Raw genomic sequence first — 288,358 nt, forward strand, 5'->3', positions numbered from 1 at the left:
AGCTGGGAGGAATCAACTGGAAGGGGGCAATCCCTGCCTTCACACAGAAATTGGCAAAGTAACTCCTTAGGGGTAAGTGCGCCCCACACACTATGTGTGGCCAGCTCCAGGCACCAAAGCCCTCGTGACTCTGGCTAGCCGACTCGCCCAGCACCGACAGACGGTGCCACATCAGACCTGGGATGTTCTTCAGGCCTGCCTCGGAGGAATACAGCTCCAGCATGCCATAATTCCTGAAAAGGTTCGGCTTTTGGTCCATCTTCCAGATGGAACTATTGGAAGTCGGTGGGCTAGCCGCGACCACTTTCGCCTTTCCTTTCCCCTTTGCACCAGCGACAGGGGAACCCTTCTCCTGGGCAGAATCAGCCTCCCCCACAGCAAGGAGTTGGTCCTTTGAGATGTTCGTCACTGGACAAAAGAAAGAAAGAAGAAAACACTCTAAGCAGTCAGCACCCTTGTCATACCCTAGTGGTATCAAAGGCGTCGGGGAGACCCTCCCCGAAAACTGCTTGGAGGGGCTCCCACCGAGCTTACCGAGGGATTGGCACCATGCCACCCGAAGGGCAGCAAGGAACCAGACTCAGACTCCGAGCCTAAGCCCACCAAAAGAAGTGTTTTTCCAGAGAAAGACACCCTAAAGGCGTTCAGGCTTATGCCCTAAAACAGCAAAACAAGGAACGACTTTCCAAACGCAAATCGCCAAAGCATGCAAAAAAGGCTACTTATCGACTCACATCAATCACATGCCTACCAAAGCCCTATTCACGCATGCACATAAGCGATAATGGCAGAAACCTCTACTCTAACAACTACCAACAACCTAAGGTTTGGGAGGAAAGAGCAAAGTAGAAATACTTACTGATATTCGGGTAGTTGGAGGTTGAAGGAGTAACTGGATCACTGCACAGCACGATCGCGAGAAGTAAAAGCTGCAAAGACGAACGGCGATTCAAACCAGGAACTTCGGCGAATAAACCCACTGCCAAATCAAAAGAAAAGTTTCCAGAGCCTTACCAAAAGAAGTGGCAAGTTCGGAGGAACGGAAGCTGGGAAGCCTGAGAGTTCGAAGGTTTGGAAATCTGAAAATCCGAAAGATAGAGAATTTGAAAGCGTAAAGAGGAAGAAAGGTCCTTTCCCTCGTTTTTATAGCAGGGAAGAAGTCATTTCGAATTCCTCAAATGGACGGTCCCGATCTTCCCATTCCGTGTGCATCAGATCCAACGGCTGGAGATGAAGCGACGATCCTATTTATGACTCCTCGGATGGGAATAAAGTATTTATTTCCCATCATTACACCACCTCGGGCCCGAAGTACCATTAAAAACCGTCAAATCATTACTCAGATGACTGACGCACGCATACTCAACCAGTCGCCTCATGCACACGTCTTGGTCGCAGAACCATTCCCAGCATGACACGTGGTCCTTTCCGCACTTGAGTACTTGAGTTCAAACAGAAGAAATTCCCTTTCTTTGTCATACTAACACTCAGGCGGGAAAAAGGAACCCTTCCGGGAACACAGAAGGTGGCCCCTCGCCTAATCTAAGAGACCGAAATACCCGGAGGACTGTACAAGCTCCCGGATCCCTCAAAGCTCCATGACCTTGGGGGGTAAATGTTATCCAGATTTTCGGATGGCGTTTAGATTGATGTCCTCGGGGAAGCAGAATTATCGATGTCTTTCACGGTAGGTGACCAGAGCTCGCGGATGGACAGAAAGGCTTCGCCTCTCCCGTTTAGTGTCCGGATTACTCTTCCAAGCAAACACGACACGGAAAACTCGTCAACTCTCCCGGACTCCCGAAGGGGTATCCTTCGGGGAAGCCCCTTCCAGGAGAAGCTCTTCGAGTGGTCTCCGCGGAAACAGTTCCGTGCCTCGCACGGAACAAAACCAAGCGGTCGAGTCCTGGAGGAGGCGTATTTGGAATGATATCCACCTGACACAGGATCCCGCCTGACACGCCCGTCAGGTCAAAGCCGCACACATCCCAGCACGCCTAAGGGTACCTTTTCGCCTACTGTTCCGCTGACAACTTGGAAAAGACGGCTGACTTTGTGTGTTCCCCATACTTTCACGTAAATATACCCACATAGAGTCTTGTAGCCATGCTACTACAGTAATTGTATCCCCTATTTATGGCTGGTGTAATTAAGACTCATGTACGTAGAGAAAAACCCTAATCCAAAACCCTAGCTATAAAGACCCCTTCATTTTACAAGAAGAGGGACGGCCAACAGATCACATAGCAAAAACTCTACCAAAATCTCTCTAGCTTCATCTTCTTCAAGAGAACCCGAGAGAAACACTGTGAGTGTGTGAAGTTCTTGTACACCAGCCATCTTACTGTAACCTTTTTGCAAGTATAATAACATCGACTCGTGGACTAGGGCTTGTTAACGCCTGAACCACGTAAAAACACTGTTTGTTTAGTTACATTTCAGCACTTCTACAGTTCTTATCTTTTTATTATTCTGTTTATATTCGTTTCCGAAAAGCTCGGTAAACAATAAGTAACCTAATTGAGCCTATAAAAGGAATGCTAAGTGAGAGTTGAGAACAAATTTTTAGAAAGGCTATTTGACAGAAAATCAGATGATCTATTCTTGTTGCTCTAGGTTTTAGATTCTCTCTACAACATAAGTATTTTCTATGCCTCAATATTCTCTTCTCTTCTTCTTATTGTATCTATCTCATGTGTTGAGAATTTTCCACTCTAGTCTAGGTGATTCTAAGGATACTTTGGAAAGCTGTGAAGAAAATTGAAAATTACTTCAGTTTCTTGGTGATACCCTGCGACAGAAGGGTTACAAGGGTTAGTGAAACTGAAAGAATGACTCAATCATTCTACTGAACAATAATGTAAGTTTTCTTATTATTATCTCTGTTTAAATTCAATTGTAGAAACATGTTCTAGGTTGTCTTATGTTAATGTGTTTAATATATGATTTACATGAAAATAATTAAGATCATGTATAAGTTTTCCCAACAACTAGCTTCATAGCCTTTGGTAATCTTTATTTTCATGCATGAATATGGTAAAAATTGAATTATTTGATTTGTTGAATAATTGGATGGATTTCATGTTTTTTATGAAGCATATTGATTCTTATGCGAACATTAGCAAATTTGGGTAATTTTGTTATGTTTTTTATGCAATTAATTTTTATAAATGATTTATTTGATATAAGACATGGTAAAAATTATTTAGAAAACGTTTTCGGATTGAAAAATTACACAAAATTTTATTAAGATTTTTTTCCCGGGCTCTGGCCGGGGCCTGCGAAAGATTTTCCTTAAATTTTTCGGGTTCTGGCTGCGACCACTTTTTCACTGGCCGCGCCCTGCGATTAATTTTTTAAAAAAATTTTAGGCTCTGGCCACGACCTCCTTTTCACAGGCCCCTGCAATAATTTTTTTTTTTTAAATTTGATATTTGAATGTCTTTTTTAATGGGTTAATACAAAAATATCAGATTTTTCTATTATTTAAAAATATCTTTTTTGAAATAAGATATTTTTGTTGTTTGATCTTTTAAGAAATAGATATTTTCTACAAAGATTCAAATTCAAAATTTAAAATAAGTTAACTAATTAATTTGAAATATTTTTATATATTAAAATATTAGAATTAAGTTATCAAATATTAAAGATATTTTTTAATACTTGATATTTTTTTAATTATGATATTTGAAGATATTAATATCTGATTATTCTAAGATTTTAATATTTAAATTATTTGAAATTTGAAAATTTGTTGACTAGATATTTTTATGGATATTTGAATTTGTTTAACTGTTTAAGATATTTTTTAAAAAACAACAGATGATATTTGTTTTAAAAATTTGTAATTGGTTAAAATTTTAAAAATATCACATTTTTCAAACAAATTAATAAAATATTTTTTAATAAATGAGATTTAAATTAACTTTGGTTAATTGTTGATAAATCATATTTAAATTAAATTAATATTTTTCAAAATGACCTAAACTAAGTTGATTGTTGATAAATGAAATTTAAATTAACTTTTGTTAATTGTTGATAAATTTCATTTAAATTGACTTATTTATTTTTTGCAAAATTTAATTAATTCGAATTTTGGATAAATTCTAGAAAATTAATTGTGGTATTTATGCAAATGAAATAAATTGTAGTATTTTTGCATAAATTCATAGACTTGCTCATATAATAACATGATTAGGCCCATCCAATTATAACATGTCTATTTGCACTATATGTGATATTTTTGCAATTGGGCTTAGATGCATATAGTGGCCCATATGTTTGCTTAATATATGGATTTTTCCAAACAAAATATTCATAAAATGATAGGTTTTATTTGGGCCCATTAGAAAAAGTAAAGTTTAAATTCCTCTCTTGTGGGTGGTTTCACTTGTGAAGGCCCATTTGCTTTGCATAACTATAGTGGGCATAATCAATTAATAAAACGAAGGTTTAAATTTTTGTCTTTTGGACCTTGTATGGAAGTATGGGGGTCTTAGTAGTGGGAACGAAATATTGGATCCAACCTTCCTCCATGCATGCCTAATTATTAAGGCCCATATGCCTGAGTTAGACTTAATTGTATATGTTCATTATAATAGTTAAACATAAATATTGATTAGCCCACAAATTAATTCTAATTTAATTGAATTTGTTTCAATTGACACTTTAGAATTAATAGAAAATGATAGGACTTTGGTTTTAAAAGTTTAATTCTACAAATTTTAGAGAACCATAGTCATTAATTTTCGAAAATTAATAATAAAAAGACTATTTTTATAATGAGCTTATTTTAAGAATTATATTCAATCTCCATCGTTGGTTTAACAAGGTCAATAGCTTAATGGGGCCTCGAGAACTTTGATTTGTCCCCCTACGGAAGGTGTTCATTAGTTATCTTGACAATGTTAGATTTCGAAAGATAAATAATTATATGTCAAATTCTACTAGACTCACCCCTATGGTGACTACTAGGACTAAATCTATGATTATCGAAACCATGGGTCTAGCTCATAAAATAAGAAATTTTGTTTTCCTAATTTGATTGAATAATAGGTTGTTAATAATGGTGTCCAGCTTTATTTAACTAGTGATATTTTTTACTCTCGCCAACCGGGACAAGTATATCATAGATTAGTTAAAAACTTAAAGAAATAGATATATGATTATTTTTGTATTTTTTTTTTCATATCTTACATATTAATGGTATATGTTTTGCTATTTCTTGAAATTAGAGTGAATAGAAGTTTTATTGAACAAAAGTGATTAATTTATATTTTATTAATAATTTGTAGTTTTAAGTATGGTTGTGTCTACTCCCATCCTTTCTCAACTTTCAATGGAGAAACTCACTGGAGAAAACTTCCTTAAGTGGAAGCAAAATATCAACATAGTGTTGATTGATGACAACACCGAGTTCGTCATGATTGAAGAATCCCCATAATGAGCACCGTCTCCGCACATTAGTGATGGCACCGTCAATGCTTGGATGGCATCTTCTTAACATGTTCACGATCATCTGATCAAAATGACAAACGACTTTCAAGAAGTTGAACTGCATGGAGCAACAATAGATGAGGAAACTCAAGTGAGCTTAATCCTCAACAATCTCTCTCCAGCTTTCCTTCAAACTTTTGAGTCTATCATGGGTGGACCAAGTAAGGGAGGAGAAAAGAAAACAACTAATACTACTACTGCTGTTCCAGCTAAGGCTGAAGCTAACCAAGCTTTGTCTTTGAAAGTTGGAAATAAGAGGAAAGATGGACAAAACAACAACCCCAAGTGGAAGCAAAACATCAACATAGTGTTGATTGGTGAACCCTCCAAGTTCGTCATGATTGAGGAATCCCCAGAAGTTCTAGCTGAAGGAGCTACCAAGTCTATCAGAGACAGATATGAGTGTTGGCAGATGGCTAATAACAAGGCACGACACTACATGTTGACTAGTATGGTCGACACTCTCAAGAAAAAGATGGAGATTGTCGAGACGACCTACGAAATCATGGATCGGCTCCAAGACATGTTCATTGCAAAGTTTTGAGGCCACCAAGAAATATGCCAATGCTCAGATGGAACCATCTCCACACATTCGTGATCAACTCAACTATGGTCTGGCGCAACTCATGAACAAGCTTTAGACTTTCGAGTCTATCATTGGTGGACCAAGTAAGGGAGGAGAAAAGAAGACTGCTGCTGCTGCTGCTGCTGCTGATCCTGCTAAGGCTGAAGCTAACCAAGCTTTGTCTTCAAAAGCTGGAAACAGGAGGAAAGATGGACAAAAAAACAACCATAGGCCTACAAAGGCTGCAAAGACGAGTGCACAACCAAGTGCACAGACGTCTAAGGGGAAGAAAAAGAAAAACAAGAAAGGTAAAGGTAAGTGTTTTCACTGCGAAGAGAATGGGCATTGGAAACAGGATTGCCCCAAGTTTCTAGCAACGAAAAACAAAGGTAATGATTATAATTCATATATCTTAGAAACCATGTTTGTAACTCTTTACAACTTCTTGAATCTTGGGAGGAAGTGGATGAAGGCGGCTTAAAGCTTAGAGTTGGGAATGTAGCGTTCATTGCGGTCCAAGCTAGAGGAAGAGCTCGCCTGAAGTTCAAAAATAAATATTTAATTTTGAAAGATGTACTTTTTATTCCATATTTTAGTAGAAATTTAATTTTAGTTTCCATGTTGCAATTAGAACAATTTGTTATGACTGTCACAAGTTTTAATATATCTATTTCTTTCAATGAATCATAATTGTGTATTGCATGTTTGGAAAACGTGCTTTATATTCTACGACCTAACGAACCTCTCGCTCTTAACAATGATTTATTCAAAGTAGCTAAACCTAGGACCAATAAACGTCAAAAGACCGATAATGATAACATGACGTATTTATGGCATTTGAGACTAGGTCACATTGGCTATGATAGAGTTCAAAGACTTACAAAGAACATGCCTTTGAGGGAACTCACCTTAGGTGAATCACTTGTCTGTGAATCTTGTCTAGAAGGAAAATTGATCAAGCGTCCATTCTCTGCAAAAGGTGAAAGGGCCAAGGAACCACTTGGACTTGTTCATTCAGATGTTTGTGGACCTTTGAATGTACAAGCCAGGGGTGGTTTCGAGTATTTCGTCACTTTCATTGACGATTACTCTAGATACTCATGTCTTTACCTAATGCATAGGAAATCAGAAACATTTTCAAAGTTTAAGGAATTCCTAGTGTTGACTGGTTTATTTAGCCAACTAGCGCGGAGTCAAATAATTAATTAGAGAGCTTTCAATTAGATAATCAATACACCATAAATGAACCATGAACCTAATAATAATGAGCAATAAGTAATAAAGAACACTAGGATTTATAGAGGTTCGACCCCAAGGATTGGTAATGACCTACGTCCTCTTAGATTTGTATTAATCTTGAAGGTTTACAAAAGACCACAAGGGATTTCAAGTGGATTTCTCTATGTAAAAGACAATATAGTATGACAGAATCACTGCTAAGTACCAAGCCAAGTTGCTCGGTATGTTCTTGGTGCTGGTCGGTAGGCTATTTTTCTGAACCCCTTGCACTGTGGTGGAAAGTTTGTATTTATATTGTTCCTATCACCCAATGGTTGCACCTCAGCATATCTGATGTGGAAATATCCCTTTCTTTCCGCAGGTAGTTTCTGATCTATTCTTCAGGAGCTTTTCCCAAGCTTTTAGGGCTGTTAGGCACTCTTGGTGGGTAGTTGGATGATTTTTGCGGAATGCTAATGGAGAGTGTGACTGCTTTCATCCGTGCAGGTATGTGTGTTTGTCACACTGACCAACTTATAACCTAGCAAGTGTATCGAGTAGTGGTTGTTATTCATTTGTCAAGTGTATTCCAACCAACCTGCCTGTCACACCCACCAGCAATTTTTTTGGTGTTCCCTGCCCAGTCTGCTCCACGTGTCCAAGTTTAGTACCACGTCGGATACATCAATTTTTTGGGATAACATTTTACCCCAAGTTTGCAATGATGCTAGGCAACATGGAAACTTTCCTCTGAGGACCCCTCCGTCCAGCCTCGTCAGGGGTATATTCCCCTTTCTACGTGGCATAGCATTTGATATAGTTAATAGCCTAAATATTTCCAAGAAATGACTTTTCAGTTCTTCCTGCCATTCTTTGGAACCATAAAACACCATAATAATCTTTCATTTAGTGTACCGCATAGTTACTAATGAATGGCTGAGGCGAAGAGATTAGATGGGCTTGCTGACATGTCTGGGGAAATGTGCCCGTGGTGGCTGAGGGGACTGCTGAGTGGACAGACGCATTGAATTCCTGCAAGGAGGAACTCATTTTTTCTTGCCTATAAATGAGGGTGCTCTCTCCTACCCTCTTCTTTCACCTTCATTTTGCTTCAAATAGACCCAGGCTGTCCTGGAAAAACCCTAAATATCCTTCTCCCAGCTTGTCCAAGAAAGCTAACCTGTACTTTGGTCCCTTCGTTGCGCCACCTTCGCACCACGAACTCATCCTCGATGCCTTAATTACTGCAGCAAGTAAGTTTTCTAGGCTTTTCCTTTTGTTATTTTTGTACCCCATGCAAGATATTCTCTCTTCTCTTTGCTTTTGTTACATTGTGTCTATGAGTAATTTTCTTGATGAATCCATAGATTAGATGACTATTATGAGTGCCTCTTAGCCTGGATAACCCTTTTAAATTTTCCTTTTTGTAAAAACCGAGTTTTAACCTCCTTTTTCTATTGATTTACGTGTGGTGTTTTTTTTTAAAGAATCATGAAGAACACCACTCAAAAATTATTATTTGGGAAAATATTCTACTTACGTGAATCCCCTTGTTTTAAATCTGGTCTTCTCTCTGTTCATCATGTTGTCCTATGTTTGTTCTGGGCTGATATGTATAACTTATGAATCCCTTCTGAACAGCACTGTTCGGTGTTCACGCCTCATATTTCCCTTTTTCTTATGTGCACAGAGGGGAGGTAACCACTGAACTGTGTTGTAAAACTCTATTCACAACGATCGATGGCCCGCATGAAACACACTAACCTCGACAAAGAGGAAGAAGACCCCCATGTGGCACGTTGTGCCACCACTGGGGTCACGCAGGGGGTCTCATCCGCTGAGGAAGAGTCGAGCTCTTCAGGGCAAGAGGGGGAAGCTGGGATCGAATATGCCACAGAGATCCATACCAAGGTTGTTGTTAATCCTTCCTCTGAGACAGACGACGCCTCCCTATATGAAGCTCCTAAGAGCACGATTTCTGACAAGTAGCTGCAAAACATCAGAGAGCACTTCCATCTCGGAGATGTTTCCATCTTTAAACCTGTAGCTATACAAACTGCCGAGCACCCTGGGGCTCAATTCTGTGCGGGTGCCACCCTTCCTCTTCTGCCATACTTTTGCAGTGTGGCAGATTGTTTCGGGCTTTGCCCTACCCAAATTAGTCCTAAGGGCATCAGGTTCCTTTCAGCCCTTTATGTTTTGTACCATCTTTAGACTGGCCAATACCGACTGCACATGAGATTAACTATCTCTTTGACCTCAAATCTAGCCCTCGTCAAGGCAGGTTGGGGTATTTTTACTACAGCCATTGAGACTCCAACATTTACCGGTCAAACACCGAAGGCATTTCCAAGGTTGGGGAGTACGATAGCCAATATTTTTTCACGGACAACATTGCTACCAATCACCTGTCATTCCATCGTAATGGTCCTTTTAGTTGGCCGACCCCACCAGAGAAATGGAAATAAGGGCCAGAAAGCTAGCTGCTATGGATCCTTGAGACAAAGATCTGGTGGCCTTGACCACCACAAAAAGACTTGTATCTGCTGGGCTTTATCTTGATCCCCAGACTTGGGCCAAAGATGCCATCCCTACCAAGTAATCACCCAAGAAACCTCCATCCATTTCTAAATTGCATACTCCACTCCCTAGCAAAAAGCAAACTAGATCCTCAATCCCCCCGTCCAGACCTTGTGTGGCCCACCGGACTAGAAGTTCGGCCAAGGTTGTCATCAAGGAGCCTGCCGAGCATTGCACTCCCGAAATTGCCATCATTTCCTAGCCTAGCAAGGGGAAGGAGGATGCAGTAGAGCATATAGACTCAGACTCATCAAGTAGTGATGGAGGACTTCCGCTTGAGGCAGTCGACTACTCGGGGGGAGCTGAAGAGGGTGATTTGACTCTTTTTCCACAACTTACTTTTGCTTTTTGCTTAATTATAATGATTTTTTGTTTGTTTGCTTTGACCCCGCTTGGTACTTTTACCAATCTTTTGCTATCATTTTGTAGATATGTCGTCCATATTTTTCAAGAAATTTGCCCAGAAGCATACAAGTGGTCATAGCAGTGAAATTCCCCTGCCAAGCGCCAAAAAGCTGACCCTTCTGTTGGACTGGCCGGGCAGGCCGAGAAGACCCCTGACAAGGCCTCTTCTTGGAAAAAGGTGCCTACTCTCATAAATTAGTTAAAGGCAAGGGATTATCTACTGAAGACAGTACCCATAGGGCCAGTGCACCAGATTTGACCAACTTAAGCAAAGCTCCCGACGGTACTTTTGAGGATCCTACTGAAGAGGTCAATGGACCTCTGAAGAAAGCTTTGGCTATCCAGCAAGGACATATAAAAAGGGTGTCTACTTCCCAAACTGAATTCATGGATACTCTTAGTATCAAATCTCTGGACTTCATTACTAGCTCCGGTCTTCAAGATGTTACCAGGGTAAGTAATGATTTTGTTCGATCTCTGAGTGGTCTTTCGTCTCTTGTTACCTGTTCTGAATTTCTTTATTTCATATTGCAGGGTATGATGGCTCTTAGCTACGCTCATTATTGAGCCAAGGGGGTGAGCAAACATGTAGTTGGCCTAGTGAAAGAGTCTGAGGATAAAAATTCTTAGGTAGCCCAACTGACCGAGTAAGTCCAACAACTTCAATAGGCCACAGAGCAGATTAACAAAGAAAATGAGGGGCTAAAATCAGCTGCCGAGTAGAGGAATCTTGACGTTAACCGATTGGAAAGGAGGATTGAGGAGTTAAAGGAGAAGAACGCTGCTGATGGGAGGGTCGCTCAGGAGGAAAAAGATAAGCTGGCAGAGGCTCTTAAGCAAGAGAAAATTGACAGGCCATTGATGCTAAAGCCTTGGAAGACTTTGGTATGAGCACCTTCTATGATTTCTGGGCTCTCAATAGGACGGCGAACTTTAGCTATCTGGGAGAGGCCTATGATGAGTTGATGCACTACTGTGCTGAGCGGGAGAAGAACGAGGCCCCGACCATCCCTACCGAGCAGCCTCCAGCCTCCGAGTTAGAATTTGTCGTGCCACCCACTGAACCGATTATAACGACCCCTGAGGAAGATGCCTTGCCCTCCAGTCCAAGTGCTTTAATTGAGGCTCCGACCCTTGCCGACCAGTCTATCAGCTTCCTTGCCGAAACCCCTGCCGTCGAGTCTGACCAGCAAATCCAGGGCTCTTAAAAACTTTACCTGTTATTATTTTTATTTGTTGTTTTTTGCAAAGACAAAAATGGCTGATCTGAGCAGCCTTTAATCTCGAGTAATCTTTTACTTTGGTCAAAACAACATGGTTGAGTCGAGCAGCCTTTAATCTCGAGCAATATTTTACCTTTTTTATAAAATGTTTTTTGTTCTAGCTATATACCCACTCATGCTTTTATTTTTTATAGTTACTCGACATATGCTGTTTTTGGAGCTGTGCAGCTTTATGAATCAGAGCTGTTCAATTTTTTCGAATGAGTTGTAAACAAAAACTATTCAACCCTATCTACATGAATTGTTTTATTGCCCTTTTTTGTTGTCCGTTACATACCGAGCAATGCGCAAGCACTTTAACATTAATAAAAATTAATGTTTATAAGTCCTTTTAATTACGCACTTTTCTCTCTGCTTGTCCATGTATGACTATGGTGCCCCCCGAGTGACTGAGCAGGATTCATAACTATTGGGTTATCCTATTAGTCACTTGCTAACTGACCAGAGCTGCTCGTAATAACCTATTCAGGGGTACTTGGGTTTGCCAAAACCTACAGAGGTTTCATACACTGCCGACAATCCGTGAAATAAATCACTAATTAGCAAGATAATCATTGTAAAATTAAGGCTTGTAAAAATGGACAAAAATTGTGTCTTATTGATTAAAAGTTAACCATACAAGCTGCGTCGCTACAATGTAGCTTACATTCATAAATATTAATTATTACAATAAATGGGAAAATTGTGCCTGTGCATAATTAATATAAATAACTTGAGCTGGTCAGTGGTATGGGCCGTTCGTGCCTGTACCGGCCAGTCAGTGATCACTTAAAAATGATCGTTATTCCTAGTACTTCCTCAGGTGTTCCCCATTCTTGTAATGGGGGACATGTACTAACTAGAGATCTTGGTCATACTACGCTAGTTTGTACGTGCCAGGCGATACTATCTTTGTGACCTGGTAAGGACCTTCCCAGCTTGGCCCTAGCACTCCTACTGAGGCGTCTCGAGTTACCGGGAATAATTTTCGTAGGACAAGATCTCCTACGTCAAATTTTCATTCCTTAACTATAGAATTGAAGTACCAGGCAACTTTTTGTTGGTGGGCAACTAGGCGTATGTTGGACTTTTCATGTGTTTCTTCAATCTAGTCTACGGACTCGGCCAACAATTGGTGGTTAAGATCTTGGTCGTATGCCGTACGTCTATGAGAAGGTGGAGTCATCTCAACTGGCAGCATTGCATCATACCCATACGTGAGTGCAAAAGGGGTATCACTAGTAGCTGGTCGCTCGGTAGTCCTGTATGACCAGAGTACTTCAGGAAATTTCTCAGGACAATTTTGTTTGGTCGATTCTAGATGCTTCGTCAGAGTGTCTTTGAGAGTTTTGTTAACTACTTCGGCCTGTACGTTTTCTTGAGGGTGCGAGACTGCTGAGAAACTTTTTATGATGCCATGCTTGGCACAGAAATCAGTAAACAGTTGGCTGTCAAACTGGGTGCCATTGGTGGACACTATCTTCTAGGGTAAACCAAATCTGTAGACTATATTTTTCACCACAAAGTCCAGTACTTTCTTGGAAGTGATGGTTGCCAGTGGCTCGGCCTCCGCCCACTTGGTGAAGTAATCAACTGCCACAACTGCCTATTGAACTCCCCCTTCCCTTGGGTTATCGACCAATAAGGTCAATTCCCCAAACAACCAAGGGCAATGGACTCTGTATTTGGGAAAGCTCATTTGGAGTTGCTTGGGGTATCCTGGAAAATCTCTGACACTTGTCACATCTTCAAACATACGTAAAGGCATCTTCGTTCATAGTTGGCCAAAAGTGGCCTTGCCTTAAAATCTTCTTAGAGAGACTTTGCCCCGTGCATTGTTCCCATAGAAACCCTCACGTACTTCCTCCAACAGCTGTTTTGATTCTGTTTGGGTGACACACTTGAGTAATGGCACGGAGAATCCTCTCCTGTACATAACCCTGTCCTTGATTATATACCGAGCGACTTTCCTCATTAATTTTTTGGATTCATTGCGACTATTAGGCAGGATGCTGTGTTCTAGATAAGCTACAAATAGGGTGATCCAGGATGGAGTGTTGTCTATAAGAAAGACTGGTAGGTTGATACTTGGTTTGGCCAGATATTCTATAGGAACCAAGTTGGCTTTGTCTATAGCCGTACTGCTGGCTAGTCTGGCCAGCACATCTGCTGTGGCATTTTGATCTCTTGGTATCCGTTGGATATTGTACCTCTTGAGCTGAGGAAGTAGGTCTTTGATGTTATCAAGGTAGGCCATCATTTTTTCTCCCCGAGCAGTGTAGTCACCAAGATTTGATTGACGACCAACTGCGAATTACTGTATATGTCCAAGACTTCAGCCTTTACTTCCCTTGCTAACCTCAGCCCTGCGATTAATGATTCGTACTCCACTTCATTATTGGATGCTTTAAATCCAAAATGAAGTGCACAATGGATTCGTTTCCCTTCAGGGGTGATTAGTGTGAGACCGACCCCAGATAGCTGTTTGGTAGATGAGCCATCGACGTGTAGCCTCCAGACTTGGGGTTCTTCCTCGTAATGAATAGTGTTGTACGCTGGGTGTTCGGTATTCCGCTCAGCATCTGTATTGGGCAGTAGTCTAGAGTCCTGTGACTGCTCGGCCATTTCTTCGTCCGTATCTGGTATCCTAGTACATTTAGCTACAAAATCGGTGAGAGCCTGGCCTTTAATTGCTATTCGGGGCTGGTAAGTGATTTCATATTTTTTTTAGCTCTATGGACCATTTTAGTAATCGACCAGAGGTGTCTTGTTTTAGCAGGACTTGGTGCAATGGTTCATTGGTAAGAACCTTTATGGGATGAGCTTGGAAGTACGGGCAAAGTTTTCTGGACGACAGGAGCACGTAGTAAATCAATCTTTTGATCAGAGGGTACCTACTCTCGGCTTCGACCAACCTTTTATTAACATAGTAGACTCGATTCTGGATCTTGTTTTCTTCTCTAACCAAGACTGCACTGACTGTGTGTTGAGTTATTGGTAGGTATATGCACAATTCTTCACCCTCCAGAGGTTTTGAAAGGATTAGGGGTTGCGCTTGCTAATGCTTTAGGGATTGGAGGGCTTGTTCGCACTCTTCATTCCATTCAAATTTCTTTGTGCCTCTGAGGATATTAAAAAATGGAATACACTTATCAGTAGATTTAGACACGAATCTGCTGAGTGCTGATATGCGTCCTGTCAGACTCTGCACGTCCTTGATTCTGGCTGGTGAGGGCATGTCTAGCAGTGCTTTTAATCTTTCGGGGTTTGCTTCAATTCTCCAGGAGTTCACTATAAATCCCAAAATTTCCTCGACCCTACACCAAATGAGCACTTTAATGGGTTTAATTTCATTCTATACTACCTTAGGATGTTGAACCATTCCTCCAAGTCTTCAATGTGCCCCCAGGCTTTTTGGATTTTACCAACATATCATCCACGTAAACCTCCATGTTATTTCCTATTTGGTCTATCAACATACGGTGTGCTCCTGGTTGGGTGGATGCATACTTATCTGGTTGTACCCCGAATAGGCATCCATAAAAGTTAAGATCTCGTGGCCGACTCGGCGGGAAGGGGCATTGTTGAGGAAAATTGGGAGTAGAATGTGCGTACAAATCCATCACATGATGTAATTGATCCTGGTTGTAACTTGAAAAGCCATTCCTGGGTAATTTTTGATAGGGTAGCTGGGAAGATCCTGCACCTGGCATCATCTCGAACTCCTTGTAAATCAGTCTGTAGTTCAAAGTGGTGAACATAAGAAATCAGGTCCTCCAGCCCAGTGTACATTTTCCATGTTGTCATTTTGAATTTGACAGGTACGGGCAGCTGATTAATACGGTCTAAAAATGGGGAACCTCTTTGCCTTTCCATTTTGATATCGGTTAATTTGGGGGCTGTCAAGTCCCTTACCAGTCGGGTTAACAGATCTAGCTGGGCTTGGATGTTAGGGTCTACAGCTGCTTGGGGATGTGTTGCATTATAGACCTTATCCATTCTCGGGTCCCGAACAGGCTCAGGCAGAGCTATGTTGTTTGAATCCCAATTTTCCCTGCTGCAATTAAGAGCATCTCAAAGGTCTTCACCTCCCATGGGGCCCATTCGGTTGAAAACAGAGTTTGGTTGAGGTCTACCCCCGGCATTCTGGTTGTCTGCTCGACCTGACACTGGAGGTACTCCCTGGAACCCTCCACCTCGAGGTGGTTGGTTGTTTGAGACATCTTGCCCTTGTGGGACAAACAGTCCTTCGGGCTGGTTACCTCACTGACCTTGATTATTCTGTTGGCGAACTTGGCTTGCTGCCTCATCATTGTCATACCCATATGCATAATGGGGCTTGTATGCACTACTAACCTCAGCTCATCTCTTTGGGACCTTGGTCGGTATTCTTGATGTTGTTTGTACCGACCAAGTTGTTGCTGGTAGTTTTGGGGTTGACCATTCTTATTCGATGCTCTACATCACCAGGATTCCTATCACGGTCGCTGCCCTGATATCTTGGCCGAAAATTCCCTGCTTGGTCTTGTCCCATGCCACGCCTTGGCAAGACCTGCTCATCAGCTGGTAGGGGTTGCCTATCATTATTTTCTTGGGCACCTCACCCAGATTTGTGACTCCTAGTTGGCCCATGGTTCCTGTTTTGAGGTTGAGTCTCTGACCCCTGCATGACACCTTCACCGAGACCAAAAATGGGAGGGCATTGTTGGTTTTGGGCAGTAGTTCCAGCTGCCGTTCCCATATCTTGGGTTTGCTGCTGCTGCATATAATTGCGGATGGACTTAGCCACTTCTCAAGTTTGGCGTTCCATGTCCTCTTGACGGGCCTGCACCTCCCGGGCATGTCGATCCATCAATTCTTGAAAATCTCTCCTTTGTTTTTCGAAAGCTTCATTTAGGGCCTCCTGCATAGTGGCTCGCCCCTGGTTGATGGAGGCAAGCTGATCGTGCATCTGCCCAATGACTTCCCTTATCTGACCAATTTCAAGGTCAAGTCCTTTAATATCTATATGGGGCTCATACCGTCTAGGAACTCCAGTTATGGGTCCAACAGCTCCACCTGACATTCCTGCATGGGTGACTCCAGCAGAGGCAACAACTCCACGTCCTGGTGCAGTGGGTCCAGCTGTTTTCCCCCGACACTAGATGGAATCCTAGGCGACAAATCACTTTGCTGCCCATTGAAATTGCTCATTGATGGGACTTGGTGAGAGACTTCAGTCTCGAGCTCTGGAGGCTCTTCGCTTGACCTTCTGGTTGAGACTACCATCCTTGCAGCAATAGAATCCGAATGTGATTGTCTTAGGCTCTCAATGAAAGCACCAACATGTTGACTGGTTGTTTAGCCAACTCACGCGGAGTCAAATAATTAATTAGAGAGATTTCAATTAGACAATCAATACACAATAAATGAACCAAGAACCTAATAATAATGAGAAATAAGTAATAAAGAACACTAGGATTTATAGAGGTTCGACCCCAAGGATTGGTAATGACCTACGTCCTCTTAGATTCTGTTGACCCTCGAATTGGTCAACGACATGGAGTCAAGTAAAATGATAGAAAATGAAATGAAATCAAGACGAAAATATAAACGACACAAAAGATTTATAGTGGTTCGGGCCCAATAAAATGGTAATGACCTACGTCCACTTAGTGTTCTTATTGATGTATAATTCCATGAACTGTGATCAATGAACTAGAGTTCACGAGTTTCACAAGGTTTCAGATGGATACAATTATGGTAGATAAAAACACTCTTTTTCTCTCTGAGAATTCTGAAGTTCCCCAAAAGTAAAAGTCCAAAAGTCCCCTCTCTTGAGCCTTTTGATTCTTATTTATAGGCTCAAGGAGTTCTACATGGGCCAATGGGCCTTAATTATATTTAATACAGGTGTATCTAAATAATAATGGAAATTACAATTAATACGTAATTACAAGATTACATATATGAAGAATATTAATTAAAATATTCGATCAGAATGGTCGCCCATAATTATGTTGTCTGATGAGCCAATTCTCTTTTGGTCGATGGTCGAACAGATCATACTAACTTAAACCGCCACGTGTATCCCACGTGTAGGCCAATCCTACCACATCATCGGGTAGTCCGTTTTTGGGTAAACATTTGCCCCCAAGTTCATTTTACTGCAACCAGCATAAAGTAAACTTAACCGACCGACCCTTCTCATGACTTGTCACATCTGTCAGTGCCTTTTCGAAAAGGTAGCTAATTATGGCTGTTGCAGTTTCTCAAAAGCATTTTGACGGCTAACACGTTTCCCCACGTCTCAAAAATTCACTCCTATCATTACATCTTTTACAGTGCCACGATCAGTATAAATAGCTCATTCTTTTCACTTTTCACTTTTTACCATCATTCTTTTCCTCAAGAACTCTAAAGAAAAAAACAAGACAAACTTAGAAAAAACTTGGCGATCCGAGGTGTGTCTACGTAGCCGCTTGTATCAACATTCGCGACCCCACTTCAATCTTTCATTCAAGTAAGTTTCCTGATCTTCTTTGTTTTTGATATGCCATGCAACATTCATTTCTCTAGCTTTTTGATATTCTGTGCTTTGAGTTTTTGAATGTTCTTGAGAAAAAAATATTTTGGGGTAATCAGGCTTGTAGGTAGTAGATAGGATAGGAGTTTAACTTAGAAAAAACACTAAATGAGGCTTAGGAATTGGCTTGGGAAGTAGGAATACTGATTTGGGCGCAAAATCGAAGTAAAAATTTGATTTTTATGCACTATGAAAAATCTGGGGTTTTCTCGCCTATTTTCACAGTCGAAAAGTTTCCCTGAAAAAACTTTTCACTTCTGCTTTTTAATCCGTTTTTCCAAACTGTTCGAATGTTTTTAGTGTTTACGTTAGAATGCTACTGGTCGCATACATGCTTATCTTTTATACACGAGCAATGTTATCCCAACGTTTCCACTTCTTTAATCTATTGGCCGTAGATTCTCATCTTGCCTTTTCTGTTCTAAGATTTTCATGCACGATCCTTGGGGAGGTGAGAGGCCAATTGACGATGACTTGCTCGTGCTACTATTCGAGGATCAAGAACAGTCGTCATTGCCTTTTTCAAAAGTTCCTTTTTCTCAAAACAACTCAACAAATAGGCCTCCAACCAGTTCAACGAATATGGGTCGCGTGAAGTATACTGCTCGCAGAAAGAAGAGAACAGCCAATTCTCCTTTGAACCAGCCCACCCCTCCCACTGAGGAGCATTCTACAAACCCCCAACCTGTAAACACTGTACCACCCAAAATCCAAACTAAAGCCCGACCTCGCGACGGCCTTAGGCCAGAGGTCGAATGGTACGTTGTGCCCCCTTGCATCGTTTATGCTAGGATGGTAACTAACTATCTCAAGAAGTATGGTCTTCCTGGGATAACCCTCATCAAACCTTCACCCAACCAGCGGGCTAACGTGCCTGGGGGCGCCTTCAGCGCTTGGTCGAGGTATCATATCGAGGCAAGGGCAGTCTTTCCTCTGCACGAATTCTTCCAAGGGGTGGCCAATTATTTTGAGGTAGCCCCCTTTCAAATTACCCCCAATGGATATAGAGTACTATCTACACTCTATATCCTTTATAACCATAAGAAGTGGCCAGTACCAACACCACATGAGATCAACTACTCGTTCGATCTCAAATCCAACCCCAACCACAACAACACGGGGTTCTTCCACTTCTACCACTAGGAGTTTTCTTGCACCTTCTAGAGCGACATTACCTACAAGTCCAATGTAGGGAAGTATTTCCAGGAATATCTTCTTACAACATACCTGGTTGTTGATAACTTGGCCTTCACCCGATGAGGTAAATTTTTTACTCACTGGTCGTTTGATTTCTTCTAGCTTTTCTATACTGTCTTTAGAACTTTGGTGTTGTTTAGGTCCATGGTATCGACCATTCCCTACTCCAGAGATGGAGATAAGGGTAGCTTCCTTGGCCAGCATGACAGACATCGAAAAAAGCATCAAGGAGTGGTCACGGAGAGCAACTTAAGGTTGGTCAGCCTTCTGGTGCCTCACTAGGATGTGAGGGAGTCCACAGTAGGGAGTGCCACTGGAGGAGAGATCCCCGAGCAGCACCAGGATGTGTCACAGCCCTTGAGGAGGTGGGCTACAGGAGTGACCATCATGGAACCCTCCAATATGCCACGAGCTGCTGTTGTTTCGACCTAACAGGGGATGGGCAAGGATAAACTTCTAGAACACCCCGAGCCTATACTCGAGTTTTCCGATGAGAACGGTACTGACTTCTCACTCTTAGAAAGTTTGCACATTCCCTGTCATTTATTTGATGGGGATGGCAACTTTAAATTTAAGACTAGTTTAAATTCAGACTTCTTCAAGGCAGAGAGTGAGTGTAGCAGTAGTACCATAAACAATGTATCGACCAATAATAGTAGCTTAGGTATACAACTTAGAATTTTTCTTACTCTTATTTCCTTGCTTTAGTAACTATCCCATTTATATTTCTTGACCGTTTGTTTTTATCATGCAGTCATGTTTCCGATGAGGCATTTGACCTGTACAGCCAACCCAAAACTGATGCTCCTACGAGCAAAAAGAAAGGAGGCAGGCGACATCCTAGGGAAAGCAGTAGCAATCCGTCAAAGAAAAGGGCCAGGACTGAGGATCCTCCTACACCCATTCCTTCCAAAGAAACTACCCCTCCACCAGCTCCCATCAACCAGACTTGTGACAGTCAGAATCCCATGATCCGTAAGGGGAAAGACTGGGTAAGCTGTGCAATCCCACACTGCCTGGGGAAGGTCAAGTGTGATGATTCGAAGACTGTATAGGTATGGGACTACACAGTTGAAGAGGGCTTAAATAGATTGATGGGTACTACCTATATCAACAAGATGCATCTTCTTTTCGGTAGCCCATCACTTGAGAACTCCAAAGTTAAGCGTGCTTGACCTGGAGTAATCTTGAGATGGGTGACCTCCTGGGAAGTTTTCCCAGGAAGCGTGCGAGTGAGGACAAAGCACGCTGGAAAGACTCGTGTTGGTTTGTAGGTCCATTCGTCATTCCAGAAAGCAGCCATAGTGACCAGGGCATTACAAATGGTATCAGAGCCTTGACCCAGCCGGAAGTGTGGCCGACGGGGATGTCGGGCCCGTAAGGGGGGGTGATTGACAGTCAGAATCCCGTGATCCGTAAGGGGAAAGACCGGGTAAGCTGTGCAATCCCACACTGCCTGGGGAAGGTCAAGTGTGATGATTCTAAGATTGTGTAGATATGGGACTACACAGTTGAAGAGGACTAAAATAGATTGATGGGTACTACCTATATCAACAAGATGCATCTTCTTTTCGGTAGCCCATCACTTGAGAACTCCAAAGTTAAGCGTGCTTGACCTGGAGTAATCTTGAGATGAGTGACCTCCTGGGAAGTTTTCCCAGGAAGCGTGCGAGTGAGGACAAAGCACGCTGGAAAGACTCGTGTTGGTTTGTAGGGCCAGTCGTCATTCTAGGAAGCAGCCATAGTGACGTGTGGCGTCAAAAGACTCTTCCACCAGCTCTCATCGACCAGACTCCTCCATCAGCTCCCTTCAACCCAACACCTCTTGACCAGTTAGGAAAAACTCAGGCTGAGGCTGTTTTGAACACAACCTACAACTCGGCCAATGACAAACTGAAGAAGCTATCAAGACATTGGCGCAGTCAGGAAGCCTTTAGTAATGTCTCCTCCATGAAGGTTGAGTTAATTCTCAGTCGCTCGCTGAATGAAATACTCAGTGTAAGTTGCTATTTTTTTTTTGCTGTGTCTTTAGTTGTCTATCTTGCCCTTTTTATTTATACTAACAGCTTTGCTTTTTTCTCTAATCGCAGGGAGTTTTGACCCTGAGTACCGGCTAGCGTCGCTCGGAGGAGACGTCTTCCAAGCATGCTGAAGAAATTAAAGTTGTCGAGGGAAGACTTGCTGAGCAGCTCAAAGTGGCCGAGGATAGACACGCCCAACTGGTCGAGGAGCTAAGAGCAGCTGAGGAGCAAAATGCCAAACTGGGCGAGGAGGTGAAGCAACATAAGGAGCATTTGGTTAAAGTCACTGAGTCCAAAGAGAGGTACAAGGAGTCTTCAGTGTTGAACTTCAAAGAGGCCTCCAAACTCTAAGATGAACTGGCGATCAGCAGGAAGAAAACTGCTAAGCTGGAGGATTGAGTCAAATTGCTCGAAGAAACCAACGCTAGTGATCTGGAGCGGTTCAAGGGAGCAACCTTCAACTGCTTTTATATGTTCTGGAAAAACAACTGCGAGGCGAACTCTGATTATTTACAAGAGCGTATGAAGTAGGTTGAGCTGGCAAAATGCATTGCTCGCCTTGAAGAGGAGGAGAAAGTACAGGCATCTCCCGAGATCTCTTCGGCAACGGGTATCGACGGCATTGACGAGGATGCTGGGACCTCCATCAACAAGCAGCCCCAACAAGATCCTCTAGCTGCCCCATAATTTTATCTATTTTATTTTAATTTGTAACTAGGACACACGGACCACAGTTCGTGATGTCAAGACAATTTTTTGTTGCGTAGGTAGCTTTCAATTTAATTAGCAATTACATCCGAACAGTAACTGCTCACGGTGTAAAATATTTCTATTTTGATATTATAATATTTGCAATTTATTATAACATCTGTTCGCATGACCGAACTTAGCATAGCACTTTCCTTTGATTTAAAAAAATTTAAACAAAATTTTGAAAAATACTCTAAGTACCATAATATGCTTTCCCTTATTTTTCTCATGTGTTTACATATGCCTGTTGATATGCTTTTCTTGCTTAGTACCTTATATGCCCCCAAATGATTGAGGAGCTTAAGGTTCTCGGTCACTTGCTAAGACCAAGACCTGTTCGAACATTACTGCTCGTAGAAATACTTATAAAAAGTGATTATATAGCAAAACAACACACGTAGTGAGAAAATTATTGTAATAAATACAATAATTGGTGTTGACGGTGAGAACTCGTCAACTAAGTTAAGTCGGAAAAATCACAGAGCTAAGATTATGCAAAGAAAAACTCTCAGAACCTAAGTATCAACTCTAAGAACAATTGTAACAGAACAATGGTGAAATCAATTTTCATTCACTAAGATGCACTTGCTACAGTCAATTTTCCAACCCCTTTCCATGTGGAAGTGGGGTTCATTTTATAGTAGGCTCTAATGGCCTTGGATACATGGTGGTCCAGGGGAGCAGATGGTACACAAGTACTCTGTCAGGAGAGTGGTCTCAGGGGTAGTGGTGTTGGTTCCAGTACATGTCCATGTACCATGAGGATGTCTCCATTACTTGATCCGTACGTATGTCAGAGGAGTGGTGACAGACATAGTGGCGCAGGTGGTGGTGGTATCGACTCTGACACCTGGCCATAGACACACAGGCCCTAACCCTTCTCCCCGCACTCCCACTACCCTACTGGTACGGGTGTCTGTACTCGACATACAGGGTCTTAAAGGCCGTACCTAGTACTAGATTGTACAAGTACGTTCCATTTGAATCATACTTGGGCCTTTACCTCCAACTGCTGGGGCCTCGATAGGCCTTCGTAATAGAGACCACATCGAGGTATAGGGAGTGAGACACTTTATGTATTGAAGGGTCGTGGGGCGAGGTAAAGGCCCTTGGATCCTTAGCGCGAGATGCCCGGAGCTCCTCAAGGCCACCCCTGGACATAGGTGATAGGTGTGCAAGACGGTCCCGGGGGCTTGAGACGATGTGGCCTCGCTAGAGGCCTGGGTGTGCGAGGTGAGCTGCATCTTTTGCAAGGCCCCCTTTAGGATGTGGCTGTGGCGAGGGTGTCCTCCGCGAGGCATGGAGCGCTCGGGGCGCGGAACCGAAGGCGCGCGGGGCGTGAGGCCATGGGCGCGGGACAGTGGTGTGAAGGGGCGCAAGACCGAGGGCGCTCGGGTGCAAGGCCGTGGGTGCAGGGACGCGAGGCTGTGCCGCTCAGGGGCGCGAGGCCGTGGGGCGTGCGCATGCGAGGCCATGGCGTAGGGCACGTGAGGCCGTGCCGCGCAGGGGCGCGAGGCTGTGGGGCGCGCGCATGCTAGGCCATGGTGTGGGGCATGCGAGGCCGAGGGCCCACGGGCGCGAGGCCGTGGGCGCAGGGGCGTGAGGCCATGCCGCGCATGGCACGCGAGGTCGCGGTGCGAGGGCACGCGAGGCCATGGCGTGCAGTGGTGCGAGACGGGACCCTTAAACAGTTGGTGTGATATGCCCGTAGCATATCGGGCGTACCCACGAGGCGCTTATGGGAGCCTATCTAGTGCTTTTGGCCTTTTTATAACTATTGAATTTCGAGCATCCACAATTGGCAAGAATAACTAGCTGCGCACAGTTCCTTTTATTTCTTGTAGTATATGGACAATTATGTTTGTACGAGTGATCAAAAATTTAATCTTACACTTATAAGCGACTTGTCATATGATTGACTAACCCTTGTTCATAAACTTGTAAAAAGTGAAATTAATACAAGCCAATTCTTTAAAAAGAACTATTTTATTGATAATACTTGCGTATGTGTTCTCCATTCCAATAATGAGGAATGAGATCTCCATTTAAGCGAGCAAGTTTATAGGTTCCTGGTTGGAGGACTTCTTCAATTTGATACAGACCTGCCTAGTTAGGTCCAAGCACTCCAGCAGCTTGATCGCGGGTGTTTAGAAAAACTCTTCTAAGTACCAAATCTCCCATGTTAAATTTTCTTTCGCGTACTTTAGAGTTGAAATACCGAGTGACCTTTTGCTGGTAAGCTACTACTCGGAGTTGAGCTTGCTCGTGCCTTTCATCGACCAAATCCCAAGATTCCATTAATAACTGACTATTCACACTCTGATCGTACGCCAACCTTCTATGCGATAGTGGATCTAATTCAACAGGCAACATAGCTTCATATCCATAGGCCAAGGAAAATGGAGTATGGCCTGTTGTTGTTCGATGGGACGTTCTATATGACCAAAGGACTTCAGGTAATTGTTCTGGCCATGCCCCCTTTGCTTCTTCAAGCCTTTTCTTCAGGGTATCCTTCAGTGTCTTGTTGACAGCTTCAATCTGTTCGCTTGCTTGCAGATGAGCTACTAAATAAAAACTCTTGATAATCTCGTGCCTTTCGCAAAAATCTGTGAACAGATTGCTGTCAAAGTGTGTGCCATTATCTGAGACAATCTTTCTGGGCAACCCATAGCGACACACGATATTTTTTTATTACAAAATCTAGCACCTTCTTGGTCATTATTGATGCAAGTGGCTCAGCTTCAGCCCACTTTGTGAAGTAGTGAACAGTAACTACATCATACTTGGCGTTGCCTTTTCCCATGGGTAAAGACCCAATCAAATCTATCCCCCACACTACGAATGGCCACGAGCTTTGCATTTGTTTTAGCTCATTAGGGGCTGCTTGTGGTATCTTGGAGAACCTTTGGAACTTGTCACACTTTCGAACAAAAACCACCGAATCCTCATTCATCATTGGCCAGAAGTATCCGTGTCTTAGGATCTTTTTTGATAAACTCTGCCCCCAGCATGATCTCTGCAGAAGCGTTCATGGACTTCTCGCATTAATTCTTTGGCCTTTTCCTTTGAAACACACCTTAGGAGTTGCATTGAGTACCCTTTCCTGTACAAAATTCCATCGATCAGAATGAATCGAGCCGACTGTCTTTGGAGGGTTCTTGCTTTGTTATCATCCACCGACAACACTCCATGCTCTAAGTATTCAATGAAGGGCGTCATCCATGTGTATGTTGCTTGTATTACCAGGGAAAACTCTTCTGCGTGAATGCTTGGTGCGAACAAATGTTCAACAGGTACTATATTCAAGGTGTAAGTATCCTTCACGCTTGCTAACTTGGCCAACGCATCAACATTTGAGTTCTGGTCGCGAGGTACTTGTTGGAGAGTATAATTTTCGAACTTTGCCAGTAAGTCCTTTGCCTTGTTCAAATAAGCAACCATCTTAAGACCCCGTGCTTGATATTCTCAAATAATTTGATTAACCACTAACTGCGAGTCACTGTAGACTTCGAGTGACTTTATATCCATTTCCTTGGCTAATCTTAATCCTGCGAGCAAAGCTTCATATTCGGCTTTGTTATTGGACGTTGTGAAGTTGAATCTGATTGCATAATGGAATTGATGTCCTTCGGGCATGACTTAGATCAAACCTGCTCTAGCATTGTGCTCGTTGGAAGAGCCATCTATGAACAATTTCAGGAAGGAGCTTGGCTTTGGAGTTCAGGCTCTTCTATTGGTTTGGTATCCTGGAGCCTAGTAAATTCTGCGACAAAATTGGCTAGAGCCTGTCCCTTCACAGCTGCTCGTGGCGAGTAAGAAATATCAAATCGTCCAAGTTCAACTGCCCATTTTAGCAATCGACCGGTGGCTGTAGGACTTGTTGTAGTGGCTGGTCGGTGAGTACTATGATGGGGTGGGCTTGGAAGTATGGTCGCAACTTTTGGGAGGCTAAAATCAAGCAATAGGCTAATTTTTCAATGGGCGGATATCGTAGTTCTACTCCTATTAGCCTCTTGCTTATAAAATACACAACTTTTTGAACATGTTCCTCCTCTCTGATCAAGACAGCGCAAGCAGTATACTCGGTGACTGCCAAATAGATGAACAAAGTTTCTTTCTGAAGGAACACTTAAGGGGATTAAAAGATGGAACGCATTTGTTCGTTGATTTGGAAATGAATCTACTCAGAGCGGAAATCCTCCCGGTTAGACTCTGAACATCTTTAACTTTAGCTGGCGACTTCATCTCAATCAGGGCCTTGATCTTTTCGGGATTAGCTTCGATACCTTGCATGTTCAATATGAATCCCTAAAATTATCCTGATCCAACTCTGAAGGAACACTTAAGGAGATTTAGCTTCATCTAATATTTGTTCAAGACGTTGAAGCACTCTTGCAGGTCCCCAATGTGTTCTTCTGCCGTCTTCGACTTAACCAGCATTTCATCAACATATACTTCCATATTAACACCAATCATCTCTTTGAACATCTGATTGACTAGTCGCTGGTAAGTCGCACTAGTGTTTTTCAAACCAAAGGGCATTACTTTGTAACAGTAAAGCCCTGTATCAGTTCAAAAGCTAGTGCGATCCTCATCAGGTGGGTGCATACTGATCTAATTTTACCCAGAGTATGCATCCATGAATGATAAGATCTCATGCTCTGAGGTGGCATCGACCAGCTGGTCGATCCTTGGGAGTGGGAATCAATCTTTTGGGTAGGCTTACTTGAGGTCTGTGAAATCCATGCATGTCCTCCACTTGCCATTCGGCTTGGGAACCATCACGGGATTAGAGACCCAAGATGGATAAAATGCTACTCTAATGAATCCGTTCTCCTTTAGCTTCTCGACCTTTTCTTTTAACGCTTTTGATCTATCTTTGTCGAGCAGCCTCCTTTTTTGTTGTACTGGTGGAAACCTTTTATCTATGTTTAAGACATGGTTGATAACTGTTGGGTCAATCCCAACCATATCCTTATGCGACCAGGAAAACACCTCCTGGTTCTCCTTTAAAAATTCCACCAGTTTTTGCTTTGTTGTTGTCTCTAAGTTTTTACCGACTTTCATAACCCTGGTCGGATCTGCCTTATCAAGTTGGATCTCCTTGAGGTCCTCGACTGGTCCTATGTCTTCTTCAAAATCCCCAAAGCGAGGATCTAAATCTCTATCCTCACTTTGGGCAACACCCTATTTGGTGACCTGCTCACCTGATTGGGCTTGTACTTCATTGGCCAATATCAACCCTTTCTCGGCTCTTTCTCTCATTCCACCCATTTTCGCCTTGGTAATCGAGGAATCATAGCATTTCCGCGCTTCTCGTTGGTTTCCCAATACGCATCCTACCCCTGCGTCAGTTGGAAACTTCATGGCTAGGTGCCAGACTGAGGTCACGGCTCATAGGTCGACTAGAATAGGTCTTCCAATCACAACATTATATGCAAAAGGACAATCAACTACTATAAAAGTAGTGAGTAATGTCCTGTTTGCAGGTGCAGTTCCTACTGTGACTGGAAGCCTGATCGACCCCGTTGGCACGAGCCCCTCACCAAAAAAACCATAAATGGTTTGGTTGCATGGCTCCAAATCCTTCACTGACAACTTCATCCTCTCCAGGGAAGACTTTTACATGATGTTTACTGAGCTTCCTGTATCCACTAACACCCGCTTAACCATCATATTGGAGATCTGGACATCAACGACCAAAGGATCCGAATGGGGAAACCGGACATGCTGGGCGTCAAGCTCAGAGAAAGTTATCAGTTCCTCCTCTGTTCGAGCTTTTTTTGGGAGTTCTCTCCTCTACGTTCAACATTTCAATGTCCTGGTCGTGACGTAAGGTTCGGGCGTATCGCTCCCTTGCCTTCCCACTATCCCCTTCCAGGTGTGGGCCACCACAGATGGTCAGCAATGTACCCATCACTGGAGTTGGCTGTAAAGGGGGTGAGCGTTGGCATACAAGTGCCTGCTCGTTGCCTCCTTGAGCCTCTTGCTGAGAACCTTAGGGGGCTCGTACATATCTTCGTAGGTGTCCTTGTCTGATAAGGAACTCAATCTCATCTTTAAGCTGGTTGCATTCGTTGGTGTCATGACCATAGTTGTTGTTAAAATGACAAAACTTGGTTGTATCTCTTTTGGAGATATCTTTCCTGATCGGAGCCGGTCGCTTATAAGGGACAGTGGTGTTGGTAGCCTGGTACACTTCTGCTCTGCTTTCGGCTAGGGCTGTGTAATTAGTAAACCTCGGCTCGTATCTATTACTTTTAGGGCGCTTATTCTCATATGTTGACGACTCGTGGTTTGCCATTTTCCCTCCATTTTTCCCGTTGCCATTGGGTTTCCCAGACCCATTGGCGGCTTTGGTGGGATCTTCTTTTGGACCCTGGTCATCTGCAGGCATTTTCCCTTCATTGGCGATGACCTTTTCGAGTTTGATGCATTGATCCGCTCGGTCCAGAAACTATTGGGTGCTCTTTATGCCATTCTTCCTATGACTGTTCTAGAGGGACGAATGGCACCATACTCCAGCAGTAAGTGCCATCATCTTCCCCTCATCGTCAACTATCTTAGCCCCAGCAGCGGCTCGCATAAAATGCTATACATACTCCTTCAAAGATTTGCCCTCCTTCTGGCATATCTCGACCAGTTGGTTGGCTTCGTTCGGATGTATTCAACCAGCGTAAAATTTCCCGTAAAACTCTTTCACAAACATTTCCCAAGACACTATGCTAGCAGGAGGGAATTTAAAAAATCACTCCTGAGCAGTATCAAATAAGGTGGCCAGAAAGATTCTGCATCGAGCATCATCTGACACCTTCTGGATGTCCATTTGTATCTCAAATTTATTCACATGAGATACTGGGTCTCCAAATCCATTGAAGTTGGGTAAGACCGACATCTTAAATTTACTTGGGGTTTCAACCATTGCTATTCTTTGTATGAACGGAGTACCTCTTCTTCGATCATATTCAATGTGGGATGTTCGGCTCCTCATTAACTGTTGGACGACCTGGTTCAGCGCATCAAGCTGGGCATGTACAGCATCTGGCACTATTGGGGCGACCGGTACTGGAGGGGCATACTCGTCGTGCCTTTCCCACCTATAATTAAGTACATCCCTCAAATCATCATCTCTATGCCTTTGCTCGCTAAAGCCCAGTCGATCAAAGACGTTAGGCTACCTATGCTGCCCCCCAACATTCTGGCTCGTCAGTCGATTTTCTCTTGGTGGGGGATTACGTTCCCCACCCTTATCTTCTTGCCCTCAACCAGCATTTCCTTTGCCGAAATCTGCCTCATTATAGTCATGGCCATCCCTAAAATGTGACCGACTATGGTGCGACCTGCTGATCGCGCTATTTCCCCCTCCCCTCGCTGGCACATCTCATCTGTCAAGTGGAGGCCTGCATTGGTTGGTGGATCCCCGGGCATTATTATGTCGTGGGGGGCCCCTGACCGTAGAGCCTAACTCGACCTATCTCCTACCAGCAGAAGGACGTTTTCCCCTGCTCGGTGGATTTGGCTCCTCAACAGTTTGGCGTCTAGGGCTTCGAGGAGGCTGCCCGGCCCTATTCTGCCTTTGCTGTTGGGGATTATCTCGACCAGTGCGAGAAAGAGGTTGCTGCTCAGGATATTCAATTGGAATATCCTGTTGAGCAGCAGGAGGTTGCTCCAGCCTCTGAGGGCTTGCTGGCAGAGGCAGAGTGTGGTGATGTTGTGGACAATTTGAATATGGATCTTGTTGTGGCAGCACTGGGTGGCTAATCCGATTGAGAAGTTGGTGTGGGCTATCCTCGAGCCAACTGAATTGCTGCCTCCAGGGCGGTAGTGGCATCCCTCTATTTGTGATCAATGTCAGCCTACCTCTCATTCAACTTTTGGCGTTGCCTATCGATTTCTCTCTGCTGCAATGACATCGTTTCAGCCACATTTTCCTAATTAGCCCTCAGATTGGCTAACTCTTCCTGTAACACAATCAGTATTGTCCTTAAGGTCTCAAAATCTATTTCCTCCTCTTTGAAATCTATTTGTGGCTCATCCTCAGCAACATTTTGCGGAGGAGGCTGGGTTGGTGCAGTACCAGAGGTTTGTCCAGTCTTTCTAGCTGTTTTTGCCATTTGATCTTTTTGAAAGTCTTGAGTTCAACTCTCAATGAAAGCACCAAAATGTTGACCCTCGAATAGGTCAACGACATGGAGTCAAGTAAAACGATAGAAAATGAGATGAAATCAAGATGAAAAGATAAACGACACAAAAGATTTATAGCTGTTCAGCCCCAATAAAATGGTAATGACCTACATCCACTTAGTGTTCTTATTGATGTATAATTCCAAGAACTGTGATCAATGAACTAGGGTCCATGAGTTTCATAAGATTTCAGATGAATATAATTATGGTGGATAAAAACACTCTATTTCTGTCTGAGAATTTTAAAGTTCCCCAAAAGTAAAAGTCCAAAAGTCCCCTCTCTTGAGCCCTTTGATTCTTATTTATAGGCTCAAGCAGTTGTACATGGGCCAATGGGCCTTAATTATATTTAATATAGGCGGATCTAAATAATAATGGAAATTACAATTAATACGTAATTACAAGATTACATATCTGAAGAATATAAATGAAAATATGCGACCAGACTGGTCGCCCATAACTATGTTGTTTGATGAGCTAATTCTCTTCTGGTCGATGGTCGAACAGATCATACTAACTTAAACCGCCACATGTATCCCACGTGTAGGCCAATCCTGCCACGTCATCAGGTAGTCCATTTTTGGGTAAACAGATTTGTATTAATATTGAAGGTTTACACAAGACCACAAGGGATTACAAGTGGATTTATCTATGTAAAAGACAATACAATATGATAGAATCACTGCTAATTACCAAGCCAAGCTGCTTGGTATGTTCTTGGTGCTGGTTGGTAGGCTATTTTTTGAACCCCCTCCACTGTGGTGGAAAGTTTGTATTTATATTGTTCCTATCATCCAATGGTTGCACTTGAGCATATCTGTTGTGGAAATATCCCTTTCTTTCTGCAGGTAGTTGCTGACCTATTCTTCAGGAGCTTTTCCCAAGTTTTTAGGGCTGTTAGGCACTCTTGGCTGGTAGTTGGACGATTTTTGCAGAATAGTAAAGAGAGTGTGACTGCTTTCATCCGAGCAGGTATGTCTGTTCGTCACACCAACCAACTTCTAACCTGGCAAGAGTATCGAGCAGTGGCTACTATTCATTTGTCAAGTGTATTCCTACCAACCTACCTGTCACACTGACCATCAAGTTTTCTGGTGTTCCCTGCCCAGTCTGCTCCACGTGTCCAAGTTTAATACCACGTCAGATACACCAATTTTTTTGGGATAACACCTTGCTAGGGCTCAGAACCTATTAGGTAAAATGTTAAAGATCTTGCGATCTGATAGGGGTGGAGAATATTTGGTTATGTAGTTCCAAGATCATTTAACTGAACTTGGGATTTTATCACAACTTACTGCTCCGGGTACTCTGCAACAAAATGGTGTAGCGGAACGCTGGAACCGAACTTAATTGGATATGGTTAGATGCATGCTTAGTTACTCAACTATACCAACTTCATTCTGGGAACATGCAATTGAAACCACGAACAACATTCTCAATGTCGTGCCGTCCAAATCAATCCCCAAAACACCTTTAGAACGCTGGAATGGCCTTGAACCTAGTTTATGCCATTTTCGAATCCAGGGGTGTCTCGCCCACATCCAGAAGAAAAAGGAAGGAAAGCTAGAACTGCAAACTGAAGTTTGCATGTTTGTTGGCTATCCTAAATGCACTCACGGTGCATTTTTCTATAGTCATTTAGAAAAGAAAGTGTTTACTTCTACGAATGCTACTTTTATGGAAAATGACTATGTCCAAAACTTCAAACCGCATGACAAAGTAGTTTTAGAGGAGATGGTTAAAGAATTGACTCTAACCACTGTTCCATCATCATCAACACAAGTTAATAATGAAATTACCATTCTTCATGTCCAACCGACGCAAGTCGATTTAAATGAAGAAAGTACCACTGCTCCTGAGCAAACAGTCACGGAGCCTCGTCGTAGTGGGAGGGTTTCTAGGAACCCAGTTCGCTATGGTTTGGTGGTGAAACCAATATAGTTGCTGGTGACACTAGTGACGATGATCCATTATCTTTCAAACATGCAATGGCTAGCCCTGAAAAGGAACTATGGCTTGAAGCCATGAAACAGGAAATGGAGTCCATGTACTTAAATTCTGTTTGGGATTTTGTGGAAGCACCTAGTGACTTTAGGGCCATTGGGTGGAAGTGGATCTATAAGAAGAAATGAGGTGTCGATGGAAATATCGAAACTTATAAAGCTCGATTAGTGGCATAGGGTTATACCCAAAGAGAAGGCGTGGACTATGAGTAAACTTTTAGTATGGTAGCCATGCTCAAGTCCATTCGCATCCTCATATCCATAGCAGTCGCTCTCGGCTATGAGATCTGGCAAATGGACATCAAGGCAACTTTTCTTAACGGGAAACTTGATGAAGTCATTTATATGGATCAACAAGAAGGATTTAAAGTAGTTGGACAAGAAGGAAAAGTTTGCAAGTTGAATAGGTCCATTTATGGACTTAAGCAAGCTTCTCATTCCTGAAACCTTAGGTTTGATGAAATAATCAAAACCTATGGATTTGAACAAAATATTGATGAGCCTTGTGTTTACCAACTGAACGAAAATAAAATAGTGGTATTCCTGGTTCTTTATGTAGATGATATTTTACTCATTGGAAACAATGTTAAGAAATGATCAGATGTGAAGAATTGGCTGAGCACTCAATTCCAGATGAAGGATTCGGATGAAGCTAGATATGTTCATTAGGGATAGAAAGAAAAAACTCTTAGCTCCATCTCAAGCAGCTTACATAGATAAAGTGCTTGAACGTTTCTCAATGACAAATTCAAAGAAAGGACGTCTACTGTCCCGCCATGGAATTCATCTTTCAAAGAAGCAGTCTCCCCAGACTCCTGAAGAGGAAGATGTAATGAGAAAAGTTCCTTACACATATGCAGTTGGAAGTCTAATGTATGCTGTGTTGTGTATTAGACCAGATATCTGCTATGTAGTGGGAGTAGTGAGCATGCATTAGCCAAACCCAGGACCGAAACATTGGATAGCAGTTAAGAATATCCTGAAGTATTTAAGGCAAACTAGGGATTATATGTTAGTCTACAAGGGTGGTGTTCTGAACCCTATAGACTACGCTGATTTAGATTTTCAGACTAATGTCGATGACAGGAAGTCTACTTCTGGAATGGTGTTTACTCTGAGGGTGGAGCTGTGATATGGAGAAGCGTAAAGTAGTCAGCAATCTTAGATTCCTCCATGGAGGCTGAATAATACCTGCATCAGAAGCAGCTAAGGAAATAGTCTAGCTAAAAAAGTTCTATTCAGATTTTGGTGTTATTCCAAAAATGGATAAACTACTTGTGTTGTTTTATGACAACACAGGAGCGATAGCCAATCGAAAGAACCTCAAAGTCACAAGAGGAGTAAGCATATAGAAAGGAAGTATCGCATAATTCGAGAATATGTGGCCAGGGGAGATGTGAAGGTTATGAAGATTGCATCTGAAGACAACCTTGTGGATTTGTTTACAAAGACACTACTAGAAGTTACATTTGATAAGCATATCAAGGAAATGTGATTAGTAGAAATAAGGCATTAGTTTCAATTAGTGCAAGTGGGAGTTTGTTGGGGGGTTTTATGCCCTAATTAAAACCCAATTTCTTTGTAATCTCATTTTATGGTCAATAAAATAATAGAAATCATTTCTTGACTTGGTCAATCACTTTGCTCACATGTTTTATTTTTATGATTATTTGTTTAATGTAAACTTCTATTAAATCCCGAGCATATAGCTAATCGTATCTATAGTGACGTAATCTAAATGGAATATAAATATGATTATATGTTCAAACATAAGTTAGTCCTAAGATTAGTCAGTGCACAAGATTTACACAGACCTGCCAATCTACAATATGATCTACTTACACATTGCAGTGTTATGTTCTTTCCAGAACATTAGCAAAGTAGATAAGATCAGATGTATTTGTTACATCGGACTGGACCAATATTGACAGTAGATAGGATAAGTAAACGTACCGTTATTATCTATTCTAGTCATATCATATAGTTGACCATAGTTCAATTCAATCTCAATTCTAAGTGGTTAGTATTCTAACTGATTGTGTTATTTGAGTTCTTTGACTTGTTCTTTACTAGCTTACCCTACGGACTAGCCGATACTTACATCTGGGGAACTCGGTAGTATAATTGAGTGGGAGTGTTAATCATAGATATGAACATCTATAGCTTCTGATGAAGAAGTAAAATGATGGTTTCCTTTTATTTTGGTTCAAGGTGCTAAATGATAGAGATCTCATTTCAGTAATTAATATTAGTTTACTGAAATATCATTTACAAGGAACTAAGTATTTTATGGATAAAATACAATGAGGGGTAAAACAGTATTTTAGTCCCATCTCCTTGTACACCGCCTATAGTGGATTGCGTGACAATTATGGTTGTAACAATGGATAATTAATAATATATCTATATTTTTTATAGAGCGTTCTATGAATTCAAGAGTGCAATTCTGAGTCTTTAGTGGAGTCACAAGGAATTAATAGTTAGTATATTTATTTGTTAAATTTATGATAACTTATTGGAGCTTGATTTCATAGGCCCATGGTCCCCAATGTACCTTGGATAAAATCATCTAGATAGTCTCAATTAATTGATTTAATTATCAATTAGAATTATCAAAGTTGACCAGGTCAATTTTGGATAGTTTCACAGAGTTATACAATTTAGAGAAGAAAAGAGATTTTAGGGAAGATTTATTAATTAAGATAAATTGGTGTCTAAATTTATAAATAATTTAAAATCAAGGTTCAAATTATAGATAATTAATTTGATAAAAGGATTTAAATAATTATTTCACGGGTCTTGATTTTAAGTCCAACGGGCTTATAATTAAAAGGGAAATTTCACGGGCCTATGGCCCATGGGAATTTCGACCTAGGGCTGATAATTGGATATTATTTTATTGATTTTTAATTAAATAAGTAACCTAATTGAGCCTATAAAAGGAATGCTAAGTGAGAGTTGAAAACAAATTTTTAGAAAGACTATCTGATAGAAAATCAGAAGATCTATTCTTGATGCTCTAGGTTTTAGATTCTCTCTACAGCATAAGTCTTTTCTAAGCCTCAATATTCTATTCTCTTGTTCTTATTGTATCTATCTCATGTGTTGAGAATTGCCCACTCTAGTCTAGGTGATTCTAAGGATACTTTGGAAGACCGTGAAGAAAATTGAAGATCAGCTCAGTTTCTTGGTGATATCCTGTGACAGACTAGATACAAGGGTCAGAGAAACTGAAGGAAGGACTCAATCATTTTACTGCACAATAATGTAAGTGTTCTTATCATTATCTCTGTTTGAATTCAATTGTAGAAACATGTTCTAGGTTGTCTTATGTTAATGTGTTTAATATATGATTTACATGAAAATAATTAAGATCCTGTATAAGTTTTCCAAACAAAAGATCCTTCGGGATTGTCAGAATAAAGTTTTGGCTCTGTATCAAACTACTTATATAGATAAGGTATTGGAGAGATTCCGTATGAAAAATTCTAAGAAGGGTGATATGCCAACCCGTCATGGAATTATCATTTTTAAAGAGTAGTGTCCTAAAACACCTTAATAAGAAGAGGATATGAGACAATATCCCTACGCCTCTGCAGTAGGTAGTCTAATGTACGTCATGCTGTGTACAAGGCCTGACATTTGTTATGCAGTAGGGATAGTCAGTTGTTATTAATCAAATCTCGGATTGAGTCATTGGATTGCAGTAAAGAATATTCTCAAGTATCTTCACAAAACTAGAGAATATATGCTTGTATATTCAGGTGGTGACTTGAACCCTACTGGATACACCGATTCTGATTTTCAATTAGACAGAGATAGTTAGAGACTAACTTATGGATTAGTGTTCTCACTTGGTGGAGGAGTTATGGTCTGGGGTAGCATTAAACAAACTAGTATCGCAGATTCTACCATGGAAGTTGAGTACATAGCGGCTTGTGAAGCAGCTAAGGAGGCTGTGTGGCTAAAGAAGTTCTATTCCTATCTGGAAATTGTTCCAGATATGAATACCTACTTGTCCTATACTATGACAATAGTGGGGCAGTAGCTAACTCGAAGGAACCAAGAAGTCACAAGAGGGGAAAGCATATTGAAAGGAAATATCACTTGATTAGGGATATTGTTCACAGAGGAGATGTAGCAGTTAAGAAGATAGCTTCGAAACATATCCTTGCCAATCATTTTACTAAGAATTTGTCTACCAAGTCTTTTAAATATCATGTTAGCAATATGGGTTTAAGGGAGATGCCTCATTTGCTTTAGGGCAAGTGGGAGATTGTTGGGACTACTGCCCTTTAAAGCATATGTTTTGAATAATGTTTTATGAAATAAATAACTGAAATGAATTTGTTCATATTTTGTTTGTTTATTATTATTATTAGAATATTATTACATGAATATCAGAAAATTCCCAAATTCGTTATTATGACTACAATCTTGTATTGGTACGAGAGGAAAAATATTGAAGGGAACGAATTTAAATAGTTTGCAATAAAACAAAGTTATGTGGAATCTTTGGATTAAATACTGTAAGTACGGTTCACTAGTATTATGAATATGTAACACCCTGGATAGCCAGGACCGCTACACTGTGTATTTATAAAGGTGCAGGACTTGCTAATCAAGTCATTTAGTTAAAAACGTGTCACTGAAATCATTAATGAGCTAGGGTTAAAAGGTTTTGGTCTCAAAAGATACATTTCATATAATTAAAATTTTTACACAAGGGATCCCAAAAGAAACAGCGTTTAAAATTCAGCTTACAAAATTTCCAGAGTACAAATAACCACTAGCCACTCTAAGGGCAAAACAGACATTTATGGTTCTCCTGTTCCTGTCTCCCCCTCAACCGTGGCGGCTGAGCAGATGATCATGTATATTCTGCTCTCAGAGCTCTCTGAATCAGGGCTGATCAAGCTTGCCCTTGCCTTTACCTGCACAACGTAGCACCCGTGAGCCAAGGCCCAGCAAGAAAACATAATGTACAAACCATGATATCAACTGAATAATCTTTAAAGCATGTTCATACACTTAGCATACCACACTAATTACATAATCCACATACATAAGCAAAGAATCAACAAACCAACACTTATTCATTTAGCATGAAAAATCCACCAATCAATAATAATAATCAAGTCACATGATAATCAGGGTCGACACCCTTAGGTCGCACCCTCTAAATACCCCACTGACTCCGGTCCGCTTAAACCGCGCTCAGTGCGTAGCAAGCCGTCCTCAGCTACTAGTGGCTGAGCCGCGCCCTCTGCGCTAATGTAAACTCTGGCACTCTTAGGCCATTTGTTTATTATTCACATGGCATAATACCATCCTTCAATAAGCATACCGAATAGGGAGCCCTTAGTCCCATTATCAAATCACAACCGGGTGCAGTTTTCTTACCTTTAATTTTCAACTATACTGATTACGAGAGATGCCCCTTGAGCACGATCCGCTTCTCGAGCCCAAGCTTAGTACTTAGTCACAACCAAGATAAGAGATACCATTAATAGTTGTAAGAGGCTTCCGGACAAGGTTCTAGTCTCCGGAACATCGAATTCCACCAAACACGGTAGTAGAATCGTTCTCGAGCACCCTAGGTTAAATTCCCATGTTTAAAATCCAAAAAACACAAATTTCCTTAAGGGCTGCGGTTCAAGCTCCCTATGCCACGACATGGCCCCAACCAGAGGCTCATCCTCGCTTAGAACCAGACACGGGCTGCGGTCCTACATGCCCCATGTCGCAGCCACCCTCCATCTTCAACACTCATCAGATTCAGAGGGCCACGACTCACCAAGAACTATGTCGCGGTCTGCCCCCTTCGAACCCAGAAAAACCACCATTTTTTACTCTCAAACCTCACTCAAAACCATCCAAAACCATCCCAATTTCACAATTCAATTATCACAAAACTTCTAACATGATTCAAGCAACACAATCCAGCAAAAACTTAGCCTAGAAACTCTCCAAAATCCCACTTCAATCTCTGAAACCCAAAAGCTTAAAATCGTCAAAACCAGTCAAGAAAATACTAAGATTCAGCACATTAAATCATAAATTCGAGCTTACCTTCACTGATGAACCAACTCTCTAAGAAATTTCTGAGCTAACTCCCAAGTTCCAAGCTTCAATTCAGTCCTTCAATGTCAAAACCCATAAACACCTCAAAACTCAGCCATAACCATAGAATTTAACCACCATGCATAAAGCTTATGGCTTATCTTAATTCTTGATTGAATCCTTAGCTAACCCTTGAGCTAATCTCCTAAATCATAGCTCCAATTTCTATGAATTCCAGCCAAGTTCTTCTTGGTTTCTTGTGGTTTCCTTTGACAGAGAAAGAGAAGAGGAGGGGAGGTCAGTTTGGCTATTTGTTCTACTGTTTTCTAAAGTTTTGTCTTTCTATTCTTAAGCGATTATGTCAATCCCGAGGCTCGGGGTACCAGAAACGTCCCCGAGGGCAAAATGGTAAAATTCCCCAGTATTCCCACCTTAGCTTCCTAACCTCAAATATATCTCCAATTATTTATTTCCATAACCCGATAACTCAAATAACCATCCAATAACCGAAATACCTCTTGACTTGCCCCAAGTCAAGTATTAGGTCTCGTTGTGACTTTCCCGCTAACTAGCTCCCTAGGATCGCCTCAAATCGCATGCTGCAATTTACCCATATAATAATGTGGTCCTCACAATTATAACATATAATCACATTTACATTCATATAACCATACAAGCATGCTTATCACAGAATCATGCATCAAACTAATAAATTCACACATAAACCAATTATGCCCTCCCGACACACTAATCAAAGCCCTTAAGCCATATTAGTGATTTTGGGTCGTTACAGAATACATGTTATCTAGATCTTGATTACTGATGTAGTAGGACATCTTAGTGGAGGTACTTTGTATAAAGTGGTTATACAAGAATGGACTCTGTACGCCCTGATTTTCCAACGGGCTATTAGCGAGCTGAGATATGGCCTAATTATATCAGCCACGTGGATACCCCATGACCAGAGCTGCTGTCGTCAGGTCCTACCTCTTTAGCTCGAGGTAGCCAAAGGTTCGCCAAGATTACTTAAGGGCCGAGTCAGGACTATGAAGGCCGCAGGTCGAGACGGCATCCAGCTCGGGATACGAGTTGGAGTTGGAAGCTATGACCTTTTATAAAGTCAACCACACAATGTAAACGTGGATATATCAGACATCACGTGTCTGATATATCCCTGAATTCTCGGACATGCAGCATGAACGTGCGTATTCAGGCACCCACGACTGGGTTGGGCCGTGCGGCCCATTATCCCCCTTACCTGTTGATTAGACCACACTTCATTTGTTAGGTTTTAGGAATTAATCATGAATGTCACAGAAGTGACATGATGGGTAAGAAGGTCACAGGATGACCCCCCTTACCAACTCCCAGGTGCCCTCTCCTATAAATATGGAAACCCTGGGAGTTGCAAGGGGTTGGATTTTATTATGTAACAAAGTATCCTGTAAAGAATACCAGAAATATAGCAATAATATTGGCTGGTAGAGTAGAAGGATTTTAACCTTTGAACCACCTAAAAACGTAATTGTGTCATCAGTCCATTCAAAGATCATTCATCTATTTCGGTTCATTATTAAGCACTAATCTCTTTCTCTTATTTTGTTAATTACATGTTGGCGAAGAACCGCGTTAATAGTTTGGTGCTTTCGTTGAGAGCTTGTTAGATTAGTGCTATCACGAATATCCAACTATGGTGACCACTCGATCAAGACACGGTAACGAGGCGGAACAACATGATGGGTAGAAGGCTCATCATGCCGCCATCTCCGGTGAGCAAAATCTTGAAGTCCAGCAGCGGCCGGGCAAGTAGCCGATAGGCCAGGATGACATTGGAAGTTCGGCACCTCGACCACCTAATCATAACCCGGATTTTTACACGGCGGTAGAGATGGAGAACGCTCAGCTAAGGAGTCAACTGGCGAAAGCTAGTCAGCAGATTAAGGAGGTGTTGGCCCGGCTACCCCCTCTTATAACTGACGCTAATGTCGGAAAGAGGCAAGGCGAGACTCGTAAGTCCCGCCGGGGTAATCGATCCAGGCCTAGCCGCTCAATCAAACCTCCGACGTCCAACTCTACTCCCTCATAGCACCGCCGAGAAGCAAAATTCGAAGAAATACCTAGAGTCGAACAACAGTATAGCCGCTCCGTCCGAACTTCAACTCCCAGCTCCCTACCAGCCTCGAGCGTGCCCAGGAGGGCTCGAGGGAGTTCTAGAAGGAGATCCGTGGAGGGCTCACAGCACCAGCCCGTCCCCGCCAGATGTCCTGTGCCTCGTCCAGATCGCCAGGCACAGGGCCCGCAGGTTGGCAGGGCCGAAAGGCCCCCACCTAACTTGATCCGCCCGGACGGAACCAGGATCGCATCCCCGGTCAGACATCCTCCGTCACTAATAAGATATCTGTCTCCTCCTCGACCTATCCGAGATATTCCAACTTATGGAAGCAGTAGGAGAAACCCGCCATCCGCAGGACCTTCCCGTCGTAGCAGGGCGCCCAGAGGGAGCCCGGATCCTCACCCCCAGAGGCGGACTCCGAGCTTCTCTAACGGGAGCTACTGGACCGGCAGTCGCCGGAGTGACCTTTCTGGCGGAGACGTACGTCAACGCTTAAGCTTGGGGAAAAGTCCTCAAGCCACCCTGAGGGGCAACCTACGAGATCACCTTAACTTTCATAGGGGGGACCCGGTAGGAGGTGGCAGTCATGCTCGCTCAGGGGGAGACCTGTCCGAGGTACGTAACGGCGGGAATGTCCCAAATAACCTATCTCAAGATAGGAGGGGCAATAACCCACAAAACGTATACAATGGATCCGGAGCTGTTGAGCAGCCCCGAAGTAACCAAGGAAATCAGGACAAAACCCTTGAGCGCCTGGCTCAGATGGAGGAGCTAATGAGGAAGCTCTTGTCAGAGAAAGAGAAAGACGAATATGATTCGGGGGACGAGCTTGAGATCTTCGCCCCCAGCATAGCAGCAACGGCATACCCACCCGATTTCTGTATGCCGCACTTGTCCAAATTCAACGGAGATGGAGATTCGTCGGATCATCTGGGGATGTTCAATACCTTGATGATGGCCCACAACATTGGCCCTGAGCTGAGGTGTTTGATATTTCCCTCCACACTGACTGGGCCAGCCAGATAGTGGTTCAAACAAAGCAAGAAACAATCAATCAACTCCTGGAAAACTTTCTCTGCTGACTTCAAAAGGGCATTCTGAGCCTCCCAGGCTGCTCGCGTCAAGGCCGACTCCCTGGCTAACGTGAGGCAACAACCCGATGAGCCTTTGAAGGCTTACTTGAGCAGGATCGCGAATGTCGCTGCTCGGGCCAGAGACGCAGATGACAGCTCCAAGCTCATGGCTTTGAGAACTGGAATCCTCGTCGGAGGGGGACTCTGCAATGAAATACAAATGAAGGGAGTCAGCTCAGTAAATGAATTCCTAAATAGGGCCCAAGGGTGGATCAACTTGGAGGAGGCCCAAGCCTCAGCTGCAGGAACCAGCCAGGTCCCTGAGCAGCCCGCTGGAGTGGGAACGGAGGTCGTGGTAGCGACCCAAAACGTTAGGCAGAATAACCAGTTCGGTGGAGGCAAAAGGAAGGGGAACGGCGAGGGCAACCAACACGGCCCAAAGAAAAATAAGTCCGCAGAAAAAATTTAAGCCAATCTACGTGACTTATACAGAGCTCACCCACTCTAGGGAGAACATCTTCCTAGCAAACTCTGCTCGCCTCCCCTGGAAGAAGCCGGAGCTGTTAAAGCACCAGAAGGGGAAGAGAGACACCTCCAAGTTTTGTCATTTCCACAACGACGTTGGCCACAATACTGATGATTGTAGACATTTGAAATATGAGATCGAAACAGTCATCAGAGCCGGCCCCTTGGCTCAGTATGCGCGGAACAAGGTTCCAACAAGCTGACCTACTCCGGAAGTCCCGGTCAGTTAGCCCGGGTCTCGGGTCGATCAAGACGTCCCTCCTCCAGTGATAGGAGGAGAGATATCCACAATCTCGGGAGGTCCGAATTTGGCTGGCACGAGCAGGGGTGCCCAAAAGAGGTACGTAAGCGAGCTCAAGGCGCATAATGGAGTGGAGTTCGTCCCGGAGCAGCATCTGCCAAAGCAACAGCGATTGGAGAGGCAACCAATCATTTTTACGGAAGAAAATGCTGGCCATGTTCAGTTCCCTCATAACGACCCTCTGGTTGTAGCAGTGCAGCTCGCTAATCAGAGGGTTAGGAGAGTGCTGATCGGTAATGGGAGCTCGGTAAACCTTCTATTCCAGTCCACGCTGGAGAAGATGGGTTTGACTGTCGCCGAGCTGAAGGCGACCTCCATGATGCTGTATGGTTTTTCGGGAGAAGGATCAGTGGCAATAGGGACGATCGAGCTGGTGATCACCTTAGGAGAGGGACCTCAGACAGTCTCAAAACTCCTCGAGTTCATGGTCATCGACTGCCCCGCCGCATACAATGTTATTTTCGGCCGACCCACACTTATAGCTTTTGAGGCCATCACCTCCGTTCGCCACCTCACGCTGAAATTCCCTTCTTCCACGGGAATATGCACGGTTTGTGGCGATCAGATCGCTACCAGGGAATGCTACAGCATTTCCATGAAGGGAAAATCAAAACCCGGGCAGCTAACGATGGCCATCCAAGGTGGAGGAGAGGAATCTCAGGAACCTTTGACTAAACCTAAGATTGAAAAACCTCAGAGCGCCGAGGGGGAAAGTATCATCCTAAGTGAGGATATTGACCCTCGAATAGGCGAGGACAAGTCCGAGCTCCAAGCTATTGAAGAGCTCGAGGAAGTAAACATCGATCCACAAAATCCTTCACGGATGGTCAAGCTCGGGAAAAACCTCTGTGGCAAGAGGAAAGCGGAGCTGATCATGTTTCTGCAGGATAACCTTCATTTGTGTTTGCATGGTCACACGAGGACATGGTGGGAATCAGTCCAAATGTCATCATGCACACCCTTCATTTGGATAAGAGCGTTCCTGCAAAGTCCCAGAAGCAGAGGCGCCTGGGAACAACTCGGGCTGAGGCCTTCGAAGAAGAAGTAGCCCGACTCAAGAAATGCAGCTTTATCCATGAAGCCAAGTTTTCGGTTTGGGTCGCAAACCCCGTGCTGGTCCCGAAGCCCAACGAGAAATGGCGGACCTGCATTGACTTCTCTAACCTGAATAAAGCTTGCCCCAAAGATTGTTTTCCCTTGCCAAGGATTGATCAATTGGTGGATGCCACGGTGGGGCACGAGCTCATGTCCTTTATGGACGCATACTCAGGCTATAATCAGATTGCCATGAATCCAGCGGACCAGGAGCACACCAGCTTCATGACCCCGACTAACGTCTATTGTTACAAGGTCATGCCATTCGGACTGAAGAACGTCGGTGCTACATACCATAGATTAGTGAATAGAATGTTCGCTAACCAGATCGGGAAGAACATGGAAGTGTACGTTGATGACATGCTGGTCAAGTCAAAGACTGCCGATAACCATGTTTCCGACCTGGAAGAATGCTTCAAGATACTAAGAGAATACGGCATGAGGCTTAACCCTCAGAAGTGCACTTTCGGGGTCGCGTCTGGAAAATTCTTGGGTTTCATTGTCAACACTAGAGGAATCGAGGCGAACCCTGATAAGATCAGGTCATTGCTTGAGCTTCCCTCTCCCAGGTCGCGTAAGGACGTTCAAGGCCTGATAGGAAGGGTGGCAGCCCTTAATCGGTTTATATCAAAATCCATCGACAAGTGCCTGCTGTTCTACAACCTGCTCCGAGGAAATAAGAAATTCGAATGGACAGAGGAGTGCGAGAGTGCTTTCCTCGACCTGAAGGCACATCTGGCCGAGCCGCCCGTATTGTCCAAACCAAAGGTAGGAGAGCCCCTTTTCCTCTACCTAGCTGTCACAGAGGATGCAGCTAATGCCGTATTGGTCCGAGAAGAAGACCGAGTTCAGAAACCGATCTACTACATCAGCAAGAGACTACTCGGGGCTGAATCCTGATACCCGTTGATGGAAAAATTGGCGTTCTATCTTATCACGGCCTCCCGAAAGCTCAGGCCGTATTTCCAATCCCACTCAATACACGTCATGACCGATCAGCCTTTAAGGCAGGTTTTGCAAAGTCCTGAAGCATCGGGACGCCTGTTAAAGTGGGCTATCAAACTCAGTCAGTTCGAAATTTTGTACATCCCTCGAACTGCTATAAAAAGTCAAGCCCTGGCCGATTTTGTGGCAGAGTGCACAGGATTCAGAGAGGATCCTATGGAAGACCCACCCCAGGTCTCCTCGGCCCAGACGTCTTGGAAGATCTTCGTGGATGGCTCATCCAATGAGAACGGCTCCGGGGTTGGAATCATTTTGATATCCCCTGAAGGGCACAGATTCCACTCGGCTTTGAGATTCGGATTCAAGGCCTCCAACAACGAGGCCGAATATGAAGCTTTGCTGGCCGGACTGAGGGTAGCCCAGGAGCTGAAGGCCAGTTCCGTTCAATGCTTCAGCGATTCCCAGCTCGTGGTAAACCAGGTGCTAGGTGAGTATCAAGCACGAGGAGCTAGGATGGCTGCTTACCTGGCCAAGGTAAAAGCCGAGCTATCCGCATTTGAACGAGGCACAATCGAGCAGATTCCTCGAGAGCATAATGCTAATGCAGACGCCCTCGCCAAGCTCGCTACGTCCGGGGAGACAGAGACGCTGGGGTTAGTACCGATGGAATTCCTGGGAAAACCAAGTATAGAAGAGGTCGGGGCGGAGGTTGAGATGATTGATTGGATGACTCCCATCCTCGAGTACCTCACCGAAGGAAAGTTACCCGAAGGACGTAATGATGCACGGCGGGTATTGTACTAGGCCCCAAGGTATACAGTGATAGATGGGATGTTGTACCGACGTGGGCATTCCCTACCTCTCCTACGATGTGTTCTACCAGACGAAGCAAAGGCCATCATGCAGGAAGTGCACGAAGGTTTTTGTGGGGATCACACTGGGGGGCAAAGCCTGTCCCTAAAAGTCTTAAGGCAAGGGTATTACTGGCCCACTCTATCAAAGGACTCGATCTCATACGTCAAGAGATGTGACAAGTGCCAGCGATTCGCCTCAGTTGCCCGAGCTCCACCAATCGAGCTGAAGATGATATCGTCCCCATGGACATTTGCGGTCTGGGGAATCGACTTGGTTGGCGCCCTCCCTACTAGAAAGGGCGGGGTCCGCTACGCTGTGGTGGCCATCGACTACTTCACGAAGTGGGCTGAGGTAGAACCTTTGGCAACAATCACTTCCAAGAAAGTCCTTGACTTCGTGGTCAAGAGCATTATCTGCCGGTTCGGACTGCCGAAGAAAATCGTATCCGACAATGGGACTCAGTTCGACAGCGACCTCTTCACCGAATTTTATGAAAGGTACGGAATTGTGAAAAGCTTCTCGTCTGTAGCCTATCCCTAGGAAAATGGCCAGGTCGAGGCTGTCAATAAGACGCTAAAGGCGAGCCTTAAGAAAAGACTAGACGAAGCCAAGGGGGTCTGGCTAGAACAGCTCCCCCAGGTTCTGTGGGCATCCGGACCTCGCATTGGACTCCTACGGGTCATACTCCTTTCTCTCTGGATTTTGGGAGTGAGGCAGTCCTCCCTGTCGAGGTTAAGGTATCTTCGCATCGAGTCCAGGCATATGACCAGGACCACAACCACGAACTACTTCGTGCCTCCCTCGACCTGATTAATGAAAGACGAGAAGATTCGTAGCTTCAGCTCACACATTATCAGCAAAAAATCACTCATTATTTCAACTCAAAGGTAAAAAAACGCACCTTTAGCATTGGCGACCTGGTCCTCAGAAGAGTCTTCTTGGCCAGTAAGCATCCCAAAGATGGAGTATTGGGACCGAATTGGGAAGGGCCATATCAAATCACCGAGGTCGTTAAGGAAGGAACTTACAAATTAGCTCGGCTCAATGGAGAAGCAGTCCCACGAACTTGGAACGCCATCCATTTGAAGAAATATTATCAGTAGCACCCTTGTAAGGCTTAAAGGCCACTTTTTTTTTTTTTTAAGCAATGAGAATTAAATCTTTGTTTATTATTGTGTATATTTGTGGGTGTAATCTTAAGTAACCACGAAAGACCCTTTCCTAGTTACTTGGGGGGCATATGGTGCCTGGATATAACCAGGTCGCCTTAAAGGCTTAGAAGTTGATTCAAATTGATTGATCGTTGTTTTTCTTAAAAAACACGAGATATTGATAAAGGATTAACGCGAACTAAGTCCTATCCTGGATATAACCAGGTCGGCTCAAAACTTAGAAGTTGATTCAAATTGATTAATTGGTGTTTTTCTTAAAAAGCACAAGATATTAGTCAAGAATTAACACGAACTAAGTTTTCAAACTAACGTCCTGGACATAACCAGGTCATAAAACTTAGAAGTTAATTCAAATTGATTGATCGTTGTTTTTCTTAAAAAGCACGAGATATTGATAAAAATTAACGCGAACTAAGTTTTCAAACTAACGTCCTGGACATAACCAGGTCATAAAACTTAGAAGTTAATTCAAATTGATTGATCGTTGTTTTTCTTAAAAAGCACGAGATGTTGATAAAAATTAACGCGAACTAAGTTTTCAAACTAACGTCCTGGACATAACCAGGTCATAAAACTTAGAAGTTAATTCAAATTGATTGATCGTTGTTTTTCTTAAAAAGCACGAGATATTGATAAAAATTAATGTGAACTAAGTTTTCAAACTAACGTCCTGGACATAACCAGGTCATAAAACTTAGAAGTTAATTCAAATTGATTGATCGTTGTTTTTCTTAAAAAGCACGAGATATTGATAAAAATTAATGTGAACTAAGTTTTCAAACTAACGTCCTGGACATAACCAGGTCATAAAATTTAGAAGTTAATTCAAATTGATTGATCGTTGTTTTTCATAAAAAGCACTAGATACCAATAAGAGGTTAACGCGAACTAAGTTTTTAATGCAATGTCCGGAGTGCAACCGAGACTTATCTCTAAGAAAAGCATAAAAGCATCAACATAGCACCAACAAAAAGAAAAGTGTATAGAAGCAAAAATCGATAAAGCCAATTGTCTCGAGGTGGAAAAACCTCATAAAAAAGTTACAAAAAATAATAATAATAAAAGTGTTCGACAAAGAAATGCCCTAAGCCCCACTGGGCTGCTCCGTTGAGGTCGCTTTCTCGCCCTCCTGCTCGGCCGCTGTGGAGGTCTCCCCGGTTTTAGAGGGCGCCTCTTGTTGAAGACGAGTTTTAAACCCCTCCAGGAAGGGCTTCCAGACTTCCGCTCCTAGGAAGGAAAAGTCGCCATTCGGGTTGAAGACCCAGCAGTAGTATAGCATGTCCTCCATGGCGGAGCTGGAAGCCGCCTTCTCCTTTTCCAAGGCGGCCTTAGCCTCCTCGGCCTTGGTTTTTGCAGAGTCCAGCACAGCCCGGGCAGTCCTGGCCTCCTCAAGTTCGGCCGTTACAGCGGCTAGGACAGCCTTGTTAGCCTCGGCCTCTTCCAGCTTGGGGCGGGACACGTCCAGCTTAGCCCGCGCGGTCGCCAAGGCATCCTTGGCCTCCTGTTCCTGCTTTTGGGCAGTCTTCAGGGCGGCCAAAGTAGTTTGTTGGGTGGCCAAAATAGCCTGATGCTCGCCCCTCATGTCCTTGAGGCGAGCCTTGGACCTGGATATGCTCCGGTGAAGAGCCAAGGCACCCTGCAGAGCAAAGAGGCAACTGCCTTAGAAAAGAAAAAAGAAAGAACGTACGATGCATGGTAACCGAAGGGTACAAAATGTTATATTATTTCATATAATATAATATTAGATTAAATAATGTGACAAAATATGATTTGTCACACAAATGTGATTTGTCACACCTTGTAACATATTATTGAGAGTCACAAAATTGGACACATGTGTGTGTCCAAATGTGACATATTTTGGAGTTACAAAATCAGTTACAAATTTGTAACTCCCAAAATATCACCCATTATTGTGTAGATTTGTTGTTACACAATATTGAGATTGGATTTCATAAAGCCATATGAGAAATGGCTGATAGAGATGTGATTTTAAATCCCATATTGTGTATGGAAGTTACAAAATCAAGTGGGAATAAATTGGAACGTTTTGGAAAAAACTTAAAAAATTAGTTGCTGAAACTGACCAAGGGCCGCGGCGCTTGAAACAAGCGCCGCGGCGCTAGTGGCTAACAGATTCATACTAATTTGGTTTTTATCCAATTTTGAACGTTTCCAACAGCCAAGTAACTCCCAAATATCTATTTTAATTCCATAAAACACTCAATTAATCATTGGTAACAGCCATGGGGGTTGGTGGAATTTGAAATTCAAAGGGTGTCTCTAAACTCTATAAATAGGAGCCTAATGCTCACTTGTAAGACACACCATTTTTCATCCACAAAGCACTTGGCTGAAAAATACACCAAAAGGCTTGATAATTCCAGAGAGCTATTTCCTAGAGAGATCCCTTAGTGCTTAGAGAATAGGGGGAAATAAGCTTTTGGACAAAGGTCTTGAACCTTGTTCAAGTTGGTGATCCCCACTACTCTACACTTTGGTTGTGTGAGAGTTTGTTTGTGTTTTTCATTCTTTTGTTCCTTTTGTTCTTCTTATTTACTTGTATTGTTATAGTATTGAGTTTGTAATCTTCTTCTTCTACATCTTTATATTTACTTGTATTTTGAGCAATTGAGTTGTAATACTTATTTAATCAATATTATCTTGTCTATTGTATTTTTGCATAGAGTTGTATTTTTGGTTTTTCCACTTTTCCATTGAGCAATAAAATTATATTCTCTAACAAAAAATGTAAAGCCAGCTTACCGTTAGAGCCATTCCCAATGAAGACTCCATCACGCTCTCCGGGCTCCTTGTTTCGATCGCCCGTAGGTCCCTTTCGGTGGCGCCATAGTAGTGGTCGACAGTGTAGGTCTCCGTCTCATACCCCGTCCCCCGAAAGATGTCGGGAATTTTCTCCAGGGCCTGGGGGTCCACCGGAATGCGCACCTCGGGGGCTGCGGTTGCCAAAATCCCGGGCTCCGCCCCCGTATCCCGAACAAAGGCCGGAGCTCGTGGAGGGGGCGGGGGCATCTTCTCCACTGCGGCAGGAGGTGGAGGTACCTTGGCCTGGGTAGTCGGGGTCTGGTCTTTCCCCTTTGCAGGGGACTTGGTTGGGGTCCCAGCGGCTTTCTTTGCCACCCGGAGCTTCTTCATTTTGGGCCCAGAGGCTCCAGCAGAAGAGTTCCCTCCGGTGAACATAGCTCGCAGGTCTTTGTTCCCGGGCTGAGACATTTCCTCTGGCAAAACAAAGACAACATTAGTATACAAGTAAGCATTTATGCAAGAACAAAAATAAAAGGGGAAAAAGCGGAACTCAAGTATATATATTGAAAGGGATCCTACCCCCGAGCTAGAAGAGGAATCTATGGTCACGACCATTGGCCCCGGAGCTCCTGCGGGGGAATCTAAGACAATGACTTCGTGAGCTCGAACAGGTTCTGGGTCTGAATCTGGTTCGGGACTAGACTCTTCTACATACTGCCTAAGACCCGGAGCTACAGTACCCTCTCGAAGAGAGGGCCATGACCGGAGATTAGTCCCATACTCCTCAAAGAGGGCTGACCTAAAGGCTAAGGTGTTGTCTATGACTACAGTACCCCTAGGGCGGCTACTCTCGTAATCCAGCACGAGCCGATCGACACACTGTAGTAGGGTTACGTCGAGGTCGGGGTTGTTTCGATGGCGTTGGACGGGCTAGTTGGGATTAAACCTAGCTAACCGAGGGTCGGCGGTGGCCCTATCTAAGCCCCTGAACATGTAAGGATTACCTTGCCCAGAGGGACATGCGGCTGCTCTGGATCGGATCCTCTCCTCGTCCATTCGTTGGGCGACCTCCAGCGCCCGTTTCCTCCTCGTCCTTATAAGGGGAACCTCGTCCTCCTTGCCCTCATCCTCTCCTTCCCCCACGGCCTCCTCATCGGGGATGGGCCTCATCTCGCGAGCTGAGGGAAACCCCTGGGGTATCCTCAGGGCCAAAGTCTGGCCCAGAGAGATCAGTTTGCACGCCAACATCGTCTCGTCTGTCACGAGCTGGACTTGTCTGTCCTCGCGAAAATGGCTGCAGAATTATTCTAATTCAGAAATGGATGAAGGGGGGAGCTAACCAATACTTAACTTACGATCTAAGAGTAAAAGATACTTACGAGGATGGTTGAAGTAGTGCAGTTCGCAATTGCGAAACCCCTTGGACATAAAGAACTGGTCTTTCAAGTTGTTGGGGTGGCTGGGCAGCTCGATGATCGCAGCCGTATTTGGAAATTGGGTCAAGTAATAGAACCCGTCGCCTCGCCCCCACTACTCCGGGCTGGCCTTGAGGTAGAAAAAATACAAGATATCCGTCGGAGTGGGGACCTCCCATTCCTGTTTCAGGAACATGTATCTCAACCCCGCCAACAAACGGTAGAAGTTGGGGGGGAGCTAGAAAGGAGCCAACTTCACGTAATTGAGCAAGTCGGCAAAGTATTGGTCCAGCGAGAGGAAGGCCCCAGCCTTGAAGAGCTCGTCACTCCAGGCCGCTTACTCCTCGTCGAGCGGCGCGCAGCTCTACTCATCTTCTGCGGGAGGTCGGCCGATCAGGGCGCCCCTCCCCAGCTCGATGTTGTGGGAAAGGAATATTTTATTCACTTTCCCCTGGTCAGTGATCTTCGAGATGATCCTCTTGGCCTCGAAGAAAGCATCGGGCGCCACCTCGAGCTCCTGCTCCACGGCCGGCCCGAAGACGGGGATTGGGGAGTCTGTCATCACCTCATTTCCTTTGGATTTTTGGGAGGACGAGTTGCCTGCGATCCTCTTACGAGCGTTCTTCTTGGGTCCCATCTGGTCGCCTAGTGAACAAAAGAAGTAATTTTAAAAAGGGCGACCTAAACATAAGGAGAATCTAAAGAGAAGTGTTTCCTTTGCACGAGCTGAGGTAATCTGAGCCCGTGGAGAGTGAGACCACGCGGTTCTATGAACACGCGCCTGTGCTCCCAACAGATCTCCGATTACTCGGAATTCATGTGTCAGGAGGGTCAGGGTAAAAGTTTGCCTTGGAAGGAAAGTTTCAGTAGGCAAGAGGTGCAAAACCGCCTGTGAAGCGTGTCCCCTAAGCTACCTGGTTTTTCACCCAAAGTGTTGGATATTTTGAACAAGCATACCCAAAAATCTACCCAGAAGATTTCCCCAGAAAACGCACCCTACTGAACCATGCTCCTAAATGGTTTTCTTCTACAATCGATGCCCTAAAATAAAAACCTACACCCTTCATACCCACAAAAAACCAACAGAATATTGCATGCAGCTACAGGAACTATTTACCTAAGCTACAGTGAAAAGAAAATTTAAAGCGTGCACAGTCAGAGAACTTACGAAGTGTTTTGCTGTGGGGGAGATGAATGGGTCATCTGAGTTGGGGCCTCACCGGAATGACTGGTTCCAAGACCTCAAAGGAGTCCTTGCACCTGATCTTCTGGAGTGCTGGGAAATGTGACCGGAAGAAAAAGAGGGTTTTTTTTAGGGTGAGAAGAGAGAAGAAGATGGGAAATTTAGAAAATTTTCGAATAAACGGGTGGCCCATGCGTAAGGTGGCCACCCCTTTTATATACGTGAAAGGCCACGTGAGGAGGGCCGTTGGATTTCCCTGATGTGGGATCCGAGGCTGCCCACTCGAAAGGCGAAACGACGGCTGAGTATAGGCTAGGCCATTTAATGCGGTTCTCGGAAGACGTACCGTCACCAACCACGATGTTCCACGTATTCGGCGACTGCGTAAAAGGTGGAATATGGAGAGTCCATGGAGAAGCCTAAAAGCCCCTACTGTGGCCCTACACGACGTCGTGTACCACGAGTAGGGGCTTGGGGGGCAAATGTACGCCCTGATTTTCCAACTGGCTATTAGCGAGCTAAGATATGGCCTAATTATATCAGCCACGTGGATACCCCATGACCGAAGCTGCTGTCGTCAGGTCCTACCTCTTTAGCTCGAGGTAGCCAAAGGTTCGCCAAGATTACTTAAGGGCCGAGTCAGGACTATGAAGGTCGCAGGTCGAGAAGGCATCCAGCTCGGGATACGAGCTGAAGTTGGAAGCTATGACCTTTTATAAAGTCAACCACGCAATGTAAACATGGATATATCAGACATCACGTGTCTGATATATCCCTGAATTCTCAGACACGCAGCATGAACGTGCGTATTCAGGCACCCACGACTGGGTTAGGCCGTGCGGCCCATTATCCCCCTTACCTGTTGATTAGACCACACTTCATTTGTCAAGTTTTAGGAATTAATCATAAATGTCACAGAAGTGACATGATGGGTAAAAAGGTCACGGGATGACCTCCCTTACCAACTCCTAGGTGCCCTCTCCTATAAATATGGAATCCCTGGGAGTTGCAAGGGGTTGGATTCTATTATGTAACAAAGTATCCTGTAAAGAATACCAGAAATATAGCAATAATATTGGCTGGTGGAGTAGAAGGATTTTAACCTTTGAACCACCTAAAAACATAATTGTGTCATCAGTCTATTTAAAGATCATTCATCTATTTCGGTTCATTATTAAGCACTAATCTTTTTCTCTTATTTTCTTAATTACCTATTGGCGAAGAACCGCGTCAACAGACTCGATATGTTAGTAATACTTATTAATATCTTTTACTTTATAAGTATTAATTAAACATATTAATAAGATGATTATATACAAATTGATCTTAATCCTAAAGTTATTATGAACTCCTGTTTATGTCATATGAGTTCTTTGATTCACTCATTATGGTTTGTCAGAATGATTAGGCTGAAAACTTTTGTTTTAGGAACTCATTGATGTAAATAGATGGGGACATAATATAAAAATATGGAATCTATACTTTCAAATATGAATTGAATAATGGTTCCCTTATGGGTTGACTTTTGGAACTGAAAGATTATTGAGCTCAAATTCATAAAAATCAGTTTATGAATTAACCTTCACTAATAAAGTTAATAGTACTTAAGGAAACAAGATATAATTAAAGAGGTTAAACGGTGATTAATTCCTACTTTACTTATGAACCATTAATAGGGGATTGAATTGTATGTAGTGATTAAATCGATAGACACTATTATGTTTTAAAAGTACTCAATAAATATATGTATATGATTACAAGAGTGTAGTCTCATATTTTCAGTGGAATAATATTGATATTAATAAATTAAGGTTATTATATTAAAGAATTTTAATTAATAATCTAAATTTATTAGAGCTTGAAATTATAGGTCCATAGGTCCCGAGATGACTCTATCAACACTATTCAAGGTAAGAGTGAAAGTTGAAAAAAATCAGAAAAATGACATATTTGGAAGAAATTTGTTCTTCACGGTCAAATATGTGATTGAGAAAAATTAATATTAATTAATTTTTGAAATTAATACATTAATTAATTATATTTTCAAAAATTATTTTTTAATTAAAATGGCATTTTTGAAAATAACATTTAAATAATTAAGATAATTAAATTTGAATTAAGTATTATTTATTTAAATAACGTGAAAAGATATTTTTGGTAATTCAAATTGGATTTGAATTTGAAATGATATTTACTCTTTAATTGATGTGATTAGATAAGTTATTAGGTTTATATATTTTTGAATAAATAATAATTAAAAGAAAATAGTTGGAACATATCCCTGAAAACAGGGATGTGTTACACGCCATGCACTGCAGTTGGCTTGTAACAAGGTCCAAGAATGGTTCTTGGATATTTGTTTTATTTATTCAATTATTTAATAATTGATTGATAATTTAAATTTTGAATTTTGAATTTCAAAAATTTAATTAGTTCTTTTATACATCTATCAGATGGAAATAGTTTTTAAGAACATAAGACTTTTGACCAAAAGAAAATAGATCGTATTATTTTTTCTATCCCTGAAAACTATCTCACACCTAATATTCCAAGATATCATATGTTGAGAATATCTTGCGAATCAGAAAATTTTCCCTACCATTAATCTACGTGCCCACACACGTCTTGAGGTGTAGAGATACATCTTGGAAGATCTTGGTTTGAGTATTTTGAAGAACTGCTTTGGATTGGATGTTCGTTGGAGATACAAAAATATAGCAAGGATTCTTGATAGTTCTTCAACTGGTAAATCCTCATCTTTTTTATTTCTCTATGATTAATGTTTTGCTTGTTAATGGATCCGATTATTTAATTTTTTTTTTAAATCTCTGGGCCCAACACCCCGTGCTTTATGCTGCACACATGGTAAACCAGTTACCAACACACTCGACATGCCTCAAGAGCCTGTCACGTAACATTTGGCGATGTGAGGCCCATGCACTTGCGGTGGCGAGCTTGGTGATTTACTTTCCTTGATATTTTCCATATTTTCCTTTTTTGGGAGCCGCCTTAGGCATTGGATTTTGCTTTTTCCGAAAAATATTGGAGGGTCCCATCTTTTGGGCATTAGCACCAGTGGTGGTAGGGAATCATCTAGGCATGTCCCCTTAATAAAGTGGCGAGGAGTTGGCCCTTTGGCCTCATTCATACCACAACTTTGTAGCGCACCAATTTTTTTATTATTATTAATTTTGTGCTTTGTTTTATTTAATAGTTATGAGTTATTTTATTTAAATTGTTTGTTAGGAAATGTGTTTATTTGATTGTTAATTTCTTTTTTTTTTGAATAAATGAGCTTTGATTGGATGTACCAAGATGCATGGTAAGTAGAAATGCACCTTAGTAATTGAGTGTGGGCATGTGCATGATTGCATGGTGCACATGCAGTAGAATCTTCTACACACATTTTGTTTCCTTTTATTTGAATTATTATTATATAAAAGAAAATAAGAGAAAGGGAAAGGAGAAGTGTGTGCGTGTGAGGCAAGTGGGGAAGGATTTGTTTCCTATTTTATGTGGCAATTTGATGATGTAAAAATAGATGATGGCAAGATAATTGGAATTATTATTCTTTTAGTTAAATTGAAAATCCCTTTATGTAACGCCCTACTTCCTTAGAGCCGTTACTAAGTGAGTTTAAAATGTGCATTCAACTCGCGAATCGAGATTTTAGGTCAAAAAGTGTAATTAAATCATAAGCAGGGTTATAAACTTTGAAAATAATTCCATTTATTGAAGATATCATAAAGTATTTGACAAATGGGATCCCAAGATACTGTTTGGAAATATTTACATCATATATTTACAAACCACATCGACTAAATGACAAAATCTAGGTTTCAGTACAACCATCTCCCAAAAAATCACTGGCTGTGGCAGCCAGGCAGGCCAAACATAAACGCGCCGCTTCACGCTCTCCGTACTCACGGTTGGTCGACTTTTCCCTTACCCTTACCTGCACCACAGAGCACCCGTGAGCCGACGCCCAGCAAGAAAACCCTCTCAAGCAGAAAACATATGCATAACAAACACTTAGCATACAAATAGACCATCAATAGGAAAAAACACAGACGGCCATGCCGTCCCAGGCGCTTTACCAGGCCCTGGCTTCGTGGCCCACACCGTGAGGATATCCCAGGTATCCTTTAGGGACTCGCCCTGGCAACTCGCACTCCACGTGCTCAACGCTACTTCTGGCCCCTTGCCGTACTCGACCTTGCACTCAACGTGCCCAACGCCGTTCCCGGCCCTTTGTCGTTCCCTGCCCCTGCCAACCTCGGCCTGTGCCGTTCCCGACTCTTGCCGAACATTTACACAATAACATTCATAGAATAGTAAGCATATACTCAACACTAACAATTTCAATCAAAGGGCTACACCCTGCAATCCAAGCATATTGGGGCTCAGCCCTGCATACAAGCTCTATGGGAACAGTGGTTTTCTTACCTGCGTCCCGATCTTTCCGAGCACCGATATCCTGAGCACGGTCCTCTAACTTGAGCCTCGCCGAAACCCTAGTCATAACAAATTAACAATATTCATACATCAAGTTCTAATCCATTAAATAACTTTGAGCCATATCTCTAACCTCCGGGACCTTGAATTCTATCAATCCGGGTGATAAAAGCCATCCCGAGCCTTAACCTTTGAGTTCCCAAGCCTAAACACACTTAAAAACACAAAATGGCACTAAGAGTCGCGGCCCTATAAGACCATGCCGCGGCTAGCCTCGAAACAGAGGCTAACACCTCCCTGAAACACGCACGGGCCGCGGCGCACTTGGCCAAGCGCCGCGATGCGCCTCGAGCACCATGGCCTCCCAAGCACACGGGTCGTGGCATGCCCCTCCTAGGGCAGCGACCCTCGCCTCAAAACCCAGAAATCTCCATCTTTTCCTGCATTTTCTTCAAACCATCTCATCCAAAATCAAACTAACAGTTCTAGATAATCATCACAACGGTTCTTGCCCAGTTTCAACATCAAAACCTATCAAAAACCTGCTCCATAAACTCAGCTAAACACCCTTGAACAGATCAAACCCTACTCACATCCATTTCCTAAGAAAACAGTAGAAATCAACCATAATTCTCAAAGTTAAAGCTTACCCTTGCTGCGTTATGATTCAAAGTTGATCACCTAAATTCCCAACTTCAATTCCTTAAGCTCCAAACCTTGGTTTTCTGGTTAAAGTCTCCCAAGCTATGCCCCAATTCTTAGTTCTTGGCTTTTTTATTTTCCTTGCTTGTTTCCTTGAATTGTCTTAGAGAGTAAAGATGAGAGAGAATAGAAACTATCTCCAGCTAAGAAGGGAAGGTATATGTCAGTTTCTAAGTTTCTAAACACTTCCTAAGCTTTGTTTTATTTAACTTAAGCTTTAAGGTTACCTCAAGGCTCGGGGTGCCAAAAACGTCCCCGAGGGCAAAATGGTAAATTTCCCCAATATTCCCTCCTAGACATTCTAACCTCAAATATATCTCCGAATATTTATTTACATAACCCGATAACCCCATAATACACCTAATACCCCTTGACTCGCCCCGAGTTGGATTCTCAACCCCGTTGTGACTTTCTGGCTAACCGCTCCCCAGGACTGTCTCGGATCGTGCTACATAGAAATATATCACATGCATATCATATTTATCACATTTACGCCCGCAACGGGTTAAAATCACAAACATACCCCAAATACCCAAATGGGGCCCACATGCACATTTAACTCAACTAAACATGCATCTCTATCACATACTCACATAAATTCACATATTAACATATTAAATCATTTATTGCCCTCCAGGCACGCTAATCAAGGCCCTAAGCCCTATTAGAAAATTTGGGTCATTACGACTATCCCCTCCTTACAGAAATTTCGTCCTCAAAATTACCTGAACAACTCGGGATATCGCTCCCTCATCTCTGACTCAAGTTCCCACGTCGCCTCCTCAACCTTGATGTTCCTCCACAACACTTTCACCAAGGCGATGGTCTTGCTCCACAAGATTTTATCTTTCCGGTCAAGAACCTGAACCGGTTTCTCCTCATAGGACAAATCCTGATCGAGCTCCAGATTCTCATAATTCAGAACATGCGTCGAATCTGACACATACTTTCGGAGCATGGACACATGAAAAACATCTTGAACCCCTGATAAAGCTTGAGGCATCACCAGTCTGTAAGCTACCTCTCCAACCCGTTCCAGAATCTCGAAGGGGCCAACAAACCTAGGGCTCAGCTTGCCCCGAACACCAAACCGTTTCACACCCCTCAAAGGTGAAACCCTAAGAAACACATGATCACCAACCTGAAATTCCACTCCTCTGCGTTTCAGGTCTGAGTAACTCTTCTGACGACTCTGGGAGGCGAGCATTCGCGCTCTAATCTTCTTAATCGCCTCATTTGTTCTCTGAACCATCTCTGGACCCAGATATCTCCTCTCACCTGTCTTATCCCAATGAATAGGTGATCTACATTTCCTTCCATAAAGCATCTCATATGGAGCCACTCCGATGGTCGCCTGATAACTGTTGTTATACGAGAACTCGATCAAAGGGAGATACTTACTCCATGATCCCCCAAAACCTAGCACACAGGCTCGCAACATGTCTTCCAATATCTGAATCGTTCTCTCAGACTGTCCATCTGTCTGAGGATGATAAGCGGTACTAAACCGTAACTGCGTGCCCATAGCCTTCTGCAGACTCTCCCAAAACTTGGATACAATCGACCTCGGAGCCCCATGAAGTTGAACAATCTCCTTCACATATAACTCAGCATACTGCTCCACGGTATAAGTTGTCCTAACAGGCAAAAAGTGGGCGGACTTGGTATACCTATCCACAGTCACCCACACCGAGTCTTGCTGCCCCACGGTCCTCGGCAAACAAACCACGAAGTCCATGGTGATGTTTTCCCACTTCCATTCTAGAATCCCCAGAGGCTGCAGCAACCCCGCTGGCCTCTGATGCTCAGCCTTGACCTACTGACAAGTTAAGCACTTGGCCACATAATCCACCACATCCCTCTTCATACCTGACCACGAATACAAAACTCTCAAATCCTGGTACATCTTCGTTGTACCCGGATGCAAAGAATAAGGAGTGGTATGCGATTCATCTAAGATCTCCCGCCGGATATCAGAATCCATCGGAACGCAGATCCGACTCTTGTACTTCAGTAATCCCATCTCTGAAATAGAAAAGTCCTTAGTCGCTCCGCCTAAGACATTCTCTCTGCAACCTCTCAACTGAGAATCTCTCCCCTGCGCCTCCTTGATCCTCTCAAGGAGTGTATATTGAAGAGTGATGTTGACTAACTGTCCAACCACCAACTCTATACCTGCTCTGGTCATCTCCTCAGCTAGCTTATCAGATATCTGTCTCAAACTAAACAATTGTCCTGGGCCTTTCCGACTCAATGCATCAGCCACCACATTAGCCTTCCTAGGATGGTATAGGATATCACAATCGTAATCCTTAACCAATTCTAGCCACCGCCTCTGGCGCATATTCAGGTCCTTTGAGTAAAGAAATACTTCAGGCTCTTATGGTCGGTGTATATCTCGCATTTCTCACCATAAAGATAATGTCTCCAAATCTTTAGTGCGAACACCACTGCAACCAACTCCAAATCATGCCTGGGATATCTCTGCTCATACTCCTTTAACTGTCTCGATGCATAGGCTATCACCTTACCAGCTTGCATCAGCACACACCCCAAACCCTGTCTGGACGCATCACAATAACCCATAAATTTTTCATTGTCTGTCGGCAAACTTAGCACTGGCGCGATGATCAATTGCCGCTTCAACTCCTTGAAACTACTCTCACATCTATCTGTCCAAACATACCTTGTCTTCTTCTTTGTCAGTTTTTTCAAAGGCGTAGCTATTCTGGAGAACCCTTCTACGAACCGCTGATAATAACCCGCTAAACCCAAAAAGCTTCTCACTTCAGGAACATTGCTCGAACTAAGCCAATCTCTGACCGCTTCAATATTACTTGGGTCAACCAGAATCCCCTCCTTACTGACGATATGGCCCAGAAATGTAAAATGTGGTAACCAAAATTCACACTTACTAAACTTAACATATAACTTATGCTCCCTCAACCGTTGTAGAACCAACCGCAGATGCTGCTCGTGCTCTGCCTCTGACTGAGAATACACCAAGATGTCATCAATGAACACAATCACAAACTTATCCAGATAATCCTTGAAAACCCTATTCATCATGTCCATAAAGGCTGCTGGGGCATTGGTTAATCCAAAGGACATAACCAGGAATTCATAGTGTCCATACCTCGTTCGGAAAGCGGTCTTTGGTATGTCCTCCTCTTTAATCCTTAACTGATGGTAACCTAATCGGAGGTCTATCTTGGAAAACATTGTTCTTCCCTGTAACTGATCAAATAAATCATCAATCCTAGGCCGTGGATACTTGTTCTTAATGGTTAACTTGTTCAGATCCCTGTAATCAATGCACGTCCTAAGAGATCCATCCTTCTTCTTGACAAACAACAATGGAGCACCCCATGGCGAGAAACTTGGTCTAATGAACCCCAAATCAAGTAACTCCTGCAGTTGAATCTTCAACTCCTTCAATTCCGCTGGAGCCATTCTGTAAGGTGTCTTAGATACTAGCTCCGCTCCTGGTACCAACTCTATAACAAAGTCAATCTCCCGCTGCGGTGGCAACCCTGGAAAATCTGCCGGAAACAGATCCAGAAACTCACACACCAATCTAGTCTCACTCGGTCCAACCAACACCACTCTAGAGGTATCCACAACGCTCGCTAGGAATCCCATGCAACTTTCCTGCATCAGGTCTCTAGCCCTCAATGCTGAAATCATTGGTACTCACGATCCACTAACCGTCCCCACAAACACAAAGGGTACCTCCCCTTCCAGTTCAAAAGTCACCATTCTGCGCTTGCAGTCAATCGTTGCCCCATACTTCGATAACCAATCCATCCCTAGAATCATATCAAATTTGTTCATCTCTAACTCAATCAAATCAACAGACAATTCCCTACCATCTCTCTCTACTGGAAATGCTCTAATCCATTTCCTAGAGACTACCAGTTCTCCTGTTGGCAACAAAGTCTGAAATCCCCTAGCATACACACCACTAGGTCTACAAAGCTGATTTATCACTCTAGCAGATACAAATGAATGGCTAGCCCCTGAATCAAACAATGCAGTATACAAAGAACTAGCACTAGAGATCTCACCTGTCACAACTGAGGGACTAGCCTCCGCTTCAGTCTGAGTCAAAGTAAATACCCTGGCAAGAGCAAGACTGTCACCCTGCTTCTGCTCCTCCTTCTTGACTTGAGGGCAGTCCCTCTTCAGATGACTAGCACTTCCATAGACAAAGTTGGCCCTGATCCTGCACTCACCCTGGTGTCGCCGTCTGCATCATGGACACACTGGAAAGCTCCTCCAGTTGTCACTTCCACTTTGACGGCCAATAGAAGCACCCCGTGCCCTCCTATCTGAACTGGGAGGAACAAAAGAATCAGGGGCCTTCCTCTTCTGCTCACTAGAGCCACCACCACGACTGGATCCAACAAAAGGAGGCACTGTCCTCCTGGCATCGTGCCTAACAACGCTTTCCTTCCAGATCTGATCCTCGGCCCTCTTAGCTGTAAGGGCCTTGTCCACTACCTGAGCATAAGTAGTAGTCTTTGGATCCAAGGTAATATTCACATCGCGAGCGATCATAACATTCAACCCTCGCACAAACCTGTCTCTCCTTGTCGCATTAGCCGGCACTAAATCCGGCGCAAACTTCGCCAATCTGTCAAACTTCAAAGCATACTCTGTCACTGTCAATCGGTTCTGAGTCAGGTTGATGAACTCGTCAACCTTCACAGCTCGAACTGCCACACTGTAATACTTCTCATTAAATAAGTTCCCAAACTCTTCCCAAGTCATAACTATTACGTTCCTTCTTTGAACTACCACGTCCCACCAGATGCGGGCATCCTCTCTGAACATGTAGCTAGCACAGGCTACCCTCTCATTTCCCTGAACCCTCATAAAATCCAGAATTGAGGAAACCATATTCATCCACTGCTCTGCCCGCAGTAGGTCTGGTCCACCCTCGAAGGTGGGAGGATGCTATTTCCTGAACCTCTCATACAAAGGTTACCACTTATTCTCCATAGCAGATTGAACCGGCACTAGCGCCACAACCTGCTGAACTGGCAGCCCAGTGACCTGAGGTGAGGCTTGCTGCCTCAACTGTCGAAGCTCTTCCTCTGTTCGCTGTAGCCTTGCTTCCATCTCGGGAAACATCTCTTGCCAATTCTGTGGGGCCAGTGGAGGGTCCTGGCCCTGGTTGCCATCCTCGGCCCTACTGTTGCGGAGTCTAGATGATTGTCGAGGCATCTCAACAAATATGCCTGCAACCAACGACGCCGCTCATCAAGCATGATAACAACATCCAAAACCACCTCCCAAACACATTAACCAACCACAAACAGTAACTCACGTAACATACAGATATCATATAACACACAATGGGTCATGCCCTGGCATCATGCATATGTTAACTCATTCATTATGCTCTATATGAAATAAGCAGGCAAACATGGCATTCAAGCACATATTCCGGCATATTAATCAATCATACCAACCAACCCTGAGTCGAGCTTGTCACTGGCAGAGAACGTACATGTTCGGTCAATCTCCAGAACCATAAACCTTGGCTCGCTTTGATACCAAGTTGTAACGCCATACTTCATTAGAGCCGTTACTAAGTGAGTTTAAAATGTGCATTCAACTCGCTAATCGAGTTTTTAGGTCAAAATTTGTAATTAAATCATAAACAGGGTTATAAACTTTGAAAATAATTCCATTTACTGAAGATATCATAAAGTATTTGACAAATGGGATCCCAAGATACTGTTTGGAAATATTTACATCATATATTTACAAACCACGTCGAATAAACGACAAAATCTAGGTTACAGTACAACAATCTCCCAAAAAATCACTGGTTGTGGCAGCCAGGCAGGCCAAACATAAACGCGCCGATTCACGCTCTCCGTACTCATGGTTGGTCGACTTTTCCCTTGCCCTTACCTGCACCACAGAGCACCCATGAGCCGAAGCCCAGCAAGAAAACTCTCTCAAGTAGAAAACATATGCATAACAAACACTTAGCATACAAATAGACCATCAATAGGAAAAAACACATACGGTCATGCCGTCCCAGGCGCTTTACCAGGCCCTAGGTTCGCGGTCCACACCGTGAGGATATCCCAGGTATCCTTTAGGGACTCGCCCTGGCAACTCGCACTCCACGTGCTCAATGTTGCTTCCGGCCCCTTGTCGTACTCGGCCTTGCACTCAACGTGCCCAACGTCATTCCCGGCCCCTGCCGACCTCGGCCTGTGCTGTTCTTGGCTTTTGCCGAACATTTACACAATAGCATTCATAACATAGTAAACATATTGGGGCTCAGCCCTGCATACAAGCTCTATGGGAACAGTGGTTTTCTTACCTGCGTCCCAAGCTTTCCGAGCACCGATATCCCGAGCATAGTCCTCTAACTTGAGCCTCGCTGAAACCCTAGTCACAACACATTAACAATATTCATCCATCAAGATCTAATCCATTAAATAACTTTGAGCCATATCTCTAACCTCTGGGACCTTGAATTCTATCAATGCAAGTGATAAAATCCATCCCGAGCCTTAACCTTTGAGTTCCCAAGCCTAAACACACTTAAAAACACAAAATGGCACTAAGAGCTGCGACCCTATAAGACCATGCCGCGGCTAGCCTCGAAACAGAGGCTAACACCTCCCTGAAACACGCACGGGCCGCGGCGCACTTGGCCAAGCGCCGCGGTGCACCTCGAGCACCATGGCCTCCCAAGGCCTCACATGTACATGAGCCGCGGCATGCCCCTCCTAGGGTCGCGACCCTCGCCTCCAAACTCAGAAATCTCCATATTTTCCTGCATTTTCTTCAAACCATCTCATCCAAAATCAAACTAACAGTTCCAGATAATCATCACAAAGGTTTAGCCCAGTTTCAACATCAAAACCTATCAAAAACCTGCTCCATAAACTCAGCTAAACACCCTTGAACAGATCAAACCCTACTCACATGCATTTCCTAAGAAAACAGTAGAAATCAACCATAATTCTCAAAGTTAAAGCTTACCCTTGCTGAGTTATGATTCAGAGTTGATCCCCTAAATTCCCAACTTCAATTCCTCAAGCTCCAAGCCCTGGTTTTCTGGTTAAAGTCTCCCAAGCTATGGCCCAATTCTTAGTTCTTGGCTGTTTTCTTTTCCTTGCTTGTTTCCTTGAATTGTTTTAGAGAGTAAAGATGAGAGAGAATAGAAACTATCTTCAGCTAAGAAGGGAAGGTATATGTTAGTTTCTAAGTTTCTAAACACTTCCTAAGCTTTGTTTTATTTAACTTAAGCTTTAAGGTTACCTCAAGGCTCGGGGTGCCAAAAACGTCCCCGAGGGCAAAATGGTAAATTTCCCCAATATTCCCTCCTAGACATTCTAACATCAAATATATCTCCGAATATTTATTTCCATAACCCGATTACCCCATAATACACCTAATACCCAAAATACCCCTCGACTCGACCCGAGTCGGATTCTCAACCCCGTTGTGACTTTCTGGCTAACCGCTCCCCAGGATTGTCTCGGATCGTGCTACATAGAAATATATCACATGCATATCATATTTATCACATTTACGCCCTCAATGGGCTAAAATCACAAACATACCCCAAATACCCAAACGGGGCCCACATGCACATTTGACTCAACTAAACATGCACCTCTATCACATACTCACATAAATTCACATATTAACATATTAAATCATTTATTTCCCTCCGGGCACGCTAATCAAGGCCCTAAGCCCTATTAGCAAATTTGGGTCATTACACTTTATTTAAGAAATTAGAATAAACAAATTAATGGAAAATTAGGAAGAGGAAACTTACCCATTCCCATTAGACTATTTTTCTCTAGGTTGGATAAAAGGGAAGAGAGAAAAGAAGAGAGCCATTTGCTTGGTGGCTGCCGAACTCAAGAGAGGAGAAAGAGAGAGAAGGGGCACAAGAACTAGAGAGATAGAGAGAGAGAGAGAGAGAGAGAGAGAGAGAGAGAGAGAGAGAAGAGAAAGAAGGAGAAGAGAAGAGGAGAACCTTGAAGTCATAGTTGAGTGTCTTGATGTTTAGTGAATTAAATCCTCTCCTCTATATCCTCATCTTTTTATTGTAATCTCTAGTACTCATGTTGATCATATTATTTCTTTTTTTTTTTTGTGGGTTTTGAATCCCTAGAGGTTGGTTGAGGTGGTGAATATTTTGTGTTCTTGATTCTACAATCAAGAGATGTAATGAACCTATAGCCCTATTGTTTTAACGTTTTCTTGGGTTATATGAATGATGACATATTGATTTTGCTTCTCTTTTGATTTTGGGTTGAAAGGTTGTGTTGTTTGATGCACGGAAGATTTGGCCTAGGTGTGTGGGCTATGATTTTATGGGATATTGTATTTTGATAGGGTTCATATGTTCATGCTTATGAGCTTGGGGTAAATTGTTTATTGAGGGTTTCGGCCTATAGGGTTTGATGTATGTTGTATTGTTTTATTTTGTGTCACATATACATGTTAAAAACATGCTAGGAATTTCTTGGGTTTGGAAAACAATAAGGGATGGAAGCATGATGTGGGTTTCAGCTCTAGGGTTTCTTGTAGCATGTTTATGCATGTTTGATCTTGAGATGTGCCTATGATTTAAATATCTATGTGATGTTAGGGATCCTTTCTTTGGGTGATAATATGTTAATAGGTGCATGCTAGGGTTTGTGTTGGGATTTATGTTGATTAAGCATGTAGGTAATTGTATGAGTTTTGTGAAGCATGATGTAAAGATGAATTTCATGATTAAATATGCTTGCTGATTTTTGTGTATAATTGGTGAGAACTTTGGTGAAATAATATGCTTGCTGATTTTGTGTATAATTGGTGCGAAATTTGGTGAAATAATGATTTGCATGCATAAGTAATGTTCCAAATGCTATGATGATTTTATGAAATTAAAAGGGTGTTTTAATTCACATTAAAATGATATTTTTACTCAAATTAATACCTACAGTTTTTTTATATATATTTTATGAAGAAAATATAAGTTTTGATTCCAAGTTTATGATTTTGATGGTTTAATTTGTTGCTTGAAGTTTTTGGTAAAAATGATAAATGTCTTTTAAATGAAAGGAATTTTGTGTGTTTGTTGAAATGAATTAATACCCTCAACTATGTATATATTAAAATGATATTTTTAATTGTAACCATGAATTTTCACATTTTTAAGTATGGTTTTCTTTATTTTAATTAAGAAAATGTTGGGTCAAATTCACTTGTGACTTTTACACAAAATAAATAGTTCCTGAAAGTTTAGATTAATAAATTAAAAATAATTATTTTGTTTAACCTATATGGGTTTACACTACATAAATTAAGTCTTAATTAATACAAGCAAAAATATATTTTCCCACACTTAAAATTATATTTTTTTCTCACACCAAATCTTGTAATTTTGTTAACTTATAATAAAATATTATTTTCTAAAAGAAACATGATATTTACAAGTGCCTTTAGATAATTTCAAGTTTTGTTATTTCTCTATCCAATTTAAAATAATAAATAGAATTATTATTAATATTTTAAAGATAATGACTAAATAAATTATTTTTATGAAATAAAAATATTGCCTTAAGAGGTTTAATCAACTTAGGGTTTTGAAAGAAATAAATAATGGTGAGGAAATTATGTTGCTAAATCCTTATTTGAAAAAGTTAGAAATAAGCGTGTAGAAATTATCGTTTTTAACGTCACTTTTTAACAACGCTCCCACGTATGCATGTCGCATGCAAATGCACTTTTACGTTCAAATATATTCCTATTATTCAACCATATAATTTTTACTTGAAAACCATGCATGAATATTAGGTAGAATTGACATTATTCTTTTGTGATTCTATGTGAGAAATGTGCATGTTTGGAAATTATGTGTAATTTGCACCATGTGTGCATGGCCCATGCACACATGGGGTATATGTGTTGGGCACAAGAAATCTCATGTGATGCTATAGAATACTATTTGATTATGATTATAGGCTCGTTGTGAAGTTTGTTCCGGTTTTGCTTTGCTCGGACCTAAGGTAAGGAAGTTAGATAGAATCTTTTATTTATGCTATGAAACGACAAGATTGGTTTGTATGAGGATATATTCTATGTATGATGAACTACTATGTGATATGAAGTATGAAATGCTATTCTAAGATGATGTGATAAATTCGATGAATCATGTATTTCCTTGTACTGGTATGACTGGATTGCATGTGTTTTGTATGTTGTATGCAAAGCATATGGTTGTTAGCATGTTGAACGCGACACAACAAAGGGGTTACTAAGGATATAAGATGTAACTCGAGTTACTAAGGTACGACGTAACTCATAGGGCGGACGTGTTGAGGTTATTCAAGGACCAGAGCCTCCTGTTTACCTCAAGATGTGACATGGACAAGAGAGGGGGCCATGTTCACAAGGATGTGATGATGATGTTTGTGATGTTAATACTTGAATATGCTAATGATGTATTATGTATGATGATGATGTATGATGTATGATGATAATGTTTATGCATGATGTATGATGATGACATTTAAGTATGATGAATGATGATGTATGGATATGATGTTATATGAGTCTTACAATATGATTATGTTTTGTTGTGTTTTCTTTGTATGTTGCTTGTACTTCCTTATTGGGCTTTTAGCTCACCCCCTTACTTTCCCCTTTCAGGTAATAAATAGGGTTTCTCTTTGGCAAGCGTTGTGATGTGAGGAGTTTCGACATCAGAGTGTGTATAGCATGGGGGTATCCTATGGGCGAATAATCGATCAGCTTAAATGCCAATTTTTAAAGAACGATGTTATGGTTTTTGGATCTCAAAACTTATCTGTGGGACTTGAACTATATTTATTTTTAAACGTTGCATGAGAGTTTTTATTTTTATTTTAAACTATTGGGCCCAACTTGCATGTTTTAGCAAAGCCCCACTAAGTGGTTTTCACTAACTAAGTTTATGAGTTTGATGACCTATTACAAAGTAGTATTTTAGGGCATTTTACAGACTTGGCACTGAATAAAGGCATCTCAACTTCTCCTCCCTTCTCTCCTCGCGCGGTCTTCGCCAACTGAAGAAGGAGTATTTGAAACTTTAAAGGCGTATTCGAGAAGACCATTAGGCCATCTATTTCACGCGACGTCTTGAGGAGCAACGAAGCTCTCGCTTTCCTTCTCTTTTCTTGGTGTCGTCGTTGAGCCCAACCCATTGGCCTTAAGCAACTCGCGAGTCAATCCTCCTATGTCTCTTCTTTGAATTGGTAAGATCTCAACCTCCTTTCTTTTGAGCATCATTTTTACACTTTGTATGATTTTTTCTTGAATCCCATTGAATACATGAGCCCTAGATTTTTCTTCTTGGGCGATCTTCCCATTTCTTGATAAACCCACAAAATTGAGATTGGGATGAGTTGGGTTAGGTTGATTGGGGTTTGTTTTTGGAAAAATAGTGTTTTTGGGCTATCTAGGTTCTTCGTGGGGTGATTTGGGTGTTTTGGGTTCATTGGATCGACCATGGGTATCGATCAGGCAGCAGGCCTCCTTGGCAATCGACGGTGACAGAGCTTCGCTGCCTCGGGTGGCTGGCAGGTGGGTGGCTAAGCTCGGTGGATTCCTTCCTTGCTACTTGGGTGAATGACGATGATGACAGACCCTCGCCATTTGGGATTGGGAAGGGTACTCACTGATGAGGCCTCATGTGGCTGGAGATAGGCGCCTAGCAAGGAGCGTGACTAGCAGCAAGGGCATGACTGGCGAGGGGCGCCCGATCTTCGGCTTGCTTGCACTTGGCAAAGGGCGCAACTGGTGAAGTGCACCCGATCTTTGGACTGCCTTCACCTTGTCACTTGGACAATTTTGTGGTTAGGCCATTTCAACATATGGTGACTTGGGGCTCTCCACCATTGGCAAAGGGTCATCTCGCCAAGTTATTGGGACTTATCTATTCTATCTATCGCCACCAGAGTCCCATGCATCCTCAACAATTTTGGGGATGATAGGCGAGGTACATTACACTTTCTTTGCTAATTTTTGTTCGCGGGCTGTCACGCTTTCACGATCGGAGAGCGGGCTCGCCATGCTTGATTATCTTTGAACTTTGGATACTAAACCTTTGTATGTTACTTTTTTTAGGTATCCCCACAAAGTAGTGATTTCCAGGGGGAGTCACTTACTACATCGATATGGCCCCTCGACAACCTCCATGGGCCCATGCTCGATTGAGGCGGGAAGCGGTCTGCCCCGCCATAGTGGAGTTGGGATCTTCTTCTAGTGATGATTCGACCGAGGTCGTCTGGCGAATTCGCAATACAACCCATTTCCTCAATCAAAGGTAATTTAAATATCCTTCCTTTCGACATGACTGAGGCACAACTGAGTTAGATGATTAGTCGCCATAGCTTGTCTGATATGCTCGAGCAAGGCTTCTCGGGCTTGATGGGCGGGTTGACCATCCTCCTAAGGGTTGGTAGGCTTGGAGCCCTAAACATTGCGACCCTAGGGCCTTACTCCCACTGTATGACTACCTGCTCAGTGTTGCCAACTACTTTCAAGTGGAGCCATTTCAGTTGGCTCCCAATGCCTACCGGGTCATCATCAGTCCTAATGTACTGTTTAGGAGCATAAGTTGGGAACCTCCCACGCCACATGAGATCCATTATCTCTATCACCTCCAATTCAACCCAGACAAGAGGAACACGGGCTTCTACAATCTTCGTGCTCATAATGGTGTGTCCAATCTAGTAGTTACTGGGAAATCCAATGTCGAGGAGTTTGCCTACAAATATTTCTTCACCAAGGGCATCAAATCTGTCCACAAGGTCTTTGAGAAAGTTGGTAAGTTGTTATACTCCCGATTATTGTTGGACTTGTCTCTTGTAGTTTTAGTGTGTTATCCTCACCAACGGGCATGGATGCTTTTCGTCAATTGTGACGGGCGAGAGCCCCATGCGACCAACAAGGATTGTCCCACTCGTCTCCCCTGGTTTACACTAACATACTTGTTGTTTCTGTCAGGTACCCTTGCTCGTCTGACGGCATGGCCTAGCTACATGGAGGAATCTCTCTAGTCCCTCTCTGCCCGTTCAACACATCATCCCGAAGGGGTTTCCCCATTATTCACACTTGGGTTGTTAATGCGAGGGAGCCTGAAGCCCCGACCAAACGCGGCGTGGGTTGTGGAGTGGTTGGTGACGACGAGCCCAACCTCATTGGCGAATGAAGGAGGGTGATCCCTGAGGTGGGAGGTCCTACGAATCCATGTCATTCCCAGTCATGCACTCGTGACTTTGTTAGTATTGGGCCATCAGAACCTGTCTTGGGGCAGGGAGAGTCTTCACTGTCTTCCTTGTGTGGTCATTTCCAATCTCAATAGGCCAATTTTCCTCCTGCCACTTTGGAGGAGCTCATGGCAATGGGCCCTTACTTTAATGTAGGTTCCAGCAGTCGCGAGCTTTGGATGGATGATTAGGCTTCCATTGGGTCTCCCTTTAGGATTCGCTTGGTATTTAATACCCACTCCTTAGGACCATTTGTCTTCAAGGCCATTTATTTGGATGTAATTATATTTTGTTATGATTTTATTTTAACTTGTTATACTAACTTGTTAATCTTAGATTTGCAAGGGTCATAGATCCATCAACGTACTTCACTCGATGGCTGACTATTCAGGAGAGGCCTGAGAAGAAAAAGAAATGGCCCACGCCCCGTGACTTGTGACGTCCCGTGTTTTGAACGAACGTTAGTAGCTGGTTCGAGCCGGTGAAGTATTATTTGGAATATTATTTTGATAAATGATATTATATGAATTTGTGATAATTTGTGATTTTTTATAGCCGTTGTGATGACCCGGTAAGGGATCTAGTTATATGCAAGGAAAGATTGGTCTCGGACTAAGGAGTAAACCCTAATGGGAGAAAAATCTCATATTAAATAAAATAGGAAATACTATGGCATAAAAATATTAATTTTTTTGCAACTAGGAATTTATTTTTAAGCCAATAAATTTTAAGAGAATTGATTGAGGTTTGAATTCCAATCAAGGGGGCTTAAGAATGAAAATTTCCTTCTTGTGCCTTTAAGGGCATTTCGGTCAATATGTGACAAATTAACAAAATTATTGGATATTGTGATAAATATTATTTTTTGGTCACAAATTAATTTATTTATATGCTTGGAGATTTAAAAACTATAGGTTAAAATTTAAGAGAAATTTAGAGCACAAAATTTTCCAAAGGGCCATTGAGTTCTTTATGTGTGGGGTAAAATAAGCAAGGGCATAAAAGTAATTTCCAAGGGAAGAGAGAGAGAGAGAGAGAGAGAGAGAGGTGGGTGGCAAGGCTAGGGGTAGACCCTAGGGCTCTCATGAGCTAGGACACATACCCCAAAGAGCCAAGAATAGGAAGAGTCTTACCCCATTCACAAGTTAAGAGTTTAATCATTGTTTTTCTCTCAAAACAATTTTCTCTCTACCATTCCCTATCCCAAACTGAAACCCTCTCTATCCCTAACCTTTATTGCTGCAACAAACTCCTTTATTAGCAAGCTACACTCCTCTTCTCCATTGGAGAAGGATGAAGTTCAAGGAGAAACCCTTGTTTAGTGTAAGTATAAAATCTTTTGTGCTTTTTTCTTCTATTTTCCCTTCAAACCCGAAACCCTAGGGGTTTCCTTGTGCATTCATGTAATATAACGGCCATGCATGGCCTTGTTCTTGTGTTCTAGGGTTCAAGAGAAGCCTTTACTAGTTGGATCTCAAAGTTGAACACCATTGTGATTAAATAAACCAAGGTAAGAGGTTGTTATAAGCTTGCATGTTCTTGTCCCTCATTTAATTTTCTTCCTACCCTAATCTCTTCCTAAAAATCTTCATGTGGGGCTTGGGGCTTAGTTTTGAGAGTTTAGAGCACCAATGAAAGCTTTTGAAGAGCTAAGGAATACATCTCCAAGCTAGGGCTTCAAAAGGTAGAATCTATGGTTGTTTTCCTTAAGTTTTATGATTCTTGTAGATCTGATCATATAGGGTATTTCAATGGTTTTTGAGCTTATTTTTATGCTTATAATTGAGGTTGTGTGATATGATGAATTGCATGCATGCATGTGGCTAGGGTTTATGCTAGAAATGCTTATTGTGGTTAAATGTGAGTAAAAATGCATGCTGCCAAAATTCATGGTCTGGCCTCCAACGGGTCAGATCGCATTTGTGTAGTTGTGTAGTTCTTGGTGAGTACTTAATGATAGGCTTTGGAAAATCACAAAAAAATATTTTTATGCCCAAGTTATGCACTTTTTGGCATAGTGATGCAAATTTGGAAAATTTCTGGGCATCATGCACTACCCAGATTTCTTTATCTTTTGAAAGCATTTTACTAATCTAAAATTGTAGAGATAAATATGTTATGTTTTAAGCTAAATAAATTTTCAAAGTTTGCCCTAAAATTTGGAAAAACTTCTAGACAATAAGCTCTGCCTAGATTACTTTAATTATTTGAACGGGTTTTACTATCCAATTTTTTTTTGAAATTTTGAAGGAAGATAGCTAAGATATGTACCAGGACCCCTATAAAATTTCAGAGAAAACTGTATCACAGTTTAAGAGAAACAAATTTTCTAAGTTTGCCCTAAAATCTGAAAAGTAGTAATTTCGGACCATAACGAAAATTGATTTTTGGGAGGTTAGTTCTCCTAGCCTAAAATGAGTTTTGACGCGAGATTTTCGCCTAGTTCCCATCCATATGACAAAGAATAAGTGGAAAAAAGTTTAAGGGCTTTGGACAAAAACTCAACATATGACAAATGTTTAAAAATAGGCTTTTATCACTTTGAATAATGAAGTAAAAGTAAAACGATTCTTTTTATAAAAGTAACTAAGGATTTTGATGTTAAACCAATCTAAAATCAGTTTGAGATAAATAAAATATGAATTTTTACCATTTTAATAAATTAAGGGTCCAATTACCTTTCTTTTCAAAAATACCACAAATAGGTTTTAGATTATAATTAAACTTGGTAAAAATAGAAGTTTAGGTTAAAAAAGATCTTTATAAACAAAGGGTGACTTTTCAAAAATAATAATAATTAAAGAGTCTAAAAGGATTATTTTGGTATTATGAAAGGAAATGGTGAACTTTAGAAAAGGACGAAAATTATGGTATTTTTCTAAAGATGTTATTTTGTTAGCTCCTTTTTCTAAAACCAGAGTACCAAATGATCAAATAAGATAATTCATTCTTGAAGAAATATTAAACCATACGGTATGGATAGCATGTTACTGTGAGACTGATTTTCCTATGATAACTTAAAGACTGAAAAGAAAACCCAGTCTTATACACTATGAAGTGTATAAGAGGCTACAATATAGAGTCTTTGAGAGTTTATTGCATGCAGCTATTGTAAAATATTACTTATAATTATATGCCATAGTTTAATGCGAGTACACTATACTAATTACAGTAACCGCAAAAGGGAAAAATGAATAACGGTATTAAGGATCCAGCTGGGAACTAAGGACTCCAAGTAAGTTAGACTTTCCCCTTTCTTGGCTTTAACATGAATATACTAGTGTGTGCTTGTAGTAGTAGATTACACTAGTTTTATTTGGGTCGTTATGGCCAGGGTATGCTTAATACCTACTCCTGCAATGCTTTTGCATTCTGCGACTAAATGGTAAGTATGTTCGGGTTGAAGCCAGAACCTTAGCATTATATAGTTCGGGTTGGAGCCAGGACATGGTAAGCTAAAGTCCGAGTTGGAGCCAGGACATGGTAAAAATATAGTTCGGGTTGGAGCCAAGACATGATAAAAATATATGGCCGGATCGAAACCAGAACATGGTAAAAATATAGTCTAGGTAGGAGCCAGGACATGGTAAAAATATAAGTCCGGGTTGGAGCCAGGACATAGTAAAAATATATAGTCCAGGTTGGAGCCAGGAGAATGGTAATATATTCCGAGGAGGAGCCAAGACATTAATGCTGGAACCAGGTTGAGGCCTAGATCCCTTGCTGTTAATCTATTGATTAGTTATGATATGTGTTATATATCTTGAATGTTCTGGGAATTTTCTAAGTGCAAGTTATTGTGATATGTTTGAGCTTGGTTGTTAGAAACAACCAAAGTATTTATTTCGGATATGGTTATATATCCTGAATGTCTAGGATTTTCCAAGTGCAAGTTGTTATGATATGTATGAAAAAATTTTATTGGGTGAAACCAAAGTGCTTGATTTTCTGTAGTGGCTATTATTGAGAATTGTATGATAGGGTTGGAACTTATCCAATACCCTAATGACCGGTAGCGATATCTACCTTAGGTCGACCCGTTACTGGGTTTTAGTAGACTTGTGTGTAAGGTTATTCTTACTAAGCATTTTCGCTTACGTAGTTGTTTCATGTTGTAGGTAAGTGCAAGGGTAGAGCAGAGCAAAGAGCGTCATAGTCTGCTTGTGGATATGTACATGTGGCTTGACCTGGGGAGGATTTTGATGGATCACCATTTCAAAAAGAAAAAAGATGGAAGTTTGTTATTTCTTTGGGATAATTGTTTTGTTATAACTCTGCGAAAGAGTAGTTGTATTTTCGTTTGATAAACTAAAAGTGTGCGGACACGATCTTTTTAAAAGTTTTTTTATATGGATTTTCGGTACAATGAGTTAAAAGTAAAAAGTTCAAATTTTCGCATGATTTTGGTCTTGTACGTATTGGGTTGTTACATGACCAACCATAGAGAAAGTTAAGAGGGTTCGGATCTGATCTTAGGCTAATACGCCCATTGATCTCGTGCCCTCAGGATCTTCCTTAGAGAGTGTACTGCCCCTTGTGGCATTGGCGAGAGCCACACCTCCCGCTATGTCAGTGACTTTGAAGCTACCCCCTCCTGCACCCCTATAGGGCGTTGGCATGGTGAAGGTGATGGTATAGACTGTGGCATTGAGTCCTCATATACTTCGCACTTGGGCTTTGGCTACCACAGGCTCTTCTCTCGACTTGTCTCGCCAACAGATCAAGAACATTGTCATGGTAACTATTTTCTTATACTTTTCATTTTCATTCTACCCCTTATTGTTAATCTTATGGATGATTTTCCTTTTAGGCGGCACTGATCGTAGTGAATTTTCATTGCCAGCTTGAGTGGGAGACCAAGAACTTGGCCTCGGAAAACTGACAACGATAGGCTGCCGAGGAGCAGCTCTGAAAGGCACACTTGAACCTTGACACCGCCGAGAGGGAGCTAGAGAGAATTCACTTTGCCTTTACTACCATGGAGCAGGTTCTCGCCAAAGCTCGCTCCACTTGCGAGGATGCCAACAAAGCCACGAAGTGGGCTCGACAAGAAGTTGCTGCTTGGAAAGCTCAGCACGATGCCCTTGCAGTTATTCGCATGGATGAGGGCAATAGGCTCCGATGCGAGATTGAGGCGGCCAACAGGTTTGGCAGCGAGAAGACAAACAACATGTTGTTCGCTCTTTGGAGGTTCAACTGCAACCTCAACCTAAACTTCTTGGGTGATCCAGCCACTACAGAGATCAGGAATTATTACAAATGCTGTCTTGTTGAAGAGACCAGTGAGGTGAAGGATGATGGAGGCGAGGGAATGGAGAACACCGCCGTTGAGACCATTGATGAGAGTGCCACCTACGAGGATGATGCGAGTTTGGGTGGTGTAGATGGAGTCGTCTTTGATGAGGGCCATACTAGCTTGGTCGACCCTGGCAGAGGTGCAATTGGTGAGGTCGCCCCTAGTGAGGGCCTTATTGGCGACGTGGCCCTCGGCGAGGGGACTACCGGTGACGGTGACTGCTTCGCCTCCACGGCATAGGCTTTGAGCGTCTTCCTTACCTCATTTTTGTTGACTTTCTACATTACATTGAACTGTCCTTATTTTGTAAGAACATTGGACTTATCTAGGCCTCATTTTTATGTATATTGACGATGACCTTGCTTACTTTACATAGCCATGTCTGATGTTGTTTTGCAAAAGTTTCTGAATTTTCCTCTTTCGTTGTTGTTTGCTTGCATGTTTTGTTCCATATGCTCTTTACATATACTTTGCATTTTTGTTGCTTTTTTCCATACACACTTTTCATGAACTTTGCATTTTTTTTGCTTTGTTCCATGCACATGATATCTCTTATGCCCCCCAAGTGACTAGGGGAGCGAGGGCGCCTGGTCACTTTTAATGCGACCAACCCTCATATTGACTAGGGCCTTTCTAGCGCCTACAGTGGCTCTCGTGAATTGATGGAAAATTGTTGTGTTCCCCCAATTGCCTGCAATGGCTCTCGTATTTCTGCGACTAGACCTGTGATCACATCGCAGCCCCTTGGGTCCTTTGTAATAAGTGTCACTACCTCATGATCGGTTGGCCTGACCTAACGGGTTTCACCGTTCAATATTAGACTTTATAAGGAATTGAAGAAATCATGACTGTCCTAAGGATGTCTTTTTTTATTCTCATTAATTATGGTCAACAACCCATTACACAGAAGTCATTTAGGAGTGAAGCATTAATCAAAATAATCACATTAAGAGCGATCACTTAAGAGTTGGTCTTTGGTTACAAAATATGGGCATCAACCCCGTTACTAGTAATACTTCCTCAAGTCCTCTCCATTACTGGTAATACTTTTTCAGGTGCTCTCCATTCCATTACTGGTAATCCTACTCTCCTTGGGTCTCGCCAACTTGTATGTTCCGAGATACATGATTCCTTCTACTAGGTAAAGCCCCTCCCAGTTCGATCCTAGGACCCCAGCAGACGGGCCTCGCATATTGAAGAACACACAACAAAGAACAAGGTCACTAATGGTAAACTTTCGGTCCTTGACCCGGGCATGAAGTAGCGAGCTACCTTCTGCTAGTAGGTTGCGACCCATAGGTTAGCTTGTTCTTGATTCTCTTCAAAAAAATCTAGGGACTCAGCAAGCAGTGCCTCATTCTGATCCTGAACATAATTCAACCTTCTGTGCTACGGGACATCTATTTCGACAGGTAGCATAACATCATAACCATAGTCGAGCTCGAAGGGTGTGTGTCTAATGAAAGTCCTAGCCATGGTTCTGTAGCACCATAGTACCTCTGAGATTTCATCTGCCCATGTCCTTTTGCTTCCTCTAGGCATTTTTTCAAAGTGTCCTTGTGGGTCTTGTTGACTGCCTTTACTTGTCCATTTGCTTGCGGGTGTGCCACTGCCAAAAAGCTTTTCACAATTCCATGGAGAACACAAAAATTTGTGAATATCGAATTGGGTTCCATTATCAGACACCTTTTTGGAAGTGATGGTTGCTAATGCCTCACCCTCACAACATTTGGTGAAGTAGTCAACGACGACCACTACATACTTCACTCCTCCACGAACTATAGGGAATTGGTCTATCAGGTCTACTCCCCAAACTGAAAAAGGCCACAGACTTTGCATCTATTTCAATTCTTTCGGAGGGACTCTTGGGATCTTGGCAACCTTTGGCATTTCTCACGTACTCCATGGAATCCTCATTCATGGTGGGCCATAAATAACCGTGTTGGAGTATTTTCTTGGAAGCATAATGACCACAAAATCCTTCGTGGACTTCCTGCAACAAGGTCCAGGCCTCCTCCTTGGTAACACACTTGAGTAATGGCATAGAATGACCCTTTTGCTATAGGTGACCATCCTGCATGACACAACGGGGTGCCTGGTAAAGCATCTTTTGCTAGGATGTGATTCGGTAGGAGGATACCTTCGCTTAGGTATTTGATGATGGGAGTCATCCATGTATCTTCTTTGTTAATCGACATTGATGTGTCAGAATGATTACCCTTGTGGTCACCAATGTTGGGGTTGCCATTTGGGTGGTCCCCAGTTGCGGAATGATTGGTGCTTGGTGCAACCAAAAATTCAATCGGAACCACGTTGAGGGTCTCTGCATCCTTTGCTCTCGCAAGCTTTGCTAATGCATCAACGTTGGAATTTTTGTCTATAGGAACTTGCTCAATTTGTAGCGATCAAACTCAGCAAGCATGTCTTTGGCTTTGGCTAGTAGGCAGTCATGCGTATTCATGGGCTTGTTACTTTCCAAGTATCTTGTTGACAGCAAGTTGTGAGTCGCTTCTGATCATTAAGCACTTAGCTTTTAATTCCTTAGTCAGGCATAGCCCTACTAATAATGCCTCATATTCGACTTCATTGTTCGTTGCGGTGAATTTTTACCTTAATGTGCAATGGATACAGTGACCCTCTGGAGTTATTCGTATTAGGCTTGCTCCAACGTTGTGGTTGTTTAAGGCACCATCCACGTGCACTTTCCAATAGTCCTCCCTTGGTCACTGGCCTTCGTCTTGTACCTCTGGTCGACGATTGCACTCTACAATGAAGCTAGCTAGCGCCTGTCCCTTTATCGCCGTCCTTGGCTGATGGGCAATCTCGAACTATCCGAGCTCAATGGCCCATTTTAGTAGGCAACTTGAGGTGTTGGGTCGCTGTAGAACTTGTCTCAGGGGTTGATCTGTCAACACCTTGATCAGATGAGATTGAAAGTACGACCATAGTTTTTGAGATGCCAATACCAAACAATAAGCCAACTTTTCCATCTGGGCATATTGTGTCTCAGCATCTATTAGTCGCATACTAACGTAATAGCTGGGGTGTTGTACCTTTTCCTCTTCTCGAACTAGAGTTGCGCTCAATGCATGGTCTGAGATCGACAATTACATAGGTACAAGTCTTTGCCATTGATGGGTTTGGATAGAATGGGCAATTGCACCAAGTGTCATTTTATCGCCTGAAAAGCTTGCTCACATTTGTCCGTCCACTCAAATTTCTTACTTCCTCTGAGGAGGTTGAAGAATAGGATGCACTTATCGGTTGACTTCGAAATGAAACAGCTAAGGACGGCGACTCTTCTGGTCAGGCTTTGTATGTCATTCATCCGTTTGGGGGACTCCATGTCAATGAGAGACTTGATCTTGTCTGGGTTTGTTTCAATCCCTCTAGAATGACGATGTATCCTAGGACCTTTCTAGAAGCGACTCCGAATGAGCACTTTTGTGGGTTCAACTTCATATTGTATCGGTGTAGTATGGTAAAAGCTTTCCCTAGATTGGTGATATGCCCCCAAACTTTTTGGACTTCACTAGCATGTCATCAAAGTAGACCTCCATATTCATTTTGATCTGAGCCTTGAACATCTTATTGACAAATCCTTGATAGGTGGCTCCCACATTCTTCAGGCCAAAAGGCATGACCTTGTAGCAATATAGTCTCATATTTGACATAAACGATGCGTGCTCTTGATCTGGGGGATGCATCGCTATTTGGTTATACCCGGAGTCGCGTCCATGAATGATAATAACTCATGACTGAAGTTGCATCGACGAGCTAGTCAATCCGAGGGAGCAAAAAGAAATCCTTCGGACATGCTTTATTGAGGTTGCTGAAGTCAATGCATACTCGCCAAGTCCCGTTTAGCGTGCGCACGAGCACCAGGTTGACTGGTTTTTTCGTCAACTTACATGGAGTAAAAATTGAAGAGTTGTTTTTGTGTGTAAAATACAAAGGGGAATCTCTGTTGTCAATAGTGAACCAACGAAAGAGAAATTAATTTGGTAACCAATGAAAGAGACACATGTTTGTAGTGGTTCGGCCTAAAAATGATGACCTACGTCCACTTTAGTCAGTAATATTTATGATGAACTTTAAACCTTCAAGAACAGTTACACTGAGTTTGATTATGTTCTTGAGGCATTTACAACAATGGAGATAAGAGCTCTCTCAAAGATGAACAGTTATTGAATTTTTCTCTTCCCTTCTTGCATTTTGATTTGTAGTACTTATAGCCGTGGAGATTAGAAGAGATAACAGTGGCAAGTTGTTTCCTGATCATGCTAATTTCAGGGATACTCAGATGGAGGCAGGTTTCTGTCTCACCAAAAATGGTAATCCGACATGTCCTGTTCATGAGGAGGTTGAGAGCACATTTTGGTGCTGAAGAAGGCTTGGGTGTGAGGGTCACCAGTGAGCAATAAGGGCCACCAGCGACTGGCGAGGGTCACCAGCGACCGACTAGTGCTGTTGGCGATGGGGGAGTGGCGAGTACCCCGTCATCTTTGTGATTGGCGATGACCTCTTGACTTCACACAATGGGAGAAGTAGACCTTTGTTGATGAAGTCCGTGTTTGCCTAAGTGTTGGGGGAATGATTGTTGGGATTAATGCCCTTTAAAGCATATGTATTGAACAATGTTTCATGAAATAAATAATTGAAATTAATTTTTTTTGCATATATTGATTGTTTATTATTATTGATAGAATAATATTATATGAATATCAGAAAATTCTCAAGTACTTTATTGTGACTACAATCTTGTATTGGTACGAGAGGATTAAGATTGTAGGGAATGAATTTAAATAGTTCACAGTAAACAAAGTTATATGGAATCTTTGGATTAAATATTGTAAGTACGATTCACTAGTATTATGAATACATGTAATCTAGATCCGAATTACTAATGTAGTAGGACATCTTAGTGGATGTACTTTGTATAAAGTGGTCATACATGAATGGGGCTCGATATGTTATTAATACTTAATAATATCATTTACTTTATAAGTATTAATTAAACATATCAATAAGGTGATCATATAAAAATTGATCTTAATACTGAAGTTATTATGAACTCATGTTTATGTCATATGAGTTCTTTGATTCACTCGTTATGGTTTGTCAAAGTGATCAGGCTGAAAACTTTTGTTTTGGGTACTCATTGATGTGAATGGCTGGGGACGTAATATACAGATATGAAATCTATACCTTTTCAAGAGGAATTGAATAATGGCTCTCTTAAGGGTTAGTTTTTGGAACTGAAATGTTATTGAGCTCAAATTCATAAATCAGTGTATGAATTAACCTTCACTAGTAAACTTAATGGTACTTAAGGAAACAACATATAATTAAAGAGGTTACAAGGTAATTAATTCCTACTTTAATTATGAACCATCAATATAGGATTGAATTATACGTAATGATTAAATCGATGGACGATTTTTATACTTAAAAGTGCTCAATAAATTAATGTTTATAATTACAAGAGTGCAGTCTCATATTTTTAGTGGAATAATATTAAGATTAATAAATTAAAGTCATTATATTAAAAATTGTAATTAATAATATAAATTTATTAAAGCTTGAAATTATAGGTCCATAGGTCCCCGAGATGACTCTATCAACACTATTCAAGGTAAGAGTTAAAATTGTGAAAAATTAGGGAAATGATATATTTAGAAGAAATTTGTTCTTCAGGTCAAATATGTAAATGAGACAAATTAATTAATAAATATATTAATTTTTTAAATTAATAAATTTATTAGTATAATTTTTAAAAATATTTTTTTTAAATAAAATAGGCATTTTCAAAAATAACATTTAAATAATTAAGATAATTAATTTTGAATTAATTAGTTTTATTTATTTAAATAATGTGAAAAGATATTTCTGATAATTCAAATTGGATTGGATTTTAAAATGATATTTATTCTTTAAGTAATATGATAAGATACATTATCATGTTTAGATATTTTTGAATAAATAATAATAAAATAAAAGTGGTTGGAACACATCCTTGAAATCAGGTGTAGTTGGCGTGTAACAAAGATCCATGATTGGGTCTTGATATTTTATTTATTTATTTAATGATTGGTTTATAATTTGAATTTTAAAATTTAAAATTTAATTAAGTCTCTTATAATTTATCAAATAGAAATTGTTTCAAGAGACGCTTAAGTGAGAGAATATTCTAGAGAGAATAATCTAAGCTTTTCATAGAGAGAGAAAAATATAACGAAATATTTTCCTTTCCCTGTAAACTGTCTCAGACCTAATATTCCAAGATCTCATGAGTTGAGAACATCTTGTGAATTAGAAAATTTCCCACAATTACTCTACGTGGCCACACAGGTCTTGAGGTGTGAGATACATTTTGGAAGATCTTGGTCGGAGCATTCACAAGTCTGCTTTGGATTTGATGTTCGTTGGAGTTACTAAAAGATAGCGAGAATTCTTAATTGTTCTACAACTTGTGAATCTCATCTTCTTCTTCTTCTTTGATCAATTTTTTGCATATTAATGGATCCGATTTTATTTAAAGATTGTTTAAATAATTTTTTTGAAATCTCTTGGCCCACCACCCCATGCTTTTCGCTATGCACATGGTAAACCAGTTACCATTAATGATGAGGGTCACTCTCCTTGGTGAGTAACGATGATTGTTGTAACATCCCAAATTACATAATAAGACCTAGGGCCTTGATTAAGGGGCCAGGATGGAAAATTATGTGATTTAATTATGAAATATGTGTTTATGTGATATATATGTGTATCATTATATGATTACGTGAGTTATATTATAATATGTCTAGTTATGCATGTTTAGGTGTATTAAATATGCATTTGGGCCTGTTTCTTATTAGAATGGAAATTTTCGTAATTTGGCTCGTCGCGTGTATATTTGGAAAGTATGTGTATATATGTGGATATATTTGGATTACTCGGCACGAGGTGATCCTAGGGAGCAAGTTAGCAGGAAAGTCACAGCGGGACCTAATACCCGACTTAGGGTGAGTCAAGGGGTATTTTGGGTATATAGTGTATTAATGTGATATCGGGTAACGGGAATAAATATTCGAGGATATATTTGGAGTTAGTGAGATTAAGAGGGAATTTCGGGGATTTTGACCATTTTACCCTTGGGGACGTTTTTGGGTACCTTGAGCCTCGGGATTTACTTAGAGTTACTTGAACTCTAAGTAACCCCACATAAACTGAGAAACACAAAAGCACTCAGCACACATTCTCTCTCTCTCTCTCTCTCTCTCTCTCTCTCTTGTGACTACTTTCCCTCTTTCTTAATTCTTTGAGTTCCTTGCGATCCAAGGGGAATTGAAGCAAGTTTAGGCTCGGGATTTCTTGGGGCGGGCCGTGACTCTTTTACCTTGGGTCGCGGCGCTTGAAGGGCTTTTGAGGCCCGAGAAGGTTTTGAGTGCAGGAACTCAAACCTAAGGGCTTGGGATCGATTCTACTACCCGGTTTAGTAGAATTCGACGTCCTGGAGGCTAGGACTTGGTCCAGAAGCCTTTATTCAGTTGTTATTGATGAGATTCTCTATTATTGTTATGACTAGGTTATTGCTAGGGGCTCGGAACTGGGATCGTGCTTGAGGGTCGTTCTTAATATACATTGCACTCGGACATGAGGTAAGAAAACTGCACTCAGTACGTGTTAAATGTGATTATCTGCGTTGTTAGGGCTCGACCCTGTTAAGCGACATGGTCATTACTGTGTTTGTATTTAAGTGGCTGAGAAGTATGATTAATATGTATGCATACTTGTATTATCTAAAGTATGCTTATCAGTAACTGGTTATCTGTTTATCTAATTGTTCAATGTGATTATGAATAGGGCTTGGGCCCCTGAGAATGAACATGATTATGATTACGTCTATGATTAATTGATTAACCATGCGTGAACGCTCTGTTGTTAGGATAACTGTTAAAAGATGTGTGCTGGTTTACATTATCTTATTGAAAAGCCTTGGATCATAAGTCAAGGGTGGTAATAGCACGTTGAGCACTGGTCGATATGGTTTGGCCAAATCAGGAGCGCATTATACGCTTGTCCGACCCAATGGTCAGGGAAAATAAAAGCGCCAGGTATGTTGGGCAGCTCTAAGGCTTGTACAAAACGCCTTAATCTAATGCTTTGTAAAACTATTACATGCTCATAAACTTATAGAAGAAAGCCACTTATTGTATGAAAAATCCCAGTGTGGCCTTGCTAAAACATGCAAGTTGGGCCCAATAGTTTCAAAATAAAAATAATAGTTTTCATGCAATGCTTTTAAAAAAATAAATAAAGTTCAAGTCCCACTGATAAGTTCTGAAAAGTAAAAAAAAACATAACATTGTTCTTTAGAAATTGGCGTTAAGCTGATCGTTTGTTCGCCCATAGGATACCCCCACGCCATACACACCTTGATATCAGAACTCCCCACATCACCACGTGTGCCAAAGAGAAATCCTATTTGTTACCTAGACAGAAAGTAAGAGAGTGAGCTAAAAGCCCAGTAAGGAAGTACAAACAACACTTAAGTAAACACAACAAACATATTCACGTTCACATATCGTTATACATCATACTTAACTTTATCGTCATACATCATCATCATAAACATCATTTTCATAAACATCATCATCATAAGCATCATCATCATATCATATCTTTGTGAACATGGCCCGCTAACTTGTCCATGTCACATCTTGAGGTAAACAGGATCTCTGGTCCTTGAATAACCTCGGCGCGTCTGCTCTATGCGTTACGTCTTTATATCCTTAGTAACTCGGGTTACATCTTCATATCCTTAGCAACCCCTTTGTTGTGTCGCGTTCAACACGCTAACAACCATTACATATCATACAACATACAGAAATACATGCAATCCAGTCATATCACAGTCAAGGAAAACTACATGAATTTCTTAAAATCATCATATCGTATCAAAATAGCATTTCATACATGGTACATCATCATATATATCATTTATATTCATATACAAGCCAATTTTACCGTTCATAGCATAAACAAATATAATATTATCTAACTTCCTTACCTCAGGTCCAAGCAAAGCAAAAACTGACAAACTTCACAACGAGCCTATAACCATAATCAAATATCATTCTTTAGCATCACATAAGACTTTCTTGTGCCCAACTCATATACCCCGTATGTGCATGGGTCATGCACACATGGTGAAAACTACTCATATTTTCCAAACATGCATATTTACACATAAAAATAACCAAAAGAATAATGCAACTTATACCTATTTTACATGCATGGTTTTTAAGTAAAAATCATAGGGTTGAATATTAGACATATTTATTAACGTAAAAGTGCATTTGCATGTGACATGCATACGTGAGAACGTTGTTAAAAAGTGACGTTAAAAATGATAATTCCTACGCTCTTATTTCTATCATTTTCAAAATAAGGATTTAGAAACATACTTTTCTTACCATTATTTATCTCTTTAAAATCACTAAGTTGATTAAACCTCTAAAACATTATTTTTATTTCTTAAAAATAATTTATTTAGCCATTTAAAAAATATATAATAAATCTATTTATTATTTTAAATTACATAGAAATAATAAAGACTTGAAATTATTTAAAATACTTATAATTATCATGTTTCCTTTAGAAAATAACCATTTTATTTAAATTAACAAAATTACAAAAATTGTTGTGAGAAAAATGTATTTTACTTATATTGTTTTAAGATTTAATCTTATGTAGTAAAAATTCATAATTGATAATCAAATAATTATTTTTAAATTATTAAACTAAACTTTCAGTCACTATTTAATTTATTTAAAAATCACAAATGAATTAATCTCAACATTAAAATAAAGAAAATCACATCTATTAAAAAGAACACTCATGGTTACATTTAAAATACCATTTTTAATATTTACATAGTTTAGTGATAACTCCAAAATAGAGTTATTTTATCACATTTTTTATGCTAATTGTTGCTTAGTCTTTGAGTTTTTAATTAATTTATTAAGTTTTTAAGTAATCTCGAATTTATTAGTCTTAACATGATTTTATATATTTTTGTGTGTTTTTATAGTTATTTTGTTGTAAAATGTTGTTGTTAATTATTTGAATTATTGTTGTTTAATTTGAGGTAGAAAAATATTGTATTATTGAACTTAAATGTTAAATATAAATTAAGTTATAATTAATATTTTTAAATAATTAACTTGATTTATTTTATTATTGAAAAGATTTAGTTTTGATTTAATTTATGTTTATTTTGTAGAGAATTTGTTGCATTTTTACTCTTGAAAAGAAAAAAAAAAGAAGAAAAAGTGTGACATTTTCAGGAAAGAAAGGAAAAATTTGCAATGTTGAAAACAAAGCCCACACCCCTACCAGCCTGCCCTCCTCCTAGCTCCAGCCGAACTCACCCAATCGAAGCCACTTGGCCCGCGTCTCCAAGCTCCTTCTCCCAGGCCCACGCAGATGCCCCAACCACCTAGGCCCGCGTCAAGCCTAACTCGAGCACCTGCCTCCATCCGGTCCAAGCCCAGCCGAAGGCCATCCAGCCCAGCTAGCCTTCACGCCTGGCCCCTTGCCTCAGCTGCCTCTCACCCAGCAGCCAGCCACCTGCCACAGCCCACAAACCATTTCTCTTTATTTCTTCTTGAACCCATCAAAGGCACCATTTGTCCCCTTGTCCCCAATGTCTTAAAATACCAATTTTTACCCAACTTTTCTACATATTTTCACCACAAAATCATCATCACCCCTAAAAATTATCCCTATTTGCCATATTATTATTAATTTAATAAATTTAAATTAATTATTTTAATACTCTCATTTTGGCTATAAATAGGGAGTTTTTGTAACGCCCAAATTTCCCGAGACGTTACTTAGGGAGTCCATTTAAAAATAAACAATAAATACTTTAAGACACTAAGAGAAAATATTTATTTAAAATTTAAATAGATAATGAGATCTCATTATTTGAAAATAAAAATGTTGGACGCTAGGTTTAATAACAACAATATAAAGAAAATAACCATTCAAGTCTGAAAATTTAAAAACAGAACATTTATTTCTAAAAACATAAAATAGCTGGAGCCCAGCCTCTAACATGTTCCGTCCATGCCTCGAGCCCGCACCACTCACTGCTTTGTTTTGCCTTTACCTGCACACAGAGTACCCGTGAGCTAACGCCCAGTAAGAAGAGCTATGTCAGACATAACTCCCCAAACTAGAAAACAACAAAAGAATAAACATCATAAACATAATAATCACCGTGCCATACATAAGCACCATATCACACTAACATAATGTGTGTTACACTCACACACATAAATACTAACAAGTCATGTTGATCGGACATGAAATGTAATCTGCCTTGCCTGCACTGTACTCACACTCGGCATTCCCACGGTGGCACCTAGTCTAGCCCGTGCTGTACTCACACTCGGCCGTTCCCTCGAGACATCGTTGCCCTACCTGCGCTGTACTCACACTCAGCAGTTTCGTGGTGGCATCCTACTATCCTGAGTTATACACACCCAAGATAATTCCTGCAAGCGCTATACTCACACAAGCAGCTAGAATCTAGTAGCACACCTACTCTATCATCTAAGCATGTCTACTAACTAAAATCCCAAGCACTATCCTCATGCTAGCCAACCTAATGCAACAATTTGGGTCACAAACATAATTACATAACTTAACAAATAAGAAAACAAGGTTGTACACATAACGTACACCCTGTGTGCAAATGTCCACTCTTCTTACCTTAAACAGTGCCTTTTCCGCTGACGTGTCCCAAACCACTTGCTGCGTCACATCGATGACCGCTAGCTCCTAGACGTCCAATTACACAGAAAAATAAAAATAGGCGTTAGGGTTTTATTTCAAAACCCTAGTTGTCGAAATAATTTAACCATGAAATTTTAACGTGCATGGCAAGTAAATTAAAATCATTTTTCACAAAGGTTCGAACCATCATGTCACATGCACAAACACTGATGTTTATAATGTATTGCATGAATTCATATATATACTTTTTATGTGAAAATTACCAAAATGCCCTTTAATATCACAATTACATAATAGATTCAATAATTTCTAATATTATCACATGACAACAAAATTTTACAACTAACTCTCCAAAACCCTAAATAATAAGCAAAGACTCATATAAGACCAGAAAAATCATTTTTAACATTTATAAATTATTTTTCCTCAATTTCTCAAATAAAATCCAAATAATAAAAATAAATACACAACCAGCCCAAAAATCAAACTAACATACAGAACTGTTTAAAAATCCAAAATAACCTTGTAAAAATTATTTTAGAATTTTCTGGGCAAAATAACTATTTTTCTTAATTAATTTAATATAAAAACTAATTAATTAAAAAAAATTCATAACTGATTAAAACTAGAATCTAACTATACATATCGGTTTCTACACCCTACAGTAATACACAAAAATTACCTAGGGTTCAAAACAGTAGCATTAATATTTTTCATATTTAAAATATAAAATAAGCCAAATAAATCATGAAAATTACATAAATGATACAAATTTGAAATAAAATTACAGAGAGCCTTAGAATCTCATTTTAAACATATAAAAAAATTCCCAAAATTTTAGAATACTTTAAATAATTTTTCCACATTTATTTTCTTAAATCACATATTTAAAAGAAAAAAATTAAAAGAAATTGTCAAATACGATCAAAACTTAAATCTAAACATACAAATCAATTCTAAATCATACAGACATCATTAAAACATAAACTCATATTTTTCTAAACAATAAAAATGTTTCATAATTAATCTTTATTTAATCTTCAATAAATCATAATGATTCACAAAATCATAATAATATCAAACCAATTGGAAAATGCTCTAAAATTAATGTACTAATTTTTAAGATTTAAAAACAAAAAAAATACCTCAGTAAACACCCAGATCGGGTTCGCCGGAGCTCTCGCCGGAGTTGTCGTCTTCTTCGTCGTCGGTGAGGTTGTTTCTTTCGTTTCCGGCTACCCCAACGTTCCAAACCACTTGGAAACTTCCCACACGTGTTCCAGCAGTCCAAAATGACCCTAAGACACAAAGAATCACGCCACATCCGCCTTGGTCGAAGTCTTCTTCTCCAACGCCGGTGTACAGCCAACAATGGAGCTCGAAATTGATTTTTCTTGCTCTAGACCATTTCAGCCTATTTTTCACATCAAAACTGATTCTTGGAACCCCTAAGCTTGTTTGTCACCAACCACACACACCATACACTCTTGAACACACTTAAATCCAAAATTATCCAAGAATATGCATTTTTTTAGATAAAAATGGTGAATTACAATCCGAGGCTTTATAAATGTATTTCCCACACTCAAAATGTTTATTTCCTCCCCTAGAATGATTCTACAATGTTCATTATTGCACAGATTTTTCTCAAGTGCAAGATCTAAAAAATTTCTTCTCTTTTTAAAAATACGATAACTACCCTCTCTCTCTTGGATCCTTTGCTTCCCTCACTATTTCCATAATTTCTCCTTCAGATTATCATGGTAAGCACATTTTAAAATAGGTTTAGAAAAGAAGTTAGCGTTTGAAGTGGTAAGATCCTCTTTTCAAGGAATTCTTTATATTTTCCTTTTAAATAATAAAATAAAATAACTAAGGTTCCACAACTGATATCATCAGTTAAATTTAAAAAATTTAACCCATCTTCAAAATATTTAATCATGTTAAATCAAAAGAAATAAGGTCTCTAAAATGCGCTTTGCACCAATCCCAAACTTGAGGGTATTATGGTCTTTTCGCAAATTCAATATTTAATATTATGGCAAACCAAAAATTACACATAATATGATAAAATAATTTCAAGCATATTATTATTACTATTATACTCATAATAATAATAATAATAATAATAATAATTTTTTAATTAAATAAATAACTTAACCCGAGCCATTATTTATTCACTTGACATTATTCTCATGTTGTGATTCCAAAAAAACTCAAACATGAGAAACCATGAATTTTATTTTCATTGGAAGTCATACATATCCAATATTCCATCAAAGGAAAAGAAAAAAAAAAGACAAGGATGCACACAGTGGGAAAATTACGAAATTGCCCTTTCGGGAAAACGAATTTTACAGTTTTTAAGACCATTTGAGAGTGCTTATTTTATGAGGTTTTATACTTCAATTTCTACACTTTCAAATTTAGATGATGAAACAATATGTAACTAGATAGTATTTATGTTGTGTGTTGATTTCCCATTTTGTGCAATAAAGTTTATGGATTTTCTTCTTCAAATATTTTCTTTCATCTTAAATATCTTGTATTTTTTATTGTTAGAACATATTTACACTTTGTTCTTCATTAATGCAACATCATAATATTCTTTGATTAAGGTGTGCCATTAAATTGTGCACATCAAATGCTTAGAACAAAAATATTATGTTTTGCCTTATAAATAATATGCATTGATTTATTTGTTATTTCATTAGATTGATTTACGTTAAATACTTTGAAATTATAATTTTAAAAGTGAAGATAAATCCTACAATTTGATAATAATTTGTGCTTAAATAGAATATCTAATTTGAATAAGTGATAGTGATTAGTTTCTACTATTAATGAAACTTGGGAATCAATGTACTTATAAATATTATTGAACTTATATTTTGTGGATTCTAATACCTTAATAATCTTCTTTTACCATCTTGATTTATACTATTAATTTATGTTTATATATTGTCTTTAATTTCTTTATTATTGTCTCTTATTTGATTTTCTTGTCACAATTCTCATCAATCTTTGGAGCTAAGTTATAATTTATTAATTTTGGCTTAAAATAGTTTTCTTTTTGATTTTAGACAACTCTTTTAGGTTCGATCTCATGCTTACATGAACACTATATTTCATATATGATTCGTGCGCTTGCGAGTTATAAATTTTTAAAACATACCCGTTTTGGGTCCATTAAGTTTTTGGCGCCATTGCTGGGGAGTTGCAAGAAAAGAAACTAAATTTATCTCAAAGTTAGTGAATTCTTCTATTAGTTATTTAATTTTTGTGCCTTAAAAAAATATATATATATACAAAAATACAATATATATATATTTATATAAAACTAAAAAAAAGATATAAAAAGAAAATTTGGGACGGTTCTACCACCCATAAAAAAAACTTACTTATTTAGTTATATTTATTGTTGTTATCCAAAAAACAAGCATGGATGACATGGCAAACATTTAGTACACGTGGCTAACATCTGGCAGAATTCGTGCTCGACTATCGACCAGGAATACATCTAGTGTCACGATGTTCAATCTCTTCATACGACCAACCTGGTCGTATAAACGATATACGCAGAAAAGATCTTATGCAGTTATGATAGTATCCGAAGTTATCTCCCATGATTTCCTCAGTATCCGATTATTTAGGAAATAATATCTGTAACAAATTAATGTAAATCCTCCTTGAGCCTATAAATAGAGAAGGAGGGCTCAAGGGAAAGGGATCTTCTTCTTCTTTCTTGCTTTCGGATCATTAGAGATTAGAGTTATCCTATTTGATATATTGTATTTATCTTCAGAGGTTGTTGAAACTCATTGAACCCTAGTTCTTTGATCACTCCTTTGAATCCTATATCAATAACAATTCAAGTGGACGTAGGTTATTACCAGATTCTGGGGCCGAACCACTATAAACCCTTGTGTTCTTTATCATTTCGCCATCACATTCTTTCCAACGTGTTTGTCCACATCAAGCAAGTTTGACTTCGTGTCAGTTGGCCAAAATCAGGGTCAACATTCTGGTGCTTTCATTGAGAGCTTGATACATTATCATTGAAAGATCAATGGCGAAAACTACCAGGAAAACTGGACAGGCGGCCGGTGCTGCACCATCTAACCCGCCTCCTCCTCCTCCAAACGTGGCTGAAGATGAGCCACATTTGGAATTTGATGAGGAAGAAATGGACGACGCGACGCTGAAGAATACCCTAGGGGCGTTGCACGAGGAACTGGCCAATTTGAGGGCCAGCCAGGAAAGTGCTGCCGAAATCATGGCGCGGCAGTAACAAGAAATCGAGTGGCAGCGCCTAGAGCTGAGTGAAAGGCAGGCGGAGATGGACCGTCGCCAGAGGGAGGCCATGGCAGCCCTCGAGGCAGCCTTACAATTGGCTAGGAATCAGGCTGCACCTGCCTCGTAGCCTGATCAACCCGCGGATAGGCCACCCCAGAGGGGTCCCAATCCTAGCCCGCCTATCCAATCCTCGAGCCCACAAAGGCCCGAGCAGCCACCGGCACCTCAGGAAGATGTCCCACTAGGAGACCCTGAAGTACAGCCTCCATCCCAAACTGGTCGCGGCAATCCCCCACAGCAGAGGCAGAATAGGGCCAGGCAGCAGCCTCGCAGTCCTAGACGCCATAGGGGTGACGAGCCTAATCTTCTGAGCAGAGGACAACATCCTCCTGATAATGCACGGGGGGAACTCAGAGTTATGCTCTGTGGTCCGAGGCCCCCCACGGCATGATAATGCACGGGGACCTAACGACTAACGCAGACCACCCTCTAATGCTCGGGAGGTTCCAGCCTGGGAAGGCAATCGAGGGAACAGTCGATCCCACCATAGCCAATCAAGATTCAGAGATGGCCATGGTTATAATGAGGTTGACTCAGGCAGAGGGAATGCCGGTCGGAGGAATGAAGAAAGAGGTGGAGGCAGAAGCCAGCCACCTCAGGATGACCAACCCGACAGACGGGACGCTGGGGGGCAGCCCAGACAAAATAACGTCTTCAACTGGCTCAGAGCTAGAGAGCATCGGAGGAGAGACGAGGACTTAAGAGATGTACTCAATGATCACCACGAGTACATCCCCCCAGCACCAGAGGCCACGGCGATTCCTGGCGCTGTGCAGGCCCAGATAGATGCCCTCAACTAGGCAGTGCAGCAGCTAGTTGGGGGAAGAACATCTTACATCGACCACGATAGGAGGAAAGGCACTCCTTTCGTCCAGAGGACAGCTATGGCAGAAACTCCTAGCAAGTTTAAAATGCCTACGCTTCCAAACTTTGATGGGTATGGTGACCCGGTATCTCACGTCAACAAATTTGAGATACAAATGGACATTCAGAAAGTGTCTGAAGACGCTCGGTACAGAATCTTCCCTGCAACACTTTATGATGCCGCACAGGAGTGGTTTTTTAAATTTCCTCCTGCAAGTATAGTTTCCTGGGAAATGTTCGTAAAGGAGTTTTATGGACAGTTCTACGCAGGTCGTGTGCACCCGACTGAGGCAAACCAGCTGGTTGAAATACGCCAACAAGATGGAGAACCACTGAAGGACTACGTCCAGCGCTTTATGTGAGTAGCTGCTGGAGCAAAAATAGTGGGAGACGAAGGAAAAATGATGGCCATAACCGCAGGGGTTAAGCGTCGCCCGCCTCTTTGGGAAAGGCTCCGATAACATGGGGTTAGAACTACCCAGGAATTCTTGGATCGAGCTGATCGCTACATCAAGCTAGAAGATGCCATAGCCAATGAAGGAAAGCCCCCAGGCAAGGACAAGGGGACCGCCGAGCCCGCCAAAGCCGCCAATGGGTCCAAGCCCAACGGCAACGGGCAACGACAATGGCAAGAATGGGGGGAAACGACCACACAATGAGCCTTCCACCTCTGACAATAAATGAGCCAAGGGTAACCATTATGAACCTCGGTTCACTAACTATACTGCTCTAGTTGAGTCTCGGGGAAAGGTTTATCTGGTCACGAGTTCCAGTGTGCCTTATAAGAAACCTCCTCCCATTCGAAAGGATATTTCGAGAAGAGACACTACCAAGTTCTGTCGTTATCATAACGACTACGGACATGATACCAACGAATGCAATCAGCTGAAGGATGAGATCGAGTTCCTTATTAGACAAGGACACTTGAGAAGATATATACGGGCCTCAGGAAATTCCCAATGAGAAGCTCCAGGTGGCAACGAGCAAGCGCCCAAACGCCAACGCTCGCCACCTTTGTAGCCTGACCCCGTGACTGGCACATTGTTAACCATCTGTGGAGGCCCGCACTTCGCGAGAAATAGCAGAAAGGCTAGAGAATGATATGCTCGAACTCTGCGCCACGACCAGGACATTGAGATGATGACTGTGGATGACCGCGCACCGAAAAAGGCTCGATCAGAAGATGGCGAAATAACCTTCTCTGATAGCAATGCCCAACATGTCCGGTTCCCACATTCTGATCCACTGGTCGTGGATATCCAAATGGCCAACATGATGGTGAAGAGAGTGCTGGTTGATACAGGAAGTTTGGTGAACATCCTGTATAAGTCTTCATTGGAACGCATGAAGTTGTCCGTTAAGGACCTGGAGCCCTGCAACCAAACAATATACGGCTTCTCTGGTGAGGGACTCGGCCCCGCAGGGTCAATCAGACTACCAGTGACAGCAGGTACAGCACCTGCTACTAGGACATTACTCGCTACTTTCATAGTAGTCGATTGTCCTTCGGCGTACAATGCCGTCATTGGGAGGCCTATACTGGTTGATCTACGGGCCGTCACCTCTATGTGGCACTTAGCCATGAAATTCCCGACAGACGCAGGGGTAGGACGCGTGTTGGGAAACCAGAGGGAGGCTAGGGAGTGCTACAACGCCTCAGTCACGAAGGTGAAGAAGGGAACGTCAAAGAGCACTCCCCTAGGTAGGTTGCAGATGGCAATTGATACACAAGCCCAATCCGGTGATGAAGTCACCAAATAGGGTGTTGCCCAAAGTGAGGATAGGGATTTAGATCCTCACTTTGGGGATTTTGAAGAAAACGTTGGACCCGTCGAGGACCTGGAAGAGGTCCAACTTGACGAGAAAGACCCGACCAAAGTCGTAAAGGTCGGGAAAAACTTAGAACTAACCACGAAGCATGCACTGGTGGAGTTTTTGCGGAAAAACCAGGAAGTCTTTGCCTGGTCGCACAAAGACATGGCTGGGATAGATCCTGTAGTTATCAGCCATGTCCTGAACATATACAAGAGTTTTCCACTCGTGCAACAGAAAAGAAGGCTACTCGATAAGGATCGGTCGAGAGCCTTAAAAGAAGAAGTTGAAAGATTAAAGGAGAATGGGTTCATCAGGGTGGTGTTTTATCCATCGTGGGTCTCTAATCCAATACTGGTTCCCAAGCCTAACGGAAAATGGCGGACCTGTGTGGATTTTACAGACCTCAATAAAGCCTGCCCGAAGGATTGCTTACCACTCCCGAGGATCGACCAGTTAGTCGATGCTACTGCAGGGCATGAGATCCTCTCTTTCATGGATGCATACTCAGGCTGCAATCAGATCAACATGCATCCCCCTGACGAGGATCACACCAGCTTTCGGACCGATACAGGATTATACTGTTATAAAGTAATGCCCTTCGGACTGAAAAATGCAGGTGTGACTTACCAGCGGTTGGTTAACCACATGTTTAAAGAATTGATCGGAGTAAACATGGAGGTATACGTGGACGACATGCTGGTAAAGTCGAAAAAGGCGAAAGGACATGTGAAGGATTTGTAAGAGTGTTTCGATGTATTGAACAAGTACCAGATGAAACTAAATCCTCTCAAATGTTCCTTCGGAGTTGGATCAGGGAAGTTTCTGGGGTTCATTGTTAATTCAAGAGGAATCGAGGCCAACCCCGACAAGATAAAAGCCCTGATCGACATGAAATCGCCAGAGAAGATCAAAGATGTACGAAGTTTAACTGGGAGGATTGCGGCCCTAAGTAGATTTATTTCAAAGTCAACGGATAAGTGCGTCCCTTTCTTCAATCTACTTAGGGGCAACAAGAAATTTGAATGGAAAGGAGACTGCGAGCAAGCTTTTCACGCCTTGAAAGCCCATATGGCACAACCTCCTATTTTATCAAAGCCTATCGAAGGAGAAACTTTGTTCATTTACCTGGCGATCACTGAAGTTGCTGCTAGTGCGGTATTAGTACGAGAGGAAGAAGGCGTACAAAAAGCAGTTTACTATGTAAGCAAGAGGCTAATCGGAGCAGAACTGAGGTATCCTCCCATCGAGAGGTTAGCATACTGTTTAATCTTGGCCTCAAGGAAGCTACGTCCTTACTTCCAAGCCCATCCCATCACAGTCTTAACTGACCAGCCCCTTCGGCAAGTCCTCCAAAAACCAGAGGCGGCTGGGCGTTTATTAAAATGGGTAGTCGAACTGGGGCAGTTCGATATTACATATTCACTGCGAGCAGCAGTAAAGGGACAAGTCTTGGCTGATCTTATTGCCGAGTTCACCGAACTCCCAGACATCGAGCAGTGCAGAAAGCCTAGTGCGCCTGAGCCTCAAGATGAAGCTCCCTCGTGGAAGTTATTCACAGATGGGTCATCAAACGAATCTCATGCAGGAGCAGGAGTGATCTTGATAACGCCAGAAGGGCATCGATTTCACTGCGCCATTAGGTTTGACTTCACAGCGTCGAATAATGAAGCCGAATATGAAGCACTCCTCGCTGGATTAAGAATGGCAAAAGACATGAGCATAAAGGTGCTGGATATTTATAGTGATTCACAGCTAGTAGTGAATCAAGTCCTAGGGGAATATCAAGCACGAGGCCTGAAAATGGTGGCCTACTTGAACAAAACTAAAAACCTATTAGCCCAATTCATGAAGTATACCCTCCAACAAATCCCCTGGGATCAGAATTCAAATGCAGATGCCTTAGCCAAACTCGCGAGCGCGAAAGATGCTCACACTTTGAATATTGTGCCAGTAGAAAGATTGAGCGAGCCAAGCATACGAGCAAATGAAACCAGTATGGAAATCTGAATGGAAGATACATGGATGGCGCCTTACTTGGAGTATCTGACAAATGGTGTACTACCAGCAGATAGAAACAAAGCCAGAACTCTTCAAAGGCAGGCTGCTAGGTATATACTGGTCGACGGTGTTCTAAACCGAAGGGGATATTCCATGCCGTTGCTCAGATGTATTACACCAGAGAAAGCTAAAGAGCTAATGAAGGAAGTACATGAAGGCTTCTGCGGGGATCACGCTGGGGGGCAAAGTTTGGCAAAAAAGATTCTAAGGCAAGGCTATTTCTGGCCGACTATGAACGAAGATTCAATGGAGTTTTTACGAAAGTGCGATAAGTGTAAAAGATTTTCAAAAATCCCACGCGCACACTACAAGAAAAAACAGTATTCATAACACTTAAAAACTGCTAACTGGGAGTATTGATAACGCTTCTGAAAATGCTAACATAGCCCCTGTTATTAAAAGTCCTGTCTTTTCTATAACAGTATTCGAATGTTATGTTCGATGTTATCTTAAACTATTCAATAACACATTTTTAGTTGCTATAATATTCAAATAATAACATTTAGTTAGAGTATTTGATTATAAATTTGGAGTTTAATCTTACATTTTATGCATAACACTTTTCCACTGTTACAGTTGATTATTTTGATAGCATTTTTAGTTTGTTATATTATATAAATCATAACAATTTGTTATGCTTATAATATATTTCTAAATCTTAACATATTAAAAGTCTAGTAATAAAATTTTGTTACTTTAGTGTGGATAATATATTTTAAATTTTATTTTGATAAGTATACTTATAAGGTTTTTTTTTAATTAAAATATTTTCATTATTGTATTTTGATAAAAAAAAATATCAAAATTAATCATAAAATGTAATTCTCAATAGATTGATAAACCACCAGTATTACATTAAACAATAACTAATTCAAACCATGAATATGCCTACTTCATGAGATCTTAGTTCTAACTTAAATTTGTAAACATAACATAATAAAGTTTTATAATCTTGAACATTTTTTACTTTAAAAATGAAAAACAGAATCATTACAAGATACACAAAAGTAAATCATGCATGAAACTTGCTCCATCCTTCAATTCATCATCCAACCAAGTACTTGCTGCTGAAGTTGTTTGTTGCCATCTGAAGCTCTCTAAATTGAAATCTCCTCAGGTTTCCAAGGCAAACCTCCTCATGATATTGCTCTGAAATTTTTTAAAGCCTACAACTGTTAATCTCTTCTTATTGTCAAACAATTTAACTCTGCAATGAAACATATATGAAAAGCAAAAAGCAATGAAACCCAACACTACTTAAGTAATGTTAGATTAAACAAAAATATGTACAGTATAAACCATAACAAAGCAGCTTTGCAAGATATGAAACATATATGAAATAGTCATGTTCATTAGTGTAAATCATATTATAGAATATGCATAAATAAAATATGTAAAAGCCTCAGCACAGTTTAACTTCCAACATAAAACAATGAACAATTAGTTTAACTTCAACATTAAATAAGGAGAAAAAGGCTCAAAAATTCCCTGACCACATAATAGAGTTTCTAAACATGTGCAAACAATGTCCACTAGGGCAGCGAGGGTGGATGTTTCCAAGAAAAAAAAGAACAAACCTGATGAAATGCATCCAATACGGTCACCAGGTCTAGATGAACAGAATGGGCTTAACTTCCACAAGTGCTCTGTATGACAAAAGACGCTGAGGGCATATGAATATAAATTTAACCAAATTTCAGGAGACACATTTAGTGAAAATGTAGAAAAGTTAGATAAACTACATATATACCTTTTTGGCAGATCAGGGGCTAGGATATACAGAATAATGGAATCAACAGCTTCAGATATGCTCGATTTGTTGAAATGGGAAGGCCTTATTTGCTTAAGGAATACATCTAGCTTATCTTGAATCTGATGTCTCTCAGATGAGGGAATACGTGCTGAACAGTAAATGACAAATACAATAGTTGAAGTAGATATTGAACCATTAAAACATTTTGTCACAGCTTCACTGTTTTCTAATGCCTTTTCCAACTCAGCAGTGACGCCCCCCTCACATAAGATCATTGTGGGAGGATCAAGCCCTAATTGCCCGGCCATATGAAGTATATTCTTGTGCAGTGTTGCCTATCAACAAACAAAAACATGAAATCAGAGCAGGAAAAGAAATTCTCTAGAATTAAATAATTGACCAAACAAGAATAATGCACATTGCTTATCCCAATTATCAATTCAGTAACAAGGATCATGCAGCTTTGCACCTGGCTATATGGTCCAATACAACTGGGAGCCCAAGAGGAAATACTTTGTACATGTAGAACTCTTTTGGTATGGTCATTTTCCACTAAAACTTCCACGTATGCATTACCCAACCCCACTTCCAGTAAAGGCAGTTCAATTGTACTGCGCGATGGGACACCAAAACGACATTTCTCCTGTTTGATAAATCTCACATATGTTTCATTTGCTGTTGCAAATTCCTTCATATCAGCAATATAGAGATGAATATAGAGGACATTTTCCCATCCAAAACCATATTCCGCAAGTTTCAATTCCATTTTCCTTAGCACAGCTGTCAACTCTTCTTGTAAGCCTACCAAAATATTCAGAAAACATAAAATGATTATGTTGCAGACTAGAAGCACTGACCATAAGGAATGAACAAGAGGGAAACATAGAAGCTTGCAGATATGTGTACTACAAACTAATTATCCTTTGATTACCTGCTGAAGATTTGCTTGAATGTTCCAACCAGCAACAAATGGAAAACGTATCACGTTTCTGTGTTCTCGAAATGTGAAGCTTATTTTCTACAATAGTGATCGAGTCAAGGACTTCAATAGCAGACTGGACTGCAGCATCACATACTTGTGAGCTGTCTCCCTCCACTTCAAAGACAGAACCCTTATTCTCCAGACAGATCTCGTGGGTTTCACCATTGCCAGGCAAAGAACAATGCAATTTCTTATGTTCCAAATGAAAAGCTAAGGTATGAAGGACCGCAGCTGGAGCAATAGAATCTGAAGAGTGCAGAATAACTTGAGAGTCATCAAGCATAATCCGAGCATTCTGTAACCACAAAATTAAATAAATAAAATAGAGCCAAAAATGGAAATACAATCACTCTAAACCTTGTAACGGTGACACCATAACAAGTGTATATTTTATCAAAATATAAATAATCTGAAAACATTTCCTCTAGTAGCAGAGATCATTACCTAAACCAGATAATTACACAAACAAAAAATTTATAAATATATGATGCTAAGTTACTAACTGCACACTCATGGTCATCATGAAGACAACAAGCCTCTTAAGAAAGCAGGAAATTATAAAATATCCACAGGCAAAAGGAAAGGAAGAAACTCACAACAAAGAGAGGGCAATCAAGTGTTTATGTTTCATATTCCCCTCCTTCACCACAAACATTAATTCCATACAACCTGCAAAGGATGATAGTTAACCATCAATTTACAATGATAAACTTAAAATAATATAAGGGAAAAAAATAGCATACCCCTTCAACTTATGCAGATAGGGACTCAGGGAAGCTAAATCTTTGCCCAAGTGCTTTGCAGGGTCCAACCCCATTGCAGTGACCTATAACAGGAGAAAAAATACTGTTCAATAGAAGGTAGAACTCTTTCCAAAATATAACAAGAAAAGGCATGACTAAATAACAAGTGAAATTAAAAATTATACCTTTACGGTAATAGCCAATATCCCACTTGTTATCTGATTATAGTAGAAAAAAAACCATTGTATGAGATGTACGAATCTTCAATGTTAAATGAACAAATTCACATACCAAAATAAATATTACCATTTCCTGAAGGAGCAATGACTGATCTTGTTTCCACAAATATGCCAGAGAAACAAGCCCTAACCTTGAACACACACTTTCCACCCGCAGCCTCTGATAATCTGATGCAATGGCACCAGAAGATACAGCACCAATAGAAGGAATCTGCTTTTTCACTTCATTTAACAAAATGATCATATCTTCAACTTCATCACCTGGAGTTGTTGTGTAGCTAAGCTTCTCATGCCTGAAATATCCACAAAATTCATTGGAAACTGAAAAGTAAGCTTTACATGCACCCTTCTATCACAGGACACAAAAAATTCTTTAAGAAGACCAAACCGCCTAATAAAAAAGACACTACTGTAAGCTCTTGTGATGTAGTAAAGATCCTTTTTTTAAGTACAAAGATCTCATCAAGATAACTTCATTCAAAAAGCTGCAGCTTTCAAAAAAAAATAAAAGATTTCTCCTAACCCTTCTACTTCTGAAATCTGATCACGAAGCTAGTCATACTGTTACTGTTCCCCATATCACTTTATGAAAATATGAAGAAAACGTTGTAACTCTCCAAAATATCAGATACAGGTTTTACCAAAAGTTTCTGCATAAAGGCTTGCCTTGTGGATCCTTGTATTCTCCTTCTGAATAGGGGCAGTCCCATGCATTCAGCATAGCTAACGATTATCTAGTGCCCAACCTGATCAAAGCAATCAATAGTCCAATCCAAACAGCTAATTAAGATACATTTTCAGGGACTTGAAGCTCATATTTCATCATTAAATAAAGTTCTGGGGCATTCATTTAAAAAAATAAAAAGCTTACAGTTTGGTACATGTAGCTATCGAGCTCGTCAACTGAATCATCAACTGGCATCAAGTTCGCCAATGCCACAATCTACCCAATGGCAACATGATTAAGTGGAAAATTGGTACTCTTTCAGTTTAACCCAACCCAACATTAGTGGGTATAACACAAACCCAATTCATCAAATTCCATAACAATAACTAGCATTAGATTATTCAGTTGGGCAGTTGAGTTCATGAAGATGATAAAAATGAATTTAACCAAAACAAAAAAAGAAACTCAAAAAACTAATAACGGATTTTCGAGAGAGCCAAATAGAGAAAAGTGAAAGGACCTGGTGACCGTATTGGATGCATTTCATCATGGCGTAGAAAAATGAAAAATCCAAACTTTCACTGAATTTACATCCCTAAATTTCCTCCTTCAACCCTCTTTATATTGAAAATCCCATAAATCTTGCTTTTCCCTTTCGTCCTTAAAATCACGTTTCGAACAGATCATAAGGAATAACAAAAGTAGAAATTGATTTTGCTAAGTCCATAATTCCATTCAAGCAACACAAAAAAAAACAAAATTCTTGAAATAGATACTTACAAAAATACTGCTGAATATAGATAATAGATAACGAAGAAAAAAGATACCCTGGAAGAAATCGGAGCAGGCTTCTCGGACTCAAGCTTTGTCTGCGGTGTCTCTTCGGCCTCTTCCGGGGGTTCCATTGTCGCCGTTGTCAAAGTGGTGGAGGCTACGGAGTCAGTATATATATAAATATGATATAGATACATAGCAACGTAAGGGAGAAATCGCCAAAAATCTGAAACTAAAAGTGTAGAAACTTACCCATCCAAAGAAGATGTCGAAAGTTGGGCAAATTTTAGGGAATATAACATCTTTAGTTTCGGTTGTGAGGTTTTGAAGAGGAAAGAGGGAAATAAAAAACCCTAATTTCTGAGAGGAGCACACATTCGGAATTGAAGAGAGAAAGAGGGAAAGGGGAAAGAGGTTAAGATGGAATGGAGGGGTTCTTTCCATATGCAGGAGACTCTTGGGTTCTTACTTCCAACAAGAGAGATGCCGTGATGGAGAATCGCGTGAGGGAGAAGAGATTCGATGGAGTGAGTGTGAAAGAGAGGGTAGAGGAGGCAAATGGGATAGATAGATTTTCATTAGGCGGCAAATGAAATAGTTGGTGCCTAAATTGTCTCTGAAAAAAAAAGCATGTGTTCCCATTAATAACGCTTTGTAATATATGTCATTTTTACCGTAATATATAGTCAAAATTGTTGTAGTGGCAGCTCTAAATGAATTAAAACAGATGCAGAGTCCTTGGCCTTTTGTAGTATGGGGTATAGACTTAATTGGATCCCTGCCAACGGGAAAAGGCAGAGTGAAGTACGCGGTTGTAGCAGTCGACTACTTCACCAAATGGGCCGAAGCTGAACCATTCGCTACCATAACGACCAAGAAAGTTCTTGACTTTGTCATCAAGAACATTGTTTGCCGATATGGTTTGCCTCAAAAAACTCGTCTCAGACAACGGCACCCAATTTGACAGTGACTTATTCATTGACTTATGCGAAAGGCACGGGATTATCAAAAGCTTTTCTTTAGTCGCGCATCCACAAGCAAATGGGCAGGTCGAAGCAGTGAATAAAATGCTTAAGGACACCCTGAAGAAAAGGCTTGAAGACGCTAAAGGAGCATGGCCAGAACAGCTGCCTGAAGTCCTCTGGTCGTATAGAACTTCTCACCGAACAGCGACAGGTCATACCCCGTTTTCCTTAGCATACGGATATGAAGCTATGTTACCTGTCGAATTAGATCCCCCCTCACATCGACGCATTACATATGACCAGAGCCAGAATAGCCAACTAATGATGGAGTCCCTAGACTCAATTGAAGAAATACGAGAAAAATCCCAACTCTGAGTTGCTGGGTACCAGCAAAAGGTCGTCCGGTACTTTAACTCAAAGGTGAAAGAAAGGAAATTCAACGTCGGTGACCTGGTGCTACGATGAGTTTTCTTAAATACCCGCGAACCCACTGCTGGAGTACTCAGACCAAATTGGGAAGGACTTTACCAGATTGAAGAAGTCCTTCATCCGGACACCTACAAACTTGCATGCTTAAATGGAGATCTCGTTCCACACTATTGGAATGGAGAACACCTGCGCAAGTATTATCAGTAAACAGTCCTTCTTAAAGGACTGGCTTGTATTAATTTTTACTTTTTACAAGTTTCGAAAAAGGGTTAGCCACGTTGTATGGCTAATCGCTTATAAGTGTAAGATCTTTTTAAGATCACTCGTAAAGACATGATCAGTCCATTTGTAATACGAGATTATAAGGGACTGTGCGCAGCCAGTCATTCTTGCCAACCTTTGTAAATTTATATTTACAAGTATTTGTTCATTACGTGTGTTGTTTTGCTGTATTATGTGTTATGTTTACTATCAAGCAGAAATGTTCGCACAGGTCGTGGTCAAGGCAAGTGACCAAGGACCTAAAGCTCCTCGATCACTTGGGGGGCACATAAGGTACATCGATAGCAAAGCATACCAAAGGGTATGTAAACACATGAACAAGATGAGTGAAAGCATGCTACGGTACTTAGAGTATTTTTCAAAATTTATGTTTTGTTAAATCAAACCAAAGTACTATGCTAAGTTCGGTCATGCGAACAAATATTATAATAAAAGAAATTATAATATCAATAAAGCAATCTTTTACATCGCGAGCAGTATTGCTCGGATGTAATTGTTCAATTAAAAGTAAAAAGCTTTTGCACCGCGAGTAGTATTGCTCGGATACAATTGTTCAGTTATAAGTAAAAAAGTTGCCCTTGCAGTAATAAAAATAAATTGTCTTTACAAACAACCCGTGGGCCATAAAAGGAAAATAATAAAAAAAAAATTACTGGGCAGGAGGGTCTTGAGGATTGGGGGGAGTGCCCTGGTCGGCAGGAGGACCAGCTTCAGCATTAGCAGAAGGAGCCTTAGCCTTAGCCTTTTCCTCTGCCTCCAACCGGGTGGCGCACTGCGCCATCAAACTTCTCTTCAACCGCTCGGAAAGATAATTGAAGTTGGCCTCCCGGTTGTGCTTCCATAAGTCATAAAAGCAGAGGAGGGTGGCTCCTTATACTTCTTCAAATTCATGACCCCCTCCTCCTCAACCTCCTGCACTCGCCCCTCGAGTTCCCGCACTCGCTCCTCGAGCTTTTTCGCCTCATCCCTACTGGCGGTCAGATCGAGTTTAAGCTGCTTACACTCTTGGGTCACAAGTACAGAACTTTCCCTCCATTTCTGCTGCTCCTTGTTGGCTTTCTTCAGGGCCCCTTGGCTGTCCTGAAGTTCCTTGGTGAGAGTGGCTTGGTCCTCACACAACTGCTCATTCAGCTTGGATAGCTCCTTATTCTCCTCGAGCAGCTTGTTGTTCTCATCCTCAAGAGCTTGCTTGGCCTGGGCAAGCCTGGAGTCGAAGTTCTGTCCCCGAGAAACCAACGCCCCAGCATGGCGCCAGCTAGTAGTTAAAGACAGCAGCCCCTGAAGACAAAAAATGAAAAAGTAAGGAAAAGAAGTCAGACATAAATGACGAAGTAGCAGAAGATGACTTACGCTGACTATCTCATTCAACCCTCTGTTGATGATTTGGTCGACCTCCATTGAGGCAGTTTCGTTGATGGAGGCCTGGCTGCGTCTGTGCTTCGAGAGCTTGTATATCCTCTCCCTGGCCGACCCGACCACGAGGCTGGACAAGGAGCCTTCAAACAGGTTGTCCAAAGTCTCTTTGCTAGCAGCCCTAAAGGAGGGTTGTGGATTCACAGGCATGGGCATCGATTGTTCGGTGGGGGGCGGAGGTGTCATGTTTTCCTTAGAAGGGACGACGGTTGGAGTATCTTCTGTTCGAGCCTTCTTCGAGGGGGTCTTGCTACTTTCCCCTCGAGCCCTCTTGTTATCCTTCTTCGGGACAGAAGAGGCAGCAGCAGCCTCGTAATGAGCAAAGACGTCTCCAGAGTCCATACCTGCACAAAGGGAAACAACTCGAGCAGTGAGATTAAGTGGTTATAGGGGGAACAGAGATAAAAGTAAAAGGATTACAAGCAAAGTACCCGAGCTACAACTACTGGTCGTAGCAATATTTACTGAACTACCTAGTTCCTGGAAGAAATCTGAGTTTAAAGAGGGAGCATTCCTAAAGTTTTCGTCCCCATCAAATAGATGAGAGGGAATTGGAAAATTATTTAAAAGCGAGATTATTGTACCGTTTACATCCGACGAATCGTCAGAAAGTTCGGTAGGCTCGACAGCCTTTTCTTTTCCCTTGCCCTTGGGGACTGAAGGTTCCTCTGCTCGGGGGGGGGGGGGGGGGACAGCAGGTTCCCTGATCGTAACCCCAATTGGCCGCCTCCGAGGAGGTGCCTGAGGTTGCTGCTCGAGTTCCTGTTCGGTTTTCATGTCAGCTTGAACATCGCCCACCGAGGGTTCGTTCGTCGCAGATTGAGATCCCCAAAGGCCGACCAGTCTAAGATTGGCCTCGTTGACTAAGTTTTTTACACTCTTATCAGCATTTGGCATGCTGGCTAAGAGTGCTGCCCTTGACTCCATACCTGGAGTAGGGGTTGGACGTAGCCACGGGCCTGGAACATGATAGATGTCAAGATATTATGATAGAAAGACACTAAGTAAAGAAGCTGCTCGCGTAAGAATTTTTACCTCCTTGGGTGAAAGCCAGGTTGTCCGCAGCAAGGTCAGGTGTGAGGAAGTATTTGTGGTGATACTTCCCCACATTAGAAATATGGGTGGTGTCGGACAAAAAAGTGCATCCGGACTCTTGATGGCAGAAGTGAAAAAACCCCGTACCATCTTGGTTGGGGTTGGATTTAAGGTCAAAGAGAAAATTGACCTCATGGGGGGAAGGTACTGGCCATTTTTTGAGCTTATAAAGGATATAGAGTGCGGCCAGCATTCTATATTCGTTCGGAGTGATTTGAAAGGGGGCTACACTGAAATAATTAGCCACCCCCTGAAAAAACGAGTGAAAAGGAAGGGTGGCACCTGCCTCAATGTGGAACCTCGACCAGGCACTGTAAGCCCCGCCTGGCAGGTTGGCGCGCTAGTCGATAGATGGTTTGACTAAGGTCACACCCGTCAGATTGTATCTGTTTAGATAGTTGGCAATCATCTACAGTGTCACCGTACTTTGAGGAACGATGTGCCACGCCACGTCTGGCTAGTCGACATGGCGGGGGCGGGCACGCCTTTATACATCGGTCTCTGGAGCAAATTCACCTCGACCACTGGTCGAGGGGGCATCAGCAGAGTTAGGGTTATTCCTTTTTCGATCTTTTGTTTTGGTTCGGGCCATTCTTTAGTTGGGGACTGGAGGACGGTTTGAACTAGGGCGAGAAAAAAGGATTTCCTATATCAAGGTAGATGGGTTCTCTTTGCCTTCGAGTAGTTGGGCCAAGAGAACGTCTTCAATAGGTCTTTCTCCTCCCCAAGGGTCTTGCATAAGAACTGCAACACAGACAATGGAGGAGATAAGACACAATTTGCGAAGTGGTGTGGAAGATTGGGATAACGTTGCTCGCGTCTAAAAAACCAGCAGCAACCTACTCCTACACTAAGATTCGGCACTAATAGTTTGAAAAACGGATCAAAGAGGAAATAAACCATTTTCTGAAAGAGAACTGCTTCGACTCCTAAAGGGCGGGAAAAAACTCAGTTTTTTCACCTAGCTTAAAGATTGAATTTTTACGTCGATCTTACGCCCTAAACCTATGATCCTAACTATCAAACTAGGTCCCAACCTGTACAAGGCGTAAAGACACCCTATTACTTAGCAATAGGAGGTTTATGCAAAAGAAAAAATCCTCATGAAACCCTATTTGAGAATGCAAAAATCACATAGCATAGAAACGGCGTGCATGGCATAATGAAAAAATTTAGAAAGACAGTGATTACCTGAGCAAAGATGGAGGTTCGGAAGAGGATGAAAAAGTTCAAGTCACGAAGATCCTCAGCTAGGTGACTGTCTGGTTTTGAAGCTCTAAAGGCAAAGTTCTTCAAGTTCTTGGCAAAGACGGTAAGAAAAAACCTTTTTGAGAAGAAAAATGAGGTATTTATGGAGACCGAGGTATGGCTAAAAAGTAACAATCATTATTTTTTAATTCTCGAAACGTGGGGAAGTGTATAAGCCGTCAATTTGTTTCTTGAAAATTGAAAATGCTTGATTAGACATAATTATGTCACGATTTTAAAAAACGCACGGGGATGCTGACAGACATCGTGGGGATATGAACGATTGCTTCCTTAAAGTTTCTTTATTGCTGGTCGCACTAAACAAACTTGGGGGGCAAATGTTATCCAAAAAACAAGCATGGATGACATGGCAAACATTTAGTACATGTGGCTAACATCTGGCAGAATTCGTGCTCGACTATCGACTAGGAATACATCTAGTGTCACGATGTTCAATCTCTTCATACGACCAGCCTGGTCGTACGAACGATATACGCGGAAAAGATCTTATGCAGTTATGATAGTATCCGAAGTTATCTCCCATGATTTCCTGAGTATCCAATTATTTAGGAAATAATATCTGTAACAAATTAATGTAAATCCTCCTTGAGCCTATAAATAGAGAATGAGGGCTCAAGGGAAAGGGATCTTCTTCTTCTTTCTTGCTTTCGGATCATTAGAGATTAGAGTTATCCTATTTGATATATTGATTTATCTTCAGAGGTTATTGAAACTCATTGAACCCTAGTTCTTTGATCACGCCTTTGAATCCTATATCAATAACAATTCAAGTGGACGTAGGTTATTACCAGATTCTGGGGCCGAACCACTATAAACCCTTGTGTTCTTCATCATTTTCGCCATCACATTCTTTCCAACGTGTTTGTCCACATCAAGCAAGTTTGACTCCGCGTCAGTTGGCCAAAATCAGGGTCAACAATTGTTTTTTAGTTGACGGCACTTGTGCCTCCTATCCATCTTTTTAATTTTTATAGTTGATGATACTTGTGCCTCCTAATTTTGTTATAATTTTGTTGTAATTTTTATTCCTTGTATTTCTTTGTTAGTTGACGGCACTTGTGCCTCCTATCTATCTTTTTAATTTTTATAGTTGATGTCACATGTGCCTCCTAGATTTTGTGTTATTATTATTGTTATTTTGTGATAGTTGATGGCATTTGTGTCTCCCAACTTTTTATTTTATTATATTGTTATTACTTGATGACACTTGTGCATCCTAAATTTTGTTTAATATCTTAACATTATTTTTGTTCTCTTAATTTTATTTTTATGTTCTTTTTACCTTAATTGTCATTTAAAAAAAATTAGTTTGTCATTTAGTTTTTACCATTTATGAATTATTTTAATTATAGTTGGAATTCTAAGTACAACTATTATGTGCAATCAAATTTAAATTATGGAGAAACTAATGATATGCATGATTACAGTGAATCCTTTGATATCTCATTTGCCCCCACCTATAATCCAAAATATTCATAGAGCCATACCCAATCTCCAATGAATCAAGAACATGAATTCAACATACATAATCAAAGTCATGCCCAATACGACCTATCATATCCCATTCAACAAGAAATGAGCCCATCTTTAGAGGATACCCTACAACAATTCATGCAATCAACCTACAAAATCTTACTAGCCCAGTCTCAATCAATCTTAAAAATTGAGACAATAGTAGGACAACTTGCAACTGTTATAGAGTCGGAAAAACACGTTTATCCCAACCAACCCATTCCCAATCCAAATAGAAAAATTGAAAATAAAAAGGATAATGAAGTTGTTGAAGAACTTGTAATATGCATCCAACCCCTTAATGAAACAAAATAGTGGGATGAAATAATTTTCGAGTTTCATGAGGAAAATGAAAAAGATATAATTATATCTTAAGAGCCCATAATTGAACAAATTTGTATATTTACTCAAATGAAAAAGAGTAGAAAAAAATATGTAATTTTCTTATTTTATTATTATTCCCTTAAAATTGCACATTTCTAACTTTCTTGTAGGTGTAATGTTATCAATTATTATTAATGGCATTTGCATCAAAGTCATAACTCACCCTACTAATGAAATCTTACACCATCGATTGGGTGTAGGTTGAAAGAAGAAAAAAAAGAATTATAGTCGAGCTAAAGATTATAAACTAAAGTGCTTTGTGGGAGGCAACCCATACTTTTCATGTTTCATTTTATATTTCACTTTTGTTGTGTGTTATGTTTCATGTTTTTCAAATTCCAAAAAGCTTGAAGGAAACTTCTTGCCCAAAAAGAAAAGAAGAGAAGAAAACAAATGAGCCAAATCAAGGAAACATATATCCAAAGGAGTAGTTCTTAACTTTTTCCATTTTATTACTCATTGAGGACAATGTTTCATTTAAGTTTGGGGGTAGTGTGTATGTATTTTTCTTTGTGTTTATGCATGTTTTACATTTGCTGTAAAATTAAAAAAAAATTATATATTTTCTTTGTTTTGTTTGAAAAAAATAATATATATATATATATATTGGTGATTTTCATTTTCCGATGATAAGAATTATGATTAAAATTGTTCTTAGTTCTTAGAAAAGTATAAATAAATCTTAAGCTTTGTTTTTAATTTTTGAGTTAGTTTTGTTTAATTATAGATTTTTTTTCATTATATGACACTTTTCAATTCAATTTGAATTATTGTGATAATTTAGACAAAATTTATTTAAATATTAAATTCTTTAAATCTCTAAAAAAAATTGAAAAATCCTAGAATTTGCTTGATTATCTCTTGAGATTTAATTTATTTTTGTTTGCATAAGCTTGTCTAATGTTCACGTGATTATTTGATGTTTTTGTATTTTCATGTTGAATATTTATTTTGAAAACAATTTTAACTTTTTAATTAATTGCATAAGCTTTACTTTTATTTGTGATTTTCTTTGAACTATTTCCATTATGTAATTTTTGACGAAAATATTTGACATCACCAATTAAAAAAAATGTGTGTGGAAAATAATATAGCAAAAAAACTTACAAAAGAAAAAATAAATATAACTTTAAAATATAATTAACTGAAAATAATTAATGTAGATATATCAGGATATTAAAATTATATGATTTAAAAAAATTAAAAGAGTAAACTAGACATTCAATAATATAATAATTGAAAAAATGACAATTTTTCTCAAACTTAAAAATAAGGACATTTATACTTACTAACCTAAAAAAAGGCCATTTGTTATAATTTCTATATAAACTAATCATTATATATTATTAGATAAATAAAGATAATATATGTAAGGATATATGAGGTATTTTTTAGCTTTGTCCACACAGTATACAAATTTTGACCCATGTATCCAGAAGTTACTTTTTTTTTTATATACTCACCTTTTATTTATACATGTTAGCTAGCTCACTCATGCTAATAAAGAAATGAGAAAAAATATATATTAAGGAAATAACAATAACAATGACATAAATGGTATTTTAAATTTGTTTTGGAGATAAGTAGGTGACCCATGCTTTTATGTATTATAAATAACTGTAATTGTTGTGTCATATATTAGATGGACACCTTAAGGATAGATACACATTTTCTTTTTTATGTTTGCTTATGCCAACGTTGTGTTGCTTAATGCTTACTTAGAACATGTGAGTAATATTAGTGTCGTTTCAAGAATCGAGCTTATGTCATGTCTAAGGGCAATGACTATGATGTATAATTCCTATGGTGTACATTGACTAAGTTTTTTGGATTCTGTGTTCGGGATTTTGCGAAGTTGAATTGTAGAAAGTTAACACTGAAATCTGTTCAAGCATGTTTGGATATTTCAGATTTGGATTTCGAGTTTTCAAACTAATTTAGGTGGATTTAGGCCTCAAAATGAAATTTTTCCAAAAAGAATTAATTGATTAAAAATTATAGCAAAACTCTTTAAGCTGTTATTTTTTAGCACTTTAAAATACTTATGTAAAAAAATTGATAGCAATATTACCTTATACAACTAATTATGATGTAGTCGTTGGTCCCTAATGTTAAAACTAAACAAGAACATGTGTGGAAGTCACGTAGTTGCATCTCATTAGCCCAAATCATTTTCAATTTATTATATATTGTAAAAATCTTTAAAAAAAAGTATTTTAAAACTCTGCATAATTTAAATTTTTTAATAATCATTAAAAAAACTTAAATATATTTTCTAATATTAAAAAAAATCTATAAAAATAATTTTAATTAGAGAAACAAATCAGAATCAAACAAAATCAAAACCCAAGTCTAACAAATGTTCTTCATCCTCTTCCTCCAAAACCCAGAACTTTCAATCTCAAACTAACATTAATTCAATCTTATAATAACAACAAGAATATTCAATATGGCAATCTCGATTACAACACAAGTACTTACCCTTTCCCGAACATATACAGCAAACATTCAAATTTACCAAATAACTAAAACCAGATCTCTATCTCAATTGTCATCGACCAACATGCATGCTTTGCCGAACATTTGTTCATGCCCAAACCTAGATCTAACCTCTCCCTCACCCCTACCCAGATATGACCTCTATCTTTTAGCCTGTTAACCTTTTGTCTTTTTCCATCACAAACCAAAAGCATCGTTGCACCCTCTGCCTTTTGCGCTCACAATCATCGAAGTCTAGTTGCGAGATGGTATCCAATCACCTCGCCTTCTGTCCTTGAATTTTGGCTCTCCTTCTCATATCTCCATGCACACACAAACCAAGCCCATTTTCCTCACCTTTCTCAACTCACCTCCTCTCCTCTCCTCGACCTCTAGCTCTTCGTCTTGCCTCTCCCCTACACACACAAATGTCATTAGGAAATCTAGGTTTAGGTTTCTTCTGTTATAGTTTTCGAATGTTTAGGTCAAAAAAATCTATGTTTAGAAGGTGAACTATTAGATCTTAGTTAAGGGATGAATTGGTTTGGTGTTTGCAAAAGATTTTGGCCATGTTTGGCATTGCTTTGGAAGAGCTTTTAAGATATTAAAGTCACTTTTATGTGTGTTTAGATGAAACATGAAGAAAACAAATAATTTAGAAGAGCTTTATAAGAAACAATGACTCACCAGCTTTTCTAAATGACTTACAGGATTCTATTTTGTTGTTTTAATAAAACTTTCATATTTCCTATTTTATCCATTTCTTATGAAAAATAAATAAATTCCATCTTTATCCTTAATCATATATTACACACATAATTTCATTCATCTCATAATGAAACCCCATCCACCATTAATAAAAAAACACACAAGGCATTATTATATTAAGGATAAATTCAAAGCTAGTAATTGGAAAAATATGTTTTTTCTCCCCCTAAACTATGACCCCTGTAGAGTCATACCCCTTGAACTTTTTTCGTGGAGAAAATCTCCCCCAAACTATAGTAACCATTGAAAACGTGTCATTTCTATTGCATTTCATTCATTTTTAAATGATTTGCTGATGTGACCGCAAGTCACATGCATAATTGTAGTACGAAGGTCTATTAAACTATTTAGTTAAATGAACAAAATGCAACAAAAGAAGCATGTTTTCAATAGTTTCTATAGTTCACGGGGGACTTTTATTGTGCAAATATGTTAGAGAGGCAACACTCTATAAATGTCATAGTTTGGTAGGGGAGGGGCACGTGGGGGAGGGGGTGATCCTATTTGCCCTTAGTAATTTCTTTGCAATGCTTTCTTTTATTATAATCTATTACAAAACTATTTTTATTCAAAATTAAATATTAGAATACATTTGTTATTAGTACTTTTCGAGTGGCCTAAGCACGTGCGGTCACCATGAAGGCACATAGCCTGCTCAACATGTTTTGAGTCTCACGACCCCGCGAGTAGCTAAATGAACAACCAATTCCAACCTCACGAATGTCACCCTTAATGGTTAGACAAAAGATCAAAGTCTCGTATTCGAAGAGGAACTTAAAAGGCGTCCTTCGAGTAGGATGTGTATCCCTTAGCAGGAAAACACATCCTCTGTTAGGAGTTTCCCACGTGGCAGTACCAGAACGATGGGAACCACCAGCACACATGCCCACATACCTCTGACACAAGTAGTGGGTGTGCGAAACGTGTTTTCCCATCTGTATAGCCAACAAAGTGGATTTTTAGAAAAAGGTGAGATCGTCCTAGGAAAGGAGGAATGGGCCATCTAACACCTCTTTGCAAATTTCCCATGTAATGCCAGCTCATCGCGTACCTTGACCCCTTCGAGTAGCCACTCGAAAGGCATGGAAGCAACTATCTCACACCACACACACTTGATGTAGCCCATAATTTGACTTCATGCATTTGTTGGGATTTGTTAAATACATAGTGAAAATTGGTCGTGCACAAAGAGGTGCTAAAACCATTACAATTTCACTAAAGTCAACATGAGCGGGTTGAGTTTTGTTATAGGAATTTTCAAATGATCTTTTTTAGGTCCAAAGTGTTTCTTTGGATTATATCAGAGTACTCAAAAAGTTTGGAGGCATTTCCCGATGTTTTGGGTTGATGTACGAGGTAACAAGTTAGAGGTGGTGGCATTGCATTGCCTGTTGAGAGGCGATACATCACTCGCCTAATATGTAACGCCCTGGATAGCCAAGACTGCTACACTGTGTACTTATAAAGGTGCAGGACATGCCAATCAAATCATTAATTTAAGAATGTGTCACTAAACATGCATGAGCTAGGGTTAAAAAGGCTTTGGTCTCAAAAAATTACACTTTATATAACTAAACAGTTTTATACATGGGATCCCAAAAAAAATACAGAGTTTAAAAGTTGATTTACAGAACCTCCAAAATACAGGCAACCATCAGCCATACTAAGGCAAAATAGACATTTCTGGTTCTCACGTCCCTGCCTAAACCTCAACCGTGGTGGCTGAGCAGCCGGTCATGTACATTTAGCTTGTAGAGCTCTCCAAGTCAGGGCTGATGAAGCTTGCCCTTGCCTTTACCTGCACCACGTAGCACCCGTGAGCCAAGGCCCAGCAAGAAAACATAATATGCAACACAACTAACAATAATAGATAATCAACTCTTTAAGCATGAACAAACACTTAATACTCCACATTAACCACTCAGCACATATACATAACCAATGATGCAACTAATCACAATTAACAATTAGGTCACATAATAATCAGGGCCGACAACTTAGGCCGCACCCCCTGTTTACCCCACTGACTCCGGCCCGCTTAAACCGAGCTCAGTGCATAATAAGCTGTCCTCAGCTACTAGTGGCCAAGCCACGCCCTCTGCGCTAGTGTAACCCTTGGCACTCTTAGGCCGTTGGTTCACTGTCTACATGGCATAATACCATCCTTTCAAGCATACATATTAGGGAACCCTTAGTCCCACTACAAGTACACAACCGGGTGCAGTTTTCTTACCTTTAGTTTTTATGTTCACTGATTACGAGTGACACTCCTCGAGCACGATCCGTTCCCGAGCCCTAGAATTAGCACCTAGTCACAACCAAGGTATTGGATTCCATTGATATTCAAGTAAAGGTTTCTGGGTACAATACTAGCTTTTGGGACATCGAATTCCACCAAGCACGGTGGTGAAATTGATCCGGAGCACCCTAGGCTAGACTCCCGCGCCTAAAATCCCCAAATGTTCAAGAATGCACCTAACGGCTGCGGCCCTTCAACCCTAGCCACGACCCATCCCTAAAACAGAGCCCAAGGACCTTAGCAAGCAGACACGCGTCGCAGCCCTGCCCAAGGGCGCCGCGGTGCTCTCCCCTGGCCGAGCCTCCCTGGCTTTCTTGCTTCGTAGGGCTGCAGCGCTCTAGAACAGAGCTGCGACCCTCCCCTTCGTGCCAAGAAAATCCACCATTTCTAGCATCCTAACCCCATCCAAAACCATTCCAAAGCACCCTAACTCAAAATCCATTAATCACAAAACTTTTATCATGACTCTAACAACATATTCCAACAGAAATTCAGCCTAAAAACCAACCAAAACTCCATTTTGATTCTCTGAAACCCAGCAACTCAAAACACCAAAACCAGTCATGCAAAACTCAAATTTAAACCTCTAAATTACGAGTTAAAGCTTACCTCTTTTGCTGAACCACTTCCTTGGCCAACTCCTGAGCTAAAATCTAAGCTTCTCAGCTTAATTCAACCTTAAAACATCAAAACCATAAACACCCTTAATACCCAGCCAAAACTCAAAATTCAAATGCTCAGAGGTATGATTCAGCCCTTACCTTAATCTTGGTTGAGTTCCCTTAGCTGAGCACTAGATTCAACCTACAAGTTTCCAGCCCAAATCACTAAATTCCCAGCTGGTTTTCCTTGAGTTTTCTGTGTTTCCTTGAAAGAGAAGAGAGAAGGAAGAGAACAGCTGAATAGTTCGATTTATATTTTTGTTCTACTACTTTCCATCAACTTAGTCTAATGTTAGCCAATTAAATCAATCCTGAGGCTCGGGGTACCAGAAACTTCCCCGAGGGCAAAACGGTAATTTTCCCCAATATTCCCGCCTAAGTTTTCTATCCTCAAATATATCTCCATATATTTATTTCCATAACCCGATAGTCTAAATAACTATCCGATACTTAAAAATACCCCTGACTTATCCAAAGTCAAATATTATGCCCCGTTGTGACTTTTCCCGCTATCTAGATCTCTAGGATCGCCTCAAGTCGCTCACTGCAAATCTTCCCACGTAATAATGTGGTTCTCACAGATATAACATATAACCACATTTACATTCATATAATCATGCATTAAATCAATAAATTCACTCATAAGTCAATTGTGCCTTCCCGACACACTAATCAGGGCCCTTAAGCCATATTAGTGATTTTGGGTCGTTACATAATAAATGTCCCGACAAGCGATGTATCACCTACATAAGAGCGATGTATCGCCTGCCAGGCGACACATTGCTTGCATGCAGGCGATGCATCAGGTGGGTCATCCATATGTGACAGTACATTTATGTGTTCTAGCTCCATAACTCATTTCTATATGCTCTAATCTCATTGGTTAACACTAATGACGGTTCATGTTATGAATGGTTAAATACATGGTGAAATCGGTTGGGCACAAAGAGGTACGAAAACCATAACAATTTCAATAAAGTTAACATAAGTGGGTTGACTTTTGGTATAGGCATTTATAAATCATCTTTTTGGATCCAAAGTGTTTCTTTGGAGTATATAAGAGTGCCCAAAAAGTTTGGGAGCATTTTAGGATGTTTTGAGACAAGTTTTGGAGTGCCAAGTTAGAGAGGCGATGTGTCACTCAACAAAGAAACAATAGACCTGGCGACGTGTCGCCTTGTCTGATTGTACAATTCCGTACAGTGACGTGTTTTGGCTCCAAAATTCAAATTAAAATGCTTTAATCTCATTGGTTGAGCCTAATGAGGTTCCTATACTATTTAAAGGGATCATTTAAGTTAAATAGTGAATTGATCACTCACCTCTCTCTCTATAAAAACCCCGTCTCTCTCTTTCTCTATCTCTTAAGGTTACTAGTTTTCTCCAAGATCTTCATCAAGAAAGCTTGACTTGCATGAAGATTCAAGGCTTGTAAATCTCAATCTCATTCCATTGTAGTTGCTTCAAGCAATCTTAGAGGGGAGCCTAGGAATAGATATTTTTGGACAACAAATATCAATTTGTGTCAAGCCTTGTAACATCCACTGATTCACATAAAATTATAAACTTGTAATTTTATGTAACTAAGGTTCTTCAACTCAAAGGTCCATTCTATCACTTGATCTTAGTTGTGTTGTTTTCATTCTAAATTCATGTTATATTTATTTAATCTTTGAGTTTCAAGATTTGCATTCATATTTTGAATATGTTTCTTGAAGTTTCAAGACTTGCATTCATACTGTTAATTCCATTTTTGGCATATTTAATTTGACAAATATATTTTGTATTTTCTTATTATATTCGGCTGTATCTAAATATATATTATTGATATATGTTTTATTTGTTTTAAATAATAAAGGTATAATTGATGACAAACTTTTCTATATTAGGAAAGTTTGCCAAAAATAGTGTGGCTTTATTATTATAAAAACAAATCTTTTTGAGTTGTCTTTTTCCAACCAATTACCTCATTATATATGACCATATAATTGAGTTTTATTGCATGATCAGGTTATAAAAGGAAAGTCTTGATTCCTACATCAAAGGATGGGTTGTTACCAAATATAGCTCACGATTCTGTAGCAACAGAATCAGGAAATCTTGTCAAATTGGAGAATTCTTTTAGGAAAGTTTCCTTGTGGGCTTAGGTTAGTTTTGACCGTGTATTAGTTTCCTAATATGAGTATAATGACTATAAATATTCATACTGGCTGCTAGGTTTTAGTTACCTCTTTTTGTATTTCATTCTTATTTGTAATAGAGAGTCTTTCTTTTGTAGAGGTGAGTGAGTTCGACTCTACCTCTATTTTTCAGTGTCATTTTAATTGTTTTTAGTCTTCAAATAGTTCTACAAAGGAGGAGAACAAAGTGCAAACCTTCAGGAGAAGGTGGTTCAAGTCTTGCTTCAGGAGGAAGCAAGCACACTTCAAGTAGATTGAAGAGAGTTCGTATTCTTGAAGGTTCAGCAAGGTTCATTTGTCAAGGTGCAATACATCAAGCTTGCAGCATATAATAAGAGGGAGTCTATTTATGCATAAGTAAAAGACTCTGTATTTTTGAGATATTACTAATGAATCTTATCTCTGGGCGTGACCCCGTGGACTAGTAGCAATCTGTAAGGATTGCTGATACCACGTAAGAAAACCTTGTGTGTTTTTATTTTCTGCAGTTTAGTTCTCTTCTGGTTTTCTGGTATATAGTTACATCACCCTGATCTGTTGCTTCAGAATATCTGTTTTAGTACCAACTTAATTATTCCGCATTTAGTTAATTTATTAATTAAGTAATAAGTTGGTAATTATAAAATACGGAATTTCAATTGGTATCAAAGCAAGTCACTAAACTCTTAGTGAGATCTTGAGGTTATATTATTCCATTTAATTTGTTGTGTGTGAGATGTCGTTCTTTGCAGAAGGAAACTCCATCATTCGGCCACCTCTATTAAATGACACTAATTATCCATACTGGAAGGTCAGGATGAGGGCATTCATCAATTCACAAGATGAGAAGGCTTGGAGATCTATACTCTTGGGTTGGACTCCACCAATTGAAAAAGATGATGAAGGGAATTCAAAGGTAAAATCTGAACTTGAGTGGTCCATTGAAGATGAAAAATTATCTGGTTATAATAATAAAGCTTTCCATGCAATTTTTAATGGTGTTGGTGAAGGCTTTATAAAATTGATATCATCTTGTGAATCTGCAAAGGAGAATTCTTTCTAGAAACTATGTTTTTAGATTCCTTTATTTGATGAATGAACAAGTTTAGTATTTCTATAGAATAATAAATTTAGTTGTTATTTTTGAAATATACCCGTTCCACCTATTTTATCAATGAGTATAAATGATAATTATGAATTATTTATTATTGTGCAAATCATAGATTTAATAAGACATCTTATTCCACCACAAATTAAGTGAAACATATATGTGAATAATTTTTGGAGATTGACTTGTAATTAATTAGACACATAAAACAAATAAAAGATAGTCTTTTATTGCAACCATTCAATGGTTATCTCCCTGTTTATATAGTCTGTTAATTAAAGTTAACCAAAAGACCTTTCTCTAATAAAGGCTCAAAAATCACATAATCATTTAGCTAATACATAGAGATGTATGTTGAACATTTTAATGTTCAAAGCTAAAAGAAATAATAAATAGTAAGTCAATATCAATTGACATTTATTTTAGATATGTTTAACTTTAATTTAATGCAAAGAAAATTTCTAAAAATTTTCATTCAACATTCAAAGTAAAGTCTCTTAAAGACTTGTTTGATTTGATCAAAAGGAAGTCTAAAACTTGAATTTGGAATTCAAGTAATTTGAATGTGAACTTGGAATTCAAACCCAACTCACATACAACTAGAATGCTAAGCAAAATTAGTATTCTAGAAATGAAATATAATCATACTAAATAAGATTAAATAGATAATGAGTGATCATTATCATCTTTATTATTTCTATAATTTTAGCACTTGTTATACTCTATACATGTTTGATTGTACAACATCAAAGCCTTAAAAGTTGGGATTCACAAGTGGTTATATGAATAAATTGAAAATTTTCCATGGAGTCATTTAGTGAAACAGTTTAATAATCATAAAAGATTACAAAAGAGTTTGTATCTCTTAAATGCTACTATAATGAAGCATGATTATTATAATCACTACATTTTCTAGTTAAATTGTACTAGAAATAATGACGGAAAGTCAAGTAAGCAAGTAACTGATAATTAAAAATGATAAAACCAAAGAATATCACAAATTATGTAAAACATTATTGTAGTGAGAGCGTTAGTTAGTAACTACTCCATTTAAAATGTAAAGATAGTTAAATTGTGTTTAACAAAATCTAACTATACTTCATTCACATACTAGTATATGAAATGAAAAAGTTTTTACAGAAAACAATGGTTGAAACACCATGAATCTAGAAATGGAATTTGGAATTCTATGTCATCTGGATTCTTGAACATCCAACTAAAGTTCATTGAACTTCAGTTTGAAACATGATATTCAAGATGAAGAAGAGAATAGAGGAAAGTACATACTTTTCGAAGTTAGGTTAATAGCCTAAGGCTATGAACAAAAAGAAGAATTTATTAGTTGAATAAATATCTTCTAATGTAACCAAACTTAAATCTATTTACATACTCTTATCCACTGCCTTATGTATGGATTATGAGATTAATTTTAATGGATGTCTACGTAATATTTACTAAATGGCTGACATGACAAAATCATTTAAAGATCTCAACCAGAAAGATTATGTTGTGATTCTTATTCTTAATATTGACAACGTTCTAATCGTTAGGAATGATGTAGAGGACTTGTCAATAGAAAATAAATGGTTACCTGAACATTTCTAAATATTGGATTTAGAAAAGCCAAGAATGTTCTATACATTCAATTCTATAGAGATTGAAAGAACAATCCTTTAGCAGTGTCTCAAGCGACTTATATAAATAAGTGGCATAAATACTTTAGTTTACGAAATCAAAGAAAGGCTTTTTGCCTTCCCAGTCAGAATGATGTATTATCTAAATAATAAATGTCCATTTATTCTTTTACTAGAAAAGAGGACATGAGACAATTATTCCTACAACTCAGTGATAGATTGTTTAATGTATCAAACGTTATGCTTTCGAATTGACATTTGTTAAACAGTGTGAATAGTCAGTAGTTGTTAATTCAAATGATGGATTGAATTATTGAAAAATTAGAAGGACGTAATTTTGAGTTTCTTAAATATAGTAAAGATTATTTTTATGTGCATGTAGTCAGAGACCTAAAATCCCAAATGATGAACTGATTTTAAACGAGATAGAAATCTTCAAAGATTGATATCAGAATCAGCTTCCATAACTGTGCAGGAGACACATTAATTTGGAAATGTACTAGACATTTCAGATTTCTATGTTTCACCACAAAAGCCGATATATAACAGTGATCGTGAAAATATATATACGCAATTGCACGCAATCGATTTAAGTAATATAGATGATAATTAGAGTATCGTTCCCACGAAGACTATTTTCCAATTACCAACAATTGCTCTTTTAATTTCTATTTGGCAAACAAAGTTTGGATGAATGAATTTTAATTTTAAAATTATAGATAACTATGAACAAAGTCAACTAAAGATGGAAATCAATATTAAAAAGACATAGGGTATTAATTTCATCAACTTTTCATTCTACTAATTTTATTAATCAGTTCTAAATTTCTTTATTTTTATTCTAATAGCAGGTTAACATAAATCGATTCCTATTCTTTTTCAAGATATAAGATCTCATCCTATATGCAAGTTTTCTACATCTCTGTGATAAACTTAAACATATAGCAGATATTAAGCATGGAAACCTAATTACTACACAAGCCATACATGTACTTTCATCCAATATACAACCTATGTCTATATAATGATAGCATATTCAATTCTCATCTTTCGAATTTTGAATCAAAATCATAAATCAAGCAAATATTGATCAGTTATTTACTAGCATTAAGCAAACATTATAAAGATTAGAATAAAAAAGAAGAATCAATAGAATATCATAATAACATTAAATAGAAATCCAAGTGACTATATTAAACCCTAGATAAGAAAATTAGTTCATGGAAAATAATAGAAAAAGAAGAGAAGAAAGAGAGGAAATAGAGAGAGGTCAAGAAGAAAGAGAGATAGATCCAGATCTAAAATAGTCTAAAGCATTCCTTTTATAGTGATAAGGTTGTGAAAAGAGTTTTCTAGATGTTCTTATTTGTTACTTAATAATGCTCCAAAAAATCTTTATTTGAATTTCAAATCCCGTAATTCTAGCTTGCGTAATCTTGTAGGTCAAATATCACTACGTAAACGTTAGAATTTAACTTTTCTTATGAAACAAACTTTCGTAGGTCTTTGAATAAGATTTCTAACGCCACCAAGAACACATGAATCGGATAAGTGAGTCGGGAGATATGATCAAAATACCGAAACGGTTTCAGATTCAAAATATCTCAGATTTTTCCAACAATTTAAGTTTGAATTCTCCTTTACTTCTCCAATCAATTTAAATAAATATTTTTTTATTGTTTTTCTCTTGATTGAAGATAATATTTCAAATAAATTTTGAAATATTTCTCAAATATCCATTTAACAAATGACAACCTGAAAAATACAACAACCACACATAAAAATAACTAAAAATATAAAATAATAATAATAAAACTAAGACTAAAAAGTATTAAAAATCTATCCTATAAAATTCCCCCAAACTAAACATTTACTCGCCTTCGAGTAAAGAACACAAAAGACAAACAAAAAATCTAAAACAACCAACACAAATGAATCAAGCCAACAACAACAATTTAAGCCTCAAAATATTATGAATAACATGCTTATATAATCTTCAAGAAAATCAACTTATAATCCAGAATTTAAGTCAAAACATTCTTCCAATTCACTTAACTTCAAACAAAAATAAAAGCTCTCAAAAATCATGATTAATAAATAAAATATATTTGAATCATTTCATGCTCACCAAATTTTTTCATTACAATCAATTAATATAATTATCTCATAAGCTTGCTATACTTACTAATCTCTACTAAGGTAGAAAACACATGCTCAAAAATCAATAGGACTTTCATGGCTTATAATTGAACGGCTTAGGTAAAGGTAGATGAAAAAGTCATTTAGGCTAAAATATACCATAAGCATACAAACCAATCTTATGACAAACTCACGAACCCAAAAACAATCCCAAATTTATCATTATTTCTTGTTTTGAGAGAGAATTCACACACATGTTTTTTATTCTTTTTTTCATTTTTTTTTCTAATGATACTACACCCCCAAACTTATTTCTTTATATTTTCAATTGTAGTGTAGTTTATTTTAAATATTTTTTTTCTTTATCTCTCAATTTTTCTTCATCTATTGACACAATTTTCCAAATATAAACCCCATTACAAATTATCCCCCAATCACTTTTCATATGCTCATGGTATATATCAAAGGGAAGAAAAAATAATAACAAAGTTTCAAATAGGCTCGAAATAAGTGTCAAACAAAAAGAATCAAATTAGGCTCAAAATGGGGTAACTAGTGATTTAATAAATCAAGGTTGGCTTGAAAGGCTCAAACGTTCCAAAGAATTGCCTAAATCATCTTCCTAAACATGCATCATCTAGGATGTCGACTCAAAAAGTAAGCAAACAAGTTCTAGAATAACAACATTTCAATCTTATTTTTTATTTTAAAAATTCAGCAAGCATAAATAAAATTCAATCACACAAAATTTATCAAAAATCATGATTAAGTTCTCCATTATTTAAGTAGACAAAGTAAAAATTGAAACAACTATTCAACCAAGAACACAACTTTTTATAGCTTTATTCCCATTCAATCATATTATCATTGGCTAATCATTGCCAACTTGATTCAACGAACACTCTAAACAAAAACTAAACAAAACATAAAAATAAATATAAACCTAAGAAAACTTAAACAAACTAAGATATCTACAATGCACAAAGCAATAAAAATCAAACCCCTTCCCCTAAACTTAATCTAAACATTGTCCCCAACGTATAAATAAAAGAAAAGGAAAAGAAAACTTCCCTGTAATCCAATGCATTGCTCGATTGTAGTGACTCTCATTGTTATCCTCCTTAGGTTGCCAATATAAAGTTATTCGTTGACGCGTCAATAAGTGGTTGACGCCCATAATATGCGTCATACAAGATAACTTGAAGGTTGTCATTCTGAATGCCCTCAAGCTTGATAAGATATGAATCTAATTTGTACGTCAATCCAACAACACAAGACTCTGAGTGATGAGCTTGGGGAGAAAACTTTGGTAGCCCATAAAGGATGCAGAATAGTGATGGTGTCATCAATTTAAAATATGGATCCCTTGGAGGAATATATGATTGTACCATTGATGAACTCAAATCAATGATTGCAGGTGCTTCCTCATCCTCCAAAGTCATATTTTCCTCATCTTCATCTGTGAATGCCTCATATAATCCTTCTGACTGTTTTTCACTCTCCACTCGGCTATCCATAAACATGCTTGTGATTTTCTCTTCAACAACTTCATGATCATGGATGGAATTTACTTCATTCACCACACCATAATCATTATCTACCAAGCAAGTATCCAACTTAGTAAAATGTTGAGTGAATATAACTTCAAGGGTCTCTTGTTCATCAACATTACACTCAATCTCTTCTAATGGCTCAACCATTGGTACTTCTATAGTATTTGAATAACTCTCACAACCTTGATTGTTTGAGTAATTGTCCTTAAACCACTCCATATTCTGCACTATTAAATTTAAATTGTTCTTCAATTGAGCTAGTACTTCTTCAATTTCTAGTTTATGCTCTTTATGCTTGAATGGTTGGGGTATAATATTAGGATCTTGGAATAATGGAGGATATTGGTGAATCCAACCTTGCAGTGAAGGATCCCAATGCCAATGGTAATCAAAATCTTCCATATCATTCAACAACTCCATTATATCATCATTACATCTTCTTAATAAAGGTTCACAAGTTACCTCTGCTCCATAGTTTACCCAACATCTTGTTGCATCATCTAATCAATTGTAAAAGAAAAGTGTAAGACACCCCCTTGAGAAATTGTGATAACATCTCTCCACCAATTCATTAAATCTCCCCCAAGGAAAGTAAAATGGCTCATTGTGTTGTTGGGAAAAACCCACGATGTAATCTTGATGGAGCATTTTTTTTTATTTGCCTTGGAAGTCAAACACAGAAAAGAAACATAAATTAAATTATAAATAAATAAAAAAACCAAGTTAAAATATAAAAACCAAATTAGAACAAAAAAAATAATTAATTTTGATATTGAAAAATTTAGTCCCTAGCAACGGCGCCAAAAACTTGATCATGAAAATATATATACGCAAGTGCACGCAATCGATTCAAGTAATATAGATGATAAATAGAGTATCGTTCCCACAAAGACTATTTTCCAATTACCAACAATTGCTCTTTTAATTTCTATTTGGCAAACAAAGTTTGGATGAATGAATTTTAATTTTAAAATTATAGATAACTATGAACAAAGTCAATTAAAGATGGAAATCAATATTAAAAAGACCTAGGGTATTAATTTCATCAACTTTTCATTCTACTAATTTTATTAATCAGTTCTAAATTTCTTTCTTCTTATTCTAATAGCAGGTTAACATAAATCAATTCCTATTCTTTTTCAAGATATAAGATCTCATCCTATATGCAGGTTTTCTACATCTCTGTGATAAACTTAAACATATAGCAGACATTAATAATGGAAACCTAATTACTACACAAGCCATACATGTACTTTCGTCCAATATACAATCTATGTCTATATAATGATAGCATATTCAATTCTCATCTTTCGAATTTTGAATCAAAATCATAAATCAAACAAATATTGATTAGTTATTTACTAGCATTAAGCAAATATGATATAGATTAGAATAAAGAAGAAGAATCAATAGAACATCATAATAACATTAAATAGAAATCCAAGTGACTACATTAAACCCTAGATAAGAAAATTAGTTCATGGAAAATAATAGAAAATGAAGTAAGAGAAAAAAGAGAGGAAATAGAAAGAGGTCAATAAGAAAGAGAGATAGATCCAGATCTAAAATAGTCTAGGGCATTCTTTATATAGTGATAAGGTTGTGAAAAGAGTTTTCTAGATGTTTCCATTTCTTACTTAATAATGCTCCAAAATATCTTTATTTGAATTTCAAATCCCATAACTCTAGCTTGCGTAATCTTGTAGGTCAAATATCACCACGTAAACGTCCGAGTTTGACTTTTCTTTTGAAACAAGATTTCGTAGGTCTTTGAATAGGATTTCCAACGCCACCAAGAACACGTAAATCGGATAAGTGAGTTGGGAGATATGGTCAAAATACCGAAACTATCTCAGATTCAAAATATCTCTGATTGTTCCAACAATTTAAATTTGAATTCTCCTTTACATCTCCAATCAATTCAAATAAATATCTTTTTATTGTTTTTCTCTTGATTGAAGATAATATTTCAAATAAATTTTGAAATATGTCTCAAATATCCATTTAACAAATGCAACCTGAAAAATACAACAACCACACATAAAAAGAACTAAAAATATAAAATAATAATAATAAAACTAAGACTTAAAAGTATTAAAAATCTATCCTATCAAACAACTACAAGCAATTAAATAGGCTATTTGACTAACTTAAGTTCTTTGTCTTTCTAGAAAGGGTTTCAAACTAGTATCAATTACTATCTCATTGCAAAAGCAATGGAGATACAACTATTCTGGAAGAACTAGAAATCATAAAAGGGTAAAGCACATGAAATAAAGTATCATTTAATACAAGTTTCTTAATAAACTGTTACAAAGACTTTGTTAGACATATTCGATTAGGAGAATGTGATTGGCATATTGAAAGAGATGCCTAAATTTGCTTTAGGGCAAGTGGGAGAATGTTGGGAATAGTGCCCTTAAAGCAATTTGTAGTTGACAAATGTTTTAAATAAAATAAATAATATAATTGAATTATTATATATATAGACTATGTCCGATATTATATTGATAATATTAAGTAAATATCATAAAATTGTAAAGTTTATCTATGTGGTCTTAATCTCATATTGGTATGAGAGGATCGAGATTAAGATAAAAGCTTAAAACAGTTCACAGTAAAATAAAGTTATGAAATCTTTAGATTAATTACTCCTAGTACGGTTCACTAGTATTATGAATACAAGTGACCTAGATCCGAGTCACTAGTGTAGTATGACACTTTAGTGAAGGTTCTTTATATATAGTGATATATAGAACTGGACCAGATGTGATTTGTTAATACTTGTTTAAACATCGTTTCAGACTATTAATCAAACACATTAAACGATGATCATATACACGATGATCTTAATCCCGAGGTTGCTACGAACTCCTATATATGTCATCTGATCCTTTTATTCATCCGTTAAGGTTTGTCAAAATGATCAGGCTAAGAACAATTGTTTTGGGGACTCAATGATGTATATGGCTGGGGATGTAGTTTAACTGACATGGGATATATACATTCTTATAGATTGAATAATGGTTCTCTATTGGGTTGACTTTTGGAACTGAAAAGGTTATGAGCGCTCACGTCACAAACTTGTTGTGACACAACCTTCAATAGTAAAGTCAATGGTACTCTAGGAATAAGATATAACTAAAAGGGTAAAACAATAATTTTATTCCCTTTTAATTATGAACCATTAATAGAAGATTAAGGTTGTATGTAATGATTATATCAATGGATATTTTATTCTTAAATAAAGTACTTAGTAAATATATGTTTATAATTATCAAGAGTTAAATCTCATATTTATAGTCGAGTAATCATGAGATTAATAAATATGGTTATTTAATCAAAGAGCTTTGATTAATAATATAATACTTATTGGAGCTTGATTTTATAGCTCCATAGGTCCCTAGGGTGCTTTATCAACACCATATCAAGGTAAGAGTTGATACAATGGTAAAATTATAATTTGGGAATTTGAGAAGAAATTTATTCTTCGGGTCAGGTATACAATTATATGATAATTGAGGTTGAATAATTAATTTGGAATTAATTATTAATTTTTGAAATTCATATATATAAATAAATTAATTATTTTTTTGAAATTAATTATTTTATTTGAGTGGGGGATAATAAAATTGGTAATTCAAAAATAGTTTTTGAACTACTGAATTTTAAAAGATGATGATAATGATGATCATCAATTTGAATTTTGAATTTAAATTTTAAATTTTGAAATACGGTTGTCATCTTTTCCTTAAAAAGATAAATATCTTATTTTGTGGGAGATTGATTTTAGTTAAATAAATAAATAAAAGAAAAATGCAATATCACTGAAAAGGGATATAACAGTACACGCATGACATAGTCGAAGGACTGTGCCATGCATGTACCAACTGCATTGATATTGTATAAGTCTTGTTTTTATTTTATTTATTTAATTAATTAATAATTTGAAAATAGTTTTTTCAAATTTGGTAAGTTAGATATTGACCTAAATCCAATCCTATTACCATTATGATATAATTATTATATTACTATTATTATTAGGAATAATATGGTGATAAAATAATCTCTATATATATGATATATAATAATAAGAAGATACACACCACAGCACAATACACAATTCAGAATAGTTCTCGAAATTTTTGTAAGACAAAAACTCTTTCTTCTTCTTTATTCTTGTCATTCTCAGACCACAATCTAAGTTCTCACGTGTTGAGAAATACTTGTGATTCCTAATATTGCAAACTCATATTCTCTTTGTGCCCACAAACATCTTGAGGTGTATATAACACTTTCGAAGATCATGGTTTGAGTACTCAAAGCATTGGATAGGAAGATCGATAAATATACGAAAAGATTCAAGGACACTTGACAGTCTTCAAGAGGTAGTTGCTCATGTTCTTGAATATTCATATGTTTATTTGTTTATATGTTATATATATATAAATATATTGTATATTTATATATATATATTGTTTACTTATATATATATTGCATGATTAATAGTATTGTATGTTAATGTTTTTGTCTGGACTTTTTTTTTGTTCATCTAAACTGTTTATATGAATAATGATTTTTTATTTTTTTTTTGTACCCAATGGGCCAATCACGTCCATTTTGCCGCGTGCTCTGAATATTTTTCCAACACTTGGAAGGGGATGCATTGATACGTTCTTCACTAATGGAAAGAAAGTGACCCTAACTAATGTTTTCTATGTTCTCAACATGACTAGAAACATTGCGAGTGGAAGTTTATTGAGTAAATCGGTATCAAGATGGAGTTTAAATCGGGTAAACTCATTTTGACTAAATTGGACACTTTTGTGGGAAAGGGTTATTCATGTGATGAGATGATCAAACTTTGTACTCTTGATAATGACTATAATTATATGACATCTAAATCTTGTAATGTGATTAATTTTAGTTATATTATTTTATGACATAATAGACTTGTTCATATAAGTTATAACACAATTAAAAGAGCTGTTAAATGTGAATTGATTAATTGTGATGTGAATGAGCATGATAAATGTGAATTATATGTTAAATCTTAAATGGTAAAGAAACATTTTCCAAGTGTTGATAGATGTTCAAACTTTCTAGATTTAATACATAGTGACTTATGTGAATTATATGACATGTTGACTAGAGGAGGAAATATATACTTGATGAATTATATAAGTGATTCCTTGTAAAAATGCCCTAATCTAATACTTTGTAAAACATTTGCGTACTCATAAGCTTATAGTTTCGTGCAATGTTTTCGAAATAAATAAAGTTCAAGTCCCACTAATAAGTCCTGAAAAGTTAAAAATAACATAACATTATTCTTTAGAAATTGGCATTAAGCTGATTTTTTTCTCGCCCATAGGGTACCCCCACGCCATACACACCCTGACGTTGAAACTCCCCACATCACTGCACGTGCCAAGGAGAAATCTTATTTGCTACCAAGAAGGAAAGTAAGGGGGTGAGCTAAAAGCCTAGTAAGGAAGTTCAAACAATACACAAGTAAACACAGCAAAACATATTCATATACATACATTGTTATACATCATAAACATCATTATCATAACCATAATCATCATAACATAATCCTCATAAACATTATCATCAAAAACATAATCATCATAAACATAATCGTCATAACATAATCATCATAACTTTGTGAACATGGCCCCTATCTTGTCCATGTCATATCTTGAGGTAAACAGAAACTTTGGTCCTTGAATAACCTCGACACGTCCACCCTATGAGTTACGTCTTTATATCCTTAGTAACTCGGGTTACGTCTTCATATCCTTAGTAACCCCTTTGTTGTGTCACGTTCAACACACTAACAACCATTACATATCATACAACATATAGAAATACATGCAATCCAGTCATCTCAAAGCCAAGGAAAACTACATGAATTTCTGCATTCATCATATCATATCGGAATAACATTTCATACATGGTACATCATCATATATAACATTTACATTTATACAAACCAATCTTACCGTTCATAGCATAAACAAATAAAATTCTATCTAACTTCCTTACCTTAGGTCAAAGCAAAGCAAAAATTGATAAACTTCACAACGATCCTATAACCATAATCAAATATCATTATTTAGCATCACATAAGACTTTCTTGTGCCCAACTCATATACCCCATGTGTGCATGGGTCATGCACACATGGGGAAAACTACACATATCTTCCAAACATGCATATTTACACATAAAATCACCAAAAGAATAATGCAAATTATACTTATTTTACATGCATGGTTTTTAAGTAAAAATCATATGGTTGAATACTAGACATATTTTTTAACACAAAAGTACATTTGCATGCGACATGCATACGTGGGAACATTGTTAAAAAGTGACGTTAAAAACGATAATTTCTACGTGCTTATTTCTATCGTTTTCAAACAAGAATTTAGTAACATACTTTCCTTACCATTATTTATCTCTTTAAAATCACTAAGTTTATTAAACCTCTAAAACATTATTTTATTTCATAAAAATAATTTATTTAGCCATTAAAAAAATAATAAATCCATTTATTATTTTAAATTACATAGAAATAATTAAGGCTTGACATTATTTAAAATACTTATAATTATCATGTTTCCTTAGAAAATCACAATTTTATCTAAACTAATAAAATTACAAAAATTGATGTGAGAAAATATAATTTTTAGGTGTGAGAAAAATATATTTTGTTTGTATTATTTTAAGACTAAATTTTATGTAGTATAAATTCATATGTGATAATCAAATAATTAATTTTAATTTATTAAACTAAACTTTCAGCCACCATTTAATTTATTTAAAAATCACAAGTGAATTTACCTCAAGATTTTTCTTAATTAAAATGAAGAAAATCATATCTATTAAAATGAACACTCATGGTTACATTAAAAATACTATTTTTAATATTTACATAGTTTAGGTATTATATTATTTCACAAACACACAAATTTTCTTTCAATTAAAAGACTTTCTAATATTTTTACCAAAAATTTCAGCAACAAAATAAACTCTTAAAAAAATGTAGAGTCCAAGAACTTTACTTAGCTAATTGTTTAGTAGTATTATAGTATGTTTAGTGTTATCATTGTTACTTTGGATTTTTGGTTCAGACCGGGAGTTATTTGGACACTCATAGTAGTACTTATAGATTTTCCAAGTTTAACCTATAGTTTAAGAATATTAAGTATAACCTAAGGTTTGATTAATGTGTCTGATATTAAGGATTATATTATTATATTATAAGGTTTAGACATCAACCAATAGGATTTTAAGCACATGTTTTGAATGGTAATTAAGGATTAAGTATTTTTGAGGATTAAATTAAATAAGGGTAAAAGTTTGAATGTATAGGGTCAGTCAGCAGCTTTGAGCACGTTGAGGGCTTAGTCAAGGCTGTTTAATCCATTCAAACTTAGCTAAAAATGTGTAAATTCGTGTTTAAATATTCTGCGTATGCCGATATATCGCAGCTATAGGGGGCGATATGTCGCAGCACGTAGATACGGAAAACACGAATCGATGCACGGTCGCCTCGGGAACAAAGGTCCAGGCGATATATCGCCTATAGGGGGCGATATATCGCCTCCACCAGCATGAATTCAAATACATTTGAATTCTTTTCCCTTCAGCCATTCAAACTCCTTCAACAGTCCAGCATCTTCTGAACGAGTCTTCAGCCTCTGCTGAACGATTATTCAAATGATTTTCACCTAAAAAGCCATTATTTTTATTCAAGTAAAATCAAGATATTTTCATTCCCAAACTCTATAAATAGGACCTAGTACCCAGCCATTATTCACCATTTGCTCTAAGTTCAGAGGCTGCTAGTGTTAAGTGAGTGTGAGAGTGTAAACACTTGGTTTGGGGAAAAACTATAAGCTTAAACATCATAAGCTTATCAAACACTTTGGGAAGTGAGTGCTATAGTATTTCGGTGGATGTTAGATTGGTCTTGCAATCTTTGAGGTAAACCCAAAACTATAGTTCTTTTCTGTATTTTTATGTTATTTCCTTTCTCAAAACCTTCTACTCAGTCCCCTAACCTTATTCTTATTTTGGTTAGGGATCCAAGCTTTTAAGCATATAAGTTGGTAAGTATGTTTTCTATGGTTTAGTCTTTCCATCTCTTTCATTTCATCTCCTTTCTTTAGACTTACTCTTTTTTTATGGTTTTAGGAGTGTTCCAACAATCCCAACTCAGTCCATAATCTCGGTAACTTTGGTAAGGAAAATAGGCTAGAGTCTACATGTTTATGATTATGCTATTTTATGTGTTATGTTTTCATATGTTATATGTTATTGATGTGTACGTTGTAGGCTTGGGCATATGCCTATTTGACTAACAAGACCCCAAAAGGATTGTGGGCATAAGCCTATTTAGCTGGTAGGACCCCACTAATCTCATGGGCATAAGCTTGTTTAGTCTATGGGACCCCAAGTAATAATGGCCATTATAATAAGTGAATTATGTGTTATGATATGTCTTTATGTTTTCTTATGAAATTATGTATATGACTATGTGTTAGGTTTTCCTTGCTGGGCATTAGGCTCACTCCTTTCTGTTTATGTGCAGGAAAATAAGTTTAGAGGCGGAAAGATTCGTGACGCTTGGAGAATGTGTATCGATGATGAATGAAGTCAAGGGGCCGAGCGTTATTCGATTCGAGGATATAGTCTTCTTTTATGTTTTTATGGTTTTTATGTGTATTTTCCGCATTATTATGTAATGTCTTTTATTTTAAATCTTGTTTTGTTTTAAAGACAATGGGATCCCAAAATCCTTCTTAGTATTCTGTTTATTTGTAAATAACTCTTATTTTCAAGTTACTCAATAAATTATGGTATTTTCGTAAAAATGTAAGTTTTATGTATAGTTTCGATAATGGTCCAGTTAGTCTAGATTAGTGGGTCATTACAGTTGGTATCAGAGCAAACGGTTCCTTCGCATGAAGTTCTCCTCGATACACATGCTCAAAGCTCCGAATCGGACCGCCAAGTAAGTGTTTAAGTTACAAGTTACAAGTTACTTTGTCTATGTGTATAGCTAACAACTTTAGTGTTTATGTTTCAGTTAAAAATGAATGGAGCTTTAACCTACCAAGATATCCGAGCCATTAAGGCCTTAAAAAGAATAAGGGAGCCAAGAAACACCGTAGGAGCCTTAGAAAGGATTACACGAAGGTTGCTTTTGTTTCACCAAGCAATAGGTGGCCTTCAAGAGGCTAAACAAATAATGCTAAGATCAACGGAACAATATGTATTAGTGATTAGGTTGTTTAAAGATTTCCATCCTGTAATAGCAGCCTTAGAAGAAATATGGGAAGAAATGAATGATGAGGATGAATCACCATTAGCAATGAGATACTATTTCCTCTTAGTTAGGTTCACCGCAAAATTTGAATTTCAATTCACCAAGGAGCAAAAGAATAGGATTCTCACAAACCTTCCTAGAGGGCATTTTGATGCTCATGATAATGATGACTATGAGGCTATAGATGATGATATGTTAGATGACGGATCGGATGTAGAAGATCCCGATTTTTAGATTAGTAGTTTTTATTTGTTTTATTTACTTTTATGTTATGATTGTAATAAGTGAAATTGTTTTCCAAATGAATAAACATGCTATTTGAATATCATGTGTGAGTTTGAATTTTTTTTCAATCATAATAAATACTAAATAAAATGAATAATGACTGAGTTCGGTGAGGGTGGATACGAATCAATGAACCTGGTTTCCTTGTTGAGAGTTAGGGGGCCTTAGTAGTGGGAACGATTTTACTGATCCCAGCCCTCCCTCAATATGGTTAACTTTGGAACAAAGATAAGTTTCGAGCCTGAGAATTAAGTCATATAGGATTATTAGAAACACACTTAGAAAATAAAGATGACTTGTTTTTCTAAGTATAGAAACCCACTCTAATAATAAATAAAGACCTATATAATTTTTTCATAAAAAGTCATAATAAATAGGTCCGAGATATGTTTGTTTTAGAATAAGTTTTTGCCTTAGAGCCTATTAGGAAAAAGTTCTAACATGTTTCTTTTAACTGTTAGAACTCTGCTACGATGTCTCTCCGAAGATCTGCTCGCACCAACGGGAACGCTTACAACGATGTTCCAGCGACCAATGCGGTCCCTACCATTCGCCGAAGGGGAGTGCGTGCTACTGCTCGCCGCAACGCGCCGGCACAGCCAGCTGACAACACTGCAGAGATTGCCAGACTGCGACAACAAGTCGAGGAACTTCTGCAGCAACAACGCCAGCAGGCTCAATCTCAGCCTCCGCCACAGCCGCAGCCGCAGCCACAGCCAATGGCCCCAGCACCCCAACAAGTTGGTCCGTATGGGGGATGGCCTATGACGAATTACGCTCCATATCCTGTGCAACACATGGAGCCAGTGTACGAGAGGTTCCGCAAATAGCACGCTCCGAACTTCGAAGGGACTACGGACCCCTTTGAAGCAGAAGAATGGCTAAGAAATGTGGAGCCGATCCTAGCCCACATGAACCTTAGTAATGCAGACCGCATATCCTGCGTCTCATCTTTGCTCAAGAAAGATGCCAGGATATGGTGGGACTTGGTCCAGCAATCCCACGATGCTGCCACCATGACGTGGACCCGATTTGTGGAGCTCTTCCACAAGAAGTACTACAATTCAGCAGTGCTTGCTACGAGAGTTGAGGAGTTCACCAATCTGAAGCAAGGGAACTTAACAGTGGCGGAATATGCTCGTCAGTTCGATCGCTTAGCGAAGTTCGCAGCAGAGTTGGTTCCAACCGACTATCTAAGGGTGAACAAGTTTGTTAGAGGACTTCGCCCGAAGATCGAGATGGGGGTTAAACTAGCAAACCCGGGAAACACTTCATATGCCGACGTTCTTGAGACGGCAATTGAAGTAGAAAGGTTGCAAGCCAACGTGAGCAAAGAAGAAGCCAGCAAGCCGGAACCTAGGCAGCAGAGCCAACCTCAGGCCAGTCGGAGCAACAATCAGTCCAGCAACAGTCAGTCCAACAACAACGGTAACGGACAGAAGAGAAGGCATCCTGACAACAAGCAAGCCGACAACAATAAAAGGGCACGACCAAATAATGGGGGAAATAGGTCGGGCTATGTGGAATACCCGTCCTGTGCCAAATGTCAGAAGAAGCACCCCGGAGAATGCCGTGCCAACACCAAGGAGTGTTTCAATTGTGGTCAAGAGGGGCATCGCAAGAAAGATTGTCCTCAGCAAAGGCCGGAAGGAAAGAAGGACGAAAAGATGGTTCCTGCTCGGGTTTTTGCTTTAACCCAAGGAGAGGCGGATGCTAGCAACAAGGTGGTCACAGGTCAGGTTTCCATCCTCAATAAATTATGTCATGTATTATTTGATTCGGGAGCCACCCATTCGTATATTTCGTTAGGAATGATAGATAAACTAGACAAACCTAGTGAAAGATTTAGAACTAGGTTTGCAACCGAGTTGCCTTCGGGCAAAGTAGTTCTATCATCACGAATTATACGAGGCGTACCAATCAAGATTGAGGACAAGGAACTAGAAGGAGACCTGATAGAGCTGGTGATCAAGGACTTCGACGTCATACTAGGCATGGATTGGCTAGCACGGCATGGCGCAACGATCGACTGCAGACGCAAGAAGGTGATGTTCGAGACTCCTGACGGCCAGAAACTGTGCTTCATGGGACAAGCTTCAGGACTACGCACACCGTTAGTATCATCTCTCAAAGCTCAGAGAATGATGGAGAAAGGATGTCAAGCATTCTTAGCCAACATCACGAATGTGGAGAAGGAGACATCACTCAAAGTTGGAGATGTTCGAGTCATACAAGAATTTCCAGAAGTATTTCCCGATGACTTGCCAGGATTGCCACCAACTAGAGAAATAGACTTCACGATAGAATTAGTACCCGGCACCGAGCCTATCTCTAAGGCACCATACCGGATGGCACCTACGGAACTCAAGGAGTTAAAGACACAGCTACAAGAACTCCTAGACTTGGGTTTCATTAGGCCAAGCCATTCACCATGGGGAGCTCCGGTACTATTCGTGAAGAAGAAGGACGGAAGTATGCGCATGTGCATAGACTACCGTGAGCTGAATAAAGTAACGATTAAGAACAAATACCCGCTACCTCGGATTGATGATTTGTTTGATCAACTCCGAGGCACGACTGTATTCTCTAAGATCGATTTACGGTCCGGGTATCATCAGCTCAAGGTAAAGGGGGAAGATATTCCTAAGACAGCCTTTAGGACTCGTTATGGACATTACGAGTTCTTGGTTATGTCTTTTGGTCTTACTAACGCGCCAGCCGCGTTTATGGACTTAATGAATAGGGTCTTCAAGGACTACTTGGATAAATTCGTCGTTGTGTTCATCGACGACATTTTAATTTACTCCAAGGATGAAGTGGAGCACGAGGAACACTTGAGGATGATTTTGACGCGATTGAAGGAGCACCAACTCTACGCGAAGTTCAAGAAATGCGAGTTTTGGCTCTCACAAGTGGCGTTCCTCGGGCACATCATATCGAGAGACGGAGTTGCAGTAGATCCATCGAAGGTAGAGGCCGTGAAGGATTGGCCTAGACCAAAGAACGCGTCGGAAGTAAGAAGCTTCTTAGGGCTAGCAGGTTACTATAGAAAGTTTGTAGAGGGCTTTTCTAAGATAGCCACTCCACTCACCAACCTGACCCGGAAGCAACAAAAGTTTAACTGGAGTGATAAGTGTGAGGAAAGCTTCCAGTTGCTTAAGGATAAGCTTTGCTCAACACCAGTACTTAGTGTCCCAACACCCAATGACAAGTTCGTTGTTTACTGTGATGCATCAAAGTTAGGATTGGGATGCGTACTGATGCAAAATGACAAGGTGATAGCCTACGCGTCACGTCAGTTAAAGGAGTATGAACAACGCTATCCAACTCACGATATGGAGTTGGCAGCGGTGGTCTTTGCGTTAAAAATCTGGCGCCATTATCTTTACGGAGAACGGTGCGAGATTTATACGGACCACAAAAGTTTAAAATACTTCTTTACTCAGAAGGAGCTTAACATGAGGCAGCGCCGGTGGTTGGAATTAGTAAAGGATTACGACTGCGAAATCCTATACCACCCGGGGAAGGCAAACGTAGTTGCCGATGCACTTAGCCGAAAAAGTTATGGGAACTTAGCAGCCTTATCCGGAATAGAAAAACCACTGCAACAGGAGCTTATCAGTGCCGGAATAGAAGTGGTTGTAGGCAAGTTGGCTAACTTGTCTATCCAATCGAATCTGCTAGAAGACATATGGAATGGTCAGAGACATGATGATTCACTAGCAACACAGATGGGCAGTCAGAGCGTACGATTCAGATTTTAGAGGATATGCTACGCGCATGTGTACTTGACTTCGGAGGATCGTGGAACAAGTACTTACCGCTGATCGAGTTCTCGTACAACAATAGCTACCAGTCGACGATCGAGATGGCACCTTATGAGTTGCTATATGGAAGAAGGTGCCGATCACCGTTGCACTGGGACGAGGTAGGAGAAAGGCAGCTTCTAGGGCCCGAAGCTGTTAGGCAAGCTCAAGAAGCAGTAACGCATATTAGACAACGTATGCTTGCTGCTCAAAGCCGTCAGAAAAGCTATGCCGATACCAAGCGACGCGATGTGGAGTTCCAAGTTGGAGATCAAGTCTTCCTGAAAATATCTCCTATGAAGGGTATCAAGCGGTTCGGGAAGAAAGGCAAGCTCAGTCCCCGATTCTTAGGTCCTTTTGAGATATTGGACAAAGTGGGACCAGTTGCGTATAGACTAGCCCTACCGCCAGCACTAGCCGATAGTCACAACGTCTTCCACATCTCGATGTTACGCAAGTATGTGTCAGACCCATCTCACGTCCTCAAGTACGACACCATAGCACTCCAGAAGGACTTAAGTTACGAGGAACGACCGGTTAGCATCCTAGATAGGGGGATGAAGCAGTTACGGTCCAAGAGCTTTCCTATAGTTAAAGTCCTATGGAGCAATAGTTCCGAACGCGAGGCAACGTGGGAGTTGGAAGAGGACATGCAGAGCCGGTATCCGGAATTTTTTGGTAAGTAAATTTCGAGGACGAAATTCTTTTTAGTAGGGGAGAATTGTAGAGTCCAAGAACTTTACTTAGCTAATTGTTTAGTAGTATTATAGTATGTTTAGTGTTATCATTGTTACTTTGGATTTTTGGTTCAGACCGGGAGTTATTTGGACACTCATAGTAGTACTTATAGATTTTCCAAGTTTAACCTATAGTTTAAGAATATTAAGTATAACCTAAGGTTTGATTAATGTGTCTGATATTAAGGATTATATTATTATATTATAAGGTTTAGACATCAACCAATAGGATTTTAAGCACATGTGTTTGAATGGTAATTAAGGATTAAGTATTTTTGAGGATTAAATTAAATAAGGGTAAAAGTTTGAATGTATAGGGTCAGTCAGCAGCTTTGAGCACGTTGAGGGCTTAGTCAAGGCTGTTTAATCCATTCAAACTTAGCTAAAAATGTGTAAATTCGTGTTTAAATATTCTGCGTATGCCGATATATCGCAGCTATAGGGGGCGATATGTCGCAGCACGTAGATACGGAAAACACGAATCGATGCACGATCGCCTCGGGAACAAAGGTCCAGGCGATATATCGCCTATAGGGGGCGATATATCGCCTCCACCAGCATGAATTCAAATACATTTGAATTCTTTTCCCTTCAGCCATTCAAACTCCTTCAACAGTCCAGCATCTTCTGAACGAGTCTTCAGCCTCTGCTGAACGATTATTCAAATGATTTTCACCTAAAAAGCCATTATTTTTATTCAAGTAAAATCAAGATATTTTCATTCCCAAACTCTATAAATAGGACCTAGTACCCAGCCATTATTCACCATTTGCTCTAAGTTCAGAGGCTGCTAGTGTTAAGTGAGTGTGAGAGTGTAAACACTTGGTTTGGGGAAAAACTATAAGCTTAAACATCATAAGCTTATCAAACACTTTGGGAAGTGAGTGCTATAGTATTTCGGTGGATGTTAGATTGGTCTTGCAATCTTTGAGGTAAACCCAAAACTATAGTTCTTTTCTGTATTTTTATGTTATTTCCTTTCTCAAAACCTTCTACTCAGTCCCCTAACCTTATTCTTATTTTGGTTAGGGATCCAAGCTTTTAAGCATATAAGTTGGTAAGTATGTTTTCTATGGTTTAGTCTTTCCATCTCTTTCATTTCATCTCCTTTCTTTAGACTTACTCTTTTTTTATGGTTTTAGGAGTGTTCCAACAATCCCAACTCAGTCCATAATCTCGGTAACTTTGGTAAGGAAAATAGGCTAGAGTCTACATGTTTATGATTATGCTATTTTATGTGTTATGTTTTCATATGTTATATGTTATTGATGTGTACGTTGTAGGCTTGGGCATATGCCTATTTGACTAACAAGACCCCAAAAGGATTGTGGGCATAAGCCTATTTAGCTGGTAGGACCCCACTAATCTCATGGGCATAAGCTTGTTTAGTCTATGGGACCCCAAGTAATAATGGCCATTATAATAAGTGAATTATGTGTTATGATATGTCTTTATGTTTTCTTATGAAATTATGTATATGACTATGTGTTAGGTTTTCCTTGCTGGGCATTAGGCTCACTCCTTTCTGTTTATGTGCAGGAAAATAAGTTTAGAGGCGGAAAGATTCGTGACGCTTGGAGAATGTGTATCGATGATGAATGAAGTCAAGGGGCCGAGCGTTATTCGATTCGAGGATATAGTCTTCTTTTATGTTTTTATGGTTTTTATGTGTATTTTCCGCATTATTATGTAATGTCTTTTATTTTAAATCTTGTTTTGTTTTAAAGACAATGGGATCCCAAAATCCTTCTTAGTATTCTGTTTATTTGTAAATAACTCTTATTTTCAAGTTACTCAATAAATTATGGTATTTTCGTAAAAATGTAAGTTTTATGTATAGTTTCGATAATGGTCCAGTTAGTCTAGATTAGTGGGTCATTACAAAAAATCACCATATTGAAATTAAAATCTCATAATTTCTCTAAAATATAAAAAAATCTGTAGGTATTTATTTGAGTAAAAACACCATTTTCAATGCATGTTAAAATTCCCTTTAATTTCTTAAAAACATCATAGCACTTGCAAAATCATTTAAGCATGCAAAATCATTATTTTCATCATATTCTAAATCTTTTAAACATCAAAATCAGCAAGTTTAACAAATCAAGAATCCATCTTTTTCATTCTATTAGCAAAATCTTTTAACCCTTGTCTTTCTCTCTCTCATTGGCTGTCCATGATCAATAAGGGAATTTGTGCTATTCTCGTGTGACTTGGGACTCGATTTTGACCCCTTTATGTTGCGTTTTTGGAAAAATACTATTTTGAAAAAAATGTAGATAATTTCATTAGCTTTCCAATGGTACCATTTGTGTCTAAATCAGATATTCACAACTCAAGTTATGTCCATTTTACCGAGGCTCGGTCTAGGGTTACGGGAAGTCAAGAATGACAACTCTATCCCTTCTCAACATTTGTTTCCCATTTTTTTTCTTGTGTGAACACAAGCCTTCTAAAGCCTTTTCTCTTTACTTCCCTTTATTTTTATTTATATATATTTTTTAAATAAATAAAATAAATCTAATAAAAGGAAAATAATAAAATATGTAGAAAATCTATTGCATGCACACTATGAAATCATGCGCATGCACACACACAATCACTAAGGTGCATCTCTACTTACCATGCACCTTGGTACATTCAATCAAAACTCATTTTATTCACAAATTAAATTAATAAATAAATAAAACAATTAATAATTAAATTCACACAATTTCTACCAAACAATTCTAACAATAAAAAAAAATAATTCATAACACTTAACAATTAAATAAAAAAAAAGCACAAAATTAATATAAAAAATATTTGGTGCGCTACATTCCTTTAGGTATACTTATTTTTATTTGCTTAAGACTAAATGTGAGGCATTTAAATCATTTAAAATCTATAAAGCTAAAAGAAAGAATATGATATATCTTGAGATGATTAACTTTATGTTTTTCATGCTTAATTGTGTTGTAATTTGTTGGGTGAAGCTTTTCTTGCTGCGTATCATATGTTGAATAGAATTCCTATGAAAAAGGACAATGTATCTCCATATGAGTTATGGAGAGGAAAGAAGCCTAACTTAGGTTATCTTAAAGTGTAGGGGTGCCTTGCTTATGGTAAGAGCACGTAGCCTAAAAGGACTAAGTTGGGTCCAAAGGCCGTAAAGTGTGCATTTGTTGGATATGCCTCAAATAGAAAGGCCTATAGGCTATTAGACTTGGAGTTTAATGTGATAATTGAATCAAGAGAAGTGGAGTTTTTTTAGAATATATTATATTCTGATAGCAACCCTCAAGAACCCACACGTGTTAGAGAATCTCGTAAAGAGAAAGATCCAACTGAGCAACCAATATTGTCTCGGAGAAGCCAAAGACTTAAAGATTTGGGATCAATTGAGAAATGTTCTCAAGTAGAGATGCTCTACGGTAAACTTGAAGAAGTCACATGGAAATTTCCTATGATTTTTAAAGTTGAGGATGATCCCAAAACATACCAAGAAGCAATGTCTTTGAGAGACTCCACCTTTTGGAAAGAAGCAATAAATAGATTCATTTATGTAAAACCACACATGGGAATTGGCAGATCTTCCACATGGTTCAAAACCAATTGGGTGCAAGTGGGTATTTCAGAGGAAATATAACACCGATGGCACATACAAACCTTCAAAGCTAGATGAGTAGCTAAAATGTTTAAACAAAAGGAATGATTCGATTATTTTGACACGTATGCACCATTTGCTAGGACAACAACAATAAGATTTTTATTTGCTTTATCATAAATATATAACCTATATGTTCATCAAATGGATGCCAAAATGACATTCCTAAATGGAGATCTCGATGAGGAGATCTATATAGAAAAACTAGAAGGTTCTGTTTTAAGGAGAAATGAACATAAAGTGTACATGCTTGTTAAATCATTATTTGGTTTACAACAAGCACTGAATAAATGGCATGAGAAGTTTGATAAAACTATTGTTTCAGATGGGTTTAGACACAATAATGTGGACAAGTGCTTATATCTAAGACTTGTGATGGCTATGTCATCTTGGTGTGTATATATATTGATGATTGTTGATTTTAAGTAATGAGATGAGAGGTATGATAGAAATGAAGAGGCTTCTATCTTCCACTTTCTAGAAGAAGGACCTTTGAGAGATCGATACCTTTTTTGGTATAAAAGTGAGAAGAAATAGTGGGGGTTATACCTTAAGTCAAGTCACTTTGTTAAGAAAGTGCTTGACAAGTGTAGTAATCTCAAAATCAAAGAGGCGAATACACCATCCAATTAAAGCATAAAGCTTGAAAAGAAAAATGGTGGAGCTTTTAGTAAACTAAGTAGGTTTACTAGCAATCCAAGTATCGAATAATGGAAGGCAATTGAGAGAGTTCTAGGGTATCTAGAGAGGACCAAGAAGCTAGACCTCCAATGTGTTGGAATAGTGCCCTTAAAGCAATTGTAGTTGACAAATGTTTTAAAAGAAATAAATAATTGAATTGAATTATTATATATATAGACTATGTATGATATTATGTTGATAATATTTAGTAAATATCAGAATATTCCAAAGTTTATTTATGTGGTCTTAATCTCATAATTGTATGAGAGGATCGAGATTAAGATAATAAAATTGAAACAGTTCACAGTAAAATAAAGTTATGGAATCTTTAGATTAATTACTGCTAGTGCGGTTCTCTAGTATTATGAATACAAGTAACCTAGATCTGGGTCACTAGTGTAGTAGGATACTTTAGTGAATGTACTTTATATATAGTGATATATAGAGCTGGATGAGATGTGATTTGTTAATACTTGTTTAAACATCATTTCATAGTATTAATCAAACACATCAAACGATGATCATATACACGATGATCTTAATCCTAAGGTTACTATGAACTCGTATATATGTCATCTGATCCTTTGATTCATGCGTTAAGGTTTGTCAGAATGATCATGCTAAGAATGATTGTTTTGGGGACTCAATGATATATATGGCTGGGAACATAGTTTAACAAATATGAAATCTATACCTTCTTATAGATTGAATAATGGTTCCCTATTGGGTTGACTTTTGGAACTAAAAAGGTTATGAGCGCTCACGTCACAAACTTGTTGTGACACAACATTCACTAGTAAAGTCAATAGTACACTAGGAACAAGATATAGTTAAAAGGGTAAAACAATAATTTTATTCCCTTTTAATTATGAACCATTAATAGAGGATTAACATTATATGTAATGATTATATCAATGGACACTTTATTCTTTAATAAAGTACTCTGCAAATATATGTCTATAATGAGTTCAATCTCATATTTATATTGGAGTAATCATGAGATTAATAAATATGATTATTTAATCAAAGAGTTTTGATTAATATTCTAAAATTTATTGGAGCTTGATATTATAGGTCCATAGGTCCCCAGGGTGGTTCTATCAATACCATATCAAGGTAAGAGTTGATACAACGGTAAAATTATAATTTAGAAATTTGAGAAGAATTTTATTCTCATGGTCAAATATACAATTATATGATAATTGAGGTTGAATAATTAATTATTAAATTTATGAAAATATATTTATTTATTTAAATATAGAATTTGGATATATATATATATAAATAAATTAATTATTTTTTGAATTTTATTATTTTAAATGAGTGGGAGAAAATAAAATTGGTAAGCCCAAATAGTTTTTGATTTATTAAAATTTAAAAAGATGTTGATAATGATGATCATCAATTTGAATTTTGAATTTAAAATTTAAATATTGAAATATGGTTGTAGTATTTTCCTTAAAATGATGATACCATGTGTTTGTGGTAGGATTGATTTTAATTAATTAAATAAATAAAAGAAAAATGTAATATTCCCTGAGAGGGAATACTGCTACACGCATGACATAGTCTAGGGACTGTGTTATTCGTGTATGACAATACTGATAAAGTATCAGTATTGTTTTTATTTTATTTTTAATTAATTAATAATTTGAAAATAGATTTTTTTAAATTTGGTAAGTTAGATTTTTACCTGAATCAATTCCTATCATCATTATGAAATTATTGATATATTACTATTATTATTAGGAATAATAAGGTAATATATAATCTCTCTCTTTATATATATATATTATGAAATAACAAGAAGAAAACAAGAGAGTGAAAATTTCAGAAAATGTTTTTGAATTTGTCACACAAGAAGTTGTCATCATCTTCTTCTTTTATTCTAACCCTTCTCAAGCCATAATCCAAGTTCTCATGTGTTGAGATATATTGTATTTTCTAAATTACAAACCCATGTTTTCTATGTGCCAACACACATCTTGAGGTGTAGAGAACACTTTGGAAGATCGTGGTTTGAGTACTCAAAATATTGGATAGGAAGAACAATATATATATGTATATATATGAAAAGACTCAAGGACACTTGATAGGCTTCAAGAAGTAAATATTTATGTCCTTGAATATTCGTATACGTGTGCATATGATATATATAAGTATGTGTATATTTATATATATGTGGCATGATTAATAATATTGTATATTAATGTTTCTGTCTTGATGTTTTCTTGAACAAATAAATTGTTTATATGAGAGATGGATTTATTTTTTTTGTTTATAAACTGGGCCCACCACACCATTTTCATTGTGCACTATGATTGTTTTTCCAACAATTGGTACCAGAGTAGGTCATTAATCTCTGCATATTATTAATTGTTGTATGGGACTATGTGCATTTTTATATTATATGTGATTTATGTTTGAATGGATGGATGTTTATATTCGTGATGATAGATTCTTAATGGTTGTTTATAATGGTGCTTTTGAGTTTAGGAATTGTTCTTAAAATTTTCCGATGAAAAATGTAAGCCATTTTTGGGGCATAGGAATATTGTAATTTTTCTTTAAAATTTTGGATGAAATTCTGAGATGGCCCGAGCCCCGAGTCGTGCCCCTACACCTATGCACGCTAGCGCCCAGCCGCACCACATGCCGTGCCTACCTAGTTGCATACCCTGCCAGCCCGTGCCTGCCCAACGCACGCCCTTCCCAACCCATGCGCCCAGTCGTGCGCCCCTGCCAGCGTCACCCCGAGCCGTGCAGCCTCCACCGCCGGACGTCCCTGCTGTCACCCCACATTGGTACACGCCAAGGGTTTGTATCATACAAACCCTAATGTGTTGTTACCATAATTTTTTTAATTATTCATTTAATTAAAAATCTAAAATTGAATTAAAATAGTTTTAATTTGGAAATTTCTTTAATTGAAATAATATTGATTATTTTCCTTAATTAAAAATGTTTTCATTATTCTCTTCCATAATTAAAACTGTTTTAATTAAAATATCTAAAATTAAAATTATTATGAATTTTAATTTATTAAATTTAAATTGTTTAATTTTATTTTTGAATGAAATTACCCAAATTCAAATTGGGACATAGAAACTATTTTGGTGTTAAAACCCACAGTTTAATTATTTTAAAAGTTTGTTTAAAATAATTAAAAAGTTGTATAATTCAAAATGGATATGGAAAAAGGGTGGCATTGGCTCAACAAAACTACATCTCATGGTTCGAGATCAAGATGCTCTTCATCAGGCCTTAGATAGTCTAGGTTACATTTTTATGTATTTTTTTTTGCAAGTGTTGTAATTTTTCTAGAAATACCCAAAAATTACCAATCTGCTTTTATTTACTTATTATAAATGTTTGAATGCGATTAAAGTGTTTAATATTTTTTTCATGCATTATAACATGCCATTCATATACCCACATAGTATGCAATTAGCATGCATTATATTCGTGTAGAAACATGCTATTAGGAACGCCATATATTTTATTATATGTTTATATATGATATTTCATATAAGGAAGACTTCTAAATGGTTACTACCCATATATGAGTATTAACAATTATGATGATGTGGCAACATAGTGACGTGGTATAAAAAGTCACCAACCCGTAAATATTTTTTTTTCTACATTAATTTCGAATTTAATTATTTTTTTGTCATAATTAATGTTGTTTCAAACCAATGAGGCACTAGCTATATTTAGAAATTGACATGCATTTGAAAAATGAAAAGTTTACAATATTATATTTTCATAATAAATACACATTTTTCATCAAGTAATCCTTCCAAAAATTTGAAAAAATCAAAATTTATTTTTAGAAATATTAATTAACAACTATAAATATGAACCATTGATCTTATTCCAATGGTCAATATTAAAGTAGCCATCCATGTGTAGTAACCATTAAGAGTGCACCCATTCATATAATAATAAACTTAGTCTTAATTAGTTAAGATGGTAAATCAAAATTAAAGTTGTTTTTGTTATTTTAATGAAAAATATTTTTTTAAATTAAAAATGATATTCTCTCAATTAAAGCAAAATTAAAATTAAAATTAAGGGCACATTTTTTTTTTTGCTTAATTGGATTAGTAATTATTATAATATAATTTGGTAAAATGAATTAAATTTATTTTTACGACTAAATTTAAAAACATTGATTTTGTCAAAAACACACTTTTCCAAAATAGTGAGTGAGAGAGGGACTTATGACAATAAGTCTCATGATCTGCATTATTGGTTAAACACCGAAAGGTATAGGAAGGGCCTCGTGTCACCTCCATTTGCAGCCTCCCTAAGGAAAGGCTTCCGAATATGTTTATTTGATCTCAAGGCTGGCTTCTCTTATGAGAATATAATTAGTGATGTATTTTAAGTTTGGCTGACCCTAAGACACACTCTTGAGTTAAGTCATTAATTGAAAATAAAAGGTTACACTCTGAAGGTGTATCTAGGCTTTAGAGCACGAGTAGTGCATCTTGACCAAACTAGTGGTAGTTCATAAGTCAAATGAGAAAAAACCGTTTTTAAGTTTTCACTTATGAAATTGAGATTTGTCTCAAAATTAATTTGGAGTTAGTCTGACCTACCCCAAGGCTGGTCCATTAATTTTCAAATTAATTTATCGTGGATTAGTATATAATTTTTTATGTGTTTTTATATGTTGCATTCATCCATCATATTTTACTTTTCCAAATAATTCCTGGTATTTATTATATATCTCAATTCATTATATTTTATTTATTTATTTTCCAGCAACAATGATTAATTCTCTTAATCCTGATCAAGTACTTGAAAACTTGAGAATTCACACACACCTCATTGATAAACTCTTGGAAGGAATCCATTTAATCTTAACCGCATAAGAAGAGGTATGAAGGGATTCACATTATCTTTGGAGCACAAAACTTGTACGGAGAGATCTCTGATCTACCTCTAGAGGTTCCAAGCCATTCATCCAGCTTTGATGAACATTAAAAATATGGTGATTGGATGAGATTGATTCACCTGGAAAGTCAATGCATGTTATCGACCATGCATGGCGACATTAAATAAAGATATATGGTTACTGAAACTGCATACGAGATGTGGGCCTTGATAAAGAATGATGTTATAGCACATGCTCAATTTTTGAAATACAGGGTAAATTTGATTTACTAAAACACCATTCTTTAAAATTTAGAATGGTTGATTCAAAATTATGCCACTAATATTATTTTTCATTTGTTCATGTCTCCAGGGATGTAGGAATCTTTTGAGAAAAAAAGGATAATTGCATTGTAACCAAAGCGAAGAAGAAATGATGAAGACGATTGAATAAAGAAAATATTAGTATAGAAATTTATAGTGTTTATTTTAAAAGAAATTTAAATTTTTGCCATTTTGCAATAGTTGATTTTCATTATGAAAGAAACTAATAAGTTCTTTCTTTAAATTAGTTCTATAATTCTTTCTAGAAACTACATTTAAGATTCCTTTATTTGATAAGTAAATAAATTTGATATTTCTTTTGAATAATAAATTCAGTTGTTATTTTTTAAATATATTTGTTCCACCTATTTCATCAATGAGTATAAATGATGATTATGAATTATTCATTATTGTGCAAATCATAAATTTAATAAATAAGACATATTATTCCAACCACAATTAAGTGAAACATATATGTGAATTATTTTTGAGATTGACTTATAATCAATTGACACAAAAAACAAATAAAAGATAGTCTTTTATTGGAACCATTCATTGGTTCTCTCCCTGTTTAAATAATCTATTAGTTAAATTTAACCAAAAGACCTTTCTCTAATAAAGACTCAAAAATCACATAATCGTTTAGCTAATACATAGAGATGTAGGTTGAAGCTTTTATTGTTCAAAGCTAAAAGAGATAATAAATAATAAGTCAATATTGATTAATATTTATTTAACATATGTTTTTTTTTAATGCAAAGAAAATATCTAGAAATTTTCCATGCAACATTCAAAGTAAAGTCAATTAAAGACTGGTTTGATCTGATCAATAGGAAGTCTAAAATTGAATTTCGAATTCAAGTAATTTGCATGTGAACTTGGAATTCAAACCCAACTCACATACAACTAGAATGCTAAGAAAAATTAATATTTTAGTAATCGAATATAATCATATTAGATAAGATTAAATAGATAATGAGTGATCATTATTGTCTTTATTATTTCTATAATTTTAACATTTATTATACTCTGTACATGTTTGACTGTACAACAACAAAGACTTAAAAGTTGGGATTCACAAGTGGTTGTGTGAATAAATTGAAAATTTTCCATGAAGTCATTTAGTGAAACAATTTATAATTATAAAAGATTATAAAAGTGTTTGTATCTCTTAAATGCTACTATAATGAAGCCTGATTATTAAAATCACTATATTTTTCTAGTTAAATTGTACTATAAATAATGACTATAAGTCATGTAAGCAAGTTACAGATAGTTAACAATGATAAAACAAAAGAATATCACAAATTCTTTAAAGCATTATTGTAGTGGGAGCGTTAGTTAGTAACTACTACGTTACAAATATAAAGTTTAGTTGGTTGTGTGTAACACAATCCAACTATATCTCATTTACATACTAGTATGTAATGAAATATTTGAACATAAAACAATGGTTGAAACTCCATGAATCTCATAATGGAATTTGAAATTCTATGACATCTAGATTCTTGAACATCCAACTAAAGTTCATTAAACTTTAGTTTGAAACAGGATATTAATCTAGTAAGGTTAATAGCCTAAGGCTATAAACAGAAAGAAGAATTTATTACTCGAATAAATACCTTCTATTGGAACCAAGCTTAAATATGTTTACATACTCTTATCCATTTCTTTATGCATGGATTATGAGATTAATTTAAATGGATGTCTAAGTAGTCTTTACTGAATGGTTGACATGACAAAACCATTTGAAGATCTCAACCAGAAAGATTTTGTTGTGATTCTTATTCTTATTATTGATAATGTCTTGATCATTGAGAATGATGTAGAGAAATTATCAATAGAAAAGAAATGGTTAAGCAAAACATTTCTAAATATTAGACATAGAAAAATACATTCAAATCTATAGAGATTGAAAGAACAATCTTTTGGCACTGTCTCAAGCGACTTATATAGATAAGAAGCTTAAATACTTTAGTTTACAAAAATCCAAGAAATGCTTTTTGCCTTCCCGGTTAGGAAGATGTATTATCTAAATAATATTTCCCATTTATTCTTTTACTAGAAAAGAAGGACATGAGACAGTATTCCTACAACTCAGTGATGGGCTATTTAATGTATCGAATGTTATGTCTTTGAATTAACATTTGTTAAACGGTGGAAATAGTCAGCAGTTGTCGATCCAATGATGGATTGAGTCATTGAATAATTATAAGGACGTAATTTTTTGAGTATCTTGAATATAATGTAGATTATATGTTTGTATTTAGGCAGTGACCTAAAATCCCAAAGGATAAAACTTATTTTAAACCAGGTAAAAATCTTCAAAGATTGATATCATAATCAGTTTCCATAACTGTGGAGGAGACACATTAATCTAGAAATGTATTGGACATTTCAGATTTGTATGTTTCACCATTGAAGTCAAAATATAACAACTACGAGAAGTTAAATAGGCTATTTTATTTAGTTGAGTTCTTTGCCATTCTGGAAAGGGTTTCAAACTTGAATAAACTACTAGTATCTCATTGCGAAAGCAATTGAGATATAACTATTCTAGAAGAACTAGAAATCATGAGAGGGTAAAGCACATGAAATGAAGTATCATTTAATTCAAGAAAATTTTACATAATTGATGTAATGATATTGAATATTGCTTCAAAACAATTTCTTACAAAACTGTTTACAAAGACTTTGTTAGACAAATTCGTTTATGATAATGTGCTTGACACATTGAGAGAGATGCCTCAATTTGCATTAGGGCAAGTAGGAGATTGCTGGGAATAGTGCCCTTAAAGCAATTGTAGTTGACAAATGCTTTAAATGAAATAAATAATTGAATTGAATTATTATATATAGACTATGTTCGATATTATGTTGATAGTATTAAGTAAATATCATAAAATTCCAAAGTTTATCTATGTGGTCTTAATCTCATATTGGTATGAGAGGATCGAGTTAAGATAATAAACTTGAAATAGTTCGCAGTAAAATAAAGTTATGGAATCTTTAGATTAATTACTGGTAGTACAGTTCGTTAGTATTATGAATACAGGTAACCTAGATTCGGGTCACTAGTGTAGTATGTCACTTTAGGGAAGGTGTAACGACCCAAAATTGCTAATAAGGCTTTAGGGCCTTGATTAGCGTGTCGGGAGGGCATAATTGATATTTATGTATGATTATGTGTGAATAAATGATTAAGTGCACGTTTTTGAGTATTAATTATGCATGTGGGCCCTGATTAGTTCGGAAGGGCATATTTTTAATTTGAACTCGTTGAGGGTATGATTTTGAGTTAGTGTATGGTGTTTTCGGCATGAGGTGATCCTATTCCACGATACTAGTTGAGAGTCACGATGGTGGTAAGTGATATTTAGTTGAGGTTGGTAACCATCAGTAACCTTAGTGTTAGTGGTATTGGTGAAATAAGAAAGGAAAAGTGGTATTTCTGTTAGAGTGGTGAAATGACCTAGCTACCCTTGAGGTTTAGTGATTGGCTTAGTTTGAGGAGGGGTAGGATGGTCTTTTGGTATTAAAATTAGAAACCCACAACTAAGGGAAAAGACTCTCACGTGTTATACTTTTCCAGACTTTTTCCTTGGGTCATTTGGTTCAATTCTGAAGAAAAGAGAAACAGAGCACAAGTCATGAGAGCTGGGTTTTGAAGGAGTTAAATGGTGAAATCAATTTTAAGAAGGGATTAGCAGCATCCACAGTTAGAAATTTCGAATTTGGAAAGAAGGTAAGAATTTCATTTTTCTGGTTTTAGGTTCTCACTTGTTCTTGTAAGTTATAAGTTTAATTTTGGAAAAATGGGTTGTTGGGATGAATTTTGAGGAACACTAGCTTGGGAGTTGAGGGTTGGAGCTTGGAGTAGCATTAGAGGTAGCCTAGGGTCGAATTATTTTCTATGGTAATGACTTTTGACCCTTGATTATCTTGAGTTTTATGGTTTTCAGTTAGGGTTCTTGAGCTTCAAAGCTCAATTTTGTTTTCTGTGTTTGATGAGGTTGTTAGCTAAGTTGTAGTGTTATTATGTTGTATTGGGTGACCTATAGTGGTTTATGGGCTGAATTTTAAGTTTGGTGGATAATTGGGAAGGAATTTTGGGGTTTTGGCTCGGGGAAGTTCAAGGAGAGAAACCCAGAAATTTGTATTTCTGGTGTTGTAGCGCTAGGTTGGGAGCGCTACAATGCTAGGCTGCATTTTTGGGGGGCTAAGGTCTCCGACTTTAGCGCTATAGCGCTCATCTGGTAGCGCTACTAAGTTTTCAGAACCTGATTTTTGAATACTTTTTAGGGTGTTCGCTTGGGGCTCAGGGGAAGGTTTCACCACTTCGTTTGGTGGAATTAGAGGTCCTGAGAGCGCGAGTTTGGTCCTGGGATTGTCCTTTGGATTGTAAACTCATCGATGTACCATTTATGGATTATGATTAGGTGTACGCTAGGGCTCGAAACAGGATCGTGCTCGAGGGTCATTCGTAGTAACTAAAGCAGTCTTAATTAAAGGTAAGAAAACTGCACCCTTATGTGACTGTGTGGGACTGAGATTCCTTATATTTGAATGCATATGTTGTGTGGTTGTGATATGCCATGTGAGCATGAAATAAGTGGGCTAAGAGTGCCAGGATTGATATTTCCGCACAGGATGCGACTCGATCATTGGTAGCTGAGGACAGCTAAATAATCATTGAGCTCGACTTAAACGGGCTGGAGTCAGTGTGTTAAACACTGGGCTTGGCCTAAGTGAGCCAAAGACAGTGGTTTAAATAGAGGGTGTGGCCTAAGGGCGTCGACCCTGAGTATTGTATGATGAATATTGATTTGTTATCATTGTTGTCTGTTGTTTATAGCTTGTTTAATACTGAGATGAATGGCTTATGAATAATTGATTGACCTCTTTGATTAGATGACTATTATGGCATGCTAAATACCTGGTTAACAACTTTATGGATTATTTGATTGTCTGTATTGTTTGTGCTCTGCATTTTGGTTTTCTTGTTGGGCCTTGGCTCACGGGTGCTACGTGGTGCAGGTAAAGGCAAGGGCAAGGTGGACTAATCTTGAGTTGGAGAGCTCTGGGGCAGAATGTACATAGTCAGCTGCTCATCCGCCATGGCCGAGGGATAATGTAGGGACAGGAAAACCTGAAATGCGTATTTTTCCATTAGAGTGACTTGTGGTTGTATATAACTTTGAAATTTTGTAAACTATTTTTTAAAACCTATTTTTGGGATCCCATGTACTAAACGTTTATTTAAATGAGAAATTTCCCGTTTATAACCAAAATCTTTTAACCCTAACCTGATTATGACTTTAGAATCACGTTTTCAACTATATGACTTGATTAGCAAGTCTTGCACATTTATAATGACACTCTGTAACGACCTTGGTTATCCAGGGTGTTACAGAAGGTACTTTATATATAATGATATATAGAACTAGACGAGATGTGATTTGTTAATACTTGTTTAAACACCGTTTCATAGTATTAATCAAACACATCAAACAATGATCATATACATGGTGATCATAATCTTGAGGTTACTATGAACTCCTATATATGTCATTTGATCCTTTGATTTATGTGTTAAGGTTTGTCAGAATGATCAGACTAAAAATAATTGTTTTGGGGACTCAATGATATATATATGGCTGGGGACATAGTTTAACAGATTTGGATCTATACCTTCTTATAAATTGAATAATGATTCCCTATTGGGTTTACTTTTGGAACTAGAAAGGTTGAGCGCTCACATCGCAAACTTGTTGTGACACAACATTCACTAGTAAAGTCAATGGTACACTAGGAACAAGATATAGTTAAAAGGGTAAAATGGTAATTTTATTCCCTTTTAATTATGAACCATTAATAGAGGATTAACATTGTATGTAATGCTTATATCAATGGACACTTTATTCTTTAATAAAGTACTCTGCAAATATATGTCTATAATGAGTTCAATCTCATATTTATAGTGGAGTAATCATGAGATTAATAAATATGATTATTTAATCAAAGAGCTTTGATTAATAATCTAATATTTATTGGAGCTTGATATTATAGGTCCATAGGTCCCTAGCGTGGCTCTATCAACACCATATCAAGGTAAGAATTGATACAAGGGTAAAATTGTAATTTAGAAATTTGAGATGAATTTTATTCTTTGGGTCAAATATACAATTATATGACAATTAAGGTTGAATAATTAATTTGGAATTGGAGTGTGCCAAGGTTTAGGGTTCCTGTAGACTGGCTGGGCATGTACACTCGCCATTGATGACAAGCTCGACTCATGGTTTGGTAACTATTTATGTGGTTATGTGTTTAACGACTTAAATAGAATGTAAATGATTTACCTAACTACATGAAATACATTAATAAGGCTGGGCCTTGACTCCTGCATGATAAGCAAGAACATGCTTATTAGTACTGACATTGCTAAAACATGTTTATTTGCATGGTTAATTGTCAATTATTAATTGCTAAATGTAAAATGTTGTGATCATGAATTAATATGTTTATCTGTATGATTGTGAAACATGGATGAATATCTGCTTGATCTTGGACCGTGAGGCGGCAAGAGGTTTAGTTATCTCTACCTAACTGGCCATATTAATTATTGCAGCAAGGTTTAAGTTGTAAGTATGATTCAAAGGCAGACAGATTCATCAGCTAGCAAGGAAGATCAGGGCCAGAATGACAGACAAGGTCAAGAGAATGACTAGAGTCAAATTCCACAACCAGCTCCTGAAAATTGGCATTAGTAGCTTGTTGATTTATAGGCTAGAGTTATGATGTAGGAAGAAGAAATCCGCTTCCTGAGACAACAACAGGTTCCTGCAGGGAACATTTTTCCAGAGGCACCACCTGTAATGGTGCCAACAGTTGAGCAGTTTCCAGAGGCTAGAAGTAAATGGGAACCTCTTTATGAAAGGTTCAGGAAACATCAACCTCTATTTTTTTAGGGTAGTGCAGATCAACCGAAGGCAGAGCAGTGGATGAGCATGATTACCATCATCCTTGACTTTATGAGGGTGTCTGGTAATGAGAGGGTGTCTTGTGCCACATGCATGTTTCGAGAGGATGGCCGAATTTGGTGGGAAGTGATATCCCAGACCAGAAATGTAAATGCCCTGAGTTGAAAAGAGTTTCAGACTCTGTTCAATGAAAATTACTACAATGATGCCATTAGGGCTGCAAAAGATGAAGAGTTCAGCAGATTACTTCAGGGGAGTCTGTCAATGACTGAGTATGCCTTAAAGTTTGATAGACTAGCCAAGTTTGCAATGGAATTGGTGCCCACTGATGGAACCAGAAGGAAGAGGTTTCTCCAAGGTCTACAGCCTAGAATAGCTCGTGATGTTTGTATTACCACTGTGGTTGGAGTTACTACTTATGCACAGGTGGTTGAGAAGGCGCTCATAGCTGAGAGTGCAGAGAACAAGATCTGGTGGGACAATGCAGCCAGAAGAGAGTTTAGGAGGGTGGAACCTCCATTTATAGGTTTAGGTAGGGGCGGAGGCTCCAGTGATCAGAAGAGGAAGGTTCTTGATGCCTTCCAAGCTCCAGGTCCTGACAAGCGACCACGTAGTATTTCAATGGGCTGCCAGGGTGGCTGTGAGACCTGGAGGACTTATCCAGAGTGCCCTAGGTGCAAGAGGCGTCATATAGGAGAGTGTAGGGCAAAAGCCTGCTTCTTATGTGGAGTAGTGGGACATTTCATGAAAGATTGCCCAAAAGCAAGGAAGAACCAAGGAAGGCGGACAGCTCGGCCCCAACTCGAGTGTTTGCATTGACTCAGGTAGAAGCTTAGGCATCACCCTTAGTAGTTACAAGTCAACTTTTTAGTGCTGGAACCCCTTATACTGTTTTGATTGATTCTGGTGCTACACATTCTTTTGTTGCTAGTAGAATTATTGATAGATTGTGTAGACCATGAGATTATTATGATGTGGGGTTCGGGACCTTGTTACCCACTGGTAAGTTAGTAGTATCCAGGAGATGGGTCAGATCACTGCCAGTGACAGTAGAGGGCAGAGAGTTGTCAGTTGATTTGATAGAGTTGGTTATGACTGACTTTGACATGATTCTGGGTATGGATCGGTTAGTGAAGTATGAGGCCACCATAAATTGCAGAAGGAAGATGGTAACCTTCGAGCCTGAAGGTGAGGATCCTTTTGTATTTTTTGGCACTGTGCATGGACCCCGTATACCTATGATATCTATTATGAGGGATAGAGATCTATTGCAAGGAGGTTGCATAGGATTCTTAACCAGTATGGTTGATACCACTCGGGTCAAGCCAGTGGGATAGAGGAGACCAGACTAGTCTGTGAGTTCCTAGATGTGTTTTCAGAGAATTTACCAAGGTTGCCACCACACAGAGAGATGGAATTTGTGATTGAACTGGAACCAGGGACGGAGCAAGTGTCTAGAGCTGTAATGCCCTAGATAGCCAAGACCGCTGCACTGTGTATTTGTAAAGGTGCAGGACTTGCTAATCAAGTCAAACAGTTAAAAATGTGAATTCTAAAGTCATTAAAGTGCTAGGGTTAAAAGGTTTTGGTCTCAAAAGATACTTACCATATAATTAAATATTTACATATGGGAACCCAAAAGAAATAGCGTTTAAAAGTCTATTTACAAAATTTCCAGTGTACAGACAACCACCAGCCTTTCTAAAGGCAAAACAGAAGTTTATGGTATTCCTGTCCCTGTCTCCCCTCAACCATGGCGGCTGAGCAGCTGATCATGTACATTCTGGTCTCAGAGCTCTCCAAATCAGGGTTGATCCAGCTTGCCCTTGCCTTTACCTGCACCACGTAGCACCTGTGAGCCAAGGCCCAGCAAGAAGACATATCATATTACATAACAAGCAATAATAATATTTGGATAACCCTTTAAGCATGTTCATACACTTAACATACCACAATGTTCACAAAGCATGGGGATTCAACCAAAGAGTAAGCTAATCATCACCCAACTATTCAGCATAACAATCCACCAAACAATAATAACAAACAAATCATATAATAGTCAGGGTCGACACTTTAGGTCGCACCCTCTGTTTACCCCACTGACTCTGGCCCACTTCAACCGAGCTCAGTGCATAACAAGCTGTCCTCAGCTACCTGTGGCCGAGCCGCGCCCTATGCCCTAGTGTAAACTTCGGCACTCTTAGGCCGTTGGTTTACTGTTTACATGGCATAATACCATCCCTTACAAAGCATACAAAATAGGGAACCCTTAGTCCCATTATAATTCCATAACCGGGTGCAGTTTTCTTACCTTTAATTTCCAAGCTCACTGATTATGAGTGACGCCTCTCGAGCACGATTCGCTTCCCGAGCCCTAGCTTAACATCTAGTCACAACCAAGATAGGGAGTACCATTAATAATCGCGTTAATATTTTCGGATGGAGTTATAGCTTCTGGGACATCGAATTGCACCAAACACAGTGGTGGAATCGATCTCGAGCACCCTAGGTTAGGTTTCCGCTCTTAAAACCTCCAAAAGATCAAAATTACCCTTAAGGGCTGCGGCCCCTGAAACCTAGCCACAGCCCGCCCCTAAAATAGAGGCCAAGCCTCTCTGAAGATAGACACGCGCCGCGGCCCTGCCCTGTGGCGCTGCGGCGCTTCCCCAGTGCAGAGCCTCCTTGGCTTTTCCTTGCTTCGTAGGGCAGTGACACTCTAGAACAGAGCCGCGACCCAACCCTTCGTGCCTAGAAAAACAACCATTTCTAGCTTCCTAACCTTATTAAAAACCATCCCAAAGCACCCTAACTCCAAAACCCATTGATCACAAGACTCCCAACATGGTTCCAGCAACTCAAACCAACATAAACCTATCTTAAAAGCTCATTAAAAACCCATTTTGATTTCTGAAACCCAGTAGCTCAAGAACTCTAAAACCAGTCATGCAAAATCAGATTTTAGACTCTAAATTACGAATTGAAGCTTACCTTCTTTGATGAACCACCTCCTTAACAAATTTCTAAGCTAAAACCCAAGCTTCTCAGCTTCAATTCAGTCCTTAAACATCAAAACCATAAACAGTTTTAATACTCAGCCAAAACTCATAATTCTTGTGCTCAAGAATGAAACTCAGTTCTTACTTTGGTCTTGGTTGAGTGTCCCTTAGTTAGAGCTAAGCTAATCCCTCACAAACTCAGCTCAAAACACAGAATTACAACTGATTCTTTTTAGGTTTCTATAGCTTTCTTGAGAGAGGAGACGAGAATGTTAAAGGGTCGGTTTGGGTTTTTTGTTCTATTGGTTTCTATTTTACTTAGTCTAACCTTGATTAATTAAGTTAATCCCTGGGCTCGGGGTATCGAAAACGTCCCCGAGGGCAAAATGGTAAAATTCCTCAATATTCCCGCCTAGGCTACCTCACCTAAAATATATCTCCATATATTTATTTCCATAACCCGATAACCCAAATAATCATATAATACCTAAATTACCCCTTGACTTGCCCCAAGTCAAACATTAAGCCCCGTTGTGACTTCCCGCTAACTAGCTCCCTAGGATCGCCTCGAGTCGCACGCTGCAGACCTACCCACATAATAATGTGGTTCTCACAAATATAACATATAACCATATTTACATTCATATAGCCATACAAACATGTTTATCATATAATCTCACATTAACTTAATAAATACACACATAAGCCAATTATGCCCCCCCGGCACACTAATCAAGGCCCTTAAGCCATATTAGTGATTTTGGGTCGTTACAAGAGCACCTTACAGAATAGCCTTACCAGAGTTAATAGAACTGAAGGTACATCTACAAGAGCTGTTGGACTTAGGTTTTATCAGACCTAGTTTCTCGCCATGGGGTGCACCAATTCCGTTTGTGAAGAAAAATGATGGTTCTCTGAGGATGTGTATTGATTACAGAGAACTGAATAAGTTAACAATCAATAACAAGTATCCTCTACCAAGGATAGAGGATTTGTTTGACCAGTTGCAAGGTAAGAGGTTATTCTCAAAGATAGGCCTTCGATCTAGTCATCATCAGCTGAGGGTCAAAGAAGGAGATATACCAAAGATTTCTTTTTGTATTGGATATGGGCATTATGAGTTCTTAGTCATGTCTTTTGGATTGACTAATGCCCTAGCTGCTTTTATGGATTTGATGAACAGAGTGTTCAAGGATTATTTGGACCAGTTTGTGACTGTCTTCATCGATGATATTCTGGTTTATTCTCAATCAGAGTCAGAACATGAGCAGCATCTGAGGTTGGTTCTACAGAGACTGAGGGAACACAGGTTGTTTGCAAAATTCAAGAAGTGTGAGTTCTAGTTATCTCAGTTAACTTTCCTTTGGCACATTGTTAGTAAGGAGAGGATTAAGGTGGACCCAGCCAAGATTGAGGCAGTCAGAGATTGGCGAAGGCCAAAGAATGCTTCAAAGGTTAGAAGTTTCCTTGGATTGGTAGGTTATTATAGATGTTTTGTGGAATGGTTCTCAAAGATTGACACTTCATTGACTGAACTGGCATGCAAGAATCAGAAGTTTGTGTGGTCAGACAAATGTGATAACTTCCAGGAACTGAAGCAGAGGTTGATTACAGCTCTAGTTCTGAGTCTTCAAATAGATTAGGGGAAATTTGTGATATACTGTGATGCCTTATATTAGGGTTTGGGTTGTGTTCTGATGTAGTCAGGGAAGGTGATTGCTTATGCCTCACGTCAACTGAAGGAGTATGAACGGAGATACCCTACTCATGATTTAGAGTTGGCAGCAGTGGTCTTTGCATTAAAGGTATGGAGACATTACCTTTATGGGGAGAAGTGTGAGATCTATACTGACGACAAAAGCCTAAAGTACTTCTTCACACAGAAATACCTGAACATGAGACAAAGGCATTGGCTGGAGTTAGTAAAAGATTATGAGACATGGTAGCAGATGCTTTAAGCCAGAAGGGTCCAGGATAGATTTTCAGTACAAGGTTAATATCCAGAGAATTAGCAGAGGAAATGAACAGAGCTGGCGTAGAGTTGCTGGTAGGCCAGTTGGCAAATATTATGCTACAGTCTATGCTGTTGGAGAGAATTGGGGAGGGTCAGTTGGGTGATCCACAGCTGGTCAAGATCAGAGAGGATGTTCTAGTTGGAATATCCATAGATTATACAGTGTCAGATATTGGATTGTTGAGATACAAAGGTCAGATATGTGTTTCGTTAGACACTACTATGAGGCAAGAGATTTTGGATGAATCTCATACCACTCCTTATTTTTTGCATCCAGTTACCACGAAGATGTATCAGGATGTGAGATCACTGTATTGGTGCCCTGGGATGAAGAGGGATGTGGTGGAATATGTGGCTAAGGGCTTGACATGTCAATAGGTCAAGGCTGAGCATCAGAGGCCAGCAGGGCTATTACAGCCTCTGGATATCCCAGAATGGAAATGGGAGGACATCACGATTGATTTTGTGGTGGGATTACCCAGGACTGTGGGTCAATATGATTCAGTATGGGTTATGGTGGATCGATACACCAAGTCAGCTCACTTCTTACCAGTGAGGACTACTTTTACAGTTGACCAATACACAGATCTCTATGTGAGAGAGATTGTGCGCCTCCATGGAGCACCGAGGTTGATCGTGTCAGATCGAGACTGCACTTTCACTTCCAAGATCTAGGGAAGTTTAAAGAGGGCCATGGGTACACATCTGAAGTTCAGTACTGCTTATCGTCCTCAGACATATGGAAAATCTGACAGGAAGATTTAGATATTAGAAGATATGCTGCGAGCATGTGTGCTGGACTTTGGTGGATCCTGGAGTAAGTATCTACCTTTGATAGAGTTTTCCTACAACAACAGCTATCAGTCGACCATTGGGGTGGCTCCTTATGAGATGTTGTATGGTAGGAAATTCATATCTCCCATTCATTGTGATGAGATAGGAGAAAGGAGATACTTGGGTCCTGAGGCAGTTCAGAGGACCAATGAGGCCATTGAGAAGATTAGAGCTCGGATGCTTGCTTCTCAAAGCAGACAGAAAAGTTATGCAGATCCCAAACACAGGAACGTGGAGTTTCAGGTAGGGGACTATGTTTTCCTTAGAGTCTCGCCATGGAAAGGGGTGAAAAGATTTGGGAAGAAAGGCAAGCTGAGCCCTAGATTTCTGGGTCCATTTGAAATCTCGGAGAGGATTGGTCAGGTGGCCTATAGGTTGGCCTTACCACCGACATTGTCGACCGTGCATAATATATTTCATGTTTCAGCTCTTCGGAGGTATGTATCAGATGTGACTCATGTTTTGAGTTACGAGGATCAGGAGCTAGAGGCAGATCTCTCTTATGAGGAACATACAGTCCGGGTATTAGACAGAAAGGACAAGGTCTTGAGGAATAAAACTATACCTTTGGATAAGGTATTGTGGAGGTACAGAAAGGTCGAGGAAGCAACCTGGGAGATGGAGTTAGATATGCAGAGTCAGTATCCCGAGTTGTTCAATTAAATTTTGAGGATGAAATTTCTGTAAGGAGGGGATAGTTGTAACGACCCAAATTCCCTAATGTGGCTTAATGCCTGGATTAGGGGGCCAGGAGGGCCATAATTGATTTAATATGCAATTATGTGATTTTATGCATGATTTTGTGAATTATATTATTATATGATGATAATTACATGCATATGGGCCCATTTCTTATTAGAAGGGCATTTTCGTAATTTCAGCCTATTAAGGGAATATCTGTATATTTATGTGCATGTTTGTGATATATGGGTCAGACTAGATTATTATGTGGATATGTTTGAGCTATTCGGCATGAGACGATCTTATGATGCAAGTTAGCGATTTTGTCATAACGGGGTTAATTTTCGAGATATTGGGTAATGAGAATGATTATTTGATGATATATTGGGAGTTAGTAAGATCAGGAGGAAATTATGGGAATTTTGACTATTTTACCCCTGGGGGAATTTTTGGGACCTCGAGAATTAGGATTTACTTGAGGTTACTTAAGCTTGAAGTAACATGTCAGAAGGAAAATACGTTTTTTCTCTTTCTCCCGTTATCCCATTTTACTATTCGTTGCATTTTCGAAGGAAACTTGAGTTTTAGGACTCGAATTCAAGCAATGATCGAGTTATAGCGATTCTAGGGAAGATTAGAAGCTTTTTAGCTGGAGGATTTAGTGAGAAATGACTCAATCAGAGGTAATCGAAGCTTTAAGTTTTGAGTTTTCGAGTTTCTAAGCTTTGAATTGGATTTTATGTGTTGATGAGTTTTTGAGTTGTTTGAGCCACAAGTTTTGATGGTTTTGGATCATTGGGATGTTTGAGAATTTTGATTTTGGGATTTGGATATGTTTGGATAGCGTTATGGAGTGATTTAAAAGGGGGAAATGAAGGTTTTTGGCTGAGTTCCAGGTGGGGCTGCGACCCAAGCTTAGTGAAGATGAGAGAAGAGGCTGAAGGGCGTTGGGGCTGCGACACCTGGGAGGCGGGCCGCGATGGGAGGTTCAAGCTGATTGTAGCTGGCGCCTCTGTTTGGAGGCAGGCCATGGCTCAGAGGTGTGGGGCCGCGGTGCTTAAGGGCAGGTTGGGCTGGAATTGTGTTTTAATCATGGGAACTCAAATCTAAGGCCTCAAGATCGTTCCTACTACTTAGTTTAGTAGATTTGACATCTCGGAGGCTAAGTCTAGTCCGGGAACCTTTTGTTACTTATTTTATTGATGGGATTTTATATTTAGTTATGATTAGGTGACCGCTAAGAGACTTAAGGACCAATCATTCTCAAGGGTCGTTCTTTTATTACTTCACACTCGAACCAGAGGTAAGAAAACTGCACCCCATATGTGACAGCATGGTTACTGACAAGGCTTGTTGAGTGCTCTATATATGGACATTGATTGCATAGTAAATGCATAACAATTTTGCTTATATGTGAATGGCACTGACTTATTAGTCAGTAATCAGCATTGGTGTTAGTATTGGTCGTGAAGCTATGACTTATCAGTCAAGATCAGTGGTAGTACTGAGCACTGGTCGTATGGTATTAGCTTATGAGTCAAGAGCGGTGTTAGCTTGTTTAACGCAGGCCAAAATAATTAGATCTAATCAACATGAGCATTGAATGCTTGACCGACCCTAAGGTCAAAGAAAACTAAAGCGCTGGTCTAGTCTAAAGGCTAATTACTTAGTGTAATGCCCCGAAATCCCTAATGTGGTTTAATGGCTGGATTAGTAGGCCGGGAGGGCCATAATTGTTTAATTATGCCATTAATTGATAATATGCATGTTTATATGAATTATATTATAAGATGATGTTATATGCATGCATGTGGGTCCACATTTGATTATTAGGGTGTTTTGGTAATTTGGCCCGTTGAGGGCATATTTGTATATTTGGGGTGCATATTGTGATTTGTGAATGAGATCCCATTATTGTGGAGATATATTCGAGCTATTCGGCATGAGACGGTCTTATATTATAAATTAGCGGTTTTATCATAACGGGGTCTTTTATTGGGATATTGAGTTATGAGGATGTTATTTGATGATAAATTGGGAGTTATTGAGATCAGGAGGAAATTCTGGGAGTTTTGACTATAATGTCCCCAGGGGTGTTTTTGGGACCCCGAGCACTAGGTTTTATTTGAGGTTACTTAAGCTTGAAGTAGCTTGTCAGATAGAACCGTACGTTAGAAAACCTCTCTTTCTCCTCCCGATAGTTCATTTTACTATTTGAAGCATTTTCAAAGAAATCTCAAGTTCTAGGAGTCAGATTTATGTAAGGATCGAGGCATATCGATCCTAGGGAAGATTAGAAGCTTATTAGCCGAAGGATTTAGTTGGAAACAACTCAATTGGAGGTAATTCAAGTTTTAAGTTTTAAGTTTTAAAAGTTTTTAAGCTTAGAATTGGACTTTGTGAATCGTTGAGTTTTTGGTTCGTTTGAGCCTCGGGATTTGATGGTTTTGGATCATTGGGAAGCTTAGGAACTTTGATTTGTGGATTTGGAAGTGTTTAGGTATGTTTTTGGAGGGTTTGGGATGATGGAAACAGAGTTGTGGATGGTTCTGGGTTGGGGGCTGTGGCCCTATTCTTGTGCGTCGCGACCCTAGCTCGAAGAAGCAGCTGGGGAGGTTTTGGCCTTGCTGGGCACCGTGGCCCTGGGTGTAGGGCGCTGTGGCCCTTGCTCCTGGAGTGGCTGGGGGCCGCGGCTCAAGGTGCTAGGGCTGCAGCCCTTGGTTGGTTTTGAGCCCGTTTGAGTGTTTTGACCTCAGGAACTCGGTTTTAGACATCGGGATTGTTCCTATTACCCGGATTAGTGGGGATTGATGTCCCGGAGGACAGATCTTGGTTTGGGAACCTTTGTTATTCATTTTATTGATGGTGTCCCATATTTGGTTATGACTAGGTGACTGCTAAAGGGCTAAAAGTCAGATCGTTCTCAAGGGTCGTTCTTTTATTCATTCTTGCTCGATTCAGAGGTAAGAAAACTGCACCCTGTGTATATATGACATGCATGGTTGTTCTTGATGCATGTTGGATGGTTAAATGTGACATGCATGGTTATTGTTGAGGCATGTCAAGTGATTAAATGTGATGCATGAGAAACATGTCATTAGGGCATGCTATGAATATTGATTATGAGATTGATCAGAGCTAGAGTCTCTGTAATTGTTCATGATTATAATTATGCTTTTGATTACTGAGTGAGCATGCCAAATGTCTTATATCTGAATATTTGACATATAATATATGTCTATTTGTATTACCTAAATGAGGAAGCACTGACTTATTAGTTAGGGATTGGCAATGGTGTCAATATCAACTGAGAATCTGTTACTCATTAGTCAAGTTCGGCAGTGGTATTGAGCACTGGTCACATGGGATTGACTTATAAGTCAAGGACGGCCTTAGCGTGTTTAACGCAAGCTGATAAAACATTAGATCTAATCGACATCTGCATTGAATGACTCAAATGAGCATTAATGCCAGACCAACCTCAAGTTCGATTAAAATTAAAAGCTCTTGTCTAGTCTATGGGCAAGTTAATTAGAGCTAGAGCCAGAATGGCTAAGGTGACTTACATGTCACATGGCTAGGAGGGTATGGGACCTCCAGAGCGTGACTCATTAGTCACCTATACTGGATATGACTCATTATTCATTCACACCGAGATTGACTTATTAGTCATCTATACCGAGTGTGACTCATTAGTCACTAACACAGAGTGTGACTCCTTAGTCACCTAGACAGAGATGGACTTATTAGTCATTTGCACAGGGTATGACTCATTAGTCATCTATACAAAGTGTGACTAATTAGTCACCTATACAGGGTGTGATTCATTAGTCACCCACTCCGAGATCGACTTATTAGTCATCTATCCAAGAAGCAGGTCCTTAGAGAATGACTCATTAGTCTTCTATTCAGATGCAAGACCCCATAATCATTTATTTGAACTTATTTTCATGCATGACGGAAGCTATTATTGCTAGGCATGCACATTATAATTCGATGACATGTTATTACTGTTCATGAGCATGTTGAGTTTTCTTGCTGGGCTTAGGCTCACGGGTGCTATGTGGTGCAAGTAAAGGCAAAAGAAAGCTAGACCATCCTTGAGTTGGAGAGCTTAGGTGATGACGTGTACATATGCGGCTGCTCGACCGCCACGGTCGAGGGTTGAAAGAGGAACTAGGGTTAAACCCTATTTTGCCGCTTAGATCGGCCTGTTGTAAATATTTTCTTGTAATAGACCTTAAAATTATATTTTTGGGATCCCAATGTATATAGTAAACATTCTAATGAAACGTTACATCTTAAAAAAATTTTTTAATCCCTAAACCGCTAATCATACTTAGTTACACAATTTTGGCCAAATGACTCGATTAGTGAGTTTAGCACTGTTTACAAGGCACACCGTAACGGTCCCTGGAGTTTAGGGCTTTACACTTAGAGCCAGGGCCAAAAGGCTCAGGTGATTGAAATGTCACATGGCTTAGGGTGCGGAGCCCCAGAGTGTGACTCATTAGTCACCTATCAAGAGTGTGACTCATTAGTCACCTATCAAGAGTGTGACTCATTAGTTACCTATCCAGAGAGTGACTCATTAGTCACCTACCCAGGGAGTGACTCATCAGTCTCCTATCTGATTAGGGCTGCAAGCCTCATAATGATTACATGAACATTTATTGATATTGTATACATGCAGTAATAAGTTTTCTTGCTGAGCCTAGGCTCACGAGTGCTATGTGGTGCATGTAAAGGGAAAGAAAAACTCACCTAGCCTTGAGTGGAGAGCTTAGGTGGCGATGTGCACATATGCGGCCGCTTGACCACCACGGCCAAGGTGTTTCTCAGAGGAACTAGGGTTTAACCCTATTTCGTAGGTCGGCGGGTTGTAACTTTTAGACTGTAATGAACATTTTGGATTGTAAATAACTTTGTAAACACTTTTATGGGCCCATGTTCAGTTTAACATTTTAAATAAAAATATATCCAGTCCTTTTGACTGAGATTTTCACGGTGGCCTGTTAATAACACCTAGATGCACGTTTATAACCTAATGACTCATTTAGCGAGTTAAGCACTATTTAAAGTCCACAGTAATAGTCTTGGAGTAGCCAGGGCGTTACAACAAGAGTATGTAAACAAATTCAAGTTTGGTTACAGTAGAAGACATTTATTCAAGTAATATATTCTTCTTTCTATTCATAGCCTTTGGCTATTAGGCTATCTTTGAAAAGTCTATACTTTCCTATGTTCTCCTCTTCATCTTGAATATCCTGTTTCAAACTAAAGTTCAATAAACTTTAGTTGGATGTTCAAAAATCCAGATGTCATAGAATTCCAAATATCATTTCTTGATTCATGGTGTTTCAACCATAGTTTTCTTTAAAAACATTTTCATTTCATATACTAGTATGTGAATGAAGTATAGTTAGATTGTGCTACACACAATTTAACTACCTTTACATTTGTAATGGAGTAGTTACTAACTAACGCTCCAACTAGAACAATGCTTTATAGAATTTGTGATATTCTTTAGTTTTATCATTGTTAATTATCAATAACTCGCTTACTTGACTTGTAGTCATTATTTCTAATATAACTTAACTAGAAAATATAGTGATTATAATAATCATGCTTCATTAAAGTAGCATTTAAAGAGATACAAACTCTTTTCTAATCTTTTATGATTATTAAACTGCTTCACTAAATGACTTCATGGAAATTTTTTAATTTATTCACATAACCACTTGTGAATCCCAACTTTTAAGTCTTCGATGTTGTACAATCAACCATCTACAGAGTATAACAAGTGTGAAAATTATAGAAATAATAAAGACGATAATGACAACTCATTATCTATTTAATCTTATCTAATATGATTATATTCTATTTCCAAAATACTAATTTTACTTGGCATTCTAGTTGTATGTGAGTTGGGTTTGAACTCCAAGTTCACATGCAAATTACTTGAATTCCAAATTCGAGTTCAGACTTCCTTTTGATCAGATCAAACAAGTGTCTAAGTGACTTTACTTTGAATGTTGCATAAAAGTTTCTAGAAATTTTATTTGCATTCAATCAAAGTGTAAACATATCTAAAATATATGTCAATAAATATTGGCTTACTATTTATTATTTCTTTTAGCTTTGAACATTAATAGGTTCAACATACATCTCTATGTATTAGCTAAACGATTATGTAATTTTTGAGCCTTTATTAGAGAAAGGTATTTGGGTTAACTTTAATTAATAGAATATATAAGAAAAAGAGAACTTGCAATAAAAGACTGTCTTTTATTTGTTTTATGTGTTTAATTAATTACAAACCAATTTAAAAAATAATTCACATATATGTTTCGCTTAATTGGGATTGGAATAAAAATGTCTTATTAAATCTATGATTTGTACAATAATGAAAAATTCATAATTATCATTTATACTCATTGATTAAATATTTGGAACAAGTATATTTAAAAAATAACAACTGAATTTATTATTCAAAAGAAATACTAAACTTGTTCAATCATCAAATAAGGAATCTAAAAAACATAGTTCTAGAAAAAGTTCTAGAACAACTTTAAAGAAAAAAGAACTTAATACAAAGTTGAAAATGAAAAATTAATTTCCATGTCAGTTATCTCTTGGTCTAACAATCTACAATCATTTTCTTGTTTTTTTTTCGCATTCTTTCATTTTCTTGAATAATGTGTTCCTGAAAACAAGACAAAACTATGGTGGCATAAAAATTTGAACAAACTATTCAAATATATTAAAAAGAGATGAGCAAATCATATTTACCCTTTCTTCTTGCGAACTTCTTAAGTGATCAAAGGATTCTCTTTTGATCATCTCCCATATCTCGTATGTAGAACTGAGGTTCACATATCTCAATTTAAGATCGCTTGTCATAGTTTTTAGTATGCAATGACGAGCCAAATAATCAGATCTTATCCAATTCACATATTTTTTATGACTTTCATAATCAGATAAAGTTGATGGCTCATCTGGAGGCACATCAATGATTGCCTCACACAATTTTAGTTAATCTAGAATTATGTGTATGTTTCTGTACCAAACATCTAGATTGTTGAAGTCTAAATGAAAAACACTTAGGATGCCATCACGAGGATTAATTGGTTGTTTCTCGTTTTGAAGTTCTTGATCAGGATTAAGAGGATTAACCATTGTTGGTGGAAATAAATATATATAATATAATGAATTAAAACATATAATAAATATCATATTTTATTTGGAAAAGTAAATATGATGCATGAATGCAACATATAAAAAACACATAAAAATATATACTAATCCACAATAAATTAATTTGAAAAGTTAATGGACCGCCTTAGGGTAGGTCAAACTAACCCCAAATTAATTTTGAGACAAATCTCAATTTCATAAGTGAAAACTTAAAAATGCATTTTTCTCTTTTGACTTATGAACTATCTCTAGTTTGGTCAAGATGCCCTAGTCGTGCTCGAAAGCCTAGATACGCCTTTGGAGTGTAACCCGTTATTTTCAATCAATGACTTAACTCAAGAGTGTGCCTTAGGGTCAGTCAAACTTGAAATACATCAGCAATTATATTCTCAGAAAAGAAGTCAACCTTGAGATAAAATAAACAAATTCAGATGCCTTTCCTTAGGGAGGTTGCAAACGGAAGCGACATGAGGTCTTTCCTATGCCTCTCGGTGTTCAACCAATAATAGAGACCCTGAGACTTATTGTCATAAAAATATATTTAATTATTTTTACCAAATGATATTCTATTAATTAATAATCTAATTAAGCAAAACCAAAAACAAAAATTGTGCCCTTAATTCTAATTCTAATTTTTCTTTAACTAAGAGAATATCATTTTTATTTTAATAAAATAATTTCATCAAAACAAAAAATTAAACAACTATAATTTTGATTTACCATCTTAACTAATTAAGCCTAAATTTATTATTATATGAATTATCATATATAAACATATAACAAAAATACAGGACATCCTAATAGCTTGTTTTTACATGAATGTAATGCATAGCTTCATACTGTATGGGTATATGAATGACTTGGTATAATGCATGACAAAATATTAAACATTTTAATCACATTCAAACATTTATAATAAATAAATAAAATAAAAGTGGATATGGTAACTTTTGGGTATTTCTAGAAAAATTACAACACTTGCAAAAATATACATGAAAAATGTATCCTAGACTAATTAAGGCTTGATGAAGAGCACTTTGATCTTCAACCTTGAGATGTAATATTTTTGAGGCAATGCCACCCCTTTTTCCATATCAATTTTGAATTATACAATTTTTTATTTATTTTAAACAAACTTTTAAAATAATTAAACATTGGGTTTTAACACCCAAAAGTTTCTAAGGCCCAATTTGAATTTGGGTAATTTAATTCAAAAATAAAATGAATCAATTTAATTTTAATAAATTAAAATTCAAGATAATTTTAATTTTGGATATTTTAATTAAAACAAATTTAATTAGGGAAGATAACAATTAAAACATTTTAAATTAAGGTAAATAATCACCATTATTTCAATTATAGAAATTACCAAATTAAATCCATTTTAATTCAATTTATGATTTTTAATTAAATGAATAACTAAAACTTTATTTATGGTAACAACACCCTAGGTGTGTACCAAGGGGAGGCGGCAGCAGGTGGTCCAGTGGTGGCAGTGCGCAGGGGCGCGACTGCTTGGGTGCGTAGGGGCGTGGTGGCTGATAGCACCTCAGGCTCGGTCTCGGGGTCGGGATCACAACATAATTTTATACCGAGAATTTTTAAACAAAAAATTACAAAATTCCTATGCTCTAAATTGGCTTACACATTTCATCTAGAATTTTTAAGAAAATTCCTAAACCCAAAACCATCATAATAAACAACCCTTAAGAAACTATCATCTGGAAAATAAAACATCCATCTATTTAAATATATATCACATATAATATAAAAATGTATATAACCCCACACAACAATTAATAATATGTATAGATTAATAACCTGCTCTGGTGCCAATTGTTGGAAAACCATTCAAAGCGCGAAGTGAAAACTTTGCATGGTGGGCCCATTTTTTGTTTATTGAACAATAAAACAACAATCAAATTTTTTCATTAATCATATAAACAATTTATATGACCAAGAAAACAGTCTAGAAGCATTATCATACAATACTATTAATCATGCAACAAATATGTATTTAAATATACAATATATTTATATAGAATATATAAACACTAAAAACAAGAACATAAATTTTTACTTCTTGAAGCCTATCAAGTGTCCTTGAGTCTTTTTGTATTTTTAACGATCTTCCTATCCAAGCTTTGAGCACTCAAACCACGATCTTCCGGAGTGTTCTCTTCACCTCAAGATATGTGTGGACACATAGAGAACATAAGTTTGTATTTTATGAATCACAAGTGTTTCTCAACACATGAGAACTTGGATTATGATATGAGATTGGTTAGAATAAATAAGAAGAAGGAAAAAAAATTTTGTCTAACAAAAAGCTCTGAATGATTTTTGTGTTCTATGTATACTTCTTGTGTATGTATTTGTGTGTGTGTGTATTGTGTGTATTTTTCTCTTCTTTTTCTTCTTCTATAACATATATATAGAGACTTATATTAGCTTATTATTCCTAATAATAATAGTAATATAATAATGATGATAGGATTTGATTCAGGTAAATATATAACTTACCAAATTTGAAAAAACTATTTTCAAATTATTAAATAAATAAAATAAGAACTATACTGATACAATATCAATACAAGTGATACACGCATGGCACAGTCCTTGGACTGTGTCAGGCGTGTACTGCTACTCCCCTTTCAGGGGTTTTTACATTTTTCTTTTATTTAATTAAAATCAATCTCTCACAAAATAAGGTGTTAATCTTATTAAGGAAAAGATGCCAACCATATTTCAAAATTTAAATTCTAAAATCTAAATTCAAATTGATGATCATCATTATCGTCATATTTTAAAATTAAATAAATCAAAAACTGGTTTTCACTTACAAATTTTATTCTCCCACTAAAATTAAATAATTAATTTCAAAAATTAGTTAATTAATTTATATATATGAAATTCAAAAAATTATATATTTATATTAATAAATATAATTTTGAAATTATTAATTAATTCTAAATTAAATATTTAACCTCAATTATCATATAATTACATATTTGACTCGAAGAATAAAATTCTTCTCAAATTTCTAAATTACAATTTTACCCTTGTATCAACTCTTACCTTGATATGGTGTTGATAGAACCACCCTGAGGACCTATGGAACTATAATATCAAGCTCCAATAAATATTACATTATTAATCAAAGTTTTTTAATTAAATAATCATATTTATTAATCTTATGATTACTTCACTCAAAATATGAGATTGAACTCTTGATAATTATAGACATATATTTACTGACTACTTTATAATGAATAAAGTGTCCATTAATATAATCATTACATACTGTTAGGAGTGTGTCCTAAAAGCATGTAAAGACATTTGTTTTTTCTGTGAATAAATAAATACAATGGTTTATTATTATTGTCATATTTAGATTGTTAAATTATTGTTTGAATAATTTTGTAAATATCAGAAAAATTCCATATTCATTATTGTGGATGTGATCTTGTATTAATACGAGAGAATTAAGATCACATGAATGAATAAAAATAGTCAACAACAACAAATTAAAGTTATGGAATTCTTTAATTGGAGTTGTAAGTACGGTTTACTGAGTATCATAATGATACAAATAATCTAGATTCGGATTATTGATGTGAAAGACATCTCGGTAAAGGTGCTTTATATAATATGATTATATATGACATGGACTGATATGAATTAAATTCTTTATCCAAAAAACATTTAATAATAAAGACTTGTAATTCATATCATAACTGATGATCATTTTTAGATCAACCTAAATCCTGAGTGTTCATGAACTCCTGTTCATGTTTATTAAATCTTTTGATTCATTCGTTAAGGTCTCTTCAAAGAATGAGGCTAATGACTTTTGTTTTGGAGATTTAATATCATGGATGGCTGAGAACATGTATCAACAATACAGAATCTAATCTTTCCTAACAGATCGTATATTAGTTCCCTTAAAGGTTAATTCTGGAACTGAATGATTTTGAGCTCAAATCTATAATTAGATTATAGATTAATTATTCACTAGTGAATTAATGGTACTTAAGGAATAAGAAGTAAATTAGAAAGGTTAAATGGTAATTCTTCCATTCTAATTTATGAAATAATTAATTAGAGGGTTGAACTATTGTAAGATGGTTATATCAATGGACGGCTTAAGAAAAAGATTTCTGTAAAAGTATATCTATAACATAAAGAGTGCAATTCTGAATTTATAGTGGAGTAATATCAGAATTAATAAATTAACTATTATAATTATTTAGTTTCAATTTATTGGAGCTTAATGTTATAGGTCCATGGTCCCCAAAATGGCTCAATCAAACACTGACAAAGGTAAATACAAAAATGGGCAAAAAGGACTTATGTGATAAGTAATATATTTTTCTATGTGTCAAACATAATTATTGCTTAATTATGTGTAATTAATTAATTATTTGATTTAACAAAAATATAATTAATTTTGAATTAATTTATTTTTGGGATTTTTGGTATTTAAATAATAATAAAAATTGGGAAAAATCACATGCCATCACAGGCATGTGGTACACGTGTGGCACAGTGCACAGGCACTGTGCTACACGCATAAGAGAGTGTGCTCAATCTCTTGATTCCACAATATTAGTTATTTAAATATTAAATAAATAATGAGATATTTTTAATATGATTAAAATATTATTATTTAAACAAAAATCTGATAACTGATCAGTTATTTTGAATTTGTTTAAAATGACAAATATTTTAATATATAGGATATATTAAATATAGGATATCATTTTTTTTTTAAAACGTAACTTTTCAGGGATAGAAAAATATCTAGGAATCTCTCTCAGAGAAAGAGAACAGTGACATAAATAAAAGTCATTGTTCTTCGCAAAACCTAGGTCCAAAACTTTATTAGATCTCATGTGTTGAGAACATCTGATAAATAGTTTATTGCCTATTATTTGTATAACGAGCCCACACTCGTTCTTTGTGTGCCTAAGAACATTTTGGAAGATCTTGGTTTGAGATCTCGATGATTTAGCCATACGAAAAGATAGCAGCAAGGAAGGACCTGAGGTAATTTTTCTATTCATGTCCTTGATTCAATATATATATATGCATGTGAAGAAGTAGATCTAGAAATCTTATGGGATTAATCTAACAATTTGATTGTTGTTCCGCTGCGTATAATATCTGATTTGATCAATAAAAACCAACAAATGGTACCAGAGCCATCTTCACATATAGATGTATTGAATCTGTGTGGGTTTAATTTTATGCATTTATTTATTTTGTTGAATGGATGGATGGCTTAATGTGATTGAATGCGTGGGAATGTTGAATCGTTAATTGTATGGTGTTTTTGGGTTAGAATTTGCTTATGATTAGATCATTGTGTAAGCCATTAAAGGGCATAGGATTTATGTAATTTTATTTGGTTTTTGACACCATAAAATTGTAATTCCGATCACACAAAAGTCAGAACAGAGCCCGGGATTCAGAATTCAGCCACTGATCCTCCGAGGCCGACCTCCGAGCCGATGCTGGGACGTCGTACTGACGACAGTACAGACCGTACGGATCCGTACAGTCCAGCCCCGACACCCCGTTTTGACGCCACATGTCCCCGTCTGACTGGTCCATAATTTTTTTTTATTTTTTCTGAAATTAATCTGTTATTTTTTTTAAAAATTTAAAATGTTCAAATATCCTATTTTTGAAATTTGATATTTAAATAAGAAGATATTTTTTGTTATCTTAACAAATTTTTTTTAATATCTTATTTAAAATTTATTTTTTTCAAAATAACAGATTTTAATTTTAATCAGATAGATGTGTGTGAGACATTATTTGTTTTTACCACTAGGATTTATGGGTTCAATCATTTAAGAATACCTTAGCATTTCGATAGATGTTTTGTAGTGTTTTAACTAAGGTAATGTTCAAACCCAAAAAGTACTTTACTCTATGCACTAATATCATTTGGATAGAGGATTGAAGATGTATTTGACCAAGTAGGGGAATGTTATTATTGGTTAAATACATGGTGAAATTATTTGGGCACGAAGAGGTGCAAAAACCATAACGATTTCACTAAAGCCAACATGAGTGGGTTAAATTTTGGTATAGGCATTTATAAATAAACTTTTTGGATCCAAAGTATTTCTTTGGAGTTTATAAGAGAACCTAAAAAGTTTGGGAGCATTTAGGGATGTTTTGAGACAAGTTTTGGAGTGCCAAGTTAGAGGCATCGACAATGCGTGCCTTTGGGGGGTGACATGTCGCTCAACCAAGAAACAATAGACCAGGCGACGTGTCTTCTGGTGCCAGGCGATGCATCACCTAGTGAACGTACAATGATATGTTTGGCTACACAATTAAAATTAAAATGCTCTAATCTCATTGGTTGAGTCTAATGAGGTTCCTATACTATTTAAAGGGGTCATTTATGTTAATTGGTGAATTGATCACTCACCTCTCTCTCTCTAGCTCTCAAGGTTATTAGTTTTCTCAAAGATCTTCATCAAGAAAGCTTGACTTGTATGAATATTCAAGGATTGTAAATCCCAATCTCATTCCATTATAGTAGCTTTAAGTAATTTCAAAGGAGAGGCTAGCAATAGAGATTTTTAAACAACAAATCACTCACCCACTACCTAGAATTGATCAACCACTAGATGCAACGGTCGAACATGAGCCCATGTCCTTGATGGACGTGTATTTTGGATATAACCAGAATGCGATGAACCCTGCAGACCAAGACCACACCATCTTCATGACGGAGCATAACATATAATGTTGAAAAGTTATGCCATTCGGGCTGAAGAATGTTGGTGCAACTTACCAAAGGCTGGTCAACAAAATATTCATTAACCAGATTTGGAAAAACATGGAAGTGTACGTCGATGATATGCTTGTTGAATCAAAGACTGCTAGCAACCATGCATATGACCTAGAGGAATGTTTTGGCATGCTAAGGAAATATGATATGTAGCTAAATCCCCAGAAGTGCACCTTTGGGGTTTCTTTGGGAATTTTTTTAGGCTTCATAGTCAACGCAAGGGGAATAGAGGCGAACCCAGAGAAGATCAAGTCGTTTATAGAAATGCATTCACCTAGGTAGTGTAAAGAAGTACAAAGCTTAACTTGAAAGGTGGCGGCCCTAAACCGCTTCGTTTCAAAATCCACTGACAAGTGTCTCCCATTCTACAACTTTCTCAAGGGAAATAAAAAGTTTGAGTGGACCGAAGAATGTGAGCAGTCGTTTTAGCATCTGAAAACTCACCTAGCTGAACCCCCCAAATTATCAAAATCAGTAGCTGGGGAATGTTTATACTTATACCTAGCTGTGTCAGAAAATGTGGTCAGTGTCGTATTAGTTTGGGAAGAAAATTGAGCACAAAAACTAGTGTACTATGTGAGTAAAAGGCTTCTGGGAGTTTAATCAAGATACACGTTAATAGAAAATCTCGTGTTCTGCTTGATCTTGGCCTCGAGAAAACTCAAGACATATTTCCAGTCCCACACTGTCCACGTTTTAACCGATCAACCTTTAAGGCAGGTCTTGCAAAAACCTGAAGCATCGGGACATTTGCTTATGTGGGCCATCGAAATTAGTCATTTCGAGATATTATATAAGCCAAAACAACAATTAAGGGTCAAGCGCTCACTGATTTTGTGGAAGAATGCATAGGTTCTGTAATGACCCAAAATTTCCTAATAAGGTTTGTAACATCCTGGTTACCCCAGAACAGTTACGGTGAACAGTGAACCGGAAATTTGACCCGCTACCCGAGTCCTTTGGTTAAAAACGTGCTTCTAAGTGTTATTAACAGGCTAAGGTGGAAAACCAACAAAAAGGAAAGGATAAATTTTATTAAATACATAAACTCTTCATGGGCCCACAAGAACATTTACAAGTTATTTACAACTCAAAATGGTCATTACTGTTTCAAAATTACAAACCCGCCGACCTAAGCGACAAAAATAGGGTAAACCCTAGTTCCTCTGAGAACTCTTTGACCGTGGTGGTCAAGCGGCCACATATGTACACATCACCACCTAAGCTCTCCACTCAAGGCTAGGTGAGCTTTTCTTTCCCTTTACCTGCACCACATAGCACCCATGAGCCAAAGCCCAGGAAGAAAACACAGTATTGTATATAAACATTATCAAATGATTATCATTATAATCACACAGAACTTATAGCTCCTAAACAGATGAGTGAATATCACTTGAGGTTCTAGTAAACCATACTGAGTGACTGACAAGCAAGTCACTAATTTAAACAGAAGAGTGACTACTGGGTAAGCCACTAGCCTTAAACAGATGAGCGACTGATGGGTAAGTCTCTAACTTAACAGATGAGTGACTGATGGGTAAGTCACACAAGCGCTTATAGTATTCATCGAACTTGAGGTCGGTCTGGCATTAACACTCTTCTTCGTCATTTAATGCAGATGTCGATTAGATCTAATCTTTATTGGCTTGCGTTGAACACGCTAAGGCCGTCCTGACTTATGAGTCAGCATTGTGTGACCAGTGCCGAGTACCACTGCCGAACCTGACTAATGAGTCACAGCTTCATAGTTGATACTGGCACCTTTGCCAAATATGACTAATTAGTCAGTACCATGCACATGTGAGCAAGATTTGCTAAGCATTCAATAATCAATTCATGTCCACATTTACACAATCAACATGCCTCAAGAATAACCATGCATGTCACATGTGGGGTGCAGTTTTCTTACCTCTGATTCGAGCTAGAATGAATAAAAGAATGACCCTTGAGAACGATCTGGCTTTTAGTCCTTTATCAGTCACCTAGTCATAACCAAATATGGGACACCATAAATAAAATGATAATCAAGGGTTCCCAAACCAAGATCTAGCCTCCGAGACATCAATCCCCACTAATCTAGGTAGTAGGAACGATCCCGAGGCCTAAAACCATGTTCCCGGGGCCAAAACACTCAAACGGGCTAAACCCTGCTCAAGGGCTGCGGCCATAGCACCTTGGGCCGTGGCCCCCGAGCAAGGGCCGCGGCGCCCAAGAACAGGGCTGCGACCCCCAACCTAGAACACGCCCAAACTCGTTTTCCAATATCCCAAGGCCTCCAAAATCATGCCTAAACATTACCAAATCATCAAATCAAAGTTATCAAGCTTCCCAATGATCCAAAACCATCAAATCCCAAGGTTCAATCGAACCAAAATCTCAACGATTCACAAAAACCAATTCTAAGCTTAGAAACTCTAAAAACTCAAAACTTAAAATTTAGATTACCTTTGATTGGGTTGTTTCTCGTCAAATCCTTCGGTCAAGAAGCTTCTAATCTTTCCTAGGGTCGCTATGCCTCGATCCTCGCTTGATTCCAACTCCTAGAACTTGAGATTTCTTCAAAAACGCTCCGAATGGTAAAAATGAACTAACGAGAAAGAACGAGAGGTTTTCTAACGTACGTTCTATCTGACAAGCTACTTCAAGCTTAAGTAACCTCAAATAAAACCTAGTGCTCAGGGTCCCGAAAACACTCCCGGGGGTATTATAGTCAAAACTTCCAGAATTTACTCATGATCTCAATAACTCCCAATTTATCATCAAATAAACATTCTTATTACCTAATAATTGACCCCGTTATGACAAAATCGCTAAACCATAATATAAGACTGTCTCATTCCGAATAGCTCGAACATATCTCCATAATAATGGGATCTCATTCATAAATCACATTATGCACCCAAACACACAAATTTGCCCTCAATTGGCCAAATTATCAAAACATCACAATATTCAAATGTGGACCCACATGCATGCATATAACATAATCTTATAATATAATTCACATAAACATGCATACTATCATTTAATGGCATATTTAAACAGTTATGGCCCTCCCGGCCTACTAATCCAGCCATTAAACTGCATTAGGGAATTCGGGGCATTACAAGGTTTATGACCTTGATTAGGAGGCTGGGAGGGCCATAACTGATTTATTATGTTATTAAATGAGGCCGGGAGGGCCTACGCTAAAAAAAGAATGGGCCTCATACGTCAAAAAGTGTGGTACATGCCAACACTTTGCCACAATTTTTGAGCAACACACATGGAGCTAACCACGATCTCATCACCCTAGCCATTCACAGTATGGGGGATCGACCTGATTGGTTCAGTACCAGCTGGAAAAGGAGGAGTTCACTATGATGTTGTCACCATCGAATACTTTACAAAGTGGGTTGAGGCTAAGCATCTGACGACCATGACCTCAAAGAGAGTTTTGGATTTCTCGTAAAGAACATCATATTTTGTTTTTGGCTCCCAAAGAAGATCGTGTCTGACAATGGAACTCAGTTTGATAGTGATCTTTTCACAAACTTTTGTGAGAAGTACAACATAACCAAGAGTTTCTCTTCAGTGGCGTATCCACAAGCTAATGGGTAGGTCGAGGCTGTTAATAAAACCCTAAAGGCGAGATTAAAGAAATGACTAGACGAACTAAGGGATTATGGCCTGAGCAACTCCCACAAGTACTTTGGGCCTACAGGACCTCACATCGCACCTTAACAGGGCACACTCCCTTCTCTTTAACTTTTGGAAGTGAGGCTATGCTCCCAATTGAGGCACTAGTGACTTCATATAGGTAGAAAACCCTCGATCAGGATCGAAGCCACGACTTGCTCAGCACATCTCTGGACCTAATCGAGGAAAAAGGGGAGGAGTCACAATTACATCTTGCCCATTATCTGTAGAGGATTACTCGTTAATTTAACTCCAAGGTCAAAGAGTGAAAACTCGAACTAGGAGACTTGGCGCTCCAAAGGGTGTTTCTAGCTAGCAAAAATCCTAAAGAGGGTGTATTTTGCGTGAAGGAACCTTCAAACTAGCTCGATTAAGTGGATAATTGGTCCCATGGACTTGGAATGCTTTACACCTCAAAAAATACTAGCAATTATAGGACGAATTTGTTAGATTTTTATGTTTTTAGCGGTACTTCTTTCTTGTAAGGCATATTTATAAAAGCTATTGTTATTTTTCAGAATTTGAATAATATAAGGTTACAACGTAATCTAAATGAGGAACCAAAGATGTAATTTTTTGTAATGCATCTCGAGCTTATTTTGTAAAAGCGACCTAGAATACTTATAAATTATGATCTCTTGGGGGGCATATAACCCTCCATAGTCGTTGGAATATTCAAAAAATTTTGATAATTTTTCTTAGAATCTGAAAAATTGATTTCTCTTCGGATTTTTAAAGCTCGAGTTCTCAAAGAAATTCCTAATATAAACTAAGTAAAGAAAAATTAAAAGTAAAACAAATCCTATATTTTAACTAGGTACAAGAATCCTGGATGTAACCAGGTTGAGGCTTGATCCCTAATAGATACTACGCTATTGGGCGACCAAACTCCTGGATATAACCAGGTCCAGAGGCCTTTTCAACAGGTATACCGCTATTAGGCGACCTAAACTCCTGGATTTAACTAGGTAATCGACTAGAATTAACTAATTGAGCCATCAGGTATTTATCTTGACCTACAAATTATAGCCCCTATAACTATGCAAATGCACGAGGTCTTTGTAAAAAAAAAAGGAATGTGTATAAAAAAAGCAATAGATAAAAGGGAACAATATTAGGTAAGAGAATTATGCCCAAGGGCAATTATCTTGGCTCTAAAAGGCAGGTTAAATATTTAAAATCTAAAATTTAAAGAAGATAAAATGAAGATGGGTCCTAAAACATCATTGAGCATCGATAACTTGCTTAAGAGATGTAATGTAACACCTTGGATAGCCAAGACCATTACACCCTGTGTTTTAAATAGTGCTGGACTTGCAAATCAAGTCATTTGGATATAAACATGTAACTAAGAGTAATTAACAAATTAGGGTTTAAAAATTTTGATCATAGGAACAATTATTTTCATTTAAAAGTTTAAGTTTGTACATGGGATCCCAAAATAATTATTCACAAGTCATTTACAACTTCAAAGGTAGTTGCAACACAAGCTGGCTTAAGCGACAAAACTTAGGTTTGACTCTAGTTCCTCTTGAATCATCGGCCGTGGTGGTCGAGCAGTTGCATAATCACTTGAAAGGCCTCAGGAAGCTCAATCATGAGAACTATCAACTTGTTCACAATCACTTGTAACTCATGAATTTGAGGTAAAAGAGTTTTCCCATCAAAGAAAGAAATTCAAAATATTGAGAAATTAAGAACTTTCCTGTACCTTCTTCATCGACCTTGTAGATGTCATATAGCCTATTAGATAGGGCATTAAGGATATGACCCCTACAAAGAAGGTTGTCCTCTTCTCTCTTCCTTCTTTTCTCCACCTCCATGGGAGTGTCTTTTTCGGATGGCTCGGCTAGCCAAGGATGACTCAAGGATGTAGGCTTTCTTGAGTGTTGTCAAAAGGCATTTCACCTTGTCTTGCCACCTAGCAAAATTGGACCCATCAAACTTATCCAACCTCACTAGGTCTTGGTTCATGATCTTGATGGTCTCACCTTCCATTGAAACAAAAAGGGATAAGCTTTTGATTGTTAGAAAAATGTAATTTGCCTCAATGAAAATTGGTAAGAAAAATACAACTCTATGCAAAAATACAACGGACAAGATGATAGATAAATAGGTTCACAACTCAATGACCAAAAATACAAGTAAATGTAGAAATGAGAGAAAGAAGAGAATTATAAGAACTAAAACTCTAAAACAAATGATACAAATAAATATGTAAATAGAAATAGAAGAAGAGGATTACAAACTCAATACAATAATAATACAAGAAGAACAACATAATGAAAAAACAAACTCTCACACAACCAAAGTGTAGAGTAGTGGAGATCACCAACTTGAACAAGGCTCAAAACCTTTGTCCAAAAGCTTATTTCCCCCTTTTCTCTAAGTACTAAGGGATCTCTCTAGGAAATAGCTCTTTGGAATTATCAAGTCTCTATGGTGTATTTTCCAGCCAAGTGCTTTGTGGATGGAAAATGGTGTGTCATACAAGTGAGCATTAGGCTCTTATTTATAGAGTTTGAGATACCCCTTTGAATTTCGAATTCCACCAACCCCCATGGTTGTTACCAATGTTTAATTGGATGTTTATGGAATTAAAATGGAGATTTGGGAGTTACTTGGGATGTTAGAATCGCTCAAATTGGAAAAAAATAAAAAAAACAAGTTGGTTGTCAGCCTCACTGGACACAGCCAGGACTATTAGTGGCCGCGACCACTGCCTCTGTCTTCGAGGCCGCGACCAGGGAATGTCAGTGGCTGCGGCCACAGGCTATTTTCAGCACAAAAAAGTCAAAATTCCAAAATGTTCCAAAACATCCCAAATCATTTCCCACGTGATTTTGTAACCTCCAAACACATAATGAGAGTTAAAAACATGTCTCCAATAGCCATGTTTCATCATGGCCTTGTGAAAATCCAATCTCAAATGTGTAACATACAATTTACATATTATTGGGTAATATTTGGAAGTTACAAATTTGTGACTGAATTTGTAACACCAAATATGTACATATTTGGATATTCACATATATCTAAATATTGTAACTCTCTATTATACGTTACAATATGTGACACTCTTTGTCACATTTATTTATTCTAAAACATTATTTTATAAAATAATATAATATTACATTATATTATAAAATAATATAACACAGTTTACCTAACACACAATCAGATATAGTGTATACAAGCATGCCTATTCAAGTAATCACAGGTATAATTATAGTAGTATTCATTAACAGGGGCCTGAGCCCTAATTATTTCCAAAGTGTAGTTTTCTTACCTCGAGTCCTGAGCAGATAGCGTATGGCAAACCCGAGCCCGATCCATACTCTCGAGCCTAATGGTACAACCTAGTCACATCATAATAATGGATAATAATCAAGAACTAGACTATTTAAAGCTTTGAGATTAATTCCTAGCCTCTGGGACCTCAAATTCTACAAAACCAAATAGTTGAATCATTCGCGAGCCTTTAGGTTTGAGTTCTCATGCTTAAAAACCCTATTTGGCCAAAATCCCCAATTTGAGTCGCGGTGCCCCTCACAATCGCCATGACTCTCTTTAAGTTAGAGAGCCAATTCCCTTATTTCCATAGACACGTGCCGTGGCGCAAACCACCCTAGCCCTTGAGTTCATGTGGGCCCCTGCGCTCCAAGAACAACGCTGCAATGCACCCCTGCGAACCCATATTTTTCCAACATTTTCTTCGAGCAAAATCTCTTAAATCTCACCCTAATTAACCACCAAAGTCCTAACTGAGCCTAGAACTCTTAGTAACACAACATAAGCAAAATTTATACCCCAAAACCCAATCCAAAGCCTTACAAAATCTTGAAACCCAAGCTAACGCTTAAAACTCAGCCATTACTTGAACCCATACAAAATTTCACTAGAAAACAGAGTACGAATTCTTACCTCAGCTGAAAATTTCGACCCTAAGCTACCTTTAAACCAATCCTAGCTCCAAGCTCCTTAGATTTTCAAGCCAATTCTCCTAAAAAATTCAAGAGCTCCCCAACACTTCAAGAGAGACAGAAACGAGAGAGATAGTGAGAGAGAAAGAGAGAGAGAGAGAGAGAGAGAGAGAGAGAGAGAAAGAGAGTGGACTAAGTTGAGAGTGTTATGTTCTGATTTATGAAGGCTTCTACAGCCTAAGTCTACCTAAGGTCAGGGAAAAGACCAAAATGTCCCTAGCCTTAACCTTAGTTCTTTAATTCCTCTAAGGGCAAAATTGTCCTTCTCCATCATTTCCCACTAAACCTCAAATATCACTATAAATTGCCAATTAACCTCGACATACCCAAATAATCACTAAATAACTTCCCTTTACCCGAGAAACCCCGACAACGTACTAGATTACTAAAATACCCGTAGACTCACCCCAAGCTGGGTATATGACCCCATTGTCACTTTTCCATCAACTCGCTCATTAGGATCGCATCGTGCCGAATATCGCAAATATATCAACATAATAATGTGGTCTCAATCACATAACACATAATTACAATTATAACATCAACAAGTCAAAATTACAAAAATGCCTTTATTGATATAAACAGGTCCACATGCATATTTAATACACACAAACATGCATAAGTATTCATATCACAACATAACTCATAAATGCCACACAATCACACATATATTCAGTTAAATTCACATATTAACCCATTTATGCCCTACCAGCACACTAATTGAGGCACTAAGCCTTATTAGCGAATTTGGAGTTACAACTTTCCCCTCCTGTTGAAAATTTCATCCTCGAAATTTACCTGAACGATTCGGGATAATGATCCCGCATATCCGACTCTAGCTCCCAGGTCGCTTCCTCGACCCTGCTGTTCCTCCACAGAACATTAACTAGAGGAATCATCTTGTTCCTCAGAACCTTGTCTTTTCTATCTAGGATCTAAACTGGTCACTCCTCATTAGACAACTCTGTCTGTATATCCAAATCCTCATAACCCAACACATGGGTTGTGTTCGACAGATACTTCTGAAGCATTGAGACATGAAACACATCATGAAATCCTGATAATAATATTATATTATTTTATAATATAATGTAATATTATATTATATTATAATATAATGTTTTAGATTAAATAAATGTGACAAAGAGAGTCACATATTGTAACATATTTGGTGTTACAAATTTGTAACTTCCAAATATTACCCTTTATTGTGTAAATTTGGTGTTACACAATATTGAGATGAATTTCATAAAGCCATATGTGAAATGGTTGTTAGAGATATGATTTTAACCCCAATAATGTGTTTTGGGAGTTACAAAATCATTTGGGAGGGTTTGGAACCGTTTGGAAAAGCAGCACATTTTTAAGTGCTGAAAATGGTCAGTAGCCGCGGCCAGTGGGACAGAGAATAATGGCCGCGGCCACAGGCCAAAACTAACCATTTTTTTCTTCAGTTTTTTCAATCTTTGTTGAACGGGTCAAAAAACCCAAATAACTCCCAAATCTCATTTTTAATTCCATATTAATCCAATTAAACATTGGTAACAGCCATGGGGGTTGGTGGAATTTGAAATTCAAAGGGTGTCTCTAAACTCTATAAATAGGAGCCTATAGCTCACTTGAAAGACGCAACATTTCTATCCATTAGAGCACTTGGCTAGAAACACCTTGAGGCTTGATAATTCCATAAAGCATTTCCAATATCTGAGAGAGATCCCTTAGTGCTTGAGTTAGGGGGAAATAAGCTTTTGGACGAAGGTTTTAAACCTTGTTCAAGTTGGTGATCCCCAACCCTCTACACTTAGGTTGTGTAAGTGAGAGTTTACTTGTGTTTCTGTTCTTCATTTTATTTTATTGTTTTCCTTCTTATTCTCTTGTTCTATTTACTTGTATATTTTGTTTAAGAGTTATAATCTTTTTTTTGGTTAAAACACTTTATTTACTTGTAATCTTTTGCTTAGAGTTGTATTCTCACTATTCTCTTCTTGTTCATCATCTTCTTCCTTTTCTTTGTTTATTTGTAATTTTCAGTTATAGAGTTGTAACCTTATTTAATCAATCTATATTTATTTGTAATATTATTGCATAGATTTGTAATATTCTTACCTATTTCCATTGAGGCAATCTATTTTTTCCTAACATTCAAAAGCTTAACCCTTTGTTTGTTTCAATGGAAAGTGAGACCATCAAAATCATGAATCAAGACCTAGTGAGGTTGGATAGGTTATATGGGTCCAATTTTACTAGATGGCAAGACAAGGTGAGGATTCTTTTAACCACTCTCAAAATCGCCTACATTCTAGAATCCACTCTAGAACCTCTCTCAACGCCATCTGACAAGGACACTCCCGTGGAGGTGGAGAAAAGAAGGAAGAGGGAGGAGGAAAATATCTTTTGTAGGGGTCATATCCTCAATGCCCTATCTGATAGGCTCTATGACTCTACATCGAGACCAAATCAGCCAAGGAGATATGGGATGTACTTGAGAAAAAGTTCAAGGCGGAAGAGGAAGGTACCAAAAAGTTTTTGATATCTCAATACTTTGATATCAATTTTTTTGGTGATAAACCTATTCTTCCTCAAATTCATGAATTGCAAATTATTGTTAACAAACTGAATGTTTTAAAGATTGAGCTTCCTGAGGCCTTTCAAGTTGGTGCTATAGTGGCTAAATTACCACTAACTTGGAAGAGCTATAGGAAAAGAATCCTTCATAAAAATGAGGATTATTCTTTGGAGGAAATCCAAAAGCATATTCGAATCGAAGAGGAATCGATATGTAGAGATAAACTTGTGGAGGGGTCTAATGGAGAGACTTCCAAAGCAAATGCGGTGTCACAACCAAAACATCCCAGAAACAAAGGGAAAAAGGGTAACGAGAAACCTTTGGGTCAAAAAACCAACCCAAACAAGTGTAAGGGCGAGAAAGGTCCTTGCTTTGTGTGTGGGATAAAGGGTCACTATGCTAGAGAGTGTAGGCATAGAAAAGACCAACAAGGACCTAAGGTGAACGCAACTCAAGAGGAAAACATACTTGCTACCCTTAGTGAGGTGAATGCGGTCCAAGGCAAGGTGAAAGGGTGGTGGTATGATACACGTGCCACCGTCCATGTCACCTATGACAAATCATTGTTCAAGAACTTTGAAGAGTCAAAGGGTGACCATGAGATTCAAATGGGCAATGAGGGCAAATCCAAGGTACTTGGCAAAGGTACCATTGAAGTCTTTTTCACCTCCGACAAGAAAGTTACATTAGTGAATGTACTTTATGTTCCCAAAATGAGTAGAAACTTGGTAAGTGGTGATTTGCTTGGCAAGCCCGGCATTAAAGCCATTTTTGAGTCTGGTAAACTTATACTTACCAAATCAAATGTATTTTTGGGAAAGGGGTACTCTTGTGAGAGTATGGTTAAATTGTGCACCAATGATGTAACTTTCAATGTTATCAATAAAAATGCTAATTCCGCCTATATTGTTGAGTATGATTCTTTATTTTTGTAGCATCTTAGACTATCGCATATAGGTTTTTCAACCATGAAAAGAGTAGTAAAATGTGGTATGATTGCATGCAACATTAAAAACTATGGTAAATGTGAAACATATGTTAAGGAAAAAATGATTAAGAAACCATTTCCTAGTGTAGAAAGATCATCTAATTTACTAGATTTAATCCATGATGATCTTTGTGAATTAAATAGTGTTTTAACTAGAGGTGGTAAAATGTATTTTCTTACTTTTATAGATGATTTTAGTAGACATACCTATGTGTTTCTTTTAAAGCATAAAGATGAAACTTTTGATTCTTTTAAATTGTATAAATTAGAAGTTGAAAATCAACTAAATAAAAAGATTAAGGTGCTAAGAAATGATAGAGGAGGAGAGTACTTCTCTAATGAATTCAATACACTTTGTGAAGAAAATGGTATAATTCATGAGTGCACTGCACCTTATACACCACAACACAATGGTGTTTCCTAAAGGAAAAATAGGACTTACCTAGAGATGATAAATTCTATGTTGGTGTTTTCTAAGTTGAACTTCAACTTATGGGGTGAAGCGCTTTTAACCGCTTGTCACATTCTTAATCGAATACCGATGAAGAAAAATGAGATATCTCCATAGCAGTTATGGAAAGGAAGAAAACCCAACATAGGGTACTTCAAAGTGTGGGGGTGTCTTGCATATTGCAAGAAAAACGAACCTAATAGAACAAAGTTAGGTTCAAGAGCCATAAAGTGTGCTTTTGTTGGTTATGCCAATAATAGTAAAGTGTATAGGCTATTAGACTTAGAGTCTAATATTGTGATTGAATCTAGAGAAGTTGAATTTTTTGAGAATATGTTATGTGACAACAATTTTCCAGCTTCAACATCTCTAAAGGAGAATTTGTTATATGAGAACAATTTTCAAGCTTCTACATCCAAAGTTGATTCTCAAGAGGAGAATTCTCAAAAGGATGTAAAGCAATGTAGAGTCCAAGAACTTTACTTAGCTAGTTAGATAGTAGTAGTAATAGTAATAGCTAGTAGTAGTTGTAGTATGTTTATGACTGTGGATTTTGGTTCAAGCCGGGACTTAGTTGGAAACTCCTAACAATAGTTATGGATTTTATAAGTTTAACCTATAGTTTAAGAATATTAATTATAACATAAGGTTTGATTAATATTGCTGGTTATTAATATGATAATTATTATAACCTAAAGTTTAGATAGAGCCAATAGGATTATGACACTTGTCATATGCATGGTTAATAAGGAATTATTATTTCAATGATAAAATAAGGGAAATATAAGACTTAGTCTTCACCAGAATATGTTAGGAGCCTGACATTTGTCATAGTTTTATTTATTTGTGGATTAGGTTAGATAATTAAACAGATTTTTCGTAACTTTAGGGTACTGTAACTTCCGACTTATTTTTGACCTAGTTATGTTATGAATTTCGAAAAATAGTATTTGTATAAAGTTGTAGATAATTGAATTAGATTTCTAACGGTATAAAGAGAGTCTAAATCAGAGTCCTACAGCTCTAGATATGTTGCTTTTACTGCAGGTGAGTTTAGAGTTACGAGATTTAGGGAGTTAGAAGTTAGGATTCTATTTGTGTTTTATTATTTTTGTTTTATAAATCAAGCTTTAACTCCTTAAACCTCTATCTGAACAATTTGACCAAGTCCTAAGCCTTTGGCTGAAGAATATTCAAATATTTTCAATTAAATTCATTATTTTTATTCAAAGCCAAAAAGAAGATTTTTATTCCTAGAGCTTTATAAATAGGACCTAGCACCAAGCCTTTTCATTCATTCTTCAAGCATTGATCAGAGCCTTCCAGGTGCAAGTGAGACTATAGAGTGATAAACACTTGGGTTGGGGTTATAAGCTTAATCATTATAAGCTTAGTAAACACTCGGGAAGTAAGGTTTATAGTATATTTCGGTTTCGAGGAGTAGTTCGGTCATAGAAGCATTAAAGGTAGTCCAAATTCTAGTTCATTTTTGTATTGTTTCATTAAGTTCTTATAGTTTTTCTACTCAAATCCTAACTCGTATTCTCTATTCTTGTTTAGGCATCTAAGTTCTTCGAACTTAAGGTTTTCGTTGGTAAGTATCGTTTCGATGGTGTGTAGTTTATTCTTTCCATCTCTTTTCTTTAGTATACTCACCTCTCTATTATGGTTTTTAGGAGTGTTCCAAAGTCCCGATCTTGTTCTCATATTCCGGTATTTTGGTAAGGAAAATAGGATAGGATATTATGTGTTATGTCATATGTTATCTTATGATTTATGTGTTATGTTAACTTATGATTTGTGTGATATGTATGTTTGTAGACTTGGGAATATGACTTGTACAACTAACAAGCCCCAATAAATTTATGGGCATATGACTTGCTTAGCCAGCAAGCCCCACGAATCTGATGGGCATATGAATTGTTTAGTTTATGGGACCCCAAGTAATAATGGCCATTATAGTATATGTGACATATGTTATGATATGTTTTAGTATATGTTGATATGAATTTTATGTATATGATTTATGTGTTAGATTTTCCTTGCTGGGCATTAGGCTCATTCCTTTATGTTTATATGTGCAGGAAAATAGTTATGGCAGTAGAAAGATTCTTGGCAGCTTGGGGATGTGTATTGAGGCAGGATGGAATCGGTGGATTGCGCGTTTGATTTGAGGATGAAGTTTTTAAGTCTTTTAGTTATGATTTCTATGTATTTTTTTCCCACACTTAATTTTGTAACCAATTTATTTAAGTTATATTTTGTTTTCAAAACAATGGGATCCCATATCCTAAATGAATTTTTATGTATTTAACATCTACTTTATAGATTTTAAATAAAGTTATGCTTATTTCATATGTACGTTTTCTTAAGATTAGTATAGTAGTCATTAATGGTCCAAATTCTAGAATAGTTGGGTCATTACAAGAAACCCTTTGAACCTAGAAGAAGTCAAAGGCTTAAAAATCATAAAAGTCTAGTAGTGGATGAGATAGATTCTCAACAAATTTCATTTTACATGATAGAAGGAAATAGAGAGGAAGTTATTAGGAAAATTCCTATTGTACTTCTCGTTGAGGATGATCCTAAGACTTATAGAGAAGTTATGCAATCTAGAGATAGTGCATTTTGGAAAGAAGCCATCAATGATGAGATGGATTCCATTCTTTCCAATAACACTTGGGAATCGGTAGACCTCCCACTGGGGTCTAAGCCAATTGGGTGTAAGTGGGTATTTAGGAGAAAATACCACACTGACGGCACTATCAAAACCTTTAAAGCTAGATTAGTAGCTAAAGGGTTTAGGCAAAAAGAGGGTACCGATTATTTCGATACCTATGTGCCTATTGCAAGAACAACTTCTATAAGAATTTTGTTCGCTTTAGCTTCTATACACAACTTATATGTTAATCAAATGGATGTCAAAATGGCATTCCTTAATGGTGACCTCAATGAGGAGGACTATATGGAACAACCCGAAGGGTTTGTCCTACCAAAATATGAACATAAAGTATGTAGACTTGTAAAATCCTTATATGGATTGAAACAAGCTCCTAAGCAATGGCATGAGAAATTTGATCAAGCCATCATGTCTAATGGGTTTAGAAATAACAATGAAGACAAGTGTTTGTATTCCAAAACTTGTAAGGGATATGTGATCATTGTTTGCTTATATGTGGATGACATACTTATTCTAAGTAATAGCATGAAAGGGATAGAAGAAACGAAGAGGTTTCTATCATCAATCTTCAAGGTGAAATATCTTGGAGAAGTTGACACCATACTTGGTATCAAAGTAAAGAAACATAGTGGGGGTTTTGTGTTAGGGCAAGCCCACTATGTTGAGAAAGTATTGAACAAATTTAACCATCTCAAGGTTAAAGATGTCAATACTCCATTCGATCATAGTGTAAAACTAGAGAAGAATGAAGGAAGAGCGGTGGCTCAATTGGAGTACGCTAGTGCTATAGGGAGTCTAATGTACGCTGGCCAATGTACTAGACCTGATATAGCATTTGCAGTAAGTAAACATAGTAGGTTTACAAGTAATCCAAGTGTGGATCACTAGAAGGAAATTGGAAGAGTCCTAGGTTATCTCAAGAAAACCAAAGGACTAAGCCTTCACTACTCCAAATTTCCTTCGATATTAGAAGGATATACAGATGCAAGTTGGATATCCAATCTTGGGGACAACTTGTCCACAACTGGTTGGGTATTTACACTTGGTGGAGGTGCAATTTCTTGGGGTTCCAAGAAACAAACCTGTATATCTCATTCCACTATGGAAGCAGAGTTCATAGCTCTAGCTGCTACCGTCAAAGAGGCCGAATGGTTAAGGGATCTGTTGATAGAGATTCCCCTAATCAAAGAAAATGTATCTACTATATCGATACATTGTGATAGCCAAGCGACATTGGCTAGAGCATACAGCGGAGTGTATAATGGGAAGTCTAGACACATTAGTCTAAGACATGGATATGTCAGAGAATTGCTTCAAAGAGGGGTCATCTCAATATCCTATGTGAGAACAAGTGAAAATCTAGCGGATCCTTTCACTAAGCCACTAACGAGGGATTTAGTGGCTGCATCATCTCGAGGGATGGGACTTAAACTCCCTAAAGAGATTCACGATTGATGGTAGCCTATCTTAACACTAGTTATTCAACTAGTGTTAGGTTCAATAGGTAACAACAAGTCAATCAAGTGAATATTAGTTGTACTCAAAACAAGTCCCATCTGAGATATTGAGTACTTGTGTGTTACCAAGTTGAGGGTTAAGACTGAAAGGTTTTTTAATAGAATTCAGTCTTGTGAAGACAAGTATTTTTGGTAACAAAATATTGTAAGAATTCTACCTATATGGACCTAGGGGTGGTGCCGCCTCTCATGAGAATTGGGAGTATTCTCAAGAATGTCCATGAATGGAAAGTGCACAAGGCCATTAACGGTGCAAAGCGAGACATAGAGGTCTCAAGTGAACATCGCAAAGGTGTGTGTGTTATCACCGATTTGTTATCATGAAAAGACGGTTCAATGCCTAGTGCAACCAAATTTTCGACAATTTTTGTGATAATTACACTATAGTAAAGTTCAAGTTGAAAAACACTTTGATTTATGCACTAATGAAATGACTCCTATAAGAGAGAGTTCTTATTTAATCAAGTGGGGGATATGTTATATTTTAAAATATAATGATTGATTAAATAAGTGTTAGAATAGATAATTATTTAATCTAGTGGGGGAATGTTATATTATTTTATAATATAATGTAACATTATATTATATTATAATATAATGTTTTAGATTAAATAAATGTGACAAAGAGTGTCACATATTGTAACATATAGTAGAGAGTTACAATATTTAGATATATGAGATATATCAAAAACATATTTGGTGTTACAAATTTGTAACTTCCAAATATTACCCTTTATTGTGTAAATTTGGTGTTCCACAATATTGAGATGAATTTCATAAAGCCATATGTGAAATGGCTGTTAGAGATATGATTTTAACCCCAATAATGTGTTTTGGGAATTACAAAATCATTTGGGAGGGTTTGGAACCGTTTGGAAAAGCAGCACATTTTTAAGTGCTAAAAATGGTCAGTGGCCGCGGCCAGTGGGACAGAGAGTAGTGGCCGCGACCACAAGCCAAAACTAACCATTTTTTTTCTTCAGTTTTTTCAATCTTTGTTGAACAGCCCAAAAAACCCAAATAACTCCAAAATCTCATTTTTAATTCCATATTAATCCAATTAAACATTGGTAACAGCCATGGGGGTTGGTAGAGTTTGAAATTCAAAGGGTGTCTCTAAACTCTATAAATAGGAGCCTATAGCTCACTTGAAAGACATAACATTTATATCCATTATAGCACTTGGCTAGAAACACCTTGAGGCTTGATAATTCTAGAAAGAATTTCCAATATCTGAGAGAGATCCCTTAGTGCTTGAGTTAGGGGGAAATAAGCTTTTGGACAAAGGTGTTAAACCTTGTTCAAGTTGGTGATCCCTAACCTTTTTCACTTAGGTTGTGTAAGTGAGAGTTTACTTGTGTTTCTGTTCTTCATTTTATTCTATTGTTTTTCTTCTTATTCTCTTGTTCTATTTACTTGTATATTTTGTTTAAGAGTTGTAATCTTTTCTTTCGGTTCAAGCACTTTATTTGCTTGTAATCTTTTGCTTAGAGTTGTATTCTCACTATTCTCTTCTTGTTCATCATCTTCTTCCTTTTCTTTGTTTATTTGTAATTTTCAGTTATAGAGTTGTAACCTTATTTAGTCAATCAATTTTTATTTGTAATATTATTGCATAGATTTGTAATATTCTTACCTATTTCCATTGAGGCAATCTATATTTTCCCAACAAATAATGGGGGAAAAGTCAATCTATAGGCTACCTGCTCGATCCTTTCTAGGATCTCAAGAGGTCCTACAAAACTAGGGCTCAGCTTGCCCTTCTTCCCAAACCTTTTTACTCCCCGTTGTGGTGATACTCGTAGAAATATGTGGTCCCCTACCTGGAACTCAACGTTCCTATGCTTAGGGTCAGCATAGCTTTTCTGTCTACTCTGTGAGGCAAGCATCCGAGCTCTTATCTTCTCAATGGCCTCATTAGTCATCTGAACCATCTCAGGACCCAAATACTCCCCCTCTCCCATTTCATCCCAATGAATGGGTGACCTACACTTCCTTCCATACAATATCTCATATGGAGCTACTCCAATTGTTGATTGATAGCTGTTATTGTTTGAAAACTCAATCAACGAAAGATACTTACTCCAGGACCCCTCGATATCTAGTACACATGCTCCAAGCATGTCCTCTAATGTCTAAATCATCCTCTCAGACTGTCCGTTTTTCTGAGGATGATAAGCCAACCTAAACTTCAGCTAAGTCCCCATAGCCTTCTGCAGGCTTCCCCAAAACTTGGAGGTAAAAATGGGATTCTGATCCAACACTATAGATTTTGGAACCCCATGGAGACGTACAATCTCTATCACGTACAGTTCCGCATACTGGTCCATGGTAAAGTTTGTTCTCACTGGCAGAAAATGAGGTGACTTGGTATATCTATCTACAGTCACCCATACCGAGTTATGTTGCCCCACTGTCCTAGGCAAGCCTCCAACCAAATCCATAGTAACGTCTTCCCACTTCCACTCGGCAATACCTAGAGGGTGTAACAACACCTCTGGCCGCTGGTGTTCAACTTTCACATGCTGACAGGTTAGACACTTCGCCACATAGTCAACCACATCTTTCTTCATCCTAAACCACCAATACAATGACTTTAGATCCTGATACATCTTCGTGGTGCCTGGATGTAATGAATACGGTCTGGTATGAAATTCATCAAGGATCTCTCGTTTGATACCCACATCCATCAGAACAATAATCTGATCCTTGTATCTCACCAAACCCATCTCTGTAATGGAATAATCCTTAGCTACTCCAGCTAGGACGTCCTCTCTAAGTCAATTGAGAATCACTCATCTGGCCCTCCTCTATCCTACTCTACTCATGTCTTCTGTCAATTCCTTCGATATCTGCTTTGAACTAAATAACTTTCTTGGGCCTCTTCGACTCAAAGCATCTGCCACTACATTGGCTTTCTCTGGATGGTAAGGAATCTCACAATCATAATCTTTTACCAACTCTAGCCAACGTCTCTGTCTCATGTTTAAGTCCATCTAGGTGAAGAAATACTTAAAAATCTTATGATTGGTGTATTTCTCGCACTTTTCTCCATACAAATAGTGTCGCCACACTTTCAGTGCAAATACTACTACTACTAACTCCAAATCGTGAGTAGGGTATCCTTCAGCTGTCGTGATGCGTAGGCAATCACCTTCCTAGTCTAGATCAGCACATATCCTAACTCTGATCTCGAGGCATCATAGTACACGACAAACTTACCTTCATTTGAAGAAAGGCTCAACACCTGAGGAGTAATCAATCGTCGCTTCAACTCCTAGAAGCTATTCTCACATCTATCTAACCATACAAATTTCAAGTTCTTCCGTGTTGTGGATGCTCAAAATTTCATGCATGTAAAAGACCCAAAATACATGCTTAGGCCAATGAACGTATAAATGCATGATTGAGCCATGATGACCCTCGGGCCATCATCGTCTCGCGATTGCATACTCCCAGCGCACCCAACAAGGCCACACCTCACACGCCTGCCCAAATGGCTCAGCATCTCGCGTGCCCCGCACCTGACCAGGGCCTCGCGAGGGGGCGCCTCGTGCCATCCATGCCGCGCCCCCAGGGCCCCCCGAGGGAGCACCTCGCGCTATCCATTCCGTGCCACCCGGGCCTCGCGAGGGAGCGCCTCGCGCTAGCCGTGACGCACCACCAAGGCCTTGCGAGGGGGGGCGCCTCACGCCAGCCGTGCCCCGCCACAAGAGCCTCGCGAGGGGGCGCCTTGTGCCACCCGTGCCGTGCCACTAGAGCCTCGTGAGGGAGGCATCTCACACCACCCGGGCCTCGCGTGGGAGCGCCTCACGCCAGCCGTGCTGCGCCAGCAGAGCCTCGCAAGGGAGCGCCTCATGCCAGCTGTGCCGCGCCACCAATGACCTCACAAGGGATTACCTTGCTTCGCATGCCCAGGCATTTTATAAGCCTGCGTTGCCACAGATATCCACGACCGTCTCGCACGCAAACAGGTATCTCGCCAAGGGTGGCGTCTCAAGCACCCATCACCCACGCCTCATGGGTAGTCTTGAGGTGCTTCGGGTGTCTTGTGCCAAGGACCCAAGAGCCTCATTTTGCGCCACAACCCCTACATGCACCAGGTGTCTTGCATCTCGCACCTCACATGGGTGCTTCCTATGAGGACCTAAGGAGACCCCAATATTTAGTGGTTAGGGCCCAAGTATAATTCAAAAGGATCGTACCAGTACGATCTTGTATGGGGTACGACCTTTTAGACCCCGAACGTCTAATCCGAATACTCACGCTAGACAAGTAGTGGGAGTACTAGGAGAGAGGGACACGATGTGTATGATTCTAACCAGATGTCTGAGTCGACACCACCACCAAGACCACTACGCCTGGTGCCACTCCTCTGACACTCGTACTAAATAAGTAGTGGAGATATCCCCACAGAATCTGACCATGTACTGGAACCAACACCACTACCCCTGAGACCACTCTCCTGACAGTGTACTTGTGTACCATCTGGTCCCCTGGACCACAATGTATCAGGGGTAATTAGAGCCCACTATAAAAGGAATCCCACTTCCACATGGAAGGGGGTTGGAAAAAACACTCTAGAATCATACCATAAGAAATACAAGTTCTTTTCACCATTTTATTTATGCAACTACTCTCTAAGTTTCTGTTTTTATTTTTGAAGTTGTTCATCGATAAGCTCTATACTTTAATTTTTCCAACTTAATTTCATAGACGAGTTCTCACCGTCAACAGTTTGGCGCCGTCCGTGGGAAGAATAGGTATCAATCCACTGTTCTTCCGTTGATCTCGATAAGAAAAAGATGCCACGACGTTCGAAATGATTGAGAGAGCCGTGAGAGGTGGAGGTCCATTAAGGATACTCGTCCGCCTGCAAATGTGGAGGCCCCAAAGGAGTCTGAGGTTCACAGAGATGAAATGGAGGCCTCATCCTCAGTGGTTCCACCTGAGGAGGATCATCCAAGGCCAGGGACTATCGTAGCAAGGTCGCCGCATGTGCCAAACTCTGGTCGGCAGGATCCAGGCCCATTGACGCGCAGGCCTGACAAGCACCCTCGGGTCCACTCCATGAGCTCAAGTTCTAAGTCTCGATTCTACAAAGACGAGATACGAGAACTTCACCGCAAGAATCAGAGGCTAGAAACCACCCTGGAAAACATGCAAGAGGTTCTATATGGCCTGTTGTAAGGGAGATCAAACGTAACACTCCTTAAGCGAAAAGAGAGAGGCCAGGAGGGGGTAGAAACCACTCTCCCAGTAGACGACGGGAGGACCCAACTCTCCACTAGTAACAGCCCCCGGACGAAGCAACACGAACGTCCCGGACCACCGAAGCAGCCCCGGGGGCCAGAGCCGAAGACCAACGCTGCCCCTCGTAATGATGTCGAGGTCACCTTAAGGAGAACACCCTCAGATTTACGAGAAGAACTCAACAAAAAGAGGGCGGGTAAATGGACCACGCCTCCTATGGTGCCCCATGAAGGCAAAGGAAAAGGGGATCCTAACCCATCCACGCTGAGAGACTCCTTGAATAAGAGGAGACAAGACCTGGACACAGAAATGAGGAACCTACGAAGCAAAATCATCACCACCTCTGGAGGACAAGCCTTTGAGGATGAGATCGACCATGAGTCGCTCTTCATCAAGGAGATCCAAGCCATCCGGCTTCCGGCAAACTTCAAGGAGCCCCATATGACCCCATATGAAGGAGACACAGATCCTAAATATCATCTGGATGCATTTAACGACCTGATGAAGCTAACGAGGATTAGTAGCGAGGCCAGATGTCATTGCTTTGCTATCACATTGAAAGGTCCCGCATACAAATGGTTCAAAAGACTTAGACCAGGGTCCATCAGATCTTGGCAATAGTTTTCTGATGAATTTCTCCAGCAACACCATGCCTTGCGGGACTACACGATGCCGGGCACCAGCCTTGCCAACGTGAAGCAAGGATAAAATGAGAGTCTAAAGAGCTACATTCATAGGTTTAATATGGAGGCGGCCAAAGTAGGGAGCTTGACCCGTAGAGAGATGAAAATTGTCATCACAGCTGGAGTACGCCCGAGAAGCAAGTTATGGGATAACATGCTCAAGAGGGAGGTCCTCAACTTTCGAGAACAACTATCACGGCATATGCTAAATTCTCTATTTCTAGGTACCGAGCTTCTGCGTCTATCAACCATTTTCTCACATAGTACACGGGATGCTAGTGCTTTTTTTCCCTCTTGACCAAGGCGACACTTATGGTATGCTCTGATACAGCTAGATACAAATACAACTTTTCCCCTTTTTCTAGCTTGGGCAAAAGGGGTGGTTTTCCAAGGTGTTCCTTTAGCTTGGTGAAGGCATCCTGGCATTCATTATCTGAAGCGAACTTTTTGTTCCCTTTTAGGATATTGAAGAAAGGGAGGCATTTGTTAGTAGACCTAGAGATGAACCTATTGAGGGCTGCTACTCTCCCCGTTAAGCACTGCACCTCCTTTTTGCTTCGTGGTGGGCTCATTTCCAGCAAGGCCTTGAGTTTTTTAGGATTAGCCTCGATACCTCGGGAGTTCACCAGAAAACCCAGGAACTTTCCTGACGAAACTCCGAAGGTGCATTTGAGTGGATTCAGCTTCATTCTAAACTTTTGAAGGGTGTCGAACATTTCCATGAGATCGTTGGTGAGCTCCCCCGCCTTCTTTGTCTTTACCAACATATCGTCCATGTATACTTCCATGTTCCTTCCTATTTGATTTGCAAACATTTTGTTCACCAGCCTTTGATAAGTGGCACCTGTGTTTTTTAAACCAAAGGGCATCATTGTATAGCAATACAACCCCTTGTCTGTTATGAACGAAGTGTGATCTTCATCATCCGGGTTCAAGGGTATTTGGTTGTACCTGGAATATGCATCCATGAAGCTAAGTAGTTCGTGTCCCGTTGTGGCGTCTACTAACTGGTCTATCCTAGGAAGCGGGAAGCTGTCCTTAGGGCAGGCCTTATTGAGGTTTGTAAAGTCCACACAAGTCCTCCATTTTTCGTTGGGCTTCGGGACTAACACTGGGTTTGATACCCATAGTGGGTAAAATGCCTCCCGGATGAACCCATTTGCTTTCAACTTGTCAACTTCCTCTTTTAAGGCCGCATATCTTTCTGGGTCCAGCGCTCTCCTTTTCTGCCTCACTGGCCTTGCTTTTGGGTCGATGTTTAGATGGTGGCACATGACCGCTGGGTCTATCCCTACCATATCCTCATGACTCCAGGCAAATACGTCAAGGTTGGCTTTCAAGAACTCTACTAGCTTCTCCTTCACGTCACCCACAAGGTTTCTTCCTACCTTCAACTTTCTCAACGGCTCATTCATGACCGTTACTTCCTCTAACTCCTCTACCAGTTCAGCTCTGGGCTCTTCTGTGACTCGTGGGTCTAATTCGTTCAGGTTCGCGCCTTCATGCATAATCAATGCCATAGGCGTTGATGGCTTTGTGGCCGTGCGAAGGGATGTGTTATAACATTCTCTCGCTTCCTTCTGCTCTCCTTTCATGCATGTTATTCCCCCGGGAGTTGGGAGTTTCATAGTTAAGTGGTATACAGAAGTTATTGCCTTCAATTCTCTTAAGGAAGGTCTCCCTAATACTGCATTGAAGGCTGAGGCACAATCTACCACAACAAAGTTTGCCATTATGGTGGTTTTTCTGGGCTATTCTCCCATAGTGAAGGCTAACTCGATTGCCCCTAGGGGTTGTATTGAATCTCCTGTAAATCCATACAAAGAGGTATTGCAAGACTTTAGGTGTTGGATGTTTAGTCCCATCTTCTCCAGAGCTGGGCGATATAAGATGTCCATAGAGCTTCCATTATCTACCAAGACCCGATGCACCCTCATGTTAGCAAGCTAGATAGTCAACACTAGGTGGTCATTATGGGTGAAATGTACACCTCGGGTGTCTTCCTCAGTGAAGCTTATTGAGTCATTTTCACCCTTAAAACTCTTCGGGGGGCGTTGCTCCATACTTAAGACGCACAGTGGTGGACTTCGTCTGGTCTCCCTGACATATCTATCTCGTCTCTTCCTTGATTCGCCCTCAAATCCTGGTCCTCCAAAGATGGTCCTGACCTCTCCTTGTACTTCTGGGGCCACCTCTCGCGCCCGCGGCGAGGATGCTCCTTCTTCTGGCCTTTGGTGCTCCTTGCAGACATATCTGCCCCAAATGTCCCCTGCGGATGAGCTCCTTGATTTCCACCTTTAAATGGTTGCATTCCGCAGTGGTGTGGCCGATATCTTTGTGATACTGGCAATATTTGCTGGGGTCTCTTTTGGACCGGTCTTTTTTCATTGGCGGGGGCCTTCTGAAAGGGGCCTGGTTTTCATTCATAACGAAAATATGCTCTCTCGCATGGGTGATGTCAGTATAAAAGGTGTAGGGGCCTTGTATGCGCTCATCAGAGCGCTAATGATTCCGGGTTCTATCATCTCTCGTTCCCTCATAGACCCTCTTCTTCTTAGTACCACTTTGGCTTTCTTGAATTGAAGGTTTTGGTGGTGACTGGCCTTTTCCGGCCTTGAGGCTTTCGTGACCATCTTCCACGTGAATATATTTCTGCGCCCGCTCATAGAAGTCATCCAATTCTGTGGCCCCATTTTCATGCTCATGCTATTGAGGTGCTCACAAACCCCCCCCCCCCCTCGCATCAAGTCTTGCACAATCCAGAGACTTCGGGAAGGTTGTTAAAATGGTCGATTAAATTGAGTCAGTTCGACATCACTTACACCCCAAGGACGTCAATCAACGGGCAGGTACTTGCAGATTTTATAGTCGAGTTTGCATACCAACTCCAAAAGGAGGGGGAAATAGAAGAGAATGAACCGGCGCATGAAGAGGAAAAGCACCCTGTTGAATGGAGCCTCCATGTAGATGGGGCGTCTAACGAAGAGGGAGCTGGCGCTGGCATAGTGATGAAGGGCACAAGATGTATTGTGCCTTGAGGTATGGATTCGAAGCTTCCAATAATGAGGTAGAATAAGAGGCGTTGTTGGTCGGCCTGTGGCTAGCTAAGAAGTTAAAGGTAACCCACTTGCATGTGTTTAGTGACTCACAGCTGGTAGTGTTTCAGGTGAAGGGTGAATACCAAGCTAGGGGTCCAAAAATGGCTGCATGTCTCGCCAAGGTGAAGGGGTATTTGGATCAGTTTGAAAAATACACCATAGAACAGATCTTAAGGGAGCAGAACACAAATGCCAATGCACTCGCGAAATTCGCCTCCACACGAGACGAAGACACGCTTGAGTCCATACCGGTCAAATACCTCCCCAAGCCAAGCATAGCAGAAGAAAGAATCAATATGGTCAATAGCACTGAGGAGCCATGGTATGCACCCATTGTGAAGTACTTAAATGATGGGACCTTGCCTTTGGACAAAAAAAATGCCCGTAAACTGACTTACAAGGCTGCTCAATACACCCTAGTAGATGGAGCCTTATATAAGAGTGGCTTCTCTACCTCGCTCCTGCAGTGCGTAGAAAACTGAGAGGCTTTAATATTTTTGCAAGATATACATGAAGGGGAATGTGGAAATCATGCTAGGGGGCAGTCCACGGAGAAAAAGGCCATCCGCCAGGGGTATTATTGGCCAACCATGGACAAGGACGCAAGCGACTTCGCGAGAAGGTGTGACAAGTGCCAGAGACATGCGAGTTACCCCCGACAGTCACCAAATGAGCTGGTGAACATGACTAGTTCGTTGCCCTTCGCTCTGTGGGGGATTGACTTGATTGGAGCACTGCCAACAGGAAGAGGATGAGCTAAATACGTTGTGGTAGCAGTCGACTATTTCACTAAGTGGGTGGAAGCAGAGCAGATCACCACCTTTGTCAACAAGTATATTGTCTGCAGATTTGGTTTACCTTACAAGATTATCTCTGACAATGGAACGCAATTTGAAGGAGGAATGTTTGAGGAATACTGCAAGGCAAAAGGAATCAAGAGGAGTTTCTCCGCAGTAGTACATCCACAAGCCAATGGATAAGTAGAGGCCATCAACAAGATCCTGAAAAGGAACTTGAAAACTAAGTTGGAAAAGTTGAAAGGGGCCTGGGTCGAGGAACTCCTAAATGTACTCTGGGCCTACAAGACCACCCCTCGTTCCACCACTGGGGAGACACCTTTCGCCTTGGCCTACGGCTGCGAGGCTGTCCTTCCGATAGAAATGAAGATTAACTCCATCCACACACAAGCATATGATTACCAGGCTAACCTCACAGCATTGGTCGGGAACTTGGACCTGCTGGAAGCCAAGAGAGAAAGGGCACAACTGAGGTTAGCCACATATCAGCAACGAGCAGTGAGGTACTACAATTCAAGGGGGCGAGAGAGAATGTTCATGGTAGGAGACTTGGTACTGAGGAAGGTACTCCCCAACATGCGAGACTTAGATGTAACCCCTTCATGTATGTCATTGTAACCCGCACACTATAAATGAAACTGTTCGCAACTTCACATGTTATTCTTCTTCTCTATAGCATCCGCCAAAGTGTCTGCTGAAATAAATTTCACCAAGCACTTGGGGGGGGGGGGGGGGTAGGACAGGAGGAAAAATAGACAACAAAGAAGAGGATCCTAAAAAGGACCTCCTATCAGGGGGATCCTAAAAGGACCCCCTCATCAGAGGGAACCTAAAAAGGAATCCCTATCAAGAGGATCCTAAAAGGACCCCTGATATCAAAAAGATCCTAAACGGACCCCTTATATCAAAGGGAACCTAAAAAGGACCCCTTATCAGGGGAATCCTAAAATGACCCCTTATATCAGAGGGAACCTAAAAAGGACCACCTATCAGGAGGATCCTAAAAGGACCCCCTTATCAAGAGGATCCTATAAGGACCCCTTATATCAGGACCCTAAACGATCTGAGAGAATGATTTAGATTTTAAAGGATATGCTATGGGCATGTGTATTGGATTTCAGAGGATCCTGGAGTAGGTATCTTCCATTGATTGAGTTTTCCTACAATAACAGTTATCAGTCGACTATCGGAGTGGCTCCATATGAGATGTTGTATGGTAGGAAGTGCAGATCACCCATTCATTGGGATGAAATGGGTGAGAGAAAATATCTGGGTCCTGGGGTAGGTCAGAAGACTAGTGAGGCCATTAAGAAGATTAGAGTTGGAATACTCGCTTCACAAAGTAGATGAAAAAGATACTCGGATCCAAAACGCAGGAACAGTTCCAGGTGGGAGACTATGTCTCACCGCTGAAATGGGTGAAAATGTTGGGGAAGAAAGGAAAACTAAGCCCTAGGTTTGTTGGACCTTTTAATATCCTGGAAAGGATTGGGCAGGTAGCTTATAGATTGGCTATGCCTCTAGCGCTATCGGAAGTTCATGACGTGTTTCATGTATCGATGCTTCAGAGGTATGTGTCAGATACAACACACGTGCTGAGATACGAAAATCTGAAGTTAGATCAAACATATTCTATGAGGAGAGGGCAGTGCAGATTCTGGATAGGAATGACAAAATCTTATGGAACAAGACTATTGCCTTGGTGAACGTGTTATGAAAGAAAGGTAAAGTAGAGGAAGCGACTTAGGAGCTAGAGTCGGATATAAGATCGATATCTTGAGTTGTTCAGGTAAATTTCAAGGACGGAATTTGTAACGTCCTCCTAATCTAGGACCGTTACTCTTTGTACTTTAAATAGTGTCAGACTTGCTAATTAGGTCATTTGGATAAAAATGTGTAATTAAGGTTAACATCAAGGGTTAGGGTGAATTTTTTTGGTTAAAGGAACCGTTGACTTTTCATTTAAAAAGTTTCACACATACATGGGATCCCAAAATATTCCAAATAACTATTTAACGGGGTGTATACATCAAAAGTTACAACCGGTTGACCTAAGCGACAAAATAAGGGATACAACCCTAGTTCCCTTGAGATACCCGCGGTCATGGTGGACGAGCAGCCGCATATGTACACGCCACCACTGAAGCTCTCCAACTCATGGATGGCCAAGCTTTCCTTTCCCCTTACCTGCACCACATAATACCCATGTGCCAAGGATCAGCAAGAAAACTTAAGCATGTCCATGAACAGTAAGTACATATCCTAAATACATGTCTACCGTGCCCGATAGTGATAATCTACACATGCATGCATACAATTACAAGTAAATTATCATTGGATTATTTTTGGGTCACTACCCTGAATAGTTGACTATAGAGTCAACCCCGAGGCCCTATACCCTACCTATGTGACCATAGATTCACCTAGGGTCCTCGCCCTTAGCTCTGAGTAACTAGCCATAGAGCTAGCCAAATGCTTTGTTTTCCAACGACCATAGTGCAACGACCCAGATTTTCAAGGCTCGATAATGCGGAAATATAAATGTTTCATTTAACAAATGTCTCAAAAACCGTATAAAAAAACCTTTTTAAAAGTCGTATGGCCATACTTAACATTTACTTACAAACATATTTTATAAAGAGTAGAGTGAGCCTAGTTTATGAAAATTACACAACATTTCCAAAAATAAAACGGCTTCCCAAAAGGTCGGTCAACATGTACATTTGCAAGGTAGACTCCAGTGCTCACTGCTCTGCCTTGCCCTTGTTCTTACCTACAACAGGAAACAACTAGGTAAGCGAAAACGCTTAGTAAGTTCAACCTTAAAACAAAAGCATGCAGAGAATTAGGGTTCCAGATCCATCCAGACCCTACACAATCATTTTCAAGAACGCAAAAGTGTCCTGGCAAACTTATTTTCATGCCTAATAACCAATGATAAATTATTTCCTATAACCAGATAAATTCCTGCACGTAGAAAATCTCAGAGCAAGCAGTTATATAATATCATAACTGTTTCATAACAACAATTAAATCCCTGCACTCAGAAAATTCCAGAGCAAGCACATATAATATATCACTATATAATTCGAGACCAACACTCGACAATTTCCAACAATTCGGGCATAACACACCCTCCAGCATAAATGCTAATCTGTAAGAGAGAACCGAGTCTCAACACTAAGATCTAGCCAATAAATATCCCCACCAAGGGTAACTATCGTGTTACTAGGGCATCACTACTTATCAAAGAGTGTAATCGATTTTACACAAGTTTACAGAGACTTCTATGTTATTCAGTGGTGCCGGTGAACAGTTTCCCCTAGGGTGTTCAACCTCACTCAAGCTTGGAAACCGCTAGTTTCTCTAGGCAGTCTCACTAAATGGCCAATATTCACAGCTACTATCCGGGAATAACTTATCAGAGCACTTGATCGGGTTCTAACTGTTCACTTATTAAGTAAGCATGAGGGCCCCTATGTCCCATTCACTTTGACGCCCCTAGGTTTAACCAGCAATCCTCACCTCTTGGCCACTTCTCTCGGTAATGAACCAGACATAATAATGTCAAGCAGTGTGACGGGGATTAGCCGTCTAGGATATGACAGATATCTACTGTTCATATTTTCTAAATCAGAACTCACTAGACTAACGTCTCTAAGAAACTTTATACGACAGTGTATATATGTGCATGTGTCCCTATACTAACATACAATACAATAGTCATTTATGTTGCAGCCACACAATATAAGTTGACTTACTTTGAGTCCTTAGCACTGTGCAGGTTTTCACCCTCCAACAATCAGTCCAGTTACACTTAGCCAATATTGTAGTTATCCATACAGTATACTTGGATTAATTATGGCACTCATAAATCATTAATATTATTTTGTGCAATTTTCTCATATTCAAAATCATTAGTAAGGATTAAAGATCTTAATTTGGGGTTTAAACTCATTAAGGAAATTCATACAAAAATATTTGTGTAACGAACCAAAGTTAATAATAAGGTTTAAGGGCATTGATTAGTGTGCCGGGAGGGTATAACTAGATTATGTGTGATTTAAATGATTAAATGCATGATTATGTGATAAGCATGCTTATATGATTATCTAGATATATGAGATGCATGATTATGAGTATTAGAATGCATGTAGGCCCTGATTAGGTTACAAGGGCATATTCGTAATTTTGGCCCGTTGAGGGCATAAATGTAATATATGTGATAAATTGTTGAGACCACATTATTATGTGGATATATTTGTAGCTTGTGACTCAAGGCGATCCTGGTGAGCGGTTTAGCGGAAAAGTCACAGTGGGGATTTATATCCGTCTCGGGGGAGCCCGGGGGCATTTCTAGGAATCTGGGAAATATATTGGAGACTATTTGACATTAAGGAAAATAATTGGTGATTAGTTAGGTGTTGGGGTTTAAGCGGCAATTATTAGAAACACTCGAGAAATTAGCGGGAATTGGGAACAATGACCAAAATGCCCTTAGGATGATTTAAGACTTAGGTTTTAATGGGAGGGAAAAATGGTCTTTTGGATGGTTTAAAAAGATAAGTGTTATTCTGTTTTGGCCTTAGTGGAAATTGTAGAAGATAGTGGAATCAGAAGGAAGGAAAGAAAGAAGGAAAACATGGGCTCGTTCTCTAGCTCGGTTTAGGCCATTCTTCACCTTTTCTTGAGGAGTTTTGGAGCTGTAGTTTAGAGGAGGCTTAGGCTAAGGTTTAGAACTTTGGTCCTTGGTGAAGCTAGGAAGTTCAGCTGGATCAAAGCTCAATTGAGGTAAGGTTTAAAGATTTTTGATGAGTTTTTCTGAACATTGTTGAGATGGATTTCTAAACTTGAGCTTTGGATGGAAATTTAGGGAATTGAGCTTTGGGAATTGGGGAGGTAAAGGCTGGAAGGGCACTAAGGGTAACCTGGGGTCGAATTCTACACTAAAGGTAACACTTCTGGACTTGGTCACTTGAGTTTTTGAGCTTCAAGCTCAAACATGGTTTTTTCTGTGATTGATGGTGCATGTGGCCAAATTTGGTGTTGTTGGGTCATGTGGGATGAGGTGTAGAGGATGGTAGATCTATTTTGAAGTGTGGTTGAAGTTTGGAGGAGTTTTAGGGAGGTTTGGCTCGGGGAAATTCGATGGAGAAAACTCAGTGTGCTGAGTTTGCTGTAAGTAGCGCTAGCCTTAGGGCTCTACAATGCTAGGCTTGGGTTTCCTGGGGGATTTTGGCTTTGCTTGTAGCACTACCCTGGCTTCAGAAGTGGATTTTTGGGTAATTTCTTAGGGTTTTTGCCTGGGGGCTTGGGGTTTGATTCAACCACCTCGTTTGGTGGAATTAGGGCATTCCGAGGGCTCAAGATTGGTCCCGAGGTTAGGTTATGGAATTGAAGTTTAGTGAGGGTTCTAATTTATGGAATTAACTAGGTGTACGCTAGGGCTCGAACGGAGTCGCGCTTGAAGGTGGAGTTCACTAATCAAAGCTATCGGAATCAAAGGTAAGAAACTACAACTGGTTATGTGGTTATGTTGGGACAAAGAGTTCCCTTTACTTATATATGATATCATAGATGGTATTATGCCATGGGGACATGTGATAAACGGCCTAAGAGTACCAAAATCAATATTTGCACACAGGACAAGGCTCGGCCACTGGTAGCTGAGGTTAATCAAATAATCACTGAGCTTGGCCTAAGCGAGCCAGAGTTAGTGGGTTGAACACTGGGCTCAGCCTAAGTGAGCCGAAGACAGTGACTTATTTAGAGGGTGCGGCCTAAGGGCGTCGACCCTAGATATTATGTGAAATGTTTATTGATGTTAAATTGATCGTTGGCTTGTAAATTGATATCACAGTTTACATGAGCAATATGATTTGTTTGTATTTGATTGATGATTCATGAAATATCTGACTGTTGTTTATCGTTTATATTCTGTATTATAGTTTTATTGTTGGGCCTTGGCTCACGGGTGCTACGTGGTGCAGGTAAAGGCAAGGGCAAGGTGGACTAGTCCTGAGTTGGAGAGCCTTGAGGCTAAATCTACATAGTCAGCTGATCGGTTGCCACGGCCGAGGAGTGTATAGGACGAGAGAAGCCTAAATGTCAATTTTGCCTTTAGAGTGGCTAGTACATGTTTATAACCTGGAATTTTTGTAAACTATCTTTTAAACTCTATTTCTTTTGGGATCCCATGTAGGAAATGTTTAGTTAAATGAAATGTATCTTTTATGACCAAAATCTTTTAACCCTAGTTCAATTATAGTTTTAGTAACACATTTCTAATTAAATGTCTTGATTAGCACGTCTTGCACCTTTATAAACACACAGTGTAACGGTCCTTGCTATCCAGGGCGTTACAATTTGAGACTAAACCCTAAGTCTCAGGGAGACCTACCCTATGGTCTCGATGCCTAGGCTTAGGTATCACAATAGTATTTTCTCACAATACGCTAAAAATCTTTTTCTTTAAAAGTTCCTCTATTAATACGTACTTTCAACAATCGGTAAAATATATAAAAGATTTTAGCCGGTATTATATCTCGAAAATACTAATTAAATTCTTTAATTATTTTTAAAGAAAGTAAACTCTTAATTTTCCTTTTATTTTTCTTAAGGTTTTGATCTCTAAAACCATTTTAAGAAAATTGCCTAATTTTTCTTATTTAGGAAAACTGTTAAAAATTTCTCATCTTAACTAGTTAATTTTTCGAACTTAATTAATCAAGTTTACTTACTAGAAAAATAATTCACTTTATTATTTTATCAAAATGTAGGGTTTTAAACCCTCTTTTAATTTATTAACTTATTCATAAATGAATTCTTTTATTTTTAGAAAGAATACAAATTCTTTAATAAAAATAATTCCCACTAAACTCAAAATGGTATTTTAGGTCAAAATATGTATTTTCAAGTTTTTATCTTGCAATAAGCAAAATTTTACTTTTTACCTTAAGTTCCGAAATCTCATTTTTGCACTAGGTGTGAAAACCCTATTTTTTACATTTTTAACTGCATACTTTGTTAGTTCATAACTTGAAATTTACTTACCCAATTGTTACCAAAATTCCCCAATCCCATTTTTGGTATACCTTTGAGGTCTTTATAAAATCTTAGGTCAAAATGAGCATTTTTTATTGGTGAAATTATTTTCCAACAATGAGGTAAAAATGACTTTATTTTCAAGTCCTTATTTTTTCCAAACTTTGACACTTAATAACTTTCAATCCGTTCAGTATTTTCTTACTAAATTTTATAGTGGAATACTAGGTTATGCCAATAATATGTCCACCAAATTTTAGAAAAAATTGGGTTCCTTTGACCTATACAGTAGCTGTCCAAACTTGGTCCCAAAATTAAGAATATGAAAAAACAGTTTTTTACCTAAACTTTGAAATAGCATAACTCACTCATTTTTAAATATTTTTTAGTGTTTCAAAAGCTCAATTTTATGTACTCAATCTCAACATCACATTACAATTAAATTTTACGAAATCAATATACAGTTGATGCTTGACCCCTTGGAAGTCACAACTCAAAACATGTATTTTGTTTTAAGGTTTCTAACAAAACCCTTGGGGGTTTTGGACCCTATTTTCGAAAATCAACACACATGCATCATAAAAATTATAAAACAACTACCATAACCTTATTACATCACCAATAAGAAACTTTAAGCATTAACTATACAAAATAAACCTTTATTACTAAAAACCATACAATAACAACCATAAAAGTAAACTTTTTACCTTTTATTGTTCTTGCTTAAGGTTTGGATCTCCCTATTAGCTTTGGATCCTTCAAAACCCTTTCAAAACCTTAACCAACTCCCTCCAACAACATAGATAATTAATTAATGAAAAATCTATGGTTAAAACTTTACAAAAGTCTAGTTTATGGAAAATTTACCTTAGGGAAAACCCTTCCTTAGTGTTCTTGAGGTTGAAGATGGAGAGAAAACTTGAGAGAGTTTTCAAAAAGATGACAGTGAAAGAGAGACAGAGTGGTCGGTTTTAGGGGTGGGGGGGTTAGAAGAGTTTATACAACTCTAAAATTATCCTAAAACACTCAAGTGTGTTACTACTCACTTGCCTTAACCCTTATCTTTAAATTGGGATCAAACTAAAAAAAAAAAATTGATCCACCCTAATAAACCATATCACATGGTCGGCCACCCATTTGTTTTATTTGTAATCATATATTTTTTATATATATATAAAGGCTAATAAATAATTCGTAAGAAGAAAAATCCAATTTGACTTCCTATAACATTTTTCACTCTTATTAAGTCTTAAACACAAAACTTAACACATAGTAATTAAATTTAATGTCTCTCACATTTAATTTAATTAATCACACAATAAAATTTAACATAAGGTCCATTCATGGAATAAAATTTCCCATTTTGGTAAAATTAAGCATTTAACACAAAATGTCCTAAAATTTCCATTTTCCCTTAGGTTTATTATTTTTTACCAAACTTTAATTTTTATGAGTGTATTTTATGCCCAAAATATATTTTCCATAGTTTTTCATTTTATTTTCCGAGATTTTTACCCGATCATGTTTTTTGTGTTGGTCCAAGACCGAAAGTCTTATCTTGACTTTTAAATCACAAAATTCATATTTTGGCTAGCAATAACTCATAGAATAATTTCCAAACAAATATAATATTATTTAAAATAATATTTTTAACTCGGGGAAAACATCCTGACTCGAGTCATTTAAAGGTACTTGAAAACACAGGACATTACAATACCTACAATTTATAGAGGTTTCGTCCTCGAAAGTTAAAACAAATGAGGATACAGCTCCCTCATCTTGTATTCTGTTTTTCAGGTTGCCTCTTCAATTCCATGGTTACACAACTGCACCTTTACCAACGACACCGACTTGTTCCTCAACACTTTTTCCTTTCTGTCTAGAATCATCACCAGTTTTTCCTCATAGACGAGTTGAGGATCAATACTCAGTTGCTCATAGCTGAGTACATGCGAGGGATCACGCATGTATTTTCTCAAGAAGGATACATGAAACACATCATGCACCTCAGACAAGGTAGGTGGAAGAGCTAAGCGATAAGCTACTTCCTCGATCCTCTCTATGATTTCAAAAGGTCCAACGAACCTTGGGCTAAGCTTTCCTTTCTTCCTGAACTGCATAGCCCCTCGTAGCGGAGCTACCTTTAGTAGCACATTATTGCCAACCTCAAACACCAGGGGTCTTCTGCGTCGGTCGACATATTTGCATTTTCGATCAACCGGCGTTTGCAAGCGTTGCCTTATCTGTTGGATGTCCTCGGCAATCTGATCAACCTCATCTGATCCAAGAAACTTTCTTTCACCGGTCTCGTGCCAATGAATCGATGATCGGAATTTCCTTTCGTACGAAGCCTCATACGGAGCCATCTTCATGGAATCATGATAGCTATTATTGTAAGCGAACTCTATCAGTGGAAGCTTCTCATTTCATGACCCTTGAAAGTCGAGCACACAGGCTCTTAGCATATCTTCCAGGATCTGAATTGTTCGTTCACTTTGACCGTTTGTTTGTGGGTGGAAAGAAGTGCTGAACTTCAGTTTAGTACCCAACCTTGTTTGGATTCTATTCCAGAATGTCGAGGTAAAACGTTCGTTGCGATCTGATATGATGGAGTTGGGTACACCATTCAGCCTCATTGTTTTTGCAATGTAAATATCTGCTAACTTATGTGCCCCATAAGTTACCTTGATTGGCAAGAAATGAGCATACTTAGTCAGCCTATCTACGATAACCCAAATGGCATCATGCCCCTTGGGAGTGGTTGGTAGATCTGTGACAAAGTCCATAGTGACCATCTCCCACTTCCACTCCGGAATTTCTAAGGGTTGTAACGATTCGGCTGGCCGTTGATGCTCGGCCTTTGTCTGCTGATATGTCAAGCAGTGTGCCACATATTCTGCCATCTCCTTTTTCATCCCAGGCCACCAAAAGTACTTCTTCAAGTCTTGGTACATTTTCGTGGTACCCGGATACATGGCATAAGGAGTATTATGTCCCTCGAAAAAGATCTGCTTCTTGATCTTTTCATCGTTTGGAACACATATTCTGCCCTTAAACCCCAATACTCCATCTTTGGAGATATAGAATTCTGGTCGCCCCTCGTTTCTCACTTCGTACATCAATCCTTGAACCCAAGGATCGACTAATTGCACGCCTTTTATAGCTTCCATAATGGTAGGCTCAATAAAGAGGTTACTCAACTGACCAACTACTATCTCTAAATCCAAGGTAGCAAGGTCAACTTGTAACTGCGGTGAAATCTCTTTCACTGTCATCACGTAAGCACTTGGTTGTCGACTGAATGCATCTGCCACCTTGTTTGCTTTTCTCGGGTGGTACAGAATGTCGTAGTCATAGTCGTTAAACAGTTCCAACCATCCACGCTATCTCATATTCAATTCCTTCTGAGTGAAGAAATACTTCAGCCTTTTGTGATCAGTGTAGATGTCGCAATGTATCCTGTACAGGTAGTGCCTCCATATTTTTAGTGCAAAAACCACTGTTGCAAGTTCTAGGTCATGAGTGGGATAGTTCTTCTCGTAATTCTTTAGCTATCAGGAAGCATAAGAAATTACTTTTCCGTGCTGCATCAGCACTGCTCCTAATCCTCGACATCAGGCATCGCTATAAATAGTATACCCCTCTGTGCCATTAGGGATTGTCAGCACTAGGCCAGTCGTCAATCTTGTTTTTAGTTCTTGAAAATTATTCTCACACTTGCCAGTCCATTCATATTTGATATTTTTACGGGTGAGGGCAGTCATTGGTGAGGCTATTTTGGAAAATCCTTCCACAAATCGCCGGTCATATCACGCTAACCAAAGAAACCTTCTAACCTCCTGAGCATTTTTCGGAGGTTTCCACTGCTTAATAGCTTATATTTTGGCGGGATCTACTGAAATTCCATCTTTCGACACTATGTGCCCCATAAAACTTACTTTCTCTAGCCAGAATTCGCACTTCAAAAACTTAGAGTAAAGCTTTTCGTCTCGCAGATGCTAGAGGAGACGTTCTTCCTGGCTTTTTGAGTATATTAGAATATCGTCAATGAACACGATGAAAAATTATCCAAATACTCACGAAATACGCGATTCATGAGATCCATGAATGATGCAAGTGCATTGGTTAGTCCAAAGGACATCACTAAGAACTCGTAGTGACCATAGCGAGTTTTGAAGGCCGTTTTTGGTATATTCGTCTCCTTAACCTTAAGCTGATGATAGCCTGATCGAAGGTCTATTTTGGAAAATACTGACACTCCTTGTAGTTGATCGAAAAGATCGTCAATCCTCAGCAATGGATATCAGTTCTTGATCGTCACTTTGTTTAACTCCCGATAGTCAATGCACATTCTCATCGAGTCATCTTTCTTCTTCACGAATAAGATCGGGGCTCCCCACAGAGAATGGCTTAGCCTTTTGAACTTCTTGTCCAGTAACTCTTGCAGTTGCGACTGCAACTCCTTGAGTTCAGCTGGTGTCATTCTGTAAGGAGTCTTGAGATCGACGCAGTTCCCGGAATTAACTCTATCTCAAACATGATCTCTCGATCTGGTGGAATCCCTGGCAGATCTTCAGGAAATACTTCGGGAAACTTGCACACAACTAGTACATCAGATGGTTGTTAACTCGTCTCTTTATCCGTATCCACTATGTTTGCCAGAAAACTGATGCATCTGTCACTCAACATTTTTCTTGCCTTTATCGCAGAAATCATGGGACACTTCTTTTCTCTTGACGTACCCTTGAACTCAAATGGTTCTTCTCCTACTAGGGTGAAGACCACTTTTCTGCGCTTACAATTTATAACAACTCCATATCTGGTTAACCAATCCATCACAAATATGACGCCGTATTCATGTAGGTCCAAGACTAATTGATCCACCATCAACTCACGACCTTCAACCCAAGCTGGTATGGCTTTAACCCATGTCCGCACTAGCATATTCTCTCCCGAAAGGAAGGATACCCCAAAAATAACAGGCATAGGCTTAGGACTTCTATTTAATTTTTCCACAAAGGATGCAGATACAAAAGAATGCAATGCACCAATATCCATTAATGCATATGTCGAGGTTTGGGCGATAGAAATCTGACCTGATACCATATCAGATGGTCCAGCTCCTTTGTCATTTTGCGTAAGCGCATAAACTTGAGGTGGGGCTCCAATTTGTTTCTGTTGGCCATTTCCATTGCCTTTGGCTGGCATTCAGAAATCTTTAGCAAAGTGCCCTAGCTTTCCACAGTTAAACCATACCCTACACTCCCCCTGATGGCGTCAGTTACACTTGTTGCATAGTGGCCATTGTTCAAACTCACGTCTTGGCTGTTTGGTGGGACTAGCCATTGCCTGATTGGGAGGTCCCCCTTTTCTTTTGCTATTTCTCCCAAAAATCGGTCTTGTGCCTCTTAGATTGTTTGTTCTCCCCGAGTTATGGCCGAACCTTGGGTTGAACTTTCCCCTTGGGCCATTTTGATTGGTCTGAAACTGTTTGGGGTTGTTGGGAGTGTACCTCCTGTCCTTGTTCTTCTGTGGTTCTGTAATGACCCAACTATTTCTAAGACCTTGGACCATTAAAAACTACTAGACATAGCTACTATTTTGGAAAGATACATAAGTAACAATATATCTTTATTAAAACTTAAAATATTGTATCACATACATAACAATAGAAAATATGGAATGAGTACCCATTGTTTAAAACATAAAACATAATTTAAAACTAAAGAAAATTGTTTACAAAACTAAATGCGGAAAAACATGATTTAAAATAAATAACTTCATCCTCGATTGACACGCATTCCACACATTCCATCCATCCTCAACACACAAGCCAAGCTAGCTAGAATCCTTCCGTCTTCCTCCTTCCAAATTCATATTCCTACATCACACTAAAAAAAAAAGGAATGAGCCTAATGCCCAGCAAGGAAAAACTACTATCACCATAAACATACACATAAAATCATATCATAACATATGAAAAAAAAACATATCATAAACATATACTGTAAGCATATCATAAACATATGTCATATACTACTACAATGGCCATTATACTACTTGGGGCTTGTAAACTAAACAAGTCATATGCCCAATAGATTGGTGGGGCTTTCCAGTCAAGCAAGTCATATGTCCATAAATTATTGGGGCTTGCTAGCTAGACAAGTCATATGCCCAAGGTCTAATATCATACTATACATAATGTTGACATATCATAACACAACATAAGATAACATAACATATAACATAAGCATAACATATCATATAAGCATACAAAATTCTATCATATTTTCCTTACCAACACCGGGATAATTGAGAACAAATGCGGGACTTGGAACACTCCTAAAAACAACAATAGAATGGTGAGTATTTCTAAAGAATAAAGAATGAAAAGACTAGAACTAAACCACCAAGAGAAAACTTACCGAAAAGACACCTTAAATTCAAATAACTTAAAAACCTAACCACAAAACCATAACAAAAGTTAGAACCTGAATGAAAACTAAAGAAACTAAGGAATCAAACAGGATTGAACTTAAGAATAAGGGTACCTTTGTTGACCTTATAGATTGGCCTAACTCCAATACCGAAATACTCTAATCCTTACTTCCCAAGTGTTTGGTAAAGCTTAAGAATGATAAGCTTTTTTTTCCTTTCCCACCCAAGTGTATCACTCTTAAGTTCTCACTAGCACCTTGGAGTATGATCATAGCTAAAGAGTAAGTGAAAGGGCTGGGTACTAGGTCCTATTTATAGAGTTTGAGGTGTGAAATTATCCTATAAAAAAATACTTAAATCCTTAAATAAACATGATTATGACAAGTGTCATGCTCTTAGTGATTTTGGAAGGTTCTAGAGTTTCTAGATCTTTCTTCTATTAAAAAAATACTTAATTTCATTCTAACTATAATCCAAATTTAAATTTAAATAAAATAGAATCCTAAATTCTAACTTCCTAAATCTTGTAACTTTAAACTCACTTGTAGTAAAATTAACATAACTAGAGTTGTAGGACTCCGATTTAGACCATATTTATACTGTTAGAAAGATAATTCAATTATCTACAACTTTCTAGAAATACTATTTTTCGAAATTCATAACATAACTAGGTCAAAGTAGTAGGCCGAATGTTACAGTACCTTAAAGTTACAGAAAATCTATTTAATTATCGAAATAACAATCTAATCCACAAATAAACAAGATTGTGACAAATGTCATGCTCCTAATGGACTTGGAAGATTCTAGAGCTTTCTTTAACTTTCTTTTATTTAAAATAGAATTAAATCCATAAATAAACATGCAGACGACAAGCGTCATGATCTTATTAATTCTATCTAAACCTTAGGTTATAATAATATCATATTAATTACCAGCAATATTAATCAAACCTTATGTTATAATTAATATTCTTAAACTATAGGTTAAACTTATAAAATCCATAACTATTGCTAGGAGTTTCCAACTAAGTCCCGGTTTGAACCAAAATCCACGAAATCTAACATACTGCAAACTAATACTAGATATTGCTACTACTACTACTATCTAACTAGCTAAGTAAAATTATGGGACTCTACAGGTTCTGGCTTGCTTGACACAGCCCAAGACTCTTGGTGAATAGCCCATTCCATAGCTTCAACATACGTCTCCAGGCCAGTTCTACCAGTGTCTACACATATGGCAATGTCTCTGCGTAGGCCCTTCATAAATCTCCAGGTATTATTCTCTTCAGTGTTCACCTGGTTCTTCGCGAACCTAAACTGTTGATCGAATTTTTGAACGTAATCCTACACACTCGACGTTCCCTACTTCAGATTAGTGAACTCATTCACTTTGTACTCAATCACTGCCTTATTAAAGTACTTTCCATTGAACAAGGTCAAAACACTAGCCATTCCATCTCGGCAATATTATGCCCTTTCTTGGCTGCGTCCCACCAGATGCGGGCATCTTTTCTTAGCATATAAGTCACACAAACTACCTTCTCTCTCTTAGTAATTCTAATGAACTCGAAGACCCTTTCCAAAATACTGATCCATTCCTTTGCCATTGAAGGGTCACTGCTCCCCTCGAATATAGGTGGATTCTGGTTGCCAAACCTTTCTAATATAGGTTTTTCTCGGGCAGCTCTTGGTGCTTCTACTGGCAGTACATGTTGCAATATAAGAACTTGCGGGCCAAGGTTCTGTTCTTCATTGTTTTCATGTGGTACTTCGTTGTTCTGAGCATTATTGGGTGGCATGGGGAGTAATCCCAAAAGGGTATTAAATCTTTCAGCTTAGAGGACATCAGCATCCTCCTGTCTCTTTTTCCCTCTTTCAATTTGGGCTCCCTGCGTCTCCACTAGCCTTTGCAGATTATTTATCTAGCAGCTTGGTTTGGAGCTCTAGCAGCAGGAGCGTTCTAAGCTCTATCCACAGGTGCGTTCTGAGCTCTATCCGCAGGCGCAGCCTAGCCTCGGCCAGCAACACCCCTTCCTCTTTGAGCTATTGTCCTTGCCATTTGTTTGATTTCAAATCAAAAGCTCCTAAGCGCATAAGGACGAGAAGTTAATATTAACACATATAGTTAATCAACCTAATTAAGCACGCCAAACATATCAAGCACAACAAGCAATCAACACTTTTTAACAAAAGTTAGCAACTTCATTTCATAATCTATACCATATAAAACGACGTTTGAAGTTTGGGTCGGCCAGTCTAAGGGATTTACAAAGTTAGCCCTGAAAAAAAATGGACTTATATCCCTGCTAAACCAGTTACTAATTTCCTTAATCATATACAAGGTAGGTACATATTTCAAAAGTAGATGGGTTTCTAACACCTATGCAGCTCCTAACACGTAGTCGGTGTTGCTGTCAGCGGCCATATCAGAACCTTTTTGAAGATCCTCCCCACAATCTTCCTCGGGATCTTCCTCAGGATCCTCCTCGAAATCTTCCTCGGGATCTTCCTCTGGATTCTCCTCATGATTTTCCTCAGGATCCTCCTTGGGATCTTCCTCATACTGGTCCATCGGTTCTTCATAAGAAATTTCCTCATCGCTGAGTTCGTCATCAGCCACTTCCTCTGCTGGCAGGTTCTCAACTACCACAGGGTTTGCTGCCGCTTGTCATTCTGCTGCCTCTATCACATATGCATGGGTGTTCTGCACAGCAAAGATCTCATGGAAGTCTATATGCCATCTTGACCTCCTACCTAGAGGATTAAAGATCATCTCTATGGATATTCTAAAGGTAGTCCAGTATGGAGTGGCTGCCCTCAAGTGCCTCTCCTGGTACCACAGGAAAGCTAAGTGTAACGCCCTGGATAACCAAGACCTCTACACTGTGTATTTATAAAGGTGCAGGACTTGCTAATAGTTAAAAATGTGTTGCTAAAATCATTAATGCGCTAGGGTTAAAAGGTTTTGGTCTCAAAAGATACTTTTCATATTAACAACATTTTACATAAGGGATCCCAAAAGAAACAACGTTTAAAAAGTTAGTTTGCAAAATTTCCAGAGTTCAAACAACCACTAGCCACTCTAAGGCAATATATACATTTGTGGTTCTCCTGTTCCTGTCTCCCCTCAACCGTGGCGGTCGAGCAGCTGTTCATGTACATTCTGCCTTCAGAGCTCTCCGATTCAGGGCTGATCAAGTTTTCCCTTGCCTTTACCTGCACCACGTAGCACCCGTGAGCCAAGGCCCAGAAAGAAAACATAACATAATAGTGCAAACAATGATAATAGTTGAATAATCTTTAGTGCATGTTCAAATACTTAACATACCACGTTGGTCATATAATCCACAGACATAATCAGAGAATCGACAAAGCAACACTCAGCTATTCAACACAATAAGTTCATCAATCAATAATAATAATCAATCAAATGATAATCAGGGTCGACGCGCTTAGGTCGCACCCTCTGTTTAATCCCACTAGCTCTGATCTGCTTAAACCGAGCTCATTGAATAATAAGTTATCCTCAGCTACTAGTGGCTGAATCGCGCCCTGTGCGCCAATGTAAACTCCGGCACTCTTAGGCCGTTTGCCTACTATTCACATGGAATAATACCACCCTTTATAAAGCATACAAGATAGGGAACCCTTAATCCCATTTCAAATTCACAACCGGTGAAGTTTTCTTACCTTTAGTTTCCAAGTGTACTGGTTACGCGAGATGCCTCTTGAGCACGATCCATTTCCCAAGCATCTAGCTTATACCTAGTCACATCCAATATAAGGGATACCATTAATAATTGTAAAAGGGCTTCTAGATAAGGTTCTAGTTTCCGGAACATCGAAATCCACCAAGCACGGTAGTAGATTCGATCCCGAGCACCCTAGGTTAAATTCCCATGCTTAAAATCCCAAATTTCCTTAAAGGTCGTGGCTCAAGCATCCTATGCCACGACATGGCCCCCAAACATAGCCCATCCACGCTCCAAACCAGACACGGTCCCTAGCCCTACAAGCCCCATGTCGCAGCCCGCCCTCTTTCCTTAGCATTCATCAGCCTTAGAGGGTCACGACTAACCAAGATCTATGCTGGGACCCGACTCCTTCGAACCCAGAAAAACCTCCATTTTTAACTCTCAAACCTCTCTCAAAACCATCCAAAATTATACCAATTATATACCATAACTATCACAAACATTCCTGCATGATTCCAGAAGCACAAGCCAACAAAAACCTAACCTAAAAACTCATCAAAAAACCTTTTCAATTTCTGAAACTCACACACTCAAAAACACTAAAACCAATCATAAAAACTCAAAATTCAAACACTAAATCATGAATTGGAGCTTACCTTCTCTTATGAACCAACTCTCTTAAAGATTCCTGAGCTAACTCCCAAGTTCCAAGCTTCAATTCAATCCTTAAATATCAAAACCCATAAACACCTCAAAACTTAGCCATAAACATAGAATTTAACCACCATGCATAAAGCTTTTAGCTTTACTTAATTCTGGTTGAACTCCTTAGCTGAACTCTAGATTAATCCTCCAAAACTTCAGCTCAATCCACTGAATTCCTAGCTGAATTCCTTATGTTCTAGTGGTTTCTTTTGAGAGAAGAAAGGGAGAGAGAGAAAATGTCGACTCTTTATGTTTCCACCGAGTTCTGAGTTTTTACTTAGTCTATCCTTAGGTAATTAAGTTAATCCTGAGGCTCGGGGTGCCGGAAACGTCCCCGAGGGAAAAATGGTAAAATTCCCCAGTATTCCCACCTAAGCTTCCTAACCTCAAATATATCTCCAATTATTTATTTCCATAACCAGATAACCTAAATAACCATCCAATACCTGAAAATACCCCCTTGACTGGCCCCAAGTCAAGTATTAAGCCCCGTTGTGACTTTCCCGCTAACTAGCTCTCTAGGATCGTCTCAAATCGCATGCTGCAGATTTACCCACATAATAATGTGGTTCTCACAAATATAACATATAATCACATTTACATTCATATAACCATACAAGCATGTTTATTATATCATCACGCATTAGATTAATAAATTCATACATAAACCAATTATGCCCTCCCGGCACACTAATCAAGGCCCTTAATCCATATTAGTGATTTTAGGTCGTTACAACTATCCCCTCCTACAGAAAATTTCGTCCTCGAAATTTACCTGAATAGCTCGGGATACTGATCCCGCATCACCATCTCAAGCTCCCAGATCGCTTCCTCGACCTTGCTATTTCTCCACAATACTTTAATTAACGGAATCGTCTTATTCTGTAGAACTTTGTCCTTCCGATCCAAAATCTGAACCGGTTGCTCCTCACAGGACAAATCTGTCTTCAATTCTAAGTCCTCATACTTCAGTACATGTGTTGAATCTGAGACATACTTCTGTAACATAGAGACATGGAATACGTAATAACTCCCGACAACGACGGTGGCAAGGCCAGCCTATAAGCCACTTGTCTAACCCTTTCTAGAATATCGAAAGGTCCAACAAACTGAGGGCTCAGCTTGCCCCTTACTCCAAACCTCCTCACCCCTCTCAGTGGTGAGACTCGCAGAAACACGTGGTCCCCAACTTGGAACTCCACGTTTCTACGCTTGGGATCAGCGTAGCTTTTCTATCTACTCTGCAAAGTAAGCATTCTGGCTCGAATCTTCTCAATAGCTTCACTTTTCTTCTGAACCGTGTCTGGCCCCAAATACTTTCTCTCACCCATCTTATCCCAATGAATGGGCGATCTACACTTCCTTCCATACAGCATCTCATAAGGAGCCACTCCAATCGTGGACTGATAAAAATTGTTATATGAAAATTCAATCAACGATAGATACTTACTCCAAGACCCCTCGAAGTCAATCACACACGCCCTAAGCATATCTTCCAACACCTGAATCGTCCCCTCAGACTGTCCATCAGTCTGAGGATGAAAAGCTGTGCTAAACTTCAACTGAGTCCCCATGGCTCTTTGCAGAGCTCCCCAGAACTTGGAGGTGAAGATAGGGTCTCGATCAAATACAATGGACTTGGGAACCCCATGGAGACGAACTATCTCCCTCACGTACAACTCTGCATACTGTTCCCCTATGTAAGTCGACTTCACTGGCAGAAAATGAGCTGACTTGGTGTATCTGTCCACTATTACCCACACCGAGTCATAAAATCCCACTGTCCTGGGTAGACCTCCCACAAAATCGATTGTAATGTCCTCCCACTTCCACTTAGGAATACCCAAAGGCTGAAGCAATCCTGCTGGTCGCTGATGCTCAACCTTCACTTGTTGACATGTCAAACATCTCGCCACATACTCCACCACACCATTCTTCATCCCGGGCCACCAATATCATGTCCATAGATCTTGATACATCTTCGTGGTACCCAGATAGAGTGAGTATGGCATAGTGTGAGACTTATCCAGTATCTCTCGTCTGATCCCTCATCTGCTGGAACACAAATCTGCCCCTGATATCGAAGCATACCAATCTCAGAAACAGAATAATCTGGAGCTATCCCTGCTAAGACATTCTGTCGAACTTCTTGTAGTTGTGCATCTACTAATTGACCTTCCTTGATCCGCTCTAGCAGGGTCGAGTGCAAGGTAATATTGGCCAACCGGCCCACCACCAGCTTTATCCTTGCCCTGGCCATCTCATCTGCTATCTTTCTGGATATCATAACAGAACTAAATAACTGCCCTAAGCCCCTCCGGCTCAATTCATCTGCCACAACATTGGCTTTCCCTGGTTGATAAAGAATGTCACAATCATAATCCTTAACCAACTCCAACCAACGCCTCTATCTCATGTTCAGATCCTTCTGGGTGAAGAAATACTTCAAACTCTTATTATCAGTGTATATCTCACACTTCTCCCCATAAAAATAATATCGCCACACCTTCAGTTCGAATACCACTGCTGCTTGTTCCAGATCATGGGTAGGATACCGCTACTGATACTCCTTCAGCTGTCGCGATGCATAAGCTATAAATTTCTCATTATGCATCAACACACAACCTAGACCCATCCTCGACGTGTCACAGTATACCACAAACTTTCCTTCCTCTGAAGGAAGACTTAACACAGGTGCAGTAATAAGTCGTTACTTCAACTCTTGGAAACTGTGCTCACACTTCTCTAATCAAACAAACCTTTGATTCTTCCGTGTTAACTCTGTCATCGGTGAAGCAATCTTCGAGAATCCTTCTACAAACAGCCTGTAATAACCCACTAACCCGAGGAAACTCCGCACCTCCGAGGCATTCCTTGGCCTTGACCAATCTCTCACTACTTCCACCTTAGATGGATCGACTTTAATCCCCTCTGCGCCAACTATATGCCCAAGAAAAGTCACCTCTGGCAACCAAAACTCACACTTCTTAAACTTGACATATAACCGATGCTCCCTTAACCTCTGTAAAACCTGTCGAAGATGTCGCTCGTGCTCTGCCTCTGAACTAAAGTATACTAAGATGTCGTCGATGAAGACAATGACGAACTGATCCAAGAAGTCCTTGAACACCCTGTTCATTAGATCCATGAAAGTTCCCGGGTCGTTGGTCAGACCAAAAGACATGAACAAGAACTCATAGTTCCTATACTGCGTTCGGAAGGCCGTCTTCGGTATGTCCTCATCTTTGATCCTCAGCTGGTGATAACCAGATCAAAGATCAATCTTTGAGAACACCACCTTTCCCTACAACTGATCGAACAAGTCATCGATCCTTGGTAGAGGATACTTTTTCTTGATGGTCAACTTATTCAATTCCATGTAGTCTATACACATCCTCAGAGTCCCATCCTTCTTCTTAACAAACAACACTGGAGCGCCCCACGGAGAGTAGCTAGGCCTGATGAATCCCAAATCTAGAAGTTCCTGTAGATGATCTTCAATTCCTTCAACTCTGCTGGTGCCATCCTATATGGTGCCCTTGATATTGGCTCTGTCCCTGGTGCTAACTCAATAACAAACTGAATCTCCCTACGCAACAGCAACCCTGGTAGCTCCTCAGGGAACACATCCAGAAACTCACAAACCAGCCTGGTCTCCCCCGGCCTTGCTGGCATAACCTTGGTAGTGTCCACCACACTAGCCAGAAAACCTATACATCCACCCTGTAACAAGTCTTTGGCTCTCAACGCTGATATCATGGGTACGCGGGGTCCACATACTGCACCCACGAAGACAAAAGGATCCTCCCCCTCAGGCTCAAAAGTCACCATCTTCTTCCTGCAGTCAATGTAACGACCCGGATTTTCAAGACTCGATAATGCGGAAATATAAATGTTTTCATTTAACAAAATGTCTCAAAAACCCATAGAAAAAAAACTTTTTAAAAAGTCGTATGGCCATACTTAACATTTAGTTACAAACATGTTTTACAAAGATTAGAGTGAGCCTAGTTTAGGAAAATTACACAACATTTCCAAAAATAAAAAGGCTTCCCTAAAGGTCGGTCCACATGTACATTTGCAAGGAAGACTCCAGCGCTCACTGCTCTGCCTTGCCCTTGCTCTTAACTACAACATGAAACAACTAGGTAAGCGAAAACGCTTAGTAAGATCAACTTTCAAACAAAGCATGTAGAGAATTAGGGTTCCGGACCCATCCGGACCCTACACAATCAATTTCAAGAACGCTAAAGCGTCCTGGCAAACTTATGGTCATGCCTGATAACCAAGAATAAATTAATTCATAACCAGATAAAAATCCTGCACTTAGAAAAATCCCAGAACAAGCAGATATATTATATCACAACTATATCTTATCAACAATTATATCCCTGTACTCAGAAAATCCCAGAGCAAGCAGATATATTATATCACAACATAATTCGAGACCAACGCTCGACAATTTCCAACAATTCATGCGTAACGCGCCCTCCAACATAATTGCTAATCTGTAAAAGAGAACCGAGTCCCCACACTAAGATCTAGCCAATAAATATTCTCATCAAGGGTAACTATCGTGTTACCTAGGGCATCGCTACTTATTCAAGAGTGTAATCCAATTTACACGGTTTTACGGAGACTTCTATGTTAATCAGTGGTGCTGGTGAGCAGCTGCCCCTAGGGTGTTCAACCTCACTCAATCTTGGCAACCCCTAGTATCTCTAGGCACTCTCACGGAATGGCCAATATTCACGGCTGCTATCCGGGAATAACTTATCAGAGCACTTGCTCGGATTCTAACCGTCCAATGATTAAGTAAGCATGAGGGCCCCTAGGTCCCATTTATCTTGGCGCCCCTAGGTTTAACCAGCTTATCCTCATCTCATGGCCACTCGTCTCGGTAATGAACCGGACATAAATAAAATCAAGCAGTGTGACGGGGATCAACCGTCTAGGATATGACGGACTTCTACCGTTCATATTTTCTAAATCAGCACTCACTAGACTAACGTCTCTAAGCAACTTTCTATGACAGCCTATATATGTGCATGTATCCCTATACTAACATACAAGACAATAATCATTTCATGTTGCAGCCATACAATATAAGTTGACTTACTTGGAGTCCTTAGCGCTCAGCAAGTTTTCACCCTCCAACGTTCAGTCCAGTTACGCTTAGCCAATACTGTAGTTATCCATACAGTATACTCGGATTAATTATGGCACTCATAATTCATTATTATTATTTTGGGCAGTTTGGTCATTTTAATAAAAGTCATTTGTAAGGATTTACAATCCTTATTTGGTTTTAAACCTATTAAGGAAAGTTATACAAAATATTCGAGACTAAACCCTAAGTCTCGGGGAGACCTATCCTAAGGTCTCGATACCTAGGCTCGGGTATCACAATGGTATTTCCCACAATCCGCTAAAAATCTTATTCTTTCAAGGTATCGCTATTAACCCGCACTTTCGACTAGTCGGTTAAAATATGTAAGATTTTAGCCGGTATTATATCCAGAAAATACAAATAAATTCCTTAATTATTTTTAAAGAAAATAAACTCTTTAAATTTTCCTTTTATTTTTCTTAAGGTTTTAATATCTAAAAACCGTTTTAAGAAAATTGCCTAATTTGTCTTAATTAGGAAAACCGTTATAAATTTCTCATCTTGACTAATTAATTTTCCAAAAGCAATTAATCAATTTTACTTACTAGGAAAATAATTTATTTAATTATTTTCTCAAAATATAGGGTTTTAAACCCTCTTTTAATTTATTAACTATTAATAAATTAAATCTCTTATTTTTAGAAAGAATAAAAACTCTTTAATAAAAATAATTCATTTAAACTCAAAGGGTAAATTTTAGTGAAAATATGATTTCAAGACTTACCATTTTATATCTTGAAATAAGCAAAATTTTACTTTTTACCTTATGTTCCAAAATCTCATTTTTACACTAAGTGTGAAAAACCTAATTTTCACATTTTTAACTACATACTTCGTTAGTTCATAACTTGAAATTTACTTACCCAATTGTTACCAAAATTTCCCAATTCCATTTTTGTTATGCCATTTAGGTCTTTGTAAAATCTTAGGTCAAAATGAGCATTTTTGATTGGTGAAATCATTTTCCAACAATGAGGTAAAAATGACCTTATTTTCAAGTCCTTATTTTTTTCCAAACTTTGACAGTTAATAACTTTCAAACCGTTTAATATTTTCTTACCAAATTTTACAGTGGACTAATAGGTTATGCCAGAAATATGTCCACAAAATTTTAGAAAAAACTGGGTTCATTTGCCCTATACAGTGGCTGTCCAAACTTGGTTCCGAAAATAAGAATACGAAAAAACAGCTTTTTACCTAATCTTTGAAATAGCATAACTTACTCATTTCTAAACATTTTTTTAGTGTTTCAAAAGCTCAATTTTATGTACTCAATCTCAACAACATCACAGTACAATTTAATTTTACAAAAACAATATACAGTGGCTGCTTGACCCCTTGGAAGTCACAGCTCAAAACATGTTTTGTTTTAGGGTATCCTACAAAACCCTTGGGGGTTTTGGTTCCCATTTTCAAAAATCAATACACATGCATCATAAAAATTATTAAACAACTACCATAACCTTATTACATCACCAACAAGAAACTTTAAGCATTAGATATACAAAATAATGCTTAAAACTAAAAACCCTACAACAAACTCATCAAAAGTAAACTTTTTACCTCTTTGGTGTTCTTGCTTAAGGTTTGGACCTTCCTATAAGCTTTGATTCCTTCAAAACCTTTCAAAAACCCTAACAAACTTCCCCCAACAACATAGTCAATTAGCTATTTGAAACTCTATGCTTAAAACTTTACAAAAACCTAGATTAGTGAAAGTTTACCTTAGGGAAAATACTTCCTAGACCAAGACTTAGCCTCCAAGTTTTCCTTGGTGTTCTTGAGGTTGAATATTGAGAGAACACTTTGAATGGTCTTAAAAAATCAGATGAGAGTGAATGAGAGAGGGAGAGTGGTCGGATTTGGGGGTTAGAATGGCTCACACAACTCTTCAAAATATCACAAAACACTTGAGTGCTTTTCTACCCACTTGCCCACTTGACTTCTTAATTAAAATGGGAGTTAAACTTTATAAAATTGGGTTCACACCACTCTAAAACACCACATGGCTGGCCACCCTTTGCCATATATGATCATTTCATTATTTTTTAATTTTTTTTTTTTTTATTAAAGGCTAATAAAGGTTTCATAAGAAGAAAAGTCCAAATTGGCTTTTGACACCTTTTTTTTTTCACTCTTATTAAGTTTTAATCACCAAACTTAACATTAATTAATTAAATTAAATGTCTCTCACATTTAATTTAATTAATCACATAGTAAAATTTAACCTAAGGTCCATTCATGGAATAAAATTCCCCATTTCGGTAAAATTAGGCATTTAACACAAAATGCCCTAAAATTTCCATTTTCTTTTAGGTTTATTATTTTTGACCAAACTTTAACTTTTATGAATGTATTTTATGCCCAAAATATAATTTCCATGATTTTTCATTTTATTTTCCGAGATTTTTACCCGATCAGGGTTTTTGTGTCGGTCCAGGACCGAAAGTCTTATCTTGACTTTTAAAATCACAAAATTCGTATTTTGGCTAGCAATAACTCATGGAATACTTACAAAAAAAATATATTATTATTTAAAATAATATTCTTAACCCGGGGGAAAAATCCCGACCCGAGTCGTTTAAAGGTACCCGAAAATGCAGGACGTTACAGTCAATAGTAGCCCCATACCTGACCAGCCAATCCATCCCTAAGATCATGTCAAAATCCTCCATATCTAACTCAATTAAGTCAATTAAAAGCTCCCTACTAACAACCATCACTGGAAATGCCCTGATCCACCTCCTAGAAACTACCAGTTCCCCAGTAAGCAATAAAGTCCCAAACCCCACAATTTGATACTCACTAGGTCTACACAACCTATCAATCATTTTACTAGAAACAAAGGAATGCGTAGTACCAGAGTCAATCAATACAATAAAAGGAGAGCCAACACTAGAAAGCTGACCTGTCACTACCGAGGGACTAGCCTCGGCCTCTGCCTGTGTCAAGGTGAACACTTGAGCTGGAGTCAAGTTGTCCACCTTTCCTGCTTTCCCTTTCTTCACTGTTGGGGAGACCTTGCTGAGGTGCCCCACTGTCCCACACACATACAAGCCTTGCCCTGAAATTCACCCTGATGGTGTCTTCTACACCTCGGGGACTCCGGGTAACTCCTCCATGGCTCACTGCCGCCCTGACCACCCTGACCCCTCTTATCAAGACCAGCAGTGGTCAAAGTGTCAGGGGTCTTCCTCTTTACATCACTGGGGCCTCCACCCCTACCTGACCTAGAATAAGGAGGCACCGCTCTGCGACCCTCGCGCCTCGCTGCACTTTCCTTCCAAATCTTGTTCTTCGCTTCCTCAGCGGTAAGAGCCTCCTCAACGGCCTGGGCATAAGTTGTTCACCCAGGTACCGTTGTGATCCTAACATCCCATGCTATCATAGCATTAAGCCCCCTAATGAATCTGTCTTGCCTGGCTGCATCTGTAGGCACAAAATCTGGTGCAAATTTTGCAAGTCTATCAAATTTTAGGGCATACTCAGTAACGGTCATGTTGCCCTGCACCAAGCTCACAAAATCATTAACCTTTGCCGCCCGGATGGCAACATTGTAGTATTTTTGACTGAACAAATCTTTAAATCCCTCCCAACTCAAAGCAGTGACGTCCCTGGTCTGTGATGCCACTTCCCACCAGATGCGGGCATCCTCTCTCAACATATATGTGGCACAGGCCACTCTGTCATGTCCCTCTATCCTCATAAAGTCCAAGATAATAGTAATCATAGTCATCCACTGCTCGACCTTCATTGGGTCAGGTCCTCCCTCAAAAGTTGGGGGATGTTACTTTCGGAACCGCTCATACAATGGCTCCCATCTATTCCCAACCTCTACTGGCTGAATTACAGGTGCCACTACAGGTGGCACAATAGGTGCAGCACTACCTGGTGGAGCCTGTTGTCGCAGAAGATGAATCAGCTCATCTTGGCTCTGTAATTGCGCTTGCATATCTTCCATAATATGCTGCCAGTTCTCAGGAACTGGCGGAGGAATCTGGCCCTAGTCATCACCTCCGGTCCCAGACTTAGTGCTGGCTAGTTGTGTAGATTTTCTTGGACGCATAGCTATCCAAGTCAATCTGCAATCAACGACTCAGCAATTAGACCATGATGACAAGGTAAAAAATTCTACAAAATCAACCAATGGAACATATTCAATCATAAACAATCAAGATATAGGCATTTATTCACATGCACTGGCATTGCTAATAAGCATGCCCCAACATTTCCACACAGCAGCTAAGATATAAACATCCATCCATACACAATATGTAGTTAATCATTCAAATATTCATTTACATGCATGGCAATGCTAATAAGCATGCCTTAATATTTTCACACAGCAGTCAAGGACCAGGCCCTGTCAGTATCTCAGGCTTCCTATTAGTCCAATAAATAACAACATTCATAATTAATTCCAGGCATGCAAGCATATAAGCACATATACACATTACCAAACCTTGAATCGAGCTTATCTCTAGCAGCGAATGTACATGTCCAGCCGGTCTTCAGGAACCCTTAAATCTAGGATGCTCTGATACCAAGTTTTAACGCCCTAGATAACCAAGACTGCTACACTGTGTATTTATAAAGGTGCAGGACTTTCTAATCAAGTCGTTTAGTTAAAAACATGTTGCTAAAATCATTAATGTGCTAGGGTTAAAAGGTTTTGGTCTCAAAAGATACTTTTCATATTATCAACATTTTACATAAGGGATCCCAAAAGAAACAACGTTTAAAAAGTTAGTTTACAAAATTTCCAGGGTTCAAACAACCACTAGCCACTCTAAGGAAAAATAGACATTTTTGGTTCTCTTGTTCCTGTCTCCCCTCAACCGTGGCGGTCGAGCAGCTGTTAATGTACATTCTGCCTTCAGAGCTCTCCGATTCAGGGCTGATCAAGTTTGCCCTTGCCTTTACCTACACCACGTAGCACCCATGAGCCAAGGCCCAGCAAGAAACATAACATTATAGTGCAAACAATGATAATAGTTGAATAATCTTTAGTGCATGTTCATATACTTAACATACCACGCTGGTCATATAATCCACAAACATAATCAGAGAATCAATAAAGCAACACTCACCTATTCAACACAATAAGTTCATGAATCTATAATAATAATAATAATCAATCAAATGATAATCAGGGTCGACGCGCTTAGATCGCACCCTCTGTTTAATCCCACTGGCTCCGGTTCGCTTAGACCGAGCTCAGTGAATAATTAGTTGTCCTCAGCTACCAGTGGCTGAGCCGCGCCCTGTGCGCCAATGTAAACTTCGGCACTCTTAGGCCGTTTGCCTACTATTCACATGGCATAATACCACCCTTTATAAAGTATACAAGATAGGGAACCCTTAGTCCCATTACAAATTCACAACAGGGTGCAGTTTTTTTACCTTTAGTTTCCAAGTGTACTGGTTACGCGAGATGCCTCTTGAGCACGATCCGTTTTCTGAGTCCCTAGCTTATACCTAGTCACAACCAAGATAAGGGATACCATTAATAATTGTAAAAGGGCTTCTAGATAAGGTTCTAGTCTCCGTAACATAGAAATCCACCAAGCACAGTAGTAGATTTGATCCCGAGCACCCTAGGTTAAATTCCCATGCTTAAAATCCCAAAATCCTAAATTTCCTTAAGGGCCGCAGCTCAAGCCTCCTATACCGCTGCATGGCCCCCAAACAGAGCCCATCCACGCTCAAAACTAGACACAGGCAGCGGCCCTACAAGCCCCATGCCTTGGCTCACCCTCCTTCCTCAGCATTCATCAGCCTTAGAGGGTCGTGGCTAACCAAGAACTATGTCGCGGCCCGACCCCTTCGAACCCAGAAAAACCTCCATTTTTAACTCTCAAACCTCACTCAAAACTATCCAAAATCATCCCAATTATATACCACAACTATCACAAACATTCCTACATGATTCCAGAAGCACAAGCCAGCAAAAACATAACCTAAAAACTCATCAAAAAACCTTTTCAATTTATGAAACTCACACACTCAAAAACACTAAAACCAGTCATAAAAACTCAGAATTCAAACACTAAATCATGAATTGGAGCTTACCTTGTCTGATGAACCAACTCTCTTAAAGATTCCTGAGCTAACTCCCAAGTTCCAAGCTTCAATTCAATCCTTAAATATCAAAACCCATAAACACCTCAAAACTCAGCCATAAACACATAATTTAACCACCATGCATAAATCTTTTAGCTTACCTTAATTCTGGTTGAACTCCTTAGCTGAACTCTAGATTAATCCTCCAAAACATCAGCTCAATCCACTGAATTCCCAGCTGAATTCCTTATGTTCTAGTGGTTTCTTTTGAGAGAAGAAAGGGAGAGAGTGAAAAGGTCGATTCTTTATGTTTCCATCGAGTTTTGAGTTTTTACTTAGTCTATCCTTAGGTAATTAAGTTAATCCCGAGGCTCGGGGTGCCGGAAACATCCCCGAGGGCAAAATGGTAAAATTCCCCAGTATTCCCTCTTAAGATTCCTAACCTCAAATATATCTCCAATTAGTTATTTCAATAACCCGATAACCTAATTAACCATCCAATACCTGAAAATACTCCCAAGTATTAAGCCCTGTTGTGACTTTCCTGCTAACTAGCTCCCTAGGATCGCCTCAAATCGCATGCTGCATATTTACCCACATAATAATGTGGTTCTCACAAATATAACATATAATCACATTTACATTCATATAACCATACAAGCATGCTTTTATATCATCACGCATTAAATTAATAAATTCACTCATAAACCTATTATGCCCTCCCGACTCACTAATCAAGGCCCTTAAGCCATATTAGTGATTTTGGGTCGTCACACTGAGCCTCTCAGGTATAAACTTGCCAATACTACCCTGAACCTATGGGGGGTACCGATGTCCTCGAAAATGGTGTCCAACGAGTAAGTCCATGCCCAGACTTCGTTGGAATGGACATTTCCGTTGAATACGGCAGGCGTTATACTGGTGAAGACACAGTAGATTTGGACTCTCTACCACTGGTAATACACCATAGGGGGGTCAATTACGATGGGATCCATCGCCTCTTATTCGCCAGCCATTGTCTTACTAACCTACAATTTATAAAATTTAGGTAAGAAAATGCAAACAACACACTAAAGGAAGAGACAATACTTACAGCGAGTGCCGGTCTATCTTTGCAAAATGTACATGTGGGTTGTCTACATAACCGGCTCAACTCGGGCTCTGATACCAATTGTAACAACCCAGATTTTCAAGACTCAATAATACAAAAATATAAATGTTTTCATTTAACAAAATGTCTCAAAAACCCGTATAAAAAAAACTTTTTAGAAGTCGTATGATCATACTTAACATTTAATTACAAACATATTTTATAAAGAGTAGAGTGAGCCTAGTTTAGGAAAATTACACAACATTTCCCAAAATAAAACAGCTTCCCAAAAGGTCAGTCCACATGTACATTTGCAAGGTAGACTCCAGCACTCACTGCTCTGCCTTGCCCCTATTCTTACCTACAACAGGAAACAACTAGGTAAGTGAAAGCGCTTAGTAAGTTCAACCTTAAAACAAAAGCAAGTAGAGAATTGGGTTCCGGATCCATCCAGATCACACACAATCAATTTCAAGAATGAAAAAGCGTCCTGGAAAACTTATGGTCATGCCTGATAACCAATGATAAATTATTTCCTACAACCAGATAAATCCCTACACGCAAAAATCCCAAAGCAGGCAGTTATATAATATCACAATTGTTTCATAACAACAATTAAATCCCTGCACTCAGAAAATCCCAGAGCAAGCAGATATAATATATAACAATATAATTCAAGACTAATGCTCGGCAATTTCCAACAATTCGGGCGTAACACGCCTCCAGCATAAATGCTAATCTATAAGAGAGAACCGAGGCTCAACACTAAGATCTAGCCAATAAATATCCCCACCAAGGGTAACTATCATGTTACATTGGGCATCACTACTTAACCAAGAGTGTAATTGAATTTACACGAGTTTACAGAGACTTCTATGTTAATCAGTGGTGCTGGTGAGCTGTTACCCCTAGGGTGTTCACCCTCACTCAAACTTGGCAACCCCTAGTATCTCTAGGCACTCTCACTGTATGGCCAATATTCACGGCTGCTATCCGGGAATGTTCCCGTCACTCAAGACCTACGGTGGCCAAAACCTCCCAGGCGGGTCGCGAGGCACCTCCCAGGTCAAAGGCCCCCTTCCTGCCTGGAACCAAGTCACAAGCCACGACTTGCTTTAAAGGGTTGCGGTGCCCCTCCAGAGCAGAAACTCGCCCTTGGCCCGGGGGTATCTTGGGTCGCGGCGCCCTAAGAACAGGGCCGCGACCTGACCCTGTGAACACAGAATTCCTTTGTTTTTCTCTAGCCAAAAACCCAAAAAAATCTACTCAAATCAATCCTAGAACAACAATTTAATCCTCATAACAATATCACCATAATAGCAGTAACAAAACCCCAACTCAACACACTCAAAACTCCACCAAAAAATCAAGTTCAAACCTTGAGACACAAAGCTCAAGAACACTAAGAACTTTTAACAAAATTCAACTAAAACAAAGATTAATGCTTTACCTCTACTGTCAATGATGATCTCCTAGCCACAACCAATCTCGAATCCTAACCCGAGCCTTCAATTCCTTGGTTTCCTCAAGGTTTTCCACACCAAAGTTGAGAGAGAGTTATGAGAGAGAGAGATTTGGTTGGGAGTGAGGGGGAAAGCTGAGTGTCTGTTGTGTTTTGTTTTTATTTTCTTAAGGCTTAAGTAACTTAAGCTAATCCCTAGGCTCGGGGTACCAGAAACGCCCCTGAGGGTAAAATGGTCAAAATCCTCGGTATTCCCTTCAAATCTCACTGACTCCTAATATATACTCGAATACTTATTCTCGTACTCAATAACCTGATAGTGTATCAATTACCCACAATACCCCTTGACTCGCCCTGAGTCGGGTATTGGGTCCCGTTGTGACTTTCCCGCTAACTTGCTCCCTAGGATCGTCTCATGCCGAGTAACCCAAATAAACCCACATAATAATGTGGTCTCTCACATATATCACAAATATGCACATATATACAATTATGCTCATAACTGGCCAAATTACGAAAATTGTCCTTCTAATAAGAAACGGGTCCACATGCATATTTAATACACCTAAACATGCATATCTAGACATATTATCATACAACTCACATAATCATATAATTACGCATAAATATAACTCATATAAGCATATAATTCCATATATTTCCATCCTGGCCTCCTAATCAAGGCCTTAAGCCTTATTAGGAAATTTGGGAAGTTACAAAATTTCTATTAGGAAGGGATAGTTGTAGCGTCCCAAAAACTCCAAATAAGGTAAAGTACTTTGGTTAGCGTGTCGCGGAGACACATGGGTTAATTATGTGTTGATTATATGAGTTATGTCATTATATATGAGACTCTATGCATGACTATGTGCTATATTAAAAGTTTTTCTAGACCTGCTTTTATTAAAGAGGGGTATTTTCGTAATTTTGACCAGTAAAAGGTATATTTGTGATTTATTGTGCTATGTGCTATAGACCAAATTACTATGTGGATATATTTGCATTATACGACGTGAGTAGGTCCTTTGCATTACTATGTGGAAAAATCACAACAGGGATAGATGCCCAGCTCAAGTTGAATCTAAGGTTATTTTGGGAATTATTTGTATACAAACTAAATTGGGGGAGATATTTGTGTATGGAAGATGAGTGGATTTAATTTGGAGATTAGAGGTGTAATTTGAGGTTTAGTGGGAATTATATGTAAGTGAAAAAAATGCCCTTTTTAGTGGTTAGAGGGTTAATTGGTGATATGGGAAAAATTGTCATTTGACCATGAGTATAGTGATAAGTGACCAGCTTCCCTTAAAGCCAGTAGTCTCACGTACATTCCTTTTACCTATATCTCTTTTTACTAGTTTTCTCATTCAAGCTCTTTCAAGACCAACACTTAGGCCAAGAATAAGGTTCTTGAGTTTTTATAGAATTCTTGGAGGAGTTGAGTAGCAAGCGAGGAGTTAGAGCTGCCAAGGTCACTTTTGCAAGAAGAGTTTGAATTTAAAGCTCAAGCAGAGGTAAAATTCTTCTTAGCTTTTCATATTTTTGAGGTGTTATTGCTCAAGTATGAGGTTTTTGGTTAGGTTCTGAATTTGGGAGTTTTGGACAGTTAGGATTTTATATATTGAGTGTATTGCTATTATGGAAGTTGATTTTGGTGAAAGATTGGCGAAAATGTGATTTGGGGGAAGGTTTTGGGTCATTTATGTTTTTGAAAACACAAGTTTCTGGGTTTTTTTGTGGTGGCACCGCGAAGCCTATGGGTGAGTGCCACAGCGCGGATGGGTTTCCTCAAGGGCAAGGTTTTCCCTTTGACCTCTATGGCACTGCGGTGCTTTGGGATGGCTCCACGACGCTAATGTGCTTTCATTTTCAGAGGTTACTCTCTGACCATAGTATCGCTGCGACCCTTTGAAAGGGCGTCGCGACGCTAATGCATTTTCAGGGTACAATTTTTTCAGGGTTTTGGGCATTAGGCTCGGGGGACGATTCAATTACCCGGTTTGATGGAATTGGATTTCCCAAGAACTAGGGATTAGTCCTGGAACTTGATTTTAAACTTAGTTCTTAATGAGGAATACCGTTTATGTTGTGACTAGGATTTCTGCAAGGCTCGAAAAAGGGATCGCGCTCGGGGTCATTTTATTTTCTTCGCAAGACTCAAGGTAAGAAAACTGGCACACACATCATGTTTGCGGCATTGGCCTCGTCTTTTGAAGACGATTATAACTGTGTACTAATTTTGATTAAAGTTATATTTTCATGTTCTGATATTATATCTGCTACATCTATTGTAGTGTGTTTGTTTGTGAATAAGCGGCATGGGTCGGATTCGATGATAATTAGGCGAAATGTAGGTCGTAAGGGCAGGGCCACTATGGAAGTGAGATATGCACTCATTCAGCTTGGGCCATGTAAATGAGTTGATGCCTGCATAAGTTTGTAAATAATTGTGAAGCATGTTATCTATGAAATATGTTCTATTAAATATCTGTTTCTGTTTGGTAGGGTTTTCTTACTGGGCCTTGGCTGACGGGTGCTTTGTGGAGCAAGTAAGGGAAAGGGGAAACTAGACCAGCCGTGAATTGGAGAGATTTGGTGGCGATATGTACATACTCAGCCTGCTCAACTGCCACAGTCGGGATTCTTTTGAGGGAGTAGGGTTTATGTCTTATTTTGCTGTGTAGGCAGACCATTTTGTTACTTTGTATGTATCTGTATTTTGTTTGCAAACTCTTTTGGGATCCCTTGTATATACTTACACTTTTTAATGAAAAGTTTAGTTTCTTTGACCAAAGTTTTTAATACATAAACCATTGTTAAGACTTAATTACACTTTTGAGTCCAAATGACTTACTTAACAAGTTAAGTACTGTTTTAAACACACAGTGTAATAGTCCTGGATTTGTAGGGCGTTTACAGTCTAGGTCTAATGTGATTAAGGTTCGGATTTATTTATTTAATTAATATTTTAATCAAATTAAATACCAATTAAATAATTAATTAATACAATAAAATATTCAAATTGTAACTAATACAATTGAACGATTTAAAAATTAGGTCAAACCCTAGGCTTGCGCTAGTCACTGTGACTGACATGTAGCACCATATAGTGCCCCCAATTTTCTTTCATTTATTTATTCAATTAATTAAGACAAAATATTATATATTTTAAATAAAATAAATATCACTTAATTCAAAATGATATTCATCTTATAAAATCTAAATAAATTATTATCATATAAGAAATTAATAATATTCTCTTTCAATATTAATTCAAGACTAATTACTATTTTTTTCAACTAGCATATAGTTTTCAATTAATACATATTAGTGAAAGTACTTAATTGATACACACAAAATTAATTATATATAATTATCACATAATTATACATCTGCCTTGGAAAATTAATTCCTTCTGCAATTTAGTCATTTCTCAATTTATCATGTCAAAAACATCCACACTGTAGACAATATTATATAGAGGTGACTTAGGGACCATAGACCTACAATACTATGCTCCAATAAACCAAAGTATTAATTAAGCTCTTTAATTAAATAATATTATTTATTAATTTAATTAGTACTCCACTATAAATATGGAATTGAACTCTTAGTGACTATATAATTATATTTACAAAATTATCTCGTGAAGTCCATTGATATAATCACTTCATGTAGGTTTGTCCTCCAATTATTGGTTCATAGATTGGTGCTGGTCAAATTATCATTTTACCCTTCTAATCACTCTTTTTCTTTAAGTATTATTAATTCATTAGTGAATAGTAAATTTATAATCATATTATAAATTTGAGCTCAATAACTATTGAGTTCCAAAAATTAACCCTTAACGGAACATATATTCAATCCATTAGGAAAGCTTGGATTCTAAATCTTGTAAGATCATGTTCCCAGCATTTCATGCTATTGATTCTCCAAAACAAACGTCATTAATATTAAGATACATTAACTAGTGAATCAAAAGACCTAATAGACATGAACAAAAGTTCATGACTACTCAAGATTTTAACTGATCTACATATGTTCATCATATTAATATGAATTCAATCTTTATGGAAAATGGTAAGTTTATAAAGAAATTAATTCACATTAAAGTTCACTAAATTGTTGAGAATTGGCAACCATATTCGATATTACAGTTTTAGCGGTATCAGATGTTTTGTTCGCTAGAGCTCCCCCACTTGTTGCATCAATCATACTCACTTCAATAGGCAATATTCTTTCATAAAAATATTGGATAAAGGGTTGTGGGCAAGTTTGGTGATGGGATAGCTAGCACACAATCTCTTAAATCACTCCCAATACTCATAAAGAGTCTCGTCACTACACTGACGAATCCCCCAAATTTTCTTCCATATACTCCCAACCTTAGATGCTAGAAAGTATTGCTCTAAGAATAATTGCTTCATCCCATTCTATGTATCTACAGTTCCAAGAGGAAAATTATAGAGTCTGCTAAAGAGAATAGAAAGGCTCATAGCTTAATTTGTTCCTCTGAAATACCAGTCGGCTTCATAGTTGAACACACCACATGAAACTAATTAAGATGCTTATTTCGGTCTTCACTGACAAGTCCATGGAAAGTTTACAATAGGTTAATAAGACCATATTTAAACTTAAAGTTTACCTCAAGGTTCAGATATTGAATACAGAGTGGTTGGCGATCAAGATCAGGTGCCTCCAACTCTTTCAACATTTTATTCCACTTGTTTTGAGCCATAGTTGCATGAGATTTTATTGATGAATCAGAATCGCTAATCACTCAGGATTGTCGTTAATCTTAAAATCCAGTAGTTTTTGAATAATTCGTTGAAACACTGGGTTTGAAATTATTCTTGGAATATTGAAAGATTCTTGAGATGGATTAGATAATTTTGAATCTAGGAAGGGCTTGATCTTTTGCTCTCTTTGTTCCAATTCTTCAGACATAAAATCCTGAGAGCAAATAAAAAAGGATAATAAGTTAGTATTTTTTTTAAAAAAAAATTGAATAAGAAATTAAAATTAAAATAGTCTCCGGCAACATAGTCAAAAACCTGATGTGTGTCATAAACCTTACCAAATTTAACAATTATTAATTTCAAACTAAACCAACAACTTTAGTATAGTGATAGTAATAGTTGATCCCACCATTAATTTAATATATTATCCAATCCAATAAAAAATTAACAAATGGGTTTTTCTGATGCAATAAAGGAAAAAGAAATAAAAGCAATAACAAAAAGAATGGATGAAAAATATGATGAATAACATAGTTAAGAGGTCGTTCGTCACCACATAAACAATCATTCAAGCATTTAATAACATCATTGAACTCTATTTCCTACCAAATTATCAACCGTAGATAAAACGAAATTGTCACTGCCCCAATCTTCCAATACACTCAATTAAAACAAACATTCTTAATTAATTTTATTCACTAAACAACCTAATGGTAAACACGAAAGATTTAATTTAATGAAAGCATTAAGTTCAATAAAGATAGGTTGATCTAAGCAAGCAATTCATTTAAGGTAGGTTATATTCTTTATCATACAATTTATCACTCAAAACTGAGAATTCTCAAGGATTAGGTGAATAGATTTCCAAATGTGATTGTAGACTAAAACTAAACCCTATTTGGGGGCCTTTTAAACAATATTAAAACAATAATCATGAAATTAAGTACGTAAAAATATAATCAATTTGATAATTAGGAATGAAAGAACAGTGGAAATGATTAAAAAGAAGAAATCATATTTAGGGCTTTGAAATTACCCTTAACCTAGGAAATACTTATCTAGACATAAGTAAACAATAACCACAAGAATTCATAGAGAAAAATAAAGAAAGACATGAAAAAGAATAAAATTGGAGAATAAACTCTCTTGAATTCTCTCTATTTTCTATTTTCTAGCCTCTGAAAAGTTTCTAAGAAGTCCCAAAGTCATTCCTATGATGTTCAAATTATAGTCACGCTCAAACTAGGTCAAAAATCGCGTTGAAATTTGAACTTCAAACCCCAAGAGTCAATGTAGCACTGGTGCTCAGAAATTTTGTTCCTAGTAATCGCAGTAGTGCTGAGGCGCTAATACACTCAAAAAGGTCAAACACCTCAAAATCTCTTTAGAAAATCTTGATGCGCCCGCTGACGGTATTTTAGTCATAACTCTCTCAATATAGCTCGATATTAGATGATTTAAAATGTTTAGGAAAGATAAGAAAAATAACTACAACTTGTATTTTTGGAAAATCCTCGAACTTATCAGTCCATTCATACTTGATGTTTTTGCGGGTGAGGTCGATCATCGGTGCAACTATTTTTTAAAATCCTTCCACAAATCTCCAGTAAGATCATGCAAACCCAAGAAAACTTCTAACCTCATGAGCATTTTTTGGAGGTTTCCACTACTTAACAGTATCTATCTTGGTGGGATCTACCGAAATTCCGTCTGCCGATACCATGTGTTTGAGAAAACTTTGCGTAAAGCTTTTCAGCTTGCAGACGCTGGAGGACTAGTTCCAGATGCGTTGAATGCTCTTCTTTTATTTTTGAGTATATTGAAATATCATCAATGAACACGATGACGAAATTATCCAAATACTCATGAAACACACAATTCATGACATCCATGAAAGTTACAGGTGTGTTGGTTAGCCCAAAGGACATCACTAAGAACTCATAGTGACCATAGCATATTCTGAAGGTCGTCTTTGGTATATACTTCTTTTTAACCTTGATCTGATGGTAGCCCGATCGCAGGTCTATCTTTGAGAATACCAATGTCCCTTGTAGTTGATTGAAAAGATCGTCGATCATGGGCAATAGATATCAGTTCTTGATCATCACTTTGTTCAACTCCCGATAGTCAATGCACATTCTCATCAAGCCGTATCTTTTCTTCACGAATAAAATTGGGGCTCCCCATGAAGAATGGCTTGGCCTTATGAAATTATTGTCCAGTAACTCTTACAGTTGTGACTGCAACTCCTTGAGTTCGGCTGGTGCCATACTGTAAGGAGTCTTTGAGATCGGTGCGGTTCTCAGAATTATCTCTATCTCAAACACGATCTCTCGGTCTGGTGGAATCTCTGGGAGATCTTCGAGAAATACATAAGGAAACTTCCACACAACCGGTACATCAGAAGGTTGTTGTCACGTCTCTTTATCCTTATCCACTATGCTTGCCAGAAAACCATTGCATCCGTCACTCAACATTTTTCTCGCCTTCATCGCAGAAATCATGGGGCACTTCTTTTCTCTTGATGTACCCTTGAACTTGAATGGTTCTTCTCCTGCTTGGGTGAAGTCCACTTTTCTGCGCTTGCAATTGATAACGACTCCATATCTAGTTAATTAATCCATCCCAAATATGATGTCGTATTCATATAGTCCAAGACTAACAGATCCACCGTCAGTTCATGACCTTCAACCCAAATTGGTTTGGCTCTAACCCATGTCCGTGCCAGCATATCCTCTCCCGAAGGCAAGGATACCCCACAAATAACAGGCATTGGCTCAAGAATTCTATTTAATTTTTCCACAAAGGATGCAGATACAAAAGAATGTGATGCACCAATATCCATTAATGCATATGATGAGGTTTAGGCGAAAGAAATCTAACCTAACACCATATCAGATGGTCCACCTCATTTGTTGCTTTGCGTAAGTGCATAAACTCAAGGTGGAGCTCCAATTTGTTTCTGCTAGTCATTTCTATTACCCTTGGTTGGCATTCCACACTCTTTAACAAAGTGCCCCAGCTTTCCATAGTTATAACATACCCCACACTTACCTCGATGGTGTTGTTTACACTTGTTGCATAGTGGCCATTGTTCAAACTCACATCTCAGCTATTTGTTTGGACTAGCCATTGCTTGATTGGGAGGTCCCCCTTTTCTTTTTGTTATTTTCCCTAGCATTTGACCTTGAGCCTCTTGGATTGTTTGTCCTCCCCGAGTTATAACTGAACATCGGGTTGAAGTTTCCTCTTGGTCCATTCTGATTGGCCTGAAACTGTCCAGGTTTGTTGGGAGTGTACCTCCTGTCTTTGTTCTTCTGTTGTTCTGGCTTATCCGACATGTCCCAAAACTCTTGGCGAAGAGCCCGCTCCATAAATTCAACATACATTTCTAGGCTATTCCTACTAGTGTCTACACACTTGGAAATGTCTTTGTGCAGGCCCTTCATGAAACTCTAGATCATATTCTCTTCAGTGTTCACCTGGTTCTTTGCGAACTTAGCAGCTGGTCAAATTTTCGAACATAATCCTACACGCTCGACATTCCCTACTTCACATTTGTGAACACATTCACTTTGTGCTCAATCACTGCCTTACAGAATTACTAACAAGGCCAAGAACTATGACCATTCCATCTCGACAATATTATGCCCTTTCTTGGTAGTGTCCCACCAGATGTGGGCATCTTTTCTCGGCATATAAGTCTCGCAAACTACCTTCTCTCTCACGATAGTTCCAATGAAGTCAAAGATCCTCTCCAAGATACTGATCCATTCCTCTACCATTGATTGGTCAGTAGTCCCCTCGAACATAGATGGATTCTGGTTGTCGAACCTTTCTGAGATAGGTTTCGCCCTGGCAACTCTTGGTACTTCTTTTGGCGGTACAGGATGCTGAAAGACAACTTGCAGGCCAGGCTTTTATTCTTCATTTTTTTCAGGTGGTATTTCATTGTTTGCGGGTGGTACTTCATTGTTTTGAGTGTTATTGGGTGGCATGGGGAGTCATCCCAAAAGGGTATTAAACCTTTATGCTTGGAGGGCATTTGAGTCCTCCTGTCTCTTTTTCCCTCATTCAATTTGGGCTCCTTGCACCTCTACTAGCCTTTGCAAATTATTCATCTGCTCAGCTATATTGTGAATTCTAGCAGCTTGGGTTGGAGCTCTAGCAGTAGGCGTGTTTTGAGCTCTAGCAGTAGGTGCGGCCTGGCCCTACCCAGCAGCACCCGTTCCTCTCTGAGTTGTCGTCCTTGCCATTTTTGTTTGATTTAAAATAAAAATACTCTTAAGTGCATAGAGGTGAGAAGTTAATATCAACACAGAAAGTTACTTAACATTCAGGGATATAACCTAGCAATACAAAATGATCATGAAAGATCACGCCATAAGGTTTTAGTTAGCAGAATGATATATACAAAAGAGAACCCTAGCTACACGTCAGGTTTCTATGTCCGCCTGCTACAACTATACAAAAGTCCTACAACCTTGTAGGTTAGAAAAGTATTTACAAAATGTGTCAACAAGACTCTCACAACATAACCTAATCTATGTTATCCATCGACATAGCCAGACCTATGTCGGTATCCTCATCCGGCTTCTCGGGATCATCCTTGGCTCTACCGCCATGCCTCAAGGTATGCTATCAACCATAGTGATATGCCAATCCATGGCCCAAACGCTAGCTCGATATGCATACAGAATTCATCCCACGTGTCGCGAACTAGCCGCCAACGTCTTTGACAAAACCATATATGTGTCAAGCCTCTCAGACAAGTGCTGTCATATCACACTCTCCGACGCTTGGGTGTGTTGTCCATATCAAAGAATTTTGTCATGTAATGCGTCCATTGCCAAATGAAAAACCAATATTGTTGATCGTACTCGGAGTGGTGAGGAACCTCATTGTGAAATAATCTATGACAATTAATCATGGGCGTAAGGATCACGGGTAGGTTTCCTACCACAAGGTCACCTATCTCAAGTATCTTTCCCAGAGCCTACAATTATAGAATTGAGGTAAATAAAAAAAAAGCAAAGGAAACATATATGAAAAGACAGTACTTATAGTGAGTGGCGATCTATCTTTGCAAAATGTACACGTGGGTTGTCTACAGAACGCCTCAACTCGAGCTCTGATACCAACTGTAACATCCCAAATTTTTAAGACTTGATAATGCGGAAATATAAACGTTTTAATTTAACAATATGTCTCAATAACCCATGTATAAATTTTTTTTTTTTAGAGAAGTATGACCATTCTTAATATTTAATACAAACATAGTTTATGAAAAGTAAACTAAGCCTTGTTTATGAAAATAAAACAACATTTCCAAAACAAACAACTTCCCAAAAGGTCAGTCCACATGTACATCCACAAAGTGGACTCAAACGCTCACTGATCTGTTTTGCCCTTGTTCTTACCTACAATAGGAAACAACTAGGTAGGCGAAAATGCTTAGGAAGTTCAATTTTAAAACAACAACATGTAGAGAAGACAGATGATCACTGACCACTGGTAACAATATCTCAACAAAATTATGGTTCCGGATCCATCCGGACCCTAAACAATCAATTTCAAGAACGCAAAAGCATCCTGGCAAACTTATGGTCATGCCTGATAACCAATGACAAACTATTTTAGATAAACAGATAATTTTTGCACCCAGAAAATCCAAGAGCAAACAGATATAATATATATATATGTATATATATCAAAATAATTCGTGACCAACGCTAGACAATTTCCAACAATTCAGGTGTACCTCCAACATTTTCCTAATTAATAGGGGAGAACCAAGTCTCAACAATAAGATCTAGCAAACAAATATCCCCATCAAGGGTAACTATCAAGTTACCTAGGGCATTGCTACTTATTCAAAAGTAAATCCCTCACAAGGATAACCATCAAGTTACCTAGGGCATTGCTACTATTCAGGAGTGTAATCGAAGTTACACGAGTTTACAGAGACTTCTATGTTAATCAGTGGTGTTGGCGAGCAGTTGCCCCTAGGGTTTTCAACCTCACTCAAACATGGAAACCCCTCGTATCTCTAGGTACTCTCACTTAATGGCCAATATTCACAACTGCTATCCGGGAATAACTTATCAGAGCACTTGATTGGGTTCTAACTGTTCAATGATAAAGTAAGCATGAGGACCCCTAGGTCCCATTCATTTTTGTGCCCCTAGGTTTAAACCAGCAATCCTCACCTCTTGGCCACTCGTCGTGATAGTGAACCGGACATAATAAAATCAAACAAGCAGTGTGACGGTGAGGGACCCTGGGTTTAAACCAACAATCCTCACCTCTTGGCCACTCATCGCAGTAGTGAAATGGACATAATAAAATCAAATAAGCAGTGTGATGGGGATCAACCGTCTAGAATATGATGGATATTTACTGTTCATATTGTCTAAATCAGAACCTACTAGACTAACGTCTCTATGTAAACTTTCTACGGCAGTGTATACATGTGCATGCGTTTCTATACTAACATACACTACACCAGTCGTTTCATGTTGTAGCCGAACAATAGAAGTTGACTTACTTGGAGTCCTTAGCATTTAGTAGGATTTCACCCTCCAATGTATAGTCCAGTTATGCTTAGCCAATACTGTAATTACCCATATAGTATACTCGGATTAATTATGACACTTAATAATTCATTATTGTTATTTTGGGCAGTTTGGTCATTTTCAAGATCATTTGTAAGGATAAAAGATCCTTATTTGGTTTTAAACCCATTCAAGAAATTCGTACGCAAAAATTTGAGACTAAACCCTAAGTCTTGAGGAGACCTGTCCTATGGTCTCGATACCTAGGCTTGAGTATCACAATAGTATTTCCCATAATCTGCTAAAAACTTATTCTTTAAAGTTTCTCTATTAACTCGTGCCTTCAACAAGTCGGTTAAATAAATAAAGATTTTTTTTCCGGTATTATATCCAGAAAATACTAATTAAATTCCTCACTTACTTTTCAAGAAAAATAATATCTTAGTTTATATTTTTATTTTTCTCAACCTAATTAGGAAAAAACGTTAATAACTTCTTGTCTTGACTACTTAATTCTCCGAAGTCAATTAATCAAGTCTACTTACTGGAAAAATAATTTACTTATTTATTTCTCAAATATAGGGTTTTAAACCCTCTTTAAATTTATTAGCTTATTAATAAATTAAATCTTTTATTTTTAGAAAGAATAAAAATTCTTTAATAAAAATAATTCTCACTAATCTCAAAGTGGTATTTTAGGTCAAAATGTTTTTAAGACTTACCAAGTTTTATCTTGCAATATGCACAAATATATTTTTATCATAAGTTCCAAAATCCCATTTTTGCACTGGTGTGAAAACCTCATTTTTTACATTTTTAGCTACATACTTTGTTAGGTCATAACTTTAAATTTGCTTACCCAATTGTTACCAAAATTTCCCAATTCCAACTTTGTAATGCCATTTAGGTCTTTTAAAATATTAGGTCAAAATGAGCATTTTTTATTGGTGAAAACATTTTTCAAACATTGAAGTAAAAATGACCTTATTTTCAATTCCTTATTTTTTTCTTCCAAACTTTGGAACTTAATAACTCTCAAAACAATCAGTATTTTGTTACCAATTTTACAGAGGCATACTAGGGTATGCCAAAAAAAAACTTCACCAAATTAAAAAAAAAAAAACTGGATTCATTTGCCCTATACAGTGGCTGTCCGAACTTGGTCCCGAAATTAAGAATACAAAAAAAATAGTTTTTTACCTAAACTTTGAAATAGTATAACTCACCCGTTTCTCAACGTTTTTTAGTGTTTCAAAAGCTCAAATTCATGTACTCCACCTCAACAACATCACAGTACAATTTATTTTACAAAATCAGTATATATGTAAATTCTTGACCCCTTGGAATTCACGGCTCAAAACTTGTATTTTTTGTTTTAAGGTTTTCAACAAAACCCTTAGGGATTTTGGGTCCCTATTTTCAAAAATCACCATACAAGCACCATAAAATTTATCAAGCAACTACCATAGCCTTATTACATCATCAATAAGAAACTTTAAGCATTAAATACACAAAATAATGCTTAAAAATAAAACTATACAAACACAACCATAAAAAGTAAACTTTTCACCTCTTGCTGTTCTTGTTTGGGTTTTTGATGTTTCTACTAGCTTTATCACCTCAAAAACTCTTTCAAAACCTTAAACCAACTCCCCCAAGAACAAATATAGTTAGTTATTGAAGGATCTATCATTAAAATCTTCACAAAAGTCAAGTTTTTTAAACTTTTACCTTAGGGAAAAACTCTTCCAAGACCAAAACTTAAGATTCCAAGTTTTCTTAGTGTTATTGGTAGTTGAAAATGGTGAGAAACTTGAGAGGAAATTTTTGAAGAAGATGAGAGTGAGAGTAGAGAGAGTGGTCGGTTTGGGAGAGGCAAATGGAAGAGTATAACAACTCAAAAAAAACTAAACACTTGAGTGTTTTTACTTTATGTCTCATTGGTGTCATTAACATTAATTAGATGTGATTAAACTTAAATCAATTTAGACCACACAATTTAAAACCCTCACATGCCCAGCTGATAACTCTATGATTTAGAGTTATTTTTATGAACTTTGAACTTGTTTTTGGTTGAAAAGAGTAATGACGGTGTTGTTAATTGTAAGTTTGTTTAGTTTTTACCTTTATTTTCTAATTAGTGTGTCAATTCAAGAGTCTTGTGATTTGTTGGTAGTAATTGTAAATATTTATGTAAATATGTGTGTTTTGTTATCTAGGAAAGGAACCTTAAACTCACCAAGGGAATCAAAAGAAAAAGGGGACAGAAAGTTGGAATTGTTGCTCGAATGTTGTAGGCCAAAATGTTAGCAAATCTGGAAAATGAAGATTGTCGTGGACAAAAGCCAGCTGCAGTTATTTACTGATCTCAGCACCTATGTGGCAGTCAATTAAAGAATTAAGTCAGCTGGCTGAGGTAGCAAGGAGTAATGGACCAAAGATGGAAATGGGCTTTCTAATTAGGGTAAGGTGGAAAGGACAGTACCCTAAGAAGGGAGGACAGCTGAAATAGAAGGGTGGAGGACACAGTACGTGGATGACTATCATTTTCAGCAAGAAGAGTACAGAAAAAAAAAAGAGAGAAAAATAGAGAGATACGCAGAAGGGAAAGATCAAAGAAGCTCACGGCTAGGAAGGAAGAGGCTTTTAGCACAAGACTTTACTACTCTCTCTTTCTTCTATATTTCCTTTTCTGTAGTGTATACTCTTATTTAGATTAATCTCTGAACTGTTGTTACCATGGATGAACTATTTTTACATGGGATTGTAATTTTTAGTTTAGACATGAACTAATCATTTTGAGATTTGGATGGCTATGAACCCTATGTTATGACTTATTAATGAAATGCATGAGTTTAGTAATTTGCCTTTGTTCATTCAAGTGAGATGAATGTTAAATGATTGTTAATTACTGGCCATGACTAACAATTTAATTAGCTAGATCTGATTTTGGGAAGAATCTATCTAGTGGAGTTAACTTGAATGATACAAGAGGAATACCATGTTTAGGTAGTTCTTAGTGAGTGAAATAGGAATATTTTACTACCTTGTATAACCTGAGATTTGGTGTGTAATTGCTTGTTTTACAACCTGGTTTAATATAGGAATGTATTGAATTACGTTGTGGAATTACCTCAGTGGGTTTTGGAAAAATCTCACTAGCTTATTTAGAAATTTGTTAACTCTATGCATAATTGCTGAACGATTGCTATAACAACTGGGCAGATTAACATAGGGGGAAATAGCCATTCAGATCCATTAGTCCATAGACACTTTTCTCGAATTAAATTTTGCTGACATCTTAGCTACATTTTAATTAGAATTAATTGCAACCATTTAATTTCAGATCCATATTACATTCATTCTCATAATTCCTTTTTCTTTTACTTTTAAATTGTTATTTAGTTGGTTTTGCATTTTCTTAATTTGAAATCCCTGTGGAGACGATACTCACTTACTACTATATTACTCGTTGCCGACTGTGTATACTTGCACATTTTAATTGCTTAAATTTATGCAACACTAGCCAAGTTTGTATGTATATATATATATATAAATTTTTATAAAAAGTTAATCCAAAAATAAAATCCTATAACTTTTTTAACTCTTATAAAGTTTTAAAAAATAACACTTAACACATAATAATTAAATTAAATGTTTCTCACATTTAATTTAATTAATCACACAATAAAATTTAACCTAAGGTCCATTTATGGAATAAAATTCCATACTTTGGCAAAAATTAAGCATTTAACACAAAATGCCCTAGAATTTCCTTTTCCTCTTAGTTTTATTATTTTTTATCAAACTTAAATTTTTATGAATGTATTTTATGCCCAAAATATTTTGCCATAGTTTTTCATTTTATTTTCTGAGATTTTTACCCGATTAGGGTTTTTGTGTCGATCCAAGACTGAAAGTCTTATCTTGACTTTTAATCTCACAATTCATAATTTGGCTAGCAATAACTCATGGAAATAAACTCCAACAACTATTATTTAAAATAATATTCTTAACTCGGATAAAACAATACTGACTCAAGTTGTTTAAAGGTACCCTAGACGCAGGGCGTTACAATTAACATCAACAATCTGGATCTAGATCACATGTATTTTGAAAATACTAAGTGAACCATACTAGAAACCATTGATTAAAAATTTCATACTTTAATATGTTGCTGACTATTTTATTCATTATTTATGATCTTAAACATCTCGTACTCATACAAGATCATACTGTAAAACACCCTAATCTAATACTTTGTAAAACATTTCCATACTCATAAGCTTATAGAAGAAAGCCATTTATCATTTGAAAAATCTCAGTGGGGCCTTGCTAAAACATGCAAGTTGGGCCCAATAATTTAAAGATAAAAATAATAGTTTCGTGCAACGTTTAAAAAATAAATAAAGTTCAAGTCTCACTGATAAGTTTTGAAAAAATAAAAATAAACATAACATTATTCTTTAGAAATTGGCATTAAGCTTATCGTTTTCTTGCCCATAGGATACCCCCACGCCATACACACCCTGACGTTGGTACTCCCCACATCACCACGCGTGCCAAGGAGAAATCCTATTTGCTACCTGGAAGGGAAAGTAAGGAGGGGTGAGTTAAAAGCCCAGTAAGGATATACCCCCACGCCATATACATCGTTATATATCATAAACATCATTATCATAACCATCATCATCATAAACATAAACATAATCATCATAAACATTATCATCATATCTTTATGAACATGTCCCCTATCTTGTCCATGTCACATCTTGAGGTAAACAGGAACTCTGGTCCTTGAATAACCTTGGTGTGTCCACCCTATGAGTTACATCTTTATATCCTTAGTAACTCGGGTTACATCTTCATATCCTTAGTAACCCCTATGTTTTGTCGCATTCAACACGCTAACAACCATTACATATCATACAACATACAGAAATACATTCAATCCAGTCATCTCAAAGCCAAGGAAAACTACATGAATTTCTACAATCATCATATCATATCAGAATGGCATTTCATACTTGGTACATCATTATATATAACATTTATATTCATACAAGCCAATCTTACCATCCATAGCATAATAAAATAGAATTCTATCTAACTTCCTTACCTTAGGTTCAAGCAAAGCAAGAATTGACAAACTTCACAACAATCCTATAACCATAATCAAATAGTATTCTTTAGCATCACATAAGACTTTCTTGTGCCCAACTCATATACCTCATGTGTCCATGGGCCATGCACACATGGTGAAAACTACACATATTTTCCAAACATACATATTTACACATAAAATCACAAAAAGAATAATGGAAATTATACCTATTTTTCATGCATGGCTTTTATGTAAAAATCATATGGTTGAATATTAGACATATTTTTTAACGTAAAAGTGCATTTGCATGCGACATCAATTCGTGGGAACGTTGTTAAAAAGTAACGTTAAAAATGATAATTCCTACATGCTTATTTCTATCGTTTTCAAACAAGAATATAGCAACATACTTTCCTTACCATTATTTATCTCTTTAAAATCACTAAGTTGATTAAACCTCTAAAATATTATTTTTATTTCATAAAAACAATTTATTTATCCATTAAAAAAATAAATCCATTTATTATTTTAAATTACATAGAATTAATTAAGGCTTGACATTATTTAAAATACTTATAATTATCATGTTTCCTTAAAAAATCACAATTTTATCTAAATTAATAAAATTACAAAAAATTGATGTGATAAAATATAATTTTTAGGTGTGGGAAAAATATATTTTGTTTGTATTATTTTAAGACTAAATTTTATGTAGTATAAATTCATATGTGATAATCAAATAATTAATTTTAATTTATTAAACTGAACTTTCAGCCACCATTTAATTTATTTAAAAATCACAAGTGAATTTACCTCAATATTTTTCTTAATTAAAATGAAGAAAATTATATCTATTAAAATGAACACTCATGATTACATTAAAAATACCATTTTTAATATCTACATAGTTTAGGTGTTATATTATTTCACAAGCAAACAAATTTTCTTTCAATTAAAAGACTTTCTAATATTTTTACAAAAAAATCTAGCAACAAAATAAACTCTTAAAAAAATAACCTTCTTGAAATTGAAATACCATAATTTCTCTAAAATTTAAAAATAATCTGAAGGTATTTATTTGAGTAAAAACACCATTTTTAATCCATGTTAAAATTCCTTTAATTTCTCATAGCACTTGCAAAATCATTATTTTCATCATATTCTAAATCTTTTAAACATCAAAATCAACAAGTTTAACAAATCAAGAATCCATCTTGTTTACCGAGTTTTTCAGAAACTAGAATTATAATAGAAAAGAGAGCTTAAAAAGAAAGGATTAGAGATAATCATAGAAGGGATTTTACATGGTTGGGGCGTTAAAGAGCCTTAGTCCACGAGTCCTTTGTATTAGAGCTTAAAGAGCTTTAGTAATGGAGTTTTCTCTGAGTTTGAGCAGAGTATAAGCTTACAAGAGAAAAATCGAATCCCTTCCACAGTGCACAACTGTTCATATTTATAGGCAGTTGAGTGCTCTGGGTTTGGGCCGGACTAATCCGGGCCCAATAAGGGTATAAACACTAGTTGCTCACTGATGGAGGGTTAATACAAAGGATTTTATAAAATAAAATACATTAATCTGGGCCCATTGGGCCGACTTGAGCATAACCATGTTGTATGACTGACAACAATACACAACTTCAGTCTGGTTCGCGTGGGCTTCTAAGGAGATCCAAAGGATAGGATCTGTCAAAGTAGTGGTGGTACGGTTCTGAAATAACGGCGTACATTTCGTATGTAACCTCTTCTACAGGTTAGTTGTGGAGACAAAACCCCGTGTTTCTCGAGGTGATGTCAGTGTCAGAAACAGTTTGTCACGCCCAATCCAGTCGCCTAGTCTAGGTTCGTTTACTAACATCCTGATTCATTTACCAAGACCCTAGTTTGTTTACCATACCCCAAGTTCATTCCCTATCATCTCGGTCCATTTTTAGACTTGGAGGAAACATCATCCTTATCGCACCCCGGATGACACCTTATAAGGGGTCTAGGTAGATGAAAAGTGCCAACTTTGGGGCCCCGACTTACATTCCTGGACAATATTGGGCTTACAGATATTTGGGCCAGCAGGACTCACTCCTTCCCTGCCTATTGGCTCAGTTCGGGCCTTAAGTCCCTTTAGGATGGTCCATGGACACAATGTACGGAGCCGCGAGTGTGGGGAGGAAATGAGGATAACATTTACCCCCCAAAACTTTATCTGTGTTCGCGCAGTGGAGGCTTGCTTCACTTCCCGGATCAATTCTCGATATCCCGGTTTGTTCCATGCGAAACGGATCTGTATTCGTGGGGGATCGCCTGCTGGAAACTCACATAAAAATAATTTGTGTCAGTATCCATGATCAAATCCCAAAGGCTCGGACTGTTTACTAACATCCCGATCCATTTACCAGGACCCTGGTTCGTTTACCAATGCCTGAGTTCATTTACTTCAAGGCTGTTTGGGTGACCCTCGACCTTTCAACCTCATCATGCTACACACACGTGTTTCCCTATAACTGGTGCGTCAATATTACTCGCGCCTGACAGATTTGGGGAAAATTTCTTGGTTATTGTGTTGGCAACCAAACGTCAGCATAAATTTTGAAGCGCCCCATTTGTACGAATGGATCCTTTAATATTCATGCATCACTGGGGACCGTTGGATGGGATAAAATTTGAAATGTCTTTCCTTTGGATCGTTGGATTGGGATGGTGCGGATTGCGACTTAGGGAACCTGCGATCCAATACTCGAGTTGTCTAATTAAAGCACCTGCGTAATCCGGGACCGTCAAATGTGGGAAGTTGTCCTGAACCGTTGGATCAAAAAACATGCTTTCGGCTCTTATAAATTCCCCCAGACATGAGTCTCGGCCTTACTCTCCACTCGAAAAAGTACGTTCAGTCGGCCCCCTACGTCCTGGAAGGACACAAACACCCTAGTGGCAACACATGGGAGATGGATGTGGAGAAGAATGAATTCAAGAACTATCGGATGTTGGACATTTTGGAGAGGCATTTGGGAGTGGAATCGACTCCAGGGCTCTTTTACAACCGCCTGGCCAGGAAGGAGGAAAAGGCCCACACCAGCGGGGGCGAATTCGGGGCCTGAAGCATAGGCCATATTAGTGCGAGAGCCATTCTCCCACTACACAATTACTTCGCGTAGTTCTTGAAATTTGTGAGGATTGCGCCATTCCAGCTCCTGCCCTAAGCTTACAAACTTCTTGCAGGATGGCACATTTTCTGCGTGGCAAAGGAGATCTCGGAGCCTACCCCAGCAGAGGTGTTATACTTCTACAAGCTAGAGCCACAGCTCAATGCCAAGGATAAGACCCGGGATGGCTTCTACAGGTTGAAGCCTCACGACAATTATCCCACCCCTACTAGCTTCTGGAAGCACCCCTCGGATGTCAGACACTACTTGTTCATGACATTCGAGTTCCTTTTGGATCGGAACCCCACGTTGGTGCTGGACTTCCAGCGCATGGGTAAAAGGTCTTCCTCATTAATCCTTTATGTTCTTTTTGTTATCCGCTTTCGACTTACATTTCTGGATAGCAGAACAATATGCCTAGACTCCTTTCACTCAGTCGATCCTAAACCAGAAAAAGTATTACACCGCTTTGAGCACGGAGGATTTGAATGTGGGAGATTACGTAAACACCGCAAATCTGCGGACAATCGGGATGTTGGTAGCCAATCAGACGATCACAACCCCTAGTCTCCAGGGGATTCAATGTGAGAGGGACCCCACTTTGAGGGAGGAGCTGGCCCTCATTCACATCAAGGTCGTGGAGGTCGCGGTCTAGGCGGACGCGGCGAGGAAGAAGAAGGACCATGCCCAACGGACGGCAAGGGCCGCCTTTGAGGAGCTAGAGGCCCTTTTTGAAAAGGCCTAGCCGAACACGGGGGCTCCTGGGGCTAGTTCATCGGGGCAAGGTAATTCACCTCTACTTTTGACTTATGTTCCCCATTCTAGGGACTTAGTTAGGGATAGTTAAGTTTACCGAGGCCACTTGTTCGGGGCCGTCAGAGAAATGGGACTTTCACCTCCCATTATCTTAGACCCGGAGACCCACATGTACTCGTCCAGGTTCCTCCAGTATGGTAACTTCTTGGACCTGGACGACATGGGGGACCAAATCTATTCCTTCGCTTTTGGAGAGTTGAGTTGAGCCCAAGTTCTACATAAGGGTTCTTCCCGGAGGACCTTAGACTAGCTTTTAATTAATTCTTATCCTGGCTTGTATATTTTGCTGACTTTATTTTTGTTTGTCTTTTTTAGATGATTCTAACATATCAAACCCCATGGCTGAGAAGAAACAGGCCATGGAGGCCTGGGCAGCCAAGGCCAAGGCATCAGTGAAGAAGGCCGCCAAAGGTGTGACAAAGAATAAAGTACTAGAATTGGTCCTCGGGGACTCAAGTCTGGAGCTGGATGCTGTTGAGGGGGCTCTAGCCACGATCCCTCTTCTAACGGTTCTCATTGAAGTTGTCCCATCTCTGCCTGTTCATCTTTCGGTCATTGACTTGGGGCAGGAGCCGCTGGTGAGTCAGGGGTCGGAGAAAAGATCTGCGAACTTGGCTATTGATAGGTCTGCGAATCGGGCCAAGAGGGCAAAGACCAAGGACCTTTCCTCGGCTGAGGAAAAATCTTCCGGGGAAAGCCAGCTCGTCACCCAGGAACTCCCGGAGGCTCCCATGCTCCCCGTCAATCCGGCTTTCCCCGAGGAGGGGGACATGGTCCTCCTGGAGAAGAGATCGAGGATGGTATCTCAGGCCTGGGAAGATGGTCGGGATAGAAGGGAGGAGGTCTATCGGGCCTTGACGATCCGGCACAAGGTGGAGTTCGTCAAGCGTCCGGCTGCTTTCAATGCCCCTTAACCGATTGTGGACCGACTCGTTGCTGAGCCTGGGATTCGCCCCAAACTGGGTAGGACACGGCCTCGCTTGCCAAGGATCTATTGGATCAGGTTGGGACTACCATGTCCAACCTTCAACTGAAATGGTATGCCACCTTGACCAACTGGGACACCTTATTCATCTCCTAGGCTATCTGCCACTTGGCCACCACTGTAAGTTATATGTCCATATCTTCCTTTGCTTTTCATATATTTTAACCCGTATGTTTTCTAACTTTGATTTGTTCCAAGATGCCTTGCTAGCTCATAGGAATTGCAACTTAGTGACAGAGACAGTGATGAAGCTGGAGACGGGCCAGCTGAAGTTGGAGGGGCTTTAGACTAGTGGGAAGCCGCTAGGGAAGCCCTGACCAAGGAGGTCGCCCGGCCGGAGGCCTTGGCTAAGGAAGTTGCTCAATCCAAGATAGACCGCGAGGAGGCCGCCCGGACTCGATTCCAACTCAAAGAAACTCTGTCCAAGAAGGAAGCGGACCACAAAAAGTTGGTCGATAGCCTGGAGGTGAAACTTCTTCGTGTTCAGGGCTCTGAGGCATCATCTAAGATCCTCCTGGAGGCAGCCGGGGCCTAGTCTCGGTAGGATCGGGAGTAGATCACCGCTCTTGAATCCCAGGTCTAGGCCTTAGATGACCAGCTTCAGTTGGAGGTGAAAAGGCATGAGGAGGTTCGCCGAGAGAAAGAGCAGGCGAATGCCTTGCTGGAGGCCACCTGCGACGAGGCTATCTACATGGCTTGGCTCCAGGACAAGAACATGAATCTTCTGGTTTACCCTGATCTTGCCATGAAGAGAGCTAAGTTCTAGGCTAAGGAGAAAACTGACGCAGAGCTCGTGGCTGAGGATGAAGCAAATGGACAAGCTCCGGAGGCATCAGAACTAGGCCTGAGCCTTGTGTCCTATTGTCGGGAGTTGAGTTTTTGCTACCCCCAGTCTGTACGGTCCGGGTTAGGACTAAACTTTGTGTTTTGCATCTTGTTTTTTTTTCCTGGACTTGTTCGTACTAATGGTTATACGTATCTTGGGTCACTTGTTTGTGAAGGTGGATGCAAACTTTCATTTATTTACAATATTTATTTATGATGTTTTGTACGCATCATTTTCATTAGATAAGAAACTGCCCTGGGAGTACATTGTTTAAAATAAAAATTAAAAACAGAAACATGTCAACCTGACTATTGATAGTACTTACGAAGGTGTTCTGCATTCCAGGCCCTTAGGACCTCTGTTCCGTCAAGTTGCCTTAAGTGATACGTTCCCGGACATACTTCATGTTGGATTTCGTACGGTCCTTCCCAGTTCGGGCCCAAAACCCCCACTCCCGGATCTTGGGTTGTAGGGAAGACTCTTCTTAGGACCAGATCACTGGTTTCAAACCTTCGACTCTTAACTTTAGAGTTAAAATGCCTAGCAATCTTTCCTTGATACATCTTCAGCTGAACCAGGGATTCTTCCTGGATTTCTTCAATAAGGTCCAAAGACTCTTGGAGTAAGGCATGATTCTGGACGGGATCATACGTGTTTCTTCGGTGAGACGGGACAACACTTTCCACTGGGATGACTTCTTCCCATCCGTACACCATGGAGTAGGGAGTATGCCCGGTAGGCGTTCTTCCGGTGGTCCGGTATGCCCACAGTACGCGAGGCAACTCTTCTGGCCACTTGCTTTTGTAGGCTTGAAACTGTTTCTTCAATGGTCCCTTCAAAACCTTGTTCAAGGCCTCTATTTTCTCATTTTCTTGAGGCCTTGTGACTGCGGAGAAGCTTTTGATGATGCCATGTCTTTCACAGAAGTCGATGAAGTGGACGCTGTCAAATTACTTCCGATTGTCGGACACGATTTTGTGAGGGAGGCCTTATCGTCACACAATATTGTTGATGACAAAGTCCAGGGCCTTTTTTGAGATGATGGTGTTCATTGGTTCCACCTCGACCCACTTAGTGTAATAATCGACAGCCACAATGGCGTACTTCACACCACCCTTCTCGGTTGGGAGTGACCCTACTAGGTTGATACCCCACAATGCGAAAGGCCAAGGACTAGTCATCAGGGTTATTTTCATTGGAGGGGCTCATGAGATCTTTGCGTACCTTTGGCATTGTTCGCACTCGCGGATGTAATGGACACAATCCTTCTTCATTGTTGGCCAAAAATATCCTTGCCTTAGGATTTTCTTGGACAAGCTGAGTCCGGTTGTGTGATCTCCAGAAACCTTCGTGCACCTCGTGCATGATTTCACTCATTTTGGTCCCGGATATGCATCAAAGGTATGCCATGGATAGCCCTCTGCGATAGAGTTTACCTTCCATCATGATGTATCTAGGGGCCTAGTACTGAAGCTTTCTGGCTGTTGCCCTGTCCGCGGGCAACCCCCCGGTTGCTAGGTAGTGGATGATAGGTCCTATCCAGGATGTGGAATAGTCTATGGTGTTGATAGTGGGGGCTTGAATACTTGGTGTGGGAAGATGTTTGATTGAGACAAGCCCAAAGAGCTTTGCCTAGGCATCCATGGCTAGTTTTGCCAATGTGTCTGCAAACACATTTCATTCCCTGGGGATCTAGCAGATGGAATAGTTCTTAAAAGATCGGAGCAACTCTCGAGATTGTGTCACATAAGCAGCCATCTTTTCCCCCTTCATTTGGTATTCCCCCGAGATTTTTTTAACAACCAATTGGGAGTTGCTATAGACTTCTAGACACGCTGCCCCTACCTCTCAGGCCAGACGTAATCCGGCCAACATGTCCTCGTGCTCGGCCTCGTTGTTCGACGCATCGAACTGGAAACGTAGGGCACTTTGCAACTGGTGTCCTTGCGATGATACTAAGATAATCCCTGCCCCTACCCCATTTTTGTTCGAGGCTCCATCTACGAAGAGCTTCCATACTGGTGCTATGGGATCGACGGGATCGTTATCCTTAGTAATTTCGGTGCACACCATGATGAAGTCGGCCAAGGCCTGCCCCTTGATTAATATCCTGGGGACATATGCAATGTCAAACTGGCTCAATTCCATGGCCCACTTCAGGAGTCTCCTCGATGATTCGAGTTTCTGCAGAACTTTCCTCAGGGGATGATTGGTTAGTACCTTCATAGCATGGGCCTGAAAGTAAGGCCTAAGCTTCCAGGATGCAATCAGTAAGAAAAATGTCAATTTTTTGATTAACGGGTATCTTGACTCCGCACCCAATAACCTTTTTCTTACATAGTAAACTGGGATTTGGGCCTTCCTTTCTTCTCGCACGAGCGCGACACTGATGGCATGTTCGGACACAGCCAAATAAAGGTACAATGGCTCCCCATCAACTGGCTTTGCCAAGACTGGCGCTCGGGCCAAATGTTCCTTCAATTTTTGGAAAGCCTCTTCATATTCGACTGACCATTCGAACCTTTGGCTTCTGTGAAGGATATTGAAGAACAGGATGCACTTGTCTGTGGGTTTCGAGACAAAATGGCTCAGGGCTGTTATTCTTCTCGTCAGGCTCTGTACGTCTTTGTGTTTCCATGGTGAAGGCATATCGATCATTGCTTTGATCTTTTCCAAGTTGGCCTCTATCCCCCAGGAGCTTACTATGAAGCCCAGGAACTTCCCAGATGCCACACCAAAGATGTACTACTTGGGGTTCAGCCTCATCCCATACTTCCGAATAATGGCAAACGCTTCTTGTAATGCCCCAAAATCCTTAATGAGGTTTAATGGTCGGATTAGAAGGCCGGGAGGGCCATAATTGATTTATTGTGCCATTAAATGACCATATGCATGTTTATATGAATTATATTATTATATGATGATAAATGCATGCATGTGGGTCCACTTTTCATTATAAGGGTATTTTGGTAATTTTTCCCGTTGAGGGCGTATTTGTATATCTTCATGCATGTCGATGATTATTGATGAGGCCACAGTATAATGTGGAATTTTTTCGAGCTATTCAGCATGAGACGATCTTTATATACTAGTTAGTGGTTTGGTCATAACGGGGTTAATTTTGGGGCTCAGGGTGAGTCTCGGGATAATTTGACAATTAGTGCATTACTGGGAGTTAAAAGGTAATGGGATATGATTTATTAGCATTTGAGAATATTGGGAATAACAAGAATTGGAGGATGTTAATTATAATTAATGAGATAGGCAGGAAAGGACGATTTTGCCCTTGGGGGCTGCTAAGGAAATAAATATGACCTAGGTGCATTTTGGTCATTTGACCAAGGGATATGTTTGAATCAAGTGGATGGCAATAGAAGAAATATGCACCAAAAACAGAGTCCTTCCTCTCTCTAGCGATCATCTTTCTCCTTTCTTCTTCCTTTGAAGTTTTAAGGCTTAGTTTGAAAATTCAAGCTCGGAAATTAGAGTTTGAGGTTCTAGGCTTATGTTCAGCCATTGAAGAGGATTCAATCTTGAGTTAAGGTAAGAAGTTAGCCTTTTTTTTTTTCCTCTGTTTTAAAGGCAGTTTTTGAGCTTAAGGTTTTGATTATAGAAGTGGGAATTTTATGAGGTTTTAAATGGTTTAAAACTTGGGTTTTGTGGTTAAACTAGTGGATATGATGTGTTGATGCTAGGTTTTGATTTTGGGTTGGTTTAATGGAGGTTTGGTGAAGGTTTTTGGCTTGTTTTAATGGAGGAAATGACAAGGGTGTTGGGTTCGTGGGGTCAAGTCTCGACTCACTAGGCCAAGTTGCGACTTGGACCCAAGTAAGAGGCTCCCTGGGCTCAGTGGGATGGGGGCGCACCGCGACCCATCATGGGTCAAGTCGTAGCCTGCCCCTAGCCGTTCTTGGTGGTGCTCTCTGTTTGAGGGTAAGTTGCGACCCACTAAGCCAAGTCGCGACTCACCCTTCCTATTTGAAGTAAGAAGGATTTTTCAAGGGTTTTATGCTTGGGATTTCAATTCTTAAGGGTTCCTGTAGACTGGTTAGGCATGTACACTCGCCACTGAAGACAAGCTCGACTCATGGTTTGGTAACTATTTATGTGGTTATGTGTTTTACTGCTTAAATAAAATATAAATGCTTTATCTGTCTACATGTGACATATTGATAAGGTTGGGCCTTGACTACTGCATCATAAGCAAGAACGTGCTTATTAGTACAATTTTTTTTTTTTATCAAGAAGGAAATGAACTTCATTAATCAACCAAATAATACAACTAGTCTGAAACTAAACAAACAAAGAGAACACTAGCTCCCCACCCAACCTAATTACATATTAATTTTGTCTATAAATCTTTGTTACTGTAAGGTTGTCTTCCTATTCTTAACAAAGAATAATCTGTAATGAACTATACTCTTTATATCATTAGCCATACAATCAGCAGTCGAGGAAAATCCATCAAAAAGGCATCTATTTCGGTTCCTCCAGAGATTATAAACAACAACAGCAAGAATCATATAGGTTATAGAAGGAGTGATCCCCGTTCTTCTACTAGCAAGCCAATTAGTCCACCTAGTAAACTCAAAATGCCAAGCTCTAAACCCCATCCAATTGAAAATTAAATCTGTCACCTTCTGCGAAAGATAACACTCAAAGAAGAGATGAGTGTGACTTTCATTATAGAGACCACAAACAGGACATAATATTGAATTAAGTGGAATACAAAACCTGATCATGATATCTCTAGTAAGAAGGTGAGAGTTCACCACTTGCCAAAGTAAAAATCTATGCTTAGGGAGACACATCTTGCACCAAACTGCTTGATGATAGTCAACCTGTTGTTGGCAAAGAGAACTGTTATAGAGTTTAGAAGCTCTAAACGTCCCTATTAAACCAGCTGCTCTTACTTCACCTTGGCTAAATTTTCCCCTCAAGTGACAAACTTTTCTCCAATACCAACTCGAATCTGATTTCAGCTTGAAATCCCAGAAGTTGGAGTCTTTCAAATAAACAGAGTTAATCCACTTGACCCATAGAAAAGCATGCTTCTCAGAAATGGCCCAAATATTATTAGTTAATATAGCACGGTTCCAATTGGAACCATCCCTGAAATTGAGACCACCATAAGCCTTTGGGAGGCATACTTTCTTCCAAGAGGCTATGTGAATCTTACTTCTATTACCATTGAGCCCCAAAGAAAGCCACGACAAAGCTTCTCAACTTCCTTAACAACACTTTGGGGAAGAACAAATATGCTCATCCAGTAATTTTGAAGACCAAACAACACTGAATGAATCAGTTGAATTCTGCCCACATATGAAAGATGCCTACTTGCCCAGGTATGTAACCTCAGTTTGATCTTTTGGATAATAATGCCAAAATCCTCATGTTTCCACTTAGTAGGCTGCATAGGAACTCCCAAGTACTTGAGAGGAAAGGACCCTTAAGTAAGTTGAATCTCATGAGCTATGGCCTTTCTATCCGCTGCAGTCACTCCCCCAAAATAAATGTGAGACTTGCTAGGATTAACAGGGAGCCATGTAGCAGAACTAAACTCCTCTAGAGCTACTTTAAGCACCCTAACAGAAGATTGAGTCCATTTGCAAAATAAAATCAAGTCATCAGCAAAGCAAAGATTTAGAAGTTTAAGGCTTTTGCACATAGGGTGATATCTGAATGTAGAACTTTGAGCTGCTAGTTGAAGTCTTCGAGTAAGATACTCCATTATTAGGACAAATAGAAGAGGAGATATAGGATCTCCTTATCGTAGCCCTTTCTCACCTTTGAAGCTACCTTGAACTCTTCCATTCATAAGCAACGAGTAAGTTGTATTTTTTAGATAGGTCATAATCCAACATATAAACCTCATAGGGAAACATAAAGACTTCAATAGGTCTTCAAGGAATCACGAATCAACAGTGTCATAAGCATTGCTTACGTCTATCTTGATGGCACATCTAGGAGAGGTAGCTTTCCTACCATAAGCACGTTAAGGTAGATCAACAGAACCAAGGTGCCTTTATTCAGGGTAGATCGAGTGCTCATAATATCTTGATATTCCAAGATTTATTCAAGAATTATTAGTACTGATATTGCTAGAACATACTTATTAGTATTATTCTTTGTTGAATTATTAACTAATACGTGTTAAATGCTAAATGCTATGATCATGTATCCATTTGTATATATCTGTATAATTGTGGAATATGGGTGATTATCTGTTGATCTTGGACCGTGAGACGGTAAGAGGTTTACTTATCACTGCCTAACTGGCTGCATTGACTATTGCAGCAAGGTATAAGTCAATAGAATGATTCCAAGACAGACAGATTCATCAACTGGCAAGGAAGATCAAGGCCAAAATAACAAACAAGGTCAAGAGAATGACCAGAATCAGATTCCACAGTCAGCCCCTGATAACTGTCAGCAGTTGTTTGCTGATTTACAAGCAAGAGCATTGAGGCAAGAAGAAGAAATCCACCTCCTGAGACAACAACAGGTTCCTGCAGGGAACGGTTTATCAGAGGCACCACCTGTAGTGGTGCCAACAGTTGAGCTTTTGCCAAAGGCTTGAAGTAAATAGGAACCTCTTTATGAATGGTTTAGGAAACAACAACCTCCAGTATTTGAGGGCAGTGCAGATCCAGCCAAGGCAAAGCAATGCATGAGCATGATTACTACCATCCTTGACTATATGAGGGTGTCTGGTAATGAGAGGGTTGCCTGTGCCACATACATGTTTCAGGAGGATGCCCAAAATTGGTGGGAGGTTATATCCCAAACCAGAAATGTTAATGCCCTGAGTTGGTAAGAATTTCAGACTCTGTTTAATGAGTAGTACTACAATGATGCCATCAGGGCTGGAAAGGCTGAAGAGTTTATCAGATTACTTTAGAGGAGTTTGACAAGGACTGAATATGCCCTGAAGTTTGATAGATTGGAAAAGTTTTCCATGGAGCTGGTGCCCACTGATGGGACCAAAAGGGAGAGGTTTCTCCAGGGGATACAACCTAGATTAGCCCCCGATGTTCGTATCACCATTGTGGCTAGAGTTACTACTTATGCAAAGGTGGTGGAGAAGGCGCTCACAGCTGAAAGCGCAGAAAACAAGATCTGGTGGGACAATGCAGCCAGAAGAGAGTTGAGGAGGACATGTCCTCCATTTGTTCGTTCAGGTAGGGGGGGAGGCCCCAGTGATCGGAATAGGAAGGTCACTGATACCTTCCCAGCTCCAGGTCCTGATAGGCGACCACGAGGTATTACAATGGGCCGCCAGGGTGGTTGTGAAGCCTGGAAGACTTATCCTAAGTGCCCTAGGTGCAAGAGACACCATTTGGGGGAGTGTAAGGCAATGGTCTGCTTCTTATGTGGGGTAGTGGGACATTTCAAGAAAGATTTCCCTAAAGTAAGAATGGAAGAACCCAGAAAGGCGGACAGCTCGGCCCCAGCTTGAGTGTTTGCATTGACACAAGGAGAAGCGGAGGCTTCACCCTCAATAGTTACAGGTCAGCTTGTGGGAATCCCCTATACTGTTTTGATTGATTCTGGTGCTACACATTCTTTTGTTGCTAGTATAATTATTGGTAGATTGTGTAGACCATGTGATTATTATGCTGTGGGGTTCGAGACCTTATTACTCTCTAGGGATTTAGTAATATCTAGAAGATGGGTCAGATCTTTGCCAGTGACAGTGGAGGGCAGAGAGTTGTCAGTGGATTTTATAGAGTTAGTTATGACTAACTTTGATATGATTTTGGGTATGGACTAGTTAGTGAAGTATGGGGTAACCATAGATTGCAGAAGGAAGATGGTCACCTATGAGCCTGAAGGTGAGGATCCTTTTGTGTTTGTTGGTACTGTGCATGGACCCCGTATACCTATGATTTCTATTTTGAGGGATAGAGATCTATTCCAAGGAGGTTGCATAGGATTCTTAGCCAATGTGGTTGACACCACTCAGGTCATGCAGTGAGACCAGAAGAGACCAGACTAGTCTGTGAGTTTCTGGATGTGTTTCCAAAAGACTTAACAGGGTTGCCACCACACAGAGAGATTGAATTTGTGATAAATTTGGGACCAGGGATAGAGCCAGTGTCTAGAGCACCTTACATAATGGCCCCAGCAGAGTTAAAAGAATTCAAAGTACAGTTGCAAGAGTTGTTTGACTTGGGTTTTATAAGACCTAGTTTTTCACCTTGGGTGCACCTGTTTTGTTTGTGAAGAAGAAAGATGATTCTCTGAGAATGTCTATTGATTACAGAGAACTAAATAAGTTAACAATTAAGAACAAGTATCCTCTGCCAAGGATAGATGATCTGTTTGATCAGTTGCAAGGTAAAATGGTATTTTCAAAGAAAGACCTTCGTTCTGGTTATCATCAGTTGAGGGTCAAGGAGGGAGACATACCTAAAACTGCCTTTCGCACTACATATGGGCATTATCAGTTCTTAGTCATGTCTTTTGGATTGACTAATGCCCCAGTTGCATTTATGGATTTGATGAACAGAGTGTTAAAGGATTATCTGGACTAGTTTATGATCGTCATCATCGATGATATCCTGGTTTATTCTCAGTCAGAGTCAGAACATGAGAAACATCCGAGGTTGGTTCTACAGAGACTGAGGGAGCATAGACTGTCTGCAAAGTTCAAGAAATGTGAGTTCTAGTTATCTCAGGTATCTTTCCTTGGGTACATTGTCAGTAAAGAGGGGATTAAGTTAGATGCAGCCAAGATTGAGGCAGTTAGAGATCAGCCAAGGCCAAAGAATGCTTCAGAAATGAGAAGTTTCCTTGGATTGGCAGGTTATTACAGACATTTCGTGGAAGGGTTCTCAAAGATTGCTACTTCATTAACTGAGCTGACCCCCAAGAATCAGAAGTTTGTGTGGTCAAACAGGTGTGAGAACAGCTTCCAGGAACTAAAGCAGAGGTTGATTACAGCTCCAGTTCTGAGTCTTCCAATTGATCAGGAGAAGTTTGTGATATACTGTGATGCCTCACATCAGGGTTTGGGTTGTGTTCTTATGCAGTCAGGGAAGGTGATTGCTTATGCCTCACGCCAGCTGAAGGAGTATGAACAGAGATATCCCACTCATGATTTGGAGTTGGCGGCTGTGGTCTTTGCTTTGAAGGTATGGAAGCATTACCTTTATGGGGAGAAGTGTGAGATGTATACTGACCACAAGAGCCTTAAATACTTCTTCACACAAAAGGACATTGAACATGAGGCAAAGGCGTTGGCTGGAGTTAGTAAAAGATTATGACTGTGAGATCTTGTATCATCCAGGAAAGGCCAACGTGGTAGTTGATGCTTTACGCCAGAAGGGTCTGGGACAGATGTATAGTGCGAGGCTGATAGCTAGAGAATTAGCAGAGGATATGACCAGAGCTAGTATAGAGTTGCTGGTGGGTCAGTTGGCCAGCATTATGCTATAGTCTACACTGTTGGAAAGAATCAAAGAGGGTCAATTGGGTGATCCACAACTGATCAAGATTAGAGAGGATGTTTTGGCTAGAGCATCCAGAGATTATACAGTGTCTGATTTGGGCTTGTTGAGGTACAAGGGTCAGATATGTGTTCCATTAGACGCTGCATTGAGACGACAGATTCTGGATGAATCTCATACTACACCTTACTCTTTGCATCCAGGCACCACGAAGATGTACCAAGATGTGAGGTCATTGTATTGGTGCCCTGGGATGAAGAGGGATGTAGTGGAGTATATGGCTAAGTGCTTCACATGTCAACAGGTCCAGGCTGAGCATCAGAGGCCAGCAGGGTTATTGCAACCTCTAGATATCCCAATGTGGAAATGGGAGGACATCACGATGGATTTCGTGGTAGGTTACCTAGGACTGTTGGTCAACATGATTCAGTATGGGTTATTGTGGATCGCTACACCAAGTCAGCTCACTTCTTACCAGTGAGGACTACATATACAGTTGACAAGTACGCAAATCTCTATGTGAGAGAGATTGTTCGCCTCCATGGAGCACCGAGGTCGATCGTGTCAGATCGGGACCCCACTTTTACTTCCAAGTTCTGGAGGAGTTTACAGAAGGCCATGGGAACACAGTTAAAGTTCAGTACTGTTTATCATCCTCAGATAGGTGGACAATCTGAGAGAACGATTCAAATATTAGAAGACATGTTGCGGGCATGTGTGCTGGACTTTGGTGGATCCTAGAGTAAGTATCTACTTTTGATAGAGTTTTCCTATAACAACAGCTATCAGTCTACCATTGGGGTGGCACCTTATGAGATGTTGTATGGTAGGAAATTTAGATCTCCCATTGAGAAGATTAGAGCTTGGATGCTCACTTCTCAAAGCAGGCAGAAAAGTTCTGCAGATCCCAAACGTAGGAATGTGGAGTTCCAAGTAGGAGACTATGTCTTCTTTAGAGTCTCACCATGGAAAACGGTGAGAAGATTTGGAAAGAAGGGCAAGTTGAGCCCTAGATTTGTAGGTCCATTTGAGATCCTGGAAAGGATTGGACAGGTGGCCTACAGGTTGGCCTTACCACCGGCATTGTCAGCCGTGCATAACATATTTCATGTTTCAGCTCTTCAGAGGTATGTATCTGATGTGACTCATGTTTTGAGCTACAAAGATCTGGAGCTTGAGGCAGATCTCTCCTATGAGGAATAACCAGTCCAGATACTTGATAGAGAAGACAATGTCCTCAGGAATAAAATGATACCTTTGGTTATGGTATTATGGAGCAACAGCAAGGTCGAGGAAGCGACTTGAGAGCTGGAGTCAGATATGCAGAATCAGTACCCCGAGTTGTTCTGGTAAATTTTGAGGACGAAATTTCTGTAAAGAGGGGATAGTTGTAATGCCCCAAAACCCCTAATAAGGTTTAATGGTCGGATTAGAAGGCCGAGAGGGCCATAATTGATTTATTATTCCATTAAATTATTATATGCATGTTTATGTGAATTATATTATTATATGATGATAAATGCATGCATGTGGGTCCACTTTTCATCATAAGGGTATTTTGGAAATTGGCCCATTGTGGGCATATTTGTATATTTTCATGCTTGTTGGTGATTATTGATGAGGCCACATTATAATGTGTAATTGGTTCGAGCTATTCGGCATGAGACGATCTTGGAATACTAGTTAGCGGTTTGGTCATAACGGGGTTAATTTTCGGGGCTTAGGGTGAGTCTCGGGGTAATTTGATGATTAGTACATTACCGGGAATTAAAGGGTAATGGGATATGATTTATTAGCATTTGAGAATATTGGGAATAACGGGAATTGGAGGACGTTAATTATAATTAACAAGATAGGCGGGAAAGGACGATTTTTCCCTTGGGGGCTGTTAAGGAAATAAATATGACCTAGGGGCATTTTGGTCATTTGATCAAGGGATATGTTTAAATCAAGTGGATGGCTGTAGAAGAAATATGCACCAAAAACAGAGTCCTTCCTCTCTCTCACGATCATCTTTCTCCTCTCTTCTTCCCTTGAATTTTAAGGCTTAGTTTGATGATTCAACCTAGGAAATTAGAGCTTGAGGTTCTAGGCTTATGTTCAGCCCTTGAAGAGGATTCAATCTTGAGTTAAGGTAAGAATTTAGCCTTGTTTTTATGATTTTTGCTCTGTTTTATAGTCAGATTTTTAGTTTAAGGTTTTGATTATAGAAGTGTGAATTTGATGAGGTTTTAAATGGTTTAAAGTCTGGGTTTTGTGGTTAAACTAGTGGATATGATATGTTGATGCTCAGTTTTGATTTTGGGTTGGTTTAATGGAGGTTTGGTGAAGGTTTTTGGCTGGTTTTAATGGAGAAAATGGCAGGGGTGCTAGGTTCATGGGGTCAAGTCGTGACTCACTAGGCTAAGTTGCGACTTAGACCCAAGTCAGAGGCTCCCTGGGCTTAGTGGGGGAGGCGTGCCGCGACCCAGCATGGGTCAAGCCACGGCCCACCCCTAGCTCTTCTTGGTGGTGCTCTCTATTTGAGGGCAAGTCGCGACCCACTAAGCCAAGTCGCGACTCGCCCTTCCTATTTGAACTAAGAAGGGTTTTTCAAGGGTTTTAGGCTCGTGATTTCAATTCTTAAGGCTCAGGATCGAATTTACTAACCGTGTTAGTAGGATTCGAGGTCCCAGGAGTGAGGTTTTAGATTATAAACCTTTTATTATTGATTTTACTGATGGAATCCCATATTTGGTTATGACTAGGTGACCGCTAAGGGACCAAAGGATCGATCGTTCTCAAGGGTCGTTCTTTTATTATTTCATGCTCGAACCAGTGGTAAGAAAACTGCACCCAGTATGTAACATGCATGGTTATTAATCAGGCATGTTGAGTGCTCTATATGTGGACATTGATTGCATATTAAATACTTAGCAATCTTGCTTATCTGTGAATGGCATTGACCTATGAGTCAGGAATCAGCAATGGTGTCAGTATTGACTATGAAGCTGTGACTTATTATTCAAGTTCGACAGTGGTATTGAGCACTGGTCATATGGAATTGACCTATGAGTCAAGAACGGTATTAGTGTGTTGAACGCAAACCTAAAAGATTAGATCTAATCGACATAAGCATTATCGTCATAAGCATGAAATGCTTGACTGACCTTAAGTTCGATGAAAACAAAAGGACTTATCTAGTCTAAAGGCTAGTTACTTAGAGCGGGGTTCAAAAGGCCCAAGTGTCTGCATCGTCACACGGCTATGGATGCGGAGCCCAATTTCATGACTTACTCATTAGTCACTTATTTGATTCAAGTTCGTGACTTACTCATCAGTCACTTATCTCATTAGGGCTACACACCCCAGCATGACTATTAGAATCTCGATATCATCTCATTAGGGCTACACGCCCCAACATGATTATTAGAATCTCAATATTATTTGATTAGGGCTACAAGCTCAGTATGATTATCATAATCATCAATTGATATTGTATATATGGAGTAATGAGTTTTCTTGTTGATCCTTGGCTCACGGGTGCTATGTGGTTCAGGTAAAGGGAAAGAAAAGCTCACCCAACCCTTGAGTGGAGAGGTTAGGTGGCGATGTGTACATATGCGGCCGCTTGACCACCACGACCAAGGTGTTCTCAGAGGAACTAGGGTTAACCTTATATTTTGTCGCTTAGGTCGGCGGGTTGTAATTTTTACACTGTAATGACCATTTTTGATTGTAAACAACTTGTAAACGCTTTTATGGGTCCATGTACAGTTTTATGTTTTAAATAAAATACATCCTTTCCTTTTGATGAAGATTTTTCACCTTAGCCTATTAATAACACCTAGATGCGCGTTTATAACCAAATGACTCATTTAGCGAGTTAAGCACGGTTTAAAGTTCACAATTACAATCTTGGAGTAACCAGGGAGTTACACTTCTGCAAGATTGTCGGCGTGTCCTCCAGAGGTCTTGTACTTGACCAGCATGTCATCTATGTAGACCTCCATATTCCTTCCCAGCTGGGCTTGGAACATTTTGTTGACAAGCTTTTGACACGTGGCTCCAGCGTTCTTGAGCTCAAAGGGCATGACGATGTAGAATTACCCCCTTGTCTGTCTAGAAGCTGGTGTGTTCCTGGTTTGCTATGGGCATTGAGATCTAGTTATAGCCAGAATAAGCGTCCATGAAGCTCAATATCTCATATACAGACGTTGCATCACCATTTGGTCGATCTGGGGTTGAGGAAAATAGTCTTTGGGGCAGGCCTTATTGAGGTCCGTGAAGTCGATGCAAATTCTCCACGTCCCATTCAGCTTGGGCACCAACATCGAGTTGGCTAGCTAGACGAGATACAAGGCTTCCAGAATAAAGTTGATCGAAGATAACTTCTCAACTTCTACTTGAGGGCCTCTGCCCTCTCCGCCCCCAGAGGTCTCCGTTTCTGCCGGAACGAAGCCGCGCCCTCATTGATGTTCAGGGTGTGACATATGATATTAAAGTCGATCCCGATCATATCCAAGTGTGACCAGGCCAAGACGTCCTGGTTCTCTTTTACTCGGGCGATGATGGTAGCCCAGACCTCTGCATTCAAGTTATTCCCGACTTGGATTACTTTTGTTGGGTCATTGTCGTTGATGCACACCTCTTCAATTTCTTCCATGGGATCTAGTGCACAGTCTGCCCCTATCCGCGAATCCAGTTCATCTTCTTCCTAGACCATCCTTCGTGTTGGGGGAGGAGGCGGGAAAGTATCAACATTTTCCTCCTCAAGAGGTTCTTCGCAGACCATATAAATTGGTCGGGCAGATATGTGGTAACACTTCCGGGTGCTCTTCTGGTCTCCCCAGACTGTTCCTACCCCTCCGTTGTTGCAGGGGAACTTCATACAGAGGTGGCAGATGGAGGAGACGACACCGAAGTCGACCAGCGCAGACCGACCAAAGATAACATTGTACGCTGTGGCGCAGTCTACCACTACGAATGTACAAAATTTGAACGAGCCCGGGACCTTGTTCCCCAACGTCATGGGCAGCTGGATCTTCCCTATTGGGAGTATTGAATTTTCGTTGAACCCGTAGATTTGAGTTAGGCATGAGGCCAGATCTGCCTCAGTCAAGCCAATCACGATAAAGGCTAACTTTAACAAAATATTGACGGAGCTTCCGTCATCCAACAACACTCGAGACAAAATTTTGTTGGTGATTTTGGCATCGATGACAAGAGGGTCATGATGCGGGAAGTGGACGTTCCAGGCATCTTCTTCCATAAAGTTGATGGGTAAATTCATCAACTTCAGGTGTTGAGCTGGGGTCTGGACAAAGGTGCATACCTCTTGGTCATGGTTAAGCTCGCTGAGATACCGCTTTTGATCATTCCGGAATGGTCCCCCCAGGTGCAGCCCTCCCGAGATGGTGGCTACATGACCATCTATTCGTGGGGGTGCGGTTTCAGAGGGGAACAACATCCTGGGTCTAGGTGCCTCCACAATTGGGAGCCCTGGGGGGCCTGTGCTCCTGGGCCTGTCGCCTATCCTCCTTGGGGAGGTTGGTACGATCCAGACTCACCCAAGATTGCAGGTTGTTCGGGAGCCGATGGCAGTCCCGAAACACCCACGGGCATACTGACCCACTAATGAAGATGTCCCAGCTTGATCAAATTCTCAATCCTGTCTTTCAACTAAAGACACTCTTCGGTCGAGTGACCCATGCCTTTGTGATATGCACACCTTTTGCTGGTTTCCCTGGAGTTCTTCCCCCTTTTGAACATGGGGGTGGGTTTCCGGTAATGAACCATCCTCTTCATGGCCAAGTATATGTTTTCCTTGATATCCACTAAGTTGGTGTACTTAGAATATTGGGGCTCATAGCCTCTCTTGCCCTTTTTAGAGGGCTTGGACCGAATCTGTCCATTCCCCGATCTCTTCCCCCAGGAGGGGTTTACGCTTACCTCCACCCCCCTCCCAATTATGGATGGTTGGGCCCCGACGAGAGCAGCACTATACCCGACCGGTGCCATCCCATATCTGGAAATTGGGGTGTACTGGGCCAACGCGTATCCTGAGGAAGTAGGACCATAAACTGTCAGGGCTGCGAAGGTCATTCCAGGAGTACCCGTTGACCCTAGCACCACCGGGGGTGTTGGATAGTGAGGGGCCAGATATTGCATCCAGTACCCGAGAAAAGTTTAGGCACTTGGCTTGGGAGTCAGCTGCCATTCGAATGCTTGGATTTGGGCCTCCTCCGAGTTGATAAAGCCTTGTGCCCTCCTTATGAATTCTTCAAGGATGGCTGTCTTACTGTGTCGCATGTCATCCCAAAGAGGGGACCCGACTCAGATCCCAGACTGTAGGGCCACAAGGCATTGTCCATCATCCACCTTGGTTTTTGAGGCTTCTTCCGTGAAGCGCTGGATGTAGGCCCTTAAAGTCTCCATGGGGAGCTGCTTAATGTTGGCGAGGGCGCTGATTTGCATGTCCGTCCTCATGGCGGCCACGAATTGCTTGTGGAACTCCAACTGTAGTTCGGACCAGGATTAGATAGATCTCGGGTTAAGTTTCTTCCACCACTCTTCTGCGGGTCCAACTAGAGTGATCGAGAAACATAAGCATTTACCGTTGTCACAAACGTGTGCCATGGTCATCAACTGATTGTAGTGGGACAAGTGGTCCCAGGGGTCTATGTTCTAGGTATAAGCGGGCAGACTCGACATTTTGAACCCCTTAGGGAGCACCACATTCCATATGTGTTTGGCGCATGGTTCATTTTCCTCTTCTTCGGAATGAGAACCTCCTCCCTCTTGTTTACGGACTAGACGGTCCGTGACTTTCTTTAACGCAGCCAGCTATTCCATGAATTCTCTGGCCATTCCGTCGTCCAGGGGGACCCTCTCGTTCCTCCTGTCATTGAGGTTATTCCTCAAGTCTCCCCCTCGGGGGCAGATCTTCTCCTTACGGGGCCGCTCCTTTCGGGCATTTAGATCGTCGTGCAGGTCTATCCAGGACGTGTCTTCCCCTGAACTAACAGCTTCCGGCTCATCAGCACGGTGGCGTCTTCGGTGATCTTTATTCATGGAGGTGCTGTGGTGGAAATGTTGTGTTTGTCCGGTCTGTCTAGGGACAGCCTGGGGCTTGGTACCCTGTGGACGCATCCCTTGCAGATTGATCGGATGATCCCGTACTGGGACGGGATGCAACTTCTCTTTCCTAGGGAGTGACCCTGGGTTGGCCCTGATTTTTGGGATGGGATGAGTTTTCCTTTGGGGGTTTGCTTTTCCCACAGGGTCAGCCAGTTGGGCTTTCCCTTTTTCTTAAGCCAAGTTAGATGGGCCGACTCCGGGATCGTGTTTCGGAGGAGGGATCGACCTCATATTCTCAAGCACGCCAGTCCTAACTGGTGGGGTCGACGGCCGTGTTCCTGGAGGAGGAACAACTAGAGGGTTGACCGCCAATCCTTGGGCAGCAATGAAAGCTTGCAAGGCCAAGAGGGACTCTTGCATCTGGCGAGAGGCTTCTTTCTGTTCAGCTATCCTTGCCTCTTGATCCAGGACTTGTTGTCTAAGTTTGATCACCTATGGGTCCTCCTGGTTAGGGTCCATTTCTTCTTCAGGGATCGCAGGATCCTCAGCTTCGTGATCATGGTATCCCCCTTCATTTTCCTCATCTTCCTCATTGTAACCTTCCTCGTAATCAGCCCCGTCTTCATAGTTGTGGGACTCGTCTGGCTGTGGCATTTGATAGGGTGTATCCTTATGTTGGATTTGAGGGAGAGGTTGATTAGGCAATGGCTCTCCATTGCCTTGTTCTTGGTGAGCAGGATCGAACGTAGTATGTCTCGTGTTCACCATTATTGCAGATATTCGATATCTTCTTTTTTTTTTTTTTTTAAAAAAAGCTTTCTTCGACTCTCAATGAAAGCACCGAAATGTTTAACCAATTTTTCAAAAACTAGAATTATAATAGATAAGAGAGCTTAAATAGAAAGGATTAGAGATAATCACACAAAGGATTTTACGTGGTTGGGGCGTTAAAGAGCCTTAGTCCATGATTTTATTGTATTAGAGCTTAAAGAGCTTTAGTAATGGAGTTTTCTCTGAGTTTGAGCAGAGTATAAGCTTACAAGAGAAAAATCAGATCCCTTCCAGAGTATAAGTTTATTGTATTAGGCAGTTGAGTGCTCTGGGTTTGGGCCGGACTAATCCGGGCCCAATAAGGGTATAAACATTATTTGTTCACTGATGGAGGCTTAATACAAAATATTTTATTAAATAAAATACACTAATAAGGGCCCATTGGGCCGGCTTGAGCATAACCATGTTGTGAGATTGACCACATTACACAGCTTCAGTCTGGTTCGCGTGGGCTTCTAAAGAGATCCGAGGGACAGGATCCGTCAAAGTAGTGGTGGTACGGTTCTGAAATAACAGTGTACATTCCGTATGTAACAACTTCTGCAGGTTAGTAGTGGAGACAAAACTCCATGTTTCTTGAGGTGATGTCAGTGTCGAAAATAGTTTGTCGCCCAACCCGGTTTCTTGGTCCGGGTTCGTTAACTAACATCCTAATTCATTTACCAAGACCCTGGTTCGTTTACCAGAGCCCAGGTTCATACTATCATCCCGGTCCATTTTTATAATTGGAGGAAACATCATCCTTATCGCACCCCAGACGACACCTTACAAGGGATCTGGGAAGATGAAAAGTGCCAGCTTCGTGGCCTCAACTTACATTCCGGGACAATATTGGGCTTACAGATATTTCGGCCACTAGGACTCACTCCTTCCCCGTCTATTGGCTCGGTACGGCCCTTAAGTCCCTTTAGGATGGCCCATGTACTCAATGTACAGAACCATGAGTGTGGGGAGGAAATGGGGATAACACATCTTTTTCATCATGCTTCACAAAATTTAGACAATAACCATGCATGTTTAAATCTATACAATTAAATCACAAACCCTAGCATGTAACTATTATCATATTGTTATTCTAAGAAAATCTCTATCATCACATAGACAATTAAATCATGCTACTCTCATGCAATATTATACCTCCAACAACCAGGCTTATATTTATGGGCAAGTGAAAAAAAAAAACACGAAACTCTAACATGCTCTTATTATAACATTATTTCAAGAATTCTTTTATGAAAAAATAAAGCAAGTAAACCTAGGCCTAAGGCATGCTATTGCCAAAATACACATAGATTCCAACAACCAAAATTTAGAAATCACCTCATCATACTTCTTTGTTCAATTCAATAACAGAAATAACACCAATAACAAAGCATACTATCCACAATTATCACCTCTTCTTTATTATTTTTTTAAAGTCATAATGACCCAACATGCCTTTATCCAATTTATCTAACCAATACGTGATATAAATATAGCTACATAGAAATAATAATAAAATCAACACACATGCTTGGCCGAAACCCTCATGCATCAACATTTCCAATTTCTTTTTCTTTCATCTCACATAAAATGCACCCAAACATATTTCTAGAGAAATAAATTAAAAAATGCCAACATCAAAAGGAATACCTAAGAACTCTCATCACAATAGTAAACAACTCCAACAAATAAATCAATCAACAATGTTACAAAACCACAAAAATGATTAGCACCTCAAAACAATGATAGATCAAGGACAAGGGTTAGAGATTCCAATACCTCTCTTGATTGTAGAATCAAGAACACAAACGTTATGACCAACCCTCTCGGATGCCCTATGAATTTTGAAACCCATAATAAAGAGAAAGGAAAAATGTTCTTAAAATTTAAGGAGATGAGAAAATAACTTAGAGGATTCAAGGTACTAAAAAAAAAAAAAAAAACAAAATACCTATACCAAGAATCTCTTTCTTCTTCTTCTCCTTCTTTCTCTTCTCCCTTCTTCCTTTCTTCTTCTCCTTCTCTCTCTAGTCTCAACTTCTCCTTCTCTCTCTCTCTCTCTCTCTCTCTCTGCATGATAGCCCCAATGCACAAGTGAGACAAGAGCTCACTTGTTTCTCTTCTTATTCTAGCCAAATAAAAAACCTAGAATCAATTACCCAATCTCTCTCTTATCCTTTCCTAATTTCCCCCTCCCAAATCAATACAATAAAACCCTTGATTTATCTAAAAAATAAATAGAGTAATTAGGAAATCAGATATTCCTTATCTTTCTCTCTCTCCTTAGCTGTCCATGACCAATAAGAGAAATTGTGCTATTCTCGTAACTCTAGGGTACTCGATTTTAACCCCTTTCTGTTGTGTTTTAGGAAAAATTCTATTTCACAAAAAATATAGATAATTTCATTATCTTTCTAAAGGTACCAGTTGAGTCTAAATCATATATCCACAGCCCAAGTTATACCTGTTTTACTAAGGCTGGGTCTAGAATTACGGGGATTCAAGAATAACAACTCTATCTCTTCTCAACATTTGTTTCCCATGTTTTTTTCTTGTGTGAACACAAGCCTTCTAGAGCTTTATCTCTTTATTTCCCTTTCTTTTTATTTATATTTTTTCTAAATAGCTAAAATAAATCTAATAAAAGGAAAATAATAAAATGTGTAGAAAATCTATTGCATGCACACCATGAAATCATGCACATGCACACACACAATCTCTAAGGTGCATCTCTACTTACCATGCACCTTGGTACATTCAATCAAAACTCGTTTTATTCACAAATTAAATTAATAAATAAATAAAATAATTAACAATTAAATTCACACAATTTCTACCAAACTATTCTAACAATAAAAAATTAATTCATAACACTTAACAATTAAATAAAACAAAGCACAAAATTAATAAAAAAAAATTTGGTGTGCTACAAAATTAATTCATGTCCTCGTCCCGAAATTCTTTCTTACCAAATAACTCAGGGTATCTTTCTCTCATGTCCTCGTCCAACTCCCATGTTGCTTCTCGTTCCGTACTATTCTTCCACAGGACCTTAACTAATGGAATCCTTTTGGCTCTCAGTTCCTTGATTCCCTTTTCAATAACATGCTCTGGTTGTTCATCATAACTCAGGTCATACTTCAGCTGTAATGACTCGTAACTCAAAATATGAGAGGGAACTGACATGTACTTACACAACATCGAGATGTGAAAGACATTATGGGTTTCAACTATTGCTGGGGGTAGTGCTAAACGGTACGCAACCTGCCCTACTTTATCGAAAATCTCAAATGGACCAATAAATCTCAAGCTCAACTTCCCTTTCTTTCCAAAAGGCATAACACCTTTCATTGGTGAGACTCTCAAGAACACAAACTCGCCCACTGAAAACTCGATGTCCCTTCTCTTAAGGCCCGCGTAACTCTTTTGCCTACTCTGAGCGGTAAGCATCCTTTGGAGAATTTTCTCGATCGTCTCACTGGCTTCCCTAACTGCCTTAGGGCCTAAAATTTGTTTCTCCCCAACCTCATCCCAGTGCAAAGGATATCTACACTTGCACCCATAAAGCATCTCATAGGGAGCCATCCCAATAGTGGTTTGATAACTATTACTATAGGAGAACACCATCAGGGGTACGGATCGACTCCAAGATTCTAAAAAGTCCAAAGCACAGCATCTCAACATGTCCTCCAGAATCTGTATTGTCCATTCAGACTGCCCATCGGTCTGAGGATGGAACGCAGTACTGAACTTTAACCTTGTTCCCATAGCTTTATGTAATCCCTTCCAAAATATCGATGTGAACACTAACCCTCGATAAAAAATTATCGACTTTGGAACCCCATGAAGTCTCACTATCTCACTCACATACAATTCTGCATATTGGTCTGCGGAGTAAGTGGTCTTAACTGGTAGGAAATGGGCGGACTTAGTGAGCCTATCCACTATTACCCTAGTAGAATCATGTTGTTTTATGGTCATTGGTAGCCCTACCACAAAGTCCATTGCTATATCTTCCCATTTCCATTATGGAACGTAAAGTGGTTGAAGCAACCCTGCTGGCTTTTGGTATTCTACTTTGACTTGCTGGCATGTGAAACATCTGGCAACAAACTCAGCAATATCCTTCTTCATTCCAGGCCACCAATACAATGCCTTAAGGTCTTGGTACATCTTTGTCGACCCTGGATGTAAGGAATAGGGTGTTGTATGTGCCTCTTTCATAATACTTTTCTTAATCTCATCAATATTAGGCACACAAATCCTATCTTTATATCGCAACAATCCATCGTTAGACATCGTGAAGTCACTACTACAACTCTCCTATACCAAAGCCCCTTGCTTCATTAGGGATTCATCCACTTTATGTCCTTCTCTAATTTGTTCCAGTAGGGAGGATTATAACGTGAGGTTCACTAGGCTTCCTGTCATAAGTTCGATGCTTGCATTTATAATCTCCTTCTGAAGAGGCATCTCTATTGTATGTAGTGCTGAGGAACTGCCATGTCCCCGCCTACGCAATGCATCTGCAACCACATTGGCCTTGCCTGGGTGGTATATAATCTCATAATTATAGTCCTTCACTAATTCCAACCACCTTCGCTGCCCATATTTAGTTCCTTTTGCGTGAAGAAGTACTTAAGACTTTTGTGGTCAGTGTAGATTTCGCACTTGTCCCCATATAGGTGATATCTCCATATCTTTAGTGCGAACACCACTGCCGCCAACTCGAGATCATGAGTGGGATATCATTGTTCATAGTCTTTGAGTTGGCTGGAAGCATAAGCTACTACCTTCCCATCTTGCATTAACACACAACCTATGCTGTTCTTTGATGCATCACAATACACCACAAATTTCTCGCCCTCTGTGGGAACACAAAGGATAGGCGCAGAAATCAACTTATCCTTCATGGTTTGAAAGCTTTCTTCACATTTCTCAGCCCAAGCAAACTTCTGATGTTTGCGGGTTAAGTTTGCCAAGGGTGTGGCGATCTTTGAGAAACCCTCGACAAACTTCCTATAGTTACCCGCCAATCCCAAAAAGCTTGGAACTTCAGAGGCATTCTTCAGCTGGGGCCAGTCTCTAATGGCCTCGATCTTTGATGGATCTGCTACTATTCCATTCTTGGACACTATATGCCCTAGGAAAGTTACTTGTTCCAACCAAAATTCAACTTAGAGAACTTAGCTGATGTTCTCGTAGTCTTTTTAGGGTCAACCTCAAGTGTTCCTCATGCTCCTCCTTGGTCTTCGAGTAAATAAGGATATCATTTATGAACACTACCACAAACTTGTCCAAATAGTACTTAAATACCATGTTCATCATGTCCATAAATGTTGCTGGGGCGTTAGTGAGTCCAAAAGACATCACTAGGAATTCATAGTGCCCGTAGCGAGTTCTGAAAGCTATTTTCAGAATGTCTCCTTCCTTTACTTTAAACTGATGCTACCCAGATTGCAGATCAATCTTTGAGAAAAATGTTGCCCCTTGCAGTTGATCAAAAAGGTCATCTATCCTAGGCAAAGGATATTTGTTCTTAATGATGACCTTATTGAGTTCTCGGTAATCGATGCACATTCTCATGCTCCCGTCCTTCTTTTTCACAAACAGAACTGGTGCTCCCCATGGTGAATGACTAGGTCTTATGAATCCTTTATTCAAAAACTCATGTAGATGGCTCTCAGGTGCCATTCAATAGGGTGCTTTAGAGATCAATGCTGTTTCTGGTGCAAGTTCGATCACAAATTCGATTTCTCTGTTCGGGGTTAATCCTAGTCATCCTCGGGAAACTCCTCCGGGAACTCACAAAAAATATGCACATTTTCTGGTTTCAACTCTGAATCCTTAGATTTATCCACCACACTAGCCAGAAATGCTGAACAGCCATGTTGCATCATATTTCGTGCTTCCAATGCCGATATTATGGGTGTTCAAAAACCCGCTACTTCTCCTCTAATGGAAAAGATCTCTCCTTCTTCTGGTATGAACTCTACAGTCTTCTTCCGACAGTCTATCGTCACCCCATGTTTGGATAACCAATACATGCCAAGTATGACATCATAGTCTGGTATACGTAGTTCTATAAGGTTTACCGGGCATTCCCTGCCCTCTATTGTTATAGGTGCTGACTGTAACCACCTAGATGACAACATCATGTCTCCTGACGGTAACATTGTCCTAAAAGTATGCTCAAATAGTTTATAAGGCATACCCAACTTATCAATAATGTTCATGGAAACATAAGAGTGAGTCGCTCCAGAATCAATAAGGACTCTACACATCATACTAGAAATAGGGAGATGACCTATGACTACGGTGTTACTATTGGCTTCTTCATTCTGGGTTAAAGCAAAACCCCTTGCTGGCACTAGGTTGCTATTACTATCTTGTCCCGCTTTCTATTGTGGCAATATTTTCTCAGATGTCTTGCCTGACCACACTTGTAACATATGTTGGTGTCGTCCTGACATTCTCCCATATGTCGTCTCAACCATTTAGGACAGCAGGGGTGCTCAACTTTATTGCTTTGGTGATTCCCACGGTTTCAATCATTATTGCAACTATTGCAGTTGTTGTGATTTCCATTGGCTGTGACCTTGGGCCTTTTGTCAGTGCCATTGTTTTGTCCCTATAAGGCCTCCTCTTGTTACTCTCTTGAAAGATTTTACACTTATTAGCCTCTCTCCTTCCAACACCATCCTTCCATATTCAGCTCTTCGTGTACTCAGTGTCTAAAGCTTTGTCCAGAATCTCAACATGGCTAACTAGCTCTGTACTGGTCATTTTAACATCCCTGGCAATCATAGGCTTTAGTCCCCTTATGAATCCTTGAACTCTCATGACCTTTGTTGAGACTATCTCAAATGCAAACCTTGCCACTCTGTCAAACTTCTAGGCATACTCTATGATTGGAAGACTACCTTGTGTCAGTGTCACAAACTCATTAACTCTAGTTGCTAGTATTGTAGCATTGTAGTACTTTTTGCTGAAAACTTGTACAAAGTTAGCCCAGGTGATGGTGTCTAAAGTTTGTGTCTTCTTAACCATGTCCCACAAAATTCTAGCATCCATCTTTAGGATTGCTAATTATCTTGTTGTCCTTGGAAATCCTTAGTCTGTACTAGTAGCCTTTGTCTTATTTTGCCATGTCAAAACTCATTATTTATCCTCATTGTTGCGTTAGTTCGTAGCTTGTCGTTGTCCTCTATATTGAACTATGTTATTGTTGATTTACTCGCCTCTCCGCCTCCTTAGTCTCCATTTACTCCATCAAGGTTTTGTTGTTGTTTGCTACTAAATGTTGTGGCGTGTCCACTTTTTGTACTCCTCTGCTACTGCACGTATCTATCTAGTCAACAACATCACCTCGCAAGATAATGTCGTGGAGCAAACTCCCTAACCCATGTCTTTATTAACAATCGCATTGCAAAGCTTATGTGTCCTTTGATCTTGACAGTGTCCAGTTATATTATCATCGTCGTAATCCATTCTTCTCTGTACTTGAAACTTGATAGTGTCATACTTGCGATTTCCTATGATGCATGTCATCCATTCACAACAAACATCTTTCGGGGGGCTGATATCCACATATCTCCATCGTTTACATCATCTATATGAACCCTTGAGATCCCACTGATCTCATCGAGAAGTTTCTTTCTAGAAGTCCTAATTACCAGAGGCATACTTTCTACACATCAATTACAAAACTACAAAATTTAAAAGTAGGAAAGAATATTGATAACATTTAGAGCTAGTACTTACGACGCGGTGAGGTGAGATTTTCTCGTATTTAGTGTGTATGGGGAGGGTCCTTGGAAACATGGACGACCGTCTCTGATACCATTTGTAAAACGCCCTAATCTATTACTTTGTAAAGTATTTTCATACTCATAAGCTTATAGAAGAAAGTCACTTATTATTTGAAAAAACCCAGTGGGGCCTTACTAAAACATGCAAGTTGGGCCCATAACATTATTCTTTAGAAATTGGCGTTAAGCTGATCATTTTCTCGCCCATAGGGTACCCCCATGCCATACACACCCTGACGTTGGCATCCCCACATCACCACGCGTGCCAAGGATAAATCATATTTGCTACCTGGAAGGGAAAGTAAGGGGATGAGCAAAAAGCCCAGTAAGGAAGTGCAAAGAATACACAAGTAAACACAACAATACATATTCATAAACATACATCATTAAACATCATTATCATAACCGTCATCATCATAAACATAAACATAATCATCATAAACAATATCATCATATCTTTGTGAACATGGCCCCCTATCTTAGCCATGTCACATCTTGAGGTAAACAGGAACTTTGTCCTTGAATAACCTCGGTGCGTCCGCCCTATGAGTTACGTCTTTATATCCTTAGTAACTCGGGTTACGTCTTCATATCCTTAGTAACCCCTTTGTTGTGTCATGTTCAACACGCTAACAACCATTACATATCATACAACATATAGAAATACATGCAATCCAGTCATCTCAAAGCCAAGGAAAACTATATGAATTTCTACAATCATCATATCTTGTCGGAATAGCATTTCATACATGGTACATCATCATATATAACATTTATATTCATACAAGCCAATCTTACTGTTCATAGCATAATCAAATAGAATTCTATCTAACTTCCTTACCTCATGTCCAAGCAAAGCAAAAATTGGCAAACTTCACAACGATCCTATAACTATAATCAAATAGCATTCTTTAGCATCACATAAGACTTTTTTGTGCCCAACTCATATACCCCATGTGTGCATGGGCCATGCACACATGGTGAAAACAACACATATTTTCCAAACATGCATGTTTACACATAAAATCACCAAAAACATAATGCAAATTATACCTATTTTACATGCATGGTTTTTAAGTAAAAATCATATGTTTGAATATTAGACATATTTTTTAACGAAAAAGTGCATTTGCATGCGACATGCATACGTGGGAATGTTGTTAAAAATTGACGTTAAAAACGATAATTCCTACACGCTTATTTCTATCATTTTCATACAAGAATTTAGCAACATATTTTCCTTACAATTATTTATCTCTTTAAAATCACTAAGTTGATTAAACCTCTAAAACATTATTTTTATTTCATAAAAATAATTTATTTAGACATTAAAAAAATATATTCATCTCTATAAGGCTTAGTGCTCCTCCAATAAATTACTTTGCCTTCTCTGCATGCCTGCAAAAAATTACCTTAAATCCATTTATTATTTTAAATTACATAGAAATAATTAAGGCTTGACGTTATTTAATATACTTATAATTATCATGTTTCCTTAGAAAATCACAATTTTATCTAAACTAATAAAATTACAAAAAATTGATGTGAGATAAAATATAATTTTTAGGTGTGAGAAAAATATATTTTGTTTGTATTATTTTAAGACTAAATTTTATGTAGTATAAATTCATATATGATAATCAAATAATTAATTTTAATTCATTAAACTAAACTTTCAGCCACCGTTTAATTTATTTAAAAATCACAAGTGAATTTACCTCAACATTTTTCTTAATTAAAATGAAGAAAATCATATCTATTAAAATGAACACCCGTAGTTACATTAAAAATACCATTTCTAATATCTACATAGATTAGGTGTTATATTATTTCACAAACACAAAAATTTTCTTTCAATTAAAAGACTTTCCAATATATTTACCAAAAATTATAGCAACAAAATAAACTCTTAAAAAAAAATCACCATCTTGAAATAGAAATCCCATAATTTCTCTAAAATTTAACAATAATCTAAAGGTATTTATTTGAGTAAAAATACCATTTTTAATGCATGTTAAAATTCCTTAAATTTCTCATAGCACTTGCAAAATCATTTAAGCATGCAAAATCATTATTTTCATCATAGTCAAAATCTTTTAAACATCAAAATCAACAAGTTTAACAAATCATGAATCCATCTTTTTCATCACACTTCACAAAATTTACACAATAACCATACATGTTTAAATCTATACAATTAAATCACAAACCCTAGCATGTAACTATTATCATATTGTTATTCTAAGAAAATCCCTATCATCACAAAGACAATTAAATCATGCTACTCACATGCAATATTATACCTCCAACAATCATGCTTATATTTATGGGCAAGTGAAAAAAAATACAAGAAACTCTAACATGCTCTTATTATAACATTATTTCAAGATTTATTTTATGAAAAAATAAAGCAAGTAATTCTAGGCCTAAGGCATGCTATTGTCGAAATACACATAGAGTCCAACAACCAAAATTTAGAAATCACCTCAGCATACTTATTTGTTCTATTCAATAAGAGATATAACACCAATAACAAAGCATACAATCTACACTTATCACCTCTTCTTTTTTTTTTAAGCCACAATGACCCAACATGCCTTTATCCAATTTACCTAACCAATACATGGTATAAATATAGCAACATAGAAAATAATAATAAAATCACTACACATGCCTGGTCGAAACCATCATGCATCAACCATTCCACTTTTTTTTTCTTTCACCTCACATAAAATGCACCCAAATATGTCTCTAGAGAAATAAAAAAGAAAATGCCAACATAAAAAAGAATACCTAAGAACTCTCATCACAATAGTAAACAACTCCAACAAATAAATCCATCAACAATGTTACAAAACCACAAAAATGATCAGCACCTCAAAACAATGATAGATCAAGGACAAGGGGTAGAGATTCCAATACATCTCTTGATTGTAGAATCAAGAACACAAAAGTTATGACCAACCCTCTTGGATACCCTATGAATTTCGAAACCCACATCAAAGAGGAAGGAAAAATGTTCTTAGAATTTAAGGAGATGAGAGAATAACTTAGAGGATTCAATGTACTAAAAAAAATACCTATACCCAAAATCTCTTTCTTCTTCTTCTCCTTCTTTCTCTTCTCCCTTCTTCCTTTCTTCTTCTCCTTCTCTCTCCAGTTCCACGCTTCTCCTTCTCGCTCTCTCTCTCTCTCTCTCTCTCTCTCTCTATCTCTTTGCACAATAGCCTCAATTCACAAGTGAGACAAGAGCTCACTTGTTTCCCTTCTTATTCTAGCCAAATGGAAACCTAGAATCAATTACCCAATCTCTCTCTTATCCTTTCCTAATTTCCCTCTCTCAAATCAATACAGTAAATCCCTTGACTTATCTAAAAAATAAATATAGTAATTGGGAAATCAGATATTCCTTATCTTTCTCTCTCTCTCTCCTTGGCTATCCATGACCAATAAGGGAATTTGTGCTATTCTTGTAACTCTAGGGTCTTGTGACTTGGGACTCGATGTTGCCCCTTTCTGTTGCGTTTTAGGGAAATTCTATTTCACAAAAAATGTACATAATTTCATTAGCTTTCTAATGATAATAGCTGTGTCTAAATCAAATATCCACAACCCACGTTATACCTGTTTTACTGAGACTGGGTCCAAGGTTACAGGAATTCAAGAATGACATCTCTATCCCTTCTCAACATTTGTTTCCCATTTTTTTTTCTTGTGTGAACACAAGCCTTCTAGAGCCTTCTCTCTTTATTTCTCTTTCTTTTTATTTATATATTTTTTTCTAAATAACTAAAATAAATCTAATAAAAGGAAAATAATAAAATGTGTAGAAAATCTATTGCATGCACAACATGAAATCATGCACATGCACATACACAATCACTAAGGTGCATATCTCCTTACCATGCACCTTGGAACATTCGATCAAAACACAATTTATTCACAAATTAAATTAATAAATAAATAAAACAATTAACAATTAAATTCACACAATTTCTACCAAACAATTCTAACAATAAAAAAATAATTCATAACACTTAACAATTAAATAAAACAAAGCATAAAATCAATTAAATAAAATTTGGTGCACTACACATACTCTCATTAATGAATTTTGAATTTTCTGATATTTATAATAATTATTCAAGCAATAATTCAAACATTCAATTATAAGATAAATGCACTATCGTTAACTTCGAATAAATAAAATGTCTTTACACATGCTTTTGTGGCATAAACCCTAACACTATAAGTAGGGATGAGATTTCATTTGCAAAGGATCTCTGAATTTTTGTGTATGCTAAAACACTACCAAATTCTCAAGAGAACTTGAACCCTAGCAAGTTCTTCTTCCTTAATACAGCTGACTCATGGACTAGGGTTAATTAATAACATGAACCACGTAAAAATCATTGACGACCCGACTAAAAACCCATTAATTTATTAAATACTCCATATTTAAGTAAATTAACGTTTACATGAATTTCCTTAAGAAAAAAACTTTTACTGATACTCTTTTAAAAAACAATCATGAATATAACACATTTTACAAACACATGCAAATCGAGATCTCGATATTTAAAATAAATCATCCTTTACATGCGTAACATAAACAAAAATACTAGTTTTATGACTCAACATAAAAACCACAGTTTAAAGACTTTTAAAAACGATACATAAGTAGCAACCCCTTAACCCCCAAGTGAACCATTCATGACATGCACACATCGGACCGAGCCTGCTCCAATTCATCGACTCATCTATTACGCTTTTTCCCTTACCTGCAACACTTAGTAACCATGAGCTAACACCCATCAAGAAGAGCTATGTAGGTCACAACCCCAAAGTCCAACAGCATAAAACATAAAACATAACCTAGTTCAAACAATGACAACCTAATTCATATACTATTCATAATCAATACCTTAATATATAAAGAGTTCAACAATAATTCCTATCATATCATATCATTCTTATGCATAACTTAACATACCATAGCATATCATAACGTATCATAATTATTACATACTATATCCTATCGCAGCATCACATAAACATAGTGTATCCTAACATATCACAATATAATCATAACACGTAGTACTGAAGTCATTCCAACCGTAAACCAATACTGACCTGGTCAAGTGTGCAACCGAGCATGAGATACGTAAGCATGCATTTTATCATAACGTAAGAATGCAATTTATCATAATGTAAATATGCATTTGAATATTGTAAGCATGTCACGCAATCATACAACAAACAACATAAGCAAGTGTTGACAATTTATAGTAGCGAGTGGCGTCCCACCCTATACCTCTACAGCCTCGAACAACTACCTGTTTCGATAACTACCTTGCCCAAAATCTTGTCAAACACTAAACAATCTCATAACATAAATATAAGTCATAAAAACTCCGCTTGAGTATATTCACACTCCCATATCAACGTAAGAATGCAACAATGTACATAAACATGCAATATTCATAAACTCATAACATATTTGAAAAAAATCATAACAATAACCATAACCATAACATACATAAACTTAATTAGATCACCTATACAAAAAATGTGTGCCTTCAAATGAACACCTTGTGTTACAGTGACCACTCTTCTTACCTTAGGCCCAACAGCGCTCCAAAACACATTCCTTGTTCCATTCAAGTATCTTTTAGAAAATTTTAGCCAAACAAGCTTGAACTTAGAGACCATACGTCATATTAGAATTTATGCAAACTCCCTTAGACTTTTTAGGACTCCCGACAGCCTTAAGAAGGTTTTAAAACACCAATTACAAAGTCCATAAACCATTCCATCAAAATCCCATCAAATTACAACTCCTTGGTGTCCTCTTTCCCTTACTCAAGTAAACATCACTTTGTCTCAAAATTTTAGCATTTAAAATATTACAAACTAGAGTTATAAAAAATAATAAAACTGTAGTTCTTTAAATAAGCTTTCTAACCATATAAAGAACGTCAAAATTTGATACTCGAGTAAAACATTATGCATAAATTACTAAAACATGTTTCTCAAATTTCCTTATCACAAGTTGGTCGACCGGGTCAAATCAGATTCGTGATTTTTGACCCCAAAACGATCCTATCTTGATCCTCAACTTTCCTATCTTAATTCCACACTAATTATAGACCAAATAAAGCCTATCATTCATGTCTAGTTAATTTAAACAACCTATACTACTTTCTATTATAAAACATAATTAAAACTCCAAATAAACCTTACCTAATACTCATAAATATTAGATATCTTACCAGATCTTATTGTTCAAGCCTCGACAACTCCTTCTAGGCCACCAAGTATGCTTTTAATCCAAGATCCTCATCCTTAATTGTTACTTGCCTCCAAAAGTACATGTGTTGTAACGACCCTAAATTCGTTAATGAGGCTTAAGGGCCTTGATTAGTGTGCCGGGAGGGCATAATTGGGTTAAATGTGATTTGAATGATTTTATTGATTTAAATGCATAATTATATGATTAAAATTCTTGTATGATTATATTGATGTTAATGTGATATATATATGGTATTCGTGAGAAACACATTATTATGTGGGTAAATTTGCAACGTGCGACTTGAGGCGATCCTAGGGAGCTAGATAGCGGGAAAAGTCACAATGGGGCTTAGTTTTTGACTTTAGACAAGTTAGGGGTATTTTAGGTATCGGGTAGTTATTTAGGCTATCGGGTTATGGAAATAATTATATGGAGATATATTTGAGGTTAAGAGGTCTAGGCAGGAATATTGGGGAATTTTACCGTTTCGCCCTCGGGGACGTTTCCGGCACCCCGAGCCTCGGGATTGACTTAACGGGATAAAGGATAGAATTAGTTAAACAGAAGCTAGTGGAAAAGAAAATTAGACCGACTCTTTTTCTCTCTCCCTCTTCTCTCTCAAGGAAACTAGGAAAGACACAAGAAAAACAGAGAAAATTTGGAGGATTTGAGCTGGGATTTCAGAGGATTTCAGTGGGGATTTAGAAGCTTAGCTCAAGGATTATTAAAGGAACATTTAATCAAGGCCAAGGTGAGAATTAAATTGTGTTTATGAGGTTAGAAATTCTGGGTTTTTCTGAGTAGGGAGGTAATTGTGATTTTGATGTTTAAGGTCGAATTGAAGCTGAAAGCTTGGGAATTAACTTGGATATTGCTTAGAGAAGTTGTTCAGCAGAAGAGGTAAGCTTCAATTTGTGAATTAGAGGTTTAAATTCGAGTTTTGCATGGCTGGTCGGGTATTTCGAAGTTCTTGAGTTTCATAAATTGAAAGTAGGATTCCAATGAGTTTTAAGTTAGGTTTTTAGTTGAATTAAGTTGTTAGAATCATTCTAAAAGTGTTGGGATTAATTGGTTTTGAATTAGGAAGCTTTGGGATGATTTCGGGTAAGGTTTAGAGGTTGAGAATGGTGGAATTTTTGGGCACGAAGGGAAGGGCTGCGGCTCTGTTCTAGAGTGCTGCGGGCCTATGATGCAAAGGAGCCAAGGAGGCTCGGCCAGGGGTAAGCGCCGCGGTGCCCAAAGGAAGGGCCATGACGCGTGTCTTTTTTCAGGGGTGGCCTTGGTTCTGTTTTAGGGCAGGGCTGTGGCTAAGCTTCAAGGGCCGCAGCCCTTAGGTGTGTACTTGAACATTTAGGGTTTTAAAGCACGGGAATCTAGCCTAGAATGCCTGGGATCAATTTCACTACCGTACTTGGTGGAATTCGATTTCCCGGAAGTTAGTTTTGTACCTGAAAACCTATATCTGAATATTAATGGAACCCAATACCTTGGTTGGGATTAGGTGTTAAAGCTAGGGCTCGGGAAAGGATTGTGCTCGAGGGACGTCACATGTAATTATTAAACGTAGAAGTTAAAGGTAAGAAAACTGCACCTGGTTGTGTATTTGAAATGGGACTAAGGGCTCCCTAATATGTATAATTGAAATAATGGTATTATGCCATGTAAACAGTGAACCAACAGCCTAAGAGTGCCGAGGGTTACACAAGCACACAGGGCGCGACTTGGTCATTGGTAGCCAAGGATAGCTTTTTATGCACTGAGCTCGGTTTAAGCGGGCTAGGGTCAGTGGGGTAAACAGAGGGTGCGGCCTAAGATGTCGGCCCTGACTATTATGTGACCTGATTATTATTCGCCTTGAATGTTAACTGTGATTAGTTGCATCTTTGATTCTGAGTATTTGCTGAATGGTTAATGTGGATTATTTGATGATTGATCATGCTTAAAGAATTGACTATTTGTTATTAATGTTCGTGTTGCTCATTATGTTTTCTTGTTGAGCCTTGGCTCACGGGTGCAACATGGTGCAGGTAAAGGCAAAAGCAAGCTTGATCAGCCCTGACTTGGAGAGCTCTACGAGCTGAATGTACATGACCAGCTACTCAGCCACCACGGTTAGGGTTTAGGCAGGGACGCGAGAACTGGAAATGTCTACTTTGCCTTAGTTTGGCCATTGGTTGTCTGTATTTTGGGAATTCTGTAAACTAACTTCTAAACTCAATTTCTTTTTGGGATCTCATGTATAAAAATGTTTAATTATATAAAATGAACCTTTTGAGACCAAAACCTTTTAAACCCTAGCTCATACATGTTTAGTGACACATTTTTAAATTAATGACTTGATTAGCAAGTCCTGCACCTTTATAAGTACACAGTGTAGCGGTCTTGGCTATCCAGGGCGTTACAACATGGTATCAGAGCATCCTAGGTTTAAGGGTTCCTGAAGACTGGCTGGACATGTATATTCGCTGCTAGAGACAAGATCAATTCAGGGTTTGGTAAT

At 38.9% G+C, this 288,358-nt stretch overlaps 1 pseudogene; it reads right to left on the bottom strand.

Moving 5' to 3' along the window:
* Positions 1–98,135: 98,135 nt before the first annotated feature.
* On the bottom strand, positions 98,136–101,669 carry LOC133825474 (diphthine--ammonia ligase-like; annotated as a pseudogene).
* Positions 101,670–288,358: the final 186,689 nt, after the last annotated feature.

Source organism: Humulus lupulus, chromosome 3 (genome assembly GCF_963169125.1).
Source record: "Humulus lupulus chromosome 3, drHumLupu1.1, whole genome shotgun sequence".
Lineage (NCBI taxonomy): Eukaryota > Viridiplantae > Streptophyta > Magnoliopsida > Rosales > Cannabaceae > Humulus > Humulus lupulus.